This window comes from Neovison vison, chromosome 9, assembly GCF_020171115.1.
Source record: "Neovison vison isolate M4711 chromosome 9, ASM_NN_V1, whole genome shotgun sequence".
Taxonomy (NCBI): domain Eukaryota; kingdom Metazoa; phylum Chordata; class Mammalia; order Carnivora; family Mustelidae; genus Neogale; species Neogale vison.
Genome location: NC_058099.1, coordinates 37,746,493 through 38,034,850, shown reverse-complemented (window position 1 = coordinate 38,034,850; position 288,358 = coordinate 37,746,493). Strand labels below are relative to the sequence as shown.

At 43.3% G+C, this 288,358-nt stretch overlaps 7 protein-coding genes and 1 non-coding gene across 12 annotated transcripts; 3 read left to right on the top strand and 5 right to left on the bottom strand.

The window, feature by feature from the left end:
• Nucleotides 1-19,695: 19,695 nt before the first annotated feature.
• APTX (aprataxin) lies at nt 19,696-36,134 on the bottom strand. The gene is made up of 8 exons (XM_044265536.1): nt 36,074-36,134; nt 31,168-31,304; nt 29,793-29,839; nt 29,270-29,572; nt 28,378-28,437; nt 27,342-27,568; nt 21,879-21,982; nt 19,696-21,117 (listed from the first exon to the last, which is right to left on the bottom strand). The coding sequence occupies exons 2-8, from the start codon at nt 31,298-31,300 to the stop codon at nt 20,963-20,965; spliced, it is 1,029 nt and encodes a 342-aa protein (XP_044121471.1). The 5' UTR covers nt 31,301-31,304; nt 36,074-36,134; the 3' UTR covers nt 19,696-20,962.
• Nucleotides 36,135-57,542: 21,408 nt separating this feature from the next.
• DNAJA1 (DnaJ heat shock protein family (Hsp40) member A1) lies at nt 57,543-67,757 on the top strand. Of its 2 annotated transcripts, none has more exons than XM_044265534.1 (9): nt 57,543-57,660; nt 58,761-58,902; nt 59,050-59,227; nt 61,254-61,358; nt 62,043-62,270; nt 64,252-64,366; nt 65,230-65,345; nt 65,638-65,738; nt 66,539-67,757. In XM_044265534.1, exons 2-9 carry the CDS (start codon nt 58,771-58,773, stop codon nt 66,755-66,757), a joined length of 1,194 nt encoding a protein of 397 aa, XP_044121469.1. In that variant the 5' UTR covers nt 57,543-57,660; nt 58,761-58,770; the 3' UTR covers nt 66,758-67,757. The 2 variants fall into 2 exon arrangements, with proteins under 2 accessions (XP_044121469.1, XP_044121470.1); XM_044265535.1 differs by lacking the exon at nt 57,543-57,660 and adding an exon at nt 57,770-57,847.
• A 6,497-nt stretch (nt 67,758-74,254) lies between these two features.
• SMU1 (SMU1 DNA replication regulator and spliceosomal factor) lies at nt 74,255-93,717 on the bottom strand. Its single transcript, XM_044265533.1, has 12 exons — nt 93,578-93,717; nt 90,480-90,690; nt 88,811-88,963; nt 87,245-87,355; nt 85,759-85,887; nt 84,183-84,302; nt 82,154-82,270; nt 81,418-81,545; nt 80,460-80,586; nt 77,983-78,150; nt 75,825-75,977; nt 74,255-74,762 (listed from the first exon to the last, which is right to left on the bottom strand). The coding sequence occupies exons 1-12, from the start codon at nt 93,601-93,603 to the stop codon at nt 74,664-74,666; spliced, it is 1,542 nt and encodes a 513-aa protein (XP_044121468.1). The 5' UTR covers nt 93,604-93,717; the 3' UTR covers nt 74,255-74,663.
• Nucleotides 93,718-121,399: 27,682 nt separating this feature from the next.
• Nucleotides 121,400-175,334, bottom strand: B4GALT1 (beta-1,4-galactosyltransferase 1). Its single transcript, XM_044265532.1, has 6 exons — nt 174,707-175,334; nt 143,922-144,157; nt 129,535-129,722; nt 126,950-127,072; nt 124,627-124,731; nt 121,400-124,418 (listed from the first exon to the last, which is right to left on the bottom strand). Exons 1-6 carry the CDS (start codon nt 175,122-175,124, stop codon nt 124,286-124,288), a joined length of 1,203 nt encoding a protein of 400 aa, XP_044121467.1. The 5' UTR covers nt 175,125-175,334; the 3' UTR covers nt 121,400-124,285.
• A 267-nt stretch (nt 175,335-175,601) lies between these two features.
• On the top strand, nt 175,602-252,114 carry SPINK4 (serine peptidase inhibitor Kazal type 4). 4 transcript variants are annotated; one of them, XM_044265530.1, is made up of 7 exons: nt 175,602-175,747; nt 179,487-179,715; nt 182,930-182,983; nt 201,567-201,661; nt 249,165-249,205; nt 250,615-250,727; nt 251,888-252,114. In XM_044265530.1, the coding sequence occupies exons 4-7, from the start codon at nt 201,634-201,636 to the stop codon at nt 251,931-251,933; spliced, it is 228 nt and encodes a 75-aa protein (XP_044121465.1). In that variant the 5' UTR covers nt 175,602-175,747; nt 179,487-179,715; nt 182,930-182,983; nt 201,567-201,633; the 3' UTR covers nt 251,934-252,114. The 4 variants fall into 4 exon arrangements, 3 of the variants coding, with proteins under 3 accessions (XP_044121465.1, XP_044121463.1, XP_044121464.1); XR_006386396.1 differs by lacking the exons at nt 182,930-182,983; nt 251,888-252,114 and adding an exon at nt 226,849-227,065 and having other exon boundaries at nt 250,615-250,637; XM_044265528.1 differs by lacking the exon at nt 182,930-182,983.
• Nucleotides 221,679-221,785, bottom strand: LOC122917871. The gene has a single exon (XR_006386498.1). It is a non-coding gene; the product is annotated as a U6 spliceosomal RNA (small nuclear RNA).
• A 3,773-nt stretch (nt 252,115-255,887) lies between the features above and the next one.
• On the bottom strand, nt 255,888-267,912 carry BAG1 (BAG cochaperone 1). The gene is made up of 8 exons (XM_044264143.1): nt 267,909-267,912; nt 267,299-267,811; nt 265,665-265,793; nt 263,364-263,446; nt 261,072-261,185; nt 258,412-258,519; nt 257,424-257,486; nt 255,888-256,925 (listed from the first exon to the last, which is right to left on the bottom strand). The coding sequence occupies exons 1-8, from the start codon at nt 267,910-267,912 to the stop codon at nt 256,836-256,838; spliced, it is 1,104 nt and encodes a 367-aa protein (XP_044120078.1). The 3' UTR covers nt 255,888-256,835.
• Nucleotides 267,913-268,063: 151 nt separating this feature from the next.
• CHMP5 (charged multivesicular body protein 5) lies at nt 268,064-285,626 on the top strand. The gene is made up of 8 exons (XM_044265527.1): nt 268,064-268,226; nt 268,975-269,079; nt 270,443-270,489; nt 273,422-273,515; nt 273,650-273,721; nt 278,291-278,399; nt 281,118-281,230; nt 284,921-285,626. Exons 1-8 carry the CDS (start codon nt 268,158-268,160, stop codon nt 284,969-284,971), a joined length of 660 nt encoding a protein of 219 aa, XP_044121462.1. The 5' UTR covers nt 268,064-268,157; the 3' UTR covers nt 284,972-285,626.
• The last annotated feature ends 2,732 nt before the right edge of the window (nt 285,627-288,358 follow it).

Below are 288,358 nucleotides of genomic sequence, written 5' to 3'. Positions count from 1 at the left end.
TAATGGAGATGTTCTAGAAGAAGGCAAGTTTCAGAATATGACCATGCAAAAGACAGGAAAAACAACGCAGTGGTAAAAAGCATGGACTTTGAGCCAGGAAGAATTTCTGTTACTAGTTTTATTATTTACCTTCATTTAGCTTTGGTTTCTTCACCACACCTGTTCATTAGATTGTTGTGAGAATTAAAGGAAATTTTAATTTCTTCGCATTAAAGAGCTCTGTTCAGTGCCCAGCACATACTAAGCTCTCAATAACTGATAGTTTTAAAAAAAAAAAAAAGGAGGAAAAAACACATACATCCCCTATTATTCTGTCTACCATTAATTAAGATGCACAACCCAGGGGCACCTGGGTGGCTCAGTCAGTTAAGCGTCCAACTCTTGGTTTCAGCTCAGGTCATGATCTCAAGAGTCCTTAGGTCAAGTCCAGCATCTGGCTCTGCGCTCAGCATGGATTCTGCTTGACATTCTTTCCCCCTCGTTCTCCCTCCCTCCCACTTGCTTGTACACTCATATGTACACTTTCTCTCTCTAGAGCAAACAAACAAAACCTTTTTTAAAAAAATATGCACAGGGGCGCCTGAGTGGCTCAGTGGGTTGAGGCCTCTGCCTTCGGCTCTGGTCGTGATCCTGGGATCAGGTCCCGCCTCAGGCTCTCTGCTCGGCGGGGAGCCTGCTTCCCCCTTCTCTCTCTCTGCCTGCTTCTCTGCCTACTTGTTCTCTCTCTCTCTCTCTGTCAAATAAATAAATAAATAAAATCTTTAAAAAAAAAAAAAGATGCACATCATTTGGGTGGAAAAATGTAATACCTATAATACCGATGCTGATATTGCCTATGGGCAACAAACATTTCCAATTTTATGCAAATGCCTAACAAGAAAGAAGTGAAAAGCCTAATCCAGTTATAAGCTCTTCCTTTCCCTTGATTGTAAATGTCTAAGAAAAAAAAGTCTAAGAAAATGAGTACACACAATAGTGATTAGTATTCCAGCAATTAACAAGTCAGCTATTACAGCAAAAACTCAACCCCATCAACTAAGCCAACATTTTGAGGAAAGAAATATTTTTAAATGAAACATATTTTAAATGAAAAAGAACCTATTTCCAGATAACAAGTAAAAAATAATGGTTAAGGGGCGCCTGGGTGGCTCAGTGGGTTAAGACTCTGCCTTCAGCTCAGGTCATGATCTCAGGGTCCTGGGATCGAGGCCCTTATCAAGCTCTCTGCTCAGTGGGGAGCCTGCTTCCCCCTCTCTCTCCCTGCCTCTCTGCCTACCTGTGACCAATCTCTCTCTCAAATAAATAAATAAAATCTTTCCAAAAAAAATGTTAAGTAAACAAACCAAAGAGCCAGTGTGCTTAGGGATAGCAGAGTTTTTCCTGGAAAAGGAATGTCAGATTTACCTAGTGCAATCAGCATGTTCAACGTCAGAAAGCTTTCCCTACTCCGTATGTCCTTATCACTCCTCCCCCACTCTTTATCATATGAAGTGTGGGAAATGTATACCTATACATCAAAAATATTAAATAAATCAATTCACCAGAAGCCCTTACAGTGCAGCTGGAGACCAAGTATAACTGGGTCATGGGCTAAAGGAATGACTGCAGACTTGTTGTCTGTTACTTATGTGTGAGGGCACATGGTTTGATCCGTGACATAACAAACTCCATTTAACTCAAATGGCTTTAAACCACACAGCTGGAAGGCACTACCTGCTGTTCTCTGCCTGGCACATAGTAGATACTCAACAAATGTTAAAATCCATTGGTTCATTTATGTAGCCAACATCTTTTGAGTCCCTAATATGTCTCAAACATTACTCTAGACATCAGAAATAGAGCAAACACATTTTTAAATTTTTTTATTTTGCTATTAGCATATGAAAGTAATATATGATTACTGCAAAAAGTAAAACAATAAAAAGACATGTCAAATTTTCTTTGTGGTAAAATATAGAATCAACTGGGCGCCTGGGTGGCTCAGTGGGTTAAGCCGCTGCCTTCGGCTCAGGTCATGATCTCGGGGTCCTGGGATCGAGTCCCACATCGGGCTCTCTGCTCAGCTGGGGGCCTGTTTCCCTTCCTCTCTCTCTGCCTGCCTCTCTGCCTACTTGTGATCTCTCTCTGTCAAATAAATAAATAAAATCTTAAAAAAATATATATATAGAATCAACTATTTTAAAGTCCCATGAACATATGGGGAATAAAGTGTTTCTTCTCTATTCAAAGGAAGTACGGTCTTTCTCCTGTATTCAAGAGTGTATATGCACACTAGGGTGTATGCACACACACGCACAAAGTTAACTTGTTACATTGTTCAATTCCTATATGTCCTTACTTATTTTTTTAACTACTGGAGATGTCCAATTTTCATATGCACATACTAAAATCTCTTACTAGAATTATTTTATCTCACTAGTCAATGAAAATTAAGATTAAAGAATCATAAAACAATGAATTGAGATGCAAGAACTAAAGTAACCCCTTTGTTAAGCACCACATGAATCAGAAAAACATTAAATGAATCTATCTATATTAGTAGAATATCTGTAGCTAAATACATTGTGGATTAAATGATAAGATTTTTTTTCTTCAGAAAAATCCTTTTTCTGTTAACGTCAAATTAAATCCCTCAAGCACAAGAACTATATATCAGATCATTTACCTCTTCTGTGACTCATAATTATTCCCACTGGCTCATTTTTAATGCTACTTTTGTATGGTTGAAAATGACTGTGCAATTAGGTTAATTCTATTTCTGTTAAAAGGACAAAAATTAGGTTTCTCTCAAGAAACAGAAGCCATATGAATACAGTGATGATAAAGTAAAAAACAGTTCAGAAACACTTTTAACTGTAATACAAAGTCCTATTAGGCTAGCCAACAAACGCGATTGTGAGAGAAGAGCCTGCCTGCATTGTTCATCTTTAAAGGTCCCTCACTCTTCTTTTGGACAACTCCTCTTCAGATCTTAAATAAGGAGAAGATAATGTGCAAAATAAAATTATTTTATGTAGTCCCATCTAGAAAGCAATGAGCCACAGAAGGAGAAGCCCAGCTGACCATCTATGCTATTAGTCACATTGGTTTAAAACCTCACAGGTTTTGTGAGGATAAAACAAAAAGAAAACCTTCCCATAAGAAAGAATCCAGAGGGTGGATACTATAATGAATGATAAGTGTGTATAATCATACAAAATGTTCACTTTTCATACAGGCACAACAAATTTCATCTGCACCAGGCCAAATGGCAGCGAGTTTAATCTTGAAGTTGACTACAGCTCCAAACGCCAGTGAAGTGAATTCACCTAAAATCTTCAGATTACTGTCCCACTTAAAAACTTAATAGTGGGAGGTTGGGGTACCAGGTGGTGGGTATTATAGAGGGCACGGCTTGCATGGAGCACTGGGTGTGGTGAAAAAATAATGAATACTGTTTTTCTGAAAATAAAGAAATTGGAAAAAAAAAACTTAATAGTTTAGGCAATGAATACTGTTAAGCTGAAAAGAAATTAAAAAAAAAAAACTTAAAAAAAAACCTTAATAGTTTAGGGGTACCTGGATGGCTCAGTCATTAAGTGGCTGCCTTCAGCTCAGGTCACCATCCTAGGGTTCCGGGATTGAGCCCTGTGTTGGGCTCCCTGCTCAGCAAGAAGCCTGCTTCTCCCTCTCCCACTCCCCCTGCTTGTGTTACCTCTCTCACTGTGTCTCTCTCTGTCAATAAATAAAATCTTTTTAAAAAAAAAAAAAACTTAATAGTTTATTAATTAATGTGGAAACTATTGCTGTAAGCTCTTATCTTTAGAAGAGGGATTAAGTTATTTTTCTTGAAATTCTTCTGCATTAAAAATAACTTGTTTTGTCAAGGATGCCTTATTTGGTCCTAGGGTATATATATATTTGGCATCTACTAAAATAAGTATTTTAAGACTGTTCACTGTTGTATATAGTTCCTTTTGTCAGCAAGCAAACAAGAATCTCTATGAAGAGACTGAACCAATTCCACCAACAAGTTTCCTTCAAAAACAACTCTTAGCCATAATCATCATAGTTATTTAGTGACCATCTACCAAGCGCTCTACCCACATTAATTCATGTAACCCTGCAAGGTAGATGGTATCTAAGCTCTTTTACGAAGGGGTCTAAGGCAAGAATAACATAACATGCCATAGGCATCTGAGTTACCACCTTCACCTCAACCAGGCTTGGTCATTCTCAACTTGCCTGCTAACATACCTTGACTGAAATTCAAGGCTCAAGAACCAGTTTAAGGGAGATGTTATATGTGGATACAGAAAGGGCACCTGGACATGAGGGAAGAGCTCTGTCTTCAGATTATCCAATCCCTCACCCCAACTTAATCTGGGTCAGAACCATGCTAAGTTGTAGATTCCTCAGCAAAGTGAAACTAAAGCCACCTACCCGATGGCCTTATTGCCAAGGCTGTTGGCTGGCAAAAATGGAGCCTCGGTACCGTTTAGTTAGTACCTCTATGACCAGTGGACCATATTACTTAGGATCCAGCAGAAGTGGGGGGAAAAAAAATCTCTTCTTGAAGGGACCAGTTTCTATTTCTCATGGCAAACCTAGCATGGGAACTCCTTTTGTCCCCAAAGACCTCCGTGTCCTCACTGCTTACCCACATGCCTGGGCAGCCGAGGCTCTCTGTGCCCACCTCCTTCTCATGAATGAGTTCCCATCTCTTTCTCAAAAAGTAGATGCCACTCCGGTGTTCCTGCCACCACCAGTAACTGAAAAACAAACTCTTCTATTAGAGAACACTGTGCTCAGCAGGTCAGCCAGGCTCCTGGAAATGCAAACTGGAGTTTCAAAAGATGAAAAGATTCCTGGAGGATTTTGTGGTGTTTTGGAGAGTGCCTCTGGGCAGATCGCCCAGTGACAAGTTCTTTCCAAATTGTGACAATTCAATCACACCTTCTACAAAGAACTGACTTTTCACACTTAACCATTGGTGGTAGCTGCCCTTGTTCATTTTCCCCCAAATCTTGAAGAGAGTTTGGGATTATGATACCAAGACAAATGCATGGTTTTCTGACCATTCCTCCCATTCCATGGTGCCTGTGAACTGACAAGCAGGCACAGACAAGAGGTAAAGGAACTCTCCTGATGGTTACACTGGAGTTGGAAAGTTGGCACATAGAGCCCAGGGAATGCATCCCACCCCTCTCAGTCCCCACAGGTGTCGGGGGAAAAAAAACAAATAGTTGGACAGGAAGTAGTCTAAATTACATGGCCTTCAGCTAGCAGTTGTATGCTTTTCCCTTTAAATTCTTTGCTTTAATCACAGATTCTCATTACAGGGAAGGAGACATTGGGAGGGAAGGAAGAAAGAAAAGCGTCATATAAAAAAAAATTACCCCATCAGGTAATGCTTAAAAATCCTTTAACTAGATAGTCACATTCAAAAAATAAATAAGTAAATGAGGGGCACCTTGGTGGCTCAGTCGTTAAGCATCTGCCTTTGGCTGGAGTTGTAGTCCTGGGGTCCTGGGATCAAGCTCCTGAGCCCCCACACCAGGCTCCCTGCTCAGCGGGAGGCCTGCTTCTCCCTCTTCCACTCCCCCTGCTTGTGTTCCCTCTCTCACTGTCTCTGTCAAATAAATAAATAAAATATTTTAAAAAATAAATGAATGAATGGATGAATGAATGAATCTATACACAGACTTTATACCTATCACAGAAAAATTAATTCAAAGCAGATCACAGACCTATATGGAAAACACAAAACTATAAAACTCCTAGAAGACAACATGAGATAAAATCTAGTGACCCGGGTGCCTGGGTGGCTCAGTGGGTTAAGCCGCTGCCTTCGGCTCAGGTCATGATCTCAGGGTCCTGGGATCGAGTCCCGCATCGGGATCTCTGCTCAGCAGGGAGCCTGCTTCCCTCTCTCTCTCTCTCTCTCTCTGCCTGCCTCTCTGTCTACTTGTGATCTCTGTCTGTCAAATAAACAAATAAAATCTTAAAAAAAAAAAAAAAAAATCTAGTGACCCTGGGTTTGGTGATGACTTTACAACACCAAAGGCATAATCCATGAAAAAAATAAGTTGTACTTCATTAAAACTAAAAATCCTTTAACTGGGGACAAAATTTTTTGTTGTACAAATAAAGTTGAAATGTGAATTCCTATCTTGAAAAGATAATATTGAGTTTAAAATAATACAAAATAGGGAAGCCTGGGTGGCTCAGTTGGTTAACCATCTGACTCTTGGTCTCAGCTCAGGTCTTGATCTCAGGGTCATGAGTTCAAGCACACTGGGTCCCATACTAGGCATGGAGACCACTTTTAAAAATAAATAAATAAAATCATACCAAATATAAAAGACTAATGGGAGCACCCAGCTGGTTCAGTTGATAAGAGGATGTGACTCTTGATCTTAGCATCATGAGTCTGAGCCCCATGCTGGGTGTGCAGAGTACTTAAAGATAAAAAAGCCTTTAAAATTTTTTTTAAATAAATAAATAAAATAAAAGACTAATGGCAGATTCTTGCCTGGGTCATATTGTTTCATAGCTGTGGTACAGGTAAGAAGAAAAGAGATGAGAACACCCTAACACAATTACTCATTTATAAGAAAACAGGAAGGAAAAATATTTGCGAAACATACAAGGTACAAAACCTTATCCTAGGAATACCGTGCCATTTCCACTTTACCATCTTGAACACATGCCTTCTCTTAGAGACACAAGGAAACCTGATGGTTCAGGTGTTGAAACTAGATTAAATATTTCCTTGTTATCAACAGCCAAGGCCATCTCCATAAGTCTCAGGTCCAACCCAGCATTCAATTCAAAATCTTTCATATCTTTGCTATTTAAAAATTCAATTAATAAGAAGAAAAGAGATGTTTTAATAATAATGTATATGAACTCAGTATTTGACTCAAAAAATTTAGAAAATATAAAGAGAAAAGAAATTAGGCAAAAACAAATTATAAAGAGAATCATGAAAGTAACAAATTCAAGAATTACTTTTTTGAAAAGTAACACTTAATAATAAATATAAGGAAACATCTAGCAAATGTAATCAGTAAAAGAAATACATAAAGTGAAACATGAGAAACAGAATTAAGAACAGCAATCAAAACTTTAAAAAAAAAAGTGAAGTATATAACCTTTGCTCACATTTATCAAAAACCATTAAAGAGATCAAGTTCCTATCCAGGGAGAAAAACCCTTCTTCAAACTCCCCTCCTCTCATCGGCAGTTTTCCAGACCACTCTAAAGCTCCTACTTCCCAAATGCCTCAAAGTCTTCCCCAAATGTTTACCTCATGTATCTTTTTTTCATATTTCTCCTCCCTCCCTCTTTACCATGCAGGGTTATCATGGAGAAGTCAGATCACCTTTCCCATTACTTGAATGTTCTACCACAAAGGATATCCTGGAAACTGACCCAGCTCCTAACCATTCTCCTGATACTTTATATCAGAAGTCTGGGTTCCAGGCCACAAAGCTTTCACACATGAATCAATCTATATAACTCACCCCAAGCCCCATCCATCAAAAACGTTTCCTGGAGTCCAAGCAACATTGAAAGAGTAGCCCTCAGGGGTGCCTGGGTGGTTCAGGCCATGATCCCAGAGTCCCGGGATGGAGCCCCACGACAGGCCCTGGAGCCTGCTTCTCCCTCTTCCCCTTCTCCCCCTGATTATGCTCTCCATCTCACTTTCTAATATATAGATAAAATCTTTAAAAAAAAAAAAAAAAAGAGTAGCCCTCAGGATCTAAGAGGTTCATTCCAAGAACTCAAGGATGGCTCAATATTGGAACTTTTTTTTTTTTTAAGATTTTATTTATTTTGGTGAGAATTTTTGCATCTGTGTTCATCAAGGATATTGGTCTATAGCTCTCTTTTTTGATGGGATCCTTGTCTGGTTTTGGGATCAAGGTGATGCTGGCCTCATAAAATGAGTTTGGGAGTTTTCCTTCCACTTCTATTTTTTGGAACAGTTTCAGGAGAATAGGAATTAGTTCTTCTTTAAATGTTTGGTAGAATTCCCCCGGGAAGCTGTCTGGCCCTGGGCTTTTGTTTGTTTGGAGATTTTTAATGACTGTTTCAATCTCCTTACTGGTTATGGGTCTGTTCAGGCTTTCTATTTCTTCCTGGTTCAATTTTGGTAGTTTATATGTTTCTAGGAATGCATCCATTTTTTCCAGATTGTCAAATTTGTTGGCGTAGAGTTGCTCATAGTATGTTCTTATAATAGTTTGTATTTCTTTGGTGTTAGTTGTGATCTCTCCTCTTTCATTCATGATTTTATTTATTTGGGTCCTTTCTCTTTTCTTTTTGATAAGTCTGGCCAAGGGTTTATCAATTTTATTAATTCTTTCAAAGAACCAGCTCCTAGTTTGGTTGATTTGTTCTATTGTTTTTTTGGTTTCTATTTCATTGATTTCTGCTCTGATCTTTATGATTTCTCTTCTCCTGCTGGGCTTAGGGTTTCTTTCTTGTTCTTTTTCCAGCTCCTTTAGGTGTAGGGTTAGGTTGTGTACCTGAGACCTTTCTTGTTTCTTGAGAAAAGCTTGTACCGCTATATATTTTCCTCTCAGGACTGCCTTTGTTGTGTCCCACAGATTTTGAACCGTTGTATTTTCATTATCATTTGTTTCCATGATTTTTTTCAATTCTTCTTTAATTTCCCGGTTGACCCATTCATTCTTTAGAAGGATGCTGTTTAGTCTCCATGTATTTGGGTTCTTTCCAAACTTCCTCTTGTGGTTGAGTTCTAGCTTCAGAGCATTGTGGTCTGAAAATATGCAGGGAATGATCCCAATCTTTTGATACCGGTTGAGTCCTGATTTAGGACCGAGGATGTGATCTATTCTGGAGAATGTTCCATGTGCACTAGAGAAGAATGTGTATTCTGTTGCTTTGGGATGAAATGTTCTGAATATATCTGTGATGTCCATCTCATCCAGTGTATCATTTAAGGCCTTTATTTCCCTGTTGATCTTTTGCTTGGATGATCTGTCCATTTCAGTGAGGGGAGTGTTAAAGTCCCCTAATATTATTGTATTATTGTTGATGTGTTTCTTTGATTTTGTTATTAATTGGTTTATATAGTTTGCTGCTCCCACGTTGGGGGCATAGATATTTAAAATTGTTAGATCTTCTTGTTGGACAGACCCTTTGAGTATGATATAGTGTCCTTCCTCATCTCTTATTATAGTCTTTGGCTTAAAATCTAATTGATCTGATATAAGGATTGCCACTCCTGCTTTTTTCTGATGTCCATTAGCATGGTAAATTCTTTTCCACCCCCTCACTTTAAGTCTGGAGATGTCTTCGGGTTTAAAATGAGTTTCTTGGAGGCAACATATAGATGGGTTTTGTTTTTTTATCCATTCTGATACCCTGTGTCTTTTGATTGGGGCATTTAGCCCATTAACATTCAGGGTAACTATTGAGAGATATGATTTTAGTGCCATTGTATTGCCTGTAAGGTGACTGTTACTGTATATTGTCTCTGTTCCTTTCTGATCTACCACTTGTAGGCTCTCTCTTTGCTTAGAGGACCCCTTTCAGTATTTCCTGTAGAGCTGGTTTGGTGTTTGCAAATTCTTTCAGTTTTTGTTTGTCCTGGAAGCTTTTAATCTCTCCTTCTATTTTCAATGATAGCCTAGCTGGATATAGTATTCTTGGCTGCATGTTTTTCTCATTTAGTGCTCTGAAAATATCGTGCCAGCTCTTTCTGGCCTGCCAGGTCTCTGTGTATAAGTCAGCTGCCAATCTAATACTTTTACCATTGTATGTTACAGACTTCTTTTCCCGGGCTGCTTTCAGGATTTTCTCTTTGTCACTAAGGCTTGTAAATTTTACTATTAGGTGACGGGGTGTGGGCCTATTCTTATTGATTTTGAGGGGCGTTCTCTGAACCTCCTGAATTTTGATGCTCGTTCCCTTTGCCATATTGGGGAAATTCTCCCCAATAATTCTCTCCAGTATACCTTCTGCTCCCCTCTCTCTTTCTTCTTCTTCTGGAATCCCAATTATTCTAATGCAAAAATTCTCATCAAAATACTAGCCAATAGGATTCAACAGTACCTTAAAAGGATTATTCACCACGACCAAGTGGGATTTATCCCAGGGCTGCAAGGTTGGTTCAATATCCGCAAATCAGTCAATGTGATACAACACCTCAATAAAAGAAAGAACAAGAACCATATGATACTCTCAATAGATGCTGAAAAAGCATTTGACAAAGTACAGCATCCCTTCCTGATCAAAACCCTTCAAAGTGTAGGGATAGAGGGCACATACCTCAATATCATCAAAGCCATCTATGAAAAACCCACTGCAAATATCATTCTCAATGGAGAAAAACTGAAAGCTTTTCCACTAAGGTCAGGAACACGGCAGGGATGTCCATTATCACCACTGCTATTCAACATAGTACTAGAAGTCCTAGCCTCAGCAATCAGACAACAAAAGGAAATTAAAGGCATCCAAATCGCCAAAGAAGAAGTCAAATTATCACTCTTCGCAGATGATATGATACTCTATGTGGAAAACCCAAAAGACTCCACTCCAAAACTGCTAGAACTTATACAGGAATTCAGTAAAGTGTCAGGATATAAGATCAATGCACAGAAATCAGTTGCATTTCTCTACACCAACAACAAGACAGAAGAAAGAGAAATTTATTTATTTGACAGACAGAGATTGCAAGTAGGCAGAGAGGCAGGCAGATAGAGAGGGGGAGGCAGGCTCCCTACTGAGCAGAGAGCCCGATGTGGGGCTCGATCCCAGGACCTGAGATCATGACCTGAGCCGAAGGCAGAGGCTTTAACCCACTGAGCTACCCAGGTGCCCCTCAATATTGGAACTTAATAGAACATGCCACATCAACAAAACACTCAAGAAAAATTATGGGATCTCAGTGGCTGCTAAAACACATTTGAAAATACAGTTAGGAAGTTCTAGAACAACAATTTTGAACAAAATGTAGCTGACATCTCCGTGAAAGAGACAGAGATTAAGGTTGGGAGCAAACAGAAAATCTACTGTTCTAGATCTAGTAACAGGGAAATCAGATCCAAAACTTGAATTACCTTCATTTGTGTCATCCTCGGGCCCAAGTGAACCTGTTACAGCTTGGAATTTGGCCTTGCAGGATGTCTTTCTGACTCTAAAGGGCTGGAGAACTGGATCGACTTATTAAAATTATTAGCCACTTTTTATCAGCTATTAATATAAGTAACTAATGTTGATTGCATTCCCTTGTGATCTATTACTTTAAAAAATAAAATATGGGTTTTTTTTTCACATTCCCAAACACATATTCACTGAAGCTAATTAGAAATCTGCACAATATAACAAAATTTAAATTACCTACCTTCTCACCATCCAAAACCAACCATTAATTAACATTTTAGTGTATTTTCTCCAAGCATGAATTTGGGAATATAAACACTCTTGGTGTTTAATAAGGACATAAGTTTGTCATGGTATTATAATAATCATTTCTGTGTCCCAAACCCCTCAATGGGACACCAGAGGCTACTCGATTAAAAATAATTAACAGATTCTCAGGGCAAGAGATTAAACACTTATCTGCCCAAGGGCCCCCATTAAAGCACCAAGGGCATTAGATACCTCCCCATGGTAGTAAAGTGTCTTTCTGTGTGTGGTTTGGAAAAAAAAGCCCTACGAGATGGTTCAGAATAATCAGGGCCTATGGAATGCGCGCATGCGCGCGCGCACACACACACGTGCCAGTTGAGAACCTCTGCCCTAGGAAATTCATGGATAATTGATATGTTGAAAATGTTTGGAGAGAGAGTGCATAGCTTTCACCAAATTCTCTGAAACCTTCAAAATGTCAGAAGTCCTGGCTTATACAATTCTTTCCAGCTCTAATATTCTGGCCCTATTTGAGGCTGGGGGATTTATTCTGCCTGCTTAGAAGACAAAAGTCTCAGAAGAGCTGGAGGACAGAAGTGAAGCTGGGTTCTTCTATCACAGGGAGGTTTTGAGGGAAGCTGACCCATGGAAAATGCACATATACCCCTTTACCGTATCTATGTATCAGTTGTCTTGCTTTGACAGTGTTTCCTCTAATATCAAACCATAACAGACTTAACAACTATGTCAATGTAAAAATAACACCACTTTTCAAGGATATGTCCAGAAGTGTCTGCTCCCAGTGCTGCTCCCAGTTACACTTGTGATGTGAACAAGAGTTACTAATCTTGGGGTCAAATTAAGAAATGGGAGGAAATGAGCTATATTTTCAAGGCCTACCATGCATTTGAAATTCCTCAAGACCCTCATTTGATAAATTTCAGACTCAGCTTTGAACCCTGGCTCTAGCTACTTTTAGAGTCTAACCTTGGGGCCAAACAGCCTCCCCTTAATAATCATGTATGTTTTGGGGCGCCTGGGTGGCTCAGTGGGTTGAACCGCTGCCTTCGGCTCGGGTCATGATCCCAGGGTTCTGGGATCGAGCCCCGCGTCGGGCTCTCTGCTCAGCCAGGAGCCTGCTTCCTTCTCTCTCTCTCTCTGCCTGCCTCTCTGCCTGCTTGTGATCTCTCTCTGTCAAATAAATGAATAAAATTAAAAAAAAATAATAATCATGTATGTTTTGTATTCTTACCTATACCCTGGTTTTCTCTCAAATGTCTCTCTTGATTAGGACATCAGTTAAACACACATCAGCCTTATTTAAAAAAAAAAAAAACTTACATATTTTATTTTGAAGCACTGATTCTGAAACAAAAGAATTAGGTGAAACTAAATTTTGGTTAAGAAAACAGATTAAGATGGGGGCCTAAGTGGGTAGGAGAAGAATCCATGAAACAAGATGGGATAGGGAGGGAGACAAACCATAAGTGACTCTTAATCTCACGAAACAAACTGTGGGTTGCTGGGGGGAGGGGGGGTTGGGAGAAGGGGGGTAGGGTTATGGACATTGGGGAGGGTATGTGCTTTTGGGTAAATTGGAAGGGGAGATGAACCATGAGAGACTATGGACTCTGAAAAACAATCTGAGGGGTTTGAAGTGGCGGGGGGGGTGGGAGGTTGGGGTACCAGGTGGTGGGTATTATAGAGGGCACGGCTTGCATGGAGCACTGGGTGTGGTGAAAAAATAATGAATACTGTTTTTCTGAAAATAAATAAATTGGAAAAAAAAAAAAAAGAAAACAGATTAAGAATTTAGTATTCAAATGCTGCCATCTGGTGGCCAAAGATAATAACCAAAAAAATAAGCCTCCCCTTGAAAATATAGGGAATTACCCCAATGGTCCTAATTACCTGGTTTGTTAGCCAAGATTAAAATCTGGAATGTTATGTAGGAAAATATTATCTAGGACGTTATATGAGAAAATATTAACATTCTGATCCATATGAGATACTGTGTCCATAAACAATGGCAACAAGGTTTATTAAATGTTTCTAAAAGCCAAAGATGCAGTCTCACCAGACAATTAAATTCAGCTGCAACAGAGAGGGTTGTTTTCTTCATGCTTTCAATGAAACATGAGGTCTCATCCACTCAAAATTTTATTGGGATCCTATTATGATCCAGGTACAATGAATTTCATTGAGTACTTGATGGAGAACCAAAAAACAGTGTCTGTTCTAGAGAACTTGATGGTCTGGTGAAAAAAAAAAAAATGGGTTCCCAGAAGCCTGTAAGGTTTGGCATCTATGTGGGCTAAAAACCTGCCTGCAAGGTGTGCCTTTTTCTCATTCACGTTATCAGGACTATGGTCTATCAGCTTCTCAAATAGATAATTCAGATAGGTATGCCTAAGAGGGTCTCTTCCCTAATGCCTGACCATCCAGAGGGATCATATTTTAATATTTGACCTATTTCCTATCCCCGTTCTGTCATGAACATTTTCTCTTTTCTGGGTTCTGGAAAGCAAAAATAAGTTTCTTTTCCCTAGTCACTGGACAATTCTCTAGGTATTTAGTAACCCAGAGAATATTTGTGATAGTGAAATTCCTGTCCATAGTGGATAAGAATTCAGCTGCTCAACTGGCTTTTCAGGCAGCCTTCAAAGTCCTCTCCTCTGCCGTGGCCCTGGCTTTCCTATCGCCAAGGAAAGGGCAGCAAAGGTGATCGTCTACTGGTGACACACCAAGCAGGTGCCCTAGGACGGCAGCTCCAACCAGCATTTTAAGAGAACATCCTATATAGTTTCTGGGGAAATTTCTGTATAGCAGCAATTGCCATGGTCGCCAAACTGTGTAAAGAACCAAGATGCCCTTCAATGGACGAATGGATAAGGAAGATGTGGTCCATATACACTATGGAGTATTATGCCTCCATCAGAAAGGATGCATACCCAACTTTTGTAGCAACATGGACGGGACTGGAAGAGATTATGCTGAGTGAAATAGGTCAAGCAGAGAGTCAAGTATCATATGGTCTCACTTATTTGTGGAGCATAACAAATAGCATGGAGGACAAGGGGAGTTAGAGAGGAGAAGGGAGTTGAGGGAAATTGGAAGGGGAAGTGAATCATGAGAGACTGTGGACTCTGAAAAACAATCTGAGGGGTTTGAAGTGGCGGGGGGTGGGAGGTCGGGGTACCAGGTGGTGGGTATTATAGAGGGCACGGATTGCATGGAACACTGGGTGTGGTGGAAAAACAATGAATACTGTTATGCTGAAAATTAAAAAAAAGGTCCTTGGCCAGTAACTAATCATTAAATTTGAAAATATGATCCAGTTTTTCTTCCAATCAAGGCAAATACAGGTCAGCAGTGGGGGCACTGGATTGTGTCAACTTTTCAACTTGTAGCTGCCGCAAGTCCAAGACTGTTTGTCTCCTTTTTAGTCTTAGATCCAATGGCAACAGTGTGGGGCCAAAGAAGCTCCCAGCTATGGAAATTACGCGTGCAGCTCACGAGTGGTAAACAACTAGTGTTTTGCAAACTGCTCCTCCTCCTTCCATGAAATTCTAGTGTGGCCCTCCACCCCTCACCTCAAGATGGCCAGAGTATGCCATCCACCAAAGAGACACAGTGATTATTCTAGAGATGATTATGTGACTTAAGCAAAGAAGTCAGGATGCTTCCTGTGCTTTGGCAGAAATGTGGAGGGGGGGATGGAAGGAAAGGATCAAGCTCTCTCAGCCTGCAGCCAGAAGCTATTTGTGCTGCTCCCTGGACAGAGGCAACACAGGAAAGCAGAACTGAGATGAAAAGGGAGTTTAAGGGTATCATTTAAACCCCTAGATTCAGCTATGCCCTTTGCCTTTCCCATAGGTTCAGAATCAACATAAGTGGGGGAAATGAAGACTTCTTTTAAAACTTACTTTACAGGTTAATGTATAAATGCAAAGAATTTCTTGCACTTTAGAAAGCTCATCTGCCTGAATGGATAAAGAAGATGTGGTATATATACACACAATGGAATACTATGCAGCCATCAAAAGAAATGAAATCTTGCCATTTGCGACGACGTGGATGGAACTAGAGGGTATCATGCTTAGTGAAATAAGTCAATTGGAGAAAGACAACTATCATATGATCTCCCTGATATGAGGAAGTGGAGATGCAACATGGGGGGTTAAGGGGGTAGGAGAAGAATGAATGAAACAAGATGGGATTGGGAGGAAGACAAACCTAAGTGACTCTTAATCTCACATAACAAACTAAGGGTTGCTGGGGGGAAGGGGTTTGGGAAAAGGGGGGTGGGGTTATGGACATTGGGGAGGGTATGTGCTATGGTGAATGCTGTGAAGTGTGTAAACCTGGCGATTCACAGACCTGTACCCCTGGGGATAAAAATACATTATATGTTTATAAAAAATTAAAAAATTAAAAAAAAAAAAGAAAGCTCATCTGCCAATTTCAGTCTTAGTGGGGAAAAAAGACCTTGAAGACAGAGCAATGGGAACTAATTACCTGAAGGCTGAGGACTCAAATCTTACACAGAGGGCTTTAAATATAATCTAATCCAAGGCTCTGGTTTTAAATATATAAAACCAAAGCTGGAAGGGGAAAAGGGCTTGCTTGAGAGAATATTCACTGAGGCTTTACAGATCAGATGGGGTTAGAGTTTGGCAGAGGAGATAGGATTGAGAGCTGGACCACCCCAGTGCCTGGCCCTTTCATGCTTGTTTACTCCTCAGTCAACTTGGGAGGTACATATTTTATTTCCATTCGATAGATGATGAAATTGAGGCCAGAGAGGTAAATGACTTGCCTAGTGCCACATAGCTAACATGGAACACAGCTAAGCCTCAAATATAAGACTAAGGCAATTTTTTTTCAGACTCTACATTTACATGAAAAAAATATTATGAAGCAGGACAGAAGCAAGTGGGACTTAGGAGAGCAGCTAATCCTTATTCTAAAGATGTCACTGTCTACGGCACTTGACTGGCTCAATCAGTAGAGCATGGGACTCTTCATCTTGGGATTGTGAGCTCAAGTCCCATGTTGGGGGCAGAATTTACTTAATAAACAAACAAACAAACAAACAAACAAAAGCTGCCAGTGTCTAAGAGGATCTGGGAAGAGTCGAGAGGAGTACTGCAATAAAGGCCAAGATCTGGTTTAAATTGCTAAATGAGCCCCTTAAATCTCCAAGTCCCAGCTGCCTTCTAAAAATTGAAGAAGTTGAAATAGACGGTCTCAAAATATTGAAGAAGTTGAAATAGATGGTCTCAAAATAAATTTTTTAAATGGAAAAGGAAAATGAGTTGAGTAGTAAATGGCCCAGAATCTTAGAGGTCTAAACTCCTAATCTCCTTTCCACTGCTCCACAGCCTCACATTCCCTTCCCTGAGGTTTGGGTAGATAGCAGCTGCTGACAAGGGAACACTCTGGCCCTTGAGTGTGGCTCTCATTTGATGAGTCATTCAACAATGGCCTAAACAATGCTAATAACGCATCAGACCACTAATTAGTATACTCTAAAACCCAAAACCCATTCCTTGATGGTAGAGTTTATTTGCTAATAATAATAATAATAAATGAAAAGATATAAAGAGTAGATTACTCTAGTTCAGAGAGTCTAATGCAATTTGAGGGCCCTTTTCTCCAGCTCTGACTTAAGATCTGTTATAAACTATTTAAGGTCTACTCTTCATGGTCTCATATAAGGTATTCGCTTGCTCAGTTTCAGGTTCCAGTTCATCTCAGTCATCATACTACCTTCTCTTTAAGTAACAAAAGAACTCAGTTATAAACTGGCTTCTTGGCTAGGGTTAAAGTAACCGAATAATATTTGACCATTTTATTTTAATAAAACTGCTGCCTTGCCTGGCTATGATGGGGCTAAGGTAGAAGAGGATAACCCCTAATGGATGAAAATACAACTTGGGAGTCCCAAATATGAGTTATATGCATTTGCTCTGCTTTTTCATCCCAGTATGCCCTGTACCTTGAGAAGACTCCATCCAATTGTAACATAATAAATAATACATCTGGGATAAAAGGCAAAGATCACTTTTTCTAGTGATAATGTAACAAAATCCCACTTGAGAGAGGGGCTGGTAAGGGGTCTATATACCTCAATATTTCATGCCCTTTTCCTGGCCCCTCAAAGTCATTATTCACATTTCCTGTCCCAAAAATTCAATGACTCAAGGTCAGAGTAGCCTGGCTAAACAAAAAATGTAGAGGTGGTCACCTCACTCTTCCAAATTTCCCTTCATTATATCTCACTGTGATATAGTTTCTACCTGGTTGCAGTTTCTTATCAAATATTTTCATTTTTATTTTAATATCAATATGCTAAGCTACATAGCATTGTTGATAAGGTAGAAAATTAAATTGAATGTTCTTGCAATATCTATGTTTAAAAAGTTCACTGGGCACCTTCTCTGAAGTTTAGCTAAATGTTCTACAATTCTCAAGTACACTGGCTGAGGCCTCAATGAAATCTTTGCTGTAGTCAGAGATTACTTACAGAGTCCAGCACAGTTTGGACTGTTAACCTACTGTACCCAGGAGATATTGCAACTCCCACTATCCTGGGATACAGTCACGATGTAGCTGATCTATTAATGCAGATTACTGCTTTTAGGAGTGTAGATTCACTGCCTTTTAGATAGCTCACGGTAAGTCTGTCAGCCACAGTTCCTGAACCCCTCAGACCTGCTGAGGATTTCTCTATTTCCCAAGATTCCTGTCTCCATGTGGTGGCTAAACTAGAGCCAGAAGTCAGAAGCCCTCAGGATGTACATGTGCCAAACGTTGAGGGAGGAGCATTGAGATCAAAGGAGAGCATCCCAGGGACATCCTAGAGATGAGGTCTCTCCCCTAGTCCTCCACAGTGATCCCAGACACCTCCTTAGTGCTTAGTGATGACTTTTTTCTCCAGAGCAGAGGTTCTTAAGTTGGGGTCCAGAGACCCCTAGGGAATCTATGGAAGCAACTTCAAAGGTACATAAAATATGTATATCTACATTATTCTGGGGAGTGAACTTCACAGCCTTCATCATATTTTTTATTCTTATCTATGGAATAATCTTCAGAGCACTGTGGAAATCTTAAAGTTATAGTTACTGGGATAGAGAGAGGCAGTTAGGCCAATTCTGACACAGATCAGCCCTGAATCTGATATCCAGCCATATCCAGCATATGTGACTGACTACCATTCCAGGCTCCAGAAAACATCCCTGAAACTGTAAGGACTTAGTGACCATCTCAACTATGGTCTGGTCCCTGAAAGGACCACTTGTACCTGGATATCTCAGAGACATACCCAGAAGAAGAAAAATATATATGCTCTGAGCCTAAGGTTAGATGAGTTCATCACAGATCCCAGGTCACGCCTTTGAGACTGCCCTCTGAGCAGGAGGAAGAAATGGGAGTCACTCAAGAGGAAGAGTCATCAGCTCTAGGCTTTGCCCCTAAAAGCATGGGGCCCAAGGGCCTCTTCCCAATCCCTGTAGAAACAAAGCACTGGTCCCAATAACAAGTCATTCTCCCTTATCTAATGCCCAGGGTTTCCCTGGATCCTGAAATAAAACTGACCCTGCAAAGGGAAGGAAAGCCTACAACTAGCCCAGCAAGGCAACCAGAAAATGGTGTGTGTATCTTCACAGGGCAGAGTTAAATCCAGGAGTTTCAGAAGTGCAAGGTGCTTTGAAGCCAGAAATTCATTTATACTGTGGTTCTCAAACTTTAGTATGAATAACAGTCATCCTGAATGTTTTTGTTGTTTTTTTTGTTTGTTTTGACAGAAAGAGAGAGAGTACTTGAGGAGGGGGAGGGGGAGAGGGAGAGGGAGAAGAAGACTCCCAAGCAGGTTCCATGCTGAGCACGGAGCCTAATGTGGGGCTCAATATCATGACCCTGAAATCATGACCCAAGAGAAAAATCAGGAGTCAGACACTTAACCAACTGAACCACTCAGGTACCCACTGAATGCTTGTTTTATAATACAGGTTCCTAGGCCCAAGGGATTGTAATTCAGGTTGTAAAATGAAACGAGCAATTCTGATCTCAGGCATCCACAGAGTATACCTTTATAGGAAGTATTCAAGGTTTCTAGGGGCTTTTAAGCATCAGATGTGAAAAAGTGAATTTAAAGGAACTGACAATCCTCAGAGAAATCATTAAAATGCATGGAGAGCTTTTGGTCAGCAAAGGCCCCTGAGGGTCTATGGCTCCTACTGGTTAGTATTACATTTATATTCTTCAACTAATAGGGAAAATGAATTTGACGCACCAGAACTAAGACCAACTTTGAAGCCCAGCAACCTTTATAGATGATTAAATTTTTATCCTTTAAAGGGTCATCACGAAGGTACCTACCCCACAGAATTACATACAGGGAGAAGTAAATTAAATAATTTGAACAAAGTGTTTAGCAAAATGCCCAGACACACAGGAGCTGAGCAAGTGTTACACAGTAATCAAGTGTAATCATTAATTACTACTAATTATGACTATACCCATGCTCACCAAGAAATCACTGTAACATCTTGTTTGTTTGTGAAAGACTGAGGTTGAATGTGGTCTCTACAGATTGAGGTTTTCTCCAGAGAGATGTTATTATTAAGGGTTTTTTGTTTTTTTTTTTTTAACTCAAGAGCAAAAAGAATCACATCCTCAAATAGATCACCAATGTAATTAGAATCATTTTAGAATTCCCTTTACCTCTCTGCTCAGCAGGGAGCCTGCTTCCCCCACCCTCTCTCTCTGCCTGTTTCTCTGTATACTTGTGATCTCTGTCTGTCAAATAAATAAAATCTTTAAAAAAAAAAAGAAAGATCCAAGCAGATCAGCAAGAAGGCTTGACAGCCGAACCTGATGAACATTTGGCCAAGTATTTCCTCACCAGCCAGTAACCCCTGATATTAGAAAACCCCATCTCTCCACCCCCTCATGTAGCCTGTTTGCTTAAAGTGTGTAAGAACTGGTGAGACACACTTCCTGAGAAGGGAGCATTGGTGGTTTTGGATAGAAAGGGCAGAAAAGACAGATGAAGATAGAAAAGACAGAAGCAACTAAGTTTCTCCATGAAGAAAGTAAAGGGAAAGAATATTACAGAATAGATTAATATCAAAGAATAAGACCAACCTGAGCTTTCAGGATAAATATGAGACCTCTTTAGCTGCTCTGATGAAGGTACCACATGCCTCTGGGGAGAAAGGATTAAACGCACGGACAGAAATATATAGCCCACCCTCTCCCATATCTTCCATTAGGTCAGTCTGAACATGGCTTTGCCCCTCATTAGTCATACTTGACATGGATCCTGGAGACTGGGGGTCAGGCCTGGCCCAGCCACCATCACCAGAGAACACATCCATGATAAACCCAAATTCCTAATTCCTAAACTACTTCAAGCCACCCCATATTGTAGCCACTCAGGAACAGAAGCTTTGTTTTTTTTTTAAAAAAAAAAAAAAGGCTGCATGTTTTAATTCAAGAAATAAAAGTTCACAGGCAATCCAGAACAGGTGCAAGGAATTTGTTCTAAACAATCAGCCACACCTGCTGCAAAAGTCCAGGCTCCAAGGAATCACTTTGGCCAGTGCCTCCTGAGATGCTCTTTCAGCTGAGGAATGGAAGGCAGCAGCTGCTGACACTCGTGACAACGGAGAGGCAGCTTCAAGAGTTCAGGCGTCCCATCTCGGACACTCACTCTGCCAGTGTCCTGTACCATCTCTATCACAGCTGCAAACAAAGAAAAACATTCAAAGCCCACCTACTCTGAAAAGCCAATGTAAGATAACCCCCAGAAAAGCAAATGTGACTCCAAATAAAAACATGCCAGGTATCCTAAAGCTAGTAAACTTGAGATTAAACTCACTGTGGGGGAAATGCGTTTGATCAGATTCTAAATCTGAGCAACCTGTTTTTGAAATAATTACATTCCTTTGGGACACACTGTAAGCAACCCATGTTATTATGTCAAGCGCTTACCACAGTGCTTTATCACTGCTAAGCGTTTGGTAGCTGCCATCATTAATGTCCCAGCATACTGCAGTTGCACAGTATACACACTGGAAAATGCCCTCATCCGTATACACACAGCCCTCCCCTGTTAATTAACCACTCATGACATGAGGCAGCCCCCAAGCTCCTATCCAGCTGATGGCAGAAAAGACAATTGTTGAGAGCTTTCACATCCATGAACTCTGATAATTCTCAGGACAACCTTTAAGTCCCCTGTTGGTACAATAAAACACCTTTCTGGCTCTGACATAACAGCTTTCTAGGTCCACCCCCACCCCTTCAAGAAGGCTGCTCAAAGCAAAGTGGCAACACTACTCAATTCAAATAATCCAGTTTTTTTTAATGGGTCTCTCTTTATAGGGACACAAAGTTGTATGTGGGCTTTTGAGGTCAGGTAATTATCTAGGGAAACAACTAAATCAAATATGAGAAGAGCTGAGAAAATGAAACAAATGTGAAAACTAAAGAACTCTGTTTACCTTGTGATTCTAGGAAGTATTCTGTATTGAAAGAATTCCAATGTTTTTTGTTTTTAAGGCAAGGAGAATCAAAATCCTGGCTGATCACATGAAGGTGTACATGGCTAGTTGAGAGAGAAGGAAGATGACCATTAAATCCATTAAAAGCTATGGCTTAGTCAAAATGACAAATAATAAAAATATGGGTATACAAAATATTGCTAGTGTTTCCATTTAATCCAATTCATTCAATCATTCACTTAAGAACATTTAATGCTCACTAAGTACCTACTAGAGCCAAGCATTATTCTAGCACTGGGAATTTAGCAGTGAACAAAATGAGAAAGGCCTCTGCCCTTATAATTATAGTCTAATAAAAAAAGACAATTTTTGAAAATAAAAGAAATATATGGGGAAAATTCAAATCATTAACATTGGTTTTTTGGGTTTCTTTGTGGGGGGGTGGTTCTAAGATTTTATTTATTTATTTGACACAGAGAGAGAGAGATCACAAGTAGGCAGAGAGGTGGGCGGGGGGGGGGAGGGAAGCAGGCTCCCCGCTGAGCAGAGAGCCCGATGTGGGGCTCGATCCCAGGACCCTGAGATCATGACCCGAGCCGAAGGCAGAGGCTTTAACCCACTGAGCCACCCAGGCACCCCAATCATTAACATTTTTAAGGAAAAACATAAACCAGGGAAATGGGACACAGAGTGCTCAGGGGTTAGAAGTTACCTCTTTAGCTATAGTGTTTGGGGAAGGTCACTCCAGGCAGTGATTCAAGCTGAGTAAGCAGTCAGGCAAGCAAAGATCTAGAGAAAGAATATTTTGGGGATCCAAGTGCAAAGACCCTAAGATAAAAAAGAACTTGCTGCAACTAAGGAACAGAAAGGTGATAGGTAAGGCCAGAATGGTTCCAGCCGAGAAACAGAGACTAGGTAGGAGTCAGAACATAAAGAACCTTACAGGCTGGGGTGCCTAAGTGGCCCAGTGGATTAAGCCTCTGCCTTTTGCTCAGGTTATGATCTCAGGGTCCTGGAATCGAGCCCGACATTGGGCTCTCTGCTCTGCTCGGCAAGAAGCCTGCTTCCTCCTCTCTCTCTGCCTGTTTCTCTGTATACTTGTGACCTCTGTCTGTCAAATAAATAAATAAATAAATAAATCCTTGAAAAAAAAAAAAGAATCTTACAGGCTGACAGGAGGTCTACAGTGTATTCTGCTTATATTGTCCCTGATTTGCACTTTTAAAAGATCACTCTGGGCTGCCCTGCAGGGAAAGAACTCTAAAGAGGGTAACAATGGATACAGAGACAAGTTAGGAAACTACTACAGAAATAATCACGCCTTAGATTAGAGCTGTAGTGTCTGGAATATAGTTTGCAATGGAACCAACAGGACTTCCTAATGGACTGGATGTGGTTTGGGGGAGGTGCCACTTACAGAGATGCAGAAGCTGAAAGGAAAGCAGGTTTGGGGCAGAAAACCAAGAGTTCTCTTTTGGACTTGTTAAACCCGTAGGATGCCTTTTTGCATAAATTTGACTCTTAGAATCATTCTGTTCTATTCTCCCAATAAATAATCAAAACCAACCAATACATCCAGGAATCCAAAATGGAATAAAGGCAGTAACAAACAATAAACCTAACAGTATTACAAACGAAAAGGGAACCACACTGAAGGGGGTCAGGAAGAAAATAACTAGGGAAATGAACTTTGGAAAACTAGGATACCATAAAGATGGAAAGAACTATATAGAAATACTGTGAGTGAATGTCTTTCTCACAGGGTTAACAGTTAGCAATTCTGTAACTATTTTATGTGTATACTAAGACCAAACAGGAAAGTGAACTTATTAGAGCTAATGAGAGCCAGATTTTTCATCCTTGGAGAAAGAAACTAAAATAAAGGAAAGGAGGAGACAAGAATAAAACTTGCAGAATTAAACTGGAGTCAGAGATATCAGTATAAATATGTCGTTTTCCATACACATACACAAGTAGATAAAGAAACAGGGAGGTGTGTGTATCTGTGTGGATTAAGATTCATTCATGTACTTCCTGGCCCCATCTGTGAAAGGACCTAGGAGCAAAAATACTCTGGGATCAACCAACTTCACTCAACATAGAAATCTAGTATCCAAGTCTTGGTTTATAAATATCTCCAATAAAAGGAACTAAATAAAATAAAAGTTTCATTCCAGGGCTTTGAACAGTTCAAAAAATGTTGGGGCCCTGTCAAATGATTCAGGACCCAACTTAAAGGAGCTTCCAAGGACTAAAGCTAGAACAATTTGAGCAACAAAATGAATAATGATAGGCTAAATTAAAACCTATAGAATATGGGCGCCTGGGTGGCTCAGTGGGTTAAGCCACTGCCTTCGGCTCAGGTCATGATCTCAAGGTCCTGGGATCGAGCCCCACATTGGGCTCTCTGCTCAGCCTACTTCCCCCCTTCTCTCTGCCTGCCTCTCTGCCTATTTGTGATCTCTGTCTGTCAAATAAATAAATAAAATCTTTAAAAAAAAACAACCTATAGAATAAAATAAATATCCGTAAGTCCACACTGACAAATAGCTGAATAAATACATACTGGGGGAAAGGGACAACTCTTTCATACAGAAAAATTCTAATTAATAAATTAAAGAAAATGATGGAAACATAAAATCACCAGTAGGTAAACACCACAGTAATAATTCTTGCAGGCAAGACTTTCCAATAAATGCTAAAATCACTGGGCAAAAGTTTGGGGAGAAACAAGATACTAGCATAGTCCCTAACTATCCAAGACATTCATCAATAACAAAGGGAAAAATAGTAATTTTGAGGAGAGAAATGTGGCAGACATCACCATAACAAAGTGATCAAGGTTATTAGTATCAGTAATAAGCCATCTTAACATCACCTACTCCTTGATATGATGTACTGAGAAGGAAGCAATATCACCTCTGTGGTATTTGGGGAATTAAAAAAAAAAAAAAGGCATAACCTCAATCTAATTAAGAAAAAATATCAGATAAACCCAAAATGAGAGCTATCCTATAAAACCAACCAGTAATCATCGAAAGTGTCAAGATCATAAAAACTAGGAATGGAGGAAGAAGTGTCATAAGTTAGGAGAAACTAAGGAGAGACAACAAATAAATCCAATGCAGTATCCTGGATTAGATCCTGAAGCAGAAAAACATAAATATTAAAAAATTAAAAAGGTGAAATTCAAATGAGATCTAGAGTTTAATTAGTGGTGATAATATGGAAGATCTTTGTTCTGCTTCACACTTTTTTTATATTTTCTAAATGGAAAATATATTACTTTTACAAGAAAAAAACATGTTACCTTTTCCTTTCCATGGTGTTTATTCAAAATTATAAATAGTGATCGTAAAAGAATATGTAAAACGGCAACTTACTGCTCATTTTGCTTCCCACCCACAGTTGCCACAGCTCTTTTTAAAATTCTTGGAATAACAGTATTTATTACATAAAAAAAGTATGGACACTGAGATTACCATGTGAAAAGCACTCTACAGTCAAAGATCTCTTTTAGCCATGGGCTGTGCAGCACTGGAGAAATGGGATTATGATTATGGGTGACTTCTGCCCTAAATTTCTGAATAAGGCCTTAACAATAAAAAATTACATACAGCTGATCCTTAACTGACCCCCCACACGATCAAAAATCCAAAAATGTAACTTTTGACTCCCCCAAAACTACTAATATCCTACTGTTGACCAGAAGCCCCACCAATAACAGCAACAGTCCATTAACACATACTTTGCATGCTATGTATATTATATACTGAAATATTACAAAAAGTAAGGCAATGAGAAGAAAACGTTAAAGTCACAATGAAAAGAAAATACATTTACAGTATTTTACTGTATCAAAAAACATATGCATATAGGTGGACTGGCACAATTCAATGCTATGTTGCTCAAGGATCAACTGCCTTTTTTCAAAATGAGGCCCAACATACATCAACCCTGTGACCTAGCAACTTCATTTCTAGGAATTTACTGAAGACCAAAAAAATGAAGGATGTGCATGACATACACAACAACATACATGAATTTCAAAATAATAATGCTCAAAAAGGTCCGACAGAAGAAAAGTATACATTGTATGATTCCACTTATGTAAAGTTCTAGAATAGGCAAAACTAACCTATGCAGAAAGAAATCAGAACAACACTTCAAGGTTGAGGGGAGGATTAACTGAAAAGAAATGCAAGGGAACTTGGGATATGACAGAAATGTTCTGTATTTTTATCAGAGTGATGTTACATGGTATATATGTTTGTCAAAACTGACCAAACCATAAATCTTGTGAATTTGTTGCATATGAGTTATGCCTCATTTAAAAAAAAGAGTACTGATGGGGAAAAAATGTGGCACAAAAAATTCATTTGGTTAAAATGGTCCATCACATAAGTCATAATTACCTGAATAAAATGTGAAGAATGGGGGGGAGGAGGTGGGGAGAAGGGGGGTGGGGTTATGGACATTGGGGAGGGTATGTGCTTTGGTGAGTGCTGTGAAGTGTGTAAACCTGGCGATTCACAGACCTGTACCCCTGGGGATAAAAATATATGTTTATAATAAATAAAAAATTTTTTTAAAAATGTGAAGAATGTTGGGCACTTTAAAAAAAATAACCAAAAGAAAATTTGACACATCTTACAACAGAGATGAACCTTGAAGACATTATCGTAAATAAAATAAACTAGTCATGAAAAGACAAACACTGTATGATTCCACTTACATGAAGCACCTAAAGTAGTCAAATTTATAGAAACAGAAAGTAGAATGGTAAGTGCCAGAGACTGTAGGGGAATGGGATGTAGTTTGGGAAGATGAAAAAGGTTCGAGAAGCAAATGATGGTGATGGTTGCACAACAATGCAAATGGACTTAGTGCCAAAGAACTGTATACTTAAAAACAGTTAAAATGGTAAATTTTGTTAGGTTTATTTTATCACCAAAAAAAACAAATGAACAAATACAAGATAAAAACTCCAAAATCCAATTAGTCTGCTTATCTTGTTGCTTAGCTCTAAAGAGCTATGGAGATCTGCCTTGCTTGCATTCTTTAAAAAGACTCAGTTATTCCTTTCTGAGTCCTTCTGGGTATGAGCCAAAGGCAAACAGGCTCTATATTTTTCTCTCATTTTATTTTAAACCCTAGGTCTACTGAGCTGTCAAGACAAAAGTCAGTGATGTTTGTCTCCTTCAAAGCAATGGTCCTTAATCGTTTAGAGGTTTATAGATGTTTCTGAAAAATCTAATAAAAGTCACAGGCACGAAAAATTACAGGCAAGTCAGGCAGAAGGATGGAAGTTTCAGCCCACCTTCCTTGGAAACATACCACCCTAGTTCCCTGGGCCTCAGGACTATCACCACAGGCTGAAATACCAGCACAGGACTATCAGGCTGAATCCATCTGTCTGCCCAGACAGAACAAGAATGCGCTAGCACTACCCACAACACTTACCTCATGCTGGGAATGGCATGGTAACCCAATCGGAAGCGGAGTTTGCTGGACCCAGCAAAATCTGTGATCATCTTTTCCCCCACAGTGTGCATGTGTTTGAGGAGCTCAAGGTGTTCCCTGGTCACAACCTTCAGACTGGAAATGGAAGCCCATGGTAAGACCAGCCAATGGTGACGAGCCTTGGGATATTTATCCTTAATCACCACCACCTGCTCATCTTTGTAAATCTAGAAGAGGGGCATAAGAGAAGGAAACAGACATCTACCACACATCTGCACACCAGGTGCTGTCATATTCACTAACTCACTTAATTTCCAACACAGTCTTAAATGAAAGGTTTCCATATCGCAGTTTTGTCAAATGAGAGCTGACACTTGGGTGAGTGTCTTGCAAAGTCACATAGCTAACAAAGTGAGACGTCTACGATTGTAAACCAGATCTAGTTGACTCCAGAGTGTGTGTTTTCAATCACCACACTACAAAGGATACACAGAAAACGCACAGTACAAAATAGTTCCTAAGGATCTGATGGAACATCCTTTCAAGCATTAATTCAAATGCACCCTTCTCCACTCTAACCCAGTAAACCATTTGTCACAGCATGTGTTCCAAGAAGCCCTATCAGATCTGGCTCCTTATCACCCAGGATGTAATTTAAAAACTCAAAGACCCCTCCCAGGATAATGCCTGACTATTAATCCCAGGGCAGCCCAGCAACTACAGTCACAATATATTACCTGACACTCCCTTGAAAGAAACCCTACTAAGGTTAACACAACTTCCCTTAATAACACCCAGAAGTTTAGAAGGAACTAAGAAGAGGGGATATTCATTTGAAGAACTTAGCTTCTCGTCAAAGAATCCAGTTGCTAACTTACTAATAATGGGAAAAACCACTTGTTCTCAGAAATTAGCCCAATAAAATGAACCTCATTCAGAAGGACTGATCTCCTTTACTTTCATTTGTAGTTATGACCTCTGTGGGTTAGCCACTTAAAACATGAAGTGTATTTCAATGCCAAAATGTTACTCTGACCTGCATTTTGGGATCCTGCATAGAAATTTTCAAGCCTTGACTCCAGTGGCCCAATGATTCCTAAAACAAAAAGGGGCAATATAAATTGCAAATGTCAATAGTTATATTCAGCATTAGTTAATATTGTATATCAGCAAAGCCCAACTGAACTTAGTAATGAGATTAGTTTTTAAGAATTAAGCTAGGGACGCCTGGGTGGCTCAGTGGGTTAAGCCTCTGCCTTCGGCTCAGGTCATGATCTCTGGGTCTTGAGTTCGAGCCCCACATCAGGCTCTCTACTCAGCAGGGAACTTGCTTCCCCCTCTCTCTCTGCCTCTCTGCCTAGTTGTGGTCTCTGTCAAATAAATAAATAAAATCTTAAAAAAAAAAAAAAGAATTAAGCTATATCCCCTTTACTCAATCATTTGCCTTTATAATCTAAACCAGCTCCATTTTCTTCCTACACAGGATTCACAGTTGTGTGTCTAGACAAAGGCTGGAGATGCCAGTGTCAACTGCATCTTCTTCGCCCTCTCCCACTCCACCTACAGCTAACTACACTTCCACTTTGACATCAGGATGCGAATCACATGATCTATGAACAGTGCTCCAATGCTAACCTTCTACAGATAAACATATGACTGACCCATTTCAGCAGTTCAGTGTAAGTACACAGCCATTATCTCCCTACCTTCAAGTGGCTTACCTCAGGAATTCAACAGTAAAGTACACAAAGGGACCTTCACTCAAGCGAATGGTGACACAAACAAGTGACTCTTTCATCATGGTTAATAAGCCTTGTCATAGTTAATAACCTCTTATGCATACCTGGGCTTTACAGTGTACAAAACAATCGGGCAGTCATCACATCTCATTTAATCTCCAAATCATCCATCAAGCACACAGCCCTCACCTTTTTGGTAGATACATCTTTCCCCTTTTTTGAGGGCAGAGAAGATTGGCTAGGATCACTCCCAGGTTCCAGTACTGTACAGGACTCAGCTTCCTGGGCAGCATCTCTTTCTATAGAATCACTGCTGCCTGACCTCTTTCTCTTCCTGTGTGTTTCCAGGCCAGGGCTCTCTGCTTCTTCCTCAAATTCTACGATATATGGATAAAGTTCATTCACCATGTGGAGAACCTGGCCAGGCTGCAGCTTCACCTCTTGGTCCTTCCCAATTATGACTGAGTCAATGCTGGTGGGATTGACCCCTACCTATAGAATAATCAGAAAATAATCACATTGATAGCAATAATACCACTAGCAGCATAGCCACTGCTATGTTAACCACTTACAGCACGTCAGGCACCATGCTTAATGCTCACTTCCACTCATGACAGAGAAGCTTTAATTGGCTGGCACAAACACTCTAAAATCAACAGCATAAGAAAATCATCAAGTATAAAATGGAAATCCAAATTAGAAATACACATACCTGCTTTACCTTGACGTATCCTTTGTTACACTCTGCTTTCAACTGTACTGAAAGAGATATAAAAAAAATTTAAACCTAAATGCCACAAAGAACCAAGCACTTGCTCCTATTCTCCCTGCAGGATAATGAAGCCTCACTCCAGGAGGCAACTTGACTGGGGTTTCCTCAAAGGCCTATGAGCAAAATTGCCTGTTATACAGGTGGCTGGGCTCCAAATCCTTCCACAAAATGTCACCAGCACACATACTCCCTTAACTCTTGCTAATATCCCTATGAAGCAGCTTCACAGAATCCTCACAAGTCTTGCTATTAAAGCACCCTTAACCCACTCAGGATAACAAACTCTACAGTCAGGAAAGGGACCCAGTTCTCTCACAGACTCTTGGTTCATGATTACATCAGGCTTCCACTATTTAATACAATTATAAAATGCCTTCAGTAGAGAAAGCCAAAGGATACATTCATGGAAAAGAGAAGTTAGTAGGCACAGTGAATATTCTAGAAAGAGGATTGCAGGAACAGAACAGTCTGAGCATATATGGGGAAAAAAATAACATTAAACACTTGTGTTCAGAGAAGTGAACAAAATTTCTAGGGGGAGACAGGGTGCAGAGACACCACAGCTGCTATCCGGGAAGGACAGGCAGAAAACAGGCTGACACACAAGTCCTTACAGTTGCTGTTGTGAAAAGGGGACAGAAAGTGAAAAGCAGTGTCTGCTTCTGTATCTTGGACCTAGACAGCTCAATATGGCTTTTTTCCCCCCATTTAGATTAACTCATGTAGGAAAAACCAACACTACAGACTCTAAGCACTGAGAAACCCTGTTATGGGGAACACACATGTGGGGGCCTGGTAGCAGTAAGCATGTCCAGAGTTTACATGTGAAAAATGAGGTATGTGGTAAGGCTTTTTCCTAAGAACCTTCATTTCATCAAATCCCAGGAAAGGCAAATTCAAGAGCTAGATTCCAAAGTCTTAAAAAGAACCCCCTCTGTGTGAGCCATCATGTAAAGGAGGGAACTACCCCATCACTTCTCAGACATGGTTTCAGGCTGGAGGTCCCAGAATTCAACTGCCTCACTGCCCAGTGACAGGAATCTTCCTGGGCAAAGCAGGGTACAGGATTCAGGTCCACCACCCCATAGTAACAGGAAGGAACCTACCTATTCCCAACACTGAATATTAACCACTTCCATGGGGGAGAATCAGGGGTGAATGGGTCCCTGGTGTTAGCTAATAGAGCATGGTTTCTGAGTTTTGTTTATGGCAGATAAAAAGCTCCTACCAATAGCATCCAAGAAATGTGCATCTTTGGTTATCATTATCCTGAGGAACAAAACACAGTAATCTGCGCATTGCTATGACCAATTACCTTGTTGTCGAGAACATTTCTTGTCAACGATCTTGGTCTCTGGACCACGCCCAACCATGACTGCTTCCAAATGTGGAAGTTTGATTCTCTGGTGCCGGTTATCCTGTCTCACCAACCAGCACACCCGCATCATTACTCTGAGAGGAAAAAAAACACACACACACAAGAGAATCACTGGAAAAATTAGCACAAGTCCTCCAGAGCCATACTCCAGCACTACCACACACGCCATCAACCAGTGACTTCACCTAGGTCTCAATTTTCTCACCTGTAGAACATGACAATGACAGGACTCATGAGGCTCTTATGAGAATTAAATAAGATAATGTATATATTTATCTCTGTGCCTAAATCAGGCTAAGCAATCAAAAAATTTTTTTAAGATTTTATTTATTTGTCAGAGAGAGAAAGTGCACAGGCAGAGGGAGAAGAAGGCTCCCCACTGAGCAAGGAGCCTGATGTGGAACTCGATCCCAGGACCCTGGGATCATGACTTGAGCCGAAGGCAGACACCCAACCAACTGAGCCACCCAGGCGTCCCAGTAATCAAGTATTTATGTTTATTGATATACTCTATGTGCTGACCGTTAGCCTACACACTGAGGATAAAAGAATAATTAAACAATGTTCCTATCCTTGAGGGACCTGGAGTTTAGTGGGACAGATAGACTCATATATCAATTATTATAACATAATGTGATAAGCACCATAATAAGGGATTAATTAAATATGGCATTAGCTCAAGGAAAGGAATAACTGACTCTTGTAAGGAATATCAAAAACAGCTTAATAGGAAAGGATATTTATGCTGAGTTTATGAGAAAGAGTTTGCCTGGCAGAAAATTAAAGTCATAGGAATAGAGGATGTTCTTCAGTCCATGGGCATCTTTATGTGTATCAGGTTTTCCTCCTTAATCATTGTAACATACCAGTATTAGAATAATAATTTTACTGCCATCTACCAGAAGACTGTCATAAAAAATATATAAACCTACAATGTCTAAAGTGTGAATGTGGCCCCCCTGTGCAATACAAACCTGTACGATAGTGAAGGAACCGGTTTTCTTTTGAAAACCACCTTTAGGGACACCTGGGTGGCTCAGTTGGTTAAGCATCGACTCTGGATTTCAGCTCAGGTCACGATCTCAGGGCCAGAAATGAAGCACTCTGTCTGGCTCTGTGCTCAGTGAGGCATCTGCTTAAGATTCCACCCCTTAAGGGGTGCCTGGATGGCTCAGTGGGTTAAGCCTCTGTCTTTGGCTCAGGTCCTGCTCTCTGTTCAGCAGGGAGCCCACTTCCCCCCTCTCTCTGCCTCCCTCTCTGTCTGCTTGTGATCTCTCTCTGTCAAATAAATAAATAAAATCTTAAAAAAAAAAAAAAAGATTCCACCCCTTAAAGATTCCACCCATCCTGCTCACCACCCCCTCTGCATGTGCGTGTGAGCATTCTCCATCTAAAATAAATAAATAAGGGGCGCCTGGGTGGCTCAGTGGGTTAAGCCGCTGCCTTCGGCTCAGGTCATGATCTCAGGGTCCTGGGATCGAGTCCCACATCAGGCGCTCTGCTCAGCGGGAAGCCTGCTTCCTCCTCTCTCTCTCTCTGCCTGCCTCTCTGCCTACTTGTGATCTCTCTCTGTCAAATAAATAAATAAAATCTTTAAAAAAATAAATAAATAAAATAAATAAATAAGTCCTGAAAGAAAGTAAGAAAACAACCTTCATGGCCACATAGGGTATCAGTAAAAGGGAAAGAGACAAGAAATTTGGGAGAGAGATGAGACCTAACAAAGGCAGAGCAAAGAGAATGGAGAGGAAGAAGAAGAAACCATGATGGTAGACTTAATTACCAACTATATTTGGAGAATGACAAAGGAGTAAAGGCAGAAATAAATCAAGACTTCTAATTCAGAAATAGCCATTAACCACAATGAGAAATACAAAGAAAGCATAATTTGAAGTTAAATGGCAGATGAAGAAGGGATGATTTCTGATTGAAACACAATTAGATTAAGATACACAGGTCAAGGTAGAATATATGGGCAGAAGGCTCAGGGAGAGGAATAGGCTGCATATATATATTTGAGAGGCATCAACACGTCAGAGAAGGTGAGGCAAAGAGAGAGCATGAGATCACCCAGAGAGGGAAAGCAGGGAATTATGGGCAGGGACAGGACTAGGATCTTTGGGATGACTCCAGAAACATATTGCTCAAGCCTCTAATACCCTCTCTTTGAGAAATGTGCTCGTAGGCAAGGCAGCACTTATCATGCCTCTGGACAGGCTCTGTGTCCAAAGGGAAGAAAAAGGGAACAAGATTTTTAAAAATCAGAATTTCATTACCATCTGCAAAGAAAGGATAATGTAAAGGAGAGTGAGCAAATGAGTGCTGAGGAGGTGCAAAGTTACAGAAAATTCTACCAGTCAGCAAAGGGTTTGGAAACCACCCAACTGAAAAGGCAGAGAGGACTGATAAGAAAATAAGTGGGAGGGGACATTCCATTTTTAAAAGCACGAGCGCCAGGGACACCGGGCTGGCTCAGTCGGAAGAGCATGTGACTCCTGATCTCTGGGTCATGAGTTCATGCCCCAAGTTGGGTGTGGAGATTACTTAAACGAATAAAACTTAAAAAAAAAAAAAAAAAAGAAAGAAAAAAGAAAAGGCACAAGTGAAAACACAGATTTCAGCAATAAGCCATGGATGAGGGGTAGAAAACAGACCTTGTTGGTTGACCCAGAGAAGCTGCCCCGAGAATCACCAAAAAATGGCAGAGGTATTGAAACACCAGGCTGAAAAGTTTTGGCTTAATCTTATCAACAAGGAGACAACAGCCAAATTATTGAGCTGCCTACTGAAGTGAAACAACAGCTGTACGTAGGCAGATTGGAGTGGAGAAGTCTAGAGTCAGAGTCACAAGGCTGTCAACATAATGACCACAGTGAGGTCCAAAAGTTTAGCAGGTCTTTGTGAAGGAATGGATACAAGAAGCATGAAAAGTTAGGTGTAAACCTAAAATCTTAAACCTGGAGTCTCAAATGATGATGATACTACAGGCAAGTCCCACTTTTAAATGTGTTCAGAGGAGCATCTGTCTGCACTTGCTGGAAACTGATGAATGAGCAAGTGATGGGCTAAGAAGTGAAGTATGCCTTCATCAGGCTTTGGGAAATAAATCATGGTGACTGACTACCCACAGTAATAACAAAAGAAATGTGGAGAGAGCACAGTTTGAGAGCAGGGACAGGAAGCAATCTGATGGGCAGCTGAGAGCATGGCTGGCTGTTGCAGGATAATAGGCACTACCCTTCCTGCCCTATACACACACTCATTCCCACCAAAGTTCTCAAGTTATGATGATGTTCCCATTTACTACTTCTTGAGAAGCTAAAGCAGTGACTGCACAATGCTTACACAACTAACCTTAAGCAACATTTTGGCCCATTTTATTAGCCTCCATTTCCAATTTCTGGAAATGAAGCATTTAAGAATATGGGGAGTACATAATGATTGGTGCTCCTGAATCTTTAAAATAGTCCATCCAATAAAACTCCAAAAACTGCAAGTACTATGATAGAAGTCAAGCCCCCCTTTTTTTTTCCTGCTTACCAATGTATCTCCAGAACTTAATATTTGGCATGCAAGAATAATATATATTTGCAAGTAGGTCACCAAATGATAATCCTATTCTGGTTCCTGTACCTTCCTTCTCTTTCCCCTGCTTTGGCTCGTCTTCCATGTGGTCCTTTGCTCCCTCTTTGGGCAATCCTATCCTCACATCTATGAGGATAAATCCTAACTCTCTGTTTTCCAACTCATTACTTTTCATTCCAGAGTTCCAGGGATTGGTCAGGAAAAAATTCTGGTTATATCTTAAGGAACCAAAGTGATCTGATAAGCCACACAAGCCCAGCAATTTGATAACATGGAACTGTGCTGTCCAGTAGAACTTTTTGCAATAATGGAAGTGTTGTAAACCTGCATTGTCTAATAACGTAGCTACCAAGTGACTATCAAGCACCCAAAATGTAGCCAAGTCAATAGAGGATCTCAAGTTCTTAGATTTTTTTTAAACTTACATTTAAATAGCTACGTGTGGCTGATGGCTACCATGATATCCAACCCAGCCCCAGAAATTTGCCCAGCCTGGTAAGTCCCAAATTCCTCAGGCTTGAGGTGAAGACCCTCATACTCTAACCCCACAAAGGTTACTTATGTCACCTCCTACTTCCTCTCATAGAACCCACCCTCCCCTTCCTCCAGACTCACATAAATTTATTTTTATGCGCAAATACATCCCTCAAGCTATGAGGTACTGAGTCATGTCTCCCAAGTCATTCTTAATATGAGGGCATTGGATTATACCCTTTCCCCCTTCCTAGAATCCCAAATCCTTCTCAATTTCCAAGTCCCACCTCCTCCAGGGAGGCCTTCACAGAACTATCTTGTCTTCTCTATACCTTGCCATAGGGTGTGGACAATTTATCTTCACAGTTCCCTGACAACTAAATGTGGATGTAATTCTACTCTCCAAATGAAATTATAATCTCCTTGTAAACAGCTGGCATCACTACCCATCCACACGGAAAACTCAGGTCTCTCTCTAATCTTTTTTCTGCTTGCGTTGTGACCAAGCCTGGGGCTGGGGGTGGGGGGAGGAGGAGTGAGGGGCACGTGAACAAACGTGAGGTGGGACGGCGACCAACGAGAGGGCCTCCGAAAAACGGCCCACGGGAGCTTGAGCAAAGTGAGACGCCTGGAGCCCAAGGACTGTAAAGCCAGACCGGAAAAAAAGGCCATAAAAGCGTCATTCAAGAAACATCATTCAAGGGCAGTAACGGCCCCGCTCCAGAGCCCACAACTACGGTTTTCCACCCGGCAAGCAGAGGAGGTAGGCCGAGAACTGCCTTACCTCGAGTCCGCGGACACAGACAAACCCAGGACACTCTTCGAAGCCTCACCACTTCCGGCGCTGCGTGATGACGCCACGAGCAAGCCAGCGATCGACCAAAGATTGGCTGAAAGGGTCTCTCCCAGTGCCCGGATCGGGAAGCGTCGGCCCGGATTGGTCCCTCCGGCGCCGAGGTCCTACTGCGGTTTCCCGCTACGATCCCATTGGGGACGAGCACGGCTTCTCTCCATACGAGAGCCTCTTCCCTACCACCTCTGTGTCTGAATCCGGAGAGGCTTCAGGCAACTATCCTCTCTGTGGCCGTTTCTAGGCAACTGTGCAGTGCCTTAGCACTCCCTTTGTTGGCAGACGCTTGCTACCTTTAAAGCCATCTTTTCCGCTGTAGAAAATAACCTGCTGTGGCATTGTTTTCCTGCTCTCTTTCAAAACTGTAATCGACTTTCTCTTTTCTCTAGGTAGAAATGTCTGGAAACCTGATAAGGTTGTTTTAATGCTGTCTTTACTAAACGAACTGGCTGACAAGGGAGGAGAGAAGCAGCAGGCTGCTGGGATGAGATGGGTTTACCGATTTTTATAGCCATTCCGGGATGTTCCCTAAGAGTCATGTATTGCAGTTATTCGAAGGCATTTGGGCAGATAGAAGAATTCCTATCTTTGGGTGAAGGCATAGTTTATAATTTTTCTCTAAATAAAGACCGAACCTTAAGGAGTCAACATCTCTTGATCAAGACGGAATATTTCCTTTCATAGAAAAGCAGTTAACGGTATGATAGAGATACCAGAGCTATCAAAATAGTGTGAGAGAATCTTCCAGGAAACACAGAAAAGAGACAGATGCAGGTTTATAATAGGGTCACACCAGGAAGTAGGGGGGCACAGGAAGCATGTTAGCGACCCCACAGCCCTCATGGTGGTGGAATGTGATTCACACTACTGAAGGTAAAATGAGATGGCTCTGGTCACCTGACCAGTTTCCTCAAAATTAAGCTTCTCTTAGCCTTTGCTAAGACCTGACCTGCCTTAGTGTGTCTCGCATTCAAAATTGGATTGGATTATTCTATTTGGATTATTTACTATATATTGTGCAAAATTGGACAGAATTTCCATGCCCAGCCTACTAGGTCTAGCCCTTTGTCTATAGCATATTACTGGCCAGAGAAACAGGGTCACATGGCATGAAGGCATGACAAACACTTAAGAGTTTCACAGACCCCAGAACCAGAATTGTATCACAAACAGTTGCATAGAAATTAATAGAGTTGATTGTGCCATTATCTAATGTGGCCCTCAAAATATAATTCTTGGATCAGTAGCAGTAGCCTCACAACACCTAGGAACTCATTAGGAATGCAATTTCTAACTTTGCTGGGTGTGGCCCAGCAATCTGTTTTTGGTTTTTTTTTTTTTTAAGATTTTATTTATTTGAGAGAGAGACCATGAGAGGGAAGAGATCAGAGGGAGAAGCAGACTCCCCCCGCCCCCAGCAGGGAGTCTGATGTGGGACTCGATCCTGAGACTCCAGGATCATGACCTGAGCTGAAGGCATTTGCTTAACCAGCTGAGCTACTCAGGTGCCCCAGCAATCTGTTTTAATAAGCCCACCAGGTTATTGTGATGCATGATCAAGTTAGAGATTCAAGTTAGGAAGGCAAAGACTTCAAACTGTACATCATGATAAATGTGTTTTGTTGGCCTGCTCAGGGCTTTGGGGAGCTTTTTACTTTTTCAAATTCAAACAAATTATGTTTATTTGTGACAAAATACACATAAAACTTTTAAACCATTTTAAGTATACAGCTCCGTAGTGTTAAGTATATCCACATTGTACTGTATCTATCTCCAGAACGTTTAATCTTGCAAAACTGAAACTATGTGTTAATTTTCTATTTCCTCTTCCTCCAGCCCCTGACAACCACCAATTTACTTTCAGTTTCCATGAGTTTGACCACTCTAGATACTGCACATAAGTGAAATCATGTAATAGTTGTCTTTCTGTGACTGACTTATTTCATTTAGCATAATGTCCTCCAATTTCATTACCTGTAATGTGTCAAAAAACTTTCATTTTAAGGTTAAATAACACTCTATTGCATGTATATACCACACTTTGTTTAAAATTGATTTGTCTGTCAAAGGATCTTTGGATTGCTCCCATCTTACTGCTATTATGAATAATGCTGCTATGAACATTATTGTGCAAATACCCCTTCAAGATTCTGTCTTTAATTCTTTTGGATATATACCCAAAAGTGGGACTGGTGGATCATATGATAATTCTATTTTTATATTTGAGGAACCACCTACTGTTTTCCATAGCAGCTGCATCATTTTACATTGGATACAAGGGTTCCAATTTCTCTACATCCTTGATAATACTTGTTATTTTCTGGTTTGCGGTTTGTTGGTTTTTTTTTTTTAAGATTTATTTATTTATTATTTGACAGACAGAAATCACAAGGAGGCAGAGAGGCAGGCAGAGAGAGAGGAGAAAGCAGGCTCTCCGCCGAGCAGAGAGCCCAATGCGGGACCCGATCCCAGGATCCTGGGATCAGGGCCCGAGCCGAAGGCAGAGGCTTTAACCCACTGAGCCACCCAGGCGCCCCCGGTTTGTTGTTTTTAATAGCAGTCATCCTAATGGGTGTGAGTTGGTATCTCATTGAGGTCTTGATGTAATGTTGAGCACTTTTTCACATGTTTGTTGGCATTTTGTATATTTTCTTTGGAGAAATGTCTGTTCAAATCATTTACCCATATTTTTTTCTTTTTGGACCCCCATTTTTAAATCAAGTTATTTTGTTGTTGTTGCACTGTAGAAGTTCTTTTTATATTCTAGATATTAATCCATTGTCAGATATATAATTTGCAAGTATTTTTTCCCATTTCATAGATTGCCTTTCATTCCATTATGTGCCCTTTGATGCACAGAGATTTTTAATTTTGGTGTTGTCCAATGATCTATTTTTACTTTAGCTGCCTGTGCTTTTGCTATCATTTCCAAGAAATCATTAGAAGCTTTTCCCCAGTTTTATAGTTTTAGGTCTTATATTTGGATTTTTAATCCATTTTATCATTTTTTATATGGTGTAAGGTAAGAGTCCAACGTCATCATTTTGCATGTGGATATCCAGTTTTCCTAACACCATCTGTTGAAAACATTGTATTTTCCCTATTGCATGGTCTTGAAATCTTTGTTGAAAATCATTTGACCATATATGCAAGGGTTTATTTCTGGCTTCTTTATTCAATTCCATTACTCTGTATATCTGCCCTTATACCATTACCACCTGTTTTGATTACTGTGGCTTCATAATAATTTCTGAAATCAGGAGTTATGAGACTTCAAACTTTGCCCTTCTACAAGACTGTTTTGGCTATTCTTCTCAGGAGGTTTTAATTGTTTTTTAATTCCAATGGAAATTAGAAGATTTTATATGAAAATCAGGATTCTTGATCTTTTTTTAAAAAAATCAATAAATCCAGCAAATTTTGGCAACAAATAGCCATTGTGAGTGACTGTCCTGTGCTCTCCAGGCTACTGTGTCCACCCACTAATTTATATAACCTGTCTGGTCCCTGAGGGCTCTTCTTTCTTTGAGACTTTGAGAATCCCAGTCTAAGGGAACAGTAGTTGGAGCCAGAGGACCAACCTGGGGAGACTGCAGTGATTAGGTCCAGAGATTAGCTCAGAAGGAAAAGTACAGAATCCTAGGAAAGGGTAGAGCTAGGAAACTTCATTTTGTTTTTAGGGATTTTGGGGGAGTGCAGAGGGTGGATAGGGTGACAGGAAGGTTGGGAGGACTGTGAGAAAAGACCTGTATAAGAAAGGAAAATAAACAAAGCCCAGAAAGTTCCAAAGGAAACAGATAGGTGAAGGCTTGGGAGAAGAATATTCCAAATCTATGATCTACACTGAAAAAGGAGCAATACACAAAAGCCCTACAGTGGACCTCAAGCACATTCTTTCAGGTATGATAGAAGTCCTGTGGAGCTGAAAAGTCGACAGTGAAAGGAAATGGTGAGATCTGAGCAAGGGTCAGATAGTAAACCATTTAGGAACTGTATGTGGGTTCATCTTATAGCCAATGAAAAAGCCCTGAGGATTTAACCTGGGGAATAATACTATTTGATTTTTGTTTCATTGGAGGCTGTGGCTGCTGTGAGGAAGAATGGATGGGTGGGGAAGGGCAAGAACAGAAAGGGTGAGAGCAGTTAGGTGTCTACTGATACAGTGCAAAGGATGTTGGCAGCCTGGACAAGAAACAAAAGGTAGATATTTTGGAGGCAGCATCAACTGGACAAGACATATTCTTCTCTGTAGGGAGACCTAGGTGGAATGCCAAATAATAAAAATCCCTTAATGGAGAAAGGAACAAACCTAGTGAGCTATACATTTAGTTGCATGTTTCATATGTCTAAAATCTTCTCAGGTGGCTCAGTTGGTTCAGCAGTTGCCTTTAGCTCAGTTCATGATCCCAGGGTCCTGTTTCTCCCTCTGCCTACTGCTCCCCCTACTTATGCTTTCGTGCTCTCTTTCTCTCTCCCTGACAAATAAACAAATAATCTTTAAAAAGAAAAAAAAAATCTTCTCACTGTAGACACCCACAACTCTACCTGCAGTTTTCCTCTGGACCCAAAAGCCTTTCCCCAGTGCAAACATACCACAAATGAGGGGAGTCTATGAGCCTGGGAGCATTTGAGAAATGATGTAAAGAAGTGGATGGGTAAACTTGTTTCCTCACCTCGGGGTGAAACAACTTTGAAGTCTGTATCACATGGTCTCCCAGAGGTTCTCTGGTAATGCTAAGCCTCAGTTGCCCTGAGTGGTAGCTTACACATTGGTTTCCTTCCCACCCCAGCCTTGCTTCTCCACACCCTACAGGAGCTTCTTTGGATCATCTCCTAAATGACCTACTGAAATCCTTGCCTTAGTGACTGTTTCTGGGGGAATTCAACCCAATAAACTCCTCCTGACTATTTTCTAAAGGTACCAATTTATTTCTCTTTTTAGATAAATTAATAATTCCTCCTGCTTCCCAACTTTTTAATGTCAAAGCAGAGATTAAATCATATTCACAGAACACTGGGGTAAACTTATGAGGAACTAGATTTTAAAAATTTATTACATTTTCTTTATAATTAACTATGGTAAGAAAAATTAAAAACCGTATTTGGAAAAATAGTACTGATTTTGGCTAAATATGCCAATAAAATATTTTAACATTTTTCATTAGAAACTTGAGCATGTCTCTATGAATAATAATTTCTACTCTTTTTTTTAAAGATTTATTTATTTGAGAGATAGTATGTGTGTGCAAGTAGGGGGAAGGGCAGAGGGAGAGAGAGAATCTCACACAGACTCCACACTGAGCACAGAGATGGATGCGGGGCTCAATCCCATGACCCTGAAGTCATGACCTGAGCCAAAATCAAGAGTCACACACTTAACCAACTGAACCACTCAGGCAGCCCTGTAAATATTACCTTTTTGACATTGGATTTCATAATGAAATAAAATACATATTTTCTGATTAAAATGATTAACCTGATTAAAATTAATGATTTTCTGATTAAAATTTCTTAAGCATAATCTTTTCAAGTTCTTGGTCGTCACACCTATAACTGACAGACCAGTAGAGAAGTTCTGTCCTATACATCACAGTGTAAACATGCTAATGCATCCATAAACTATACCCTATAATTTACTTTAAGTTGTTACACCTATAATTTAAACCTTATTGTTTCCAACTCCTGCTTTTGGGACTGGTTAACTTCCTACTATGGGCTAATTTCAGGGCTTAACTCCCTCAAGTTTCTGAAATTTCCAAGAGTTCAGGAAATAGTCACCAAAATCCCAAATAGTGACATTCATACCATTGATGGTTTATGTTAGAACTTTTATTTCAATTCAGCAATTCTAATTTGCATAAATCATAGATGTGCTGGTCTCTCCTTAAATTTCTTATAAACAGGGGTGCCTGAGTGGCTCAGTGGGTTGAGCCTCTGCCTTCAGCTCAGGTCGTGATCTTGGGGTCCTGGAATCGAGCCCCACATCAGGCTCTCTGCTCAGCAGGGAGCCTGATTCCCCCTTCTCTCTGCCTGCCTCTTTGCCTGCTTGTGATCTCTCTCTCTGTGTCAAATAAATAAATAAAATCTTTTAAAAAAAAAAGATTTAAAAAAATTTCTTATAAACAGATTAAGAAAGTCACAGGAAGTTTTCACTTGCTCTGCCTTGCCACCCACCATCTCTTCATTCCCGGCCTTGGACTAGCAATACTGAACTGCTTACCCTTAAATCCCTCTTCCCCAGTATTGAAAGAGATGACTGTCTCTCCTTTTCTCCACTTACTTAATATTTTTGAGTAGCTGCTATATGGTAGGTACAGTTTCAGTTATGAGGAATACAGAAATGAACAAAATAAATACCCCTTTTCAGTCTAGTGGAAGGAAAGCTGACAATAACACACAAAGGTATGTTACATGGTGATTTAAGTGTTATTAAAAAAAATACAACTTACACCATGCTGATTAAAAGAATCCTACTCAAAAGCATTCATTCTGGGGTGCCTGGGTGGCTCAGTGTGTTAAAGCCTCTGCCTTTAGCTCAGGTCATGATCCCAGGGTCCTGGGATCGAGCCCGGCTTCCTCCTCTCTCTCTGCCTGCCTCTCTGCCTAGTTGTGATCTCTGTCTGTCAAATAAATAAATAAACTCTTTAAAAAAAAAAGCATTCATTCTGATACCATTTATGTTACTTTCTAGAACAAGAAAAACTAATCTAAAATCTAGAGTGGAAAAAAATCATAACAGTACTTGCCTCTCTAAAAGCAGGACCAGGGATTGACTGAAAAATGCACTTGAAAGAACTTTCTTGGTGATGGTGATATTCTGTATCTTGATAAGGGTTTGAGTGATATATGATATATGTGTTTGTCAAAACTCATCAAAATGGTACAGTTAAAACTTGTGCATTCATTTTTTTCTATCTAAACTTTACCTTAAAAACTTTAAGCAAATACTGAACTCCAGTTAATTAGATGCAAGCTGAAGTGGTGAAACGCAAAATGTACTGATATCTGCACTTGATTGAATTGCATCTAAAAAATAGATGAATAGAGAGATGAAGAAAAATGAAATAGAGCAAGCAGAGTAAAACACCAGTTCTAGAATCTAGTAGTGGTTATATGGGATGAGCTAAGCCCTGGCCCAACGGCAGTACTCAAATGCATTCCTGACATTCATGCTATTTTCTGGAATGTTCTTTACTCCCAAATTCACTCTTGCCCTTCCAATACATTCACAATGCATCTATAGAATATATTTCAAAACACAAATCTGACCATGTCACTCCCCTGATTAAATCCTTTCATGGGCCTCCACTGCTCATCCAATTAAGACCAAACTCACTGTTCTGTCTTATTTTTACAGAAGACCTAATCCCATCTACCACTCTCCCCTTGCCTATCAACATACCCAAACATAGGGGCTCTCTTTAAATTTCTTGAACCCCTTCTTCAGTCAAGGTTCTTGAAAACTAGTAGAGTAAAAACTACTCCAGATAACTTAAAGATGTTGGGGCTGCCCTTGCTACCATTCCCAAACTGTATGAATCCTGTACTATCCAGGCCCTCCACCTCATAATGACAGATGGTTAACCGTAACTCCCAGAACAGAAGGACCTGAGCTCTTGGCATTGTCAAAATCAGCTCTTCCCACTAGTAAGAGGGACGGTGGCTGTAGGAACCCACACAGACACATGAATCCCACATTTTCCAGTGTCTTGGCCTCCAGCCAGATGAAAGCAGAGAAGTTCTAGCTCTCCATTGGCTGATACATTTATTCATTCAGTCAACAAGTATTTCTGAGCACCTTCAACTTGTCTGACATTGTTTTAGGTACTATGGCTACCACAGCGAACAAAAAGTTCCTGCTTGTAAAGAGCTTACAATCTAGTAAGGGGAGGGGAAGATCATAAAGAAGTATACAGGTCATGTGAGGATAAAGGCCATAAAGAGAAAGCAGTATAGAAAGTGATGAGGGTATTTTGTGTATTATGAAAGGCCTTTTTTGAGCACAGACCTAAAAGAAGTCACGTGGCTATCTAGGTGAAATGGGAACTCACTGAAGGATTTTAATCAGAGTAGTGACCCTTTTTTTGGAGCTCTGCTACCACCAACATATATTTAAGTGACATAGCTACTACATTCTACTACTACTACTACTACATATATTCAAGTGATTTAGCTACTACATTCTCTCTCCCAGATTCCTGTCCTAAGTCTGGCAATGCCATTGCTGTTGAAACAAGAATAAGGTAAGGTGACATATCAGAAAATGAAGAGAAAAATTGTGATAAAGACATTGCTGTGACTCTGTAGATAGAAAGTTGTACACAGAGACTAAGTTCTTGCTCTGAAGCACCTTTACAAGGTCAGTGACATCAGGAATGAGAGGTGGTGACATCCTCCAGGAAGACCCTTATGCCAGGCTCTACCCCCAAACCTCCAACTCTGCCAGCTAAAATGACTAAACACCAACCTGTGAGCTCAGCTCAACCCCATTCGCCCTAGGGGCTATAAAGAGCCTGAGACACTGCCTGCTAGGTCAGCACTGCGTCTCTTTTAATGCCCATGCTTCTGAACCTATGACTGGGTCTTCCTGATGCTCAACACAGAAACCAAAGGCAAGGCGCACCCTGGCATCATCACAAGCCCTACCTCTCCTTAAAGGAAAGTACTTTCCTAACCCAACACTACCACTACCACCACCAGCAAGTGTGTATACACACACATAAAATGCCCCTGGCCTCACTCCCATACTTGGAGAAAACATAGGAAATTTAATGTTAAAATACTGAAATGGCAGGGCACCTGGGTGGTATAATCTGTTAAGTGTCTGACTCTTGGTTTCAGTGCAGATCATGACCTCAAAATTCTGGGATGGAGCCCCATCCATCTGCGCACAGCGTGGGGTCTGCCTGAGATTCTCTCTCTCCCTTTGCCTTTCCAGCTTGTGCTGTCTCTCTCTAAAATAAATAAATAAAATCTTAAAAAATACTAAAATGGCAGTTTAACCCAAGAGTAGAAGAATTACTTCATAACTCTATTGCTAGATAGATACAAAAGGAGTACAGAGCTGGTTAGCAGGATTTTAAGTCTCGGAAATTAGAGGGACCTTTCTAGAGAGTCTTCAGACAGTCTTCTCCGTTTGACATTCACTCAACAAATACTTTTGGCCCCCTGCTATATGCCAGTAACTGTGCTAGGTGCAGGAAAGAAAACATTGTGAAGCCATGATCGCTGAGACAGCACCCATCTCAGCTCAGTAACCCACTGCATCTGTTTCGGGGTGCTGCCATCCAGCTGTAAGAGGCATCCTTGTGAACTGGCCACCCTGTCAATGATGCTGTCAAGGACACTGCTCCAGATGTAACACACTGTTCTCTTAAGAGCAGCCCCTGGAAACAGTCCAATCTGATCTCTGTTCAGGGAACAGTTTTACTTTTGCAGAGTAATGGGTTTGTTTTTTCACAATGGACACCATGAATTGTGGGACCAATGAGACTGTCAGTTTAGAGATAGATTCATGGCCCAGCTGTAGCAAATGTGAAGGTCATTCCTACATGCATTTTTGGCTTTGTCCCTCGTTCTGTTTTGTCTCTATCCATGTATTTATTTCTTCATTCTCTGCACTTTTAATTTATGGCACCGTGTGTGTGTGTGTGTGTGTGTGTGTGTGTGTGAGAGAGAGAGAGAGAGAGAGATTTTTGTTGTTTTGGGGTTCTTCTTGTATCCTTAAAAATGGCTATGAACCCTTCCAGAAGAAGACATCACCATCCATGTTTATAATACACTATGCACATATACATATATGCTATGTTAGAGATGGGTCCACAGCATGATGTGGGAACATGAGAGGGCTTATAATTCTCTTAAGAACATGAGAGAAGGGGCGCCTGGGTGGCTCAGTGGATTAAAGCCTCTGCCTTCGGCTCAGGTCATGATCCCAGGGTCCTGGGATCAAGGCCCGCATCGGGCTCTCTGCTCAGCAGGCAGCCTGCTTCCTCCTCCCTCTCTCTCTGCCTGCCTCTCTGCCTACTTGTGATCTCTGTCAAATAAAATAAATAAAATCTTTTTTAAAAATTAAAAAAAAAAGAACATGAGAGAAGACCTTGCATAAGGATCATGCTTGTTTGAGTTGAGTCTTTTCTTTGTTCTTTGTTTTGTTAAGGATATTACAGGGACGCCTGGGTGGCTCAGTTGGTTGGACGACTGCCTTCGGCTCAGGGCGTGATCCTGGAGTCCCGGGATCGAGTCCCACATCAGGCTCCCAGCTCCATGGGGAGTCTGCTTCGCTCTATGACCTTCTCCTCGCTCATGCTCTCTCTCACTGTCTCTCTCTCTCAAATAAATAAATAAAATCTTTAAAAAAAAAAAGGATATTACAGTTTATTGACAAGGTGACAACCATTAAACAAAATTAAATTGCTGCCAAGTATAAGACTTAAAAAAAGTATCGCACAGAGTAGAATTTTATGTCATTTCATGGTTTTATGGGATACCATAGAAACTGTTCACAACAAACTGAGGCTACTTCCACAAGTTTTATTAGTTTTCTTTTTTCCTGACAAAAAGATTAAGGGGACAAACAATTCACATCTACATCAGAATTTATGTGCAGAAAAGGAAATTCAGATGGAATATCAAAATAAGATTGAAAATTATTTTATTACAAAGGCAGGTGATGGATTCAAATGTTTACCATACACACACACACACACACACACAATGTCATCAACTGGCAAATAAAGGAGGACAAACAAGATTTAGGAGTTAAAATGATCAAGATCAAGAGTCTCAGTTTGGAAGGGATATTAAAATCATTTAATTCAGTTGTATACCTGTGAAGCAGTATTCTTCCTTAATTCTTCATTCCATCTTGCATGTAGACCACTGGCTTTGTACTTTCCCTGGATTGTGCGGCTGCCTGTGTGAGAACAGGGTGAGAAAAAGAATAGTTGCTGACACATTGTTTTAAGTGTGCTGGATCAGCAGATTATTGTTAAATATACTCAGTTTGAGCTCTCTTTTTTCTTTTCTTAAAAAAAAAAAGAGGTCTGTCAATATAAAAACTCATATTGACCACTGCATACAGAAGACCTCAAAAAAGAAATAAGTCAGGATCATATGGATGAAGTATTCCACAATTTTTAAAAAAGCTATAAACATGTTTATATCCTTTCATTCTTCAGCAGTGTGAAAAATTACAACCCTCTTCCTCCACTTTAGAAAAAGAGACCAAAAAGAAAAGGTAAACCAGGGGGCCTGGGTGGCTCAGTGGGTTAAGCCGCTGCCTTCGGCTCGGGTCATGATCTCAGGGTCCTGGGATCGAGTCCTGCATCGGGCTCTCTGCTCAGCAGGGAGCCTGCTTCCCTCTCTCTCTCTCTCTCACTCTCTCTCCCCCCGCCTGCCTCTCTGTCTACTGTGAGCTCTCTCTGTCAAATAATTAAACAAAATCTTAAAAAAAGAAAAGGTAAACCAGACAGACTCATGATCTCTTTCAATTACCTACAAGGCCTGGCACTTTAAAGAGGATACTATTCTGTCTTTGCATTGGGGAAAATCACTGACTTTTAACTTAGAGGGACTAAAGAGAATGAATTACTCTTTTTGCCCATCTTCTTTTCTATTACAGTTTTTTAAAAACCTCAAAAGTAAAATTACCAGAAAATTTCTCACTGCTAAGACCATAGGCTACTCTGAACTCAGCAATTAGTCACGCTGACACTTCCTGGAGGAGGGCAGACACAGAAATGCCACCATAGCGCTAAGTTGGACGCTCCACAAGGGAAGGCACACCTCTGCTTTTTCACAATGTTAGATATTCAGCACCTGGCTTAACGTCTGGCACAATGCATATTCATTCATTGATTCAGTAAATATTTATTGAGTAAGTACTCTGTGCCAGGCAGTGTTCCAGATGCCCAGGATATATCATAAAACAAAGATTCCTGCCCAAGTGAAATTTTAGTTCAACTGGGAAAGGGGTACAGAGAGAAGAGACAATAGGTAAATACTGTGTTTTACCAGGAGTGCAATGGAAACAAGAAAAAAGTAGAGCCAGTAAAGGGGGGTTGGGAGTGCGGAGAAGGAAGGGCAGATTGCAATTTTTTGAATAGGATAGACACTGTAGGTCTCACTGACTAGGTGACATTAAAACGAAACCTTGAGGGAAGTAAAATGCTCAATAAACATTTGTTGATTAAATAAAGGAATTAGAGGGATGCCTGGGTGGCTCAGTAGGCTAAGCTTTTAAGCATGTGCCTTCAGTTCGGGTCCTGACCCCAGTATCCTGGAATGTAGTCCCAGATCAGACTCCTTGCTCAGCGGGGAGCCTGCTTCTTCCTCTCCCTCTGCCTGCCACTCCCCTGCTTGTGCTCACTCTCTTTCTCTGACAAATAAATAAATAATATCTTGAACAAATAAAGGAATAAAGGAATTAGAGCAAAATTAAGAAAGTAGAAAAGCATAAGGCATGTTTAGGGTATGATGAGAAAACAACTTTGAGAAAGTACACTATTGGATATGAAACTGGGAAGGAGGTGGGAGGCTCACCAAGAAGAGCCTTGGGTGTCAAGCTAAAGGATATGGATTCACAAAATTTAGAACTTACAATGAATTTTTTTATTTAATTATCTTATTTAATTATCATATCTCCAGTAAAGTTCATTTCATCTCCATTTTACCAACAAGGAAACTATGCTCAGAGAAGTTTAGTAATTCTCCTGACATCACATGGTCAGTAAGATCCAGAGCAAGAACCTAACCTGACTTCCAACTTTAGGCTGTCCCTACAGCCCTGTCACCTTCCCCAAGAAAAAGTACACAGGGAATAGAAAGAAAGTATAAAATATATACTAAAATATAAAAATGATCACATGCCAGGGCACGTGGGTGGTTCAGTGGGTTACTGCCTCTGCCTTCAGCTAGGGTCATGATCCCAGGGTTCTGGGATCGAGCCCCGCATCAGGCTCTCTGCTCCACGAGGAGCCTGGTTCCCCCTCTTTCTCTCGGCCTGCCTCTCTGCCTACTTGTGATTTCTGTCTCTAAAGTAAGTAAATAAAATCTTTAAAAAAAATGATCACATGCTGGTTATCAAAAAACATAGGATATAAAAATAAAATCTAATGTAAGCTTTTATTTTTAAAATATTTTAAAATATAAGTTTGTAAAATTATACACTCTGTAGAACAACCAATAGATTGTGGGTACACAAAAAAATTAAGACAGTAAACTAAGATCCTGTTTTGAATCACGTACTGTGGTATTGGCAACAGAAAATATGTGTCTACAAATCTATCGTAAGTGCTTTTCTTTTTACTACAAACTTTTGTAAACTTTTACTTTCAGATTGATTTTCTCTTATAAACACAATAATACTTCATAATTTGCTTTTCATCATAAAAATATTATTTCTCAATTACATAAGAAATACATCAATACTCCCCATAAAAAGTTAAAGTCCCTAACCTCAGAAATAAGTAAGCAGTACTATCAGATTAGGGAGTATCCTCCAACTCTTTTTCTGTGGATACTTGTATAGCCAAGTGCCTCCTGACTACATTGAGGATTAATATGTTTAAAACTGAACTTCCCATTTTCCCCTCAGAGCTAACCAGGTCCCCTGATTTCCTGTGTCAGTAGATGGCATCACTAATCAGAAACTTTACCTTCCATATTTTATCTGCCCACTCACCTATCATATCTGATCATTAATCTATTCTTATAAGTTTACCTCTATAAGGTCTGGTGTTACCACCCTCTCTTCTCCAGTCTCACTGCTTTAATATTGGCTCTCCTTATCTACTACTTCTACTACAGCCCAGCCAGGTTCATGGGTGTGGGACGTGTGCAGTCACTCAGGGTCTCACACTTAGAAAGGCCCCAGGCTTGGTTTAATGCTCTGCTGTCGCTATCTTAAAACTATTAATAATTTTTTAATAAGTGGCCCTATGTTTTCATTTTGTACTGAGCCTCATAAGTTATGTAGCCAGTCTCTTACTATTGGAATAGCATCTTAATGGTACCCATTTTCCCAGGAAGGCCCTGCCCTGCTGCAACCTACCCTCCACCACTCTGTAGGAAATTAAAAAGAAGAAATTCTATTGGAATTGGGCTGAGCAATACATGGCACAGAGGTCTGCCAAATTTGAGGCTGAGACTTCTGAAGTAGGGCTTTAAATTGAAAAGATCAATTAGGGCGCCTGGGTGGCTCAGTGGGTTAAGCCGCTGCCTTCAGCTCAGGTCATGATCTCAGGGTCCTGGGATCCAGTCCCGCATCGGGCTCTCTGCTCAGCGGGGAGCCTGCTTCCTCCTCTCTCTCTCTGCCTGCCTCTCTGCCTACTTGTGATCTCTCTCTGTCAAATAAATAAATAAAATCTTTAAAAATTATTGAAAAGATGAATTAAATTTCAATATAAACAAAGAACTAACCCCATTATTTGTGGATACTCTACATTACAAGTACTTAGGGGAAATAGCCAAAGGAAACACAACCCTCTGTGAAGCCAGAGTGGTGTGGGGAAAGACAACAGGCTTTGCATTCAGAGAGACTGAGTTCAAATTCCAAACTTGACCAGTTTGGTGGTGGACTTTGGGCAAGCTACTCAAATTCTCAAATTTTTATTTTCCTATTGATAAAACAGAGAAAAATATCTTTGTGAGGCTCACAAAGTAATAGAGACCCAGTTCAGTTCAACAAACACTTACTGAATGTCTACCCTGTGCCGACCATGCCTTTATGCCAATGACATCAAGATGAATAAGACTCCTTCTCAAGGATACATTATGGAAAAGAGGAGTGAACTGAGGTGAGGAATAACTTTATGGAAAACCAAACAAATGCTACCTCACCAGGTGTGATCAGGTAAACATCAATAGGGATAAGTCATGTTCATAGTATGTACCTTGGATATGATATGATGAAGCTAAACACTTTAACCCTATGTATGGTCTTACTCCCCCAAACCCATTCTAAGACCAAACTAAAATGGAGTCACTTATGTCAGGGACAAAATGAAGATGGTCAGTGCAGACATACAAGGGAAACTTAACTTAATTTTACAGGAATTTATAGCTTTTCTCAGAAATCAGCAAGTACATCAGCCAATCCCCAAATGCCAGTCTGTTCATGCCATCTCTGGACTTTCTTATTCCTGACTCAGCTACCCTAATTGAGACAAGAAAGAAGACCACTAGGCAACCAATCACCTGAAAAAACCTAGCACTTCCACATTTACCCCATGAAAAATTCCTTCCAGTTGCCCTGAATTCCCCAGCTGGCAGGTAGAAAACCTTACAATAAACTTATCTTTCTGCTTCATCTTATTCAGTGTGCAGTTTAGATTCTGACACTATAAATCCAGTCTCACCAGGAGAAAAACACGAGACAAACCCCAACTGAAAGACAGTCTACAAAATGCCTGGCCAGTGCTCCTTAAAACTGTCAAGGTTATAAAAAATATGAAAAACAAATTTTAAAAATCTGAGGACACCTGGGTGGCTCAGTCGGTTGGGCCACTGCCTTCAGCTCGGGTCATGGTCCCGGAGTCCTGGGATCGAGTCCCGCATTGGGCTCCTTGTCCAGCAGAGAGTCTGCTTCTCTCTCTGCCTCTGCCTGCCACTCCGCCTACTTGTGCCTACTCTCTGACAAATAAGTAAATAAAATCTTTAAAAAAAAAATCTGAGAAACTGTAACAGTTAAGAGAGTCCAAGGAGACATGGTCACTAAAAGTAATATGGTATCCCGGATGGGGTCCTGGAACAGAAAAGGGACGTTAAGCACAAACTAAGGAAATTCAAATAAAGAATGGGCCTTAGTTACTAATAATGTATCAGTATTGGTTCATTAGTTGTAACTACTGTTATCATTTTAACATGACAACAATAGGGAAAACTGGATGCCAGCTACAAAGAAATTCACTGTACTATCCTTTTAACTTTTCTAATCTTAAACCATTCTAAAATTAAAAGTATATTTAAAAAATAAAAACTGGAGGCACCTGGATGGCTCAGTTAAGCATCTGCCTTTGGCTTAAGTCATGATTTTAGGGTCCTAGGATCAAGCCCTACATAGGGCTCCCTGCTCAGCTGGGAGCTCCCTGTCCCTCCCTCCTGCTTGTGCTCTCACTCACAAACACTCTCTCTCTCTGAAATGAAAAAATTAAAATTTTTTTTTAAAAATAGAAAAATAGGGCTTCTAGGTGGCTCAGTCGATCAAGCGTCTGCCTTCAGCTCAGGGTCCTGGGATCAAGCCCTACATCGGGCTCTCCATTCAGCAGGGAGTCTGCTTCTCCCCCTCCCTCTGTACTCTCTCTCTCTCTAATAATAAGGAATCTCTTGTAAAATAAATAAATAATAACAACTGGAATGGTGAGGGGTTGCAAGGGAGAGGAGATCATAAAGAAGATAAACCATGTATAATTATAAAGAGGAGAACAAGAACAAATTGTTGATATGCAGAAAGAAATATTTCCAGCCCCACTAGGCCCCACAGTCAAATAAAAACTAAATGTTTCAAGAAATTTAATTTATGCAAGCATAAGAAACAGCATTTTAGCTATAATTTGCTTTCTATTTTGTACTTTCCAATAAAAATTTTCTCTTTTTAATCTAAAGAAAAATGTATACAGTAATCCTACACATCCAAAACCGGACTCATCTTTGCCCTCCCTAATTCTGCCCCACCAAAGACCTCGCATCCTCCTCTTTCTGGGCTCCCTTATCTAAGGAAGGGCATCCCCAATCATTGTGTTGCTAAGGCCAGAATGCCGGAAGTCAGGCATGATGCCTTCTCCCTCACCTCTGCAGCTGGTCACCATGAGCTGCAGATTGCACTTCTATGTTTCTATTTCTCTCTATTTCTATTTCTATTATTAAGCCTCACCACTTATAATCTTTGCTCTCACAATAAAAGCTTCCTATGACTCCATCTTTCACATCAGTACCAAATGATTGTTCTAAAATGCAAATATGATCAAATCACCTGCTAAAAAAAGGGTAGCTGTGAGCATTAATATATGACAACAATTACAGAAAGTTTAGCACAGTGCCTGACAGGCACTCAGGAAGAAAAAAGTCAGCTCGTAGAGTTATATCACTATCCTCCTGAGAATCCTCCAGTATTTTTTCAAGATAAAATTCAAACTACTAGCATAGTGCTCAAGCCCTAATGACTTGGCCTCTACCATGCGTCTCTCTATCTCCAGCTACCTCCTTGAATACCTGTAATCTGGCCACATGCTTAGGGAAAGTTATGATTCATAACACTGAAATAAAATAAATGGTAAGACAAGAGACCATTCATGATAGCAATAAAAAGACAATCTTTAGTAACAATTTCAAGAAGAAATGATCAGGACCCAGTTTTTAAAAAACACTATAAAACACAGTGAAGGGCATATGCAGCTGTATGCATAATATACATTGTTCACAGGTAGGAAGAGTCAACCTTATAAACATGACTGATGTATAAAAGCACTGTGGCTGTAATCACAATCAAAGTCACATTGGATTTAGGGGGAACTGGCCAGAAATATTCTTAAATTCATCTGGAAGGATAAACATACTAGAAAGTGCCAGGAAAAACTGTAAAAAGGAGGACCAGTGAGGGAAACTAGCCCTCACTGCATTAAAATGCATTTTAAGGGGCATCTGTGTGGCTCAGTCAGTTAAACGGCTGCCTCAGGTCATAGTCCTAGGGTCCTTGGATCGAGTCCCACACTGGGCTATCTGCTCAACTGGAAGTCTGTTTCTCCCTCTCCCTCTGATCCTCCCCTGCTCATGCTCAAACAATCTCTCTCAGATAAATAAAATATTAAAAAAATAAAAATGCATTTTAATGTAAATTTACTATATGAGAAAAATGGCAGTTTCACATTAGGCAGGAAAAATAGGGTATTAAAACAGAAAACCTAGCTTTCCCTTTGTAGAAAAATAAAACTCAGTTTCTTACAAACAATCCTCAGTATTTAAACCAAAATCAATTATAGGTGTAATAAAGACTTAAATGTAAAAACCACCATGAGGGGCGCCTGGGTGGCTCAGTGGGTTAAGCCGCTGCCTTCGGCTCAGGTCATGATCTCAGGGTCCTTGGATCCAGCCCCGTATCAGGCTCTCTGCTCAGCAGGGAGTCTGCTTCCCTCTCACTCTCTCTGCCTGACTCTCTGCCTACTTGTGATCTCTCTCTGTCAAATAAATAAATTAAATATTTTTTTAAAAAAGACATTTTTAACATCATTAAGCTTCTATGAAGGAAAAACATTAGAAAACATGTACTGATGGGTTTTAAGGCCACCAAGAATTACCTAACTTTGTTGTTGGGGTGACAAATTACTAGTTCAAAGCCTGAATTGGGAGGAGAGGATTCTATACTTTTTTTAAGCTTAATTTTTTAAATAAGTGGTACATTCAAATAAGCTAGATCTTCTACAGTTACAGAATGCTATATTCTGAAATGTTTCCTTCCCATTTTCCTCTACCAGCACATGTATCTCCCAAAGGCAACCATATTACAAGTTTTTTGGTATCCTTGAGAGATATTCTATAAACATACAAGCAAATAAGCAACGGTTTTCTTTTTTTTTTTTTTAAGATTTTATTTATTTATTTGACAGAGAAAGAGATCACAAGTAGGCAGAGAGAGAGAGAGAGGAAGAAGCAGGCTCCCTGCTGAGCAGAGAGCCCGATGCGAGACTCAGTCCCAGGACCCTGAGATCATGACCTGAGCCGAAGGCAGCGGCTTAACCCACTGAGCCACCCAGGCGCCCCCGGTTTTCATTTTTTTAAAACCAACTTTTATGCCCCTTGTTTTAGTCTTAATAAAGAATTAAGCTCACTTAGCTTGAAGGATTTTTGATATCAAAAAAAGTTATTTCATAGCTTTATGTTGACTTCCATCTTTTTCAAAGTTGAGGAATTTCAATTGGATTCCTGAGGCAAAAAGAAACACTAAATACAGTAATATTTAAGAAATAGTAGATATAGTAACATTCATTGCGGAAACTCTCCAAGTGATTTGATACATATATTCTACTTATTATTTCATATGCTTAACCGATGCTAGCTTAACAAACACGTGGCTTATAATATGGTAAAATTGGAATGCCTAGCCCACTACCCTTAGCTGTGACAACATCCAATTACTTGCAATTCCCTAGAAGTATCACATTCTTTTACCCCTTACCCTTCTCTTGTGCTTTTATGTTGGGAATGTTTTTCTCCCTTTAAAAAATCAGCTCAGTGGAGGTTCCTCAAAAAAGGCAAAAAGACCCAGGAATTGCACTACTAGGTACATACCCCAAAGATACAAATGTAGTGATCTGAAAGGGATGCGCAACCCAGTGTTCATAGCAGCAATGTCCACAATAGCCAAACTATGGGAAAAGCCCAGATATTCATCATCAAACGAATGGATAAAGATGATGTGGTGTGTCTGTGTGTGTACACACACACACACACACACGTGTGCACGTGCATACATATGCATATATATGCGTGCACACACACATACACACAACTACCCAACCATCAAAAGAAAATGAAATCTTGCCATATGCAACAACGAGGATGGAACTAGAGGATATTATAGTAAGCAAAGTAAGTCAATCAGAGGGGCACCTGGGTAGCTCAGTGGGTTAAAGCCCCTGCCTTCAGCTCAGGTCATGATCCCAGGGTCCTCAAATCCAGCCCCGCATCAGGCTCTCTGCTCAGCAAGGAGCCTGCTTCCTCCTCTTTCCCTGTCTGTCTCTCTGCCTACTTGTGATCTCTCTGTGTCAAATAAATAAAATCTTTAAAGAAAAAAAAAGTCAGGGGCGCCTGGGTGGTTCAGTGGGTTAAAGCCTCTGTTTTCCGCTCAGGTCATGATCCCAGGAGCCTGGGATGGAGCCCCACATCCAGCTCTCTGCTCAGCAGGGAGCCTGCTTCCTCCTCTCTCTCTGCCTACTTGTGATCTCTGTCAAATAAATAAATAAAATCTTTTTTAAAAAAAGTCAGAAAAAGACAATTACATGATTTCACTCATAAGTGAAATTTAAGAAACAAAACAGAGAAGCATAGAAGGGGGTAAAAATAAAACAAGGTATAATCAGGGAGGGAGACAAACCATAAGAGATTTAACCATAGGAAACAATCTGAGGGTTGCTGGAGAGGTAGGGGGTGAGGGATGGGGTAACTGGATGATGGACATCAAGGAGGGCACATGATATAATCAGCAACTGGGTGTTCTGTTGAATCACTGAACTCTATCTCTGAAACTAATAATACACTATATATCGACTGAATTTAAATTAAAAAAAAATCTTTAGAAAAAATGGTCAGCTCAACTACTTTCCCACAGATTCTTTTTCTATTCCATCAGATTTGATATAGGAGTCTATTCCTTGCTGACCTCTATTTTGTGGTTCTCTTGAGTTAGTTGGCATGTCTGGTTTCCTACTAAAATCTAAGCCATGTGAACCGGGCTTCTTCTACTTTGCATCTCCAGCTTCCTTGGCGGTAAATAAATACTTCTATGTTTAGTATTACTGAATATAACACTCCATTTTCCATTACGGCCCCCATCGGGACACTTAAAAGTGCAAGGACTCACTTTGCAGACTGTAAATCCAAGTTTCCAAACTGGTGGGTGTTAAAACTTAGGTAATTAAAACGATTTGTTAACCACTCTTGGTGCCTCTCACTGATCAACAAAGTGAATGCCAGGCCAGTAGCCCAAGGCCCTGTTTGGACCAAGATACTCCAAACATTTTCCTGTGCCCAACGTGTCACACATGGTCAGGACCAAGGTAAATAACATACGTGCATGGTCCTGGACTCGCACAAAGAGTTCTTCCCACTTGCAATTTGGTGGATTACAAGGCCACGGACTACGCGTCAAAAGGAGCAAGTTCAGAGACCTGGGAGATTGTCCAGAACAAGGCACTTCTTTCTCCGCGCGTTCCCAGAATCTCAGGACTGAGGAGCTAGGCCAATTACAGATGCCCAAAGCGGAAAAAAAAGGAGCCGGCAAGGAGGAGGTAGGGCAGGGTTTTGTTCTGAGATGTTCCTGTCCCGAACTCAGCTCCTGCACGCAGCTCTGTTCCCAAGCCCTTCTCGGGTCGCAGGCCGTGGAGGCCCCGCGGGCTCTGGAATCCGGAGTTGGGCTGGTATTGCCCCGCTTATAACTACCCCCGCTCCCGCCCGAGACTTCCGCACTCTGTGGCCCACCGGGTGGAGAAAGGAACTCCAGAAAGTTCCACGAGCTCCAGGAACCCAAGCTTGCACCCAGCCCCATAAGGCCCTTCGGCACAGCTCCTCCCAGGCCCATTGCCCCCGCGCTGTTGCCTAGGTAACCGCGGGGCGGTGGCAGCGGCGAAAGAGGCGGGACTTCCGCCGAGTGACGCGTCGGGACTCGGCTACAAAAGACGACGGCTGCGGCGCGCCGGGCGGAACTTTCCAGAACGCTCGGTGAGACGCGGAGGAGCGGCGGCTACCCGAGCTGCGCCCAGCAACGCGCTCCTTCCCGCTCCCCCACATCGGCCTCGGCCCTCTCACCGGTGAGTTTCAGCCCTCGCGCTTCCCCTCGTCCGAAGGCCGGCGCCATTGTTGGCACGGGAAGCCGGATGGGACCGCGGTCGGAGGCGGTTGGCTCCGCGTGGGCGGGAGGGTTGTCGGTTCCTGTATTCACGATTTTCATTTTGGGAGGGCTGGTGTGGTGCCGCGGCAACCCATCTCCGGCACGCGGTGAGTGGGCCCGAGACGTTACTGAAGCATTCTCCACTCTGTTTAGCCTGAGGTCCCCAAGGACTTGCCGCCTTCGGCTTTCCACCCGCCGCCCCCCCAAGTGCGCGCCCCCGCGTCCCCTCCGCCCCAGCTTGCTGGGGGGTGGGCGACCATACGCGCACGCGCGAGAGGGGCGAGGGGCTGCGGCGGGGAGCGGGGCGGAGGCTGCGGCCGCTTCTCTGGTCTCTCCTCCTTCTCTTTGTTGAAGGCTGGCTGGGGTTCTCCCACCCCTTCGGTCAAGGTGGAAAGAAGAAAACCTTTAAGATCTGCCCTTAGTGCAGGGGGAACCTAACGGCATATAAACTACGCTGGTTTGTGGGGGCTAGAGGGGTTCGGTGGTCAAAGTGGAGATGCTGTAAGTTCTGTGATTGAGAACATCCTTAGGTGGGGGGAGGGGAGGTTGCTTTCTTGTGCTTTTAATCAGTTTCGTAAACCACTCCCTTTACTCCTTCCCTGTGCCCACATTTTTTTTTTTTAATCTAGGGAGTGTGTGCTTATCAGATTTAACGAAGACAATGATAATGTAATAACCAATAAGCTGAACATATTGGTGCCCTTTTTGATTACTGCTGTCAGTACTGGAAAGAGAAACAGGAAGAATCCAGATAATCGTGGCGTTAGTATGGAGCTTTCCTGTGGGAGAGGGGGAATCAGCTGCCGAGGAAGGCCTTTGAATTATCCCGATAATTATTAGCTAATATTTAGTTGGTTAGAATTTATGGCTGAATTACCAAAGAATGGTTACCTTCTCTGAAGTTTTGGGAAGGCAGGCTTTTTAAATCAAATTTGGGGAATAAGCAGATTTCTCTGCCTTAACTCTGATTTTTACTAATTAAGATTTCCAGTTGAAAGTTAAAACTGCATTTTATTTCAGGCTGTAGAAAATGGTGAAAGAAACCACTTACTATGATGTTTTGGGGGTCAAACCCAATGCCACCCAAGAAGAACTGAAAAAGGCCTACAGGAAACTGGCTTTGAAGTACCACCCTGATAAGAATCCAAATGAAGGAGAAAAGGCAAGTGATGTTCTCAGACTCTTAAATGTCTGTGTGATTCTTTGCCAGGTGTATAGTACTTATTACAACCTGACAATGAGTACGTGTAATACAGTAACTGCTTTGCAACACTTTTAAGTGAAATTTTTTTTTTTTTTCCTCAAACAGTTTAAACAGATTTCTCAAGCTTATGAAGTACTCTCTGATGCAAAGAAAAGGGAATTATATGACAAAGGAGGTGAACAGGCAATTAAAGAAGGTGGAGCTGGTGGTGGTTTTGGCTCCCCCATGGACATCTTTGATATGTTTTTTGGAGGAGGAGGAAGAATGCAGAGAGAAAGGAGAGGTAAGAATAACCTAGTCTAGGGTGCCTGGGTAGCTCAGTGGGTTAAGCCTCTGCCTTCAGCTCAGGTCATGATCTTGGGGTCCTGGCTTTGAATCCCACATCAGGCTCTTTGCTCAGCAGGGAGCCTGCTTTCCTTCTCCCTCTCTGCCTGCTGCTCTGCCTACTTGTGATCTTTGTCAAATGAATAAATAAAATCCTAAAAAAAATAATAATAATAGTCTACATGGAGCAAATTAAAGTAGCCATTAGTGAAAGCAGATTCTTCAGAAAGTATCTATTTGAAATGCTTGTTTACATGTTGGTATAATGTTGCAAACTGACATATACTGCCACTTTGATTTATGATGTTTTTTAAACTGGGATTGATGTAGCCAAAAATAGGCCAATCAAGTTGGAACAAGTAAATGCTTGTAGGCCACCTGAGTGGCTCTAACAGCAGAGCATACAGCTCTTGATATTGGGGTTGTGAGTTCCAGCCCCATGTTGGGTATAGAGATTACTTAAAATGATTGCAAAGCCCTCTGATACCTTTATCAAGCATTAATTAAAAGAATAAAGGACAAAACACTTTCTAGAAAGCTTTTTTGACACACACACCCCCAATCCAGTTGGAGGTACATGGCCTTGTTCAGTTAAAGTTAGAAATTAACATTTTTTCAAGGTCATATATTGGAAGGTAGAGTCAGGAATCGAACACAGGTTTCTTAACTCCAAATAGCTTATGGCCTGTTTAATCTTGTTTTAGCTTCTTACTAAAATACGGGCGCTTAACCTTTAACAAATGTGGTTGCAGAATTTACTTCAGAAAAATATGCAGTCATAGTTAATTGTTGAGGATGATTTGTCCCACAGAAAAAAAGAGTGGTTTTTACTTAGAAAAAAAGAATTTTAAGGAATTGGCTGGCAGACTTTGACTTAGATTAATAAAAGTTGTTTTTTGGTGTGATACTGAAGGATATGTAACCACACTAAAAGAGTTTTTGTTTTCCTTTCTTGTGTTCTCAGATGTAAGAGGGGCAGTTTTTAGCATGCCAGAACCAACTGCATGGACTATATGTGATAAAGAACCACAGGTGGAACTAGGAACAAAAGGAGATATAGTTAATGGTGCTTCACACTCTTTGGGGAACTAAAAGTAGTCATTAGACATGCAGATAGGAGAAAATAGGCTTAAGGCAGTACTGTTCCGTGGCTGGTATGTCACTGGAAGAATCACTAACTAGGAATTTACTAATCGTTGGCAGGTGATTTCGTTTGTGTAGCCTTTGTGTCCTTAATGCAATCTCCACCTTCCACTTTGCATTTTAAGATGAGATAGGTCACTCCTTTGTATCCCCTGGCTGCATTTACATTTAGATTTATTTGAAACAAAAATTCCTTTATCTTTGGTCTTACTAAGGTGCTAAATGGCCATGTGTGATTAGCAGCTTCTGTATTAGATATCGGAGATACAAAATATATTTGTAACTGCAGGAAGGTGTATTAGCACTGTATGAGAAATACAGTTTTTAAATACTGTTGTCCCAAAAGTAAGTGTGCTACTCAAGAAGTGAGAACTAATGGTCTTCTGCAGAGACTGGGTAAGTATATTCGCTTCCCTGACCAATCTTGCTTAGTTGGACTTACTGTGTTAAATTTTTGAATGAAATAATTGGTCATAACATTGCTATACTAAGTGAGATTCAAAGAATATATTACAACAGAGATGCAGTTTGAGTTAATTTATTGGGAAACCTGCTGTTTAATAACTGGTTTCCCAAGTGATTTTGTAGTTGACATTTTTGATTGCTGTAGTTTGTAAGATGGCCGCAAATATGTCCGTAGGCAGTTACTTTCACCTAATTTTCCTCATCTGAAACTACATCGCATTTTGAGATCACAAGTGATAATGTGACCTTTTATGTATGTAGTAGGTGCTCAACAGATGTATCTTGTGAACGTCATCTTTCAGATCTTTCTTTGAAGTGCAGTGAACACAAAGAGTAGCAGCATCTTGGACTTTTAATGAGTACTGTTTTTGTTTTAGGTAAAAATGTTGTGCATCAGCTCTCAGTAACCTTAGAAGATTTATATAATGGTGCAACAAGAAAACTAGCTCTGCAAAAGAATGTGATTTGTGATAAATGTGAAGGTACGGTCTTTTAACACCTCTAAATATAACCGAAAATGAAACTGAAACTCTTCTGGATATATAAAACTGACAATACACTACCTAAATCTTGCAGGGTGCAAGTATGAAGAAAACATGAACCTACCACCTTGAGAAATACTGGCAAAATACCACCGTGTGTGTGTGTGTGTGCGCGCGCGCGCACAGATAATTGGGATCAATCAAATTTGGTGTGTTTTCCTCAACATTGTTTAGAGCTGAACAGTTGCTGTTCTCTCTAAAACTTAGACTCAAATTCATATGGTTTCAGAGTCTGTAATATGATTTTATTAGTGTCCTCTTTTTGGGACACTTAGCTGTTCAGAAAATTCTTTGCTAAGAACCTCTGATCTTTTTTTAAGTTATTTGTTGGAAATATTCTTTCCTAAAGAGTGAATGTTTTAAAAGGGTCCCATCTCACAGATAAAGTAGTCCTAGGAATGGTGCTTTGAGAGCACATGCTCAAAACAAGATTCTGAGTTGGCACTTTAAGACAGCAGTCAAAATGTCAGTAGATAATTGAAGCTGATGGTGGCTGTATTTTATCGAATGTGGAAACCTGAATTGTAGACTTTCAGGGCAGAATTGTATCAGATACATGGAAAAACTCATTTAAAAACTTGTAAATCTAATACTAATTAAAACATTTCTTTTTAAACTATTTAGGCCGAGGTGGTAAGAAAGGAGCAGTTGAGTGTTGTCCCAATTGCCGAGGTACTGGAATGCAAATAAGAATTCATCAGATAGGACCTGGAATGGTTCAGCAAATTCAGTCTGTGTGCATGGAGTGCCAGGGCCATGGGGAACGGATCAGTCCTAAAGATAGATGTAAAAGCTGCAATGGAAGGAAGATAGTTCGGGAGAAGAAGATTCTAGAAGTTCATATTGACAAAGGTGAGTTCTGAGCCCCTTATTGTGAGTTCTTGAGTGCTGTAACAAGTTTATTAATACTACATTTTGTAATTGTTAAAAACTATCTTGAATAGGTCTTATGTATGGTATCACCCAGGGATAAGTCTTAGCTACATAATAAATGCTTTTTTATGCCGAACTTTTGTATAATTGTAGTGAATACTTAAAGGATCTCCTCACTTAATGTAACACTGACATCAGCAAATGATTGAATAGTGTTCCATACTTAACTCTCTTCTATTAAGTCATTAGTTCTTCCACTTTTTTCTTGCAATTAACTTCACACAGTGGTAATTTTCTTGGGAACTGCTAAATTGAAGGGCTATGCCTACCTTTTTTAAAAATTTTTTAAATAATCTCCACCCAGGGGGCACCAGGGTGGCTCAGTCAGTTAAGTGTCTGCCTTCAGCTCAGGTCATGTTCGAGGGTCCTGGGATGGAGCCCCGAATTGAGCCCCCTGCTCATCAGGAAGCCTGCTTCTCCCTTTCCCACTGCTTGTGTTTCCTCTCTCGCTGTGTGTCTCTGTCAAATAAATAAAGTCTGTAAATCAGTCAGTCAATCAGTAATCAGTCAGTCTCTCCCCCACCCCCCCAACATTGGGCTTGCAGTTAGAACGCTGAAATGGAGTCATGTGCTCCACTGACTGAGCCAGTAAGGCATCCTGGAATATGCTTGCTTTGAAGGATGGAGGGTGGGGTGGTTAGGTGAAGAATTCTGGAGGTCTCATAAAAATTTCCTTAATTTTTCTAAACTAATGAGCATGTTTCATTAGTTGATATGTAAGAACTTAGATTATGAATATGTAGTAATGCTCATCAGATTTTATTAATTTAAAATAAACTAGTATTACATATTGCTTATTGGTGGAACTATTGATAATATGAACATTATATATTATTACATACATTTAACATTAACTTAAGCTCCTGAAGTAGCATTCTTCCATATGAATCAGGATACCAACTCCCTCATCATTTTTTCCTCTTTAATTGGTCCATGTTTAGTAGGATTTTTTTTTTTTTTTTTTTTTTTTTTCTCCTCCTGCTCTGGTAAGACCTCCCCTTTTGCTATGAGCAGTATGTATTTTGAGGGCATTAATGGTGAGTGAAGCCATTTTTGCTATATTTACCCATGTCTTCAAAGTAATGGAACAACTAGCAAAAGCTGGTTGTTTAATTGCTTCACCACCATAAAAAGACAGTTATTTGGCTTCATGAATGATTAAAGACTGTTTAGTTTTGTCAGTGTTGAATACTGGTGTTGTGGTTTAAGTTCTTAGTTTTTTAGAGGTACATACATATTCTGAAGTATTATGTCAGTATTTTGCTTCAAAATATGTTGGGGGGACCGTGGGTGGAGGTATAAATAAGTGAAAATGGTAGTCCTGCGTTGATAGCTGCTGGATCGTTTGGTGATTGTATAGGGATTCATTTTAGTATTGGCTACGAGTATGTTTAATGTTTTCTATGATGAGTGAAACAGTTCTCATGTGGGTCACCTTGGTGATCATTGTTTCAGGAGATAGAGGGATATGAGTAATGAAATTGAAATAATTAACATTTATAGTTAATAATGTTTGCTAGTCTGCTGATTTGGTGGCAATATGGGCCTTTTATTTAAGGCCTTGGTGAGGTAGGTCTCTGAGAAAGTTAGTGTTTATTTTGGAAGGTTATGCAACTTGCTTCCCCCAGGGTAATCCAGCTAGTAGTAAGTAATAGCTCTAAAATTTGGAGACCTACCTGCCTGTAGAGTTTGTGTTTTCTACTGCATTCACTTCGCAATGAAATGGAACTGATTTAATCATGTGGGCATTCTCAGTCATTTCAGTAAACCTACGTCTACAAAGACCTCCCCCTCCCCCCGCCCCAGATTTACAAACGGGCATCACTGTTTTTTTAACAGATTGAGATTCTGGCATTAGTTGGATGTTAAACAAGAGTATAATGAAATCTTTTGTTTTTAGGCATGAAAGATGGCCAGAAGATAACATTCCATGGTGAGGGAGACCAAGAACCAGGACTGGAACCAGGAGATATTATCATTGTTTTAGATCAGAAGGACCATGCTGTTTTTACTCGGTAAGAACTTTTATGAACTACTCAAATTGACATCTTGCATATTTTTTTAAATGGGCTTTTCATTACGTTAAAGACGTTTCTTGGAAATACTGTGAAATAATACTGTTTATGATGAACTTGGAGTGAAGCACAAGAATGATTAGCAACGTGTTAAATATCCATCTGTTGCGCCTGGGTGGCTCAGTGGGTTAAGCCGCTGCCTTCGGCTCAGGTCATGATCTCAGGGTCCTGGGATCGAGGCCCCCTGCATCGGGCTCTCTGCTCATCAGGGAGCCTGCTTCCTCCTCTCTGTCTCTGCCTAATTGTGATCTCTCTCTGTCAAATAAATAAATAAAATCTTTAAAAAAAAAATAAATATCCATCTGTTGCTAATATAAAGCATTGGATTGGAGTAGGGTTCCAATAAATGTGTTGGGAATGACACCCGAAGGAACTGGTTTTAATTTGATGAAAAAAGAGCATTACAACAAATGTCTCAATGGAAAATGCTGTCATTTGAGGTGACTCTACATGAGTTTTTTTGTAGAGTACTCTGAGTAAGATAATTTACTAATACAGAATGGAAAATAAAGTCGAAGCACAAGGAGGGAGTGGGATGTGTAACAGTTCAGGGATGGTAAGTAGTAGAGCCTCTCTAGAATGTAAAAGATTGTAAAATCTTGTCCAGGAAACAGCTGGCAGGATCCTTATATATTTGTTGTTTCTAGATCTCAGCTGTTGAGAATGGGGAAAGAAAGAACATCTTTGTAAAAGATACCCGTACACCCTTCCTGTTAAGAGAAAATAACTGCCTGCTATGGTACGTCTAATACTGGGTGATTTGAAAGATTGATTAAGTATATGTCATATTGACATTGATACAGGCGAGGAGAAGACCTTTTCATGTGTATGGACATACAGCTGGTTGAGGCACTGTGCGGTTTTCAAAAGCCAATATCTACTCTTGACAACCGAACCATTGTCATCACCTCTCATCCAGGTATAATACTTTAGATGAGCTTGTCTTTCTTCTAGTATTGTCATGATCTGCTCCTAGCTGGTATGGGCACTGAGAAAACTGGTATTTTACTTGGTCAGTTACATAATTTATAAGCTGAGCTGAAATTATATAGGGTATTGGGTCTTTTTGGAAGCTCCTAAAAAGGTAATGGGATTGATGGCTTCATGTAAATTTATTCCTAACAGTGAGCTAGCACATTCCTCTGTTCTTTTCTCCCCCTATTCATAAAAATGTGACTATTTAAGGAAAAATTTGGCTACTGTGTTTTTAGGTCAAATTGTCAAGCATGGGGATATCAAGTGTGTGCTAAATGAAGGCATGCCAATTTATCGTAGGCCATATGAGAAGGGTCGCCTCATCATCGAATTTAAGGTAAGCTATAAAGTATTGTAGGAATACCGAAGAATGATTAGCTTATTTAAAAAACAAGTTGTATTTCCAAATAGTAAGGTACATCAAATTGATACTCTTTCTTGTCCAGGAAGAAATAAATTAAGCCAATACAGGGCTATAACTGGGATTTTAAAGTTCAGCAGAAGCACTCAAAATAACTACTGTGGATTTTTAGCAAAATACTACAAGGCTGGTTTGCTAATAGGATGGTTTATAAAGCAACCCTCGGTCATTTTTTTTCAGTCTTAAATTGTCTGGCCCTTGATCCATAAATACAGCTTTTATTAAAAACATTTTTCAGTGATGCCAAGTTGGCAGTTTTGATAATTGAAATTCTGGTGACCATAGAGTTAAAAATACTATTTTTTAAATCATATTTTATAGAAATGGAGAATTGGGAGAAAAAAAAAACTATTGGGCAAAGAAAGAACTGCCTTCTTGAGAAAAAATAGCTTTTAAAAACCTGTTAAAAGGAATTAGTATTTATTTCAGGATGGGTTCTCCTATGTGCTGAGTAGAACAGTGATCATCACAACGCAATTTTACTAGGATAATATATATTTTTTTTATTACCTTAAGTTCTAGTTCATCATACTAGCTAGATAGATGCAGTGCCTTTTAGAACACATGTTCTAACTTGGGACTGGCAGATTGGCCAAAAGATCATCATGTGTGTCATCACATATTTTTCTGGGGGAAAAAATGGGTCAGTGGTAATACATATAAGGAACAAATGAAATACAGAAAACTGAACTTAAAATAGAGATTTCTTCTTGTAGGTAAATTTTCCTGAGAATGGCTTTCTGTCTCCTGATAAACTCTCTTTGCTGGAAAAACTGCTGCCTGAGAGGAAGGAAGTAGAAGAGACTGATGAAATGGACCAGGTAGAACTGGTGGACTTTGATCCAAATCAGGAAAGACGGCGCCATTACAATGGGGAAGCATATGAGGATGATGAACATCATCCCAGGGGTGGTGTTCAGTGTCAGACCTCTTAATGGGGCCAGTGAATAACACTGCTGGCATTTTATGTGCAGTAGTGAATGAGTGAAGGACTATAATCATAGCTCACTACTTGCTATTGTTTTTGTTTTAATATTCAACTATAGTAGTGTTTTAAAAGTTAAATGAAGAATAAACTCAAATATAAAAGCTCTGACTTTGCCCCGTATGTATGATGACTTCAGTGTGGAAGATAAGTTTAATATTTGTAAAAACTGCTTTCAAAAAAAATCTCCCCTAGCATTTGTTAGGCCATACCTTGTAATTAATTTCAGTTCTATGTATATGAAACAGCTCAGACTGAAATGCTGGGTGTATGTATTGACTTCAGTGTATGACCCTTAATTGTTAAGCTATGAAGTTAAAACTTGTATTTAATTGGCAATCAGACAATTTGTAGAGAAGTGTTGGTCTATAGTTACGTTAAGTGGGATTCATTGTGATGCCTCTGCATTTATTGCCTCAACTGTTACTTGAAGATGGCATGCTATGTAATTTGGCCTGTGGTATCAGTGATAGAAAGGATACCTCTTTAAAGAAGGGGTTTGTCATATGCTGCTGCTTGAGGGCTTGCACTTGTAGAATTGCATTCCCTTCTGTGCCATCTTTTTCTTCCCCATTTTTTTAATATATATATACATATATATATATCAGTCCTGGTTATACTTTTCTGCCTTCTCTTTGGACCATGATATCATAGCTTCAGAGTAGTGGCTTCGGGAGCAGGGTAACTTACAGTGAAGAGACATTTATGTGGAGAAATTTGCATGTATGAGATAGGAAGGTTTTTTTTATTTTTTTTTTTTATTTAAGGTATGTTACAGGCTTACTTTAACGCTCTGAAGTAACTGTAATTTAATGTTGGTAGTATAGCAAATTATGATGAATAGCTTTAAATGTATGTTTAAAAAGTCATGTTCACAAGCTTAAATCTGGTTATCAGAATTAAGCAATTGGAATGTATGAATGTCTCCTTAATATACTGATTACAAAGCATTTCCAGTGTGTCACTACAGGCTTTTTTTTCCCCTAGATTGAAAGCATTGTCTTTTCACTAAGTAAGATAGGAGATTCTTATTTAATTAGTTAAATGGGTAATACAAAATGTTACTTAAACTACAGTTAAATGTTAAACAAGAGTGTATGTGGGTGAGGGGTGAGTAATGAGCCAAAAGGGGTTTAAAAACTTAAGCAAACACTAGAGTGAGAATGTCAAGAGTGTTTGCCTATTTGTTCTGGTTCTGCTGCATCTCCCATAATCAGGAAGCTTAAACATTTCTAACCAAGAAGTGGCCCAGGTCTTAAGTTTCCTTGTAGGAGAAACTAAAACTTAGCGTATAAGAGTAGTTCCTTAAAAAAAGTATTCGAAATAATGGCTGTGACAAATCTTGAATTTCTAAAGAGAACGTATGTTGGCAATACATTTAATATTTTTAAAAAATAACACAAGCTCATGTTTCCCATCTCAGTCATGAGGGGAGTGTAAATCAAACCCACAGTGAGATACTATTTCACACCTACTAATCCAAAATGAAAACAGGTAAAAATAGAGAGAAATTGGAACTCTACCGTACTGGGGAGAGTGTAAAATGGTGTGTCTGTTATGGGAAAGTTGGGGCACTTCCTCAAAAAGCCAAACAAGGACTATAGGACTGGTGTGGTTCCCTCCTTGGCTAAGGAAGGTTCTTACTGCCAGTGTTCATTGCAGCATTCACAGTAGCCAAAGGGGAAACGAAACAAAGCCATAGCCAACTAAGGGACAAACCAAATGCGATGGTGCATGTATAGGTGACAGACACAGAAGGACAAATTATCATGTGCGTACAAATGTATGTATACTTAAATTAGGCACATTCATAGAGACCAATTATAGGGGCTAGGGAGATGAGGAATGGAGAGTTAGGGCTTGTGTGTGGTGATGGGAAGGTTTCAGATACACAGTGATGGTTATACAAGGTTGTGAATGTTACTTAATGCTACTGGGTTATACAGTTAAAAATGGTTAAAAATTCCATTTTAAGGGGCGCTTGGGTGGCTCAGGGGGTTGGACCTCTGCCTTCAGCTCAGGTCATGGTCTCAGGGTCCTGGGATCGAGCCCCACATCAGGCGCTCTGCTCAGCGGGGAGCCTGCTTCCCCCTCTCTCTCTGCCTGCCTCTCTGCCTACTTGTGTTATCTGCCTGTCAAATAAATAAATAAAATCTTTTAAAAAAAAAAAGTACATTTTAAAATAAAACAACAATCTGGAAGAAAAATTGCTAGAAGGAAATAGTTAACAATCTGGAGAGGCAGAAACAATAAGTTTGTAATCTAAAAACTGCCTCTGAGAACTTTGACCAAGGTCATCTTTTTTTTTTTTTTTTTTTTTTTTGACCAAGGTCATCTCTTAGAACTCTGACTAGGTCTGCCACAGGAACACCTGTGCTTCAACAAAAGTGCATTTCCCGCCCCCAGCACTAATGCTTTCTGATACTTCCCCCATCCATTCATACTCAGAGTGAATAAGAATGTCCCATGAGGATGCTTTTGGAACATGGTGGAAGATCTTCCTGAGTGTGAAGTTAGCATCCTATCTTTGATATATATGGTACTGTTTCTCAACCTTGGCTCCACTTAGAGTTGCCTGGGAAGCTCTAAAATGTCTGTGTCCTCCCCCCATCCTACCTCCAGGGATTTTGATGTAATGGAGCTGGGTATAGCTTAAGCATCAGGGTGGTCTTGAACAGCCAGGGTTCAACACTGCTAACAAGGGGTGCATAGTGATGTTAACTACCTAGGGTAGTAATGGCACTGCTAAGAGAATTGCTAGGGAAGGGCAAATAATGGCAGCCCTTATTACTGCTATTAAAAGTTTGAGACTCAGACCAAGAGAGCTCCCCAGCTTAGATGGACTCTTTATCACAATTTCCTTTTTGAAGTAAGTTGGGGAAATGGGATGTATAGAATCTAAATATCCAGTGGATAAAACTGCTGGCAAGCTGCAGCACTATAAAGATGTTCTTTTAAGGGTTTTTGAAGTCCTGGACATTTATCACTTAATTGGGTCAACGAGAATCCGAAATATCTACTTTGTACGTGGAGAAACTCCCCACTAGTCTTCTGGTTCTCAGGTTTGAGCAGTTGCTAAACCCTGCTGCCACATCTGATTCCATAGGTCAGGGACAGAACCTGAGAATTAGTTTTTCATGGCACTTAGAACCTCTGCTCTGGCAAAAGTGAAACGGAACAGCAAAAACTGGAATCCCAGTTATTTTAATTCATGCTCTTTTATTTCTCTCACTCCTTGTGGTCAGTTAAGGTAAATAAGTTCTAGTGGAATGTGGCCTAATAATCCAAGCATTCTTTTCTTTTTCCCAAACCTGAAGAGAAGCTGATAGCAGTTGGATTCAAAAAATAAAGAAATTGAGCTTTGGAATTACATCTAGTTCTCAGTGGGTCCTCCATGTGCAAGGTATGGGAATCTCTGGAATAACTTCAGCGTGCAAGTGTGTTTCTTTGTATTATGGGAACCGTAATAGGCTGTATCTCATAGAGTAGTTATGAGAATTAAATGAGGCTGCTTACATTGGAAGGAAGGGCTCAATAAATGCTCTTAGTTTTAGTCAAGCTGAAAAATAACGGGTGAAGAAACCAAATAGGACCTGAGTTTTGAAAAAAAAAGGTTACCTTGAAATACCCTCAGATCTTCAGTGTTTCCAGTCACTTATTCAGCAGTTGAATGGGGGATAGGACAAATGTCCTTACCCTTACAGAGATCAATTTACTGCCATGTACTTAAGTTTTTAAGTGCTGGAAGGCAATAGCAGATCTGTAGTGGCAGCAGAGGTCCTCCCTAGGGACCTGACACAACTTGGCTCTTTCAGAAGAGCTCAGTTGTCCATCTCTCCTCTCCCACTATTTGCAGGGAATACATTCCAAGTCACCCCCCAGCCTCCTGTGGATGCCTGAAAGCAAAGGTAGTTCTGAGCCCTATGTATGTTTTTACCTATACATACCTACCTACCTGTGTTCATATTTAGTTCATAAATTTGGCACAGTAAGAGATAGACAGCAATAATAAAGCATTTAGAACAATATGCTATAATGAAAGTTCCGTGAATGTGGTCTCAAACTATCTTACTGCACTGTACTCACCTTTCTGATGATGGGAGATAAAATGCCCATGAAAGGAGATGCAGGGAGGTGAATGATGAAAAGCACTGTAACATGATGTTAGGCTACTGTGGACTTAGATGCTATGTCAGGGGAAGATCATCTGCTTCCAGGCCACGGTTGACTACATGTAACTGAAACCACAGATATGGAGGGACTACTGTATGCTACTGCTTGGGGGTATCAAACTCCCTCCCTCTCCTGCTTATACTGGTAAGAGGCCAATAACAACATGATCTCTTCATAAGGTGAAAAGCCTAGTTGGTGCCATCAGAGACCTCCAGCCGCTGAGTGTTGGCTCCAGGAGGTGCACAGCGCCCACAGCTTTTTAGGGGTACCCTAGCCCAGGATGCAGGCCAGCTCCAGCACTGCTCAGCTTCTTCCAGACCTGGAACAAGGACAGAGACACCACTGTGTGCCTGGAGGGTCTGAGGCCCTCAAGCAGCTGGACACTGGTACAGGTTGGTGCAGTCAAGAAGCCTGGGTGGCCCCTCTCTCCCCTTGGCCTCAGTCCCTGGGGTTCCCCCTTACATAAGAATAGTTAGGTGTAGAGTAAATGCACAAGGTTTGTACAAAAGGAAATTGGAGACACAGCAGTTACCTGGGAAAGGCAGAAGATCACGGTTTTCAACTTTTTACTTGTTACACCAACTCATTAAGAAAAAAGACCTACTTAAGAGGCTCCAAATAGGGCACCTGGGTAGCTCAGTGGGTTAAGCCTCTGCCTTTGACCCAGGTCATGATCCCAGGGTCCTGGAATGGAGGCCCACATGGGGGCTCTGCTCAGCAGGGAGCCTGCTTCCCCCTCTCTCTGCCTGCTTTTCTGCCTACTTGTGATCTCTGTCAAATAAATAAAATCCTAAAAAAGAGGCTCCAAATCCAGGCTGCTTTCTCCACCTGGTCTCCCAAGATGCTACCATTTGTCCAGTATATATGCCTTGGAGCTAGAGCACACTGGTGCCTGGAAAGGCTCCTGCTAACTTGGACTGACCAAATCCTTTTACCCATGGGCTCCAGCTGGTCTTTTTATGGTTACCTCTTCCATGAAGCCTTTCCTAACTCAGAAGGGTTGATAAGGTGCCCTTCCTCCCATTATCCAAAAAACAGCAAGATTTCCTCATACCCCATTTTAAGTACTCCTTGAACTTGCATTTCTTCCCATAGAGCAAGTGCAAGTAGGGGGAACAGCAGGCAGAGGGAGAGGCTCCCCACTGACCCAGGGATCATGACATGAGCCGAAGGCAGACAACCTACTGGAACCACCCAGGCGCCCCCATTTCCTGCCTATTCTATGACAGGAACTGGTCTTAAGCCATCCTCAGTACTAGGTACAGGAAGAGACATTTGATAAAAATTTCTAGGAGTAAATGAATATGTGCGGACTAGATTGTTCTTCATAAGCATAAAGGAAATACTGTTAAAAAATTCAACTGCAGGGGCACCTGGGTGGCTCAGTGGGTTAATGCCTCTGCCTTCGGCTCAGGTCATGATCCTAGGGCAGGGCTCTCTGCTCCGCAGGGAACCTGCTTTCTCCCCTCTCTCTCTCTGCCTGCCTCTCTGCCTACTTGTGATTTCTGTCAAATAAATAAAATCTTAAAAAAAAAAAATTCAACTGCAAAACTGACTTTATTCAATGATTAGTGAATCCAGCAACATCCTAATAAAAAGGAGGTCTGAAGAGCTGCACAAAATGAAAGGCGTTTACAAATTTGAAGTGGGTGGGGAAAATAAATCTCCCAACAGAATGGATTGTTTCATGCAAGATCACCTTCCTGTAGAAGGGGCCTATCAGTCAGATTACCATATAAATGCTGAATCAGCTTATTCCAGACGGGTTAAAAATTAGTCCTAGGACAGGCTGAAACCGCAGTTTGGGTAGGTATTAAGTCTGCATTTGCTGATGTGGGGCTTAGCAAAAGTGACTCCATTTTAGGACTTTTTGTTGTTGTTTTTGGGTTGTTTTTTGTGAGAGCATGAACAGGGGGAGGGGCAAAGGGAAATGGAGAAAGCACACTCCTCACTGAGGAAGAAGCCCTATATGGGAATCTATTCTGGGACTCCAGATCATGAACTGAGCTAAAGGCAGAAGCTTAACCAACTGAGCCACCCAGAAGCCCTTGGCCTGCTTTATTTTTTAACAGTACTGCTCAACTGCTTGCTTATTCATGAGGTCATGGGCTAAACAGAAAATCCCAATTTCTTTAAGACTTTTCTAAGGAATTTTAACATAACCTGTTTCCTCTTTCCACCTTAAACCTTTTGTTTATGTGAAAACTTGTTTTCACTGGGATGGGACACCAGAATTCATGCAAAGTTGATGGATTCATGACTATGTTCAACTCTCAAAATGGCAGCAAATGACATTTCTGTCAAAAAGCATGTTTAAAACTTTTTGGGAGTGAGTGGAGAGCAGGAGTGTGTACATGAGCGAGGGAAAGGGAATCTCAAGCACACCACATTCAGCATGAAGCAGAGCCAGACATGGGGTTCAAACACAAGGACCCTGAGATCATGGCCTAAGCCGAAATAAAGAGTCGGACACTCAAATGACTGAACCACACAGGCTTCCCAAAAAGCTGCAGATTTAACAGCCAAAGGAAAAAAAAAACTTTCAGGAATATGATCAGGGAAGAGTCATTTCTTAGTGCTGCCATAATTCAGCCAATACTGAACATTATTGCACCAGGCAAAGGATCAGGCTATATTTCAATCAAAGGTAAATTATAACACTCTAAAGCTTTTTAAAAATTTCCTCCATTAATTTGTACCTAATAAAGGCTAAAATTAAAAGGCATAAGAGCTGGCCTACATGAAAGTCTCAATTTCTTGAAATGATTCCTGCACAGCACCTTCAACATCAACATCCGTGCACTGAATATATCTTTGGTTGAAACATAAAGACACCCAGGTGCAAAGTATTTTCAAGAGTTTTGTTGGCTTTTTTTTTTTCCCTCAACTGGTAAGGACACACATAGCAAAAAAAGACTTTTCTAAATCTCAGGTCCTTTTCCAGTTTCCTTCAGAACAATAGCACATTTTAAATGCCAAAACTTCAGAAACCAAAACTGAATTCTAGTGGATCCCGCAACTGGTTCTACCGAGAAGATATATTTAGAGTTGGCCAGAACATATGAGAAGGCACAGCTAATAAGAGTGAGTGGACAGTGAAGGCAATGAGATAGCCTATGCAACACCTGACCCTTTCATTGTCTGTCTGTCTTTCTAACTAGGAATGGACTTCCTGCTGTACTGGGATTAATGATGTTATGTCCCAGTCTCCTCACCTGATTCCAAGTAAATATGTTAACTAGATAAGCACTTATTTACATTTAAAAACAAAACCTCCAAAAGGGTAAAGTTTATTAACATCTAAAAAAACCAGACCAGCAAAGAGCTACTGAGTATGGGATAATTACTTATTCACAAGTTTTACTGCAGGAGGTATGTTTTAATCACCATTTCAAATCAAAGTAGTTTTCTTCTAGAAAGAGCAGTATTTCACTCTTCAGGTAGAAGACTACTGAAAACATTACATGACTGCCCCAATTAGAAATAGATAAATGAATACCTTAAAAATATATATAAAAGAGTAACTGCTACTTGAACATGAATTTTCACAAAATTACTCTTGTTCCTAATTCAGACAATTGCTTAGAAAAGGTTGCCTTAAAAAAAAAAAAAAAAAAGCAATACATGAATATGTCTTCACTAAAGTACATGCTCTCAAGCAATTTTTAAAAGAAAAGTGGAAATTAGGGTTTCCAGAGCTTTAGGAGTCCATCTTCACTGTAGGTAGCAATCAGGTTCTGATGAGGGTGATGTGCGATACCAATCACATCCTTCTCATGAACCTGGGAAAAGGAAAGCATTGGGTTAGAGGATATAGGTCTATAAAAATCACCCTCAAGAGGCATCCAGAGTTGAGTGGGAGGGAGGAAGAGTGAAGCTTCCACTTCCCACCAAAGAGATTCAACCTAAGGCAGCCTCGAGGGCTAAACAAAACGAAAACAAATGAGGCTATCACAATGCTAGTTTTTATTTCTGTACTGTTTTTAATAATGTGTGAATAATGTTTTGTCCCAAATCCATTTTGCATTACAGCTGATCCTACTCCCCATCGCTATTTTGTAAATTCTAGGCCAAGACAGTATCTTAAGACCAAATGATTCCATCAACTCAGTGGCCTTGTATTTTCCAGACCCCTCAGCTAGGCATCCCTGAGACCTGCATGGAGGCCTGACAGAGCAGGTGCATCAAAAGCTCACTCAAGAGTCATATGAAACCAAGAGATGATTTCCTAATAAGGATTTGTATTTTTTATATGTTCACCATATCACTTCTTCTGGACCACAGAAAATTACATTTTCCCTGTCCCCCCTTGCATTTAGTCAGCATGTGACTGGATTCGAACCAAAAAAGAATGAGGAACAAAGTATCATAAGCCACTTCCAGATATGAGTCTTAAAAACATCCAGTATAGCCCTAAGCTAGTTTTTCTCCTCCTGAGATCTTGGAGGCCACTATTCCAAATGACACAAAAGATGGAGGAAGACTAATTCCTATCACATTGTGATGTAACAAGAAATAAGCTATATCTGTCACTCTCTGGTCCCACTGGGGAGGATATGCCTAATCTAGCTGGCTAGTTAGGCATGTTCCCTTTCTTACTGTCTGCTTTATGTACACCCATCCTTTTCACTTGAAGCTGAAGGTTCACTGAAGGAGACCTTTCCTGAGAGAGGAGGTAATTCTTTATCATTACTAATGGGCCCTTTATTTTATTTAGTCATAAAATTTTTACATTTTTTATACCAAGGTTCACAGAGCAGTGTGGAAGAGGTTTACTTCAGAGTTCAGAAAGACACAAGTACTAATGCAATTTCTTAAGATGGCCTTAAGTTAGTAATACTCACTGTCAAAGTTCTCTCCAGTTTGCCAGTGACTGTACTAAAACAGTAGAGCACAAAGTCCTCCCCGACACAGTAGATCCATTCACCACGAGGGGACAGGGCGCAGCAAACAAAATCCCCACCTTCTCTCTTACCAGAGCTGAAGCTCCTGACAATCTAAATCATACCATACCGCAAGGCAAAAACAAAACATCTGGATTAGCAGCAGCAATTCAAAAGCAGCAGTTTTAACACCTTCAGATGGTTAATTTTGCATTTTGGTTTACTGACACTTATAATTAGATCACCAATTACACTCACTGTGTGCTAAATCCTCTTGCCTGTGAAATATTCCATGGATAAGGTATCTAAACTTAATCATACATCCCAAGTTACCAACCCTGCTCTTTAGTCTACTGAGTCATTTTACCCTGAAGTAAATTCATTACCACCTAAACAATTTCTAAATCAATATACTACCAGTTGTCAATGCTCTGTGGACTTACACTCCATTATTTCCTCTTTCTAACAGAATGGGATGCTTTCCTTAAGCAAGATGACCTCTGTCTCCAAGACCTTGCTTGCTATATTTTATACACCATATCATAAATCAAGCTGAGCAAAACCAATTTCAACAGGTTAAAAGGTTAGATAACATATGATTCCATTTTTACACCATTCTCAAAATGACAAAATAATAACGGAAAGCAGATCAGTAGTTGCCAGGGGCTAGGGACGGAGGGAAAGTTTGACTATAAAGGTGTAGCATGAGGGAGTTCCTCTGGGGATGATGGAACAGTTCTGTATCCTGACTGTTGTGGTAGTTACAAAAATCTATACATCTGATAAAACTTCATAGAACTTGTTGCCTCAACATGAACACATATAAAGACTAGTGAAATTCAAATAAGGTCTGATTTAATAGTATTCTATCGGTGTCAATTTCTTGGTTTTGATCATTGTACTATGGTTATATATGATGCTATCACCAGGGAAAGGGTGCATACACAGGCACTCTTCGTCCTGTACCAGCAGAAAACTAGGAAGTGGGCAACAATAGGTGTTATACAGGGGACCAGTAGATAATGCAAACCAGCTAACTCAACCAGGGGCTCTTTTTTAGTTAGTTCAGTCAGTGAGTCAGTCTGTCTGCCTACTTAATCTGTACACTCAATGTGGAGTTTGAATTCATAGCCCCAAGATCAAGAGTTGCAAACTCTTCTAGCCAAGCCAGCCAGATGCCCCTCAACCATGGATTCTAAACTACAAATTTATCAGTTACAAGGACTAATGGAAGGGAGAGATGGTTCCAGACACCAGCCCCTGGCTCTTCTCCACGCTCAGCAGGATCCCCAAGGGCCCAAGCCAACAGTGTAGTAGCACCACAACACATTCCCAGGGCTTGAGACTTTAATCTTGACACTCCGAATGGCCCTGGTGCTATAAAAGTGAGGTTCCTTGGGAACATACAGGTGCCCTGATTACAAATACATATCATGAAGCACTGTTGCCCTTCTCCTATGAGAGTTCTACCTTAGATAGTGTGGTAACTGGGAGATGTACTGAGTTAGTAATCCACATACTGTAGCTCCCTTACTCAGGGATTGTTAACAACACACGGGTCTGAACTGCGTATGTCCACTCATATACAGATTTTTCTATTTAATATTTATGTATTTATTTTACTAATCTCTACACCCAGTATGGGGCTCAAACTCATGACCCTGAAATCAAGAGTCACATGCTCTTCTGACTGACCCACCACCCCATGCATTTTTTAAAAATATATACATACAGTATGGTACTGTAAATGTAATTTTTCTTCCTTATGATTTTCTTAGTAACATCTTTTCTCTAAAAGATTTCTTTCCTACCCTCTTACTTTATAAGAATACAGTATATAATACATATAACATCCAAAATATGTGTTAATCATTTATGTTATCGGTGAGGCTTCCATCCAGGTAACAGTAGGTTATTAATAGTTAAGCTTTGGGAGGGGTCTAAAGTAATATGCAGATTGCTATCCAGGGGGTTGGTGCCCCTAACCCCTATGTTGTTCAGGGGTCAACTATATATGGTTTTCGGAGTGATGAACCCATATTTTGTTACTGGAAGGGCCAGAACCAAGGGATGACTTAGGAATGGCCCACAAGTTCCATGCAAAGTTCTGAGCACTCACCTGCCCCTGCATGTTCATGATAACCACAGTATTTGATCTGTTACACACCACGAAGTGCTCTGGATTTTTAGGAAGCAGGATCACACTGTTGACAGTGATATCTGTCCCTGCAGTGCTGCCCAGGGATTTAAAGGTATTTGAACATTCTGTGGTCTTCATATTCCAGATCTATGACACAAAAGTTTAAGGCATTAACATTTCTGGGGTATAAGAGTTTCTAAAAGTTTGGGGATTAAAAAAAAGTGAAATGTGATTTTTTAAAAAAAAAAAAGTGAATAAAACTGATTCAGAAAAAAAAGGCTTCTTGATTTTTAGTCCTATCAGATACCTAGCTTTGCCATATACATGGTAAGCACTTATCATATTTGCTAATTAAGTGGTATCAACAAGCCACAAAGCTATATAATAAAACCTTTTAAAATCTGATCTTCCCTTACAAAATTTTCCTAATGAGCTATATATCTTTAAAATTTACTATGTATCAACACTGCTACTGTCAAATAACCAGAAAGCTACTTTTATCTGGACATGAAAATAACTTTTTAGAATTATATGCTCAGGACTCTATCCTGAGCTCTAGGCTGGGGCACAGGCATGTCCATTTTTTAAAAAAGCTCCAGAAATGATTCCAGCGTACAGCTCGAACCACTGAACAGAAGCCGTAGTGCTGACGCACACATGAGGATCCACGAAGTAGAAGTCCCTCTTGGCCACGTGTATTACCTCTCCTAGCTCAACATCTCTGCTAATAGGCCCCACCCTAATGCTCACCTGGCCATTCTGGGCTGTTACAAACTAATGGGGCTAAATCAGACATCACAGTTCCTGAAATCTGAGATGAGCTGAGAGAAGGAATGGACCAAATCTTCCATAGCATTGTCTGGACACTATTCACTTAATGAGATGTGTGTGTATATATATACACACACACAAAAGCCTCAAAGGCACAGACTGTGTTGTTTCCTTTGTGCTTTCAACAGAGCATAGCACTAAACGAATGTTGACTACCTATAAACAGGAGGAAATAACTGCCCCACTAATTGCCCCCGTGTTTATTTTCCTAATTTATACGTTATCATCTGGCCCAATCTCCCTAAAGCCCAACTGTCTTCAGGAGGGAAATGAACTTTTCAGTGAAGAGTTACAAGGATCCCAGTGTTTTCTGTCCAAAAAATCAGTGAGATGCTTTATCTGACTCATTAATGAACTAAAGGAAAAGACCACAAGCATTTCACAGATCGTTTAAGGCCCATATACAAAGGACAACGAGGGCAAATCCCATGACTAAAGTACTAAGAGCTTTGTATATGGCCCCAACCACCCTGAGGAAAACTTTCCTACCCTCAGGTTCCTGGTTCAATTCCCAAGCCAGAACAAGCAATTTCTGAGGGTGGTCTTTTAGGCATTTGTGTTAAAATGTTTCGGTCTTCTGCTACAAACTACACAGATACCTAAGGCAATTTAAAAAGCAGGTTCAGGATACCTGGGCAGATCAGTCTGTTAGGTGGCTGCTTTCAACTGGGGTCCTGATCCTGGGGTCCTGGAATCAAGTCCTACACCCAGCTCCCTGCTCTGAGCAGAGCCAGCTTCTCCCTCTGCCTCCCTCTCTCTGTCTCTCATGAATAAATGAAAAAGTAAACAAAAGGAGGTTCAGAATTTACATGGATTGTCTCAAATATATCCAGCAATTTTCTATTTGGACTTCTCATCTCTGCTAGGAAATGAAGCCTACCATTAAAATAACTAAGCCTTGGGACACCTGGGTGGCTCAGTGGGTTGGGCCTCTGCCTTCAGCGCAGGTCATGATCTCAGGGTCCTGGGATCAAGTCCTGTATCAGGCTCTCTGCTCAGCAGGAAGCCTGCTACCCCCTATCTCTGCCTGCCTCTCTCCCTACTTGTGATCTCTCTCTCTCTATCAAATAAATAATCAATCTTTAATAAATAAATAAATAAGCCTCTGAAGTTGCTGAATCTCAGCTTTCAACTGAGAGCTGAGACAGTAAATGAGTATTTGAGAGAGGGCTTAGTTCTACTCTACACCTCCCCTGCCTCTCTATAAATGTTGTTAAGAAAGCCCCTAAATGTTGGGGGGTCAGGGGTAGAGTGAGACTGTGCAAGAAAAAAAGAGATCTATTTATCTGGCCACTAAGCCCTTTGTAAACTTGACTATAGTGAGTGAACCATACCTCTATCTAGACAGACTTTAACTGCTATAAATGTGGTGTGACTTAATGTAGGCCTCCACACCTTCCTCTCTTCCTACACATGATAAAGTCTGTTTTGAATATGTAAGTTTGAACCGAGGTACTTCAATAGGGATTCACCCAAAAATACTACTATGTCTCAGACTCACCTCATTTACAGCTAAAAGAGCTAGTAAAGTTTACTCCACCACAATCATCACCATTATCACCACTGAAAACTCTTCAAAGGACAAAAATAGATACCCCAAAATAGACTAGTAGCAAATACTTAACCTTTACAGTGCCATCAGAGGATGCACTAATAATATAATGTCCATCTTGTGTAAAAGTTGCTTCATTAACAAAGGAGGAATGGCCACGAAATTCCTTCAAAGTTTTCCCAGATTTTAAACCATGAATTCTATCACAAAAAGAAATGAACAATTAAAATTTTACAGACTGCAGGGTGCCTGGGTGGCCCAGTTGGTTAATTGTCTTTGGCTCAGGTCACGATCCCAAGATCCTGGGATGGAACCCCACTCAGCAGGGAGTCTGCTTCTCCCTCTCCCTCTGCCCTTCCTGTCCACTTGTGTGTTCTCTCTCTCACTCTCACAAATAAATAAAATCTTAAAAAAAAAAAAAAAAGTGTTTATTAAAACAAATATTCTATGGATGCCTGGGTGGATCAGTCCGTTAAAGTCTGCCTTCAGCTCAGGACATGAACCCAGGGTCCTGGGATTAAATCCCGTATCAGGCTCCTTGCTCAGCAGGGAGCCTGCTTCTCCCTCTGTCTGCCTCTTTCATTCTCTCGGACAAATAAATAAAATCTTTAAAAAAAAGGGTGTTCTACAGACTGCAGTTGGGACCAGATGTTGAATATTCTTTCAATGAATTAGAGAAGCTCAAGTTATAAAATCAGGTGAAGAAAGAGGACTATGCAGTATAATTTTCATTTTGTCAAACAAATCAAAAACAAAAGCTTGGCACAGACTGGAAGAAAATGTGCTCTCTATGGTACTTCTGATGCACATGGGTCAAAAAATCACATTTCGAGAAACATGAAACACTGGTATAATCCCTTTCTAATCTCTCTTCTGGGTAGACTAAAATGAACAAAATAATAATGAGGTCTCACATACACACATTCTTCATATAATACCATCTAGGTGAAAGCATAAGGAATCACAAGTACCTCCCTCCAGTGCTTCACCATAGCAAACCCAAGTGAGGGAGTTTGGAGACTCTTACTTACCTAATTGTCTGGTCAAAAGAGGCACTAAGGATCTGACTGCTATCCTTAGAAAAGCTTAGACAGGTGACACCTTTACTGTGGGCCCTTTCAAATCTCCTTAAACACTGCCCACTCTGAATCTTCCATACCTTTATAAAAAAAAAAATAGTAAAAACTTGTAAACAGAGTCCCACTCTTGCCTGCAGAGCTGAGCAAGATGCAGTGCTCAACAGTGTACTAAAACAGCATTAAAAATGCATGCTAATAGCTGAATATGGCTGCTTCACATAGTGCAATAACCGAATCCTCTGAAACTTAAATCTCTTTACTCATAAATTATTAAAACAAAAGTTTAGACTGAAAGTTCACTTAGCAGAGACCATTTCTGTATTTAATCTAGCCCATGGTGTTTTACCAGCAATTAAATACAAACCACAGCTAATCAACTGCAGACCAATCCCATTCTCTAAAAAAAATCCAAAGTATGACACATCTTTATAAGGTGAGCCAGGGTGGTACAGCAGAAAGGGCATGAGGAGTAGTTGAAGTCCCAATTTATCGCTTATCAACAGTGTGACCTTAAACTGATTATTGGACCTCCCTAGGCAGAGTTATTAGGATTAAGCAAGAAAAAGTAAATTAGCATAAAGTTGATGCTCAAAAACAGCAGGTGTTATTAAGCTATCACATGTGGAACACTTCCTCATTGCAAGTCTCAAAATGTCTACATATAAAAGTTTGTGCCCCTAATAAATACCTTAATTTTTCCATCTTGGGCCCCAGTTGCTAACATTTCTGTATCTCTGCTGAAGCACATGCAGAGGACAGCATCATCCATCATCATAAAGTTATCCTGGGCCTGGTATTTAAGATCCTAAAGGAAACAAAGAGAAGGAGTTACCAAAACAACACAAAGTCCCCAGTTACGCTAGATCTCTATAAACTCACTGGAAGCAGAGTAAGAGACTGTGCCTACTCTAAACTTCCCAAGCAAATACTAGTGCCATGCACATGTGCTCCTAATGAACAACTGATAGTGGTGGGAATAAGTAATTTTACACACTTCAAATTAATACTCTAAAAAATTCCAATATAACACCCTACATCTTTTGCTTACCAATCCTTCTTCTGTGCAAAATTCCCCTACAAGTCCACAACTGTACATTTTTAATGTATCTGAATTTCAGAGGTATGATGTGAAAAGATAATGTCTTTTTCAAATTGTCAGCTACTTTTTCTAAAACCATATACTGACTAATGTACTGAATCATGATGTTTCTTTTATCATCCATTACTGTTCAGAATAAAGTATCCATCTTTTCCTAATTATAAAGTAAGACTGCATCATGGCTTTGTTTTGTTTTTTAAAAAAAAAACTATAAGGAAATATATGAAGCAGAAAATGAAAATAACTTATGAATTCACTACCCATGGAGCATAAGTTAGTATTCTATGATAAAGGTTCTATTTTAAATCAGTGGATAGTCAGTAAATACCTTTTAGGGAAAAAATTAATTTGGATCTACACCAACTTCATCTACCTGAACAAATTCTAATGGATCAAAAATTAAACTTAAAATGAAACATGAAAGCACTAGAAGTTGTAGGGAAAAAAGATGGATAAATATGATACAAAAAAACTAAGTCTGTAAAACAAAACGATGAGCAAAGTCAAAAGACAACACCCAAAACTGAAAAATATTTGCGATACAAAATACAAAAACTGTTCCTAAAAATCAGTAAGAATCCAAAAGAAAAACAGGCAAAGGATACGAAGACTTCACAGAACAGGAAACACTGGTAGTTTTCACATATAAAAAGATAATCAACTTCATTCATAATAAGAGAAACAATCAGTAAGTACTACAATTAGATTAGAAAAAAATAAGTAATTTCTTCCACATACCTAGAAAGTGCAGGAAGGTTACATAAGAATAACCCTGGGTGGACCAAGGAAGAGAACTGACCAACTGAGGGACAATAGGAGCAAGACTCTCTTTTTTTTTTTTTTTTAATTTTATTTATTTATTTGACAGAGAGAGAGATCACAAGTAGGCAGAGAGGCAGGCAGAGGGGGAGGGGGAACAGGCTGAGCAGAGAGCCCAATTCGGGGCTTGATCCCAGGACCCTGAGATCATTACCACCTAAAGGCAGAGGCTTAACCCACTGAGCCACCCAGGTGCCCCGGAGCAAGACTCTCTTACTGAGTAACATTTCTATTTATAAAATGTCTTATCAAATGGGGGCCTGGGTGGATCAGCTGGTTAAGTGAGGTCAGGTCAGGCCAAGATCTCAGTGTCCTCAGGTGGAGCCTGTAGCTGGCTCTGCACTCAGTGGGGATTCTGCTGCTCCCTTTTCCTCTCCCTCTGCCCCTTCCCCAACTCATGCTTGGGCTAGCACTCAGGTATGCTCTCCCTCTCTCTCAAACAAAGACTATTTTTAAAAAATGTTGTATCAGATGTACATATTATTGATTTAAAAAATAAATTTAGGGCGCCTGGGTGGCTCAGTGGGTTAAGCCTCTGCCTTCAGCTCAGGTCATGGTCTCAGGGTCCTGGGATCGAGGCCCGAGTCGGGCTCTCTGCTCAGCAGGGAGCTTGCTGCCTCCTCTCTCTCTGCCTGCCTCTCCGCCTACTTGTAATCTCTCTCTCTGTCAAATAAATAAATAAAATCTTTAAAAAAATTAAAAATAAAAAATATATTTATATTGTAAAAATAAGATAATTTAAAAACAAAAAATAGATAATTCTGCCACTAGAAAAGTTAACATATTTTAAATACTTTACCTTTCTGATTTTTCCAGTTGTAAAGTTCCAGACTTCAATGAATCCATCAACAGACCCAGTGACCAAATACTGACCATCTGGAGAAAATCGAGCACACTCCACATGTGATTTCTGACCAAACTGTTTCAAATGAAACAATGAAACAGATGCATTTTTATCTACTGGCCTTAAGACAATTTCCATTTTAACCTTTTGAGAAATCCTGCCCTAGAACAAAGTGATAGCTAGCCTTTATTACAGAGTATTGGAGAGTTATTTCTGTATCTGGACAGAGGCAATGGATGTATTTTCTCTGACCAGTTTTAGGTCTGGGCTCTCAGTTTAAACTAGCTTTTTTAATATGAAATTGGTATTTCCAAAGCAGTTATGAGGGAACTATTTTAGCACAGGACTTGGAACAAATAATCCTATTAAAATACTCAGTAAATTTTTAACCTGACGCAGCCATAGTATGACTTTCATATTCAATGTGAGACAGTATGTTGTACATCTAGGGGACAACAATTTTTTCCCCCAAAATAAATGCCCGTTTTCCTATATTGTTTTGTAAACAAATTTTCCATCCTGTTCCTTCTCATGACCTTAATTTAATCAAGTGATGATAACGTGTGGCTGACCGACTCAAGAACTAATTAGAGCTGATAGACTATTTGCCTAGGAGATGTATCCTGAGCATTTACCAGCAATGATGTTCCCAGTAACAGATGAAAACTACAGAACATTAGACAAAGGAAAACAGAGAAAAGCTCTATTATGAATTTCATTTTATATACCACAAAAGGAAGTGTTCATAAAAGAGAATCTTAGCCCAGCAGCATAATTATAATGGATTTCTATCTGTCTCAAGGCTTCACCCAGGTAAATATAACAGTGCTACTTAGAAATATCTTTACATGGGAATCAGAACATACAATCCAGAAAAGGTAAAAGTTAAAGCGCTAAGCCAAAGCCCAAGATCTGAGGAATATGAAATATTTCAAAAGCCATAAATTCAGTAAGACCACAAACCCAGGGAGAAACTAATATAAAGGAGATGCTGAAGTAGCAAATACACTTTTAATTTTGGGAGCTGCAGCAATTACATGAGTATGCTTTATCCTAGAAAAGTCTCAGATTAAAAAAAGAACTACAACAACAAAAAACAAGAAATAGCCATGAGATGATAAAATTATTTTCCTCCAACACCACACAAGCCTGCTTTACAATCTATGCCTGGTAATTTGCCAGACATGGAGCAGGCAAAAACTGCAACACTGAACTGGATGAATACACAGAAAGTTCACAGTGAGTTCCAGGCTTACCCAAAGAGCTAACCATTCTTTCAAATGAAGCCCTCCTGGGAAGAAGTGCAAGGGCAGAGGATGGGCCAGCTGCCAAATTTATGGATATACACCTGAGGTGTGCCACTGCCAGAGCCCAGAAAGATGCCAGTTGTCACCAGCTGCAACCCTGAATGTTGTCAGAGCTGGAGAATGAGCTCTGCTCCCCCACCCAAGCCCCAGCACACGCCCTGGCCAGGCAGACATGAAGTCCTTGACAAATGATTAGCAAGTGGCTGAGTATCTAAGGATCCTACCTTAATATGCCTGCTCAGCTGTGTAGGAAACTTTTCTTCTTCCACATCTTTGACAGCTGCTTTGCCTCGGAACAAATCTATGGTCATGCCAGGAGGAAGCAACCCCTGGTGCTGCTGCCACTTCAGGGCCTGTAAGCAAAGAAACGTACACTCAGCTGCTTGGGTGCCTCTAAGAACCAGTCCTGACTGCTCAAAGCCAGCCCGAAAGGATCAGGTTAACACGAGTCTTTGGCCATCTGAAGACAATATAACCAATGCAGCTGTGTGTGTCTTAGGAACACACACTGACGCCTGCATGCAGGGAACTCTGAGAGCCAACAGGTCCGTATTTCCACATTGTTTTTCTTAGAGGTTTAACCTTGATTAGAAACAAAATTTGAAAAACAAAAATCTCCCAAAGTCCCAACATCCAACTGTTAGTTAGCATTTTATGTATACCTTCTAGTGTTTCCTCCCACCCCATATGTTTATTAAGTAACATACCTGTATTGATGTTCTATATAAAATTTTATATTGTTTTCACCACCTATCATCAGGTCATGCAATGACATAACTATCATTTCAATGGCTATAAAATATACCCTACATGGTGAAGGGCTTAATAGTTTAATACATTAATGGACAGTCACACTGCTACCAATTTTTTACATGGCTAAATTATAAAACAACACTTCTGAACATAAGGCATTTTCTATTTGAGGGATAACACTCACTCAGAATAGATCCCGAGAAGAATTACTGAACCCAAAAAAGAATATGAATGGTTAAGCTCTTGATACACACTGCCAAACCAGTTTCCCAAAAAGTTGTAACCTCAGTAGTGTTTAAGACTGCATTATAGGGAGTGGAAAAATCAGGCATTTTGGAGACTGATAATCCTAGGGTAGATCTTTTGTCAACTCTTTTAATGGCTCCCAATTTATTTCCTCTTCTTACTGTTTATTTATGTTCGTTGCCCACTTGTCTACTGTACTTTTACTATTTTTCCTATCCATTTGTGAGGTTTTAATATGATCAGGCTCAGGAGTTCAAGGCCCACAATGGGTGTAGAAATTAGTTAAAAAAAAAAGTCCACAAAAGTTAGGTAATGTGTTAAAGACCACAATAGTTGGTAAGTGAGAGATCTTGGATTCTAACTAAACATTTATTCCAATTTGCCTTTGACAATGTCCTGGCACAATAATCAACAGTACTATCTGTTGACAGTACCAGCTATCCCAGATGGAATGATAAATTCTACAATCATCCTAATTCTAACTAACTCTAGAGCCTGTACTATTAACCATTAATCTATACTACTTCTCCCAGGAAAGATGAAGGTGGCATGACACACGTGCTGGTATAAGCAGCACTATAGGCTGTCCCCAATTCTAAGGATATCTGATTTCTCCAACCTACAGAGTTTATATATAGGAAATAGTACCAGGACTTCAACTCCACAGCCTTTTTTTCTTTTTTTTTTTTTTGTTCCACAGACTTTAATTACCTGCCCCAGCAATGCCATGAGACGAGATGGAGGCACCACACTGACTTCCCCAGCTAAGGCCTGGGCAATTGCTGCTCTTCTCTTCTCTTTGCTACTTCCATCTGGGTATGCCTGAAAAAGGAGATGGGGTAGCATCATTCTAAGAAGTGGCTACAGGATATGAGTGTGCTTATTTAAAACCAAACCAACAAACAAAAAAAACAGTAATAATCATCAAGCAGGAACTTTTTTTTAAGGTTTTATTTATTTGGGGTACCTGGGAGGCTGTCATTAAGTTTCTGCCTTTGGCTCAGGTCATGATCCCAGGGTCCTGGGATCAGGGTCCTCCAAACTGGGCTCCCTGCTCAGTGGGAAACCTGCTTCTCCCTCTCCAATTCCCTCTGTATATATTTGCACTCTTGCTGTCTCTTTCTGTGTGTCAAATAAATAAAATCTTTAAAAAAGAAAAAAAGATTTTATTTTTTTGACAGAGAGAGAGAGAGCGAGCGAGCACGCACAAGCAGAGGAAGCAGCAGGCAGAAGCAGACTCCCTGCTGAGCAAGGAGCCTGACATAGGACTCCATCCCAGGACCCTAGGATCATGACCTGAGCCAAAAGCAGAGGCTTAACTAACCGAACCACCCAGGCACACCAAGCAGAAACATTAAAAAAAAACAAAACAACAACAACAACAAAAAAAACACCACACACACAAAAAGAAACTACCTGGTTAAAGAAGGGATTGATTACATTAATTAGTTAAGACAACTTCCCAACTCCCCCCACTTGCATTTCAAAAGTATAAGCTGGGAGAGAGGTGAAGTCAGCCAGTCCACATTGTTATTTCTGAAAGGGTCCAAGTAACTATTGTCAAAGCCAGAGTCGTTTTTCCAGTTTTTTGAAAAATCTGCAGAGTTGAGGATTCTTTTAATAATTTTTTGGTAATTTATTTCAGTCCAATGACTCCCAACCCAGAAGTTCTTCACCACCTCTAACCTGAATCCTGTCATGGTAATCTAAATTTCTTTCCTCATGGTTTCTGTGAGTTTACCCTAACTTTATACTCTCTAGGACCTATTAAACTCTTCTTCCTCCTATTTAGACTAGTAAAAAGCTGGGTGAGCAAAATGAGGTTTGGGAAGAAGAAAAGAGTATCAGTCACCACACTCTACCAGTAAGCATAACCGGCTGAGACAAAAGCACAAGCTTTCCAAGAACTAAAAAAGAAAAAAAAGAAAGCTGCACTTGTTGGGCCAAGGAACACAAATGCACAGTAATATACTAGCAGTCAGGCAGCACTTCAGGGTCAAGTAAGTACTTGAGCTAATGTAGAAAATGTATCAGAGTAAATTTTTTGACTAATCAACATACAACCCTCTAAAATGGGGTGTATAGGGAAGACCTTCAAATACTCAGAAAACTGAACAAGATTATTCTTTTTAGCATATGTAAATTTCAATCAACATACATAAACAGTTAATCCTCATTCTCAAAAATTAAATCAAAATCAGTATCCAATAAAAATGGTTAAAAAACAGAGTACATTATTATATATTTTTTTAAGTTAACAAGAGCTTCTTGTCATACCTCACGAGGATCAAAATAAGACCTGGCCAAGAGGTTCTCCAAATGAATATAACGCTCTGGCTGGGTTTGTTTTAACATGATCATGGGGTCTGTCTGTCTCAAGAGAGACCTGGCAGCTCCCAATTCACGCAGCTCTATCAATTCCAGAACAACCTAAAAAATGGAAAGAAAATGTCTGTTTCAATGCATTCTTTCAGTACTCTTTCAGTACAATTTCTGCTTCAAAAATGGCCTCCCAACATGATTTCCAAAATTAGGAAATATTCCTTCCTCTTTTCCCTAGTATTTTCAGGTGGGTGAATGAAGCAATTATAAATGATAACTTCAATCTTTTTTTTTCCAATCTTTTCTTAAGCTCTTATTTATTTATGAGAGAGAGAGCACAAGGTGGGGAGGGGCAGAGGGAGAGGAGGAAGCACACTGCCCACTGAGAGGCAGAGCCTGTTATAGGACTCAGATCTCAGGATCCTCAGATCATGATGAAGTCGGATGCTTAACTGACTGAGCTACCCCAGTCTTTCAACTTCTGTCCTTCATTTTTATCTACCAATCTCCTCTCCTCTCAGGCTTCCTGCTCAGAATACAGAAACTGAAGAAAACTAAAGATGAGAATATTTCCATGAGCTCCAGAGAAACCTTTCTCCAGTTAACAAAATTTTCTTTGGGTAATTACTAAACTCATATGGACTGTAAATAAACTATCCTATTTTTATTTTAAACAACAACTACAGTTATTTCCAGAAAGCCCATTCTGTTATTATACAAGTGTATAATAACTAATTTGTACGATCTTTGTCCTCATTTCCTGGCACAGAGCTTCTAAAAACCTTAGAAATTTCCTAATAAGAGGAATATCTTCATTATTAATGAGCCCTGTGCATTACATCTGAGTTTGCGCTATGAAGACAGTTCATGGAAAGGGCTGGTTGCCAGAAAAACACATCAGAAGGTTGAGGTTTTGAGTGAGCCCAACCTCCAAGGAGTGCTGGGGAGCTGAAGACTGAATGAAACCCCAATAAAAACCCCAATGGAGCTTTTGGTTGGTAAACACATTAATACGCCAAGTGAGATGCTCTGATTCCACAGGGAGAGAGCATTAGAAGCTCTGCATTCAGGACCCTCTGAGACCTCTCCTTTATGTGTCTCTTCATTTGGCTGGTCCTGATCTGTATTCTTGATAATAAAATTGTAATCATAAATATGGCACTTTACTAGTTTTGTGATTCATTCTAGTGAATCATCAATTCTGAAGGGGTCATGGGGACCCCAGATATGCAGCCACTTGGTCAGAAGTGTGGGGGGCCTGAGACCCAAAAAAAGTGCAGCCTGTGTCTGAAGGGGCATCTTGGGGAGGACTGAGCCTTTAACTTGCAGGGTCTGCACTAACTGCGTGGTTAGTGCCAGCAACAAACTGTAATATACTACTTGGTATCAGAACAGTTTATTTAAGGATTACTTAAAAAATAATCTTAGTTAAGGAAAATCTTGGCTTTTCAAGAAAAAAAAAAAAAAGGAAAAAACATACAAAGTAGTACTCAAGCCTGGACAGTGTAAGTTTTAAGGGCTGTTACACTCCCACAGTGCTTCAAGAAATGCTCACCGATGCTTCCCAGTGAGGGGAGCCCACAATAAACCAATTCAAGGGAATCAGCATCACCTCCACTCTTACCTGTTCATAGAGGTCAATGAGGGTTTTGTCTGGCAATTTCAGAGACTGTATAGCCTGTAAAACAGTATCCCAATGGCCACTATTAATGTCAGCTACAAAACTCTCAATGCTGTCCACGGTATTCAGAGACACAGTAGTCTCTTCCTGTAAGGTTGCTAGTGCCCGATGTAAACTGTTCTCCTTCAGGTACTGCATGATAAGACGGATCACACTGTGGGGGTGGGAAAATAGCAAGTCACTAGCTCAGTAATCCTCACACACCAATGAGTCCACAAATAAAACCCCCTCCCCCCAGCTTATTTCTTCTATTAGGCCATCCTCCTTTCACCGTTTGCTTTCTAGTTCTTTATTATATCATATATCTTATCATATATTATCCTATCATATAAGTAAAACTTTCCAAAAATCACAGAAGGAAAGGCAACTGAAGAAAACCTTGAGTATGCTCCACAGCCAGAATGGAGTATAGAGCCTGTTGTAGGGCTTGATCTCACAACCCCAAGATCATGATCTGAGCCAAAATCAAAATCAATCAAGTTGAACACTTAACCCACTGAGCCACCCAGGCGCCCCTCACACCGTATTTCTATAGACAGCAGGAGTATAGAGGGTTAGACTGTCCTGGCTGGAAGGAATTTCAAATAGGAATTTAATTTCTTCTATCAGGGAGAAATAACAAACATAAAACAATGAACAAAGTTTCTTGTTTATTATGTATTTACTATATACCAGATACCCTTTTAAGTATCTTGGGCATATTGATTCATTTATTCTTCAAAACAATCCTATGAGGTAGGTATTACTATTATGTCCACTTTTCAGATAAGGATTTGACCAAGTAACAGAGATAAATGGAAAAATGAAGGCTCAAACTGACAATGTAGCTCTTGAGTACACATCTCTGGACAAAAAAGCAAACATCCTCTTTTTTTTTTTTTTTTTAAAGATTTTATTTATTTATTTGACAGAGCGAGATCACAAGCAGACAGAGAGGCAGGCAGAGAGAGAGGAGGAAGCAGGCTCCCTGCTGAGCAGAGAGCCTGATGCGGGCCTCGATCCCAGGACCCTGAGATCATGACCTGAGCCGAAGGCAGCGGCTTAACCCACTGAGCCACCCAGGCGCCCAAGCAAACACCCTCTTAAAAATTTCTGCAGAAGGAAAGTGATTACTGCTACTTCTGTTAAGTAGTCTTTTCTCTCATGGCCCCTTAAAGAGTTACTCAGGTTTAGATTCCTGCTGTTCTAGTTTCTACTATCTTTCTTAGCATACTTCCATTTGCACTGCCAAAAAAGGTACCCTCCCTATAAAAATCTTGTATCTGACACACCTCAAATCAAATTTACTTTCTTCAAACACAATGTACAGCTGACTCTTGAACAACGTGGGTTAGGGGCACAGACCCCCTGCACAGTCAAAAATCTGTGTTTAACTTTTGATTCCCCAAAAACGTTAATGTGAGTAGCCTGCTGTTGACCAGAAGCCATGCTGAGAACAGTCAATTAACATATATGCTGTATGTCCTATGTATTATATACTGTATTCTAACAATAAAGCAAGCTAGAAAAAAGAAAATCGTTAAGGAAGAGTACATTTATAGTACTGTACTATAAAAATATCCTCAGATTAAGTGGACCCCACAGTTCAAACCCGTTATTTAGGAGTCAGTTGTAATACATAAAAAGACCTAAACGCTTTGGAGATAGGTTGGGATTTGAATCAGAGTTTGGTCACTTACTGTGACCCTGGGCAGGTCAGTTAACATCTCTGTGCCTGTTTCCTCATCTGTATCCTGTCAACCCCTATCCTATAGGGTTGACTATACTGTTCATAGCATGACTAGCATAGAAAATACTAAAGAGTAGCTATTACTGAAAATAAAAACATGCAGGGACGTCTGACTGGTTCAGTCAGTAGACTGTGAGGCTCTTGATCTCAGGGCTGTGGGTTCAAGGCCCACAGTGGGTCCAGAGATTACTTAAAAATAAAATCTTAAAAGCAAACAAGCATGCAGCAGCCCAAGGATGGGAGGCTGAGTGGTGTCTGCTATTACTGAGACCCCAAAGCATGGAATGCTTTGCAACTACTGCTCGTAGTTGTCTTAGTTGCCAGCACCATCACTCTTGATTGCTTTTTCTCCACAACACTTACTACCATCTGTTAAGTCTCTTATTTATTGTGTTTGTCATAATGTACATTCTATAAAGGCAAGAATTTTTGTGTTTTGTTCGCTACTGCATCCCCAGGGTCTAGAACAACACAGAATAGACTTCAGTATTTGTTGAATGAATAAGTCTCCCTTTCTCCTGTGGCAGGTCTTCAGGACAAGTCTTCTCCCTTACTTACACTCAGGACACAAATGTTATGTCTGCTGGTTTAATTATTAAGTATAGGCAAGGGCAAGGTAGAGAGTGGAGTCCTAAAAAAGTTCACTGAAGACCTTCAGTCATTAGTCTGCCTCCCTCACAAGTCGATCATTCATTCTTCTGACCTCGTCTTCACATTCTGTCTCTCCTTTATAGCTACAGAGAACTCTCTGACCAATCAAAATTCAGCGCCAGATACCGCTTGATAAAACAGCTAATTATTCATTCGTTCCGAAGGCAGTAATTGAGCACCTAGGATGTGCTAAGAACTTGGACTATAAGGACTCCTCGGCGCCTACACAGGCCTGTAGGGTGGGCAGAGAAACAGCTACAATGCTGGGTAAGCGCGGGGCAGAGAAACGCCAAGGGGCCATGTAAGCACAGAGGAAAAGCTTAGAATCCAAGCTCCCTTGTGCAGGTAATCAGACTGGAGTTCAGAATGTATGGGCAATTTGACCAGTCACAGAGCGCGCCAGGAGTCGGCGATGGCTAGAACTCAGATCGTCAAGGCCTCTGCTTCCTCCCAGCCCCCAGCACTGTCCCATGGGGCTTTGGGCTTCTCATTCGCTACTTTCTAGTGGGCCCGCCTCCGAGGTAGCCAGTTCCAAGAAGCTTCTTTGTGGGCAAGGAAAAGCCCTCCACTCTCAGACGCCTCCCCCTGAGCATCTTCCACTCCACACCCTTTACCTCCCCGCCCCCACCACCTCGCGAACTTCCGCCACCGCACGACTCACTCCGAGGACTCGATTTCGATCGACATAGTGCTGTCTTCACAGGGACACACACCAGTCCACCCCTAGGCCCAGTCGCGCAACACACCAGATGCCCCTACAGCGGCCGCCTTACACCACTTCCGCTCGACGTCCGACGCCCTCTCCGGAGAAGACGTACACGACGGAGGGGCGGGGAGTGCGTCGGGGGGTGGGGCTTCGAGGGGCTGTTACAGGTCTGAGTCTGCGCGCCTGCTCCGCCTACTTCGGAAAAGAATTCTCCCATCACCCTGAGGGGGATCTGCTCGGAAGCACTGCTTTGGAAATTTTGCTTTCCTTTGATGCAATTAGTTGAGTAGGCTTAAAGATAGGATTGAATTCACAATACCTGACTAGGAGATTAATGCATTCGAAACCAGTGGAACGCTAGCCAACATTTGTAGGAAGAGTTAAGTGTTAAGAAATAAACAGAAAGGTTTAAAAGCATAAGACTTTAGGGGCGCCTGGGTGGCTCAATGGGTTGGGCCCCTGCCTTCGGCTCAGGTCATGATCTCGGGGTCCTGGGATCGAGCCCCGCATCGGGCTCCTTGCTCAGGGAGCCTGCTTCCCCCTCTCTCTCTGCCTGCTTGTGATCTCTCTCTCTGTCAGATAAATAAAGTCTTTAAAAAAAAAAAAAAAAAAAAGCATAAGACTTTAAAGCCGAAACAGTTTAGTCAGTCTAATTATGAAAAGTTGGGGACATAATTGGGATTTGCATACCCACTTCTTGGAAAGAGCGGAATGATTTATAGCATTTCCAACTAAGTAGTTTAAAAGAGTTTCACTGCAATGGTAGGTTACTAGAAAAACAATGAGGGGCGCCTGGGTGGCTCAGTGGGTTAAGCCGCTGCCTTCGGCTCAGGTCATGCTCTGCTCAGCAGGGAGCCTGCTTCCCTCTCTCTCTCTGCCTGCCTCTCTGCCTACTTGTGATTTCTCTCTGTCAAATAAATAAATAAAATATTTTAAAAAAAGAAAAAAAAAAAAAAGAAAAATGAAACTAAATGCAGATGTTCAAAGGGAGACTTGAGACTCCTTGTTATAGACTTCAAACCATACATTATTAAATTAATCGAGACAAATGAAATGTAGAGATGTTAATGAATTTCATAAAGGCTAGTTTTTAAAATATTGTATTGCCATTCTGTATAAATTAAAAAATATATTTGCAGCAAAATGGTAAGAAATCTATGTTGTGAAAATTACAAACTGAAATGATTTATTTGGAGATTTTTCTGTTGGCTTTCAGTCTTATTTGATACTGTGTGTATCCCCAAAGATCTGCACACAGCTTCTCTCTAACCTGTTAAATACTGGTTTGTGTTTTGTTTTTTTTGTTTGTTTTCAAATCTTTCTCAATTTCCCGTCAACTCTTCAAGGACCTGGTCTTCGATATCACAAAGAAAATCCAAATATTTGCTCCAGCATGTGGTGAGATAGCTAGATAGTTGTGTGATTTCTGAGATTCTTCCACTATCCCATCCCATGACACAACATGGAAGATTATTACACATCCTCCTTGAGAAGAGCCAACTCATTTTCAACAATAGGATATTCATTATCTTCACCTAGTACTTGTCATGTTGTTTTTACTTCAATCAAGGCTGCTTCCCTATTGCAATTATACGAATAAGTCTTCTCTATAATTACTTAACCACACGTTTTATTCTAGTGTCTGCTACACCTCTGCTTTCATTTTAAATGGAATGGCTTCTCTTCTTGTAACTCCTATTAAATCTTTGGGCCCAAAGATTTAAATATTGAAACACACATTACTATATTTTATACCAATTTTTTCATATGTACTAGACATTATATTTATTCTTTCGTTATGTGTATGAGTAGATTGTATTACTCAAGAATTTCAAGATACCAAAGGGAATGTTACCAAATATTTGGAGGACCTTGACCCTAATAGTACTTGAGAACATGTAGGGAAGATCTCCGTCACAAGTAATTCCAACATAATGACTCCAATGTCTTATTCTTTTTCCTTTTTTTAAAGATATTTATTTGTTTGTTTATTTGATAGAGAGAGAGAGAGAGAGAGCACAAGCAGGGAGAGCAGCAGGCAGAGGGAGAAGCAGGCTGCTCCTCGCTGAGCAAGGAGCCCTATGCAGGACTCAGTCCCAGGACTCTGGGATCATGACCTGAGCTGAAGGCAGCTGCTTAAGTGACTGAGCCTCCCAGATGCCCTCTAATTCTTCTTACTCTCTTTTTTTTTTAAGATTTTATTTATTTATTTGACAGACAGAGGTCACAAGTAGGCAGAGAGGCAGACAGAGAGAGAGGAGGAAGCAGGCTCCCTGCCAAGCAGCCCGATGTGGGGCTCGATCCCAGGACCCTGGAATCATGACCTGAGCCGAAGGCAGAGGCTTAACCCGCTGAACCACCCAGGTGGCCCCTCTTTTTTTAACCTTGGAAAAATAATTTAGAAAATACTTATTTTGAAAATGAAACATTTATGTAAAGTGAGATAACTCCTTTGGTTTCACTTTAGTTTCTTTTTATTCAGTCAGTTACAGGTAAAATTAAATAGGTTGTTTTTTCTCTAAAAAATAGCATGTGCTATATTACCCTATTTTATGAAAACACAGGTCCACAACTCCTTACCTCAAATTCTGAAATCTAAAAAGCTGTGAAAATTAAAGATATTTTATAAGTTATTTGGCAGCACAATCTGTCCTGAATTTAAGTTAGGTTGTTTGCAGTTTTTTTAAGATCTTTTAGAGTGAATATTCATGTGCAGAAATGTTAGCATATTTAATTATGGAATACTCCCTAGAGGCTGCTCAGAGATATTATAAACATATAGCATATAAAACATACTATCTTTCCAAAATATAAAAAATTCTAAAACCCACAATGTGTAGCCTCACCATTTTCAGAAAGTGAGCTTCATCTTCATCTATCTAATCTAATCTTCTATCTATCTAAGATTATCTATCTAATCTTCTATTGTATGTTTGTGTGTGTGTATATATATATTATATATATATATATATATACACATATATTCTTCAAAATGATACTCACCTAACATCATCTGGATGATAAGATTTGGACTAATATTTTATCCTTCTCATTTTTCTGCATCATTAAAATTATTTTTCATAAGCATGTAAAATATTTTTCTGAATTTTAAGAAGAACAGTTATAGTACTTAAAGGTGCAGATATCAGTTATCTCAAAATTTAACTTATATGGAAAAATTCACTCTGATAATTCTAACTTCAGAGAAATAAAAATTGCTTCTGCACTAACAAAAAAAGAAAAAAAGTGTAATGGGTGGGAAGGTGCACATAATCTGTGTTCTATCTGCACTGCTTACTGCTTAAAAATAATCCCTGTTGTCAGGCAGCTTGTTTCAAGTCAGAACTTATTTGTGGCTGTGTCTGTAGTTCATGCATCCATGACAAACAGACACCATTCCTGAGAAATGAAATTTTATTACAGTTGGCACCCTCATCCTTTATTTCTTAGATGTGTTGGATTTTCAATCTCTGATTAACAGCCAATAGCTCTGACATCACACACTGTCCTCTTCCATGTTTCCTCTGTAATAGCAGATTTTTTTTTAAAGATTTTATTTATTTATTTGACAGAGAGAGATTACAAGTAGGCAGAGAGGCAGGCAGAGAGAGAGAGGAGGAAGCAGGCTCCCTGCTGAGCAGAGAGCCCGATGCGGGACTCGATCCCAGGACCCTGAGATCATGACCTGAGCCGAAGGCAGCGGCTTAACCCACTGAGCCACCCAGGCGCCCCTGTAATAGCAGATTTAAATATGACGTTTTTGTTACTGTGTCCTAAAACTGCAGTCTTTACCCAGTTTAGTTGGGAAGGGTTTTTTTACCCCTAAACTAGCTGCTTACTATGTCTTCTGTATCCCAACCATATAACCCATCAATTTCCATGTCCTCTTCATACCCAAAGCATAGACTTTTGTCATCTTGCTGATCCCTTATTAGCAAGATAATCAACTATAGCAGTTACTAGGAGACCAATTTGTCTAGGAAATTTTGTTTTTAATACTGGACAAATGAGGCCTCTCGCATCTCTTTATCTCACATCTCTTTTTTTTATCTGTAAAGAAATTCCACAACACAACTTCTAGCTTCTAAACCAGGAAGTTATATTCATCAGGAAGCTTCCCACCTTGCACTCAGGAACTAGGTTACAGCCTCCTAGATCTGATTTCTGGTGAACAAATGGCCTAGAATGACCCCAAGAGAAAACTAATTTACTGTCCCCTTTCCCTAAAGCGGGCTCTTCCCAGGAGTTTGCATCTCTGCAGTCTATCTCCTTAATCCAGCAGAGGGCAGGCTGACCACAGAAAAGCTTGCACTGTAAAGTGGCTCTCCTGATGTCTAACTCAGTAGGAGAGGATAGGGGAGAGAGATCCAGAGAGATTTGCTCCAATGAGCAAATGAAGTATAAGGCAGGGAGATATTTGAGTGCCAAAATGGGGCGAAGGATTGGCCCTTCCTATTAAATGAGATCAATTTTATCTAACATAATAATAAAGCAAAGTCTAGAGGAAAAATTATCACACAATTCTAGCTATTCGAGACAGGACATGACTTACAAGTCTTCTAACTCAACATTCTCCTTTTTAATTCCACCTCCTTCTCCAGAGCAGGAATCTTTGCATCATCTCTGATGAAGGACCTTCATTTTTTTTTTTTAATATACCCACTTGATTGAAAGCCACCTGTTCAACTTGGAACAAAATGGGCTTTTCTGTAACTCCCAAAGAGCAAGTCTGTTCCCTTCAGAGATTACAGTGTGAGTCTGGCCCTATAGTCAAACGGGCAGTTTCTCCACATGGATTGATTTTTATCAGGAGCAAAAATCTTTTTCAGAAACCCCTCCCCCTTCAGCTGCTACATTGACTAAGATGGCAGTATGTGTCCATGGTGAAGCTGAAGCCATCAGTGGCGAGGGGCTTGGAATTACCATGGTTGACCTGACATGCACATTTGCCACTTGGGGCTATGAAGAGATTGCTTTCCTGGGCATCAGAATACAATCGCAGATCATCCAGCAAGGAGGAAGAGATTGAGCTCGTTTAGTGGACAGCCGACCAACCCTGTCTGCATGGTCTGGTCTCTGAGGCTGGTAGGAGGCGTTGAAGTGTCCCATTATATGGACAAGAGAGTGGAGAAGAGGAACCAAGGGCTCTGCCCAGATTTCCCAGTGAGTGAGTCCCAAGCTTGTAAGAACTCATTTATGCTGATTTCTGTCCCTTCCTTCCCATCTTTAACCAATGCCTAAATTAATGGCTGCAGATGCTGTCAGTGGACCAGCCAAGTCCAGGCTTACAGGACTAGAGAGAAGCAAAGGGGGGAAGGTGCCTTCCTATGAGGGCAAGAAAATGGGACTGACTTGGGGCACAGAGAATAGTTCTAGCCTGATGACATGATGCTCAGACAGACTTGAGTTCCACATGCCTATCATGGAGGCACCTTTGAAGGAAACAGCCTCACCCATAGTACCACCTAAAAGGCCAACCGTAGGCAACCACATTTTATACACCAGTCTCCATCTCAGTCTGAAGAAATTATACTAGAGGGAGATACCATATACAAGAGCAGACAAACTGTAGAATGACTGGCTTCCTATGATTTGAACTGACTCAAAAAAATGAGTCTCTGTCTCAGAATTATGACCTTGAAAATGTAGAGAGATCAACCGAAAGGTTTTAGGGGAGGGAGAGCCACGAGATGAGTAAAACAAAAGTGTGAGGCAGCTTTAGCTGAGAGAGCCGGAAGATATTTAGCTGAGGGAAGGAAGGCCAGTGAGTATATAAGGTGAGCGTGGAGCAGACACCTGAGTATGTTGCATGGTGTTAATGAAGGGCCTCTGGAGTGGTGAGCCCTGAGCTCCACCTTGCTGCTGAGAATGCTGGAGTGACTTCTGAGCCCTAGAGAACCCTCCCTTTCCAGACTCCTAAAGGCCTGTACCATGGTGTCTATATTTAGACTTCCAAGCTCTTTCATCTCTTTCTTTTAGCCAATTTCTATCCTTGAATAACTCCTCCTTTCCTTGAACTAGCTTGTGGGAAGCATCTCACTTCCATAGCGTCTGAGCTCCTTGCTTCCAAAGAACCTAAGCAACACACACCATTAGAATGAGAGCAGCAGTTCTGAGAGTGGTTAACAGCCCGGATCGCCCAGGTTGGAGTCCCAGCTCTGCTCCTTACCAGCTGTGGGACTTTAGGCAAGTTACTTCTCTCTGCCATGTCTCTTCATCTGTAAAATAGGGACAATGAGAGTACCTACCTCGAAGGCTATGAAAATTAAATGAGTTAATATAGGGCGCCTGGGTGGCTCAGTGGGTTAAGCCGCTGCCTTTGGCTCAGGTCATGATTTCAGGGTCCTGGGATCGAGTACCGCATCTGGCTCTCTGCTCAGCAAGGAGCCTGCTTCCTCCTCTCTCTCTCTCTGCCTGCCTCTCTGCCTACTTGTGATGTCTCTCTGTCAAATAAATAAATAAATAATCTTAAAAAAATAATAAAAAAAATAAATGAGTTAATATATATGAAACAGCATTGTCTGGCTTATAGTGAACACTGAATAAGGGTTTGCTATCATTATGATGATACATTATGAAGTAAAAGCCCTTCTCTTAGTTATGTTTCTTTTTTTTTTTAAGGTTTTATTTATTTACTTGACAGACAGAGATCACAAGTAGGCAGAGAGGCAGGCAGAGAGAAGGAGAAAGTAGGCTCCCCACTGAGCGGAAAGCCCAATGTGGGGCTCAATCCCAGGACCCTGGGATCATGACCTGAGCCGAAGGCAGAGGCTTTAACCCACTGAGCCACTCAGGTGCCCCTCTTAGTTGTGTTTCTTAAAGCAAGAAGAAAATTAATACTGAGGGCACCTGGGTGGCCCAGTTGCTTAAGCATCCAGCTTTTGATTTCAGCTCAGGTCATGAGATCAAGTCCTGCATCAGACTCCATGAGATTCTCTCCTCCTCCCTCTGTCCCTCCCCCTACTCATGCTTGTGCAATCTCTAGGAAGAAAGGAAGGAAGGAAGGAGGGAGGGAGGGAGAGAGGGAGGGAGGGAAGGAAGAATGAAAATTAATTACCAAAAGTCAAAATAAAGTCAAATTGGTTAGTTTTAGAGGGAGGGACTCCTCCCCTCTTTGATGCAATGCTGCTCTCACAGATGGGTTTGTACCTTTTCATGTGCCACCAGCTGGTGGATGGGTGGTTCCCCATAATCCTCCATTTTATCTAGACCCTTGGAATCCCCGTCTGTGTCACTACTGGCCAAGTCAGCATCTGTGACCCAATCCCATAATGGGGGGTGTGGCCATCACCTCCTTTATTTACACAGAAAGGGTTCTTCCCACAAGCCTGGGGGCTTGGATGGGAGGCCAGGGTTGGAGAGCCCAGTTCCCTACACCTTGACTTGTTAGCACTTGTGGTTTCCAGCAGTTTCTCTTAGCACTCTTTGATGTATTATCTTTACAAATAGAACCAACAGGGCCAGGCCAGGCCAGGACAAGCAGCTTCATGTACTTCCCCCACAGGGATTTCCCACTGTTGTCCTTTTTTGTAACTACCATTTCTGATCTCCTTACCTAGACTACTTTCCTTCAACCTCTAGGGACTCCAGAGAATAGAATAAGGACTACACTTATACACCTGGAATGCTTGGCCTTTCTTTACATTGATGGGAAGCTTTTACCTTCATTCCCCATATGATTCTTACTCATAAAGCAGACCAAGATGCCCCATTCTTCAAATGCAGTGGACACCTTTTGGGATAGCCAACCCATAATTCTTTCTTTCTGAGGTGCTCCAGCCACCCCCTTAGGGGTGGGCCTGCTGCAGTCACATTTTACAAGGCATTGCTCTCCTCACCATATTGGAATGGCCCAGTGGTGGACACTTAACGCAAACAAAGCTGATAGGATTTTCTCTCCCAGGTATTAAGATTTGGGATCTAAATATTCTAGTTCCAACTGGTGTGATATTCTGAGGAGTTGTGGGTGGTCACTTTCTTCTGCATGATTGCCGAGCAAAGAAAGTCAGGCTGCAGAAGAAAAAAATGAAACCACTGCATAGAGAAAGACATGATAGACACCAATAGTGCTCTCTGGGTTTCTGATGTCTTTCTTCCTCACAAAACTCTATGTGGTAAGAACTATTAATATCCTATTTTAGAGATGAGGAAACAAAGGCACAGAATCATGACATTTTCAGGTGGTAGGATGTAAGTTCCTGGACATAGCTTTTCCTAAAAAGAATACATCTTGGGGCACCTGGGTGGCTCAGTGGGTTAAAGCTTCTGCCTTCAGCTCGGGTCATGGTCCCAGAGTCCTGCGGTCAAGCCCGGCATTGGGCTCTCTGCTCAGCAGGGAGCCTACTTCCTCCTCTCTCTCTGCCTGCCTCTCTACTTACTTGTGATCTCTGTCAAATAAATAAATAAATAATCTTTTAAAAAATGAAAAGAATACATCTTGAGCCATCCTAGTCATGTGAGCTGGTAGAGGATTCCTCTTTGTCTCCTTAAAGCTGGTTGGTTGGGATCTGTCATTTTTTTTTTTTAGATTATTTATTTATTTATTTGACAGAGAGAGAGATCACAAGTAGACAGAGAGGCAGGCAGAGAGAGAGAGGAGGAAGCAGGCTCCCCGCTGAGCAGAGAGCCCAATGCGGGACTCGATCCCAGGACCCTGAGATCATGACCCAAGCCGAAGGCAGCGGCCCAACCCACTGAGCCACCCAGGCGCCCGGGATCTGTCATTTTTTTAAAAAAGACTTTATTTGACAGGAGCACAGCGAGAGAAGGAACACAAGCAAGATGGGTAGGAAAGGGAGAAGCAGGTTTCCTGCTAAGTGGGGAGCCAGATGTGGAGCTTGATCCCCAATGCCTGAACCAAAGGGAGACGCTTAACAACTGAGCCACCCAGGCGCCCCGGGATTCTGTCATTTTTGATTAGAAGAGTACTGATGGGGCACTTGGGTGGTCAGTTGGTTAAGCATCCAATTCTTGATCTCAGCTCAGGCCTCAATCCCAAGAGTTGTGAGTTCAAACCCTATGTTTGGCTCCATGCTGGGTGTGGAATCTACGTAAGAAAGAAGTAAGTTGGGGGAGGGGATGGGGTAACAGGGTGATGGGTAGGTACTAAGGAGGGTGCACATGATGTGATGAGCACTGGGTGTTATACACAACTAATGAAGCACTGAACACCACATCAAAAACTAATGATGTGTGGGTGCCTGGGTGGCTCAGTGAATTAAGCCGCTGCCTTCAGCTCAGGCCACGATCTCAGGGTCCTGGGATGGAGCCCAGCATCGGGCTCTCTGCTCAGCAGGGAGCCTGCTTCCCCCTCTCCCTCTGCCTGCCTCTCTACCTACTTGTGATCTCTGTCTGTCAAATAAATAAATAAAATCTTTAAAAGAAAAAAAACAACTAATGGTGTGCTATACAGTGGCTAACTGAACATAATTAACAAAAAAAAGAAATAAGTAAATAAAAGGGTACTGACAAAAGAGAACTGAGATAGATTCTTGGGTAGATCTAGCCTTATGTGAGAAAAGACACCAAGATACAGAAAAAGGAGATGAGAATGGGTACAGCTGCAGACAAGTTCGGAGGTGTGGGGGGCCAGGAAGTGGCAGAAGTTTACACCCATTAACCTCAGGGTTTATTTTGTTTTTTTCTTGTGAGGTGGTAGGAGGCAAAGCCTTTGTGTTCAGATCAACTGAAGCACTTGCAGTGGGGTAAAGGTTGAACTCGAGAAAGGAATAGCTTTAAGTAGGAGAAGAAAGACCATTTGTATCAGGTAGAGGAATTCCCCAGCTGTGTTTATAGGTGATAAACTTTATTTAGGTAGACTCATCCCACCCAACTGTGTATGATATTTCTCTAGTAAGGCTCAACTACATCGCTGGGGATTAGCTGGGTGAGATAAAAGTGGGAGGTTAGGACCTTGAGGATCTGAGGAGAGAACTGAGGAAGTGATACACCTGGAGGCCAAGGCTGAAGGGGGAGGGGAGCCATGAAAGCTTGGAGGCCCCAATTGTGTAAAAGACCTGTGGGGTGAGGGTCAGAGCAGGAGAGAACTGAAGAGAGGGCGTGTCAGAACCTGAAACATTGGATCTTGAAACTTCTGAGATAGAGCCCTTCTCAGTGAAGACCAGATTCAGGACGTGACCACAAGAGGGAGTGACTGAAGTGAGTCAAGGAGAAATGTTTGAGGGGAAGAAATCATGGAATTTGGGGACTGAATACACATAAACATAGAGGCTTAGAACACATACAAACATATATCAGATACACCCAGAAATATGATAACAGACATACATGCAGATAGACACAGGCACACAGAACAGGCAGCCATCACTAATTCATGGATGCAGGGCACAGTCCAGACTCCCCTTTTCTCCCTCTCAGCATACAACACAGGCACACAGCCAGGAACATAGGGACACACACATACACACACACACACACACACACACACACCACAGTGATATGAAATATATATACAGAGACACATAAAGTCCTATGACAGACACGGAAAGTTTGACACATACACACACCACAGCGCTCTGACTTAAGGGATAGGTTTTTCCCCCGGGTATCATTTTTCCTGTTGATTTTGGCCGCTGTGGTACCCACGTGGCATATCCCCCATTCTTAGAAAAAGCACAGAAACCCGAAGCCTCTCCTAAGTTAGAAACAAAGGCCCTGACACAACTCAGGCATGACTCACCAGTCCAGGGTGTCTGCTCCTACTTTTGTCTCCCCAGAACTGGAGTTCAGGCTCAAATGCTGCCCCAGAGACTCCCAGCCCTGGGACAGTTAGCTCAGGCTGGGCAGAAAAGCTGGCACACACAGAGCCTCTGCCTTTCCCAGGCCAAGTATCTCTTTCCCAGCCAGGCCTGCTTTACACCACATAGTGGCCTGCTGAAGAAAGGAAACAAGGGTGAAGAGGGGCAAGGCTAGAGAGACAGGTAGAATTTAAGGCTTCAGCCAGAGGAAATGGAGAGTAAAGAGGTATTACAAAGTGGGAGACTGACGTGTTTACATTTGCATTTTAGAGCTCCCTACACCTAGAATAGTACCTGGCACATAATATATATGAATCGCTCTGGTGACTTCTTGTGGGAGGGGCTGGGAACTATGACCCTAATGGTAGGAACCTCAGGAGAATCAGATCAAGTAAAAGGGAATGGGGGCTTAATATAGGACCAAGCATGGTATTGGAGTGAGTAAAAGAAGAAATGAAAGTGACTAGGGTTATGATAAGAAAAGCTAGCTGGAGCTAGACCATGGGGCTGGCAGGGCCCATGGGTTTTGACTCATGCTAATTAAAACACCACTATGTGGTAGATTTGGAAAACCAACATGTTAATTTAACTGTCATATGGGTATGAAATATACCTATCATGAGGATGACAAATATATATATCATCTTAAGCATTTCCAACAGCATACAAGCATGCTCTAGTACTCTGTGTCTTAAAATTCTCCTTTGACCAACATCATTCTTCATCATCTCCTACCTCGTTTTTATTCTTTCCTTCATAGCCAAATTTCTATAAAGAATTGCCTCCAAATGTTTCTACCTCCTCACCCCACTCACTCCTAATATTCCAATATTTCCCCACTCACTCCTAATATTCCAATACTTTCCCCTCTACCATTCCACAAAAAAAAAATGCTTATGTCTAGGTCACTGGTGACTTCATGTTGCTAAATCCAACAAACACATCTAGGTCTTTGTCTTGAGAAAATTAAGGTTCAGAAAGTTAAGGAGAGTTTCACTTCTTGTACTTTGACCCATCCCCCCTACTGAAGACAACTGGAAAGTATAAGACAAATCTGCCAGAAGGCATAGAAGAGATAAGAAATTAGTGTTTGGGTCTATTTTTTTTTTTTTTTATCCCTGAGGGCTATTTGTCAATGACAGAATGAATGACCAAGAGACAGATGGCTTTTTGGAACAGAGGACAGGGATTGGAGTTTAGGAGTGGTCAAAGTGAGGAGCCCTGATGAACTACCCTTGGGTTATTGTACTGAAAGGCTGAACCTTAAAAATAAGGCTGAATTCAAAGTAGATAGGCCCTCCTCACGGGGATCAGTTTCAGATAATCTCAATCCTTAAAATTGGAATAAAGTGATTCTAGAATGCCAGTAACTCCCCAGAGCCTGGCAGAAGCAAGGTAATCCCCTCTGGAGGAAGACCAGTTAGGCCTCAATTAATTACCATAGACAATTTTTTACATTGTGTTTTACAAATACAAATACAATGGCCCACGGGTTCCCTGGGTGGCTCAACTGTTAAGCGTCTGCCTCAGGTCATGATGGCAGGGTCCTGGGATTGAGCACCATATCAGGCTCCCTGCTCAATAGGAAGCCTGCTTCTCCCTCTCCCACTCCCCCTGCTTGTGTTCCCTCTCTCTCTTTGTGTCTCTCTCTGTCAAATAAATAAATAAAATCTTAAATACAATGGTCCATGCACAGACAATAGGGCATAAATGAGAATCAGCAAAAGCAACAGACAATAGAAACCACTCACTGGGTGTCCAAATATTGGAATTATAAGATACAGACTTTAACTGTGTTTACCATGTGGTAAATATACCAAAGGCAAGATTGAAATTTTCAACAGAAGACTGGGAAAATTAAAAAAAAAAAAAAAAAAAAAAAAAACTAAATGGAAATCTCAGAGATAAAGATACAGTAATAAAAAGAAATAATGGATAGGTTTATCAATTCATTTGACAAGCTGAAGAGAGAATTCATGAATTAGAAAATAGTCATAAAATAATAACCAGAAATAAGTGCAGAAAAACAAAAGTTTTGAAAATACAAGAGGAGAATAATTCATAGAGTGTGCTGAAAGGATCTAACAATGGGTAATTAAAATTCAAGAAAGACAAAAGACTGACAGCAAAGCTTGAAGGGCTAATGGCTGAAAACTTCCCAAAAAGGAAGAAAGTATCAAGCCAGAGATTCAAGAAGTCCTGGAAACCCAAATAGGTTAAATAAAAAGAAACCCATGCCTAGCCACATCATAGAAAAGCTGATCAAACCCGTGACAAAAAGAAAATCTTAAAAACATCTGGGCAGTGGGGGGGACTTATAACCTTAAAAAAAGAAAAAAAAGGCAAAAAGTAAACTAATATGTATCTTCCCATAAGGATCAATGAAACCAGTAGACATTGGGATTGATTGTATCTTAAAGACACTGAAAGAAAATAACTGACAGGGGTGCCTGGGTGGCTCAGTGGGTTAAAGCCTCTGCCTTTGGCTCAGGTCATGATCCCAGGGTCCTGGGATTGAGCCCTGCATCCTGCTCTCTGCTCAGCAGGGAGCCTGCTTCCCCCTCTCTCTGCCTGCCTCTCTGCCTACTTGTGATCTCTCTCTGTCAAATAAATAAATAAAATCTTAAAAAAAAAAAAGAAAAGAAAAGAACTGACAAATTCAATTCTATATACAGTGAAAATATCCTTCAAGAAGAAAGGTGGGGGGCGCCTGGGTGGCTCAGTGGGTTAAGCCGCTGCCTTCGGCTCAGGTCATGATCTCGGGGTCCTGGGATCGAGCCCCACATCAGGCTCTCTGCTCAGTGGGGAGCCTGCTTCCTCCTCTCTTTCTGCCTGCCTCTCTGTCTACTTGTGATCTCTCTCTGTCAAATAAATAAATAAATAAAATCTTTAAAAAAAAAAAAAGAAGAAGAAGAAGAAAGGTGGGAAAAAAAAGAAAGGTGGGGGACGCCTGGGTGGCTCAGTTGGTTAAGCAGCTGCCTTCGGCTCAGGTCATGATCCCAGCATCCTGGGATCGAGTTTCACATCGGGCTCCTTGCTTAGCAGGGAGCCTACTTCTCCCTCTGACCCTGCCTGCCACTCTGTCTGCCTGCCTGTGCTCGCTCTCATTCTCTCTCTGACAAATAAATAAAAAATCTTAAAAAAAAAAAAAGGTGGGATTCTGATTCAAAAAAAATTATAAATTAAAACATATGAAACAATTGGAGGAATTTGAACACTGAATACTTGATATTAAAGAATTATTATTTTTAATTATTTGGGTTTTTAAAAAGAGTATTTCTTTTTTTTTGTGATAGACAGTAAATATTTACAGATGAAACATTACAATGTCGGATATTTGGTTTGAAATAATCTGAGACTGGGAAGGGATGGATGGAATGAAACAAATTGAACAGGTACTGATCATTGTTGAAGTTTAATTATGAGCACAGAGGTTCATTATACCAGCATCTCTGTTTTTGTACTTGTTTGAAATTTTGCATTCTAAAAATGTGGTCCAGAAATAATGAAGGTGAAATAGACATTTTCAGACCAAAAAAAAAAAAGAGCGAGAGAGAGAAAATTAACAAATTTTCTTCCAGTTGAGCCACACTGAAAATATTGTTCAGGCAAAAGGAAAATTACTCCAGAGGGAATCATTAAAAATGCAGAAAATAATGAAAAGCAATGAAAACAGTAAATATGTGGATAATCTCAAATTGATATTGACTATAAAACAATAACAATAATAATCTCTTGTGAGGTTTCAAATATAGTGAAATTAAAATGCATGACAACAATAACATAGAAGTCAAGAAGGCATAAAAGGAGCAAAAGTGTTCCAAAGTTCTTGCATTGTTCTGGAAGAAGGCAAATTCCTAGTAGAATTGATCAAATCAACAATTGATCTGCTAATCCCTGGAAAATAACTACTAAAAAAATAGTAAAAGAATGTAAAATTTCGGGCGCCTGGGTGGCTCAGTGGGTTAAGCCGCTGCCTTCGGCTCAGGTCATGATCTCAGGGTCCTGGGATCGAGTCCCGCATCGGGCTCTCTGCTCAGCAGGGAGCCTGCTTTCCCCTCTCTCTCTCTCTCTCTGCCTGCCTCTCTGTCTACTTGTGATCTCTCTCTGTCAAATAAATAAATAAAATATTAAAAAAAAAAAAAGAATGTAAAATTTCTAAGCCAATAGAGGGGAAACAGAAAAGTTAAAAATACATAGTCAATTCAAAAATAGGTCAAGGAAGGAAAGAAAAAGGAATATAGTGCATGTGAGACAAACAGAAACACTTAATGAAGTGATAGATTTAGACTGAAATATATCAGTAATTACTTTGACTATAAGTGGAAAAAATTCTCCAATTAAAATACAGATATTGTTGGACTGGATTTTAAAAACAACTAATGCTGTTTATAAGAGACACAGGTAAAACATAAGGATACAGAAAAATTTAAAGGATGAAAAAATATATAATGCAAAGACTCTAACCAAAAGAAAGCTGATGTAGCTATATTAGTATCAGAAGAGATAGATTTTTCTCATACCTTTTCAAGTGTACAACTTAACAATTTACTTTTATTATAGTCACAAGATTATGCAATTATGCAACCATCACCACTCTCTGATGCCTAGATAAACTTGAGTTCAAGGCAAAGGCTGTAAATCAAGAAGATATAATCATTCTAAGGTTGTAGGCCTCTAACAATATACCCTCAAAACATGAAAGGTAGGAATTGATAGAACTACAAGAATAACCAGAAAAATGTACAATAATAGTGGAAGTTTTTAAACAAAGGGTCTAGAAGATCTGAGTTAAAAATTCATTAAGGCTATGAAAGATTTGAACTATGCAGTTAGCAAATTTAACCTAATGGCATATGCAGAATGATGTCCTTCAAAATTCTGACTACGTTGTCCATTTTTTTTAAGATTTTATTTATTTATTTGACACAGAGAGAGAGAGAGATCACAAGGAGACAGAGAGGCAGGCAGAGAGAGAGGAGGAAGCAGGCTCCCTGCTGAGCAGAGAGCCTGATGTGGGGGTCGATCCCAGAACCCTGAGATCATGACCTGAGCTGAAGGCAGCGGCTTAACCCACTGAGCCACCCAGACAGCCCTACATTGTCCATTTTATGCACACAAGAACATTTGCAAAAGTTGACCATATGCTGGACCACAAAGCAAGTCTCAACAAATTTCAAAGGATTGATATACTGAGGATGCTTCTGGCTTACAATGAAATTGAGCTAGAAAGCCATAAGAAACAGAAGCAATAATTTGAAAACCCATATATTGATTAAAAATTTTAGGAGCTTTCTGGGTATAATCTTAAATTGACTACTGTGTGCAGAGGGCAAGGAAAGGCAGAAGCAGACCACTCCTGATTGGTAAGTGGCAGTTTTAATAAGCAAGGAGACTTATTTATGAGACTTGCCTTAGGCTACTGCAAAAGGAGTAGATTTCTGCACCCACCCACCCAATATTAAGAGTTTATATAGAGGCCTTAACAGGGTTCAGTAACATATACTGTCCAGATTGTCTCAATAACACCTTCGTCTCTCAAGGCTATGTCCTTGCAATAGTTCCCACTGTGGAATAGTAAGCTTAGTGTACATTCTAAGGACCAGGGAAGTGGTAAGGAGCCCCTGATTGCCCAAGGTCCAGCTCCTGGATCAACTGGCAGTCACATTCGCTCCATGAACATATCTCTACACATGAAAAGACATTTAAAAGCATATTTGTATGTTATCATAAGAAAAAGAAATCTATTGGAATTAGAAAAAATTTCAAAGTAGAAATTAGATAGTAAGAAACGTGACACATAGGGGCACCTAGGTGGCTCAGTTGTTACGGGTCTGCCTTTAGCTAAAGTCATGGTCCAGGGCCCTTGGATTGTGCTCCACATCGGGCTCCCTGCTCAGCGGGAAGCCTGCTTCTCCCTCTCCCACTCACCCCACTTGTGTTCCTTCTCTTGATGTGTCTCTCTCTGTCAAATAAATAAATAAAATATTTTTAAAATTTACAGAAGGAAAATTTATTTTTTTTAAAAAAGGAACATGACACATAGAATACAGTTAAATATGTGCTTATAGGGAAAATTTAAATGAATATATTTAAATATATATCAAGAGCTAAACCCTAATCTCAAAGTATGAGAAGAAAAGCAAATTATATCCAAATAGAGTAGAAGAAAATCTTAAAAAATAGATCAGAAATTAATGAAATGGAAATAAAATACAATAGAGAGAATCCAAATTATAATGTTTTTCTTTGAACAGAAACGTAATATTGAAATAAAAAGGAAAAATAATTTCTTCAGAAATTATGAAAACCTGGGCGCCTGGGTGACTCAGTGGATTAGGCCGCTGCCTTCAGCTCGGGTCATGGTCTCAGGGTCCTGGGATCAAGTCCCGCATCGGGCTCTCTGCTCAGCAGGGAGCCTGCTTCCTCCTCTCTCTCTCTCTGCCTGCCTCTCTGCCTACTTGTGATCTCTCTCTGTCAAATAAATAAATAAATAATCTTAAAAAAAAATGATTTAAGAAATTATGAAAACCTGATGAGGATATTATGAGAAGGAAAATTACCTGCCAATCTCGTTTATAAATATAAATGCAAAAATCCTTAACAGATTAATTAATCAAATCTGACACTATGTAAAACGGGTAATAGATTATGACTAAATTGATTCTGTTGTAGGAATGCAAGTTTGGTTTAATATTTAAAAATCAATCTGGGGGCGCCTGGGTGGCTCACTGGGTTAAGCCGCTGCCTTCAGCTCAGGTCAGGATCTCAGGATCTCAGGGTCCTGGGATCGAATCCTGCATCGGGCTCTCTGCTCAGCAGGGAGCCTGCTTCCTCCTCTCTCTGCCTGCCTCTCTGCTTACTTGTGATCTCTGTCTGTCAAATAAATAAATAAATAAATCTTTTAAAAAAATAAAATTAAATAAAAATCAATCTGGGGCACAAGGGTGGCTCAATCAGTTAAGCGTCCAGCTCTTGATTTCAGCTCAGGTCATGATCTCAAGGTGGTGGGATGGAGCCCCATGTCAGGCTCCATCCACACTCAGCAGGGAGTCTGCTTGAAGATTCGCTCTCTTTGCCTCTCCCCTGACTTGTGCATATATGCGGGCATGGTCTCTCTCTCTCTCTCAAATAAATAAATAAACCTTTAAAAAAAAATAGTATGGTCTGGCGCAGGATAGATAAATAGAGCAACACACCAGAATAGAATCCAGAAATAGACTGTCACAGTTATGGTGGGACTTTAGCTTCATGACAAAGGTGGCACTGCAGAGCAGTGGGGAAAGGACAGCCTTTCCAAAAAACGGTGTTGTGATAATTGGATATCTGTATGGAAAAAAAAATAATTTGCCCAATGCCCTAAAGTGGCTATGCGGTGAAATCATGTCTTTTTTTTTTTTTTTTTTTTTGCTTACTTATTTACTTAAGTAATCTCTATACCCACTGTGGGGCTTGAACTCATAACCCCAAGATCAAGAGTCACATCCTCTTCCAACTGAGCCAGTCAGGCACCCTGAAGTCAAGTGTTTGAACCCAAATATATCTGGCCCTAATATAAGTCCATACCCTTTGCATTCTGCCAATGGCCCAGTCACCTCCCAAAGCTATCATGAGCAGCAAGACCAGAAGTTATGGAAGTGCTCTGTGAACAGGCAAGTGCTGGGAGCACCTGTGGGAAAGGCCATGTCCATTGAAATGACTACTGCCTTCCAGAAGAGTGCAGTGGCCTTGTTCCATAGCGCTAAAGCCTCTGGTGGGCCCCTCTCCTCTCCTGCAGATTGCAGCTGGGCCCAAACACCAAGTCCCCTGTAAGAGAGTGGCCCTCTCTACCTGCAGGGGGAATTGAGCAGGAGGCTGACATTCCAGTACAGATGCTCGGGGCTGGGGCCCTCCCAGGACATGGTGTGAGGCTGATGCTCTGATGTACCCCCACCCCCCAGTTCTGTCTCTAGCAGCGTTTGGAGAAAACAGAAACTAGGCCCCCTGAGACCCTTGGGACAAGTCTGTGTTTCACCTTGTAAGCTGAACTTCATGGTTTTGCAACCTCAGTCCAGGTGGTAATGCAGACTAAAGAAGGAAGAGCAACAGGGCCTTCCTGGAAGGCCTGCAGCAAAGGCCTAGTTCCCTTTGGACTGTGAACCATGCCCCTGGGAATGCCTCAGAACTGCCAGGAATTGCCTTTCCTTCTGCCCTCCCCCTCCCTGACTTCCTGGATTGACAAAGGGGACCTTTGTTTCTGGCCTTGAGTCCCATCTGAAGCACCCCAGCAGTAACCTCAAACAGGCAGAAGGAGATGGAGAAATAAAACAGCCTGGAGAGTTTTCCTAGAACCATGGCTGGCCGCCCTAAAGGGCCTTCAGAGTCACCACCTCCTCCCACCCCCCCACCCAGTTTCTGGCCTTGGTCACCCACTGGATCAACACCGGGCTCCCCATCCAGGGCTTCCTTAGCTTCCTCTATTGCCTGCATCTCCCCAAAGCAAAGCACTCCCAGCCGTGTCCTCATCTTAGAGTTGGTGGTGGGCCAGCGAAAGGCCTGGCAGTCAGGCCTTGTTTCTCATGAAGAAAAGCCCTGGAACACTCTTCTGGAAGGTGTGGGCAGTGAACCTGCAACAAGATAGGGCAGGCCCAAGATGGGGAGAGTGCCCACAGGCCCTGGGCAGCCAGCAGGGCCAAACTCATCAGCCCAACCCACCAATCACCAAGCCCCCGGCCTGTGAGAGACAAAGTTGAGACCTAGCACTTGAGTCGGAGGTAGAGCCCAGGCTGGCTTCTGAGCTGACAAAGCAGTCATGGGGGAGGTCTCTCCTGTCCTCAGCAGCTGGTCTTCCCTCCTCATTCCACAGTCTCACTGCGGCTAGCTCAGCTCCCAACCCGGGGAAACCACATGAAACGTGAATCACTGAGGTCTGAAGTCTGCTAAAGTCAAACCCAAAGACCAGGCTTTTGAATGCTCTTGGCTCAGCCTGTCTAAAAATCAGGAACCATCAGCCCAATCAAAACACGCCCCTGGCTTCATTTAAGAAGGTGCCTTTGGCTGAGAATGTTCCAGGGGCTTGGGAATGCTGAGGCAGCTGCCCTCCTTTGGGCAGAGGCTGGATGGTAAGGGGGGATAGGGGCCCAGAAGGGCCCAAAGGAGGGCTGAACCCAAGTCCAGGAGTCTCTCTCTACCCCGTCCCACTGGTCTCCGCAGCCTCAGGGCAAAGCTGTGGTGAATCCTCCCGGAGGCCTGGTGTCAGTCCCAGGCAGGGACGGTGCTGCGCAGCTGCGTGAAGGAGCTGCGCCGGCAGTGAACCAGGTTGTTGCTTCCCAGAGCGATGCTTCCAGAGGTGGAGAGCAGCCCTGCTTCTTCAGGGCCATGTGGGGCCTCAGCCCTCAGGGGTCTCCCTTCCTCCTCATACCCCATGACCCTGGTCTCCTGCATCCTTGTGGAGAATTTCAGTGTTCGCCGCCCCACGTGTCTCCCAGACTGTGGTAGCGCAGACATCCCTGCTCCGGGAGCTATGCCAGGAGGTATGCCTCATTCCCAAGTCCTCTAAACTGTAAAGGGAAAACCAAACAAACCAGAAAACACACAAATGAAAAACCACGCTCTTGGGCCTAGTCCCTGACCTGCATTGCACTTCCCTGGGCACTGCTGCGGATGCCAGGCTTGCGGAGAGGGCCACATCTTCCTGCTGGGGTGGGGCACCACTCAGCCTGAAGCCTCTAGCTGCTGCCTGTTTGGGGGAGGAAGGGCTGCTGAGCCTGCATGAGTGGTTGGCTCATGGTCCAGCGGCCAGTGGAACTCAGGACATCTGGGTCAGACACGCACTCTGTGTGACCTTGTACAAGTCACATGACCCCCCCTGAGCCTCACTTCCCTGTGATGGGGAATACGTCTGAGCAGCGAAGAGCAGGTAGGAAAGTGCCAGGTGCGCTCCTAAGGGCCCACGCACAGCCGTTCACCCATTCACATTTACCCCGTCTGCCTGCAGCCTCCCTTGCTCGCTCCCTCACTGCTGACATTCCTTTGGTGAAGTTGCCAACTACAGAGCTGGGACCTTGGAACTGGGCAGTCTCCTGGGCTGTTGTTATCAGAGCAGGCCAGTTACTGAGAGAACAACAGGACTCGTTCACACCAAGGCCCAAGGCCCTGGCTGGATGACCTCCCCTAGCTTACCATGTCCAGATTTCTTAATACAGATAACTCCACCTGGTGGGGCCCCATGGAGCTGGCTGAGCAGGGTGGGGCAAGGCTGGACACACAACTCTTGGCACCCTACCAGATAGGGATTCAAAGTTCGAGATATACCAAGGCCTCCTATCCCACCCCCTCCTCTGGCCCATACTTCCCAGGCAGGGACCAGGTCCAGGAGCACAGGCCTGTTGTCTAGCACTCACATCTGGACCGGACATGAGTCTGCAATAGCTCCATGCTCAAATCTGTGTCAGAATCCAGATGTCAGGGCCTCCCTCAGCAACAGAGCTCCTAGATTCTGGGGTCAAAGATCCGTGGGCAGTGGGAGTCTCCCTCACTTCCTCCTACACTCACCTTCTTCACAGGCTCCTGATTAGGTGCCTCAGGCCAGTCTTGCTCCTTGAGAGCCAGGGAACAGTGTCCCCTCCTTTTCTTTTTGATCTCAAATACTTCCATTACCCCATTGTGCTCAGGGAGGAGTCGCAAGCAATGTCCTAACTTTATTTTTCTAAATCTGAGAGAATAACTAGAAGCTCATCAGCCCCAGCCATCTGTCCTCCGTGAACATCCCCACAGCATGCCGCGTTCCCACAGTATGCCACATCCTACCACGGGTGAACAGGCCGCAGGTCTCCATCATTCCCTGTGGGAGGAAGCCCCAGCTTCCTTCCAAGTCAGGGCACTAGCAGGGAATGCAACGCCCACCCCAGGGGACTATCCAGATCATTCTTTCAATGGGGCTGGCATTGTTAATGGCCTCAGCCCTCAGGCAACCCCCAAAACCCTAAAGATTGTTACCCCCAAATGGGAGAATGGGAGCCTGGCTGTCCAGTCTGTGCAGAGAAGGGAAGATCATCTCTTCATTCTACTGCTCATGCATCTGCTCCCAAAAACAATTACAGAGTAATTTCTGCCCTAAATTATTCATACACTTCCCTGCTGTATATGGAAATACCATTGTGTAGTTTGCTTTTTTCCCTTATACCTCTTCCCAGTCGATAAATATAGATCCGCTTCATCATTCTCAATGGTCACACTGTACATAATTGCTCGGATGCCCCTCATTTTCCCTAGCACAAGCCCCCATTGACGGTAGCTTCTAAGTGTTCAACTTACAAGCACTGGCTGAGTAAAACATACATCTTGGTGTGCAATTTTGTTTTCTTCAGATAAATTCCTAGAAGCTGAAGTGCAAGGTCGAGGGATAGGTCCACTTTTAAGATTTACTTCTCTGCTGGGGCGCCTGGGGAGCTCAGTCAGTTAAGCATCTTGATTCTCGATTTCAGCACAGGTCGTGATCTCAGGGTCATGGGATTAAGCCTCGCATTGGGCTGCATGCTCAGTGGGTTGGTGGGGTGTCTGCTGGAGGTTCTTTCTCTCCTCCCTCTGTCCATCCCCTGGCTCAAGCACACGCATGTGCACTCTCTCTCTCTCTTTTTTAAGATTTTATTAATTATTTATTTGACAGACAGAGATCACAAGTAGGCAGAAAGGCAGGCAGAAAGAAAGGAAGGGAAGCAGGCTCCCTGCTGAGCAGAGAGCCTGATGTGGGGCTCAATCCCAGGACCCTGGGGTCATGACTTGAGCTGGAGGCAGAGGCTTTAACCCACTGAGCCACCCAGGCACCACCCCCCCTTCCTAAAGATTTTATTTATTTGTTTGACAGAGAGAAACACGACGAGAGAGGGAACAGAAGCCGGGGGAGTGGGAAAGGGAGAAGCAGGCTTCCCATTGAGCGGGGATCTTGAGATAGGGCTCTGAGTATCTCAGGACCCTGGGATCATGACCTGGGGTAAAGGCAGATGCTTAATGACTGAACCACCCAGGCGCCCCCCTCCCTTTCTAAATAAATCTTAGAAAGAAAAAAAAAGGAGTAACTGCTCTACAGTCCACTCATAGAAAGTTGTACCAGACTAGCAGCATGGGGGTGGAGGTTCCCCTGGCCTCACCCACACCACGTCATAGGACCATCTCTCCAAAGAGTCCCTCCTGTCCTCCAGAACTCATCTGTGCTCTCCCTGCTGACCCTTGGGGGACTTCCCCTTCATCGGGACAGAACCCGTCTAGGTGACTGTTTCCATGCCTAGGTGTAATCTGGCCCAGCTTGTCATTTCTTCCTTTAAAAAGCCTCCACTTCAACCCCTACTTTCTGCCAACAGTGAATGGGAACTAAGGGGGCACTCTGGGAATAAGTGCCTCCTTGCCCCTTAGTCCTGATATCTTAACTGCCAGAGTCCAAGCTTCATCTTCTCCACCCAGACCCCCTTGGCGAAGGGATATGTCTTAGTTGTGCCTATGTCATAGCTTTGCTGCATCTGGCTTCCTTAGGAAAGGGTGTTTGTCTTGGGCAAAGGCAGTGACTGAAAAGCCAGTCATGGGGGGCAGAGCACCAAGCTGGAGTCAGCAACCAAGCTGAGCACCCGCGGTTCACACATCCCCAGATGGCATGCCCCAATTGGCCAGCTCTTCTGACACTCAGGAGAGCTCCAGGGGGCTACTGGACTCACACCGCCACACTCAGCCACCCCCAGAGCAGGAGGAGTTCAAGTTGGGCCACAGAGAGCTGCCTCCTTTTAAAAAAAAATTGTGGTAAAATATACTATCCTAGTCTTATCAGGCTGCTATCGCAAAAATAACATAGACTGGATGGTTTATCAACAGCGGGAATGTTATCTCACAGTTCTGGAGGCTGGGAAGTCTAAGATTAAGGTGCTGGCAGATTTGATGTCTGGTGAGGGGCTGCTTCCCGGTTCAGACTGCTCGCCTTCTTGCCATAACCTCAGGTGGAGGAAGGGATGAGGGAGTTCTCTGGGTCTCTTTCATGAGGACACTAATCCTATGCATGAGGGCTCTGTCTTCATGACGTAACCACATCCCAGAGGCTCCAGCTCCAAATACCATCATATTGGGAATAAAGTTTCAATATAAATTTGGGACTCATTCAGTCCATAGCAAATATATGTAACATGGAATTTATCATTTTAACCACTTTTAAGTACATAGTTCTCTGGTGTTAGTACCTTCATATGCAACTATCACCATCATCCATCTTCAGACCTTTTTCATCTTCTACAACTAAAACTCTGGCCTCAGTGAACACTAACTTCCCATTCTTCCCTCTGCTCACTCTCCCCTGTGGCCCCAGGGCAACCATCAACCCGACTTTCTGTCTCTGTGAATGTGAGGACTTAGATACCTCATATAGTGAGTGGACTCCTGTAGTATCTGTCCTTTTGTAACTTGTTTATCTCACTCAGCAGGTCTTCAAGGTTTATCCATGTTGTAGTGTGTGTCAGAATTTTTTTTAAAAAGATTTTTTATTTATTTGTTTGACAGACAGAGATCACAGGTAGGCAGAGAGGCAGGCAGAGAGAGAGAGGGGGGGGGAAGCAGGCTCCCTGCTGAGCAGAAAGCCCGAGGCGAGGCTTGATCCCAGGACCCTGGGATCATGTACCTGAGCTGCAGGCAGAGGCTTTAACCTACTGAGCCACCCAGGCGCCCCAGAATTTTTTTTTTTTTTAAAGATTTTATTCCTTTATCTATTTCAGAGAGAGAGAGAGAGAGAAAGAATCCCAAGCAGACTCCTGGCCAAGCAGAGAGCCCAACACAGGACTTGATTGCATGATCCCAAGATCATATAGGCATTGAACCCGAGAGTCAGGTGCCCAACCAAGCAAGCTACATAGGCGCCCCAGAATTTCCTTACTTCTTAAGGCTGAATGATATTCCACTGTCTGTATACACCACATTTTGTTTATCCATTCCTCTGTTGACAGACAACTGGGTCATCTCCACCTTTTGGCTGTTGTGAATAAGGCCGTTGTGAACGTGAGTATACAAATAGCTGTTCAAGTCCTTGTTTTCATTTCTTTTGCGTATATACCCTGAAGTGGAATTACTGGACCATATGGCAATTCTATGTTTAAGTTTTTGAGGAATCACCATGTGATTTTCCACAGGTTCTGCACCATATTACATTCCTACCTCAGCAGGGCTCAGGGGTTCCAATTTTTCTACATCCTCAGCAATACTTAATCCTGTTGTTGTTTTTTTTGTAACAGCCATCCTAATTGGTGCAGGGTGGTATCTCAGCATGGTTTTGATTTGCACAGGGTGGGTGGGGGTGATCCTGCTATTTTTTTTTTAAAGATTTTATTTATTTATCTGACAAAGACCACAAGTAGGCAGAGAGGCAGAGAGAGAGAGGGGTAAGCATGCTCCCTGCTGAGCAGAAAGCCCGATGCGGGGCTCGATCCCAGGACCCTGAGATCATGACCTGAGCTGAAGGCAGAGGCTTAACCCACTGAGCCACCCAGGCACCCCGATCCTGCTATTTTTATAAACGAAGACTCAAGAGATAAAGTGACTTCCTTCAAGGTGATAAGAAGGGTTCACCTCAAGAACAGGAGGAAACCCAAGATCAGGGCATTTCCTACTGGGGGAAGGGCAGAACCATGGGGAGACCAGACGTGGATTCTGAGAGCAAGTTCTAAAACAGAGGGAGAGCAAACTGAGGGCTCAGGGAGGCAAATCAACTTGCTGAGGGTTACACAATGAGTGGGAAGGCAGAAAGAGCCAGAAGTAATGATTGCTGTTTATATAGCCTTTTCCCGGCCATCTTCCTGGGCCCCCTGCCTGGTGACCTGGCACACATCTTGCTCAAGGGCAGATGTCCTTGGAGTGTCATAGCCCTTTGATTTCTGGTCTACTGACCCTAACACTCCCCATAACAACCATGCCCTGAAGGTTCCTCTGCCTCACAGCTTGCGTACAGTTTCCTGAGCCCAGATGAAGGCAACAGCCACGCTCCCTGCCTGGGGACTCTGCCAGAGAAGGAAATGAGGTTTGTCTGGCATGACCCGCTCAGCCAGACAAACCTCATTTCCTTTCTAACAGGGTTAAGAAGTTCCAGTTCTAAGAAATCGGCCTCTGGGAATGTCCAAACTCTCACCTCCTGGAACAAACAGGAGGAGGGGAGTCTGGAAGTGTGGTGGAGACCTGGCAACACTTAGAACTTGGTCATCTTCTCATTTCTTTGACCTCTCCCTCCACCCTCCCCACACACAGCTTCCTTCTGTCACCAGCAGCAAACCATCCTGCCTTGGGAGGTCCCACTAGTGCACCTCCACAAGCATGTGGAGCCGACCTTGGCACCACTGGACGGTTGTCTCCAATGGACAGTTGTCAGTCAATGAAGTCGGCATCCAGGTCACATCCTCCCAGGGAAAAGAGGTACTGTGTTGGGGGGGTCTGGCGCCCACCGAATCCACACTCATGACTACCAGACTCTGCCTGGCTCAGGCTTGGTCTGGGTCCATGTGAAGTGGGAGACTAGAGACAGAGCACATCTCAAGAAAGTGGCCAACCCCAGGAGCCTGTCTGTGCCCCCTTTCTTCTGCCTTCTTCCCTCCCTGGCACCTTTGGAGCCCACCAGGGGTTCAAGTTCCCTTCTGTCCCAGTGCTGACCTTCCAAACATCTTTGTTCGTGTGAGGCAAGGAAGGGGTGGGAAAACATGACTGGTGAGGTCCTGGTATCTCCAGAAGAGGAGTGGTCACGTCACATTACTAGGAAGAGGCAACAGTAGGGTTTGAACCCAGGCACTCTCGTCTCTCATAGGCACATGTCAGGTGTGTTATGCATATTAGTATGTATGTATCTGAGTGGATATGTGCATCTTTGGGGATAGAAGGGTGCCCCACTTAACCCAGACCTTACAGCTTACAAAGCCGTCTAAGGCAGCACTTTGTCCAAAGAACCATAGTCTTGTCATCTCCTGTTTGAAGGCCAGACCTGAGCCCAGGGCCACCTCTGTTCAGGTCTGAAGCCCCTAGGGATCCTTCTATCGGTCACAAGAATGGGTGGGGACAGCCAGATGGCACTGTAGGGACTATAAAGTGCCACCCTTCCTTCTCCTGTTTCCCAGTTGGTCCCACATTCACAGCTCCATCAGCCTGGACAGCAAGGGTAACCTCTTCTGCACACTGGTTTCCTCAGACACATTACTTCCAGATGCCAAGTCAATCTAGCCAGCAAGGAAGAGGCTGCTGATGTCTGGTCCTGGGGGCAATGAGGAGGAGGAGGAGGCACCCGGAGTTCATAATGCTTCATGATCCTTGAGTCACAACCAAGATCCTGGAGAACATTTACATTTCCTGGGGCTGATAAGAAATCTTGTTTTGTAGGATACCCACTCAAGTTACTGTGAACACCTTTTGGCAATGGCTCTGAGGATGATCCCAGAACAATCCTGGCATCTGCTGCTTCTAGCAGAATGTGACCAGAGACCCCCCAGGGGAAATGTCATTTTGATGAGGCACCAGTTACTGTGCAGTAAGTGCCTGTGAGGGGCCAGTCATTATGTCTGACATGTCATCCCTTTTAAGCCTTGAAAACAGGGGCATCTGGGCAGCTCAGGTCCGACATGTCATCCCTTTTAAGCCTTGAAAACAGGGGCACCTGGGCGGCTCAGGTGGTTAAGTGTCTGCCTTTGGCTTAGGTCATGATCTCAGGGTCCTGGGTTGGAACCCTCCATCAGGCTCCCTGCTCAGTGGGGAGTCTGCTTCTCTCTCTGCTCCTCTCCCGACTCGTTCTCTCTCTTCCTGTCTTTCTCTCAAGTAAAAAAAAAAAAAAAAAAAAAAGTCTCAAAAACAGTTGATTCCAGTGGGGGTATATGGAGCACAGTCAGGTGCTTCCCCGTACCACCACCACCACCACCCCGCCCACCGCAATGAGGTGGCAGACCTTTGCTTTCCTCTGATTTTCCCAGAGGCAGTCCCAATCACTTCCCTCCAGCCCTGGGAGAGCCCAGACCCCTGAAATCAGAAAAGAAACTACCTGAGGTTACAAAGATAAGGTCATTTATTCACGTTATATTACTGGATTTTAAAGACAAAAATACAGTTGTTTTGAAAACCAAGGTCAGACACACACCTTCCCCCCCTCCCCAGCCCACTTACAATGGTAAATCCATACATTTGCATACATGGGAAATTGAAATACACAACAGGTCTCACCCATAGGAAAGCTGCCATCCTGGTCGAGTCGGGCAGCCCATGCCCAGCTGTGAGGTCAGCAGAGACCCTGCCCAGACCCAGAGCCAGCACCAGCATTTCCTTTACCCTCTTAGGCCACCCCTGCCCTCTCATCTTTCCCAAAGGCCACTTGACAGGGTCACCAGCAATGGGATGGAGAGAAACAGAGAAAGATGCAGCACACAACTTCACGGTGACAGCTTCCGGGGAAGGAAATGCTCCCTGAACCCTCGGCCCTGAACTTCTCAGGGAGGAAACAGGACCTGCAGCATCTTAGGAACCAGGCAAGCATCCGGACCTAACCTTGGGCCCAAGTGGGCCCCATGAGAGCACCAGAAGGTCAGCATATGGGGAACAAGTGAAGCAGGATTTCCCTTGGTTCTGAGAACGAACCACATACTTGACTATTCCAATGGAACATAAAGGAAAATGTAACAGGAAAACAAACAAACAAAGTCAGAATTTTCTTTAAGAGTAAAGTAAGTAAAAAGAAATGACCACCCAGGGTATTTGTCTCCTTTCTTTTAAGGCACTTTGGAAAAGTCAGGATCTAGGGACAGAAAGAGAGGCCTTCATTTTTCACATTTCCCGAAACTTCCTCTCAGTGCGGTCATTCTTGGTTCCACTGACATTGCTGTTAAGGAACGGGGAACTGAAAGAAAGAATACTCTCTGTATGGCCCTGCTGCTTCTGCAGTGGAAAATAATTTTTAACCAATAAAGAAGGCTTCTGGGAAAAGAACCATGTTAGCATCCAAGATGCTCAAAGCAATAAAGGCACAGGTAAGTCTGGGGCTGGGCACCAGCTCAGCCTCCACACTAAGGGCTGGTTCCCAAGAAGACAGGGGTGGGGCTCCAGGCTACCACCAGCTGAGGGGTCAACCCTGGGATTAAACAGCTGAATCTTCGGTGCTCAGCCCAGCCAGGCTGGACCCAGCAGGGGCGCCCACCGGTAGCAACTGCCTTGTGCAGCTCATCCCAGGGAGGCTAAACCTCTCCCAGCAGAGATGGGTTTGGAGACAACACCCCTGGGGATCAGCCTCCCTGGAGTGGGAGCACCTGCTAAAAACCTGAGGGGGATGGGAGGCTTTAGGCACCAGAGTAGTTGCGGGGGAGTGTTGGAGGGTGCAGCTCAACTTCTTTCTAGATCTCTAATTAGAAGGCACATTCATGCTGGAGAATGAATAGTCTGTTTGACCCTGAGTGCCACAGGCAAGTTTTAGGGAACAGGCAAGAGGCAAAGGAACAAAAACGGGGAGGAAGGAAGGAGAGAGGCAACAGAGAGGAGGAAGGTGGAGGAAGAACAGGTCCCCGAAAGGTAGGCCAGGCAGTGTGGCCAGCGCGGAGAAGGAAGCGGCCCCCACACTCCACGGGGGCCAGAACAGTGATTTCCTCCTCCTCCCCAGATTCTGGGTCAGTAAACAACAACCGGATTGCAGATTGCTGTCATTTACACCTCCATAGCATAGGGCCCTATGGGAAGGTCCCAGGGTAGGCTAGAAGAGGGGTGGAGGTTCCCTCCCACCTGGGGAGGTGAGGGAGGTGGGGAGCTCTGCCTAGCAGGCCTAGGCTTTTGCCTCCCTCAGAGGTCTAGCAGGATAACTTGACCAGGGAGGCCTTACACTCAATGGGCCCAAAGGTGATTCTACTCTTCACAAAACCTGGCCTGCCGACTAAATCAGAGGTTGATTCATGGCCAGTATAGCATACACTATTTTTCCCCCCTAAAAAATGCTCAATCCCCTCCCTACATTTAAAACACCACAATAAAAATACATAGGAAATTCAAGTTTATATAGCATGCTCAGAAAAATAAATTGCCATGATTTAACACTAAATAGCTATGCAAATCTGGATCCACACAAAATCAAGCTAGATCATAATTAGAACCTGATTTGTTCTTTCTTTAAAATACTACAAACTGCTTTTTAAAAAAAAAAAAAAAAGTCTTTACATTCAGAAATCAGACAATCTGGAGAAAGGCCACTGAATGTGAGAACACCCAAGGCTTTTGCTCTGGTGACTAATGTTGCCTTGGAATTCACACATTAGCAGGGCAAAAGGTCTGAGGCTCAAGTTTTAAAAATCTCCTTGCTAAGAAAAGACAGACAGACAGACACACACACACACACACATACATACACCCACACACACACAAGTGATTGTAGTAGTTGCATACTACTAAAAGAAGGTGGGGGACGGGGTAAAAGGAGAATGGTTGAGATTGTGTTCTTCTGTTAAAATATGCAAACAAAAAACATCACTCCAATCCGATTTCAGCAGCACTCTCCGATTTTTCAAAAAGTAATAAGAATACCACAATTTAAAGCGAAATTCTTACCTACTTTACAACAAATTAGCAGTTTATATCACTGGGAATGAGTCCCACAGTCACCAAATTTCAGGCTGCGTACTGATTCTTTGGGGTGACACTGTGAACATACCAAGAATCCCCCAAAGGCTGATGTTTTCTACATTTACAAACACCTTGTAGAGCTAAGAAGTCACATGCTGAGCCAAGTTGGGGGCAAAATATCCCACTCATCCTGGTCATCTGGAAAGGCATCTGAATGATGAATGAAGGGGGCCTATCACTCTGATTGTTAAGAATGAAAGGGACCAGCCCAGCAGATTGGCAGAGACGCACAGCAAAGGTCCCTGACCATTTTCAGGTCTCTTATTAGTGTACCGAAACGCTAGCTTGGTGTCCCGATGTCCACTGTGATTTTGGTATACAACGGATTTCTCTCTATGTCCAACACCTTGTAAGTGAGTGTGTTCAAACCATCTGAAAGCATGGTCTCCTTTGTATGTGCAATTCGGTCAAACCTACAAGGAGAAGATAGGCAATGGGTTGGTGTCAAAACAGAAATCTTAAGAAAAAAGCATTAAACATCTGTCCTTCACACATGCCCACCTACTCTGCCAGTCCCAAGGACAGAACCCTCAAGGCATGGAGCCTTCTCCAGAGCCTCATTCCTGTAGCCTCCCCCAACTGAATGGAGAAAGAAGGCATGTAAATGAACCCAGAACATACCTCTGAGGATTGGGTTCATTTTTCTTGTCTCTTGAGTGGCGGATCATCCGACATTTGCCAACCACAGCATTGGGGCGAGATACAGACATACCTCGAAAAACTAATCTGCAAGGAGTAAAAGGACAAGTCATCATTGTAGAGCTGCCATGAGGCTTGAGTCCAAAAGCCCCGGCTGCGAGACTTGTGCCTCATCCACCATCTTGTTTATTGTTCTCACTCAGCCCACACCGCTACCCACTGTGGTATCCCTTGTCCTTTTACCACAAGTTCTGTAGTTTGTGTTGGTGACTGCTCCACGCCAGGCACTGAGGGTGCCTGCCCTCAGAGAACCTCCAGTGCAAACTTAGAACACAGGACCATCAGTGTCAGGATGGAAGCGAGGGGGGAGGGAAGGCTGAGCACAGGAAGGGAAGCCACTCACTTTCCCTAAGCAAGACTAGGCAGAGCCAGTTGTGAAAGCAAAGGTGTCGGCTAGAGCATTTTGGGCAGCCAGGGCAGCTGAGGCAAAGGCAGAGAGACAGAGCAAACAAAGGGCCCTCAGGGAGCAACAGAAACTTCTGGGGACTGGTAGGGTCTGGAGTAGGAAGTGGCCAGAGATGAGACTGGAAGAAGGGCAAAGGCTACATCATGGAGGCCTTCTCAGAGCTTTATAGCATCCCAATGATCAGTGCCAGTGTCTGAAAGGGATATAATATACAGTTCCCCAAAGGCTTTTGGCCAAAGGGAAGTCTCTCTGGTAAGTACCGTAACAACAGAGAGCAGAGAACAAGACAAGAGCCAGCCAGAAGAGGATGGAAGAGTCTGTGTAAGTCTGGGGGAAAGGAATGACGACCCAAACCCAAGCCTTGACAGCAACAGGGCAAGTTAGTTAAGAGGCAGGACTGGCTGTCCCTGGAGGATTTAAAGGTTTCTTCTGGCCTCATCTCCCCCAGTGCTGGTCTTGTGTCTGGCACTTGGCGAGTAGGTGCATAACAGATACACCCCTTATCTTTCAAGAAAGCTGCTCCACAAATCACACAGGCTTCTAGTCCCTCCGCCCTCAGGGCTCCCTGCCCACTAACCTCCACGGCTCCGGTCTGTGGCTCCACCTCAGCCCTGAACACCATCCCACAGGCCCCATTTGCCCATCTGGTGCCGTGGTAGCAAGTTTGTATCTGCTGGACCCCGTATCTGGGGCTTCTGCGGCCCTCCCACTAGGCCTGCGGGACTCAGTGCTCTGTACGCTGAAGGGGCACATGCCCCGAGTCCAGTTTTCTCCCAGGCTGATAGCAAAGGCTTGGGTCCATGACAGGTTCTCATACTAAGCCCCAGGTGACGGACGTGGGTGCTGCTCCGACAGACACCTTCTGTGAACTGCTCAAATTAATGTACTCCAATTCGGGAAGGTGCTAGGCTATATTCTGTTATCAAGCTCAATGACAAGCTCCGACTAGCTCCCAGGGGGAGAAGGTACTTCTTATCCACAGCCGGCAGGGTTAAAGTCTCCATGGCCAGAGAGAATTGGGCAGAATGTGGTTTCAAATGCCACTGGAATTTTTTATTTTTTATTTTTTACCATCTGCAATGACAACCCCCATGATAAAGGCTTACCAGCTTACAAGGAGCCCCTGGGGTTATGGACGGGGCAGGGCTGACCATGGAGAAATGGTTGTTGGGGCTGGCTGGGCCCACAAAAGTTCATTATACTACTCAGTCCTCATTTGTGTATGTAAAAATGCTCCAGAATAAACAAATAACACAGAGATTCCGTAAAGGAACTTAGGAACCAGCCCAAAGAAACTTGTTTCATAATCAAACAGGACCACAATGAAATGTCGAATTTTTGCAAAGGATACATGCTTACTTCTTCAGGACAAAACAGCATGTGGTATGAATCCAAGTAAACTCAACCCTTCACTTGGTTCTCATTTGCATGTTCCAAGGCTAATGCAAAAATCACAGAAGCGAATTTCCCTAAAGACATTCTTCAGCACCTGTGGCACCTACTGAAGGGCACACTTAAGAATGTGGGCCAAGGGGTGCCTGGGTGGCTCCGTCGGTTAAGCGTCTGCCTTTGGCTCAGGTCATGATCCCAGGGGTCTGGGATTGAGTCCCACATCTGGCTCTCTGCTCGGTGCAGAGTCTGCCTCTCCTTCTGCCTGCCACTCCCCCTGCTTATGCTCCCTCTCTGATAAATAAATATAATCTTAAAAATAAAGAATGTGGGCCAAATAGGGACTGTATCCCACCCGAGGAGCAATCCTTGCAGAATGACCAGGTACTAACTGAAAACCTGGGAGTGATGGGAGACAGAGAAGAAAGAGGTCTAAGTTGTAACCATTACCTGTTAAAAATGTCATCATCTTCACCTCCCCAGCCCCAATAGTTATTAGGAAATCCATTGATGGTGAGAAACTGTTGTTTACTTAGAGCAGAGACACCTCCAAAATACTGAACATAAGGTAGGCTAGGGGAGAAACACACACACAAAGACCAGTGGTTAGGTAAGTCTTGACTTTTCAAAATAAAGCATGCTCAAAGCATAAACACTTATAACATTATTTTTATTCTCTGGGACTTTTTTTTTTTTTCCTCTGGGACTTTTTAATTGAGGTTTATGAGGGTTGTCTTTGTTCTGGTTTATTTTTAATCAAACTGAGATGATCTCAGAGAAGACACAGATATCAAAAAGGAGAATCTTGCTCTAAGAATACTGTGTTGCTTCTGTGATTACCTGGAAAATTAATTAGTGACAAGAGCATAAGCCCACTTTTGTGTCCCATTCGGGAATCTGCTTTTCTATGCATCTTGCTCCTGCATGGGAAATCTTTATCCAGGAGGTCCTGGAAACTGAGATTGCCGTAAAGCCTCCCTGTGCCCACCCAGTCATGTCCTCCCTTCCCACCCTTAGCCCATCTATCAGTATAACTTTCATTCTTCACAGGCAAACTGGTCTCAAAACTGACCCCAACAGTTCAAACAGTATTCCTGAAAATCCGCTAAAATAACATTTTCTAGGAAATTCCTACCACATCCTGATTTAGCAAAATATGTAAGGGTGAATCTATTTTGACACGTTTTCAAGCAGTAGGGCATCTGGACCCTCATCCTTCCACACCTTTTTGTATTTTACTCTTTCAATGGTGATGAAATGTTAAGACTCAGGTAATGTCCAAAAGCCATACAAAGGTTTTCCCATGGGTCCTTTAAAGGCTGTGGTTTTGTGATGACTTTGTGTGCAGCACTAACCCACACTAGGGCTTTTACTGGAATCCAGAGAGACTAAAATCCATCACGCAAATTAAGGAAAACTCTAACTCAGAGTTCAAGAGGGAAGTCAGCCAAACCATCCAGAACATAAGAAAAAAAAAAAAGGTACCATTATTATTTTCAAATACATTCAGGACATCTGACTATGAGTATCCATGAAGATCCCTGGGGTCTGCTTTAATGAGTCAAAGGTAATCCATCTGTAACTAGGTTTTGTCCCTTAAGTGCCCAATCACCCACCTTTGGGCATACCTTACACTACAGTCTGTGCCTGATTACAAGGAAGGGTTTGAACCAGGTGGCCAGGCCAATAAGATTTCTCACAGTGTTTATACAGAAAGGACTCTAGGTGACCTCCCAGGAAAGTACATGCTGAGATGATGAGATTCAGTTTCGCCGCACATGCTGTTTTCTCTGACCAACCGCCTGTCCCCCAAGCCTGACTAGTTCTGGGTAAGATAGGCATGGTGCTGTGGCAAAGAATGAGGTCATCACCACCGTGCTTCAAGGGGGAGAATGAAGAGGGGGCGAGGTTTGAGCTCATGTATCTCAAAGAGAATAAGATACATGAACAGGAAGGTAGGGAGGGATGTTAGGAGGGTGCAGGGTGACGTTTAAGGCCAAATTCTCCTCTCTTTAAGATAGCAAGTTTAGGGGCTGATCTGGGGGAATGACTTACAGCATCCCTATTTTCTTTTCTTTCCTTTTTAATTAAGTGGGCTCCACGGCCAAAGCAGGGCTTGAACTCATGGCTCCGCCACTGATAGCCACATACTCTACCAAACGAGCAGCCAGGTGCCTCTTAGTGTCCCTGTTTGCATCTCCCAGCCCTTGTTCCCCCAGCAAGGGAGGACAGAACAAAATCATGGGGAATAAAATGAGTCTGAAAAATAGCATCTGTATCTAAACCAAGGGACTGCAGGTCTGCACAGGCCTGCCACACTGAGGCAGTCAGCCGAAGCCAGGGCTGCCCAGCACACGGCTTCTTGGATCTTTGAGCTGACTTAGAGCTGGGTGGGGAAGGTCAGTCTGCTCAACTAGTGGGTGATTTAAAACAACTTTATGTTAATATAAACATGGATAGTTATGGAACAAAGTGCCTTTATTTTTTTTAAGGTTAAAAAAAAAAAAGGCTACAAGGCTATTTTCCACCTATGACAATACTCTTTGGATTATACCAGTACCCTTGGGGACAGGCATCAGTTGGCCTCCTCACTAGGGGTATTTTGATGGAAAAGTCTGAGTCCCAGTGTCTAAACAGAAGTCTGTACTTTGCAGGGAAACAGAGTCATGTTCTTTCTTAAGTACCAAGGTATACCTTCTAAGGTACCCAAACCCAAGAATTGACTGGGGGGAAAATGATTCCAATTTGCTTCCCAAACTGGGTGGGGGAAGGGAATAGAAGAAAACAAGGAAATATAGCATCTGTTTGGAGCCTACAGGCTAGAGCCATCCCAAACACAAATCCTGGATGTGCAACGTTATGAATGTTTCTGGATTTTACTTTCCTCCTTAAATCATAACTGACTTTGGGCTTAAAAAGCACCCTGTTCTCAGGGAAAGGATTCTCTTCCAGAAACTAAAGGGATACTCCTGGGCTGGAGGGGCTGCATTTCCTAGTCATCAGGTTTTCTGTAGCTTCTGGTGGATATCTCTTACCTAAATCCAAACTTATCCATGGCTACAGAAATGTGCCGTGGCTGTGGGAAACACCTGTAGGCATTGTGGTCGTTCATTGGAATGAGGTCCACGTCACTAAACACAAAGCAGTTGTAGTCATAATCCTTCAGGGCCTCTTGAAAGCCAATGTTGAGGAGCTTAGCACGGTTGAACATGGTTTCTCCAGCCTGGGGCAGAAACAGAACAAGTACTATTAGATACCACAAGGCGAATGAATAGAATACTCACTCGGACTGGTGACCTGTCAACTACATGTGATCCTTAGTCCACTCATTTTTTCTGATCTCACTTTACAAATCAATACCGAATGGCATGCCCTGCACCAGCAATCCCTCTTCTAGAAACTGAATTATCGCGGAGGACTTGCAAATACACAAAAATGAACAACTTGCTCACCATGGGATTTTCATCACAGCAACAGATTGCAAACAATGTTGTAAGCATTGCTAAGGAACTGGTTAAATAAATTATGTAACATCCTTAAGGAATAGAGTTGTTAAAAAAAATAAGGAAGCTCTAAAAGGAAATGATTTTCAAGATAGTACGGTTAGGTGAAAAAGCATTTAAACATATGTGTCATGTGTTTAACACACTTCATATAGACTAATTCCCATAAAGATGGCCAGGAAACTGGTGCCTATGGACTTTTTACTTCTTCCCTCTTGGTATGGCTGATTATGGTTTGGTCACCATATTGTGTGCCTTCACATATGTCTGTCATAAAATTAGGTACCAGAGAAATACCATGGACCCAAGTCAATCTCTGCTCTCGTTGTGTTCACAGCGTAGGGTGGGAAGCTGTGTGATACACGCTATGGCAGAAACAGGGTGTATGAGGGAGAAGAAGACACCTGCTTCAGGATGCCAACCACTGGGTCTCGAAGCACCAAGTCTATTGGTGCAAAGGTATTTCATATTTCATTTACTTATTTTCAGTTCCCCCACTAGAATATAAACTCAATGAAAGCTGGAATTTTTAACTTTTTCTTCACCCAATACCTAGAACACTGCCTGGCATACAATAAGAGCTCAACAAACAACTGTTGGATGGATGGATGAATGGATGGACGGATGGACGGACAGACAGATGGATGGATACATGGATGCATAGACCAAGGGTTGGGTTTCAACAAACAACGGCAGACGACAATACTGGGAAGCTTCAACCAAGGGCTCCCTCAGGGTCACCACCAAGGGTCTCCACTCTGAACCACAGTCCCAGGTTAGCAGGGACAGTAACAGCATCGACACTGCCACCCTTACAGTTAGCAGTCCACAAGCCCTTCCACATGTATAGTCTCATCCCGGCCAGAATCCTCCCAACAATGCCATGAAGAAACTAATGTACAAAAGTGACCCAGCTGGAGCTGGACCTGGCACTGAAATCCTCATTTAGTGCGCTCTCCCAATCCCTCTTGGAATCAACAAGATCAGGGCCTTCAACTTTGGGGGAAAGTATATCTCACTAGGGTCTACAGTGGTTACACAACTTCCAAGGTGGGCTCCCCAATGTCTTCTCTCCAGGCCCCCAAGAAAAGATTTGGAAACTGGTGCTCTAGAAGGCTGCCTGTGTGAGGACAGAGCATATGGATGGTGCTACAGCTGTGCAGCCTCAGGTGGGTGACTCAGAGAAACCAACCACTTAAGAAACACAAGTATCAGGAAGTCAGAAAGAGCAGCCAAGAGAATGATGAATGAATTAAGGAAACATTTTATATAAGAGCTCCTTTCTTCAGCCCATGACAAAGCTTTCTAATCATGCATGGTGAAAGAAGAAGGCTGAGCCCAATGGCACACACTGTGTTCTTTAGTTGTACCCACCAGTTAAGAGTCATTTAGAACCCTGCCTTCAGCTAATTCTCTGTAAGTCTTTTTTTTTTTTTTAAAGATTTTATTTATTTATTTGATAGATCACAAGTAGGCAGAGAGGCAGGCAGAGAGAGAGAGAGAGAGAGGAGGAAGCAGGCTCCCTGCTGAGCAGAGAACCCAATGTGGGGCTCGATCCCAGGACCCTGGGACCATGACCTGAGCCGAAGGCAGAGGCTTTAACCTACTGAGCCACCCAGGTGCCCCTAATTCTCTGTAAGTCTTGAGGTAAAAAGAAGTTCAAAGTCTAGAAACCAGATACGAAAACTATGAAGTTGTTGTAATTACTATTATTACAACACATTGCTAAAGTTCACTGGGAGATATGACATATGAGGTACAGGATAAGTGTTTTACATGCTTTTAAACATCTCAACAATCTTGTGACAACCTTTATCCCAACCCAGACTTACTACCTTCTTCTCAGACCCTTGAACCTTCTGGCAATGCAGAGAGAGATGTGGCACTTGGTACTTTCCGTCTTGTTCCTCTAGCCCCATGAAGACCCTAAGACTTAGCTTTCTCTGAATGTTTTCAGCCCCACTAACCACTTTTCCAACAAGTGAAAGGGTATCCCAACAAAGCCTTTTCACACCCAGGTCATAGACTGTGGAGGGTGGCCACCCCATGCTCCCTTTTCTTGGTATATTCTCTAAAGCAGGGGCAGGGAGCTCTTGATGGACATGCCCAAGCCACAGGGCCTGGCCTGCTAGTCATGACTATCTGAACTAAGGAGATGTCTGACTGAGATTATACTAAGCATTTTTCCTCTCCCAAGAACTGCCAATTTGGAACCATGAATGGGCACCCCTGGCATCATGCCCCAGACACTGGCAGCCTAGAGGAGAAACCCAAGGAGTAGATCTATCCTTTTCCCCACTTGCAGCATAACAGCTTCTTCAACTCAGTAAGGCACTTCAGTGTCTGGTCCACAGTTTAAATTAGTCAGGCAGTTTTCTAAAATAGCCTCAACTGTATATCACTCCTCTCAACCTAGCCTCACCTCTGTGATTCTGGGAGAGGGAAAAGGTGGGGTACATTCTTACAGGTTTAATTTCCTACCAGGGTCCTTAGGAACATCATAGCAGCAAAATGGTAGATAAGCAAAGTATGTGTCTTCCCCTTCCTCCCCTGGGATTATAGAAAGTCAACTCTTGGCTTCTCTGGGTGAAATGGGTAACCTTCTTGGTAAGAAAGACAGGCCCTGGCAAGCCTTCCAACCCCCACCACTAATAGGAGGGGTTCATTCCTCAGGGGGGGGCGGTGGAAAGACACCCAGCCCTCATTCCTGCCTCTTCTCAATGGGCACATGCATCCAATGTGTCTTCTGCTTCCTACCCTCAGGTAAATATTGATCAAGCACCACTACTGTCCAGTCAAGCCAAATACATAGCGTGGAAACGGACACAGGCATTTTTCTTTTCTGACGCATGTGTTTTTATCCCAGGAATGCCAGCTTCTTGGCTTCTTAGCTATGTGACTTTGGGTAAACCACAACTCTAGGTCTCCATTTCCTCATCTGGTTATTTGGATGACAACAGGTGGGTTTTATTAGATGAAACAATGCATGAAAAGGCCTTTGCACACTGTCTGGCAACAAATGTCAGCTACTATCATTATTACAGGAGTAAGTCTTCCCATCCATCTTGAACAGATCTTTCAAATTGTCCTCCAGAAATCCAACACAGAGACTTCTCCATCATTTGTGTGTGCCTTTCCCAATCAGCTTCAAGAACCTTTCCAAATCCTGCTTCTCTGATTGGGTGGGGCAGGTGGGGAAGGGGAAAGGTAGGGGTTCTAAAAAGGATTAAGGCTCAAGTAAGTTAGCCTGTGGCTCACAAAATGAGAATTTCTATAGCAGGAGAAAGTCCAAGACCTTTAGAGGTATGATATGCTTGGGACCCAGTCACACATGAAGAGGAACTGGAGCTCTGAGAGCAGGGGTCCCTCTGAAAAGCCAAGCTTTTTAGTGCAGGTTTCATCTTACTTTGGTAGATAGGAGTTCTACATATTCCTTCTTTCAAGAGCAACTGGCTCCTCATAACAGAAGGAGAGGATAGGAAGAAAGAAGAAAGGACAAAAATGGTATGACATTCCCACAGCTGGACAGAGAAGCTGTCTCACTGATTGAAGCTCACAGAAAAACCTGTAAAACTTTTAGGACCAGGCCTATCCCTAAAGATGGGTATTAACAGTCAGTCAAGCAAAGCTAACAATGCTAGTCAGGAGAGGGCAAGCTCCTCAGGGAGAGGAGAGGAGGAAGAGACTGCCTTCAGACACCTCATGAAACAAACCCAGGGCCCTTCTGGATGGCAGATCTGGATGGCAGGGACAAATGTCCTAAGAAGCATCAGAAGCAACCTGCTCTAAGACTGTTACAACCTCTCTCTAGAGCCCTCATTTATACTAAGGAGAGAGCAAGTGGTATGTCCTTTGAAAACGGAACCCTCATGCACTGCTGGTGGGAATGGGAAATCGTGCAGCCATCTTAGAACAAAGTCTGACAGCTCCTCAGGTGGATAAACAAAGAGTTACCACATCATCCAGTGATTCCACTCCTAGGTATTTACCTAAGAGAAATGAAAACTGATGTCCACACAAAAACTTGCCCACAACATTCATAACAGCATTATTCAAAGTAGATAAAAAGTAGAAACAACCCAAATGTCTGCCAACTAATACACGGATAAATAAAATGCGGTATATCCCTACAATGCAATGTTATTCAGCAATAAAAAAGAATGAATGCTGATACAGGCTATCACATGGCCAAACCTTGAACACATCACGTTAAGCTAAAGAAGCCAGTCACGAAGGACTACATAAAGCATGATTTCATTTACATGAAATGCCCAGAACAGGCAAATCTGTAGAGACAGAAAGTAGATTAGTGGTTGCCTAGGGCCGGGTGGAATGAAGGGATATAGAAGCTAAGAAATGCCAGGTTTATTTCTGGTGCAATGAAAATATTCTAAAATTGATAATGGAGATGGGCGCACAGCTCCCGAATATACCAAAAACCACTGGATTATGTACTTTAAATAGGCGAATCTCATGGTATATAATTATATTTCAATAAGGGGATTAGCAGAAAGGGAAAAAAAATTAAGAAAAAAGAAAAAACCCAGCTCCAAAGACAGAGGAGGACCAAGGATTATACTTCTCCCTCTATCTCATATATTCACTCTTGTCATTTATTGGATGTCTGCTTCAGGCTTAGCTATAGGGCTAAGAAAAGGAAAAGACACAGTCCTAGTTCTGAGTAGTTCCGACTTAAACAGGCAATTGTAATGGGGTGATATGGAGATGAAGACACTGATCAAATCCTAAGGGACTGGAAAGGCATGGGAAGAGTGCTCCTAGAAGAGAAAGCAGCATTTGTAAAGGCTGTGAGGAAAAAAAGAACCATTCAAGAAGCGAAAAGAAATACAGAATGGGGAAGCCAGAATAAGACATGAGGGTGAATGTGGACCAAATCCCGCTGGGGAGGGGAGGGCTGGGAACTCTGCTAAAGTACTCAGGCTTTGTCTTTAATTTAGGCCATGGGAGCCCTTGAAGATTTTAAATGAAGATTAGGCTTTTACGTGTCAAGCAGGGCCTTCTGCCTTACTGCACAACTACAGGCAGGGAGATCTGCTCGGAAGCTGCTGCTAGGCAGCTAGAATCACATGAATATGATTCATATGCGCTAGAGAGTAGGCAGTCATGGCGGTCAGGTAGAGAACGCCTTCCTCCAAGGGCTAACACAAGGGCCATTCCCATTTCATGCCTCACCTGCACCCTGGGCATGTGCACTGCACCCACAAGCAAGGCTTTTAGAATGAGTACACAGAGTCTGGTCTTATCCCCAGGCAAATCCTGACTATGGCTAAAGCAAGAGTGGCCTTCTCTTTATTACAAGACACATGATCAACTGCAGAAGACCAAGGTCTCTCATAACCAAGTTCTAACAAACTCTAAAGGATTGGTTAAACCACCCTGCCCTCCCTGGATTTTAGGCCCATGTGCATATACCGGTAGATACTTGCCCCAACCAAGAGAGCTTCGGGTCTGACCATACCTGGCCCCTTCACCAAAAGACACAGCAACAATGAGGTTGGAAACAGTAAGCCAAAGCCAAGACTCAATGAATCAGAATCTCTGTGACAGGAGAGACAATTTTGTTCCCATACACATGCCCTGGCCCATCACAAAGACACACAAAGACACACACACACGCCTTCTCAACACCCATAATAACCCACAGGCTCTCAAACCCACATATCTGGAGGCAGGTCTACAGTCAGTGGAAATGTTTGCTGAAACTCCCCTTGCATGCTTTCTGTGCCCAATCAGAAACTAAGAGAAAAGACCTCGGACAAGGGGGTGGAAGGAAAGCGAGAAAGCTCTGGCTGGGCTGTCCTGTGGTAGGACTGACCCACGGGCCTACATGTGGAACCCGGGGCAGTAGACAGGCTGGCTGGGAGGAGGATTCCTGGAGAATTGCTGGGATTATACAAATGCTGAGCTCGTGGAAGGCTAATATCCACTCACCCATGAGTTCACAGCAGTTGGGCCTCGGCTCTTAACCATAATAATACGGTAGCCTCGAGCTGGGAAAAGGCTCTCAACAAGACCCGGATCTGAGACTTCAGCTCTTCACCCAGGGAGTAAAGGAAATGGGGCCCTTCAGGGCAAGAATAAGCACATCCATGGCCCCCACTGGACTAGAGCACAGGTCAGAAGCCCTAGGTTGCCTTCAGAGAGAACTGAGCAGATAGCACAGTCCAACAGGGGTTCTGGGTCTAAAGGGAGCAGAGAATGGAGTTTTTAAACCCCAGCCCCACAGAAGCCATAGTAGGATGTCCTCCTCCTTCCCTGGATCTGAGACCCTGAGATCTTTCTTCAGGAAAACATTTTAGAAAATAAAGGGCTTAAAGGAACTTGACCATTTATATGAAGGACTATAAACCTATTTAAAGTGCTTCTGAACCCGTAATTCCGTGTCAGAATATCTAGCCTGGAGAAAAGATTCTAAATGCGGAAGCAAGCAGGCACGGAACTGACACCAGGGAGAAAGTGGGAATTATCTAAATGCCTTGTAGCAGAGGAACAGCTCAGCTCCTTACGGTAGAGTCGCACGCTCACCGGCTAGGAGAGTGCAGACAGTGGGGAATATGAGGCTATGAGAGAACATGGGAAGATGCTGATGACACAGAATTGAAGAAAAATGCAGGACACAAAAGGATATACACAAACAGTATGAGCTCAATTGTGGCTTAATTTTAAGGCAAAGCATCTCAGACCTCTGCACAACAGGCTGGCTTCCAGCGACCTCAGCATTTCCGAGCGAGCCCACAGAGACTATGACCTTGCCTGGAGACCCCAGGGCCCGGGCTCGGGTTTGATTTGGGGCATGTGGACATTACCAGGGTGGCAGCAGTGGTGGCGGCGGCGGCAGCAGTCACAGCAGGAGTTAGGCCGGCACTCCTCTGTCTCTCTCTCTTTCTCTCTCTCTCTCTAGGAGGTGGAGGGCACAGAAGAGGAGGTAGGTGGAGAGTAAGAAGCAGATCACAGAGAGGAGCTCCTCCTTCAGCTTGCTTTGGTACAAACAGGATTAACAAGTAAAAGCAAAAGGGCCCCACTAGAACGAAAAAAAAAAAAAAAAAAAAGAAGAAGAGACAGGATGGATGCAAGGGAGAGAGGTAAGGAAGAAAGGCAATGTCAAAGCTATGAAGAAAGAATAGGGGTGGCATTCTGACCCCTCTTGTTCCAGGGCAAAGGCAAATTCCAAAGAAGCTGTCACTCCCCGTCATGACATCACAGGGGCACAGGGAAAATGACGTTTCCCAGAACAATGTCCAGGGAGGCAATTCACGAGTCTGTAAGTACCTGTAAGTGCTCTGCCACACTCCCCAGGAGAATGGACCAAGCCATAGAGGGGGAGAGAGGAAAACACACAGCAAAAGAAATGACCAGTCACTGGACAGCACATGAGCTCTGGTAGGACACAGACATTCCCAGTCTTCCCATAATGCTCCTGGGCCCCCAGGATCCAGAAGGTCCCAGTGCTCAAGGAAGCGGGTGCTGCAGGATAGGACTGGCCCTACCACTCCCGAGCCCCATTCCTGCGCACATCACTCTGGGTGCTGACAGCTTCAGGAGAAAAATGGAAGGCATGGATGGGTGGCAGGGAGGGGATGGTGAATAGACAAGATCAACACAGAAACCAAAACAGTGGGGGCCATAGGCCTGGGCTGTTGTCCTTCTCCACAATGGGAGGGACCCACGAGTCTGATTCAGTCTAACTCATCTTGGCCTCATGTAGGAACCAGCTAGTTGGCCCAGTGACAGAGGTAAGTTGCTGAGGTGTGGTTACTCTCACTCATAGAGGGTATAACAGGCTGTCTCCAAAGCTGGCCATACCTGGTTCCAGACAAGCAGCCTGGAACTACCTCACAACAGTGCACAGACAAAAAGGAAGAGGTTAAAAAAAATTCCAAAGCCTAAGAACCCTCAGGCAGGGCCCCCTCTGCTGCACCCTGAGGCTTTCAGACCAAGATTTACCTGTCAGGCATGACAGCTGGGGAAGCCTCCCATGGGGACTTGAGGCTGTTACTCCAAAGCTGCTACTCACCTCTCAGAACCCACTGGGACTCAAGATGGTGTTGCCAGATGGATATGGAGCTGTTTCCCAGTGAGGGGAATGTCTGTGTTCAGGACTGAACGTGGCAAAGCAAGGCATTCCTTAGGCCTCAGGTCATCGCTGTACAAATCCCAGCTCCGCCACCCAGCCATCATGGGTCCCCGAGCAAGCTGCTTACCTTCGTAAGCTTTCTCTCAACAGAAACAATGAGTACCCCTCTGCCTTACTGGGGGGCTGGTAGGGTCAAAATTCAAAGTGAGACCATGAAAGAGGTTCAGTCCAATGGACCATAAAAGTCTAAGACCATCAACAACCACAGGGCTAAAATAGGTTCTCTGCATTTTTCCTGAAAAGCAAGGTTACCCTCAGGCAATGTCCCAGGCAGCCTGCTCTGGGTCAGCAAGGGGGAAGCCTTGGAGGGAGGCCTTGGGAAGGGCTGTGCAGGTTGGTTCCCAAGGCTCATGACCTGCTCTGACTGGGAAAGGAGGTTTCACTTCCAAGAGGAACAGACCTCACCAGAGAGCCAGGAGCAAGGGGTCCTGAGGATGGGTGTTCAGTAAATGGGAAGGAGTCCCAGGGAGCAGCTACTAGCTCCAAACCCTAACTGAGCACTGGACTGTGCGTGGAGCTATGGGGGTCAGGGAGGCAGAGGGAAATCAGACCCAGTGGTCCTGGGGTCTAGAGGCTGCGGGCCAGGGAGAGCATGCACACACATAGAATCCCTCCTCACCCCTCACCAGAAAGCACTGAGTGGCCAGGGAACAGTGGGCAGGAGAAGCTGTCTCCACTCCAAGGCCTCACAGAGCTAACTAAGGTGGGGGTGGGGGTTAAATAGTGGCTAGAAAGAGGAAGGACAGGCACACAGAGCAGAGGGGGCCGCATAAGCAAAGGCACAAGGAGGAGAGCACAGTGAAGACAGGGAGTCCAGAGTCTGTGGTGTCAAGTGTGTCTAAAGGAGGGTTGAGGAGAAAGTAGCTAGAGATAGGTCATCGGGGACTTAGATGGTCTCAGATGCCAAGCTTGGCACTTTGGACCCTTGGCTGTAGGCAGTGGGGACACAGGGAAGGGCTTAAAGGGTAACATGGTCAGAACTAGAAAGATCTTAGACAGCTGAGTAAGATCAGAAGCACCAGAGGATACACAGAATCGGACATACCAGTCCTGGCCCCTGACTCAGGACAAAGGGCTGCACGGTTATGACAAACCTACCTGGCCAGCTGGGCCTCCATTCCTCACCTGTTTGGTAATCTTTATGCTGGTTAACTTCACAAACATCCTCTATTTCATACATATGGCTTTTACTACCAGGTGGTAACCTGCCTTTCTTTCACTGTAGGTGGTTTTGTAGTTTCCTTTCCTCATTAAAGTATGAGGAGTTACAGCACCCCTCCTCCATCTGCTATGACCTCTTGGTGTCCACCTCTGCACCAAAGCCCCGGGGTCGGACTGCAGGCAGGACATCGGTGCCACCAAGCAGCACCCTTGGCTCCAAGAGGGCAGACAGGCCAGAACCCTAATGGGAGGCTCGAACACTGGGAGGTCAGGGCAGGAGGAGAGGTGGAGACCAGAGGATGGACAGCAATTTCAGCTGGTAAAGGCTTCCCTGCTCCCCTCCACCCCACTTACTGTGAGATGCAAATTGTTATGGTAATTGGAGGGGCCTAAACCAAAAGGGAGTGGTTAACATGGACACTGATAGGGGCCACAGAAGCCCATGGAACCTCACCTCTGTGTGCGGACCTTGAAACACAAACCTACTTGGCAACCCTACTCAGAAGAAGCTGCTGGGTTTGACATGGTCCCTAAGCCCCTTGAGATTGTTTCCTGTGACTACCCACTATCCTCTGACCCCGTGGAGCCCATACAAATGGGAGGGAGGGTCTTGAGGCTGGTACTCAGTAGAGGTGAAGCAGGAGGCAGGGAGAGCAGTAAAGAGTTCATCACTAGAGCACTGGGCGAAGAAACAGGAAGAAAGGAGGGGAAAGAGGGAAGAAGGAACGCAAATCATAGCAATAACAGTGTTTACTGAGGGTTTGCCCTGTACCAGATGTTTTACTGGCCCCACGTGCAAATACCAAAACCTTGCCCTCCTGCCGACAAGGAAACAGAGGTCTGAAGAATTTGAGCCTATGGTTACAGCGTGGGGAAGTGGCAGAGCTGGAACCCGGGCAATCCAAGCCTGAAGCTCACCCCCAGCCCTTCTTGGGACCAGATGGCCCAAAGGACAGAGGGAGTGAGGTGCAGTGAGAGGGCACTAGGTGACAGGGATTGAGCTGAAGCTGCAGCCTTCTTGTCATGTATGTGACCTCCTACTGCTCCTTTCCCCTCTCAGCCTCGTTTCCTCAGGGGTACAAGAGATTAGATGTTTTTATACTACCTGGCCTTGGGGGACCAGGCAGATCCCAGCAAAGACTGAAGGGGAAGGGGGGAGGTGTGGGGTTCAGGATGGCAACACTGTCTCCAGTTCACGCAGAATAGCCGCCACGGTGATCTGCTGTTGCTGGGGGGACTGCATAGCATTTCCATGGGGCAGGAGGTTCTGTTCCCCAAAACCTGTTTGAGAACCTTTGGGATGGATCTCTCAGAGGCCCCTCCTACTTCAAGCATTCTTTCTCTCTCATCTTAAACGGGGCAGGCAGGGTGTCTGAGGTGGGGAGATGACGGGAGGCTTGAACACCTATTTACAGGAAGGTCAAAGCTAGATGCTACCAATTCCCTTTCTTCCTCTGCTTTATATAACAGCAAAAGAGAACAGAGGAAATTCCTAATTTGTAGGTGGGGCATGCTCCCAATGCTGCTGCTTCGGCATCTTTTCAAGGATTAGGTTTCCTCTCCCCACTTTATTACATGCACTTTACGGATTATCATACAGATGATTTTCTTTACCGGAAAGGCAGAGCAGACTTCAAGTTTCTTCGTGATTCAGTTATCTGGAAGTCAGATCATACTTTCCCAAACAAATCATCAGGGTAGAGTTGGAGCAGAATAGATAAGATTAGCTGGGGGAGAGAGAGGTAAGGAGGAAAAGATGTTCCTAAGGTGGAAAGTTAACCTTTAGAAAAGATGGAGAAGCAAAAAAGACATGGAAGGGGGTGGTGAGATAATGATACTGAAAAGACTAGAAGGGAAAGAAGATGTAAAGATGTTTGGAAAGCTAAAAATAAAATATTTCCAACATTAAACGGCAAGTGGGAAGAGACTGGGGGGGTGGTGGTCTCAGTTCCTAGGGAAGTAAAGAGGTAGGCGGGGTAGGGGGATAGGGTTGGGGGGAAGGAGAGAGGTATTGGTTTAGGCCTGCTTTCCCCAAAGTGTAATTCAAAGAACATTCATCGCTTGAGACGGTTCTTGGAAAACAGATCTCCAGCCAGCCAAGCTCAGAAAACACCGGGTGCTGAGTAGCTTTGGAGGCTGTAACATACACCAGCACACTAAAGGTTCTGCAGGAAGGAGGCCTGGGTCCCAGCGTTCCATCTAGCATTTCTCAAATGCATGTGAGTTCCATTGCGGAAAGCAAACCTTGGAAGAAGCCCCATCTTACGCTGTGGCCAGCGTGAGCCAGCACAGCGGTGCCACCGGCCAAGCTGGCTTGCTTGGTTGTTCCGCCAGCTTGGACTGGGGCAGGCAGGAGCCTCTAGCTGGTATAACATTTTTAGAAACCTGTTGTGTAAAACCTGGGAAACATCTATACAAATTCTGTCATAGGAATTTAGGAACATGGCTAAATTTCACTGGTCCAGTATTTGTTTTGACTTTTTAATTAAATGGGGAAGTCTCCCATTCTCCTAAAATACAACCTATCTCTACCTTACATCCTTCCCTCCAGTCCTCCTTGACTGGAAGCATCACCGCGATTTCTGTTACCCTCCTTACTCAAGTATATATTTTAATCTAATTTATATGCTATCTAGCCCACAGTTGTCTATCTTATGTGCAGGCAGATTGGGTGAGGCCATCAGATGCTTTGTGTAGTAAGCCCTGACAACACTGTTGTCTATAGTTTGTCACTCATCTCCCGGTATAGTAACTGTCGAAGAGAGGAAGGCAATGCAGCTGGCATGGATTATTTTTGGTGATCCCTACTGGCTCCTGGCAATGAGGGTTTCCTCTTCTAGGCACTCACTGCCATTGCTTTAATAATGTTTCTGAATCCTGCCACGATCAACATGTGTTCATTGGCATCAGATAAATGTTCCTTGATGACAGAGGTTTTCTTGAACAAATACTGGTTGAATTGAAGTGGCTTGGATTTTATAGGGCATTTACCTATTCTCTCTCACATTCTCAAGTATTCTTCTAAGATGATCCACAACTGTCTGGCTGTCTTGCCTGCAGATTTTCTGAGGGCCTTGGTCTATGGCCCATTGGGTCAGGGGACTTAAAAAGCCTTGAGGGGTTTTCCTGCCACCTAATCCCCCACCTTGAACTTCAGTTTCCTTTTAGCAGGGCTGTTCTGCTCTTCCATACCTGACAGACTCAGCTCCTACACCTGGCCCTATCACCTCTGCTGCTTTCCTATCCCTGTGGGTCAACTTTATCTCTGGGAATATGCATAACTTCTTTCTGCATTAAAGCCCCTGTTCACTGGCTCCAGCTGAGATGCCAAGGTGTCCCTCCAGGCCTGGAATGTAGTCCGATACCTTGGTTCTTCCAGGTCACTTACTGCTCTTGCCTTCCTCTGAGTTTCCAAAGCATTTGGCAGCCACCATCCAATCACATACTATTTGGGACTGTTAACAAATTATTCCCTAGAAGGGTCCCACTTGCCACTGTGGGGAAGGAAGCTTCTAGACAGATAGAACTGGGTGGGACCTTACTTCTTCAGAATCTCTCTGCAGCACAATGTCATGGCAGTGCTGAGAAATGGTCGATGGACACACTATTTCCAACTTCCCTCTCGTCCCAGGAAGGCAAACAAAAGCCCTCTACTTTGACGGAAGCTGTCAACTACCAACACTTTTACTACCTCAAGCAGCTCCAGAATTTATCTTGAAATGGACAGTGGTCTTTCAGAATGGGTATACTGTCCTCTTCAGATGAATCTCCATGAACTTTAGTATACAGACAGGGTAAATGTGTTATTCCACCTAGTAAGTTATAAAATCATGAATTTAGGTATTTATAATAAACTCAAAACACCAAAGTTACACTTCTAGAAAAATAATAGTGCTTCTCAAACAAACTGGAAATCAGCAAAGTTATTTTTTAAAAACTACATTATAGATCAGTCTGATGCTCCAGGTCATGCTGATAAAGGCTAACATGTCTTCCACATTAGTTTCCTAAGCATGGCTAAGCTCAACACACACAAATCAGACATGCAGTGAGCAGCTCTCTTTTCTCAGACCCAGCCCAGTGCACATAATGCTCAGTGGCCTAAAAATTCAATTTCCCCAGCCATTTTGCTGGGGGCTGGCATTCAGGCCTGATCTAAGGGTGCTATCTCCAGCAGGTGTCCCAGAAGATACGTTAGACTGGATAATTTCGAAGCTGCCTAAAACTCTGACATTTAAATGAGTGCTTTTATCTTTTCTTTTCTTTTCTTTTTTTTTTTTTTTTAAGGAAAATACACAACTACCCAAGGGTGGGAAATAATCAATGCTCTACTTTGGGAGAATGAGGATTGTTGTGTTTCTCTCAATTTTGCTGGAAGTGCACTTGCAGAAAAAAGAAAATAAAATACCCCAGCAAGCAAATATACCCTTGCCCAAAGAGCAGACTGTGACAAGCAAGTTGTATGGTATCTGGTTTATCTGTATTGCCTAAGGACGGTGAGGCTGGCGGGGTTATAAAATGTCACACGTCTAGTATCGGATTCTTTTTCTCACCCCTCATTACTCACATACTCCCTCCCTCACTCCGTCTACCCAGACCTCACCTGGTTGATAACATAGATGCCGTAGTCTAACTGCTGACGCTGTAGGATTGGGTGCAAGTAATACAGCCAGTACTTGAGGTGTTCCTGCCGGTTACGGAACGGAATAACGATGGCCACCTTGTGGGGAGAGATGCAGTTCTTGGGGGTATAGCGGCCGCCCACCTTCACCTCTGGGTTCTGTTTCTCCACAAGCTTCAGGTCCACAGGCATGTTAAACTCGATCACCATGGGGCCGACTACAGAGGTGGAAGGAAGGAGAAGTTAGCAGGCTACAGTGTTCCCCCAGGCCACAGCCTCAGGAGACATATCCTCCTGGGAGGCAGTGTGGCTACGAAAAAGGCACTTATGTCCAGCACTAGGACAACCGACCATCCCAGGAAACCCCTTAGGCCCAGGCAAAGCTGGACAGCTGGTCACGCTATGAAGCACGCATCTGCCCAGGACCCACTCCCTTGAGATTCTAGGTTTCTCAGCTATAACTGGAAAGGGAGTGGCTGCTGCTCAGACTTCCTGAAAGGTTGTTTTAAGGATGAGAAAATGGATGAGAAAGCACTTTCTCAGAAATCCTGAGGTGGAGACCTAACTTTGCCATCTCCCAGCTGTGTGGCCTTGCACAAATGATGTCCATCAACTCTCTGAACCTAGTCTATTTGGGAAAAGGGGTGTGTGTGTGTCTGTGTATGCAAGTCAGGGAGGATGGTGTTGTGGGATCAGCCTCAAATCGGAAGGTAGCAAGGAGCAGTATGAGGAACCCATGTCTCAGGAAGACACCTGATGCACATATTTTTAAAAACTCCAGGGGTAGGGACTGGAGGAACTGAGACCCAGAGCAGACTACAGGATGATGAGAAACAGCTGAAAAGAACACCAAAGAAAAATGCTTAGTAGTAAGTATCGGTGGTAGAATAACAAAGGAGATGAGGAAGGGAGAGAAAGTTGGAGAGGACCACCAAGTTTTATCCTGGAAGAATATGGTTCCAGATGAGAGAAGTAAATTAGTAAGAGAACTCTCGACTTAGAAGAAAAACTGATGATGTGGATGGTGGATTCTGAGGTAGTGATAGGGTAGTAGTAGTGGGAGAGGCCAAGGTCAATATCCAGATACAGACATGGAAATCCTTCTTTCCTAAGGTGGAGCTAGGAGAGGACTTCACTCCTCATCTGGGGACTGACCCTCATGTGGCATGCACAGTGGAGGGCAGGAAAAAGATGACAGGCCCAGGAATACTCAGGAAACTGGGTACAGAGTCAATACTCAAACCCAGGGCACCTGGGTGATTAGGCATCTGCCTTTGGCTCAGGTTATGATCCTGGGGTCCTGGGGTTGAGCTGTGAGTTAGGCTCCCTGCTCAGCAGGGAGACTGCTTCCTCTCCCTCTGCCTCTGTCCCTCCCTCCAACGTTCGTGTTCTCTCTCTCAAATAAATAAATAAAATCTAAAAATACAAAAAACAAAAAACAAAAAAACTCAAACCCAGAGCCCCAGTATTCCCTGTAGGCCAGACTTTCTCCAACCAGGTTCCAGGAAACAGTAATTCCAGTAAGATGCTCAATGGAAGAACATGTCACCTGGTCAAATAAGCATACTCAATCTTAAGGCACACCAAAGGCTCTGAAAAGTTGTGCAGTCAAGAAACCCCCTTCACGGGGCACCTGGGTGGCTCAGTGGGTTAAGCTGCTGCCTTCGGCTCAGGTCATGATCTCAGGGTCCTGGGATCGAGTCCCGCGTCGGGCTCTCTGCTCAGCAGGGAGCCTGCTTCCTCCTCCCTCTCTCTCTGCCTGCCTCTCTGCCTACTTGTGATCTCTCTCTGTCAAATAAAATAAATAAAAATCTTAAAAGAAAAAAAAAAAGAACCCCCCTTCACTATATAATCCACCATTTCCCAAACTTATTTGGCCATAGTACCACTTGACCAGGGAACACATTTTGAGAACTGTTACTCTAGTGTAACGAGATTGACCTGTGAAGCCAACTAGCCACGAGAACAGAGACAACTACAGAATAGAGGTGGGAATGCTGACCACACACTGGGAGCAAGCATGCCTGAAACATGCTGGTGAGATCCACCCGAGGCCCACCACACCTTTGCCTTATTTGTTCATCAGTAACATGTGACGCTCCAAGCACCCTTGTGCCCAGAAATCACTCACCCTCTTGAAACGAGCCCTAGAAAAGGAAGTTGTGATTCTTGCTCCTCTTGCTCGTCAGCAGGTGCAGACTCCCCATTTCCTTCTCCTCAGTATCCCCTGGTATTTCTTACACCCTCCCTCCCTCCAATGCTGACTCAGTTCCACCATCACTAGACCCATTCCCACCCATTTATTTTCTTCTGAGATGCAGATCTGATCATATCACTTTCCTGCTTACAAAAACAAAATAAAACAAAACAAACAAACAAACAGACTCTGATGGCTCAGGGGCCCTGCAGTCTTTGACAAGGAAGGCTAAAACCTCTCAGTTTGGCAAGAAGGCCCTTTAGTCAGCTCTACTTCCATTCCCATTCCAATAAACCGTGCCTACATCCATACTTGTCTCCTTGCCAGAAATGCCCTTCCTTCTTTCTTCTAACAACAGACTTTCGCATTTCAAGACAGACCGGAATCTTAAAATTAATAATAAGCCCCAGTCTGCCTTCATTCTTTGCTCCCTTCATTACCAGAGCTCAGAAAGCAGATGCCCTGGCGCAGGAGCACAGAGGCCTCATATATCAGTCCCTCACACAACTGACCCAGTTCCAACTCCTCAGGATGCCCTCGGGTGAGTAGGTACTATGCTCCAGGACTAAGTAAGAGGTCACCTGAACCAGTTTTTTCTCAGACCCATCCATCAGAATCATGTGAGGCAATTCATAAAAAATACAGAATCTCGGGATGCTCCACTGGGGAATGACTTGGCTAATTTGCAGAAAGAGGTAAATCACAAGGAGCCCAGGTGGCTGGACAATGGGGAACTGAACCTCTCATCTTCGTGAGCTTTGGGGCTTTCATGGAGGTAGCCCTTCCCCCTAAGGTCCATTAGGCCTGGGCTGCTCGACCCCAGCAAAGCTTCTGGGAGGCTCTGCAGCCCAATGCACTTGTGAAAAACATGAAAAGATAATCATCATCTTCTCACTTCAGAGGGCCCCACAACATCTGCAACCCCCCCCTTGCCAACTCCCTGTACCCCACCCTACCTCTAGTTCTGAAGATGCTGCTAAACATAACTTCATTTTCGGGAACCCAAGAGGCATCTGGACTCTCACCCTACTGACTTGCTCATACCTTCTGAAACCAACCCAGAAGACAGGAATTCACAATTGGTCTGCCCAACCTCCTGAGAGCAGACACCTGTGGAATGGAAAGCATCTTAGTTTTGCCTGTTGGGGGGTTCTAAAATGGTAGTCCTGAGGTAGAAGAAAGGCTGCCTGGGCCCTGGTTGAGCTCCACTAGTGACTTGCTGGATGGTCTTTGGGCAAGTGCCACCCACTCTCAGGATACTGGTTTCCCATCTGGAGATTGCAGGGACGGGAATCCAACCAGCACCAAATGAACTCTTATTCAACACCCCACCCCATCATCACCTATAGCCAAACCTGCCTCTTCTCCAGAGTTTCCTCGGCAACTGACACCATTGTCCATCAATTCTGGGAGCTGACACCTAGGTGGTCCATCTTCTACTCTCCCACCCCTTCCTGCCCAGTACTTCCTGGGCACCTGTGTGAGACTGTGTGCCCAGTGGGGAAGGGGAGTGATGGACGGCAATTCCTGACCTCAAGGAGCTCCCTGATGAGGGTGTGGCAGAACCTAAGGGAAAACTACCCTAATTTAAAGCTGTCTAAGGGAATCGCTCCTCTAAAGGCTTCCTGTGGGGCTTTATTACTGAACAGCCTCTTTTCAGATTCCTGGTCCTCTCTGGGCCCTTCTCACAACCCCCATCATGTCTGTGACACACTAAGAGCACCGCAATCCCCAGTCCTGCTCTCCATGGCAATCCGTGCCCCACCTGATTTCTCTGAAGCATCCACAGCCCCGAGAGCCTTGGGGCTCACGCCTGAGCTGGGTCAGCCCTCAGCAGCCAGCGGGGGCTGCAGACCTGGAGCCAAATGCTTCCTGGGTCCAGTGCCAGTCAGGAGGCCTCCCCGAGGGCCCTGCACACCCCTGCCATGCTGCAGAGGCCGCCCTCCATGGCCTGCTTGGCACTGTCCCAACAAGAAAATCCAGAGAGCTCAGGCTCCAGGAGGGCAGTGGCCAGCTCTGCCCAGAACCACAGCAAACTGCTATCAGATCTCAGAGTCACTGCCAGGAGCCTCTGAGAGAAGCAAAGGGAGGAGGCTGAGTGCTGAGGGCTTCATGACAGTCCTCACACTGAGCCAAGGCTCCCTTGCTGTGTGGCGCATGGTGTGTGCTACCATGGGCCCTAGGCCCCGCTGGGCTGGCTTGTGTGTTTTCTTGGCTCTGGGAGCTGGAAGCAGGGTTACGTAAGCAGCTGAGCAGATGTGAGCCTGTCCCCAGCTCCCCCAGCTAAAGCCCTGCCACGTGGGCCTCTCGGCTGGGAGTCCAGGTCACGGCCTTGCGTGTAAGGCGCTCAATCACTTCAATGTGTGAGCTCGACTCAGACAAATTCCACTGCTCCCTTGCCCGGCACAGCAAACCCAAACACACCCATGCCCCTCCATCAAAGGCCGGCTCGTCTAGAGGCAGGCCAACAAGGACTCCCCGTCTCACTTTCGTGCTGGCTGAGCCACTAGTTCATTCTTCTGTCCTCAGCAAAACAGGCTGGAACATCTAGTCACCACTTCCCAGCTGACTGGCCAGTGGCTCAGGATATGATCTCTGACTTGATGCTGGGTCGTGACAATGTTTCACCAGCCTGCCACAAATCGGTAAAAGTAAAGACAATGCACACTGTTCTTCATTAAGCTAAGTGGAACCAATGTATCAGAATGCCCTTTCTTCCAAAGTCAAGTACTGCTCACTCTAAATGTTAAAATGTCCTTTCGTGAAATGATCATAGTGGATTTTGAGACTCAATTGATTTAATTTTAATTTGTAAAAAATCCATACTTGACAGCCAAGGATCTGGCCCTAAAGTTTCTTTGGAAAATTTCCTGGGTGATGAAACTGAAACACATGGGAACTGTGAGACTATAAGCAGTACCCAGAACTCTGTGGTCTTCAAGTTGGGGTGCCAGCATGTCTTCCTTGGCCAGGCCTCAGCCCCAACAGTGTGACATAGTGCCTCTTCAAGCTCTCTCCCCCTCACCCCCACAGCTCATGTGGGTAGGCCATTTTTCTCTGTACCAATCTTCTGAAGGCCAGACAGGCACTAGATGACAGGTCCTACCAAATCCTCCAGCTTGAGGTGACAGCTGTCTGTAGTGGGCCCGTGAACTCAAGGTACCCCTTGTGACCCCCTCAGACTAGAACTGAGAAGCATCATCTACTGCCCAGAGCCAGGCTGCTAGGTGCCAGGGAGGCAGCAGCAGAGCTGGGTTAAGAAAAGTTCTTTGCTCTTGGAGGGGAGGGACACCAGCAAACAAGGGTGAGGATAACAGTGCTGAGAACAGCCAAAATGGCACAAAGGAAGGGGTGTCCTCTCTGGTGCCAGAAGAGAGAGTCAAGGAAACCTTTGCACAGAAGCAGCTCCTCTCAGAGAGGACTCATCAGGCAAGAGTTGTGGCCACTTGGCTGCCATGGACACAGAGTATACCAACAAATCTTACCTGAGTGGACAGCACACAACTATGATACAAGCAACTAAGAGGCTTTCGATATACTTCCAGGAAACTTGATGTAAGAGCAGGGGACAGAGAGCCACCAGAAGGGACTTCTCAAATCTCATGTTAACCATTACTTACCAAATTTTAAAATCTAGCTCACCAAGGCTTTGAAAGTATTGGAAATGATTTATTTCTTAAACCAGATGTTTGTGGTATTTTTCTTTATACCTTTGCGTCTATCTTTAAAATTAAACAATAAGGAGGGCACCTGGGTGGCTCAGTGGGTTAGGCCGCTGCCTTTGGCTCAGGTCATGATCCCAGGGTCCTGGGATAGAGCCCTGCATAGGGCTCTCTGCTCAGCAGGGAGCCTGCTTCCTCCTCTCTCTTTGCCTGCCTCTCTGCCTACTTGTGATCTCTGTCTGTCAAATAAATAAATAAAATCTTTAAAAAAAAATAAAATTAAATTAAATTAAACAATAACTATTATAGAATATAAACCAAGAAAGGAAGTATAGCCCCCTCTTTCGACCCATTCCCAATAAGCAAGGGTCTTCCAAAATAAAGATTTCAAAGCATACAATTCAGTGACCAGAAAAGAGGAATAATGTAGGGTTAATGCTAACTCAATATGTTTCAAGCATACTGTATGCTCAACACAATTTCAACACCCACTGTTCTTTCTGCCAACTTACCATCTAAGCCACTATTAGACCCCAGAGACGGAAACACTTTTTCAACAGGAAGCAGAGCACATTTGTGGTCTCAGAACCCTGCATTTGGGGGCACAGAAAGAAAAACAAAGTATTTGCTCAAAAAATAAAAGAGCCTGCCAGAGGAGGTCTACAGAGCATAGCCCAGGTGGCCAAGAGGAAGCTGGACTAATCGAGAACAGGGGCATTCGTTACTTCTCTATCTATGCTTAGAAGTGGCCCTGCCATGTGCTTGAACCACCACACTTGGTAGGTCTTCCAAAATATCACCTGAAAGTGACCTGGCCACCAATGAATCATCCACGTCAGTGAAACTGCCCTTTCTTGCACTCTGCTCTCTCCCCCATTAAATCTTCAAACAAAGGCCAAGTACTCTTTTTAATTTTATTTTTAAAGTTACTTGTTTTAGTAATCTCTTCACCCAGCTTGGGGCTCACGACCCTGAGATCAGGAGTCGCATGCTCTTCTTTTTTTTAAAGATTTTATTTATTTATTTGTCAGAGAGAGAGGAGCGAGAGCAAGCACAGGCAGACAGAGTGGCAAGCTGGCTGAGCCTGCCAGGTGCCCCAAGGCCAAGTCCTCTTATTTGCTACTGCACTGGCTTTTCAAAATGCTGATGAGGTTTCCTTCTACTGCAGGGGTTCAGATGTGGAGTGCAAGAGCAATCATTTGAGAAAGCACAGGAAACTGCAGATTCCTGGCTTTTACTCCCCAGAGCGCCCCCTTTGGTAATTCTGGGACTGAGGTGCAGGACTGCATTTTAATAGCATTTTAGATAACTTTCACATGTGTCCCTGGACTATACTTTGAGAATGATGGTTTACAAGTTCACTCACTAACCTCCACCTCCCTCCCACCCCCATGAAGGTCTTTAAGAGTGGGTACCCCGGTGGCTCAGCCAGTTAGGTGTCTGAGGCTTGATTTCAGCTCAGGTCATCTCACGGTTGTAAGATTACCCTGCATTGGGCTCTGCGCTCAGTGTGGAGTCTGCTTGAGGATTCTTTCTCTCCCCCTCTCTCCCTCCCCCGCTATTCACGTGCATGTGTGTGCATGCCTGCACACGCACTCTCTCTCTCTCTCCCACTCGCTCTCTAAAAAGATTTTTTAAATAAAAAAAATTAAAATTAAAAAAAAAAAGAGTGTGTACCAAGAAAAACAATCTATACTCAGGAACTACTGTTCATTTCTGCTCTCTGACAGTACTTAGAATGTACTTCACTTTTGGCTTTTGCAAAGGGACAGATGTAATAACTATGTTGGGCCACAAGGTGTGAATATCTACATTTTAACTCTTCCCCAGTCTTTAACTTTCTAAGTCACATTTTCTCTTTTGCTGATTTTATTTATATCTGTCCTTTTTACACTACGTATCCTTACAAGCTACATCAAAAACCTTTGTGAGATAGGTAAGGTAACAATCCTTCAAAGTTCAAACCAAATATCCCCTCTTCAAAGCTTTCCCTAAGCCCCTGGCACGAACTGGTCCCTGCTCTGCATGCCAGAGGGAACTCCATGTAAAGTTTACAAACTTTATAAGTCAACACAACAAACTTTACAAGCCTACACTAGAGCTCTTTGAGGTGAGGGGCCAGTATATCTACCTACTCCCTCTATTAGACCCTCCTCTCCTTGGGGGGAGGCTGGGACAAGTGTTGTGTCTCTCTCTTTTCTGTCCTTGGGACAGTTTCTGGTAGAGTAGGGTCCACAAATGTATCCTGACCCACACAGCACTTGTTCAACTATAGGTTAAGAACCAGAACTAACAGGGCAGGGAACCATCTGGTGTTTGATGTCTGAGAATCTAGATTGTTGTCCTAATTATACATCTATTACCAAGGCAGCCAAGCCCAAAAACACTCTTTCCTAGGCTCTAAATATGCCCTTTTTTTTTTTAAAGATATTATTTATTTATCAGAGAGAGAGAGAGAGAGGGCACAAGCAGGGGGAGCAGAGTCAGAGGGAGAAGCAGGCTCCCCACTGGGAGCTGGATGCGGATCCCAGGCCCCTGGGACCATGACCTGAGCCAAAAGCAGACGCTTAACTGACTGAGCCATCCAGGCGCCCCTAAATATGCCTTTTTGTGTTCAGGTATAGCAACTGATTTGTGATCTAGAGACACAGCTCCCACCCTCAACTTTAAAATGAGTTTCCTCCGGGTTCTAGGCCTATAATTTGAGACTTTGTGGCAGTCAACAGCCTAACCTAATGAAAACACTGCATTTTCTCATCTAAACCTCACACAGCCACATGAAACAGGCTCTTCACCAAATACCATTTGTTCCTTGAGAGAATAACTCTAAAACTCAGTCTGATGTGGATCATGAAATCACCAGAAAAGCCTTGAGTGGTCTCTCAGTCCAGGATTCTGTCACTGAGAGTACCGAGGCCTAAAGCTAAGGTAACAAAGCCAAAGTCAGATTCCACCACCTTGAAGGGTCCAGATCTACCTCAAACCAGAACCCTGAAGAGTTCTGGCAGATCAAGGCTGGAGGGATCTTAAGAATTATGTTTCATGAAATCTTGCCATTTGCGACGACGTGGATGGAATTAGAGGGTATCATGCTTAGTGAAATAAGTCAATCGGAGAAAGACAACTATCATATGAACTCTCTGCTATGAAGAAGTGGAGATGCAACATGGGGAGTTTGGGGGGTAGGAAAAGAGTAAATGAAACAAGATGGGATAGGGAGGAAGACAAACCATAAGTGACTCTTAATCTCACAAAACAAACTGAGGGTTGCTGGGTGGAGGGGTGTCGGGAAAGGGGGGTGGGGTGGTGAACATTGTGGAGGGCATATGCTATGGTGAGTGCTATGACATGTGTAAACCTGGCGATTCACAGACCTGTACCCCTGGAGATAAAAATACATTATATATTTATAAAAAAATTAAAAATAAAAAATCAAAAAAAAAAAAAAAAGAATTATGTTTCAGGGGTGCCTGCTTGGCTCAGATAGTACAGCATGTGACTCCTGATCTCAGAGTTATGAGTTCAAGCCCCACATAAAGCTTTAAAAAGTAAACTAAAACAGGGCGTCTGGGTGGCTCCATCAGTTAAGTGTCTGCCTTTGGCTCAGGTTATGATCCCAGGGTGCTGGGATCGAGTCCCACATCAGGCTCCCTGCTCAGCAGGGAGTCTGCTTCTCCCTCTCTCCCTTGGCCGCTCCCGCTGCTTGTGTTCCTTCCCTCTTTCCCTTTGTCAAATAAATAAATAGGTCTTTTCTAAAAAATAAAATAAAAGAGAGGAAAAACAAATAAAAAGGTAGAAAAAAACATTTTAAAGGATTATATTTCAGCCCCAGGGCTGTGTATGAGGGAAAATGAAGGACAGAGGAATTGAGGCTTTCTCAGGACACTCCTGGATAGGCAAAAAAAAAAAAAAAAAAGCCATCCTTAAGAAATGTCAAAAATTCCAGGTAAAGGCCCTAGTTAAAAAGGTAAATGTCGGGGCACCTAGTGGCTCCAGTGGGTTAAAGCCTCTGCCTTTGGCTTGGGTCATGATCTCAGGGTCCTGGGATCGAGCTCCGTATCGGGCTCTCTGTTCGGCAGGGAGCCTGCTTCCTCCTCTCTCTCTCTGCCTGCCTCTCTGCCTGTGATCTCTGTCTGTCAAATAAATATATAAAATATATATTAAAAAAAAAAGGTAAATGTCCATAAAAGGTGAAGCCGTGGAGACAAAAGCAGTTGCCTAGAGCCAGGGTTTAGAAAGAACATTAAGGGCACCTGGGTGGTTCGGTCATTAAGAGTCTGCCTTTGGCTCAGGTTATGATCCTAGGGTTCTGGAATCAAGACCCACATCGGGCTTCCTGCTTAGTAGGAATCCTGCTTCTCCCTCTCCCCCTGTTCTGTTCCCTCTCTTGCTGTCTCTCTCTCTCTCTCTCTGTCAAATAAATAAAATCTTTAAAATAAAAATGTAAATGTCCACCAAAGGCTAAGCTATAGAGACAAAAGTGGTTGCCTGGAGCCAGGGTTTAGAAAGGAGATTAAGGTGGCTCAGGTAGGTTGACTGTGGATCAGGCCATGATCTCAGGGTCCTGGGATCAAGCCCTGCATCTGGTTCCCTGCTCAGCAAAGAGACTGCTTTACCCCCCCTCTGCCTGCTGCTCCCCCTGCTTGTGCTCTAACAGATAAATACACTTAAAAAAAAAAAAAGTGATACTTACCTTCTCCTCATTGACTCGTTAGGGTTCTGCTGTTCATGGATGTATCTACACGGTGGACAGTAAGTCACAGCACACACGTCCCTCTGCTCTCTCTCTGCTGTGCCCACCGACACTGTCTCAGAACCCTTCTTAATCTAGGGTTCCAGGGAACCACCGATTCAAGGTGACATAAAAGTGAATCTTACTTGACTTGATTGATCTAAACCCTTCTCAAGCACATTTCTATACCATACATGGCCATGGCTGTGGAATTCAGTGGGGCAGGAGAAGCAAGCAAAGAGCACTAGGAAACCTCGAGGAGGCCCCAGAACTGGGGTGTGATGGTACACTTCTGTCCTGGCGTGACCCAAGGAGAAAGTTTCTATCCACAGTGAAACCACAGAGATTGAAGGCCCTGAGGTCAAGAAACTGTGCTGGGGACCACAGACTTTTAAAGTTCAGTAAACAGGCTTCCCAGTGTTGTCCTCCAGGGAAAATTCATCCCAGGAGGAATTTCTGTTTTGTTTGGTCCTGGCCCAAAGGCAGATTTTCTCCTCACTCAGCTCTTCTCCCTTTGGCTTCCCTCCCTGCCTTCCTCCCTCCCTCTGCTGGAATTTGTGCAAATTCTGGAAACTGTTCCTGCCCACAGTTATCACTACCAGGAAAGGCTTGGGAAGCCAACTTGCCTGGGAATTCTGTTAGCTCCATGAAGATCTTGGGGCATCGCTCTCATTTTAGAAATAGAGCACTTCTGCAAGAGAAGATAAGAGCTTCTCAGAAAGAATTAGAATGATTTAGGCCCGGTGTTTTATTTTACAACCTCATCCTCCAGACAGAGGCTGTGTTCCTGCCTCATTTGGGACCTCGACTCTCAGCCCAGAGCCAGTCACCAGTCACCAGAGGTAGCCCAGAGCCTGTAGCCCAGAGCCTGCCACCTGAAGACTCCAGGCCTATGATGGTAGGAGCCACACTTGCTTCCGTTCCTCTCCTGGTTACTTTCCCCTCCTCAGGATGCAGGGGAAGAACACTTTGCTCTGCACCTTCCTAGGCCATTTATTAGATAAGATATGAAAATCTGACACACAGGGGTACAGGAGCCAAATTCAGTTTCTGAGGGAAGCAGCACACCAAGAAGAGGCTCAAATCCCTGTTCTACCTCTGAAAAGCCACAAGCAGGTTTCATGACCTCTGCACATTTTCAGTGTTAGCACTGTGCCTAACACAGACTAGGCCTACAACCTACATTTGCTGAATATATATATGACTTACACGCAGGCCTCACACTCTAAGAGATAAAGTCATTCTTAATACAACTCAGTAAGAGGCTAAGTCATCATAAAGACAGACCATTTGTTGAAGAGAATCAGCTGAGTTCAGTTAAACTAGCACAACCAAAATGCGGAGGTATTGATATAGTTATAGAGAAAGAGAGACTGTACAAAGAGGAAACAAAGGGTCTGTATTCCAAAAAAAGGTAGCACAGGCAAATGAACAGATCAGAATCAGATCCCGAATCTGCAATGTTTGGGACAGGCAAGGGATTAATATCTAGGATATATAAGGAACTCCTGCATATCATCAAGAAAAATTTAAGAACCCCACTGAAGAAAACAGGCAAAGAATGATAATAAATAAGCAATTTACCAAAGAACAACCCCAAAAGCCATTGAGCATATGAGCATCTGGCACAGAGAAAGGCAAGTTAAAACAAGACCTATCCCAGCATATAGATTCACTTGGCCAAAAATTAGAAAGCTAGTTAATGTCATGTATTTGTCAGAAGTACAGAGATCCCCATGCTCTGCCAGTGGAAATGTAAATGATGGGTGGTCATTCTGTTCTAGAGTAGTTATCTGGCACTCCCGCATCAATACAAATATACAGCCACAGGTCCATCAAGGACATGTAGAAGGCTATTCCTTACAGAAGTATTTGTGAAGACAGTGTTGGGACGCAGTGTGGGAATCTATCCTTATGGGAGAAAGAAAAATTGGGATGAACACCATAGACACCCGATGTATACAAAGCAACATGGATGGACCTTAAAAACAAGGGTGAGGGGGGCGCCTGGGTGGCTCAGTTGTTAAGCATCTGCCTTCGGCTTGGGTCATGATCCCAGGGTCCTGGGATCAAGCCCCACATCAGGCTCCCTGTTCGGTGGAGAGCCTGTTTTCCCTCTCCCATTCCCCCTGCTTGTGTTTCCTCTTTCTCTATGTCTCTATCAAATAAATACATTAAAAACTCTTTAAAAAAAAAAAAGGTGAGGGGCATCTGGGTGGCTCTGTCAGTTAAGCATCCAACTCTTGGTTTGGGCTCAGGTCATGATCTCAGGGTCCTGGGATCAAGCCCTGTGTGGGGCTCCCCACTCAGATTCTCTCTTCTCCCTTTGCCCCTCTCCCCACTCTTGTGCAATGATTTCAAAGCACTCACTCTCCAATGAATAAATACACTTTAACAAAACAAAACAAAAACAAAAGCAAGGGTGAGTGCCTAGGGCCTAGTTCTTGGTTTCTAAATACCATTCTCTATGAAAAAGAACTAGAGCTTGTTGGAGAAGTTGCTGAGTACAGGGCTGAGTCAGGGAATGAACAAGAGGGCCCTACATCATCTCACTGTGCCTAAAAGAAAGTGCTCAAAGAACGAAAGGATATGTCAAAAAGACACAGGAGCCACCCTGAAGGGGACCTCACCAGCCAAATCTGGGACGATCTAAGCATCAAAATAATGATAGTAAAGGATTATGAGCTATTGAATAAAGTTAAGAATCCACAAGTCTGCACTGATATATGAATTAATAGGGGAGAAGGGAAAGCTCTTTCTTATAGGAAAATACCAACTAATAAACACAGAAGGAATGACAGAATAGGATCACCAACCACCATACCAAAAACTGATTCAGGGAAAAATCATCAATAGATGCTAAAACCAAGTGGCTGAATGTTTGAAGAATAACTGGATGTTTACATAATCTCAAGCAAATTCCTATAAGGTATTTAATTAAAGGGGATAAAATAGTAAATAAACTTCATAATAGAGAACTAGCAAACACCACCATAATGAAATGAACAAAGTTCACATTGCCAGTAAGAAACAAATTGATAGCAGGTGTCTCCAGACATGATGCATTAAAAAGAACTCAGAATCACTTAAATGGTATTCTTGTCAGAAACATACAGCCTGAACCTCATCACAAGGAAACATCAGACAGACCCAAATTGAGGGTCCTTCTACTAAATGACTGGCCTATACCCTTCAACAATGTCAGTATCATATAACAGAAAGACTCAGGCATTGTTCCAGATTAAGAGACTAAAGAGACATGACAACTGAATACAATGCATGGTATTCAATAAGGACATTCTTGGGGGACAATTAACAAAAATCTTCATAAGGTCTGCAATGACACAACAGGAATTTTTCTAGGTTGGTTTCCTGATTTTGATCAGTATACTATGGTTTTACAAAAAATTATTGTTTTTAGGATATACATGTTGAATATTTAGTGATAAAGGGGCATAGTTCATCATCTATCACACACATATGTACATGAGTAGAGAGAAAGAAGAGAGGGAAAAAAGGCAACTATAGTGAAAGGTTAACATTCGGGGAACTTAGGGCATCCCAGAGGATATCTAGAAATTCTCTGTAAAATTCTAGCAACTTTTCTACAAGTTTGAAGTTATGTCAGGCTTTTTAAAAATTAAAACAAAAACAGAAGAGGGCAAAAAAAAAAATAGAATCAGAATAAACTGTAAAATAATACCACTTACATAAGTTAAAAATACAGGTACAGCCAACAGGCACATAAAATGATGCTGAATATCACTCATCATCATGGAAATACAAATCAAAATAACAATGAAATAACACCCCACACCTGTTAGAATGACTAAATCTAATAACACAAGAAACAACAGGTGTTGGTTGAGGATGTGGAGAAAGGAAAACCCTCTTGTCTTGTTTGTGGGAATGCAAACTGGTGTGGCAACTCTGGAAAACAGCATGGAGGTTCCTCAGAAAGTAAAAAATAGACTACCTCCGAACCCAGCAATTGCAATACTGGCTATTTACCCAAAGAATACAAAAGTAGTAATTTAAAGGAATACGTGCACCCAATGTTCATAGCTGCATCGATGATTTACAACAGCCAAATTAGGGAAACAGCCAAAATGTCCACCAATTGATGAATGAATAAATCAGACATGATATATATACATAATGGAATATTACTTGGGCATCAAAAAGAATGAAATCTTGCCATTTGCAATAGCATGGATGGAGCTAGAGAGTAAGTAAAATAAGTCAGAGAAAGACAAATACCCTATAATTTCAGTCAGATGTGGAATTTAAGAAACAAAAGAAATGAGCAAAGAGGGAAAAAAAGAGAGAGAGGCAAACCAAGAAATAGACTCTTAACTATAGAGAACAAACTGATGGTTACCAGAGGGAGGTGGGTGGGGGATGGGTTAAATCGTGAATTTGTCAAGATGGGCACAGGATGATATATGGCAGGGTTTAATAACTATATTGTACACCTGAAGCTAATATAGCACTGTACATTAACTAACTGGAATTTAAATAAACTTAAGAAAAATAAAATTAAAATATAGGTACTTATGCTATAGGATACATATTTATAGCCTTCTGAAAGAGATACAACACTGGTGATAAAGAACATATCAATGGTTGCCAGGGGTTAAGGGTGGGAGGAGACTGTGATTTCAAGGGGGATTTTTTTTGGGGTGATGAAACTGTTCTGAAGCCTTATTGTGGTGGTGGTTATACAAATATACACTGTGTTATAATTAGTAGGACTATATACAAAAAAAAAAATCTTTACTGTATGTTAATCTAAAAAAATCATTTTTATACATTTTATTTCTCTCACAGCGAGACAGAGAGTGCGCGAGCGCGCACGCACAGCGGAAGCGGCAGGCCAAGGGGGAGAGAGGCGGCCCAATGGGGGACTAGATTCAGGACCCTAGGATCATGTCCAGAGCCAAAGGCAGAGGCTTAACCAACTGAACCACCCAGGCACCCCTAAAAAAATTTTAATTTTTAATTAAAAATAGATATATAAATATAAAGCAGCAGCTCCAACCGAGCAAGAGAAAAACAGATACACAGTAAACACATTAGAATGGTTGCTCTGGGCGGGGTTGGGAAATGGAAGTGGGAATGAGAATTAGATACAACAAAGAAAATAAGGCAAGCGAGTCTGTGATGATAATGGGCCATGAAATAAAGTTTGACAGCTGCATGGGAAGAAAGTACAGAAGGAAACAAATGAGGGAGTGGTGGAGATGGAGCTGAACGTGTCCTTCCAGAGCTGTACGGGGAGAAAAAGCCCTGATGACTAAACTGAACCCTGGTCCCTAAAAAAGGTTTGCTACGCTCTGGGGATGGGCTCATGAGCCCTGACGGCCAGACATCACCCAGCACTACAGTCCAGCTCCCTTCCCTGATCTGACTTCTGCCTTACCAGCTGTCTGATTTGATTACACTGCAGCGTCTCTCACAGTACTGCCAACAGCCAGAAAACTCTTCAGCCACTTCACAACAGGGCTCATCTTCCCAGAAAAACAGCAATTTAGTATCCCAGCATGTAAGTAAGTCTCTTGGGAGTTTTATTAGTGAGTCAGCTGCCCCTCGGATCAGTTCTGGAGTCCTAACTCAATTTCTGGAACTTCAATGCTGGTTACAAATACATTCTCTCTCCGTCTAAAACCAGACCTTGAACTATGGAGAGCCTGCTGCCCTCAGGGCCACGTGGGCAGCCAGCCAGTCACACGTTCCTGGCAATACCTTTCTGGTATCAGGATCACTTTAAATGCAATCAGTTCCAAATTTCCTCCTCTAAGGAGTGAGGATAATAACGTGCTCTTTTCAGGTGGTAAACGAAGTAATGCATATACAGTTGATCCTTGAACATAGCTTTGAACTGCAGGGGTCCAATTATACACAGGTTTTTTACAGTACCATATTGTAAATGTATTTTCCTTATGATTTTCTTCACAAACCATCTTTTTCTCTAGCTTACTTTTTGGTAAGAATACAGTATATACTACATAGGAGCTTACAAAATACGTGTTAACCAACTGTCTCTGTTACTGGTATGGTCTCCAGTCAACAGTAGGCTAGTAGGAGTTTTGGAGAGTCTGAAATTATACGTGGATTTTGAACAGCACAGGGGGTAAGGTGGGGGGTCAGTGCCCCTAACCTCCATGTTGTTCAATGGTCACCTGTATATACTTATCACAGTTCTTAGCACTAACAGATATTCAATAAGTATTACTTTGCCTTTTCCCCTGAATCTCTATACCTTCAAAGCCTACAGATTATTATAGCTCTATAATTACAAGTGGCTAAAATTTCACATTTCTTTTCTCACCTACCACCATCAGTGACAGATTTGGAAGAGGATGAGACTTCAAAGGGCCTTTGGGGTATAATATAAGGTTTCTCGCAACATGTGAGGGTTGAACAGTGATTCTGTTCATTTTTTACCATCAGAACTAAAATGTTAAAGAGCCAGCTTAGAAGAGAATACAGAAGAAAAATTTTATAATCTTGGGATGAAGACCTTCCTGAGTGTAAAAGCAACTCGAAGCCATAAAGGAAAAGACAGATTTAAATACATAAAAATTTGAAATTTCTGTATGGCCAAAGATACCAGAGATAAAGTCAAAAACACAGGTGACAGACCATATCTGCAAACAATATACAATAAAGGAGTAATATCCATTATGTTAAAAGCTCCTCCAAATCTATTTTAAAAACTAATAGAAAAATGGGTGGTTCAGTAGGTTAAATGTCCAATTCTTGATTTCGGCTCAGGTCTTAATCTCGAGGTCGCGAGATTGAACCCCATGTTAGGCTCTGCTCTCAGTGCAGAGTCTGCTGGAGATTCTCTCTTTCCCTCTCCCTCTGCCCCTTCCCCTGCTCACACACATGCAAGCACTCTCTCTCTCAAAGATATAAATCTTAGAAAAAAAAAAAGAAAAGAAAAATGGGTAAAAATATTAACAAGTAATTCACAGAAGAAATACAAATAAATGGCCAATGTAATGAACACATGAAACTTTGTTCAAGATCATCAGTAATCAAAGAAACTAGTTAAAACAAGATACCACATTTGATCATCACATTGACAGATGTAAAAAGATTGCTAACTGACATAAATATGGGAAACAGGCACTTCTCAGTGTTAATAAATACAAATTGAGGGCAATTTGATAGCATCTATGAAAATGTTAAAAGTATATGGCCTTGGGGCGCCTGGGTGGCTCAGTGGGTTAAGCCGCTGCCTTCGGCTCAGGTCATGATCTCAGGTCCTGGGATCGAGTCCTGCATCGGGCTCTCTGCTCAGCAGGGAGCCTGCTTCCCTCTCTCTCTGCCTGCCTCTCCATCTACTTGTGATTTCTCTCTGTCAAATAAATAAATAAAATCTTTAAAAAAAAAAAAAGTATATGGCCTTTAGGGGCACCTGGGTGGCTCTGTCAGTTAAGCTGAACCCTACCTTTGGCTCAGGTCATGATGCCAGCATCCTGGGATCGGGTCCTGCATCACACCCCCTATACAGCAGAGTGTCTGCTTCTCCCCCCTCTCTCTCCTACCCCCCAACTCATGCTTTCTCTCTCTAATAAATAAATAAAAATCTTAAAAAAAAAAGAGTATATGACCTTTAGATCTCAAATCAATAACCTAACTTTCCACCTTAAGATACTGGAAAAAGAGGAGCAAACTAAGCCTAAAACAAGCAGAAGGAACAAAATAATAAAGATTAGAGCAGAAATTAATGAAATAGAGAACAGAAAAACAACTGAGAAGATCCGTGAACCAAAAGTCAGTTCCTTGAAAAGATCAACAAAAATGACATATTTCTGGCTAGGAAAAAAAGAGAGAAGACTCAATTTACCAAAATCAGGAATGAAAGAGGGAACATCCCTACCAACCTTAGAGAAAAAAAGAGGATCCCAGGGGAATATTGTGAACAACTGTACGCCAACGAAGTGGGTGGCTTAGGTGAGGTAGACAGATCCCTAGGAAGACACAAACTACCAAAACTGAAGAATAAACCAAAAATCTGAATAGACATGAAACAAGAATCTGAACTGGTCATCAAATAGCTTCCCAAAAAGGAATGTCCAGGCTCAGACAGCCTCACTGGTGAATTCTAACAGATATCCTAAGAATACAAATCCTTCACAAGCTCTCCCTCAGCCTGGAGGCAGTAGAGCCTCGATACCAACATTGACAAAGACATCACAATAAAGAAAACTACAATTCATGTATGTGTCAACTGGACCTTAATAAAGCTGTGAGGTGCTTGGGTGCTTCAACTGGTTAAGCCTCTGACTCTTGGTTTTGGGTCGGGTCATGACCTCAGGGTCCTGGGATCAAGCCCCACATCAGGCTCCATGCTCAGCTGGGAGTCTGCTTTGGGATTCTCTCTCTCTCTCTCTCTCCCTCCCTTTGCCCCTCTCCAGCTTGTGCTTGTACACTCTCACTCACTCTCTCCCTCTCTCAAATAAATAAATAAATTTTTTTTAATGATTTTATTTATTTGACAGACAGAGATCACAAGTAGAGAGAGAGAGAGGAAGGAGCAGGCCCCCCGCCTAGCAGAGAGCCCAATGCGGGACTCGATCCCAGGACTCTGGGATCATGACCTGAGCTGAAGGCAGAGGCCCAAACCACTGAGCCATATATTTATTTATATAAATAAATGTTTAATATATTTTAATAAAGCTAAAAAAAAAAAAGAAGAAGTACAGATCAATATTTCTTACTCTCTTTTATCAGACAGGCTATCTACAGACTCTGCCTAAGTTTTTCTAATAACACACCAAGCTCAGATCACTGGACATCCCAGGCTGCCCCCTCTGCCTATCACCCCTCTTTTCTTTATAACCCAATTTATTTTTTTATTAATTATTTTTATTAACATATAATGTATTATTTGCCCCAGAGGTATAGGTCTGTGAATCGTTAGGCTTACACACTTCACAGCACTCACCATAGCACATACCCTCCCCAATGTCCATAACCCAACCCATCACCCCTCTTAACACATCTCTTCTCACCTGGAGACTCCATGAAACATCCAGTGCTCCCTCCATTCAATTATCTGTACTCTATGATGGCCTCTCTCCAGGACACAGACAAAAAATATCCACCTGGAGAAGGGAAGACTGTGGAGCACCAGAGAATCCTGGCATGCCTGACACATGGCAACACTCACTTCCAGCCCCCAGTGGTGTGGATTCAACAAGACGAAGGCCTCCGTGAGGGTAGGTCTCTTCATGGGATCAGGCCACAGACTCCAATAAACACTGGCTCCAGGCTAAACCCTGTCCCTAAGTTGTGGTTACAGCATCACACCTCTCCCTTATCTTCTTAGCTCTTCCCCAGGGCAGATGGAAAACAAAACAAAACAAAAAAGAAACAAACAAAGAAAACCTGCATTTGGAGGAAATTTTACTCTGCAGCCTACTATGTTGACTGTATGTCTTCCACACCCAAGGAAACAGGTTAGACATTGAACAAAAGACAAAGAAAGCACTGACATCACCACATACCTCATCTCAATCAATCATATCAACCCCTTGAGGTAAGAATTATCTCCCCATTTTACACAGGAAGTAAGAATTACCCTGGGCACCCCAGGAACAACATACTAGACGGCAGCTCTGGCCTGACTGCAAGTGGATCCAGGGAGCACCTTGTTAAGTTGCAGCTGGTTGCTGTGGAACGCAGCAGAAGAGGACAAGAGGGGCTACGAGATGAAAGGAGCAGCTGTCACAAGTTGAATGCGCTCCATCTGCTTAATTTGTAAACCTCTGGTGGCTGAAAGCCATGCTACTACAGCAGGCTGCCGTGCACCTATATAAGAGGCATGTGATGTGGGTGGCCACAGATTCATAGCTATTGATCAACTTGTTTTTACCCAACATGACTTAAGTCTTTCCTCCTTTGGGCCTCATTTCTGGATCCCCTCAAGCAGGGCTATCAAACTGGACTTGATCCACATGGGTTAGATGGTCAGGTGCCCAGGCTAGCCCACTGGAACTGAACACGGTTTCCGGACATGCCTGCATGGGGTGCTTCCAGACATCAATGCACCAAGTTTAAGACCAACACCATTTTGAAGCCAGGCTTGTAAAGCCAGGATCTACCCGATTCTACAGGTTTGGCTCCACAGATAAAGGAAGGAGGAAAGTGGGGCGCCTGGGTGGCTCAGTGGGTTAAGCCGCTGCCTTCGGCTCAGGTCATGATCTCAGAGTCCTGGGATCGAGTCCCGCATCGGGCTCTCTGCTCAGCAGGGAGCCTGCTTCCCTCTCTCTCTCTCTGCCTGCCTCTCTGCCTACTTGTGATTTCTGTCAAATAAATAAATAAATAAATAATCTTTAAAAAAAAAAAAAAGGAAGGAGGAAAGTTTCTTACCTTTTGTAGGTCAGCTCTTTGGCAAAGGTACATAAGGTGTTGAAAAGAGCCACCAGTAAGGCTCCTTGGTAGACACACCTCAGTAGAACAGCCCAGACACAATGGTGCAAGGGAAGAGCCTCACAGTCAAGGTGGCCTCGGCACCTACAGAAGGAACTTAACGTACACACATACATGCAAGCTGGGGTTGTCAATGTGAGGCTCCAGACAGATCAGACTTTCCCTAGGTATCCATATTGCTTAAATGCCAATGTCCCCAGCCTAGGAATTTACAGTTTCCGTGGCTTATTCCAACCCTCCTGGAAAGCAAAGTGGCAATGTGAACCAATGTCATAAAGGTAACTATCTCCTCTAGCCTAATTCCTTTCTAGAAATTTATCCCAAGGAAGTAATTCAACGGAAGTGAAGAGCTAAACACAAGAGGAAATGTTTAAGATTATCTACGATTAAAAAACAAAAAATACAAAAAACAACTATGATAGAGAAACCTGGAACACTGAATGCTAAGGGAATATAGGTAAGGATTTAATTTTTTTTAAAGATTTTATTTATTTATTTGACAGAGAGAGATCACAAGTAGGCAGAGAGGCAGGCAGAGAGAGAGAGGAGGAAGCAGGCTCCCTGCTGAGCAGAGAGCCCGATGCGGGACTCGATCCCAGGACCCTGAGATCATGACCTGAGCCGAAGGCAGCGGCTTAACCCACTGAGCCACCCAGGCGCCCGGGATTTAATTTTTTTAAAGATTTATTTATCTATTTATTTATTTGAGGGAAGAGGGACAGAAGAAGGAGAGAAAGAATCTCAAGCAGACACCCTGCTAAGCGGGGAGCCCCATATGGGGCTTGATCTCATCACCCTGAGATCATGACCTGAGCCAAAATCAAGAGTCAGATGCTTACCCGACTAAGTCACCCAGGCACCCCTCCATAAGAAAGTTAGATAGCAGCTTGAAAAGATAATTAGGATAATTATGAATAACCTAACAGTTTTAAGATAGCGTTGAATGAAATGAGCAGAATGCAAAATAGTTTCACACTATTACAACAGAGTAAAGTATGTATCTATTTAGAAAGTACTGTAAAGTTTTGTTACAGTGATAGGCATATGTCTGGTTACAATGCTAACCAGTAGAATTATATTTTTTTAAACATTTAATGCGGTGATATATTTTCTACTAAAGAACAGAAAAAAGGAAGAAATCCTACAAGCAAAGGCCAAAATCTTCACAAACAAGAACTATCAGTGCCATCAATTATAAGTAACATATATTCAGAGCTTATTCAGTGTTAGGCATGTTTTTGACCTTTTTATGACTACTACCTAAACCTCAAAACATCTATGAGGTAGACACTATTGTTATCCCCATTTTACAGGTGAGAGCACTGAGGCACAGAAAGGAAAACATCTCTCCCGTATCACACTGCTAGCCCGAGTGATGAAAAGAAACATTTCCCAGGCCATTTAAAAGGGCATTCATTTACTCAACTGTTTGTGCCTCCTTAGAAAACGAAATCCTCAACAAAAGTCTCACCACGAGAGCCCTGGAAAGGGCAGTGGGTAGCGAGCTTCACAGGGAATTTCAGAGACCTTTCATGCTGCAGATATGACCAAGATTTCCACTCAAACTTCAGAGATGGAAAGTGGGACTGATAGAGTTGGGACTTGTCCAAAATGATGTAATACATTAGGAGAAGGACCAGAACATGGAATTCTCATACCAGTGACCTTTGAGGCTTGCCCATATGTCCTGCAGATCATGAACTCCCTCGTTCTATACCTCCCTCACCCTTCATCTTCTCTTCTTTGGACCCTCAGTGTAGCTATCTTCAGCTTTCCTCTCTCCCATGGTTCCTACTGCACCAGCTTCTCTCTTTCATTATCTTCCTTTCACTCTGCCTCCCACTTCCTGTCCTCTCCACCCTGCTGGTGACTGTATGCAGCAGCTGGGACTGCAGCCATGGCCTTCTTCCCATGTGACAGCAACCGGAGGAAATCATAGTGCATTCAGCAGTAGACCCCTGCCCTTCCCAACCAGGGAGATTGTTCCAACACACTGAGAGACACAGAGATGCTAAAATCTGTGTTGGAAGAGAGGCCCTTCATTTTGAGTCCGGACCTAGCCCAGATCACCCACCTGCTTCTCTGTACCTTCTCAGTGCCATGGGGACACCCACACTTCCCCTCTCTGACTACACCCTATTGCCAGGGTCTGTCCATTGCTAAGTGGGGACCAGCCCTTGTTCATGTCTAACTCCCATGCTTCCGATAGAACGGTTACCAACATAAGCTTGCGGAGTGAGCAAATCAGTCTTCATTCTCCCTCTTCCTTAGGGCACCTCCTGACTTGGGGTTAAGACTCAGGTATACCCACTCTCAGCCAGGTAGGGGCCCCGCCCAGGATGCCTTTATACTCATCTGAATAGCAGGAGCTACCTAACACCTCAATGCCAAGTCACCAAGCTCCTGTGAGGCAAATACCATTTTCCCTAGACCCACCCTTAACTTGGAGTCCTATCCTGTTTTTTCAAGCTGGCTGCAGGGGTGGTGTCCTTAGACACCATTGAGAGCTCTGCACTTTCAGGATGTCAAAGGCAAAAGGACATTATGCAAAACAGGAAGAAACTTTTAAAGAAACTTCTAAAGGCATTTTTTAAATGCATGCTGTCATGGGGCCAGGCAATTAGTGAACCCCCTGCCAGGGCCCCTCCCCATGACCTCCAGACCCATGACCATAGTGGTCATGCTGGTCCAACATGACCCCAGCCCTTCCCTCAGCGCAGCCTCCCCCTGAATCCCCAGACTCTGTGCCAAATGACCCCTGGCAGAGTCCCAAAGCCCAAGTGGCCCTCAGAAGAGGAGAATGTAGATCCGGTGAAGTTTGAATAACTTCAAAGTGCAATGACACCTTGGGAAGAGCCTGGCCTACTGGCCTGAGGCTGGATTGCTCAAACCACCTAACAAGTCCTGACTAAGTACTGGGCTCTACTGCTCTCTGAGGCTTCTCTCAAAAGCCATTCCTGGAAACCTATAGATTCTCACTTGGTGGCTTCTCCCCAGACCTCAGAATCCCCTGGAGGTGGGCGCACTGCACTGTTTGCTTCACAGTCCAATTTGCTAGCATGATCCCACGCGGCTCTGTGGAAACAGTCTGTAGTGTCAACCGCACAACAGGTCAGCTAGCTGGTGTTTCCCCAGCACCACAGCCACAGCACCACAGTCCACAAAGCCTATAGCCCAGGACTTGGCTGCTAAGGAGACAAATGGAGAAGTTATTGAGAAAGAAGACTCCTGGGGCATCACCCCCACCACTTCTGTTGACAACAGATTTCTGCTCAGTCCGATCCCAAGTATCCATCCTACAGCTTGGCCCTCTGCCGCTGCCCCAGGCACTTCCTGCATCTAGTTTCCTTTTTAATCAGAATTCTAGACACATCCTTCATTCAGCAATAAATGATACTCCTCTGCCAGCATGAAGTAAACCTGTAATTTTGAATGGGTCTATCTTAAGACTGGGTTCAAAACCTCTTCTCAAAAAGCATTCACCCTTTTTTCCCCTTTTTAAAAAACTCTACTCATGAAACAACCCAGAAAGTGCAATGCTTTATGCATGAATCTTGGAGGGCCACTAAGAAAAAACACAAACTACATGTGCATGTGTGTTCAACAATAACAGAATGATAAAAGAAAGTTATAGTATATTCAGCTGACAGAATGACACAGCTTTTGGGGTTTTTAAAGGTGTAGGACAAAGCTCATGAGAAAGACTCTTAAGTGACAAATGCTAGATACCAGGTTATCTATATCTATCTACACCAATCTATCTGTTCATCTAAAGTCTTAAATATATACAAGAAAAAGACTAGCAGGAGATACAGCAACATGTTTTCTCCAGGTGAAAGGAATACAGACATGCTTTTTTTTTTTTTTTACCTCTTTTACCTTTCTAAGTTATTGTCAATAAGCCTGCATTACTTTTTATTAAAAAAAAGAGGAAGAGAATACCTTCCTTGAAAAAAATACAGAGAAAAGCAAAGACCCACAGCCCTAGCCTGCGGCATTCCGGGGAAGTGACTCCTTCTCTCTCCAGGCTTTGTGAGGGGCTTTGGAGGGGTGGCAGGGGAAAGGGAAGCACCTACATAACACACCCAGACCACACATTAAAATCACTGCCAAAGAATTCAGCAACAGCCAATTATATATCTCCTGGCCCTCATTTGTGTAGGGAAGGGGCGGGCTGAGGCCAGGCTGGAAAATGGAACCTGAAACACTGAGTGTGTGACTCAGCCCTTCTGCCTTCTAAGGACAAATCCCTTTAGGCCCGTCCACTCAGAACCAGCTCCAAAAAGAACCCTATCCCCTGACCTTAAGCCACTGTGACCTTCGAACCTGGATGTTCTGACCTTTACAACAGGATCTGCAATCTCTCCCCAAGCTGGTGACCTGCCTAGGCCCAGGTAAACACAGAGGAACCCCCCCACACACACACCACCACACACACACAACTGGGGCCTTTACAATCGCAGCCACAGTCCAGCTCCCAGGAATGCTCACAATCCCATGCCTGGTGAACTCCCCCAGGAGTTAGGGTCTGGCTGATTGGCCTTTACAGTGACCTCATTGCCTGGACCACCCTGGACATTGCCAAAGCAAAGTATAACACAGCCACAGTGCCAGGACCCAAGGGATTTCCAGGACCCAAGGGATTTAAGCTGCAAGGGCAGACCACTTGTCCTAAAACAAATGGATTGCCACTTAACCAGATAAGAATAACTGGAATTTCCAGGTGGATATGATTACAAGCAGAATTCCAGTCTCTGCTTCTTGTCAGGAGCAGGCAGGAACACTGAATAGTGCAGATGGCATTGGAGGCACTGGGTATGCAAGCAGGGAAGAAATCACTAGGTTTCACTTGACCACAAGACGAGTGGACCGCTTTCATACATACCGAGCCCAGCTAAGCCCAAAGGGGATGAGCCTTCCACACCTGTCCCCAAAGATCCCCGGAGCAAAACCCACGGAAAGGCAGGGACTGCCTGAGCATTAACTGTCCCATTGTTCCCAACCCGTGAATTAGTCTAGTCCCAGCCTGGAAATCCCTACCCTACTGCTACCCAAAGACCATATGGCTGCTGATGTCTCAGAACAGTCATTATAAAGCAGCAAGGTACAGATTACTCAGAGCTAATATGAGGCCTCAGAAATTAGAGGAACAACCAAAACCAGGACTTAAGAACTTTGATATCAACTCTGGGTTTCTGAATTAGAGAAAGAAAGAAGGAAGAAAGGAAGAAAAGGTGGGATGGATAGAGGGAGTAACTAAACACACACATATTTTAGTTTCCCTACCTGACATCAAGACAGTTTAATTACACCTCCTCTACCTAGACTGTGAGTTCTTTTTGTTGTTGTTTAAGATTTTATTTATTTATTTGAAAGACAGAGATCACAAGCAGGCAGAGAGGCAGGCAGAGAGAGAGGGGGAAGCAGGCTCCCTGTTGAGCAGAGAGCCCAATCAGGGCTTGATCCCAGGACCCTGAGATCATGAGCTGAGCCGAAGGCAGAGGCTTAAACCACTGAGCTACCCAGGTGCCCCAGACTGTGAGTTCTTCAAGAAGAGACACTGTGTCGTCTTCCTCCTTACAGTTCTAGTACCCAGCACAGGACAGGCACATTGTTGGAACTAAATGAATGAAGTTACCAGATGCCTTAACCATCAAGGATGTCCAGGACAGCTGCCACATAAGACCCTTCTGGGGGACACAAAGATATACCTAGCAAGGATCCTCCCAAATTCTAGGTCATATTAACCTGCTCTGAGCCTCTGCACTGGGTGTCTACTGGACAATAACCTCAAGGAAGAGCACTGGGCTGGGAAGGAGGATACCCGAATTCCAGCCCCACCACAATAACAGACGGGGCCAGGGAACTAGACAGTCCCATCCAGGGATGCTATGGGTCCAAGATACTGCAATTTAAATCCAATCCCACATTTGACTCTTGCTCCCCATACCCTAAGGAGTGTTCACCCGGTCCATGAGGTGAAGGCCTCCATGTCTAGGACAGATTTCAACAGGTAGGAATCACTCCTGCCACCATCAGGCTAAATGGAAGGAAGCAAGCCCAATAGTCATAGAGGGTATTTCTCAGTCTCAGACTGTTAGACAAGAAGGTGTATCTTTGTATTTCCCAATAAACTCTTTTCCCGAGGAAAAACAGCAGAACAAACTAGTTTAAAGTCCTAGCTACCTAATCTCCCAAAGCTTAAAGGCCTGGACAAAGGGAAGCTCCTCGTGCCCTCCCCAACTCTGAGGATGAGGCTCTACCCCAAGCCAGAAAGTGATGAGAATCCAAGACTCAAAGGGGAGAGAGAGCCCTCCCCCAAGCTGAGGCCAGGACAGATGTTCTCAAAGTACATTTTGTCCTGGGCAGCCTGCTCATGTCCACATGTGTGCATATGCGAGAAGGGGAGAAAGGGGGACAGCATGCTGGTGGAAAAAAACACCTGAGACTGAGAGCCCTCAGAGACCCAGAAAGTGCTCTGTCTTCCCAAGGGCACAAACCATGACAGAGGTTTGGTTGACAGCCCCCATAAAAGCGGGGGAAACTGATTCATGGACAAGTGCTCTCTCAGGACCCTGGCTACCTGTGGTGGCTGTTTGCTGGCCCAGGTGCTCATGATTCTCTGGTGCCCACTTCCAGATCAGAGGCTTCGTTGGAACAAATGAAGAGTATCTCTTCAAAGCACAGATAGGCAAAGGAAGCCTCTGGGTTTCAGCAGTCCTATACTCACCCCCCCATACCCCATACACCTTTTAGGGGATGTACCAGCTGTACCAGGCCCCAGATGAGCCCCCAGGTCAGTCCTGCCTCCCCTAACCCGTCCAACCTGAGATGCTGCTGCCCACCTTCCACCTAGCCCCTCTCAAGGCTGGCAGTGCCAGGACCAGCACTAGTCAAGTCATGCTGAACTGCCACCAAATCTGAGCAGAGACAAACGTTCCAGAAAAAGAAAAGAAAATGCAAGACCGCTGCTCTTCCCAGGTTGACTACAACTCAGGCAAACACTCAGGTAGCCAAAGGAAGCCTCATGTCCATGTTATGTGGACTAGAGGCTGCATGGCCTGAAGGCCAAGAGGACACTGCTTGTAGGCCTGAACTTTCTGGAAGAACACCCCTGGGGAACTTGGAGAAATACTCAGGAAAGGCCAACCTCCTTCCTGCAGCCTCCACTCCTGAAGGCCTCCCACTAGCCCATGGGGGATCCTGAGGCAGGGCCAAAAATGGCTTGACACACTACAACCTGCTTATGGCACACAGAGTAGACAGAGGCGGGATCCAAGCCCAAGTATGTCTGAAGTCTGTCCTAACACTCTGACACGAACGATCCAACAATGACCCATCAATAGCCCAGTCTGGTGCCTGGCTCCTCCCCGCAAAGGCATGCCCATTACCCTCCACGTACCAAACTGGAGCTTATCACAGTGTCTGGCCCAGACCCCTGGATGCCAGAAAGTAGAGCCAAGTCGTGGAAAGAAACTGCAAGTAGTGAAAAGGCCACAGTTCTAAACCCCACGGATGCTTTCTCCCATCAACCTCAAAACCACCCCGCAAGGGCTTTGGTTGACACCTGCCCAGATGAACAGATGGGCTCAACTCCCCCCATCCACACTCTCCTATAGAGACTTTCAGATTCCTCAAGGCCCCCTCTCAGCCAGGAGCCCCTATTTAGAGAGCTGACCCAACCACTCAAACCTAAGGGCTCAATTAAAATGAAGAAAAAACCATCCACCTTCACTTTGTGGGACCTCCACAAGAGCAGCCCAAACATCATGGTCCCATGTGTGTCACACTAAGGTGGCCAAGCTAGAGAAGACCCAGGGCCTCTCCCCACCCTCCAAATGTTATCTCTCAGGAAGTCCCTTCACACTGCCAATTCAAAATTCAACTCAAAAATACCAGTAACCAGTCACCAACAGAGAGGAACACCACTACCAAAAAAAAAAAAAAAAGTACCAAAGGCTCTCACACTTTGTTAAGATCTTATACCTCAAATACCAATCTAACGAACTTTGGGACACTTTAATTTGCTAAATTCTCTTTTTATTTTCCTGTATAAATGCTGAGGCAAAATTAAAAACAAAAAGACGAAAACTGGCTCTCTGGATTCTGGGGCCTTAGCTCTCTCTTCCCCCTTTTCTCTCTGCTGTTCAGAGTCCTCTCCACGGGAGTCTGAGAAAATAGAACTTCAACTCCCGAGTCCTATTGGCCACTTACTTAATGTACACAATCTCATTTAGTCCTAAAAATAATCCTGTGAGCTAAGCACCAACAACCCCATTTTAAATACAAGAAAGAGACTGTGAGAAACTCTCTAAGATGCCTGAGGCCAGACACTTAACGGAAGGGCAAATATTCAAATTTATAAATTAATTATTATAAATAAATTTATAAAATAAAATTTATTTTATAAGGCTAGTCTGCTTCTCAGACTAATCGCCAAGTCTAAAAGGATTCAATTTTCTGCTTTAAAAAAAAATATAAAAAAAAGTCCCCTTATTTTCACAATTCATGTCTGACCAATTCCAAGAGCTTCCTTCCAAACTTGATATGAAAATACTGAAGCAATTATTGGAGAAATTGAGCAAGAGCACGTAGAAGGCCTGCTCTGCCAGAGCTTTTCGGGAAGGTGACAGAGTTCCTATTGGCAGGATGCCCTCCTGCTAGGGCCCCTCACTCAGAACAACAATCTCTAAACCCTGGCATTAAAAATGATCAGCCACCTGTATGATAATCTTGGGAACAACCTGTGGCTGCCCTGAGCCTGACTGCCTGTGGATTCTGCCAGCAGGGAACACAAATCCACCCTCTTAAACTCCCAGCAGGCTGGTAGCCACCATTCCGATTAGCTGGGCTGGGCGAAGACACCTGAGACTCTAAGCTTCTCCCGGGAGGGAGACAACTCAGTGTGAACTGGTCACCTATTAGCCCGCCAGCCCCTATGGTATGTATGCTGTACTCCTACAAACACCACCCATCCTTTGGAGGGCTGTGTTCACTTAGGTTTGGGGAACCCACAGGGACAGGAAGCAGGGTAAGAAGGCCCCAGGGCAGGGATCTACACAGAGGAGGAACTTGACACAATGGTAACAATTTATTAAGGGCTTACCTTCATTAATGTAAATATTTGTTTACATTGTTTCATCTAATCTTACAAAACAACCCTGACATAGGTACCATTTATCTTCTCCATTTAACTGATGAAAAACCAGAGGTTAACAAGTCACTTGCCCAAAGCTTCCGAAAAGTTAAGTCACACTCAGGAGAGAGTGGTTCCAGGGGAAGACAAGATACGTGAACTGGATGTGAACTGGAAGGTCAACTTCCTTCCCCAGTAGAGGCCTCATCATCAGTTTCCCAAACCGGCGTGGGCTACTCTGAACGGCCTCTTGCTCCCGATCAGAGTGAGCAGGAGGAAGGCAGCTCCAAGCCCTAAGCAAACTCAAACTCCAAAACTTCTTGAGGCATGGGCCAGAGCAAGGAAGTCTCCAAGGCCTTCTCCGGTTCTGGGGCCATAGGGGCCCGTGGCTTCCTTGTACCACCCGCACCCCAGCCTTCAGTCTGAATCCAAAAGGACCAGCCTCCTACCCTCACGCCATCCAGTCCGGAACCTATGTTTGGGATTAGGGACCGTGATCCGGAACTGGGAGGCTGGATATCCTGGAAGAGGGCACGGGCGAACGTCCAGGGGACCCTGCCGAGGAAATTCTCGGGAAAGTCCCCGAGTCCTTACCGAGCAGTGGGGACTCCTCAGGGCATGCGAGCAGCGACAGCGCTGAGGTGAAGGGCACCGGGGCCGAAGTCAAGTTGCTCGCCGAGCCGGGGCCGGGATGAGAGTCCGTGCTTGGGCTGGAGCCGCGACCGGAGCGCAGCTCGGAGGAAGCGTCCGAAGGCGGCAACGGCGGGGCCCCTCCGGGTCGGAGCTCCCCGGAGGGCTGCGCGATCGCCGCGGCACCGTTCGAGCCGCCCTGCAGCGGTGTAGGAACTCCGACCAGCTGAGGCAGGCGGCTCAAGTCGCGGCCGGCCAGGTAGTAGACGAGGGTGCCGCCGAGATGCAGCGCGCAGACGGCCACGAGCAGGCGACAGGCCCGCTGCAGGGACGCGCCCGGCATCGCTGCGCTGCCGCCCAGGAGCGGCTCCCGAAACCTCATCTTCCCGCCGCCGCTTTAAGAGGCGGGTGGGCTACAGCGGGGAGGGGCGGCCCGCCCGCGGGCCGCCGGCCAGGCGCTGCCCGACCGCGGCTCTTGGGGGAAGGGCCTCAGGGGAAGCGAAGAGGGAGCGCTGCCCCGGCTGGCAGACGGCGGAACTCGGAGACTCCAGCCAGCGCGGCAGCCCAGCGACCAGAAGTGCGCCCGAGGCGCGGGCGGGGGCGGGGGCGGGGCAGCCGGTTGGAGCGGGGTTTTCGGGACACGGGCGGGAGGGCGGGGCCTCCGGGGCGGAGCTGGGGCGCGCGGGCGGGGCTCGGGAGGGGTCTGCAGGGGGCGGAGCCGTCCCGAGGGCGGTGGGCGGTGCGGAGCTCCGGCGCAGCGCGCTCTGGTTCCCACACCGCCCTCCTCCCGCGCCCTCGCGGCTTGCCTTGGGTTGTTACCGAGCCGCGCCTCCTCCGCTTCCTCCTCCTCCTCCTGCTGGCTGCCCTTGAGAGGCGCCGCCACTTCCTGCGGTGCTGAAGGGCCGGGGTACGGGCCTGGGCCTACGGCGCGATGGCGCCGAGAACCGGCTGGTCGTTGATTTGAGGGATTGGGGGCCGCGAGGGCGTTCCAGTCGGGGCGCCTCGGTAGGCCTGATTGGGTCCGGAAGACGGATGGGAAACGGGCTTCGACACCGGGGTGGGGGGAGGTGGGACGGCCGCGGCGGGATTCTGTGGGACGTTCGGTGTCCTCACCTTGGCGGGCTAGACTCCTCTAGCAACTGGGGGCCCCGCAAGGAGGCGCGGCTCAACCGCGCGCCGCGGGAAAGTGCACGGAGTCTCGGCTTGTCAGCCTCAGCCTATGGCAGCCCAGCCTAGGGCATCTCAGAGGCCCACACAGCTGGGTTTTGGGTGTGTAGGGTGCCTCTCTTAGTGCATTAAGAGGATACGTGCTTTAGGTGGGAGGGTGGCAAGGAGCGTCAGTAACTCCCTCGCTGGCCTTCGGAAGAGCAGCCAGCTTTGTTTACAGTTTACACGAACTCAGACACAATTCCAGGAGGTAGCAGTTGTTCCCATTTTACAGATAAAGGGTTCAAGGTTCAGGAAGGCTAAGAAGCTTACCTAAGATCCTACAGCTAGTGAGAGACAGAGGCAGAGTTCTGGCTCCCAGACCTTTATTTACCACGTATTTGCCCCTGGTTGATTTGCACGGTCGCTGAAGTTGCTTGGTTCAGATTTGATCCAGAGGCCACTCCTCAGGCACACCTGCGGCCTGAGTGAGCAGGGACACCTCACACACACACCCCCCCAGAAGGACTCATGGAAATGCTGTTACTTATGTGGATGGAGAAGCCGAGGGCTCTAGCAGCCAACCCTCAAGTGGAGGAAACGATAGCGATAGCTAGCATAGCTTGGGAGTTTACTATATGCCAGTCAAGCGCAAGCCTAACTGCTTTATTTGCAATACTCAATCCTACAGCACTTTGCAGTAGATGGTTATTACCATCTCCATTTCACAGATGAGAAAACTGAGGCTCAGGAGTTGACTCTTGGTTATGATCATATAGAATATTTTCCTCACTTGGCTGCCTGGACACCAGGCCTCTTTGATCTTCCTCACTTCACTAGTCATTCTTCTGTCTCCTTTGTGGGCTTCTCCTCCTCTTCTCCAGTTGTTGAAGTCCCCAGGCCATAGTCCATGATGCTCTTTTCTGTCCGTAGGGACTCCCCAGGAGTGATTTATAATATCTGTATACAATGACATAAAATTTCTGTCTTCCACAGTTGTTGGAGGCCTTAGAACATGGCACATGATGCTCTTTTCAGTCTACACACTCCCTAGGAGTAATATGTAATCATTTGCTGGTGACTGCAGAACTTCTATCTCTAGACTGGATCTTCAGACTTACTTTCAAGTGCCTATCTTACCAGCATCTCAGACTCAATACCTCCTGTGCCCCCTCCCTGACAACCTACTCCCTAGACCCTACTCTCCTTCTTAATCTACCTCAGAGAATGGCACCACTGTTTAGCCAGTTCCTCAAGCCCAAAACCTAAAAGGTGTCCTCGATGTGCCTCTCTTATGCTAAAATGCCATTTCCAGTCCCTCGGCAAATCTTGGCAGTGCAACGTTTAAATCACCAGAATTAACTACTTATTAATTCTGCTATAACTGTCTTGGACCAAGCTACCATCATCTTGACCTGGGTTATAATGGTAGCTTCCTAATTGGTCACCCTGCTTTCACCTCCTCCCTTCCCCCTCCCCAGTCTGTTCTCCAAAGAGCATTTAGGAAGATACTTGTAAGCCTAAATCAGATCATGCCATTTTACTCAGAACAAAATCTAAATGTGTAGGAGCCCTACCTAACTGGTTTCTTGTCTCTCTTCCCCACCCACATCTGTCACTCTCTATCATGTTCTACCTGCTTTAGCCAAGTAGTTCTCTGGAATTTGCTTATTTCTTCCTGTCTCAGGGCCTTTGTACTTGCTATTCATTTAGTCTGAAATACTCATCTCCCGTATTTAATTCAGCTCTTTCAAATGTCACCTTAAGAGAGAGGTCTTCTCAGACTATCCTACGTAGAATAGTCCCCCATCCAAATCTACTTTACCTGCTTGATTTTTCTCAGAGCATGTATCACTACCCTACATCATATATTTATTTATTGTTGTCTGTCTCCTTCAGTAGAGGGTCAGCTCCATGAGTGCAGGAACTTCCTCTCTTCACTCTTGTATCCTCAGCTCCTGGAACTGAACATACATAGTGGACACTGAGTAAATATTGTTAAAATACCTGTTAAATGAATGCTTATGATTATCTTGATTGGGGAAGGGAGAAGGGAAGAACTATTGCTAAATTATTTTACCTTATTTTATTTTATTTTGAGAGAGAGAGAAAGAGTGCACACACACAGGAAAGGAGGGGAAAGGGAGAGAGAGACTTTAAGTAGGCTCCTCACTGAGCACAGATTGTGACATGGGACTCAATCTCAACCCAGAGATCATGACCTGAGCCAAATCAAGAGTTAGATGCTTAACTGACTGAGCTAGCCAGGCACCCCCCCCAAGTTATTTTAACTTTCTTTTTTTCAACTTATTAATTTTTAGAGAGAGTGTATGAGGGGAAGGGGGGTGGAGCAGAAGGAGAGTGAGAGAATCTTTTTCTTTTTTTTAAAGATTTTATTTATTCAGTTGACAGACAGAGACCACAAGTAGCCAGAGAGGCAGATAGAGAGGAAGGGAAACAGGCTCCCTGCTGAGCAGAGAGCCTGACTGGGGGCTCAATCCCAGGACCCTGGGATCATGACCTGAGCCAAAGGCAGAGGCTCCAACCCACTGAGCCACCCAGGTGCCCCGAGAGAGAGAATCTTAAGCAGTCTCCATGCCCAACACGGAGCCTGACATGGGGCTCCATCTCACAACCCCAAGATCATGACCTGAGCCAAACTCAGAGTTGGATGCTCAATGGATGGAGCTACCTAGGCACCCCATCCCACTAAGTTATTTTAGACACATAAGTTAAGAATTGTTCATCAGGGAATTGGTCAAGGTGAAGCTGACCCCAACACCCTATACCTAGAAGAAAATGCCTGTCCAGTGAGTGAGGGTGGGTCTAAATAATGCCCCATCTGAAAACTGAGAGGAGGGGGAAATGGAGATATATATCTTCCATGTATCCAGATAATAGCCTGGAGACAGGATGGAGGGGAGATTAGGGGTCACAGACTTATTCCAAGACCCTCTCTGAGTCCAGGAAGCAAGGAAAAGAAACACTTGCTCTTTATTCCTTGGGAACATGCAGAGCCAATGAGGTTCCCACCAGCATTATCAGCATCCCTACCCCCATTTAGAGATGCCTACAATCTGTAAATTTTTTCCTTCAGAAATGTCCAGGTCAGAAACCTTCAGAACAATATTGTCTGTCCAAACAGGACAGCTGTCCAAACAGGAACTGGTATTAGAAACAGAGAGAAAGACCCAAGGCAACCTTCTCCACCTCTTTCCACTTTTCCACTTTGTCAGGTGGAAATTAATCCCATCAGAGGAGATACCTGGAAGAGGAAGTTGCAGTGCTGATTGGCCAAAAACTGGAGTGTGGGTTTTGTAGTTTGCCTGTTCAGTGCTGATCTGCGCAGAGTCAGCCAGCTTTCTGCTTTTGCCTGCAGGCTGCCTTCAACTGGTTAGTGGCATTTCCTCCCCCGTTCCACAGCACCCTTTTCTGCACCTGTCAGTTCACATTTCTCTTTCACATCAGTGAATCAGAAGGACCTGGAATAGTGCCAGGCACGTCACAGACCATTATTTCAATGATCTACTTCCGCATAAGATAGCACACCAAAACTTAGTGTCTTCAAACTAACAATTTCTTTCTCCTAATTGTGTAGGTTGACTGGCAGTTCTGCTCCACCTGGGCACTGGCACAGCTGGTTGTTCCCAAATGGCTTCACTCACATGGCTGCCATTTTGTGTGGGCTAGAGGCCGGCTTAGACAGCCGTGGGTCAGGACCTTGGTTCTCTTCCACTTGGACCTCTCCATAAAGGCCTTTCACATGGCTGCTTGAGTTGCCTCACAAACTGAAGGCTGCATTCCAAGAAAGAACATTTCAAGACAAGGTAAGAGGATGCAAATCCCAAGAGGCCCAGCCTTTGGCATCACTTGTTTGGGTATTTTAGTTAAAGCAACTTATTGGGCAGTGTAGATTCAAAGGGAGTAGATGTATCCTCCTTGTTGAGTGGAGGAGTAAAGAATCTACAGCCCTCTTTCTTAAACCACTGTAGTTTACCCAGTGGCCACAAATTATTTAGGTTCTTCACATGTGTGGAATACCTTAATCTCCTTCCAGATCCCCCAAAGGCTGAGCCTATTAAGGTTCAGGCTCAGGCTCTAGATCTAGAATTTCATCATCTAATTCAAGTCCAGGTATAATCCTTCAGGTTCAGGGTCCTTTAAACTATAAAACAAGTTCCCTTCATCCTCTTCCTGAGCAATTCAGCCCAAAAGCCATGAGGTAGGGATGAGCAAGGTAGGCGCCTAAACATCATAGATAGTATGTGAAAGTCCAACCAGATGAGGAGAGAGGGGGGATAATAATGAGTGGGGAGAGTGGCAGACTAGTGCAGGGCGTCAAAGCCCAAGCAGAATAAAGAGGGCATCCATGGGGGCTTAGGGTATTAGGAGTTTCAGCGAATTAGGGCAGCCCAGTATGGGGTGTTAGAGCCCAGATGGGATGAGGAGATTGTTAAACACAGAGACACTGATCAGAAATAAATATATGGCTAATGAGAGTCACCCAGTTTCTGACTGTCAGAGAAGGGAGTTACAAATATAGACAAGGACAAAACTAAAATGAGCTCTTTGATACTTTATTCGAATTAGAGAAGTTGGTGTGAATTTGTGGTTTTCAATATATAGCTAGATAATGAAATAAATATAGGGGTGTTTGTGTATAATTTACATGTAAATATGAATAAATACCTTGGAAAAGTGCTGGAAGCAGAAACTTCCCAGTAGCAATGAGTAAAATCTTGATTTCTAAACATCATTTTCCAATAAAAGGAACTAGATTTTCTTGGGGGAAAAAAGGCTGATTTCAGGGATGGACCAGAGATATTACAAGTTGAGCCTAGAAAATCATCTACCAAAAAGTAAGAAGGGCTCAAAGAATAATGAGGATATGTCAAAAGAACACAGAAATCAGTTTGAAGGAGCTCCCACTGGCCAAACCTGGAACAATTTGAGCATGAAAATAAATAGTGATAGGAACAGTTGACAGCCAATTGAACAAAATAAGAAACCATGAGTTTATGCTGATATAAATAAAGAAATGAACATTTGATGAGTAACAAGATATTTACATAATTTCAGAGTACCTCCTCCACAGAATACTTACAATTTCAATGGGAAACATTAGAAAAATCCAAATTTTGAAACATTCCAGGAAATAATCATTGTGAAGTCTTAACAAATTTCAAGTTCATTAAGGTCAGGAAAGACTGGGGAACTGTTCCCCACTGGAGGGGACGAAAGAGAAATGACCACTAAATGCAACATTGTAATTCTGAAGTGGATCTTTCTGCTGTAAAATATTTTGGGGATGACCAATGAAACGTATCCTAAAATAAGATGATACTATTGTATCAATGTTAATTTCCTGATTTTAGTGGTTGTATTGTGGTTATCTTAGAAATATACATATGAGATTTGGGGGGTAATATGACATCATGTCAGAAGCTTACTCTCAAATAAAAAAAACTTACAAGTTTTTTGGAAGTTATCTCCCCCTCCCCATACATCCAGTATACAATAGGAAGACCAGGACAGTAAAATCACAAGAGACACTCCCACTGAGAAAGGAGGTAATAATAGGCACTGGTCCTTAGGAAATATGAAATCCAAGCGTGCATGTCACCAAGTCCCCCTTCTCCAGAGGCAGGGAATGTGGTATCTCCCATTTCTACTGTTTTTCATGTTTTATGGTTGATTTCCTGCCATGTCCTGATCATCCTTCTCTGACCAGGTTCCAGTTTGCCTATTTCCTTCATAAAAGGCTAGTGTCCGGGAGCGCCTGAGTGGCTCAGTTGGTTAAGCATCTGCCTTCAGCCCAGGTCATGATCTCCTGGATCTTGGGATCCAGTCCCACATCGGGCTCCCTGCTTAGCGGGGAGTTTGCTTCCTCCCTCTCTCTCTTTCTCTCTTTCTCCCTCTGCCCCTTCCCACTGCTTGTTCTCTCTCTCTCAGATAAATAAATAAAACCTTAAAAAAAAAAAGACAAAGACTCATGGCCAGGACTAGATGCAGCATTCCAGTGGGGTCCACATGTTAGAAGAGAGCAGGATCATCAGTTGCCTTCATAATTCCAAATATCATACTTCCGTTGATCCCTTCTAACACACTTTTTTTTTTAAATATTCTAACTAAAAGGCGGGGCTGAATACGGAGCCCTGGAACAGTGAAAACACCCTATAAGTTGACTTGGATCCTTTTAAATACTGTCATTGTGCCAAGCAAGGCTTTTGACTACAAACCGGTCAATAACACAATAGCTCTGCCATGGCCACCGCTGCCGGTGAATACTCACCACCACCACTTCAAGACTGTTCAAGCTGCTGCTTCTGTCCCTATGAATACTTTCCACACTACCCTTGCTTCTTAGCATCCTTCCCTAAAAATTGAAAGTCCTTGGTGAGAATGGCTGGGCTCAATTCACACACTTGAGTCCTAGCTGCTAGGAAGTAAAAAGGAGAATCTTCTTTCTGCTTCCATGGTGAGATCCAGTGCACTACAGCCCTCCAATATTATATTATTTTCAGAAAATTATTCTGGAATAAGGGATTGCATGTTGAGTGGACAAATATGATGACAAAGGTCCACTCCAGTCATTTGGTAGGTTACTTTCCCTCTTAATTGTACTACCATCCAACCCATTTCCCCCATTTTATCCACAAGAATATCATGGCAGAGATTGTTAAAGGCCTTGCTGAAGACCCAGTTTGCCAACAGACAGACTATCAAGTACATCTCTGTGATCTGTCAGTTCAGGGACCTGCCATAAAAGGAAATTTGATTGCCCTGGCCCTGACTTATTCTGAGAAATCTATGCTTCCTTTATATCTTTAAAAATCTATTCTTGGTGTTAGAATCTAACTCTCTATGGTTGGAAAAAGCCCAGAGGTACATTTTATAAAATAACTGGTCTGTAATCTTCAGTATGTGAAGGTCACTGAAGACTAGAAAAGATGTTATTGCTGCTCCCAAGTGAAAGAGAGTAAAAAGGTATTATGACTCTATGCAACAGGTGACTCTTAACTATATCCTTCTGTTTTAAAGGACAGGATTGAGATAAGTGGCAAACTTAATTGGGATTTGAGGACCAGATGGAAGGTAAGGTATAATATCAATGACTTGATTTTTACTGTTGTATTATAGTTACTTGGGCAAATGTCCCTATTGGTAGGACATACATAGTAAAGTGTTTGGGAGTGGTGGAACATCATACTGGCAAGTTACTTTAAAATGGTTTTGGGGAAAAAATTGGTCTGTGTACTGTGCCTGCAAATTTTCTATACATTTTTTATTGTTTCAAAATTTTAAAAATCAATAAAATTGAAAATGAACAAATAGGAAAAAATCTATTTTTGAGTAAAAGTATAGTTTGCAGAATCAACTTTTTCTCTTTGTAATGGACTGGTGTTAATTTTCTCCACTCTTAATTCATTCGTCCTTATGGTAAGAGGAGGTCCATTCTTCCACAGTGTGGTTAGGATAGGCCAAGCTCTAAAACTCGGATACCATAAAATTACTTGGGATAGTGCTCCTCAGTGGACTTATATTTGGCCAATCAGAACACTGTTTCCCTCTAGCCACAGTGATTGGTTCAGGGATTGACACATGGTCTATGGAGGCCAAGGAGCAAAGATCCCATCTTCTCTCAGGAATTCTGATTGAGAAATATTGAGAAATACTGAGAAAAAGTCTCCTCCTTTCCTCTGGGGTGGCCATCCTGGACTTGCCAAAGGTATTATATTAGTTTTCTAGGACTCTGTAACAAATTGCCAAGTGCCTGGTGGCTGAAAACAACAGAACTTTATTCTCTCATAGTTCTGAAAACTAGAAATCCCAAAATCAAGAGGGCAGCAGAGCCTGGTTCCTTCCGAAAGCTCTAAGAAGGAACCTTTCCTTGCTTCCTCTTGTTCCTGGTGGCTCCCAACAACTCAGCATTCGTTGGTTTTTAGCTGCATCACTCCCGTTCTACCTTTATCTTCACACGGCCTTCTCTGTGTGTATGTTGCTCTTCTGTCACTGTGCCCTCTCCTCTTCGTGCTGGGACACCAATCACTGGAAATAGGCCCCACTCTAATCCAGTACAACTTCATCTTGACTTAACCAATTACATCAGCAAAGACCCTATTTCCAAACAAGATCTATTCTGAGGTTGCGGGTAAATGTGAGTTTGGGGGGTACACTATTTAACCCCCTACAGCTATCATGTGGAAAGAGCCTCCTGAAAGTTAAGCCAACACAGAGGCAGGGGTATGTGCCCTAGTATGGCCATATTTGATTGCCCCTGGACTGATGAGTTACATGAATTTGTAGATTTCCCTTCTTTTCCTCAAGTCAGCTTAAAGTGACAGAAAGAAACTACCACCCCGACTTTTACAAAATTAGAAAATCATTTGCACATGACCAACGTTCCAAATTTCTTCTATTGCACACATCCTCCAAAAGTCTCTGACAAGGGATTGTGCAATCCCACTTGGAAGTGGAATGGATTTACTTCATTTGGCCAGAAAACAAATTTATTTTGAGCAGCTAGATGATTTCTTTCAATGTATTCCACCATTATTCCTTTCTTTTAATTTTTATTGTGGAAAATCTCAAAAGTAGGAAAAATACACAAAAGTAGGAAGAATAGTGTAATGAACCTCAATGTTTCCATCGCCCTGTATTTGCTTCATCTATACCTCCAACCTCCCTCCACCTCCTGTAGGATTATTTCAAAGCAAAACTCAGATACCATATAATTAATTTTTCCTCTTCAACCACTATTCTCTCATTACCTCTTCTCTCACAATCTCATTCTCTCATTCCCTCATTACTGCATTTGAGGGCTTTTAGCCCTTTTAAAACAAAGCAAGGCACTTTGAACATGGAAAGTGTATACTGGATGTCTGCTGAATGGAGACCCTACCATGAGAATTTCTAGTCTGTTAGAAGAGATAAGACAAGAAACCCCTCCAGTGCTTACCAGACTTTAATGAAAATCACCTGGGGAGATGTTAAAATGCAGAAGTTGGGGCGCCTGGGTGGCTCAGTGGGTTAAAGCCCCTGCCTTCTGCTCAGGTCATGATCCCAGGGTCCTGGGATCGAGCCCCGCATTGGGCTCTCTGCTCAGCAGGGAGCCTGCTTCCTCCTCTCTCTCTGCCTGCCTCTCAGCCTACTTGTGATCTCTCTCTGTCAAATAAATAAATAAAATCTTAAAATAAATAAAACAAATAAAATGCAGAAGTTACTCAAATATGTGGGAGGGGGTGGGGAAGTTCTACTAAGAACTGCAAAGCTGTTGGTCTGTCAGGTCTCACTTTGAGCAGCCAGATCCTAAACCATAAAGCAAAAGAGAAAAAGACAGGGTGCTGTATAAGGTAGAGATGATGGGTCACCAGGCTTAAGAACTGGATTTTGAATAGCTTACCACAGTTACCTAGATTAATTTTTACAATATTCTAGTGTGAAAATAACACTGAACCAAGCATTGAGGGACCCACAAAAGAAATTTTATAAATTCAGGGAGGGGAAGGCACAGTTACCTGTCAGTACCAGGAAATCTAAATGATAGAGAGTGAAAGTGTGTAGCCAGCTCCTGGTGACTCTTTTTCCAAAAGCCTTGGCCCTCCTGGGACTGGCCGTCCATATCCATTTTTGTACTGCTTAAACCCACCCACCAGCCACAGCTGATTGGACCAAAGGTGAGCATCTCACCTAAGCTGGACCAATCAGAGGGTCTCTCCTGAGATTTTGGTTTTGAGATTCAGGATGGTCAGTCAGACCCTAGGTATGGCTGGAATTAAAATTATATAAATATTCCACCTTCTGCCAATACATAAAAAGCACAGAAAACTGATTAAAAGAAACAGACCACAAAGAGTACCTAGAAATGAAGAGAGCACTACCTGAATTCCTTCAGCTTCTTTCCCCAGTCTCCTTGTTTTGGAATCCTCTAGGTGTTGTATTAGTAAGTGTCAGTTCTTTGCAACCAAAGAGACTGACAGACATGCTCACACAACAAGTGGGGACAAAGCCAGAGAGGGAGAAGGGTAAGAGCTGCTAAGCCTAGGAATGCAGGTGGGTAGATGAGAGGTTATCCCCTGCAGGAATGAAGTCTCAAGAACCAGAAACTTCCTGCAGGCAGTGGGCTGGGCCCCCTGCCTCTGGCTTCCTTTGAGACCACCAGGTTCATTCTGCCTGCCTGGCTGCCACTTCTCACCTGAGAATTCACCTGATTGTGTCAGGACTGGCCACACCAGAAAGCACCTTATTTCCACTAACCTCTGAGGGCTGTGGTGTCCCTACTGTAGAGCCCCCTGATGGTATAGTCAGTTCCTTCCAAGTGTCTGGGAAGAGCTGCTGGTAGCTGGTCATTATTCTGCCCATCTTCCTCATCAGCGTGCTACTCTGAATCTCTAGCTTGGGAGGTGTGCGAAGGAGTTTAGCCCACAGGTGGGTCCTGAAGTCTGTAGCAATGATTCAAGCCCAGCCCTTTTGTTACAGTTAGGTTGGTAAACTTACTTCTGTTTGCCCAGGACTATCCCACATCACAGGACCCAGTTCTGGAAAAACTAGGAGGGTTAGTCAACCTAATTTTAAAGCCCTCAGGTCCTTAGTGGAAACCGGCTCTAACAGTGTGCCTTGAAAGCATCATCCCAGGTCTGGTAACTCCAGACCTCCAAACCCCACCATCCTGAGGATTCCCACATAACTGGAGTTTCTGAACTGTTTTCTGGAACCACTGCATCTCTACTTATACCTGTAGACCATATGGCACATATTCTGAAGCCTCCCATTCACTAACTGGGTGACTGTAGGGAAGTTATCTAAACTCTCAGTGCCTCACTGGTAAGTAGCACCAATAATACTAGTCCTACTTCATCATGTTGTTATGAGAAAAGTGAGAATAGTGCCTGACTATATCAAAGTTGACAATTTTTATCATGACCTTAGCCTGATCTAGTCATTGTCTCCTCCCACTAAGGAGACCCTCAGCCCTGGTGAGGGTGGCATTTCCCAGACCCAGACATAGGGCAGCAGGGGACCCAGGCTGTCTACTGAGGTTTCACCTGGTCCTCCTCTCCCTGGGCTTCTGATATTGGTCCTCAGAGCAGGGTCTAGTTTCTCTCATTTCTGGGCACAGTTCCTTAAGGGGAACGCTTCTGGGGGCCCCTTAGAAGGATCGAGCAGAAAGGGACCAGGAAATGACTTCAGTGGTTTGGCTGGCCCTCTGGTGCTGACAGAGGATCCCCGTGCCTCTAGTCCCCTGCCACTGTGGTCAGCTTAGTCCCTCAACCTGCTTTCTCAGCAGCCATGCTCTCACACCTGTCAGAAATGAGAGATTTCAGGCCAGGAGGGACATCTGAGAACTCCGCACACAACTACAGAATGCCTTGAGGACATTTTGTGTGCACATGTTGGGGGAAGTATAGGAAGTCCCTGTAGGCAGCTATCACACATGACTATTGGCAGTTGGAGGTAGGGTCTTTCTGCCTACAAAGGCACCTGACCCATGTTGATTTCTTCCCTCTGTTTACCACGGGAAGTGTAAGCACCAACGCAGGCTTTGGATGTCATGATGAAAGCAAATCCCAAAGCCCTGGTGCTGGGTTTCAGGTCCTCTAAGGAGAAAACCCCAGGGGTGCATGGAGCTCTCACCACCTCCCCTTGGGCCAGCCACACCAGGCCAGCTCTCAAAGGCCTCTTTTGACTGTCCTTTCTCTCATCTTTCCCCACTGTGATAAATGTCCTGGGATTAGCCCTTCTGTGTTTATTGGATGAGCAATTTGTGTCTGTTTGAAAAGCTACGTCTGAATAATGTTTGGCACGAGCTAAAGAAATGTGAGCCTCTGCATTCCCCTCCAGCCAGCTCTCTGGAGCCAGCTCGTCTCCTGCCAACAGGGTTAGACAGCTCTGCAGCTGGGTTTGCAGCCTAAACATGTTGGTAGGTGGAGAGAGGGGGAGTTGGGAGGAGGGGGAGCGAGGTGCCTGTGGTGGGACGAGAAACCCAGAAGGATAGAAGAGCAGAGCAGCTTTAGCAAATCTGCCAAATGTTGTAATAATCTGGGGACATCACAGATGCCCACAGTAGTCACCCAGGCCTGAGGACTGGAAAACCAGGGCCCCCTGTGCCACTCAGGAGCCCGGGTGATTGTTGGGCCCAGAGTCCCAGATGTGAACTACAGCACAAGATACTCAAGGGAATTCAGTGGGTAACATGAGGATCCCAGATCTAGATGGGTAATTAGTGCTGTGCTCTTGAGGCTTGGGGTGGGGGGGTTGTGTAGGGGGTGTTAGGATAGTCTGAGGCTGTTTAAATATTTCCTGACTCCATCCATTTGGTTCCTGGAACAGGGGAAGAAGCTTGCAGCAATCAGGCAACACAGTTATAAGGTGCTGAGCAGTGTAGACAAAGGAGGAATTTGGTGGGTATGGGTGGGTATGTCAACAACCTCCACACCCACCCCACATTCCTCCAGCAGCCTACTACTGTTCTTCTTCAGCATTCTCCTGATCTTCTCTTAGGGTGCACATACTGCTCTCTTGTACCCAGTGACTCAGCTCTCCGTCTTTCTCCACCTCTACCTCACTCTCCCTAAGTCAGTGATCGGACTGAAGGCATGACATCCTCCATGTGTCCCTAACAGTGCACACAGAACTGATCACCAAGGAGGCATCAAAAATGGTTCATTGAGTCTTGATTTTGGCTCAGGTTATGATCTCTTGGGTTGCAAGATCAGGCCCCATGTCAGGCTCCACACTGGGCATGGTGTCTGCTCAAGATTCTCTCTCTCTCCCTCAGCCCCTCACCCTGCCAAAAAAGTGGTTTACTAAGTAAAGGAATGAAAGCGAGCCTGGGAGCTCAGACTTTAGTGGTCACAGACTCACAAGAAGAGAGCAAATAACAAGTCAGACAGGAATAACAATACAGGAAATCGGTTCAGGAATGAGAACATGGCCACAATAACACTGTCCTCAGAGTCTGCTCTGGGTCAAGGCTTCTAGATCAAGTCAGCTTATCAGGAAAGGCCTCTCAAGGCTCTTCTGTGGTTGTATACTCATCTTGGTGTTCCACATGATTTCATGCATTCGGTTCATGTGTTTTGAATCCCTACCTGTATCATCCTCTGTAGGATACCATCTGTCTCATATAGAAAACAAAAGGGCAACAAAACAGGTGTACCATACAAGGTAGGAGCAATCTGTATTCTCAGAGAGGTATAGAGAGAGGGTTATAAATATTAAGGGGGGAAAAACAGAGGTTAATTTTACTTGGAAGAGCAAGGAAATCTTCATGGGGTTTAGGGAGATGCATTAGACCTGGACCTGGGATGAAGTCTGCAAATGCACCCCTAGTGTGCACTTCATCCTCACCCTTCCCTGCTGTCCACACTCATTCAGTGTGGTGCCTATGGCAGATTTTGCCAACAGATTCTTTTACTCTTTCCCTAATCCCAGGTATATCCACAGAATCCTTCTTGACATAGCACACAGCCAGATGATCAGAGCAGGCCCATGAGCAAAGAAAGGCATTTGCTCATCACACCTGGGAGGGTGTATACAATTGAGACATGCAGAGCTCACCGACAGAAGGAACAGAGTGAGGAAAGGCACAGTGCTGGGGAGACACTGAATGTGTATGACGAAGGTGAGTGGACCGCTTAGGCTTGTGGATAAGGAGCAGTGGACAATGTAGCTGAGAAAGTAGGTTGAGGAATATCCGGATGATGGATCTTGCCAGGCTAAGGAATGTGGGTTTCAGCTGCAGAAGGCAGAGGCAGAGGTTCGCACAACTGAGCTATGTTCAGAAAGACAGTCTGGCAGCAGTGGACAGGCTGGACTGGGATGGGGAAAAGCTGGAGGCGGATAGACCAGCCAGATGATTGTCCCAGGCAACCAGTAATGGAGCCTCCTGTGAGCTCTTGCAGCACTTGGCGAAAGCATCTGTTTAACACTCACCCTACTGTCTCTCTCGGAGCTGTCTTTTGACAGCCTGATAGCCCTAAAAGCTGCAGGATCCTTGACATCAGGGACTGTTTGCTGCCTGTCTGGGGCCCCAGGCCTGACATGGTTCTTGGCAGGTGCTCATTATATATTTGTGAATTACTCAATAGGGCAGTAAGAAAGGACAAGGGGTGTATAGAAAAGGGCACACGTTTCCGCAATCACATCCTGTTTAGCAAGAACAGTTCCTTAGGCCTGGACATTGGTACAGCTGTCTTCTGACGTGTGTGGAGAAATAGAAGCATGTGCAGGCAGCACAGGCAAGGAAGGAATCACAGCTGACTCCAAGCCGTGTGTGTGTGTGTGTGTGTGTGTGTGTGTGTGTGTGTCTTAGGCTTGCAAGAGCTCTTAGCTTTTTAGAGAGATGGACAGACAAATGGGAGACCTCACAATCTGTACTGTCCTAATATGCCTTAGGAAGTGTATTAAACCCTTTTTTGGTGGCAAGTGGCAGAAGATCAATGCAGGCAAGCCTAGGGGGAGTAGGAAACTTATAAGCTTTATTTGGGGACCACCAGAATAAAGGATTCCGCAACGCCAGACTCTTTCCATCTCTAATGTCTCCTTCTCTCCACAAGTCTGTCAGCCTCATTCTCAAAACCTAGCTTCCCCCTCAGGCTGGAAACATGGCTGCCGGGAGCCTGGGTTTCCCATCTGAGAGCTCCCCAACCTGAGAATTACTAAAAGCTTCCTTTCTCGTGCCCCAATTTCAGAGATCCCAGAAAAGGACTGATTGGCTTGTGTCAGGACCCTGGTCTAAGACCTAATGCAGCAGCTAAGGAAGCAGGGTCATCTAAAAAGAAAAGAGCTTCCTCTAAAACCTCATAGTTGAAGTGAAAAAGGAGTATATCACAGTGGTGGAGCTAGTAATAGTAATAATCCTGTGGTGCCTGTCTGGCTCATTTGGTGGAATGTGTGGCTCTTAATATCAGGGTTGTGAGTTTGAGCCCAACTTGGGTTGTGGAGATTACTTAAAAAAAAAAAAAAAAAAAACCCGAGTGTACACAAGTCAACTCTTCTACACAACAACCCCAGTAGGTATCACTGTTGTAGTCATTATCATCCTTGAGAATTATTACCTCAGGGAAAAAAGGCACAGAGAGGGTAAGTAACTGTCATAGATCACACAGCTAGTAAATAGAGATGGAGCTGGGATTTAAACCCATTTAATCTAGCTCCAGACCCTATAACTTCCTATTTTGTTATGTTGCCTGTTCACTACAGAAGGAAAGAAAGCAAGGTGTTGGGCTGTGAGGAAGGAACCTTGACCATTTCTCCTGGGAAAATTCAAGGCCCACCCTGAGGAGCCTGTGACTAATGATCAGTCCAATGTCATGGGAATCTAGAATAAAAAACACCACCACCCATCTTAAACTCGCTGGAGATATCTGAAAAGGACTGTTTCATTATGACTTTTTTTTTTTAATATTTTCTTATTTTTCAGTAATCTCTACACCCACTGTGGGACTTGAACTCACAACCCTGAGATCCAGAGCCACACATTCCACCAACTGAGCCAGCCAGGCACCCCTCATTTTGACTTCTTTTTTCTTCCATCTTTATTTACTTAAAGTAGAATTAGATAGAGCCAAGAAAAGCAAATGTGAGAACAATGAGGTCCCATTTTCACCTATTAAAAATTTAAGGATGGTAAATAGCCATGCTGGCAATGGTGGGGAGATGGCTTGCTTCTAAATGACTGGTGACAGGATAAAGTGGTCCAGCCAGTAAAAAAAAAAAAAAAAAAAAAAAAAAAAAGCAGTTTATTCGGCCATGGGGGTCAAGAGCTATAGAAGCTTTCTTTAACTTTGACCTGCTAACCTCAGTCTTCAGAAACAGCTCATGGAGTCACAAAATAAAATCCACCTAGGGGCGCCTGGGTGGCTCAGTGGGTTAAGCCTCTGCCTTTGGCTCAGGTCATGATCCCAGGGTCCTGAGACTGAGCCCCGCATCGGGCTCTCTGCTCTGCAGAGAGCCTGCTTCCTCCTCTCTCTCTGCCTGCCTCTCTGCCTACTTGTGATCTCTGTCAGATAAATAAAGAAAAAAATCTTTAAAAAAAAAGAAAAACCCACCTAGTGCTGCATGCAAGAGATGCTTCTAAAATAATGTTCCTCGGAAATACTGAAAGTAAAAGAGTAGGAAAAAATAGAAAACAAGAACAAATGCCATACATGCAAATACAAGCAACAAGAAAACAAAGGTTTTGGTATTAATATTAGGCATGGCTGAATTCACAGAAAATCAGAAAACAAGACACAGGAGAAAACATTATCATGATAAAGACAGCAACAATGAAGATGTCATACATATTTATGCACAAGGTAATATAACATCAGAATTCATAAAACAAAAACAATAGGAAATACACGGAGAAATGGACATAAATATGGTAATAGAACATTTTAATTCACCTCTCTTAGCCCATGACTGATCAATAAACCATACAAAAAGTGAAGCTATAGAGGACTTGATTTGTTAAATTAAATTAGCAAGGTAGATTGAATTAAAGCTATCAAACTCCGTATCTTTTTTTTTTAAAGATTTTATTTTATTTATATGACAGAGAGAGATCACAAGTAGACAGAGAGGCAGGCAGAGAGAGAGAGGGAAGCAGGATCCCTGCTGAGCAGAGAGCCCGATGCGGGACTCGATCCCAGGACCCTGAGATCATGACCTGAGCCGAAGGCAGCGGCTTAACCCACTGAGCCACCCAGCACCCAAACTCCGTATCTTGAAAACCTAGAACTTGCACTTTGTTAGGCGTCCATGGATCATTACCAAATGACTACACGTAAGGCCATAAAAAAAATGAACTAAAAAACCCTCAATACATTCCCAAAAGTAGTGTGAATAAGGATAACCGTTTCTTATCACAATGCACTAAAACTAGGAAGTAATAGCAAAGACTGAAACTGTAAACAATAGAAAAGCTAAAAATTAAACAAAAATTTAAAAAATTAAACAAAAAACCGGTATCTGGATGGACTATTACTCCATGTTTTTTAAAAAAGGAAATTCTGACACATGCCACAAAGGACATTACACTAAGTGAAATAAGCCAATCACAAAAAGACTAATACTGTAGGATTCGCTTATGTGAGGTGTCTAGAGTAGTCAAACTAATAGAAGATAGAAGTGGAATCATCATTTCCAGGGAAGCAGGAAGAGTGAGGAATGGGGAGTTGTTTAATGGGCATACAGTCTCAGCTTTTGCAAGAAGAAGAAGTTCATTTTGTATATTGCACAACGACGTAGATATATGAAACATTACTGAACTAAATGCTTGAAAATGGTTGAGATGATAAATTTTGTGTTATATGTATTTAAGAGATTATCTTAAGTAATGCTCAGAGTGTAAACTATCTTGGAAAAAAGTGATCATTCCCAAGGAAACAGTGCAAAAGATAGGTCCAAGGAATGAGCATTTTCATGGTTCCAGGCTACTTCTCACATAATCTTCAGGTGAGAATTCGGAGGGATAAATTATCAGAGATCTCTTCCTTTTTTGTTTTTAAGATTGTATTCTTGTTTATTTGACAGACAGAGATCACAAGTAGGCAGAGAGGCAGGCAGAGAAAGAGAGGAAGAAGCAGGCTCCCTGCTGAGCAGAGAGCCCAATGTGGGCCTCGATCCCAGGACCCTGGGACCATGACCTGAGCCAAAGGCAGAGGCTTTAACCCACTGAGCCACCCAGGCACCCCTAGATCTCTTCCTTTTTGGTTGCTCTTTTAAGAACTGGATATGTGGGGTGCCTGGGTAGCTCAGTGGGTTAAGCCTTTGCTTTCGGCCCATGGTCTCAGGATACTGGAATGGAGCCCTGCATTGGGCTCCCTGCTTAGCACGGAGCCTGCTTCCCCACCCCAACACCACCCCCGCCCCCGGCTCTCTCTGCCCGCCTCTCTGCCTACTTGCTATCTCTCTTTCTGTCACATAAATAAATAAAATCTTAAAAAAAATAAAAAGAACTAGATACGTGTTTCAGATCTTCTTCCTGGAAAAATGCACTCACAAATGTAACAGAATGGAACAGAATTGCTTGGCATTTCCTTTATACCTGGTGTTCTGATATTTCATCATAATTCATCTAGGCATAGGTCTTTTGGGGGGAGGGGAACAGTTATTTTTGTTGGTACTCAGTGGGCCATTTCGATGTGAAAGCTTATGACTTTCTTCACCCCTAGGAAATAGACCATGACTTATTTAGTTTTTCCGCTCTATTCCCTCTGCTCTTTTATTCTGGAATGCCTGTTAAATAGGATGACAGAACTTCTGGATTCACTTTCTGTGATTCCTAACTTCTTTTTTCCCTATGCCAGTATGAGGCTGTTTTTTATTTTTTTAAGCTGGATTTTTAAAATTAACATATAATGTATTATTTGCCCCAGGGGTACAGGTCTGTGAATCATCAGGCTTACACATTTCACACCACTCACCATAGTACAGACCCTCCCCAATGTCCATAGCCCAGCCACCCTATCCTTACGCCCCATCCCCCAGCAACCCTCTGTTTCATGAGATTAAGAGTCTCTTATTGTTTGTCTCTCTCCCGATCCCATCTTATTTCATTTTTCCTTCCCTACCTCCCATGACCCCCCACCCTGCCTCTCAAATTCCTCATATCAGAGAAATCACATGGTAATTATCTTTCCCTGATTGACTTATTTTGCTTAGCATAAACCCTCTAGTTCCATCCATGTCATTGCAAAAGATTTCGGGTTTTTTGATGGCTGCATAATATTCCTGTGTGTGGGGGTGTGCCTGTGTGTGTGTACCACATCTTCTTTATCCATTCATCTGCTAATGGACATCTAGGTTATTTCCATAGTTTGGTTATTGTGGATATTGCTGCTATGAACATTCAGGTGCACGTACACCTTCGCATCACTACATTTGTATCTTTAGGGTAAATACCCAGTAATGTAATTGCTGAGTCGTAGGGTAGCTCTATTTTCAACTTTTTAAGGAACCTTCATACTCTTTTCCAGAGTGGCTGCACCAGCTTGCATTCCCACCAACAGTGTAGGAGGGTTTCCCTTTCTACATGAGGTATTTCTATTACATGACTAATAAAAATAATAAAATGAAGTCCTTTAAGTCCCTTTAAGACTTGGGCCTGCTGTGTGCACAGTGACCTCCTTCTTCATTCTTAGCACCTACCCAAACAACTGCAATCAATAATAACTAGCATTTATTGGCTGCTTATTGTATAGAAGGCAACGGGAAAAGTACTTGACACATTGCCCCATTTAATTCCTGCAACAACCCTCTGAAGTTGGCACAATTATTGCCCTCATTTTACAAATGAGGGAAGTGAGAGCCATAGAGCAGAGGTTGGCAAATCTAGTTAATGGGCCAAGCCTGCCACTGCTTCTAATTTCTCTTTTATACCTCCTACCTCTGTTTCTTTGAACTGCATTTTAGGAGAATTTCTCCACTTGACCTTTTAACTCTGTTGTTGACTCTTCATTGATAATCTATTTTGTGATTCAGCCCATTGAATTTTTATTTGGAAAAACAAGTTCTTAAAGTTCCAAATTCACCTGTTGATTCTTTTTAATACATGAAATATCCTTTCACATTTCTTGTGAAAACATTATTTAAGCTTAATCTGAAGTCTTGTTCTTGGTGGTTATTAACTCTGTTTCTTGGATGTTGAGAGTTTCTGATGATAGATTTTGATGACCCTGTTTTATTGTTCTGACTTTTCTGAAATGTTTAGTAATTCTAGACATTTGTTCATTTTAAAATTATGCATTCTTGTTCTTGTCTGTCCTGTTTACTGAGCCTGCATGTAGTAACTTCGTGGAGGAGTGGAATGTGCTGATTGGTTGGAGATGTGGGGGTGTATAAAAGGAAGAAGAGGACCTGTCTTGTCTTCCGAGTACAGCAGTTTTCTTACCCTCTTCAGCATTAGTTGTTGTTTGGGGCAAGGCTTTGTCTCTGGCCCAAGAGCCCATACTGACTGGTTTGGTCTGGGGAGAATCCCTCTTGCAGCTGTCTAATTAGCACAAATGTGGGAGAAGGAAGGGATCAACCGCATCAGATACTCCAAACGCATTTTCCCAATTAACCACTCCAAGGAATGGTCCAGGGTGTCTCTTTTCCTTATACTCATTAACTCTGAAATTTCCATTCTTTGTTAACATTTCTACTTTCATACCACTCTTCTTGTGCCATGAAAAAAATATATATATACATATACATATGTATATATATAATTTTTTTAAGCAATCTTTTATTATCTGCCTTTGGTGTTAAACTTAGAATGGTCTTCTGTACTCCCTCTCCCTTCCAAAATTATAAATATTCATCTATTTTCTTCTTTTACTATTTTTGTGGTTTCATGTTTTACATTCAAATCTTTCAACCATCTGGAATTTATTCTAATGTCAGCCATGACTTGGAACTCTAAACTTAAATTTTTTCCTAATGGTGAGCCAGTTGTACCCACCATGCTTTCCATGTGTGGGCTTTTTAAAAGGCAGCTCAGCCCCCAGAGCCCCATTAAAGCCCAAGAATTAAGAATAGAAAAGCTAGGACTGTAACTCTGTCAGATCCTAATCTCTGCTCCATTACTGCTCCCGATGGGACTCGGCAGAGCTTGGTTCTCCCTAGGGGAAAGCCCTGACCAATGATGTAAAGCCAGGGGGGCTGAGGCCATGAGAGGATGTGTAGAGAGCCCTCTAGAGTTTCATGGCTGCTGTGTTCCTGCCACTGGGCATGGCCTCATGGGAAACAGCCACTCAGCCTTGCAAGAAACTCCAAGGGCCTCACGCTCTACTCTTTAACTGTATATTCTTTCATTACCCCTCTGTCCTTTTCCTATAGATCACTCAAAGTCCAGCTCATGCGACTTCTGTGAAGCCTGCCTTGATAGGCCCAATGAGGCTTGGCTGCTGCTCCTAGTTCCCACTGCATTTTATGCAGATCTCTAGTGCGATTTTTGTTCATTGTTGATGTTTCTGTGATGGATGAATGAATTAGTTAACAAATAAACTAAGTTACTAAGCATGAAGGATTCTATCTTCCAGCTGCAGGGAGAGAAGGAGAGCGTCCAAAGGATACAAACTTGTTACTGACCATCTAGATGTGTTCATCTGCAGTGTCTGTTGAGGCCCAGGTGTTCTTGGCACAGCAGTTGTCACCCCAGAGCAGCTGTGACTTTGATGAGGTGCCTGAAGCTATGGAGTCTTTTTTTTTTTTTTTTTTTTAAACCAAGTGGGTTCTGAAGATACCAGGGAGCATCAACTTCGTCTCTTTTCTCAGGGAGCTGACAACCTGGTGTAGAAGTGTGTAGTCAGAATCTTGGAAGAACTTTAGGAAGGAAAGAACCAGGCATATCAAAACCCTCAAAGAGAGCAAGTAATGTAGCTGAGTTGGAGGACTGTCTATAAAATATATGCCTCCGCAGCAAACCAGCATTTCCTGTGTGCTCAATCAGTGTCAGGCTCTAAACTCTTCGTACACTCATCTCATGTGTTCCTTCTGAAAACCAGGTGGCACTATCAGTTCCATTTTGTAGATGAGAAAAGGGGCTTGCAGAGAGGTAAAATGATTTACCTAAGGTCACAATAAGGAAGCCACAATCTGAAGCCCAGGTGAGGAAGGGCTCAGCTTCAGAGAAGAGCTTAATCTTTGGCCATCTGAACTCCCTTGCCTCTCCTTTTTACTTAGAACTACCTGGTGGAGTTTAACAGAATTTTGTTTTGATTTCTGGGCCTTTCCTTCTGTGGTAGAGATAAACTCCACTCTTTCTGGTCTCTCTAGGTCCTAATACAGGGCCTGGCATACCAGCTGGCTAAATAATGCAGGAAGAAAACCAACGTTTTCAAACACACTATGTCCATCTCTGAGCTTGCACTGTTCAAAATTTATCCCTCCGAATTCTCACCTGAAGATTATGTGAGATGTAGCCTGGAACCATGAAAATGCTCATTCCTTGGACCTATCTTTTGCACTGTTTCCTTGGGAATGATCACTTTTTTCCAAGATAGTTTACACTCTGAGCATTACTTAAGATAATCTCTTAAATACATATAACACAAAATTTATCATCTCAACCATTTTCAAGCATTTAGTTCAGTGATGTTTCATATATCCACATCGTTGTGCAATATACAAAATGAACTTCTTCTTCTTGCAAAAGCTGAGACTGTATGCCCATTAAACAACTCCCCATTCCTCACTCTTCCTGCTTCCCCTGGAAATGATGATTCCACTTCTATCTTCTATTAGTTTGACTACTCTAGACACCTCACATAAGCGAATCCTACAGTATTAGTCTTTTTGTGATTGGCTTATTTCACTTAGTGTAATGTCCTTTGTGGCATGTGTCAGAATTTCCTTTTTTAAAAAACATGGAATAGGGGCGCCTGGGTGGCTCAGTGGGTTAAGCCGCTGCCTTCGGCTCAGGTCATGATCTCGGGGTCCTGGGATCGAGTCCCGCATCGGGTTCTCTGTTCGGCAGAGAGCCTGCTTCTCTCTCTCTCTCTCTCTCTCTCTCTCTCTGCCTGCCTCTCCACCTACTTGTGATCTCTCTCTGTCAAATAAATAAATAAAAATCTAAAAAAAAAAAACATGGAATAATAGTCCATCCAGATACCGGTTTTTTGTTTAATTTTTTGTTTAATTTTTAGCTTTTCTATTGTTTACAGTTTCAGTCTTTGCTATTACTTCCTAGTTTTAGTGCATTGTGATAAGAAACGGTTATCCTTATTCACACTACTTTTGGGAATGTATTGAGGGTTTTTTAGTTCATTTTTTTTATGGCCTTACGTGTAGTCATTTGGTAATGATCCACGGACGCCTAACAAAGTGCAAATTCTAGGTTTTCAAGATACGGAGTTTGATAGCTTTAATTCAATCTACCTTGCTAATTTAATTTAACAAATCAAGTCCTCTATAGCTTCATTTTTTGTATGGTTTATTGATCAGTCATGGGCTAAGAGAGGTGAATTAAAATGTTCTATTACCACATTTAAGTCCATTTCTCCGTGTATTTCCTATTGTTTTTGTTTTATGAATTCTGATGTTATATTACCTTGTGCATAAATATTTATGACATCTTCGTTGTTGCTATCTGTCTTTATCATGATAATGTTTTCTCCTGTGTCTTTTTTTCTGATTTTCTGTGAATTCAGCCATGTCTAATATTAATACCAAAACCTTTGTTTTCTTGTTGCTTGTATTTGCATGTATGGCATTTGTTCTTGTTTTCTATTTTTTCCTACTCTTTTACTTTCAGTATTTCCGAGGAACATTATTTTAGAAGCATCTCTTGCACGCAGCACTAGGTGGGTTTTTCTTTTTTTTTAAAGATTTTTTTCTTTATTTATCTGACAGAGATCACAAGTAGGCAGAGAGGCAGGCAGAGAGAGAGGAGGAAGCAGGCTCCCTGCAGAGCAGAGAGCCCGATGCGGGGCTCGGTCCCAGGACCCTGGGATCATGACCTGAGCCAAAGGCAGAGGCTTAACCCACTGAGCCACCCAGGCGCCCCTAGGTGGGTTTTATTTTGTGACTCCATGAGCTGTTTCTGAAGACTGAGGTTAGCAGGTCAAAGTTAAAGAAAGCTTCTATAGCTCTTGACCCCCATGGCCGAATAAACTGCTTTTTTTTTTTTTTTTTTTTACTGGCTGGACCACTTTATCCTGTCACCAGTCATTTAGAAGCAAGCCATCTCCCCACCATTGCCAGCATGGCTATTTACCACTCCTTAAATTTTTAATAGGTGAAAATGGGACCTCATTGTTCTCACATTTGCTTTTCTTGGCTCTATCTAATTCTACTTTAAGTAAATAAAGATGGAAGAAAAAAGAAGTCAAAATGAGGGGTGCCTGGCTGGCTCAGTTGGTGGAATGTGTGGCTCTGGATCTCAGGGTTGTGAGTTCAAGTCCCACAGTGGGTGTAGAGATTACTGAAAAATAAGAAAATATAAAAAAAAAAAGTCATAATGAAACAGTCCTTTTCAGATATCTCCAGCGAAAATTTAAGATGGGTGGTGGTGTTTTTTATTCTAGATTCCCATGACATTGGACCTATCATTTCTCACAGGCTCCTCAGCGTGGGCCTTGAATTTTCCCAGGAGAAATGGTCAAGGTTCCTTCCTCACAGCCCAACACCTTGCTTTCTTTCCTTCTGTAGTGAACAGGCAACACAACAAAATAGGAAGTTATAGGGTCTGGAGCTAGATTAAATGGGTTTAAATCCCAGCTCCATCTCTATTTACTAGCTGTGTGATCTATGACAGTTACTTACCCTCTCTGTGCCTTTTTTCCCTGAGGTAATAATTCTCCCATCCAAGTACTAACCAGACCCGACCCTGCTTAGCTTCCGAGATCAGACGAGACTGGGCGCGTTCAGGGTGGTATGGCCGTAGACTGAGGTAATAATTCTCAAGGGTGATACTTACTACAACAGTAATAATACTGGGGTTGTTGTGTAGAAGAGTTGACTTGTGCACACTCAGACAGGAATTTCTTCCTTCCTTCTTTCTTTCTTTCTTTTTTTTTTTTAAATTTCAGGAGGCAGTTCCTCTTTGGTTTCTTCAAGTGCTGATCTTCAGAGAGAGTGCCTCCTTGAGAGCCAGGAGCCTGTCTATGGCCCTGCTGAAGTGTGCGGCAGTAGTCCTGCTTGACCACGTTATCTAATATCTCTGAGTGGTGCTTTGGAGCTTATTATAATATGTAGTTTCCGGCCACTTTAACATTGTATTTCTCACAATCTCAGAGCACTTTCTCTTTACTTAAGGCAGAGGCTGAAGGGTAGCAGAAGGTGCCACCCCGAAATAGGACTGCAGAAGTTCAGGACATGCCACCCCAAATTCTGCAGCCTTGGTATATTGATTATTTTAAGCTGTAGGCACTTGAAAAACAGTAAATGCAGGGAGCAGCTTTTTCTGAATATAACTTATCTGTTAAATACTCCAAAAGGAACTCAGTTGTCATAAAACCCATCCCAGGGAGTTTAATCAAGCAGGGAAGATTGACTCTCATCACAAGAGAGCAGCCTGGAAATCCACACATCTAGAGAAACTTTGCTGCACACTATTATATCTCCTATCCTTCTAGAGGCCAATTTGACTTCCCCCCAAATCATTTATTCTTTAAGCCTTACATCCTCCCCCATTTCCCTATTAAGATGGTATTTAATCCTAAATTCTTTTTTATTTTTTTTTTAAATATTTTTATTTATTTATTTGACAGACAGAGATCACAAGTAGGCAGAGCAGCAGGCAGAGAGAGAGAGAGAGAGGAGGAAGCAGGCTCTTTGCTGAGCAGAGAGCCCGATGCGGGACTCGATCCCAGGACCCCGGGATCATGACCTGAGCCGAAGGCAGCGGCTTTAACCTACTGAGCCACCCAGGCGCCCCTAAATTCTTTTTTTAAGGATTTTACTTATTTGAGTGAGTGAGTGAGAGAGAGAGAGAGAGAGAATGCATTGGAACCAGGGGAGGGGCAGAGAAGCAGACTCCCGCTGACCCAGGACCCTGACAGGGACTCAGTCCCAGGACTGTGGGATCATGGCCTGAGCAGAAAGCAGCTGCGTAACCAACTAAGCCACCCAAGGTACCGTTAATCCTGAATTCTAAGCCACCTTGGGGAATCATTAATTTTTCCAGGGTATCTCCCTGTATATATGAGGTATATATATTAATAAACTTCTGTTTGTTTTCCTCTTGTTATTCTGTGCTTTATTGCAGGAGTCTCAGCCAACTCAGAAGGATAGAGAGAAAATTTTGAGGATGGGATCGCTGAAACCCTGCCCTGATGAAATACTGGGAAAACTGGCAGAAGGGTAAAAGTTCTTATTAAAATCAGCTCTCCTGGATCTCTGTCTGTGGTGCCCAACTGAGAGAGGAGGGTAAAATTTTATCTTGTCCCTTCATCTTCAAATTCAGATTTGCTGAGAAAAACATTTGTAAGAATGAATTCTTTGAAGTGTGACTCTCATTAATTTGGTTTTGGGGATACCCTTGGGCTATTTATCCTTTACAGTCCAGGGACAGCTATTGCTTTCCTGTGTGTCTCGTTTTACGTCCTGAGAGTTTGACATGGCACGCAGGTTTTTGGTTCGCATGCATGCACATGACTAGTTCCGGTCTTGGCAGTGTTGTCTCTTTTGCACCATCTTTAAGGGGTATCACCTGTATCCATGTTAAGTCACAAAAGGTTTGTTAGTTTTTGTTTTGAGCCACTTGATGAGTATACCTTTGGTTTAAAAGAAAAAGGAAAAAACTAATTTATTTTTTTTTTAAAGATTTATTCATTTATTTTAGAGAGAAAGGTGGGAGGAGCCAGAGAGAGAGAGACACACACACACACCCCCAAGTAGACTCCCTGCTGAGCAGAGAGCCCAACACACCAGGCTGGATTCCATGACCCTGAGATCAGGACCCAAACTGAAATCGAGTCTGATGATCAACTGACTGAGCCACCCAGGTGCCCCAGGAAAAAAATAATTTAAAAAAGAAGCTTAATATTGTCAGAAATAGTTATTGTTTGTTCCAGCTGATAATAAGGTGTGGAAAGGATTTTTTTTTAAGATTTTATTTGTTTATCTGACAGAAAGAGAGAGAGCACAAGCAGGGGAAGGGCCAAGGGAAAGGAAGAAGCAGGCTCCTGGCTGAATAAGGATCCTGACACCAGGATGCTGAGATCATGACCTGAGCCAAAGGCAGATGCTTATCCAACTAAGCCATCGAGGTGCCCCTAGGTAGTCTTTCGTTGGTTTAGTTTAAAAAAAAACAAAAACAAAAAAAAAAACCCAGCATGTCTTCAAGAACTGTCAGCATTAAAAATAATGCAAACATACAAATTTATTCTAGCTGTGTATACTAGTCAAAGATCTTTCAGGAAAGACAGTAACTTAAAATGATGCCTAACTTTTTCTCATGTCTCGTGAAATTTTCATGACTGATCTAAACATAATTGTTAAGAAAAGGTGAATCAACTAAACGTAGGTGGGATAAAAGTTTGTAAGTTATCTTTTCAACAATGGTTATGTTTTATAAAATATGTCTACTTAAAAACATTTCTGGGCACCTGGGTGGCTCAGTTAGTTAAGCCACTGCCTTCAGCTTGGATCATGGTCCCAGTGTCCTGGGATCGAGTCCCACATCGGGCTCCTTGCTGAGCAGGGAGTCTGCTTCTCTCTCTGCCTCTGCCTGTCACTCTGCCTGCTTGTGTTCGCTGTCTCTGACAAATACATAAATAAATAAAATCTTAAAAAAAAAAATTTTCCAAGGGGTGCTTGGGTGGCTCGGTGGTTTAAGCATCAGCCTTTGGCTCTGGTCATTGTCCTGGGAACTGAGCCCCACGTCAGACTCCCCACTCAGTGGGCAGCCTGTTTCTCCCTCTCCCTCTGCTGCTCCCCCTGCCTTGCTCTGTTGCTCACTCTCTGTCAAATAAATACATAAAATCTTTTTTAAAAATTTCTAAAATCTTTTTGGTAACTTGAAAACTTAAATTTTTACTAAGTTAAATGACAGATTTTCACTGAATACCTAGATCATTTCCAAATAAGATAATGTACTGAAACATTAATTGCTAAATATAAGTCTAAGTTTACCTACTTTTGTCCTCTTCTTTTTTAAAAATATTTATTTATTTATTTATTTGAGAGAGAGAGAGAGAGAGTGGGAGAGGGAGCACAAGCACGGGAAATGGGAGAGGGAGAAGCAGGCTCCCCACTGAGCAGGGAACCCGATGCGGGGCTCGATCCAAGGATCCTGGGATCATGACCTGAACTAAAGGCAGAGGCTTACCCACTGAGCCAACCAGGCTCCCCCTTTTGTCTTCTTATTACAGAGGAATAATAGCTATTTTGACACCCACAGAATATTGGTGTGACAGTTCTCAGTTGCTTACTTCTTAGTGTTCACTAGAAATTAAGGTTTCTGGGGCACTTGGGTGGCTCAGTGGGTTAAGCCTCTGCCTTAGGCTCAGGTCATGGTCTCAGGGTCCTGGGATCGAGCTCCACATCAGGATCTCTGCTCAGCAGTGAGCCTGCTTCCCCCTCTCCCTCTGCCTACCTCTCTGCCTACTTGTGATCTCTCTGTCAAATCAATAAATACAAAATATTAAAAAAGAAAAAATCTTTAAAAAAAAAGAAAGAAATTAAGGTTTCTAAGAGTTCAGAATTCTAATTAATGTATTTAATTAAAACTAGTAGAAAAAAACTGTATATGCAAAATATGTAAGGAAAGTAGGGTTTGTTTTTGGTAAGAAAAGCCATGTGTTATGGAGACATATTTTTGTTAAGGGAAAAGGAGTAATTTTGTCCTAAAGTAGAATAACTGGTCATTCCAGAATGAAAAAGAGAAGAATTTAAAAAAAAGAAAAAGAAAAAAAAAGAGAAGACAAAGGACAAAAACTAGATAGATACAGAAAGTTGGAGAGAGAGAGTATGAGTGAGAATGAGACAGAGACTCTCATCTCATGTAGTCAAACTGGCCAAAACAGAATGAATTTGTTAAGAGGGTTTTAGAAATAAGCCTTAGTATCAAGAGTGTGCCTATGCAAAACTAAAATTTAATTTTCTTTCATCTGTTAAAAGGAAAAGTTTCTCTTGGTTTATTGGTGTACTCTTTCTAAAAAACTGAGATATACCTGACATATAACATGATGCTAATTTCAGATGTGCAACACAGTGATTTGGTATATGTCTATATGATCACTGCAGTAAGTCTGGTTAACATCCACGAGCACACAGTTATATTTTTTTCCTCTTGTAATGAGAATTTTTAATATTTATTTCATTCACCTTCCACCCCCTCTGGCAACTCTGTTCTCTGTATGTATGAGCTTGGAAGGGGGATTCATATTTTAGATTCCACATGTAAGTGAGATCGTAGGGCATTTGTCTTTCTCTGTCTGACTTGTTTAATGCCCTCAAGGTCTGTCCTTGTTGTTGCAAATAGCAAGCTCTCATTTTTATGGCCAAGTAATATTCCATTGAATATGTATAAACCACATTTTCTTTATCCATTCATCCATCTGTGGACACTTAGGTTGCTTTCTGTTTCCTTTGGGTAAATACCCAAAAGTGGAATTGCTAGATCATATAGTAGGTCTATTTTTAATTTTCTGAGGAATCTCCATGCTCTTTTCCATAGTGGCTGCATCAACATACATTCCCACAAGTAGTGCCTGAGGGCTCCCTTTTCTCACATCCTCACCAACACTTATTGTTTCTTCACTTTTTGGTAATAGCTGTTCTAACAGATGTGAGGTGATTTCTTGTTGTAGGTTGTTTTTGTTTTTGTTTTTGTTTTTTTAAGATTTTATTATGATTTAGGGGCACCTGGGTGGCTCAGTGGGTTAAGCCTCTGCCTTCAGCTCAGGTCATGATCCCGGGGTCCTGGGATCGAGCCCCACATCGGGCTCTCCGCTCAGCAGTGAGCCTGCTTCCTCCTCTCTCTCTCTCTCTGCCTCTCTGCCTACTTGTGATCTCTTTCTGTCAAATAAATAAATAAAATCTTAAAAAAAAAAAAGATTTTATTATGATTTATTTATCTGACACAGAGAGAAAGAGAACACAAGCGGGGGAGGGGCAGGCAGAGGGAGAGGGAGAAGCAGGCTCCCCGTTGAGCAGGGAGACCAACACAGGGCAGGGTGACACAGGGCAGGACAATCCCAGTACCCTGGGATTATGACCTGAGCTGAAGGCAGAAGGTCAGTGGACTAAGCCACCCAGGCACCCTTCGTTGTGGTTTTGATTTAAATTTCCCTGATTAGTGATGTTGAAATACATGTTTTCATGCTCCTGTTGGCCATCTGTATTTCTTCTTTGGAAAAATGTTTATTTAGATTCTCTGCCTATTTTTTATCAGATTGTTTGGATATTTTTGGTGTTGAGTTGTATGAGTTATTTGTATATTTTGTTTTTTGTTTTGTTTTGTTTTTTAAGATTTTATTTATTCATTTGACAGACAGATCACAAGTAGGCAGAGAGGCAGGCAGAGAGAGAAAGAGAGAAGGGAGCAGGCTCCCCACTGAACAGAGAGCCCGACCTTGGAGCTCCATCTCAGGACCCTGGGATCATGACCTGAGCTGAAGGCAGAGGCTTTAATCCACTGAGCCACCCAGGCACCTCATATATTTTGGATATTTACCCCTTATCAGAAGTGATTTGCAAATATTTTCTCCCATTGGTGAGTTGCCTTTTCATTTTGTTGATGGTTTCCTTTGCAGTGCAGAGGCTTTTATATTTAATTCCATTTGTTTATTCATGCTTTTATTGCCTTTGCTTTTAGGGTCAAATGCAAAAAAAAAAAAAAAAAAAAAAAGATCTATACCAGGGATCTTACTGCCTATGTTTTGTTATAGGAGTTTTATGGTTTCAGGTCTTACATTCAAATCTTTAATTCATTTTTATTTCACTTTTGTACATGGTGTAAGATAGTGGTCTGGTTTTTTTTTTTTTTTTATTTAAAGATTATTTATTTATTTATTTGACAGAGAGAGATCACAAGTAGATAGAGAGAGAGAGAGGGAAGAGAGAGAGAGAGAGGGAAGCAGGCTCCCCACCGAGCAGAGAGCCCGATGCGGGGGCTTGATCCCAGGACTCCGGGATCATGACCTGAGCCAAAGGCAGAGGCTTAACCCACTGAGCCACCCAGGCGCCCCATGGTGGTCCGGTTTTATTGGCCTACTCTTGATAAGAGATTGTGAAAGGTTTTTCTTTACCTTTTAAATAATCTGTCTAGATTCTGTGTTTAATCAAAATAATTTCCCATTTTGGGATAAGGGGATAAGCCAGTAATCGATATCCTTATGCCCCTCCCCTAACTCGTGCTCCAGCCTCTCTCTCTCTCAAATGAATAAATAAAATCTTAAAAAAAAAAAAAGAAAAAAGGCAGCAAGGGATGACCCAGTGCAAGTGCTTTTCAAACTGTAATCTGCACAGAGAAGAATTTAGGTAACATTCAAATGCAGATTCTGAACCAGAGAGTCTGGGGTGGGCCTGAGATTCTACATTTCTAACACGCTCTTACGTGAGGCGTCTATCCTGGATCTTTGAATAATAGGGACCTAGGAGATCTTTCTAGGTGCTGGGGAGAGAAATGAGAAGAGAAGAGAGGTAAGCTGAACCCGGAGAGAGAAAGATTTCTGAAAATGGGAAACAAGTTATGGAGAGGCTCCATAACTTACCAATCTAAGCAGATTAGTAACAATTTTTAAAAAGCCAGGAATTATACATACATTATTTCATTTAATTCTTACAACCTTATATAAGAAGAATTATAATCCTTATTTTACAGTTGAGAAAATAAGTGGAAGCTCAGAAAGGTTAAGGGAAAGTCACACAACAGGTAAATGGCAGGGACTGGACTGGGACCCAGGCTTTTCAGAGGCCAGAGCCCGTATTTCTTTCCCAGCACCTTGCTAAAATTCTGGGAAAGCAAATTCCTTTGTCTGAGTTCTTCCTTCTCACCCAGCAAATCCTGGTCAGGGGCGCCTGGGTTGTTCATTTGGCTAAGTGTCTGCCTTCAGCTCAGGTCATGATCCCAGTGTCCTAGATCAAGCCTCCCGTGGGGCTCCCTGCTCAGCGGGGAGCCTGCTTCACCCTCTCATTCTGCTGCTTCCCCCGCTTGTGCTCGCTCACTCTATAAATAAATAAATAAATAAAGTCTTTTATTTAAAAAAAAAAAAAAAAAGGAAATGCTGCTCTGGGGAGGAGGAAGAGGCTGCAGTAAGGAACCAGCCCCACCTGTTTGGCTCAGCTCTTATCTCCAGTCAAGGTTTTCAGCTGCTGCTAAGCTTTGTTTTCAAACACTGGGGCCCCAGGGGGGGAGAAGTGGGAGGGGTACAGGTGGGATGTTTACAAGTTTTGTTGGACAGTTTCCACTTTGTAAGCCTACTCTTCTCTCCAGAGTTATCCTGGGGTGGGAGCAGCAGGGACATGGCCCGGGAAGTGGGAGCCACAGAGGGGAGAGCAAATCCCACACGGGCTCTAACCTGGGACCCTCGCTTTCTCCTGTGAGCCTTTGAGGGACAACTAAAACCCAACAATTTGGTTCAGCAATTGGCTAACTGGCACATGCAGGGCCCAGTGAGGACCCTCATTTCCTCCCAAAATAGGAGATAAATGAGCACTTTGTGTCTCTGTAAAAGCCGGGCCACTTGGAGCGGAGCCTCTTTGATAGGCCCCCTCTGCCAGTGCTGTTCCCTGGGGCTCTCATGTAAATCTGAGCCATTTCTGTCTCCAGTTTCCCACAAGGGATTAGACATTTTCTAATTTCACCACCAGGGGAAGCTGGGGAGGGTGCTTGCACAGTAATCTTTTGATTACTTTTTTGATAATCTTTTGATAATCATTTGAAAGAATGTGTGACTCGTGTGTTCAGGGGATGATGCAGAGGAACAGCTTAGGGTGTAGGAACAGGATAAGCCTGGGATCCCAGAGCAGGGCTGATGAGGTACTGGGGGAGAAAAATCATGGAGGCACATCAGGAATGCCAGTCTGATTGCAGGGAAGCAAGAAAGAGCTTCCTGGTAAGAAGAGAAACCAGGACACGTGATGTGGTTCCCTTTTCTCTCCAGAGGACAAGCTGTGTTCGCTTTGACGTTAGCTCCATGGGTATGCCAAGGCTATGCCAAGACTATTGCATGCACTGGTTTCAGGGCTGGGATCCAGCTACAGCAGCAACACCAGAGGTGTGGAGAGTGGGTAGAGGAGATAACCTTCTCACTGAAGGATGCCCATAGGCATCCTAGTACGGAGTGTCTGAAGCAGCAGGACTTAATAGCATGTACTCTGGCTGAGCCCAAATCATCTTCTAGCCTTCATTTGCTCAGGAACATTTTCTATTCCCAGGACCCCACTTTCCCCTCCTTTCTGAGAGGGGACCAGAATTTCCAAGGCAGTGAACCAAAAATAGGCTACCAGATGGGGTGCAACATGGAATGGTATTGGGTATCCCAAATCACCCTCACTCTGAGTAGTCTGGTCCTAAAACAGAGGGAAACCCTCTATGAAGCCCATGTCCTCCATGTCCAAGCCACCACCATCTTCAGGGCTAGGCTACTCCAAATGGTTGACAATACTTGCTGCCTCCACTTTCTTTTTTTTTTTTTTTTAATTTTTTTTTTTTTAAGATTTTATTTTATTTATTTGAGAGAGAGAGACAGTGAGAGAGAGCATGAGCGAGGAGAAGGTCAGAGGGAGAAGCAGACTCCCCATGGAGCTGGGAGCCTGATGTGGGACTCGATCCCTGGACTCCAGGATCACGCCCTGAGCCGGAGGCAGTCGTTTAACCAACTGCGCCACCCAGGCGTCCCTGCCTCCACTTTCTTGATTATCATTCTCCCAGAACTCTTTAGTCTAGTTTCTGCCCCACACTACTCTACCCCACTGAAACTGCTCGTACCAATGCCATCAACAGACTGGACCAGGGACCAGGAACCAAGAACCAGGGACCACATCTCAGTTCTTACTTTTACTCTGAACCATTTGCCTTTGGATTAATTATACTCCTTTCTTCTTGAAAATCTCCACTCTGGGGGTTCTTAACCAGGGTTCCATGAGTCCTTAGACTGTCTTCAGGAAAAAAAAAAAAGCCAGCATGCAGTCCTTGAAAATGTCATACAAAGAGTTGTACAGATGTGCACCTTTTTAGGGGGATGGCCCAGGATATTCATTACATTCTCAAAGGAATCAATGAATTGCCAGTGCTAAGAATCAGTGCCTTTGACATCTGTGCTGACTAGGATTAGGTTCCTCCAGGGATGATCCAAAAAAACGATGGCTGATTGATTAGTCTTTCAAGGATACAGATGTAAGTTGCCAGAGCAGGGAGGGTATCTCTCACCTAGGAAGTCCTCAGGGACTCAAGCTCTTTCAGGCTTGGCTCTGCCAACCCCAGGATATAGCCCTCAAACTCATAGTCCAAGGTGATGTCATCTCGTGCTCCAAGCAGCATGGGAGAGTAACGGAAAAAGAAGAGTGTAAAGTGAATACTCTTCCTGTCTCTCAAAGATTCCTGGGAGCTGGTTTGTGACATTTCCATTACCTTATTGGCCCAAACTTAGTCGCATGATACTATCTGTCTGCAGAGAGGCTGGGAGATGTCTTTATTCTGGACATGTGCCAAGCTGAAGATCCTATAACCATGAGTGAAGGGTAGAATGGATGTTGGGGATTAGCTATCAGCACCTGTCATACTTTCCAGGATGCGTCCAAGAATGGATCCTGTTGACTAGTTCACCCTTTCTACTTCCTTCTAGGACATTGTGGCTGGGAAGCTACACTTCCTAGACTTTCTTGCAGCTGGCATTCTACGTGTGATTTATGAACTGCCAATTAAATGAAATTACATGAGACTTGATCCTGGAATGAAGAGGGGAGTAGCAGCAGGCGAGGCATCAGTTTTGCTGGTGTGGATAGAGGCCGGCTGGCTTCATGATCACCAGCTTCCTAGGTCCGCAGCTTCCTGCAGCACTAGTATTTTTGTGGCCTCTTTCTTAATCATGATGAATCATGGTGATTCTGAGGGTTTACAGGTATCTCTGGAAGCTCCGTTTTCTACTACTCCTCTATTCCTTGCAGCAATGCTATAAGCCAGAGCTTCTCAAACTTTAATGTTCATGTGAATGGCCCGAGGGTACAGGTAAAAGGGTAGATACGGACTGAGATCTCAGATTTTGCATTTCTAACAAGCTCCTGGGTAGTGTATGATGGTTAGGATTGATTTTTGAGTCACTCAGTCCTAGGGTATCCTCTGCTCACCTATACCTGTTCATAAATTCCTTTCTGCTTTACCTGGTGATGGTTTCTGATTATCCAAATTCTGTCACTGTTTCTTCCTTCTCTCTTAAGGGATCTTCTTCCTGTGTTTGTCCCTTAATATTGGTGTAACCCATGACTCTGGCTTGGGATCATTCTACAGACTTTTCCTGGATGATCTCCTCTATCCTCTGGCCTTCAAACACTACCTATATGCTTCTCAAATCCCTACATCCAATCCATACTATCTCCTTTGCTCCAGATTGCAGTATCCACAGCAGACCAGAACTGAATTCTACAGATAAGCAGGGCAGGAAAGAAAGCTTCTGTGGTCATATAAGTTTGGTAAATACTGTGTTAAATAAAATGAAATTTATTTTCTTGCTGAGTTACTTCTAGAACTGTTAACGTGCTAAAATGCATAACAGATTTCCAAGAGGGGGCATATAATACCCAATATCTCTTCAACTTATTTGACATCTGTATTGGATACAATGTGTTTTCTCAGTTTCTGCTACCACTGCCTGAGGCCTGGACCCCTAGCCTTTAGCTTTTCTTAAACTGTAGCCAACAGTGTAGTTCTGTGGTTCATCAGCTGCTCCTCCCTCCATCTTGCATTGTTTCCCACCCCTCCTGGCCTCACTTCTTTTACATCTTCGAGGCTTAGGTTTTGCACCTTCATAAAAGGCAGCAGCATATAATTCTTTTTTTTTTTTAAAGATTTTATTTATTTATTTGAGAGGGAGAGTGTGAGAGAGAGCATGAGCGAGGAGAAGGTCAGAGAGCGAAGCAGACTCCCCATGGAGCTGGGAGCCTGATGTGGGACTCGATCCCGGGACTCCAGGATCACGCCCTGAGCCGAAGGCAGTCGTCCAACCAACTGCGCCACCCAGGCGTCCCAGCAGCATATAATTCTTGCCACCAGGTGTTTCCCAGGGAATCTGGGCTAAAACAACTTTCCACAGTCTTCCTCCTCCCCTTTTCCCTGGAATAGTAATATCTCCTGGAATTCAGTTTCCTAGAACACACTTTGGAAGTGCTGTTGGTCATCTACAAGCCTCCGAGACTCAGCATGTCCAAGACCTAATCAATCCCTTTTCTTTTATATCTGTCCCTTTCCTGGTCTTATCTGTCTTCACAACTGGCACCGTATTTGTCCATCACCCAAGCTACCCAATTGTCATTCTTTGTTTTGTTTTGAAGATCTAATTGGCTTTATTAAGCAATCTCTTACATTCTCTTTCATCCATCCTTCTCTTTCCTCTTTTCTTCTCATCTAACTAATTAAAAATTATTATTTTTTAATTTAAAGATGTGTTTATTTTAGAGGTGGGGGAGAGAAAGCAGCAGACTTCCCACTGAGTGGAGTCCATCTCCAGGCTTCATCCCAGGACCCCAACATCAGACCCCAAGATCGGACCCGAGATCACAACCTAAATCAAGACAGACCCTTAACTGCCTGTGCCACCCAGGTGCCCCAATAATTATTCATTCTTAAAAAGACAGTTTAGGTACCATCTTCTTATCCTATCTTCTTGGTCATCTGAGTGGTGTACCACTCTGCTGAGCTCTCACAGGCCCCTAAACCTGTCTCTCTTAATAGCATTTATCATACCGTATGGTAATTTCTTTCCTTCCTTCCTTCCTTCCATACTTCTTTTTTTTTAAGTATTTTTAAATATATCTATCTACCTCTGCCCCCACCTTTGGTGTCTTACTCAATTTTTCAATCCCTGGCACCCAGGATAGAGAACTGACTAATTGATAGGTAGGAATGAATGAGGTAAGGGTGAGAGCAAATTAAAATTTTTTAACCTTCCAGGAAGGAAAAACAACTTCCTGTCTACCTTTCTGCATTCTTGGCTGAGACCACTGTGATAAAAGACAGGTTAGGTTTACTTGGCTGGCTCAGTCCATAGAGCATGTGACTCTTGATCTCAGGGTCATGAATTTGAGCCCCATGTTGGATGTAGAGTCTACTTTTAAAAAAAGAGAAAAGACAGATTAACAAAAGAAAAACAAACAGAACTTTATTAACATGTATGCCTCATGTATACATGGGAGATACCCAAGGGAAAATGAGTAAGCTGCTGAGGTGGCTGAGGATTCAGGATTAAATGCCATCTGAATTGGGACAAGGAAGGGGGGATGTAGGCCTCCTAGAGGAAAGGACATGATTTTTAGGAAAGATGAATGGATCTTTAGAAGACTAGATGGGAGATGGGATGTTTTGTGACAAAGTCTGCCTGAGTGTGGTGTTAACTTCTAGTTTCCTCTCCTATGACAAGAATCAATCTTCCCTGGTTTATGAAATTCCTGGGGTGGGGATTTATGACAGTTGAGTTCCTTTTGGGGAATCTGTCTTTAGGCAGGTAAGGGAAATTTAGAGAATACTCTCGGGTCATTTGCGATTTTTCAAGTGTCTACAGCTCAAAACAATCATCACCCCAAAGCAGCATATTTTGGGGTAGCATGTCCTGAACTCCTGTTATCATATTTTGGCATGGCACTTTCTGCTACCCTTCATTCCCCACCTTTGAAAATTCTTTGAGAAGTTTTACAATCTGTGGGGCACCTGGGTGGCTCCATTGTTAAGAGTCTGCCTTCAGCCCAGGTCATCATCCCAGCGTCCTAGGATTGAGTCCTGCCTCAGGCTCCCTGCTCAGCAGAGAGTCTTCTTCTCCCTCTGCACCTCAGCCACTGCTTGTGTGCACTCTCTTGCAAAAATAAGTGAATAAAATCTTTTACAAAAATTGCTTTGCTGGAACTTTCATAAGGAATCTCAGAATGAACTTTTTCAGAAGCATCTCAAGGCTAGAAAGCCACACTAGAACTCAGCATCAGACTTCACATGAATATCTCTACACTTGGATGAATTCTCTGTTTGAGGTTCCAAAAATATCCTGAGGGGACTGAGTCTGCCAGGACTCACCTGGTAAGACAGGAAACCCTGAAAGATACCAGGTGGTTTCTCAAAAAGGAGTCTAATAAATATTGACCCCTTAGTAGCAACCTTACTTCCTTAAAGCTGTCTGGTTATATCTTAATCTGTGCTCATCACTCTCAAATATGACATTCCAGTCAAAGCCTTGGTAAAACCACCAATATTTCCAGTTGTGTCCTATTACAAGATTCTTACTGAACTTAGGCAGATAGGTATATTGCCATGAAAATAAGAATATTCAAGAGTTTCTGAATTCTAGCAGGATCAGATAGGGAGAAAAAATAAATGCCTCAATTCTTTTCATGAAGGGAGAAAAAATAAATGCCTCAATTCTTTTCATGAAGGTGTATTTTACCAACTTGCAGCCAGTCACAGATTACTTAAGAAAAAAGAGGAAAAGTCTCCTTAAATCTGGAAAACAAAACATTAAAGAACCAGTGATGTTTCAAACAAAAGTCATAAAAATTATAATCATCTTCATCAATTTATTCAGCCCCATGTAATTAATTCTTGTTTTGCTTGCTTCTGAGTTAGAAGTTTTGTGAATCATTTTGTTTTTTCTTTTTTTCTTTTTTTTTTTTTAAAGATTTTATTTATTTATTTGACAGAGAGAAATCACAAGTAGATGGAGAGGCAGGCAGAGAGAGAGGGAAGCAGGCTCCCTGCTGAGCAGAGAGCCTGATGCGGGACTCGATCCCAGGACCCTGAGATCATGACCTGAGCTGAAGGCAGCGGCTTAACCCACTGAGCCACCCAGGCGCCCTCATTTTGTTTTTTCATTAGAGTTCTGGAAATTCTTACCCTGGTCAATGGTCAACCTTAAAGTTGTGAGAAACCTGAAATCTAGAGAACTTGTCAGAGTCCCTTCCTTGAATCATTCTGAAGATAAAGCATTTTTGGATCATTGCTGCTTGCAAAGCTTTTAGAAAAATATCAGAATAAAAGAATGACCGACTGACCAAAGACTTAAAAATTGTCATGATTAAAGATCTGATTATAGTTCCTTTAAACGCAACTGGTAAGGAAATTTGATGATCTCTGTGGCATACAACATTTTAAGATGATAATTGAACTTGTGACTGATGACATTATACCAGGATGTATCAGATTCTAGGAATTTCAATACAATTTCTCGAACACATATTAAGAACATATAGCCATACAAATATAACCTAAGAGGGTTGCACATAACTTATTTGACAATCCTTCCCATGTAATTTAACATGTCAGAAAAACCTAGTCCCTCTTTTTATAAAGGAGAAAGAACAAATCTTTTGAGATGTTCCAGAAATCCTATAGAATAATTAAGTGATAGAGTGATAATTAAAGATTTAGACAAAACGACTACTAAAGGTTTCAGCAAATACAGAATACTACATGGTTTTTAAAAACCCTTAGCTATTTTTTTTAGAGAACTATTAAAAACTTTTAAAAGAGTTTTCTTAAATAATCAAAGACCTGATAAAGATAACCTGAAGCATGGGAGATCATTTTTTTAATGTTAATTTTTTTTAAAGATTTATTTATTTATTTATTTGACAGACAGAGGTCACAAGTAGGCAGAGAGGCAGGCAGAGAGAGAGGAGAAAGCAGGCTCCCTGCTGAGCAGAGAGCCTGACTCAGGGTACAATCTCAGGACCTTGGGATCATGACCCGAGCTCAGGGCAGAGGCTTTAACCCACTGAGCCACCCAGGCACCCCTAATTTGAAGATCTAGAATTATTATTATTATTTATTTATTCATTTTTAGAGAGAGAGAGAGAGACCACAATCAGGGAGCATCAGTCAGAGGGGGGAAAAGGAAGCTCCCCGCCAAGAAAGAAGCCTGGTGTGGGACTCGGTTCCAGGACCCCAGGATCGTGACCTGACCGAAGTGAGATGCCTAACCAACTAAGCCACCCAGGCACCCCACATCTTTTCTTTACCAAAATAGCATAGCACTGGACTTCAGTAATTCACACCACTTAACAGGAGTTTCCCTCCAACAAATTGCATATTATATACTAAAACTTCATCTTTTTTTTAAGATTTTATTTATTTATTTGACAGAAACACAGCGAGAAAGGGAACATAGGAAGGGGAGTGGGAGAGAGAGAACCAGGTCTCCTGCCAAGCAGGGAGCCCAACATGGGGCTCGATCCCAGGATCCTGGGATCATGACCTGAGCCGAAGGCAGAGGCTTTAACCCACTGAGCCACCCAGGTGCCCCCATACTAAAACTTTTTTAATTGAACTCTTGAATAACAATAAATCATAATATTAATAAAATAATAGTAACACAACTTAATATGTGCTTAAAGCTTTGGTATTTACAATACCCTTTTATGCCCATGTAATCTCATCTCATTTCAGAATATGGGATCGTTATCTTCAATCAGAGAGTGTTTGAATGAGTATGAATGAGTAAATGATTGAATGAATGACTTGGGGTCTATTTAGTGAAGAGAAACTGACTTATGAGAGGGCTTTTAGGGTTACACCAGTGAGGACTTTAGTTCAGCCATTAGTAAGAGGGATCCAAAATAACAGTGGCTTAAATAAGATCGAGGCCTAGTTTCCTCTCACATGATAAACCGTCTTCAGGTGGACCAGGGTGGTATGGGGACTCTATAAGTCTAAGAAGCTGGAGTCCTATCTTCTGCTCTGCCATCCTGAGCACATGACTTCAACTCCCAGGTGAAAATGACTGCTGCAGCTCTATCCCTCAAGTTTAAGTCCCAGGGACAAAGAAGCAAGAACAGGGAAAGGACAAAGGGCTGCTTGCTAGCTAAGTGAACCCTTTTAAACAGCTTTCTAAAAACCCTACCCAGTCACTTCCACTGACTTCCCATTAGCCATCCCCCTCTACAAGGAAGGTTGGGAAATGTGGTTTTATTAGCCAGCCACGTTGCTGCCCCCAACGTAGGAGTTAGGAAGGTGAGGATAATGGCTATTAGGATGAAATCTAGCAATTCTCTACCAAAAGGGGAATGAATGAAAGGGAGGGTTTTGTGTTTCTCCCCTTGCAGTATCTCAACAAGGAATAGAAGAGTCTGGACAAGAGAGGGTTGTCCCTGCTGGGCCGTTTCCAAGCCAAAGGAAAGAGTCTTCTAACCAGCGTATTAGCTGGGGACCCAAAGTAGGGGTAGGTGAGAAATCAGGACACTTAACTGAAATGTTGCTTTCTTTCCAGAGGATGCTGACCTCATGAGAGAGTTATCATTCATGCTCTCCTTCCTGACTGGGATGTTCTCCTTCCTTTACATCCTAATTACGAACTCCTTCCACTCAACTCCTGCTCAGTCTGTCAGTTCTCAGCTTGTATGTTCTCATTATCTTCTTATAAGTTCTCATAAACCTGGATTTTACCTGTATAGTACTTGTTCCAGGTCTCACCTGCCCTAGCCTTTTATCCCCTCTCCGAGTATAAGGTCCCTTAGGGTAGGTACTATGTCTATCCTATTCATCATTGGATTTCCAGCACCTTGCATGGTACCTGAACATAGTAGTTGCGCCAGAAGAATGCACTTGAATGAATAAATGTATCTCATTTAAAAAGTTCATATTATCCCTTTTGGATTGTGAATAACAAACATCCACTTGCACTATCAAGGAGAAGGTTAATTATAATGATACAGGGGCACGTCACAGAGACAAGGAGTCCTCAGGAATGGAGCAGAACCAGAAATTCAGATGCCCCTGCGAGTCTCCTCATCTTTTGTTCTCTCTCATCAGACCAGTTCTCCTGCTTGTTCTACACAGTGAGGAAAGTATAGCTGTCAAGAAAAGTTATATGTTATTGGACCAATCAGCTGGAGAGAAGTTAAAATAGCTCTTCCTCTCTCATCTCTATCTCTTCAAAATTCCAAGCAGAAAAATTTTCGTTGGGAAGCCTGGGAGGCTCAGTCGGTTAAGCATCTGCCTTCAGCTCAGGTTATGATCCCAGGGTCCTGGGATCGAGTCCCACACTGGGCTCCCTAGGGGCTCAGTGGGGAGCCTGCTTTTCCCTCTGCCTGCTGCTCCCCCTGCTTGTGCTCTCTCTCTCTCTCTCTCTCACACACAAAAATCAATAAATAAAATCTTAAAAAAGAAAAATTATTGTTCCAGTATGGGTCAGGTGCCTGACCTGGACCAATTAAGTGACCAGGGACCAAGATCATTTTGTAGAAACATAGCAGTTCCCACTGGAACCTTGAAGTTTGGGCATGGGGGAGTTGATTTCTGGAAGAGAGGTTTGGGGCAGACCCAACAGTGGATGTCCATTGGGGTGAGCATACACAACACACACAGCCCCACCCCCTCAGCCACAACTCCATCATCTCCTTCGATTTATGCCTAGATCTCTGGGGTCTCTACTGGGTCTTCAGGGCCATTGCCAGCGTTCTCTGGTAGATTCTTGTATCTAGCTTCCAACACTATTCATTCCCCGAAAACCCCTTCCTCCCCAACAATACCAGCGTTCAGAGATACCACAGGCACTTGAGCTTCACAGGGAGGACCTTCTCAACAGCCAGGAGAATCTGCCGAGCTTTCCTGGCTGCAGAATGTGGAAAGTGATTTGGGAGAGCTGTTGACCAAAGTCAGAACTCTGGTGGGAGCAACTTTCTCCAGGATTTCTTCCAACCAGTACTCTACTTCTCCTCTTACATCGGGCCATCATGTATCTCTGAGAGATGAGCTTCCAAAATCGTCTGACAAATGAGGAAGCTGAGGCTCTGTAAAGGAACAGGATATGATGAAGGTTGTGATTTAGCAGATCAATAGCAAAGACAACACTTGGACTTAAGCCTCTCTTCCTTATACTTTTGATATAGGGACTAGAAGAGCTTGACAACTCTTCTGCAGAGACAGTGCTGTGTTCACTAGACATAGACTACATTTCCCAGGCACCCTGGCACCTAAATATGGACCATATGACTGAGTTCAGCCAATAGAAGGAAAGTAGAAGAAATTCCACATTTGCCCATAAAATGTCCTAGATTATCTTTCACACCCTTTCTCCTCCATCTGTGAGGCTGGAAACAAAAGGCTCTGAGATGGTAAAGCTTCCTAATGGAGGAAGACCAAATCTCTGATTTCACTGCATGGAGGAAAGCTGCTCAGGAATCACCAAGATCTATACAGGACTTTCCTGGAGCAAGAAAGAAATCTTTACTGTGTCTGAAGCTACTGAGATTTTGAAGTTATATATTATTATATGTAGCACAGCATTCCCAGACTGGCTTATCTTTGATGGAGCCCCTCAATGATGAGTTAGACTTTTTTAAAAGTCTTTTTAGGAAGTTTTTTATTTTTTTATTTGAGAGAGAGAGAGCACATGTATGAGGGGGCACAGAGATAGAAGGAGGGAGAGTCTTTTTTTTTTTAAAGATTTTATTTATTTATTTGACAGAGAGAAATCACAAGTAGATGGAGAGGCAGGCAGAGAGGAGGGGGAAGCAGGCTCCCTGCTGAGCAGAGAGCCCGATGTGGGACTCGATCCCAGGACCCTGAGATCATGACCTGAGCCGAAGGCAGCAGCTTAACCCACTGAGCCACCCAGGCGCCCCGAAGGAGGGAGAGTCTTAAGACTTCACTCAGGGACTGATCTCATTATCCTGAGATTAGGGCCTGAGCTGAAACCAAGGGCCAGATGCCCAACTGATTGCACCACCCAGGTGCCCCCACGATGAGTTAGACTTGATCTCCTTCAGCACTGTCTGTGCCCTTTGACCCTGACAAAGACCCAAACTACAAAAGGGCAGTACAGCTTTGTGATTAGGAACACAGGCCTTAAATCTAGTCATATCTGAGTCTGAACCCCAGATTCCACCCCGCCTCAGGTGGACCCAAGCAGGTGTCTTTGTCTCTTTGAGCCTGTTTGCACAGGTGTAAAATAGAGATGGTACCCAGTCAAAAATGCCATTGTAGGTTTTAAAAATATTACATAATCAGTGCTTCTCAACAGAATGATGTCCCAAAAATTGTACGGTAATGTTTGGTTGTGGAGCCCTTCTAACTAGAGATGCTAGGGACCTGTGATGCTTGGGACACTCCTACACGGTGACAAGCTTTCGCTCCTGCCCTACGGCTTTCATACGATCCATGGGACATTCATCTATCTGACGTTGCGGTTTGTGAGCCTAGACACTAAACTTTGTTTCACAAAGAATCACAACATATTTTTGCATGGCTTTAGTATCTATTGAATGTTCCAGGAATGGATTTGCCCTGCCTAACGGTCAGGGGCCTGACAGGAAATCAGCGCACTCAAGTTAGGGTAATTCAGGGAGGGGCTGATTTGCAAAATGACTAATTACAAAGGTGTGGACAGGTGTGAGGAAGCCAGACAGGACAGGGCAGAGACCCAGGTCCAGCCGCAGCACAGCTGTCACCACCACTATATCCAAGGTGTGAGCGGAACGGAGGTGGGATTACCAGAACCTGAGAGGGGAGAAGTATTGCTGCGAGTATTAGACCCCCTGGCTGCCACAAGGAATTACCACAACTTCAGTGGCTTAAAACAACAGAAATCTATTCTCACAATTCTCAAGGCCAAAAGTCTGAAATCAAGGCAGCAGCAGGGTCACAGGGTCTCCATAGACTCTAGGGGAAAATCCTTCCCGGCCTCTGCCAGCTTCGGGCAGCTCCCAGCCTTCCTTGGGTGGCTGTATCACTCCAGTCTCTGCTTCTGTATTTTTAAAAAATATTTTATTTATTTATTTGACAGAGAGAGACACAGTGAGAGAGGGAACACAAGCAGGGGAGTGGGAGAGGGAGAAGCACATTCCTCGCTATGACCTGAGCCGAAGGCAACCACTTAACGACTGAGCCACCCAGGTGCTCCTGAATTTTTTTTTAATATTTTATTTATTAGAAAGAGAAAGAGCACAAGCAGGGGGAGTGGCAGAGGGAGAAGGAGAAGCAGGCTACCCGCTGAGCAGGGACCAGGGACCACTCCCCCCAACACCCTGCCCTAAGCGGGACTCCATCCCAGGACCCCAGGATTATGACCTGAGCCAAAGGCAGAAGCTTCACCAACTGAGCCACCCAGGCGCCCCTCTTCTTCTGTCTTCACATGGCCATCTCCTCTTCTCTGTGTCTTCTCTTCTGTCTCTTATGAAGACACTAATTCTTAAAAAAATAAAATAAAAATTTAAAAAAAGACACTTATTCTTCACTTATTGAATTTAGGGTCCACCCAGATCATCTAGGACCATCACATCTCGAGAGCCTTAACTGTATCTACAAAGATCCTCTCTCCAAATAAGGCTACATCCACAGGTTCCAGAAGTTAGAATGTGACCATTGTAGAGGCCACTTTGAGGCAATACTCGAGCAACGGAAGCCTGAGTAAGGTAAAAAGGTGCACAGTGACCACTGGCGTGAATGCAAACAGGCCCATCAGGTGACCCACCTAAAAATATCCACAAGCCCTAGCTGACCAATGGGCTGCTTACACCTGGGCACAGATACCAAAAAAGGAAAATTCCACATATTCCGTTACCTCCTCACCTTCCCCCCTCAACAATAGCTCCCCGCCATTGCCTTCTGGCAGACGGCCTCTCCTCTGCTGTCCTGCCCGCTGCTCCCTGGCAGTGTATTCAGTAAGCTTCTATCTCCTTTGTTGGACCTGGGGTGAATTCTTTCACTGCTTGTGCCAGCCTCCACCACATCAGGTCGCTCCACAGCCCTAGCTTTGGGGGGCTCTCATTCAACCCACTATAGCTACCTTGAGAACAGCCGTGACCTTAGAATGAGGAATATAGGCAGGAAGGGAGGCAGAAATAAAAACCCCAATCTCCCTTCCGTCCCTCACCCCGTCTCCTGTCAGGGCTTTCATTGGCCAAACCCAGCAGGAAATCAGAGGACATGAGTGTGGTTGACGTGTCAGGCTCCCAAGGCCAAGAGCAGGGAAGAGAAGAGCAGGGGGGAAATGGATCTGGAGGGGCAAACGAAAGATAGCAGGGTACCATGTCAATTAAGGGAAGGTTGAACTCTGTTTTATTTGGAACTTTAGCAGGAGAGTTCACCATTGCTGAAATCATAATTGAATGGCAACAGTGCTGGTAGTATTGGAACCAGCAGTGGAACACACCTGTATCGGTATGTGTTCGTAGTTGTTGGCAGTTCACAGAGAAAGACTGTTTCGTTAAACCTGCCAGTTGTGGTCTATCCAAGTATTTCTGTAGTGAACGCCTCACAGATCTGCATGTTGTCCTTGCACAGGGGCTGTGCTAATCTTCTCTGTATCATTCCAATTTTAGTATATGTGCTGCCCAAGTAAGCACAGACTATATATTCTTATATTTTAAAAATACCTTTTATTTCCTCCTTTAAGTTAATTGTGGCTTTTTTGTTGTTGTTGTTGTTTCATATTATGAAACCGTGATGCAGGTTGGTTCTGTTATCTAAGAATGCTAAAAATGGCATTGAAGGGGCGCTAAGGTGCTCAGTCAGTTAAGCGTCTGCCTTCAGTTCAGGTTGTGGTCCTGAGGTCCTGAGGTCTTGGGATCTAGTCCTGCATCAGGCTCCCTGCTCAGCCAGGAGCCTGCTTCTCCCTCTCCCTCTGCCCCTCCTTCTGCATGTATGCTCTCGCTTGCGCTCTCTCTTGCTCTCTCTCTCTCTCAAACAAATAAATAAAATCTTAAAATAATAAAATAAAATAAAAACAGCATTGAAAAATATTATCGGGCTGCATAAAGTAGAGAGCTACAAGGTGTAGGTAACTCAGCGCCAACACGCTAGGTGCTGGGTACATAGCACCTGTTGGCATTAAGGCTATTACCAGCTTCATCACCTCGAAGCATAGTTGGATTGAGGACCCTAGAGACGAGGCCTGCTGTGAGGGCAAGGAGAGGGCCTGGAGCCAGTCCCCTGGAGCTGGAATGACGTAAGCCTGGGTCCTGAGAAACCCTTGGTCTGACACCACTGTTCCTCCCCCAGAGTATGATGTCTCCAGAGGAAGAGATTCTTTTCTCTTGAGCACTGGAAGCCCTCAATGAGCAGCTAGTGCATATCCACATCCTGGGCTTTCCCACAAAGCCGGGAGCTGTGAGGCAAGTGGCTAGGCCTGGCTCCAAAGCTCCAGCCAGACTCACCCCACCAAACTGACATCAGTGGGTTGGCACGGGGACAGTGGGGTGGGGCTGGCCTGGGAGCCAAGCTGTCTCACCCCCAGGGGAAGGGAGGAGATGAGAGAAGAGGGAGGAGGGGAAGGAGGGAGGAGAAGAGCAGGAAGGGGTGAGTCCAGGGAAATCTGACTCAGGCCTGTCTGGACTGCTGGAGGGAGGGGAAATGGAGTACATGTTACCTCCTCACTTGAAACCTGGCTTTCAAGACCCTGGCTTACATCTCCATCCTCCTCTCGTGCCATTCCCTGCCATGCAGACTACTTCAAAAGCCAGGCTAATTCATACATTGGTTATACAGTTCTCTGCCTGAGAGTTCTCTGCCCTTAATTGCCTTTCTCTGACTCATCTAGCTCAAGGCTTCCCTGAAAATATCACTTTCTCCACGAAGTATTTATTCCCCAGTCCAGACACAATTACTTTTTTTTTTTTTTAAAGATTCTACCTATTTATTTGACAGAGAGAGACACAGTGAGGGAAATAAGCAGGGGGAGTGGGAGAGGGAGAAGCAGGCTTCCCACCAAACAGGGAGCCTGATGTGGGGCTCCATCCCAGGACCCTGAGATCATGACCTGAGCTGAAGGCAGACCATTAACGACTGAGCCACCCAGGCACCCCAGACACAATTACTCTTGTCTCTGCACTGAAATCTATAGATGTCGAAGGTAGACTAGAATTGCCATTTATTAATTTAGTACAGTGTTCCTAAACTTTAGCATGCATCAGGATCACCCATGAGGCTTTTAAAATGTGAATTTTTGATTTCTAAGTTTCTGATTCTAATTCTGGTGGGTGGTGTGGGAGGAAGTAACTGAGAGGACAGGACTGCTTGTCGACCCTCAAGCAGGACCTGGGCAATGGGAGGCTCCTCATTCCCTCGCCTGTCCTTGGAATGTACATTCTGCCTACTGATCCCCCAATGGGAGCCATTCCAAGGATGTAGCTTTGAGAGAAGAAGGTGTTGTTGAGACCACCTGGACTGAAGACAGGGCTGAACCCAGTTAAGGCTTCTATATAAACGTTTAAGATTAGGTGGGTGGGTGCAGAGATAACACTTCTCTTGTGGCCACAAAAGCCAAGTCTTTTAGGTAAGTTCCCTTGCTTATTAAACCTGCCACCTACCAATCGGGAGTGGCCTGCCTCTTTCTTTGGTCTCTTTCTCTGCCTTCTATGTACAAGGCCAGTTTGTGAACCAACAGGTGGGTTTAGGAATTTTCATTTCTAGTTAAGTGATGCTGCTGGTCCCAAGATCACACTTTGAGAACCACTGGTTGAGTGCCAGAAATGATCATTCCTGGGTAAGATCAGCGCTTATTTATTAATTAACCTGGTGAACATTTCCTAAAGGCCTGCCGTATGCTGCACATAGGGCAGGTGTTGAGTATTCAGGAATAAGAAAAGTAGGCATAGAACTTACTTACCCCCATGAGCTTCCAGTCAATGGGGGAAGATAGATATGAAGCAAATAAATATACTTTTAAGTATATAATAACACATTGTGATAAATGCTCTAAAGGAAAAAAGAAGAATATTGTGAAAAAGAATGATGACTAGAACCTATTTCGGACTGGGTGATCAGGTAAGGCCTTTTGGGTAAAAGAGACATTTATCCAGGCATACTTTAAACACATATTGTATTGTATTGTTATCTATGTGTTGTTTTTTTTTTTAAGATTTTATTTATTTATTTATTTAACACAGAGAGAGAGATCACAAGTAGGCAGAGAGAGAGAGAGGGAAGCAGGCTCCCCGCCGAGCAGAGAGCCCAACATGGGGCTCGATCCCAGGACCCTGAGATCATGACCTAAGCCAAAGACAGAGGCCCAACCCACTGAGCCACCCAGGCTCCCCTTGTCCAGCTAACCACTAGACTATCTTTGCCCTGAAAGCTAGAATCTTGTGTTATTAATATTTGTGCTGCAGAGAGTAAGCCTTCACAGATAATGTAAAATAGATGTGAAGATGGAAAGACCATTGGAAAAGGAATAAATGACTGAACAAACTGTCAGATTTATGTATATATGTATGTATGCATGGATGAATGACTGTCTCTGGCAGCAGCATGGAGAACCAGGATTCCTGGTGGTACCAGTGAGACAGGAGTGAAGACTAACAGAAACTTAGCTGACTCCTTTGCTATATTTCCAAACCTTGTCTATCATTTAAGGTGACCACCAATAGCCCGTCTTCCCCAAAGCTCCCTTGATTACCATTGCTGAGCCCCACCCCTCACAGGAATGAGTTACTGTCACCTCTTGCATTCCCACACACACATCCCACACTTACTTCAAAACACACAACTGCCTCATACCTGCCATCTGCTCACCACCTGCAAGTTTCTCAGGGCAAGCCATGTTCTCTGTGTCAGTTTTAGAAGGCAAAGGGAATGGGAGAGGGAAGAAAAGAAAGTTTTTCTCTAACCCCCAGAGCCAAAGAAGGCACAGAGCTCAGAGGGGGTGAGGAGATTCCTGCTCTGGTAATTTACCACATGACTTCAAAATAGCACTTTCAATGACACATTTCCTCTAAATATGTGTCTTAGGCTCCTACAAGAAGTATGTTTTATTTAAAGACTCAATTTGAGTCAACTAAGGAGAAGAAAAACACCCAGGGTCCCTCTGTGGATTTAAAAATGGAGAGTGAAGAGAAAGCTATATACAGACCAATTCCTTCGCTCTGAGGACTCTCCACTCAGGGATGAAACTCGACCTGCTTTGCAGGGTTCAGACTTCCATATATTTGCATCCATTCTCATCAAAGCTCATGGCCACCCAAGTCCAGCTCTCCTACAGCAAAGACACTTGAATTCAGAAAGGAATTTCCAAAAGAGTTAGAGGTGGGAGAAGAGCTCCCTTCCATCTAAAAGAGGACAGAATGAAGAATCTGGGACATGAAACTCCCCAGAGATTGAAATAAAATTCATCTCAATTGTGAAGGATCTGAACAGATGACTCTCAGAAGAAGGCAAGAAGATTGACCATCTCTTGTGAGCATGAATATATAACATTAGTATTAACTAAAGAAACATAAAGAAAGCAAGATTTCATATGTATATGGGCATGTGCATTCGCACATACACACACATTGGAATGCAATACTCTGTGTGAATCAGGATGTCCTGAAATTGTCTCAAGTGGAACTGTAATTGGTACATTTCTGAAATCATTGGGCAATAGGTCTTCAAAACCTAATAAAACGTTCATGCTTCCCCTCCACACACACCCCCAAAGGAAGTTGTGATTTGACATCAATTTATTTCCAATTCTGATCATCAATCCTAAAGGAATCATTTGAAATACAAAAACAAACAAAAGAACAGCAAAAAGAACACTGATCACAAATACTAATTACAAAGATATTCATCCTTGTGTTATATGTAATAGTGAAAGACTGAAAAATACCTGTAAGTTTAGCAACTACAGAATGGTTTTTGGTCAAACAGTTATAGAATACTATTTATACATGCCCAATTATGTGTTCGGCAGAGTTCTTCCTTGGGGGACGTGCTGGCAGCAATAATTGTCTGGGGTGCAGGCTACAGGTCCTTTAGGAGAGCTCCTGGTTCTCAGCTTCTCAGGATCAGAACCTGACTTTTCTTAGTGCACCAGCTAAGAGCAGAGTCTTGGTAATAGATTTTCACAAATACCATCCAAGGCTTATATAACCATCAAAGGCCAATCTATTAGATCACAGTGGATGACATCCCTTTCCAAAAAGCAAAATACATGTGTCCACTGCCCAAGATCTGTCCCTTAGCTGATACTGGGGTAGATTGTAAGAAAAATCAGGATTTCTTGGTGCATGTCTGAATAAAAGGAAATGGGAATTCTTGAGGACTATTTTTCAAGCCATGGTGAGTTTCTCTTCCTCCGTGAGCGGTCTGCTTTCTTGCACCTGCCTTTCCACCTTGCTGCTTCTCTTTTTAATGAATGTAGCTCCATTCTCAGCACAAGTAACTGACCGATCCAGCATGGCACCGGCTCTAACAATCATCGTCCCTTCTCTGGGCATACAGACTTGGGATTGTGCTAGTTATTAATCCATTGCCCCTGGCTCCAAATTTAGCCTTCATCATCTACTCTACTCTACAAAAATATAGTAGAGGATCTCTCTTTTTTTTTTTTTTTTTTTTTTTTTTTTTTTGGTAAGCTGACAAGTGTAAAGCTTTGTCAGTAGAGGGCACTGGAGAGACATTGTAAGAGGAATTTTCTTTCCTGATTCAGGTGTGCTCTGCTCAGCAAGCCCTGACTCCCACAGCATGGACGGCTTCTCCAGTATCCAGCTCCTGCAATGCAAGTGACTACTCTAACATCAAGTTCCTGCAGGACAGGTGGTGTCTTCAGCATCAGCTCCTGCAGTGCATGGTGGCCAGCATCATCCAAAGGCCCCCAGATTTCCCTGGCACTCTCCTCTACTCCCTTTTGTAGAGCAATGATACCAGTGAGTACATCCCAAGCACATTCTGCCAGTGCAGCACCATTGTGATGTATCTACTGTCCAGTGAACCACAGTCACACCCCCTCTGACAAGGTCTAGATCACAGCTCTGGGAGTGGGGGTGGGAAGCCCTGCCCTGGACAATCTGTCTCCATTCAAAGAGAATTTAACTAAGACAATCTGACTCTGAAGGACATTGCACCTCCTCTCATGATATATTAATTTCATTAGAACATTTCGAGAGATATCCCCTTTTGAAACATTATTTATAAAAGTGAAAATGAGACTTATAAGCCCAATAAGAGATACATTTTGAAAATTACTAATGTGCATGTTTCTTTCATCTTTTCCCTCTTCTGCGCAAATCACTGGGGTGGTTATCGCCATCTGTCCTTTCTTTCTTTTTTTATTTATTTTTATTTTTATTTTTTTTAGATTTTATTTAGGGGCACCTGGGTGGCTCAGTGGGTTAAGCCTCTGCCTTTGGCTCAGGTCATGATCTCAGGGTCCTGGGATTGAGTCCCGCGTCGGGCTCTCTGCTTAGTGGGGAGCCTGCTTCCTCCTCTCTCTCTCTCTCTCTCTCTGCCTGTCTCTCTGCCTACATGTAATCTCTGTCAAATAAATAAATAAATAAATAATTTTTTAAAAAAAATATTTTATTTATTTATTTGCCAGACAGAGATCACACGTAGGCAGAGAAGCAGGCAGAGAGGCAGGCAGAGAGAGAGAGGAGGGGAAGCAGGCTCCCTACTGAACAGAGAACCCAATGCAGGGCTCAATCCCATGACCCAAGCCAAAGGCAAAGGCTTTAACCCACTGAGCCACCCCGGTACCCCTCCATCTATCCTTTCGAATCCACTGTCCATCGCTTCCTACCTGCTCTGTGTGCTGGGAGACTGACCTTGTGGAATATTTATTCCTCTACCTTCCAGTTCAGTTCAGCTAATGGAAGGCACTGGGAAGAGATCTGAGGGCAGGTGGAGAGATGTCAGAGTGACCACTCCCCTGGCTCTCTTTCAGCCAGAACATGGGGAGCCAATAGCTGCGCTCCTCCACCAAAATTCCTGTTGGACTATCTCTCTCCCACGGGGTAAAGCTTTCGCTGTTTCTCCTTCAGGATTAGGGGTGATAATGCCCTCCTACATCTCTAGTCCTGAGTGCTTCATCATTTCTTATCTGTTACCTGAGCCTTGCTGGAATCTTTGTAAATAGTCCCTCCATTAAATCCTTCAGTGACACATCACGTAAACCATCTGTTTTCTGATGAGCCTTGGGGGATTCAGCATCCATGAGAAGGAGGGGAGACCAGGAGTTAAAATTTATTACAGAAGGCTTGCAAAGAGGAAGACTGAGGTTTCTGCCCTGCAAAATAGGATCATGTTTTAAGATAAAAGCCTTAAAGGCAGGCTATTTAAATTGGTTCTTACGGGTGCCTGGGTATCTCAGTAGGTTAAGCATCCAACTCTTGATTTCGGCTCAGATTTCGGCTTAAGATTCTCTCTCTCTCCCTCTGCCCCTCACCCCTTTATTTGTCTTAAAAAAAAAGTTATTTCTTAAAATATTCTTTAGTTAGACTCATGGTTAATTTTCCCTACTAAGTGGGCGGGAAGTTGTACAGGAGGCTACATCAGGTAAAGAACATAGAAATCACAGTTTTTCGGCACATTCCCAATTGAAATGTGATATGAAACTGTCACCACTACAGGGACATGGTTAACTAAATGATAGATGGTTAGGTTGGAAGATTAATGCTGATTACAGCAAATTTTGATAAGGGCCTATAATATATTGCCAAATGAAAAAGTAAGGCATGAATCTTAGAGTCATTTTGATCTCAAGTGTGCTAAATATGTACACATATACATAAAAATAAAAAACTTGTAAAGAATTCACCAAAATGTAAAGAGGTTGCCTTTAGGTAGTGGAATTAGGGTTAGTATTTCTTTTTTCCTTTACATTTCTCTTTATTTTCTAATTTTTCTGCAAAGAGCATGAAATACTTTTGTAGCCAGAATTTTATTTGGTTTTTTAAGAGAACGCATACATCATGCTGTACTCACACTATTAGAAACAAATCAGACTGACCCTGGCAAGTCCCAGCCAAGGAATTCGCCTCCAGATTCGCCTTGGCCTGATTAGTGTCAGGAACCTCAGCAAACAACTCTCTGAGTTAACTCTTTCTTCAGAAAAGAGTAGGAGGCGGTAAGGCAGGGACCGTTCTGATGAGGCCTACCTGTAGGAATGGGGTTGCTACAATGGATCCAATTGTCCTGAGCACTTGCTGTGGAGGTATGAGAAGTTCTTAGTCCTCGGGTCAGGGTTAGGTTGGGTCACCTCTTGTGGACTGCCAGGAAATAAGTTGAACCAGAACTAGCCCTATGCTTAAGGAACAAACATGGGACTCTACCCCCAGGGACATGCACAAGCTACGAATAGTGTCCGTAGAGCTCGGAAAACACGGTAAGGCCAGCTTACTCAGGACTGGATAGAGATGTGTAAGTTAATGTCCCTTTTCCCACTGGGTGAATGTGGTCCTGGCTTTGGGCCCTCAAGTGGGTCTTTCCTTCTCCTAGAAATCCCATCTCTGTCTACCAGATTCCTGCGTATCCTTGAGTATCTAGGTAGAATAGCAGGAAGTCTTCATCCTAGTGGATCCAAGCGTTGGCTACTCTGTGCTGACCCTCTAAAGAGTCCAGACAGGCGCCCCCTGCTGTAGGATGAATCAAACATGAGGCCTTCTGGAGTGGGGCAGGAAGTATGCTGAAGGGCTGTGCAGGTATATCGATATTTTGTTTTGTTTTGCTGTTATAGAGGAGAAAAACATAATGTTCTCTCTACTCTTCTCAGTTCTTAAGCTGAGACCCCTGTAAGAAACAACAGAATAACAAGGGGAAAAGCCAAGTTTATTAACATATATACCTCATGTATACATGGGAGATACCCAGATACGGAGATACCCAGTAGGTCCCTGAGGTGGTTTAGAATTCAAGATTAAATACAATCTTAATAGGAAAAGGGAAGGAGGAATATAGGCCTCTGAGAGGAGAGAAACTGATTTTTAGGAAAGATGGGCCATCAGAATAGATGGGAGGTATAATAGTTTGAGGCAAAATCTGTCTTCTGGGTGTAGTATTGACTTCTACTCCGGTCTCCTGTTACAAGACAATTTTCCCTGGTGGATGATACCTCAGGGGAGGGGGTCTATGATAAATGAGTTCCTTTTGGAGGATCCATGTTTAGACAGATAAGAATTTAGAGAAAGTCTCTCTCTACATCTGCTGCTTTTCAAATGCCTATGAGTCAACATAATCAAACCCCAAAGTGGTGTGTTTTGGGGATGGCCTGTTCTGCCACCCTTTGTTGTGGTCGTTGATGCTGTGGTTTTGTTTCCCTCCCTATAGTTGCCCAACCACCTAGGCTAGTCACGCTCCATCATCAAATGCCAAGTCTATGGGAAGAGTGTTCCCTCAGGTCCTCAGCAAGGCCTCTAGCCAAGGCCCAGCCTGCCTGCATTCTCCCTGTGGCCAGTAGAGCTCATGCCAGCAGCACTCAGGGCCAGGCCAGACAAGGGCACGACCTGTTAAGAGGGAAGAGAATCTAAAGCTGGACTGGCTCAGCTGCTGGGTGTCCTCGCCCTGAACACCTTTGCTTCCTGATGGGTCAGGCTGCCATCAATCCTCACTGTCCTCCTTCTTCTACCAGTGATGGGGATCAAGAGGAAGAAGTTAAAAGTTCTCCATACAGGGCCCTGAATGCTGGGCTGTGTGGCTGGCCCTTTATCTGGTCCAGAGCAGATAGCTGCTATCTCTGGGAAGAAAACAGCCAATATCCCTTCCCCGTCCGACCCCTACTCATTTCCTTCTTCCCGGTCCTCACCATTACATCTAACCAGTTGTGGCAGACATCGAGGCAGGAAGGACCACAGGTATGGCCTCATTATCTGTTCTTGCTCCCTGATGATATCGGGCAACTTCACCTGGTGAATCAGTCATTGCTAGGTGATGGCGAGGAGAGAAGAGAAGATACTCGTTGCCCGTACCAGTCTTCCCTTCCTAGTCTGTCTGTCTGGCTGGGCCTGGAAATCACTAGGTTACCCTTTGGCCAGGGTACCACGCAGAAATACATCTTGGCTCTGTTGACATTCTTATCCAAAAGTGTGTTCATTTTAAGGCAGCACTTCTCAAACAGTAAGGTGTACAAGTCAAGTACCTGGGGATCTTGTTAAAGCACAAGGTCTGGCTTGGTAGCTCCAAGGTTGGAGCCCAAGATTCTTTCTAACAAGCTCTTGATACTGCAAGGATGTAAGGGATCGGGATCCGGTCTTGTGTTTTAGACTCAGCAAGGTATTGCTTGGGGCTGTGAAGATTATTAGAACTCCAGTGTCAGAATTCATCAGTGGGTTCCATTGTTTCCCCCAATGTTTGGCTCAGTCCTTGACATATCTTCTAACTGACAGTCTGACCTGACTTCTCTGTTCCCCTGCCAGCGTGGGGGGTCATTGAGTCAAGTAATCTTTGTAACCCTAATACCTATCATGGTGGCTACACAACTGTTTCTTGAATAAATGAAGGAACACATTAATGGCTTTTGGAAGCATCTTATAAAAAAATGGAGGTCATTAATAGCTAGGACAACATTTCCCAAACTGTGCTCCTTGGGATACCAGTTATGCGGTGGCTGGGGGTGGGGGATGGTGGCTAAAAGATGTGTTAGGTGTGGTGGGAAGGTTCTACAGTCCATCTGGGAAGTACTGAACTAAAAATAGACATCTGGGGGTGTCTGGCTGGCTCAGTCAGTAAAGCATGCAATTCTTAATCTCATGCTGTGAGTTAGAGCCCCACATTTGGTGTAGGGATTAGTTAAAAATAAAATATTCTTTTCAAATATTTCATTTATTTATTTATTTAGAGCAAATGAGCAGGAGGCAGGGCAGAGAGAAAGAGAGAGAGGCAATTTCAAGCAGACTTTATGCTGGGCACAAGCCCCATGTGGGGCTTGATCTCACGACCCTGAGGTCATGACCTGAGCCAAAATCAAGAGTCAGAAGCTCAACTGACTGAGCCACTCAGGCATCCCTAAAAATAAAATCTTTAGAAAAAAAATAGGCATTTGAAGAGCTTCTCAAAGCCTTTAATAAACTGATGCTCATTGCTGGTGTCCAAGAGAGACATCCAGTAGGCAACATTACCATTATTTATTTGACCACAGAAAAGTTTCCTCAGAAGCATCTTATAGGTCTAAGGTGCTGAGGAATATAGGGGACAGTCATCACTCTGGGTGTTAGACTGTAGATATAAAGGATTGTAGATAAAATCAAGTCACATGGGGCAGCTAGAGAGAATAGCGCCTCATAGGAAGGGAGGATATGAGAGCCAAAAAGAGAGACTCCTGTTTCTGTGCCCCTTGCAGACTGAGTCATCAAACTTGTAGGGTCTTATCAGCCACTGTGGAACTGTCCTTCCTCTTCTGGATTCCCAGAGAGGGAACTCCTTCTTCCTTCTCTGATGCACCAGAGTGGCTAAGAGGGAGGCGAGGAAACCTAGAGAAAAGAGAACCTGGAGAATTGCTTGGAGATCAGTCCCCTAAAAGGCTAAGAGCTCCAGTAAGAATCTCCAGGAAGAGCTTTACTGTAGCCAGGAAGCGGGGGGGGGGCTGGTTTGTTTGTTTTGTTTTGTTTTTGTTTTTAAAGATTTTATTTATTTGACAGACAGAGATCATGGGCAGGCAGAGAGAGAGAGAGAGGAGGAAGCCGGCTCCCCGCTCCAATCTGGGGCTCGATGCGGGGCTTGATCCCAGCACTCTGGGATCATGACCTGAGCTAAAGGCAGAGGCTTTAATCCACTGAGCCACCCAGGCGCCCCAAGGGGGCAGGTTTTAAATTTTTTTTATTTTTAAAGATTTTCATTTATTTATTTGACAGAGATCACAAGTAGGCAAAGAGGCAGGCAGAGAGAGAGAGAGAGAGAGAGGAAGGGAAGCAGGCTCCCTGCTGAGTAGAGAGCCCAACTCGGGGCTAGATCCCCGGGCCCTGGGATCATGACCTGAGCTGAAGGCAGAGGCTTTAACCCACTGAGCCACCCAGGCTCCCCCAGGTTTTAAAAGGGATCACATACAGCAAGTCTGTAGCTGATATTAGGATTGAAATAAACGGGAAAAAAAGAAAGGGAGATTCTAGAAAAAGTCCTCCAAGTGAATCCCAGAGTTCATTTACCTTAAAATAGTAGTTCTTAACTAAATGCAACTTTGTCCCCATCATTGGAATCTGACAATGTCTGGAGATGTTTTTTGGTTGTCACAACTGGGGAGGAGTGCTCTTGGCATCTTATGAGTAGTGACCAGGGATGTGCTAAACATCCTCTAATGCACAGGACAGCTCCTTATAACACAGAATCAGAAGGCCAAAATGTCACAGTGCCCCCAATGAGAAACTGTGCGTTAAGTATTTCAGAAACCATTTCTGAAATATCACTTTTATTTAAAATTTAGGATGTGGCTTAAATTTAGTTGTTTTACAGCAAAGAATTGGGGAAAGTTTGTTTGGTAGAAGAAAATCCATGATCATCAATATGATGGTCCAAATCTGAGGCAACAACACTACTTTGTAAGGTGAAATCATATCACAAACAAGAGGATATGTTTTGCAAGGAACTATAGAAATAAAACAACTCACAGCAAATGTTTCCCTTTAAAAGTTTAGGCTGTTACTTAGATTACCCTGTTTCAACACAAAAAAATTCGGGGAAATTTACTAAGTAGAAGGAGATAAAGAGATACAAATGAATAAATATTATGAGTTGAGATGAGGAGAATCCCACTCCTGGCCATGCAATTAGAAAAATTCTTGCACAAGTGCGTGAAGAGACATATAAGAGGGTGCTTTAACACAAAATTGTTTGTGGTGGTTGGAGGGCTGGATGCAGTGAGGCATCCATCACTGGAATCACAGTAAGGACCGATAAACCAGATATACACACAGTGTAGACAGATCTTTAAAACACAGTCCTGGGGCACCTGTGTGGTTCAGTCCGTAAGCATCTGCCTTCAGCTCAGGTCATGATCCCAGTGTCCTGGGATTGAACCTCACATCAGGCTCCCTGCTCAGTGGGGAGCCTGCTTCTCCCTCCCCCTGTGCCATTCACTCCGCTTGTGCTCTTTGGCTCTCTCTCTGTGTCAGATAAATAAATAAAATCTTTAAAAAATAAAACAGTGCTGAATGGGGGGGCGGTGGGAACTGAGAGTAAGGGAGAGAAAGAGACCTCCAGCAGGATACTCTTGACTGAAATAAAAAATACCTGCCCACAAAACAATGTCTCATGCTTTCAAGAACACTCACACATAAAATGATTCTCAGATCTTACTCATTACACAAGCTTTACAGTTGATCTCTTAGGAATTGGGCACCACTGCCACCTGGTGGGAGCAATTCAAAATTGAGGCATAATTCTGATTGGTTTTTTGGTTTGGGTTTTTGTTTTTGTGTTTTTTTTTTAAGGATTCTGCTTGCTCCAAATCTTTGCCAATACTTGATATTGCCTGTCTTTTTTGTTTTAGCCATCTTGGCCAGTGTGTGGTGATATCACAACATAGCTTTATTTTTTTTAATTTTTATTGATGTATAGGGGTGCCCAGGTGGCTCAGTCGGTTAAGCGTCTGCCTTTGGCTCAGGTCATGATTCCAGGGTCCTGGGATCAAGCCCAGGATCGAGCCCCGCATCCAGCTCCCTGCTCAGCGGGGAGACTGCTTCCCGCTCCTCCTGCTTGTCCTCTCTCGCTCTCTCTGTCAATAAACAGAGTCTTTTAAAAAAAAGTTTTATTGAAGTATAGTTGACACAGTCTTACATTATATTCAGGTGTGCAACATAGTGATTGAGCAACTCTGTACATCATACTACGCTCACAAGTGTAGCTACCATCTGTCACCATACAACCCTATCACATTATTAACTACATTCCCTATGCCATACCTTTTTTAAAAGCTTTTTTTTTTTAAAGTGAACTCTACACCCAAAGTGAGGCTCACACTCGTAACCCCAAGAATCACATGCTCTACCTACTGAACCATCCAGGTGATCCTCTATGGTACATCTTTTGTCCATACGACTTACTCATACCATGACCAAAAGCCTGTATCTCCCACTCTACTTCACCCATATTGTCCATCCCCTCACCCCTCTTTCCTCTGGTAACCATCATTTTTGTTCTCTGAACTTACGGGTCTGTTTCAGTTATGTTTTTAAAAAGATGTAATTTATTTGCTATGAAATGCACAGACATTAAATGTTTAACTCCTTAATTTTGGCAATTATGTACATCAGTGTCATTATCACTCTAAACAGATAAAGAACATTTCCATCCCTCCAGAAAGTTCCCTCTGCCCTTTCTTACACCTTACCCTAAAAGCAACCACTGATCTGTTTCTGTCACTATAAATAAGGTTTGCCTGTTGTAGAACCTCGTTCACATGGAATTATACAGTGCCCCCCCCCGACATCTCGTTGGCGTTCACCATTCCTGTGCCTACCCCCATTTCCAATCCAAATTTCCAATCCAAATTTCCCCCATTTGCAATCCGTTGGCTGCTGGCTTTCTCTGGATGTTCAGAGACATGAGAGAGGCAGCCCCTTAGTGCCAGGGAGTTAAGGACCTTGCTCTAGCGTTCTCAGTCAGTGACTGATGGGAGTTGGTGGCTATATACCCCAGCTCCCTTGCCCCTCAGTGGGGATAACTGAAAGGGATTTCACACAGTGTCCCACCCATCCCTGGTAGGACTGAGGCCTGGTTTCCCACAGTGATAATCTCAGTGATGCACACTATTGGTTCTCTTCTCTCCCCACCTTATTGATCCTGACTCCTCCACCGGTGCTTCCCAGTATTGCCTTCTGGAAAACTACTTGAAATTTAGTATATCGCAATCTGCTCCTGAGTGAGTCCAACATAAGATAACCACATCCTCTTCTGGGGGTACCTGGGTGGCTCAGTGGGTTAATCCTCTGCCATTGCATTGGGTCATGATCTCAGGGTCCTGGGATCGAGCCCCACATCGGGCTCTCTGTTTAGAAGGGAACCTGCTTCCCCTCCCACCTTGGCCTGCCTCTCTGCCTACTTGTGATCTCTCTTTTTGTGTCAAATAAATAAATAAAATCTTTAAAAAAAAACTACATCCTCTTCTGGAAAATTCCTATTTTCTGCTTAAGTTGGCAAGAATCTGTTTCTGTTGCTTGCAAGTCATGGATCCTATGAGGATTAACAGTGGATTGGAGGGATGTGATACTGCACTTGGGCATAAGAACCTACAGTCTTTTTTTTAAGATTTATTTTTTTATTTGAGAGAGAGAGAGCACAAGTGGGTGGGAAGAGGGAGAAGGAGAGAGAGAATCTCAAGCAGCCTCCAGGCTGAGTTGCAGAGCCCGACACAGGGCTCAATCCCAGGACCCAAGATTATGACCTAAACCGAGACCAGGAGTTGGACATTTAAACAACTGTGCAACTCAGGTGCCCACTATAGTCTTTGGGGGGGGGGGGATTATTTATTTATTTATTTACTTACTTTTTATTTATTTTCAGTATAATGGTATTCATTATAAAAGATTTTTTTAAAATTTAAATTCAATTTAGTGGGGTGCCTGGTTGGCTCAGTTACCTTCAGCTCAGGTCGTGATCCCAGGGTCCTGGTATCAAGCCTCATGTAGGGCTTCCTGCTCAGCATGGAGTTTGCTTCTCCCTCTCCCTCTTCCTGCCACCCCCCCCACTTGTGCTCTCTCTCTCTCTCTCTCAAATAAATAAATAAAATCTTCTGAAAAAAAATTTAAATTCAGTTTAGTTGACATAGAGTGTATTATTAGTTTCAGGGGTAGAATTTAGTGATTCCTCAGTTGCATATAATGCCCAGTGCTCATTCCATCAAGTACCCTCCTTAATGCCCATCATCCAGTTACCCCCCACCATCCCTCCAGCAACCCTCAGTTTGTTGCCTGTAGTTGAGAGTCTCTTGTGATTTGCCTCTCTCTCTGTTTTCCTCTTATTTTATTTTTCTTTCCCTTCCTCTATGGTTATCTGTTTTGTTTCTCAAATTCTACATATGAGTGAAATCATATGGTATTTGCCTTTCTCTGACTGGCTTATTTCGCTTAGCAAAATAGTCTTTTTTCTAAAGACCATCAGAGCTCTAAAATGGGAAAAACAGGGTCTCATGAGCCTTTGTCTTTCATATGTAAGCTCAGAAAACTGGAGTTCTGAGCTATGCTTGTGTGACTGGAACTCCTTGGATGGCACATAACCAGAGAACACCAGGTCTCTTGTGACCCCAGGCCACTTCTAGAGTAAGGACTGACCTGAATATTCTTCCTGGTTGATGATAATCAAGCCAGGATCCCACACACCGAAAGAGAAAGCAGGTACTGGGTCACTACTTTTGAGTCCTACAGATGGGCTTGGGACAGCTTTTGGACTGAAGCACCACATCTAGGTCTTAGAAGAGAAGCTGAGTTCTTGGGGGCCCTGACAGGTGGGCCAAGAACTAGAAAAATGTGGTCCTTGGAATAGAGTGCCACCTCTGTCCCCATATGGATATGGCATAGAGTGGTCAGTGGCTGGACCCACTGGATCAAATGCAACCCAGCCTGGTCCTCGGAGCTCTCAGAAGTCTGCGAGCCCAGCTGACAGAATCTGGAACTGGGCTCCTTGCTGTCCTGAAGTTGCCTCCAGTCTTGGATGTATTCGTATAGTCAACACACAGGTGCCAGGCCCTGCACAGAGCACTGGGGACATGGGGTGAACCAGATGTCCTCCCATTCCTATCTGTAAGGAAATATAGGACATAGTCACATAAGCAAGGAAGGACCATGGGACATCATACGTGCTTCTGGGATAGATGTCTGTACAGATGAGGGGCCCTAACCGGGGAGGGCCAAGCTCCCAGGAAGAGAGCCCGGGGGAGGTGGTCGGGGGGCATCCAGGCAGAGGTGCCCCATGCACAAAGCCCTGGAGGAGTAAAAGCCTACTGGGTGGTTCTGTGCGATGGAGTCAGGGTTAAGTGTCCAGAGATGTAGAGAGGCCAGCAAAGGTCTGGTCATGGAAGAACGTGTATGCCATGCCAATGAATTTGGTTTTCATCCTTGAGTCAATAGAGATTGAATAATATTAATTGAATGAACTGAACATAATTGAATAGTATTAAGCAGTGGATTATGTGGTCATTTTTGCATCTCAGAAAGATTTCTCTGGAAGAAGTATGGAGGATGAGTTAGAGGAAATGCAGAGGAGGTGACATTTATGAGAGAGGGGGAAGAGGTGAAATAAGTAACAATGAAGAAGTAAGGGTGAGGGCAACTGCGTGGCTCAGTGGGTTGGGCCTCTGCCTTCAGCTTGGGTCATGATCCCAGGGTCCTGGGATGGAGCCCTACATTGGGCTCCCTGCTCAGTGGAGAGGCTGCTTCTCCCTCTCCCTCTGCCCCTCCCCCACTCGTACTCGCTCTCTTTCAAATAAATCAAATCTTTAAAAAAAAAAAAAAAAGGAGGAGGAGGGAGGAGGAAGAGAAGTAGTAGTAGTAGTAGTAGTAGTAGTAGCAGTACTAGTAGTAGTAGGAAGGGTGAGTTCAGGGGAATTCCCAGGTCTGCCTAGGGCACCTGGATGATAGTGGTTCTGTCCACCCAGATGGAGATATGGGGACATAGGTTATCTCTGGGTGGAGAGGACATGGCAAATTGACTTTTGGACATACTGAATGAGGGGTCCATGGGATATATGAACCACCATTTCCATCACTGCCCTGACCACAGCATTTTATAAACATCTTTATAAATTTATAAATGCTCAGTGTCCATGTGTCCATTCTACCTCTACTACTTGTGAACTGCAAGCTTCTTAACCCTAGGGGTCCATTTATCCATCATCTCTGTGGTCCCAGGACGTAGTACAATGACTTGTGCCCCAAAATAGGTGCTTAATAAGGTTGAATGGTAGGGCTGGTGCCCCCACAGAGGAATGACATCAGTCCGTTGCCATCACTGAGTCCTCCTTGGAATCAGATCCCGAACAAGTAGTTTGTTAGGGGAGGGGGTCGCCTGGGTGGCTCAGACATTAAGTGTCTGCCTTTAGCTCAGATCATGATCCCAGAGGCTCAGGTTATGATCTCAGGGTCCTGGGATAGAGCCCCGCAACGGGCTCCCTGCTCAGCAGGAAGCCTGCTTCTCCCTCTCCCACTTCTTCTGCTTGTGTTCCCTATCTCACTGTCTCTCTCTCTCTCTGTCAAATAAATAAATAAAACCTTAAAAAAAATAAAGTTATGACCTGAGCCGAAGGCAGCAGCTTAGCCCACTGAGCCACCCAGGCGCCCTATGTATCAAAATTCTTATCCTAACGTATAATGCATGCATTTCATTGTAACAACTTCTGGGTGCTGTTGTTTCTGCCCTTTTGTTTGTAGCTCCTGCTGAACTTTGAGCTGAACGAATGAAGAGAATCTCTCAAACCCTGTTCCATCTCCAGTGCCTGCCATTTGACAGTGCTCAACAAATATATGTTTAATCCAATGAAATTGAATTAAATCAACTTCTTCAATGATTGTTGAAGTTTGCCATCCTCCCATAATGAAAGTGGGAATCAATGGAATCAGTGTCTTACCTAGAGTAGAAAAAGATGCAGTCAGGATTTGAAGCTAAATGTGCCTGCTTCCCAGTCTACTTTCATTCCACTGAACCATTCTCTATTGTAAAGTTATTATTTAGCACTGCCAAGTTAGTGAACCCAAGGTCATGATCTCAGGGTCCTGGGATCGAGTCCCGCACCGGGCTCTCTGCTCAGCAGGGAGCCTGCTTCCTCCTCTCTCTCTCTCTGCCTGCCTCTCTGCCTACTTGTGATCTCTCTCTGTCAAATAAATAAATAAAATCTTTAAAAAAAAAGAATTTTGATACATATGTTACACATTAAATAAAAAATCATGTTAGTAAAAATAAATAAATAAATAAAGTTAGTATTTTTAAAAAATAAAGGAATAGAGAGGTACCCTTTCCTTTCACTACCATTTTGTGGGGGCCTTCAGTTTGGACCAGGCAGAATGGGAAGTGGCCAGACCTGGGACATGGAGTCAGGTGGCTCAGGAACCCACGACAGGACAGGCTATGGAGCTGGCTTGGTTTAGACCAGGGCTCCCAGGAGTGGGTGCCGATACTCATCCTGGACTGCTCATCACAGGTAGATGGGTTGTGGGGAGGCACTTGAGGTTGAAAAAAGGTGGGGCAGGATGTGGCCTGAGGAGCCAGGAAACACAGTCCAGGGGCAAGCTGGCCGTGTTGAGCATGCCATCTGGCAGGCCCAAGACCTGCTTGAGGTCAGTTCATCCAATCTTGAACCAAACAAGGCCGTTGTTTCCTCCACCCACTGGCAGGCCTGGTGACTCAGAGCTAATGGATCCTGCATTGTCGTCACCAAGGAGGGGCTGTATTCCTTGGGCGTCAGTCAGAGACTTGGCAGGAAGCATGAAGGCTGCTGGACAAGGCTGGGTAGTGTGGGCTCAGCCAGCACACATAATCCCAGCTCTCACTCTGACCTGGGGCAAGACAGGGAGGAACTACTAGCTCCCCTGCCAGAGCCCCGTTTTAAGGCATCTCTGTCTTTATTGTACTGATCCCAGCACTTGCATAGGTTCTTAGGGCTTTTTGCGCTTGGCTCTGTTCTGCTTCCAGGAATCCACACTCAAGCTGCTTCCTTGGCATCACAGTGTCTGCACACATCTCACCTCACACACTTCTCTTTGGGGTCCTCAAAGCTGCCCTGGAAATCATGCTGATGATGAAATGTCAGTGGGCCCATTTCCCAGATGGGAGAACATGCACAAGGCCGAAGGGAGGAAGGGATGCACTCAAGTTAACCCCAACGAGTTGGTCTGGGCTGGACCAGGAGTATGAGCTGGCCATCTCCTCCTGTCATTCACTTCCATGTTCATTCTATTCTAACCACAATTAACTCCTTGGTATTTACTTCCTGAGCATATCAAGCTTGCTTCTGTCCCAGGGTCTTGGCCCGGTAGTTCCTCCTCTTGGCAGACCCTTCCCCTAGATCTCACTCCTTCTTGCTTATGTGATTCAGGAAGCAGAACTTATATACTCAGTGGGAAGGCAAACAGGGTCACAGAGTCAGCCTCTGGATTCCACTGCTGGAAGGTGGGATGTGGGGTGGGGAGCAGTGATCCGATCTCCCTGACCGTTCCAGACTCACTGCATGCTCCTCTCCACTCACTGACCTCACTGTTTCCTGGATGTGCCAAGCTTCTTCCTGCCTCAGGGCCCTCACACATTCTGTTTCCTCTGTCTGTAACACTATTCCACTCTGCTACTGCCTGCCCCAAATACTCCCCCATTGGCCTTCTCTGACTTTCCAGATGGATAGGTCACTCTCGGATCTTCCCAAAGCACTGAGTGTGTCTCATTTGTGGGACTTATTCCAGTGGCGATGATATAGCTCTGCCCCCGCCAGTTGGTACCAGTCTCCCACATAATGACAAGCTGCTTGAGGCAGCTATTGTGCTGACTTATTCCTAGCTATATCCAAACACATGGAGCTTAACTGCTTATTAAACTCCTGTTGAGTGAATGAGTGGATTCTGGATTACTGAATGAGGTTTATTTGGATATATTGACATTCATAGGGTTGCTTCCCAATAACAACTGGATATAGGAGTCAGGCTCATATTTTGATGAAGGACAGATTTGAACTTTGTCACTATAAATGAATCTAGGAGGTGCTTGTCTGGGGAAAGAGACTTTGGATAAGGAGCATAGTAAGTGGGCTCCACACCCCACAGGCTGCACTAGATTTTCCTCTGAACTTCAAAGGATCCAGAATTCAAGCTTCTTGGTCCCTTGAAGCAGCTAGAACCATCAGCAGACATTCCCACCACATTGATAAAGGTGTAAGGTCCAAAAACAAGGGAGATGACAAACTCCTTTGTTTCCCCCTGTCCCCTTCTCACTTTAACTTGGATCACAGGCAGACAGACCTGGGAGCCAGATGAAAAAGGCAAAGGTCCAAGAGCTTCCTCAGGCGGAAGGGTGGGGGTCAGCAAAGGGGCTGGACCTGCTTAGCCCGGAGGTGCTCACCTGGGGTTCATGCAAGTGGAGGAGGCTAGAGACAGAGCTGGGAACCAACCCCCACCCCACTCCGACCCCGGCAAGGAGTCTCAGGGAAGCAGACCTCGTGTATGAGGAAGGACTCAGCTCAAAGCCATTCAACAATGAAACTGGTAGGTCATGAGCTCCTCGTCCCTAAAGGTTGAATGACTTCATGGTGGGGCTGCCGCCAGAAAGTCTGAGAGGAAGATGACAGACAGGACCTAAATGACCTTGAAAGTTCCCTCCCTACACTTTATGAGATGTTTTTGCTTCAGGGCAGGAAATCATCATTAAATATTTGCTCTGCCTGGCTAAGCAATGGAAGGATAGCTGCCACCTGCCTCAGGGGCGTCCTTGGGCCTATGAGTTTCCTGAGGAGGGGCAGGAGGATCTTGAAGCTGAATCATAGGCTTGGCTGTACATCTGGGGCCCCTATCAGCCTAGAGGGGTTACTGGCTGGCGGGCTGCCTAGAGCCCCCAAAGGGGCTAATCATGAATAAGAATCCTTCCCATTGACTCATTTAACTTTTTTACAACTTACCTGTAGCCTTGAAATCTTTCAAAATTAAAGCAATTTAACAAATTTTTGAAACTTGGATTTATGTATTTTGGAAAGAGGCTTCAGGTCTGTACTTTTAAATTCTCCCCAGGAAAACTGAATCTGTAGATGGAACTAAAAATCACTAATCTAAATTAATTTGAGAAATGCCTATATAAATAAAATTTTATTATTCTGTTTATAAATCAGAAATTCTTTGAGAGCAGATAACCAAATATCTCATTCATATCTAAGTGTATAAGTATGTATATACTATATGTACAAGTATGTATACAAGTGAAGTGTATATGTATAAAGTGTATAAAGTGTAAGTGTATATGCATAAGTAAATGTATAAGTATGGGGGGTTATTGTTTATTTTTTTAATCTTAATTTTATTTTTTAAATTTTTATTTATTTATTTATTTGTTTGAGAGAGAGAGCCAGAGAGAGCACGAGCAGGGAGAAGAGGGAGAAGCAGACTCCCACTGAGCAAGAAGCCCAATGTGGGACTTGATCCCAGGACTGCAGGATCATGATCTGAGCCGAAGGCAGACACTTAACTGACTGAGCCACACAGGTGCCCCTGGGGGCTTTTATATACTGATTTTTCTTGAAAAGAATCTTGTCTGTATTTAACCCACTAAAATGCAAATGGCACGTAATTCATCCAAAACATGAGGGCATCTTCTTCTTCTTCTTCTTTTTTTTTTTAGAAAGACAAAGTGTGAGGGGTTGGGGGTCAGTCAGAGGGAGAGAGAGACTTTCAAGCAGGCTCCATGCCCTGCCCCACACACCTCCTGCACCCCTTCCCCAGGGCTTGCCATATCAATCGTGCCCTTTCATGGTAGGAAAAGGAAAAAAGAAATGAAAAGAACCATTTTCATTTATATTTACACCTGGCTTCATCCTCTGCAAGATGTCTTCCCATCTGCTGTCCCCACTGTCCTCTTCACAGCAGCCCCAGGAGGGAGACAGAGTCAGAACTGCCATCTCCACGTGGTGCATGTGGGTAAACAGGCCTCAGGAAGGAAAGTGTCTTTTCTGCCACTGCAGAGGTGCTTGGTGCAGACCCCAGCAAAGGCACCCATGGCTCCAACCTCTCTTCTCTGCCTCCTGCCCCCTTTCAGTGACTGCTTTTTTTTTTTTTCCTCCTTTCTGATCTGTCTCTCCTCTTTCAGTCTCTCTGACTTGGTGTCTCTGTTTTTCTACTTCCATTTTCCTCCCTCACATGCTCCAGCCCTCAGATTGGTGGCCACTTTGGAGGTTGTCCAAACTTCACCTCATTCTGGAAATCGGCCAGCTCTGCAGGCACAGCCCCAGGCTGCCCCAGGTTCGGCATCTCTGATGCTGTGGTGCAGGTACCTAACTGTGGATGCCGCTCCCAGTCTCTCCATCTGGCCCTAGATAAGATAAGGGTGGGGATCGGCCCTATAAACAGGCCCCAGTCATTCCCCTGGCCCAGGACCCCAGCTAGCTTGGATGCATCAGCCCAAGATCAGCATGGCTGTCCGCCCATGGATGGTTGCCCTGGCTGTGGCTGCCCTCCTCATTGTGGACAGGGGTGAGTGGACAGAGCTTGGACTCTGTGACTTGGTGATGGTAGATGAGCTTGTGGTGGGGGCAGAGACAGGCCCTGAAGCATCCTGTGAGGCCTCGGTTTTCTGCATATACCTTCTTTCTGTACCTCTCCACTGTGGTTGGGAAAAGCTCTGGGTTAGGAGAAAAGAAACCTGGGTTCAAATCCTGACTCTGGCCCAGAACTGCAAAAACCCCTCCTCTCTTGGGGCCTCTGTTTCTCCAGCTGTAGCATAGGATGTTTTTCTGGTTCAAAGCTGCTCTAAGCAACTCCTCCGCAAGAGATGTGGGAAGCAGCAGGGAGCAGGCCTACCTCAGGAAAGACAGGTAAATCTGCTGGCTGCAAGGTAGCAGGTGCTGAAGGAAGCCTGGCCCGGGTCCTCTGAGCTCCTGTTTGCTGTAACAGGTGATGCCTGTGGGACGGATGGCAGCTGTGTGAGCCAAGGGTAGCCCCTTGCCCCGGGCTAGACACATGCTGAAATGGAGCCTTCTCAGGGCCTGGAGCACATCTGTGGTCTCATACCGACCATGTGTCAGGCATATTCTGGGCCTGATAAGACCTATCAGTGAGCAAACAGAAAGAGAACTACCCCAATGAAGCTTAAATCCAATGGGGGTAGGATGGAAGGGACTAGACAGCAAGATAGATGCAGTGTTAGAAGGTGATAAAGGCTAAAGAAAATATATTGGCTAAGGTAAAGAGGGGGCTGCCATGTTAATCAGGGGGTTCTCTCCTACAGCAAGGCTTCAAGGGGGAAAGGGAGTAAGCCATGTGGATATTTGGGAGAAGTTTTTAGACAGAGCTGAGGCAGTGCAAAGGCCTTGAGATAGGAGCAGCATACCTGGAGTGTTGAAGGTATGGCAAGGAGGCCAGTGTGACAGGAGGGGAAAGAGAGGCAGGGTGCAGAGCAATGGGAGAGGAATGATAGAGGCAACTGGGAACTATACTGGGTAAGGCTTTAAAGACCAGTGTGAGAATTTGGCTTTCCCTCTGGGTGAAATGGGAGACACTGAAGAATTTTGAGCCAGGGTTTTTTTTGCTTTTTTTTTTTTTTTTTTTTTAAGATTTTATTTATTTGACAGAGAGATAGTTCACAAGTAGGTAGAGAGGCAGGCGGAGAGAGGGGGGGAAGCAGGCTCTCCGCTGAGCAGAAAGCCTGATGCAGGGCTCGATCCCAGGATCCCGGGATCATGACCCCAGCCAAAGGCAGAGGCTTTAACCACTGAGCCACCCAGGCGCCCAAGCAGAATTGTGTTAAAACAAAACTAGAGTGCTAGTTGCTGTGTTGAGAACAGACTAAAGGGGGAAGCAGGAAGACTACTTAGGACACTTCTGGAAGACCACTGACCTCATGGCCAGTCCCACTCCCGTTCCCCTAGCTGAGAACGCAGTCCTAGGAGCTGGGACAACAGAGCATGGGTTTGGGGGCTCTGCTTACTCCCAGCACGGCATCCGTTCCCTGAGCAGTTCTCCCACTGGGAACACTAAGGAGGCCTGTCCGGAAAAGAGTCCTTGTGCCCATTTCAGATTCCTGCCTAGGCCAGGTGAGGAAGGGGTTCAAAAGAGTAAATTCAACCTCTTCCCACACCCTCCAGGAAGAAACTCTATACAGAATTCTGCCCTCCACACCCTCACGATGCACTTTAGTTGTGGGGCACATTACCACATGAGGGCAGAAGCATAGGAGCCCCAAGGAACTCAGGTCCATGGGAGACAAGTGACCCACTGAGTGGGACAGCCTGTGGTTTGAAAGTGGCCTGAATGTCTGTGGCCCCAAAATTCGTATGCCGAAATCCTAATCCCCAAAGTGATAGTATTGGGAGGTGGGAGTTTTAGGAGGCAACTAGGTCATGAGGGTACAGCTCTCATGAACGCGATGAATGCCCTTACAAAAGAGACCCCGCAAAGCTCCCTTGCCCCTTCTACCATGTGAGGACACAGTAAGCAGGCACCAGCTCTGAAGCAGGAAGAGGGCCCTCACCAGACACCAAATCTGCTGGGGCCATGACCTTATGACTTTCCAGCCTCCAGCATTGTGAGAAACAAACATTTCTCAAACACCTAGTTTATGGTATTTTGTTCTAGCAGCTAAATGGACAATAGACAAAAACTGCAGGCTAAATCCAGTCTCCTCAGGAAACCCTGGGGGACATCAGGGAAGGATTCCCTGGGAAGTAGCACCTGAGCCTTACAATGAAGACAAAATCAGTAGAAGGGGGATAAGGACATTTCACCTAGACAGAAACAGTATAAGCTAAAGCGGAGCCTATCCTGGAAAAATGAGCAGACAGGAAGAGCTGAGGCACAGAAACATGGGGAGGTGTCCTAGGAAGTGAGTCTAGGAGGAAGTTTTTTGTTGTTGTTGTTGTTTTTTAAAGATTTTATTTATTTATTTGACAGAGACCACAAGTAGGCAAAGAGAGAGAGAGAGAGAGAAGCAGGCCCCTGCTGAGCAGAGAGCCCTATGCAGCACTCCATCCCAGGACCCTGAGATCATGACCTGAGCCGAAGGCAGCGGCTTAACCCACTGAGCCACCCAGGTGCCCTAGGAGGAAGTTTTTTATCAGCTAACATAGGGCCCTTAAAGATGAAGGAGCTTTGAGATCACAGGAGCCATGGAAGGTCTTTATATTTTTTTAATGCTTTTTTGTCCAACAGTTATGTGCCATGAAATAAACAAATCTTATCACTCAGTGAATCTTATTCAATGAATTTTGACAATGCACATACGTGTGTAACCCAAATCTCTATCAAGATACAAAACATTAAGGGTGTCTGGATGGCTCAGTCATTGAGTGTCTGCCTTCAGCTCAAGTCATGATCCCAGGGTCATGGGATCAAGCCCTGCATCTGGAATCTGGGATTGAGTCCCACATAGGGATCCCTGCTCAGCGGAAGGCCTGCTTCTCCCTCTCCCACTCCCCCTGCTTATGTTTTCTCTCTCAAAATGTGTCTCTGTCAAATAAATAAAATCTTTAAAAAAAAAAAAAAAGATACAAAACATTAGGATGCCTGGCTGGCTCGGTTGGCCTAGCATCTGCCTTCAACTCAGGTCTTAATCCCAGGGTCCTGGATTGAGTCCCACATCAGGCTCCTTGCTCAGCAGGGAGCCTGCTTTTCCCTCTCCTTCTGCCCTTCTTCGTGCTCTCTCTCTGACAAATAAATAAAATCTTAAAGATACAAAACATTTCTGGAGCACCTGGCTGTGTCAGTCAGTAGAACATGAGACTCTTGATCTCAGAATTATGAGTTGGAGCTGCATGTTGGGTGTGGAGCCTACTTAAAATAAAAATTTAAAAAAAAATTCCAACACCCCAGAAACTTCCCTCATGCTAGTCAGTCCTCTCCCTTATCCAACCCTTGAGTCAACCACTGCTTTTTTTCCCCCACCATAAATTAGTTTGGCCTGTTCTAGAATGTCCATAGAAAGCTGTATTTATCCCCAGGCTGCCCTTGACCTTGGCCTAAGGTACCCCTTCCATGTAGTATGTAGCCTTGTGTCTGGCCTTTTCTGCTCAATGTTTTGAGATTCAGCCATATTGTTGCATATAACCATTGTTTGCTCATTTTATTTCTGAGTTGTATCCCAGTGTATGTATGTATCATAGTTTATCCATTCTGTTGAAGGACACTTGGGAATTTCTCATTTCTAGTTTCACAATCACAGGAGAGTTTTAAGCAGTGTGGTGCTGGGTCTGCATCTTAATGTGCCATGCTTAAACAGCATTTCAGGGGTCACTTCACCTCAATTCCCTTCTCCCTATCTACCTTGGAAATCTCTTATAATAGCAACCCCAAGAAAAGCTAAAACCACAGTGGTGGGCATACCTCCAGTGATGGGAGAACTCTCTGCTTCTGGAGACAGCCTCCTTCACTGTGGCAGAGTTTCCACTGAGAGAAAATTCTGGAACTCAAACCTGCCTCCCTACAGCTTCCTCGCATGAATGGGCTCTGCCCTGTGAGGTTGAAAAGAGATCCTCTCTCCTTTGGCCCTGGGATAGCCCTTTAGAGACTTCAGGAAGCAGCCTGCCCTTCTCCAATTTACATAGACACCCTTCCTTCCACCTGTGGCATTAGATGTGGCTCCGTTCCCTCATCTGCCTGTCACGTTCTCCACTCACATCAGCTTGTTCATGTCCTGCAAGCAGGGCATCGAGACCTTTAAGAGCCAAGAGGCACAACTGTGTGTATGAAAAGAACCAGGCTGGGGAGTGACAGACCTGTGTGCGGTCCCAGCTCTGCCCAACGATCCCACAAGGAGCTTTGGAGCTGGGGTGGCCCTTCCGCATTATTCAGTAGAAATGAGGGGTTCTGGCCATTGCACCAACATTGATCTGTCATTGGATATGGCCTGTTCTTGGGTAGGGGATGCGACCATGGGTGAGGTACTCTGTTTTCTAAGAGTCGTTTCTAGGAAGGGACTTGCTGTGAGTGGCCAATACTCACAGCAGCTGAGGAAATGAGCACCTCAGTCTGGACTGCGGGTGGGATGTGGGTAGCGGACCGCGGCATGCTTCCCTCCCTGTTACATGACGGTGATAGAGATGTGAAGAGGAGTTAAAATCATGTGTTCTCCATGCTTGATTCATGCTAATTCAATTACTTTCAGTATGATATGGGATATAACAATCCCAGTGGGATCTGACTAATAAGATGAGGCTGGACTGTCACCTCCCTAAACCCTAGATTTTCTGTCTCTGCTCTAGTAACCCAAGGTTACAGCAGCTTTCTGAGATTCCCCCATGGTCTGGTGACTCAATACCTCTCCTTGAGGAATTCCAGACTAGATAGTAGCTGAAACAGGTCTCCCAAAACAGTCCTCAGATGCCAGACCTGCGCCTAGAGACACCATCACCTAACTTGTGTTTTTGCCTTTCAGAGACGCCCGTGTCGGCGATAACCCTGATTTCCCCAAGAATGGTAAGGCAGCCCCTTCCAGGTTGGGCTCCAGGGATGCTGTCCTGGTCTTCCTTCTGCATCCATGCTAAGAAACCAGCATGTTTCTTCTTTATACTCCTGCTCAAGTAACTGATGGCTCCGAGGTGGCTAGGGTAGCCTCCTGAGCCTGCAGGCTCCCCGGGCTGCCCTTCCAGGCTGAGTTGGCCCAGCCCCTTTGCCAAGGTCTCAAACTTGGCTTCCAGGACCTCAAGAGATCTCCCCAACCTGGTCTCCAGCAAAATCCCCTGCCCGGGCTCATCAGGACTGAGCGTGCATTCGGTTTTGTGTAGTGAAGATGGATAGGCTATGGGTTCAGGCCATAGATACTCTGGTGCCCCCAGCCTGAGCCAGCCTCGCCCAACCACACCCCATCATTCATTCATCCCTTCACTCTGGAGGACAGACACCAAGTTGTCCCTGAATCCTGGTTCCACTTTGGCCCTGGGCCTGATGTCCGCAGGGATCCTAAGGCAGTGGTGCTGGCGTCCCTGAGACCCTCAACCCAGCCTTCACCAAGGGGGCTCAAAGCTGCCTTCCCATCCAGCAGCCTCAGCATCTCCACTGTCAGCCTATCAGACCCAGGCCTATTATTGGGCCAAAGAAGTCAAGTACTTCTACATATATGATTTCAATTAACCCTGCATGAGAAGAATACTATTATTCATTTACAGTGTGTGCAGAGGAGGAAACTGAGGGTCCAAGAGTGGAGATGGCTCTCACAACTTCACACAACTCATAAGCATGGAAGTCAGACTCTCAGTCTTATGACCACCACCACCAGACTGCCTCTTTCACCCCATCCTGTCCCACGCTCTGGTCCCAGTCCTGATCCGGCTTCTACCCTGACCTCAGGCCTGCCCTGATATTCTTTCAGAATAGCCTCATTTAAGACCCAAGCCTTGTTCCATTTCTTCAGCCTTCCAGCACCAGGGGCCTGATGGGTCATGTCAGCCAGGGTGAGTGAAGAAGCCCTCAGTGAGGAGAGGCCCCGTGGGAATGCTGGTGGTTCTGTCTCCTGGGTTCCTCACCGGGACCTACAGCAGAGGTTCTAGTCAGACCCTCTGAGAAGTGTGTGAACCCATCCCAAGGAGCTTGAGGCATAAACTCACCTGACACACAGACACACACTTGAATGCCCACAGACTTGGGTTCAGCAGACACAGGTACACACTTGTGTACACAGGCACAGCCCTACACCTAGTCATGCATGCACACCTAAGCAAACATGCCAAGGGTCCCTGAGTGGTTAGTTTCATATCCACTGGACCAACACTGGGGCCTTCTAGAATCTGGCTCTTCCCTGGTGCCCCTTACTCCAAGCAAAGTCCCTTGGCCCCTCTTCACTGTCCCTGAAGTGCTGAGTGCCCTCCCTCCCTTCCTCTCTTTCACAGCCCATCTGTGAGCACATGGAGGAGTCTCCTGTCTGTTCCCAGACATCCAAACTGGTCTGTGGCACTGATGGTGTCACGTATGACAATGAATGTCAGATCTGCTTGATCCGGCTGTAAGTCCAACCCATTCATTCCCCTCAGCTTGCTTGGGTGGGCCCCAACTCTGCTGCATTCAAGTGTGAAAGGAACAAGACTTGACCTGCCTCTTCCTTCACACACCTTGGCTTGAGAAGAGTCCTCCGAAATTGCCCCTAACAGAATGAGCACAAGTATATTTCAAAGAAGGCACGTGGTTCCAAGTACAAAGCCTCAGCTGGTAGGGGGTTGGGAGGGTGAAGAAACCCTGGGTTCTTTCCCTCATTCTACCCCTGAGCAACTAGTTGACTTCATTTGTTCATTTATTCCTCCAACCAATAACTATTAATATTGAGTGTCTACTATGTTAGGCACTGGGGATACAACAGGATATAAGCTAGACACAGCATCCCTGGCCCTCTGGGGCATGTAGTAGTTTAAGGAGGAAGTCAAACTAATGGTCAGCCAACTGTAGCATAGAATGCTCAAGCTCAGACTGGGGTACTCAGGGTTCTGTGAGTGCAGCGCAAGGACAAGGGCAGGGAAGACTTTCTAGCTTGGCTCTGATAAGCTGATATTGGCTTGGAAAGAGAAGGAACAAGGAAAGGTAATTCCAAGTAGTGAAATGAGTTTGGAAAATGTCTAGAAGGAAAGAAAAAAAAAGTTCGTATTTGAAAAAATGTAAGAAATTGGATACACTGGAGTATGAAGTTTAAAGACAAGTGGGAAGAGGCAAGAAATGAGTCGAAAGGTGAGAAGGTCCAGAACATGACATTGGTATGTCTGATCACCTATTAGATCCCCTTTCTTCATTAATAAAACCCTTGAGCTGGGCCAGAGCTAATCAGGATCAAGGAAGACAGTCTTCAGAAGCTACAGCATTCTGAGGAGCCTGGGTGGCTCAGTGGGTTAAGCCTCTACCTTCAGCTCAGGTCATGGTCTCAGGGTCCTGGGATCGAGCCCTACATCGGGCTCTCTGCTTGGCAGGGAGCCTGCTTCCCTCTCTCTCTGCCTGCCTCTCTGCCTACTTGTGATCTCTCTCTCTCTGTCAAATAAATAAAATCTTAAAAAAAAAAAAAAAAGAAGAAGAAGAAGAAGAAGCTACAGCATTCTAGCCAGGGAGGCAGGATAGGGTCCCTGAAGGGTTTGTCCTAGTCCCTGATGAGATGGGACTCATCTTTGTCTCCTATGATCCTAGGAAAACCAAACAGGACATCCAGATCATGAAGGATGGCAAATGCTGATCCCCATAGCAGCCTCTTAAGCCATGAAGTTTTGGGCTAGACAACAGTGCTGGGAGTGAAGGATGTGACATGAATAAAAGTTCCAACCCAACTCAGCCAAGTGAGCCAGTATCTTTGGGGACTCTGATGAGGTGGTTGTTGGTGGTGGGTAGGTGTGGTAGGGATTCTGCCCTGACCTCCCTATTTTGAACCTGATGTCTTCTCCATTCCTCCAGCACTCCTCAACACTGTGACATGCTCCCCTAGAGGTCCCAGGTCTCTTCTGCTTCTTAAAGAGGTCAGTCCCTGTCCCCAGCACGCTTGTCTGCCCCAGCCTGCTTGTCAAGAACCCTAGGTGACCTCTGTACCTTCTCCCATTGTCAGAGAGCAGGACCCAGCCTTTGGGAGAGTCCTACACCCCTCATGGCCTTCTCCCTGGGTTGTACCAGAACCCCAAGTCTTAAGTCTTAGACACACACACACACACACACACACAGATACTAATACTTAGATAGCATACACAATATATCTAAACTACTGGTTAAATTACTGACCTAGGTCTGTAACAGTTAAAAATAGCTGCCCCGGGCCTTTGAGGGTCTCCCTGCACCTTGGCCACCCACAGCAGGATGACGTCCAGACCCTGCTCTGTTCTTTTGGTCACCGTCCATTCTGTTAATGTTGGCACTGGACACAAGTCTAGGCATACACACCACATGTGTACCTATACAATGGCTCACAAAAACACAAAGTATCCAGAAATCCCACCACCGAGGCCCTAGCCTGTGGTCCATGTCAAATAACCCTCTTTTGGCCAAAGTGAATAGAAGGGGCCACTTGATAATGGTGGCAGAGTAAGAGAGTGTGGAGACAAGTCCTGGCCAATAGAAGCAGTGTCACTTGGACTCAAGATTCCTGCTTTAGGGTGGCCCGACTGAGCAGGAAATGTGCTGTGGGAAAACACATTGGGAAGAAAGCCGGGGCAGGAAAGGCAGGAACCAGCATTCCCCAGACAACTGAAATGGGGACATGGACAGGAACTGTTGCTGATAGACCTGCAGGTAGAAGGTCATCTATGGGCCCTACTACTTACTGCCACTGGTAATAGAAACTTTTGCTCCTCTCCTGCATAGGAATGATGGCAGTATTGAGTTTGGCTGTGAGAAACCCAAATGCCAAAATAACAGTGGTTTCAACTGTGGTTTCAACAGTTCATTTTCCTCACACATGGACCTCTGCCGTGTGCTAACTTCTTGCTTCTTATATAGTTACTCTGCTATCCTCATCAGTTTCCCCTTCAGTGTACATGACAGCTGCTCCAAGTAAAGGAGGGCACTCTACTGCCTCTGAAGAGGCCTCCCCATAAGATACACTGTGTGTACAGCCCATTACATTGAATGGAGTTTCTTGGCCATGCTAGCACAAGAAGACTGGGAAAAACCGTTATCTGGTGAGCCACGTGCTAAGGTAGAAATTAGTTCACTTACAGGAGAGTAACTGTTGGTGATCTCTAAGCCCCTGCCCTAGGTGGAAGCCCCTCTTACACTCAGGGGGTACAGCTTCTTAGCCAAGCTTCCTGTCAGTGACCCTCCCCTCCCAGGCTTCCACAGTCATGATGAGGGTCCCAAAGATCACACCTGAACAATGTGCCCAGGTGCCAAGCACAACACTGGAAGAAATACCTAATTCCCCATGTTATAGATGTGGAAACTTGGCCCTGTCTCTGGAAACATAACTAGGTCCCCAAAGGCCCTATCTATGGCACATGACCCTGCTGCCCTGGCTATTACTGATCAGCCAAAAAATTCTCCGCCAGGATTTTCTGAATTGCAAATAAGGAAACAGGCAGTTCCTCTCTCATAGTGAAGCTGAAAGATGTGTGATGTGGGGGCTGCTGACAGCCATGTTTCCTACTTTGTGGAAGAAGCAGGATTGAGAGAATGATGCCGGCATGCAAAGAAAGAGATGCAGAGACTGATTCCAGGCTGTGTTTGAATCCCTGAAGCCCAACTGCCCTCGAACACCGCAAAGCTATGTGGGATCACTTGACATCCTGCCAATAAATTTTCTTTCCTTTTTTAAAAGAAAGATTGATTTATTTATTTTAGAGAGAGAGAGAGAGTTTAAGCAGGGGGCGGAGCAGAGTAAGAAAAAAATCTCACGCAGACTCCATGCTGAGCACAGAGCCTCAGGTGGGGCTCCATCTCATGACCCTGAGATCATGACCTGGGCTAAAACCAAAGTCAGATGTTTAACCGACTGAGCCACCCAGGTGCCCCAGTATATTTTCTGTTTCAACATTCTCTTCGGAATTTGGTTTCTGGTGCTTTCAGTTAAAAGAATCCTGACTACCAAAGCAGGAAGGGAGTCTTCTGAGAAGGTAACCTTACAATGCTGGGTCTTAAAGCAAGTAGAAATTGTTGACTAAAACTATGTGTGGGAGAATTCTTCCAGCTCTGTTTGGCTGAGGATGTTTATGGGATCACAGAGCCCCATTGGTTCCCCTTATAGTAAGACTGGCCATGTGCCAGGAAAAGTGGGCAGCCGGGGAGTGTTCTTTCCCTGTTCACTGGCAGAGACACCCTGTGGAGGTACAGATCTGGGGAAGGGGAGTGGGGGGCTTGTGCACAGGCCCCAGTCACCACCCTGTACACGTGCCCAGTCCCCAGTGGTGCAGGGCCTCTCTTCTCCACCCTTTAATCAAACAATGGCTGTTGATGCAGTAAATTCCAGCGCTGACGGAGTGCAGCTGTGGGAATATCATTGTAGATGTGTGCATCTGACATTCATTCATTCTCCAAATATTTATTGAGCACCTATTATAAATAGACAATGTGCTTGAAATATGCTGTTAACAAGACAAAGAAGCCCCTTAACCCAAGAAACTTAGAGTCTAGGGTTAGAGGTAAATATTAATCAAATAATCCCACAAATAAATCATGGTTTATCATGCTACTTATCATAAAGAAAAGTAACGGCAAATTGCGAAAGGATATCACCTGGGGGTTTAAGATGTTCCCTGACAATAGATGAGGATTCTCCATGGAAGAGACATTTGAGTTAAGCTCAAGGGATGAACAGGAGTTACTTAGGAAAAGGGTCAGGGAGGTGGGGGCGGAGAGATATGGTGAGGAGCTGTCCAAACAGAGGAACAGCATATGCAGAGACCCCAAGGCAGGAGAAGGCACAAAGCATCTGGAAGACCAGCGTGCCTACCAGCAGAGAGCAAACAGGCCAGTGTCTGGGGATAAAAGGGAGAGCACATAGGGTAAGGACCCTGGCCTTTATCCTCAGGGGCCTGACATGCTAAGATTGGCACTTTATGGCCACTCTGGCTGCTCTGTAGGGAAGCTGCTCTTTGGAAGGCCAGAGGGGAAGTGGAGACCAACAAGGGAGAGGGAGGGAGAGGGAGAGAGATAAGAGCCAGCAGGCCCATGCTATGGGGAGAAGTACAGTGAAGAGTCAAACTACCAGTTTTATATCCTGGCTTTGCCACTTACGACCTTGAGAAATTACCTAAGCTCTCTGCTTCCTCACCTCTAACATGGGGACAGTCTGTCTGCCTCCTAGAATGTATGAGCATTAAATGACTAATATACCTGAAGAACTCAGAACAGCACCTCACACACAGGGACCTCTCATTACATGCTTTGGTCCAGCGCCACACAGCTAGCCTATAAAAACTATCAGATAAATACTGAACTGCTGATTAAAGTGGGGAGTGGGCTAGGCTAGGCTGAACCTCATCCACTTATCCACCCCTATCCTAGGTCCCACCCGCACAGGCCTAAATTCCTGGGGCTTCAGTGACTCCTCTCTGCCAAATAAGGTTGGCCTCAGAGTGGCCTATTGGAAGCCTGTCTCCGGGGCACTGTGTGGAAAAAATAGGGTGACAGCAGCTGACTCGGTTAAGAGTTGTAGCATACAGGGCAACTCTTGACTTATTCAACACAAATTACAGCTGGAACCACAGAAGGCTTTTGCTTCTCCTATTTAATCAAAAAAGGTTTAAACATTCTTTTGTTTGCTGATGATACATAAACTGCTTTTTAAAAACAATGTTGTAACAGTGGAGGGGGCCACAAAACAAACAGGAACAGCTTTAAAGGAAACATTGACCTCAGGAGGGTACAGTGAACAGAAATGCCTTTGAGGTACGCCTTAGAAATCTATGGTTGCCTTCACCACCTGCCTCACTGTGGTTCCTTTCTCTGTCCCCCCACTCTGTACTTGTGACCTGGTTTTAAGCAGAGCTTTGGTCATTACTAGGTTCTAACCCTCTAAAGATTTACTTAAGCACAAGGAAGTCCACACATCGATACAAGCCCAACCCCAGGAATGGGCCTGAGGTCTCGTGGCCTGTGGCTGGGCAGGGTCACTGGGAAGTGAGGTCAAGGTCTATGAACCAACAACCCAGCCACCTGTTCTAGAATTTGGTTACAATGAGGGATACCTGGACCACCCTGTGATCCAAATATCTATTCTGAGCCACTCCCTAGATGTAACCTCCTGGTGATTCTGGGTTACATCAACAGGCTACAGAATCATAAGGGCAAAAAGGCCTCACGAATCTGAAGACAGGGGTGGCCTACAGGAATTACTCCAACACAAATGAGAGGTCTCCCCAGCCCAAGGAAAGCACCCCAAGGTTGAAAGAATTGGCAAGATGGGCAGGAGAGGTCCCCCAGACAAGGTGGGCTGCTGGACGGCACAGCCACATGGAGACAGAATGAGAAAACAAGACAGGAGCTCCATTGCAGACTGTAGAGAATACTTGTTCATCGGAAACATGGTAGGTGCAGGAAAACTGCAAAGCGGCCAACTGTCCCCAGCAGCTCTGGAGAAATCAGGTCACTTCTGTCCCAGAAAGGGCAGAGCTGGTGGCAATTTTCTTCGGGCAGCCCCGCCTCATTCCGCCTCATCTCACTCGGCCAGGGCCAAGTTCATGGACTGTAGCCGCTCTGTCTCCTGGCAGATGTTCTGTTCCACTGTGTCACACTCAGCTAGGAATGCCTAAAACACAAGTGCAGAACAGTGAGGGACCAGCTGGGGCTAACCTCTCCCTGCCGTTCAAGGCTTTTTGCTCAACCATTACGGGGAACCCGCGGGGAGGGATGGAGCTAGCCTCAGCTCCCAGGTAAGGGGAGGGAGGCAGAGCACAACATAGGAGCAGGGCTTCTGACAACAACCCACCAGAAGGGTGATGAGGACAGGAAGCCCTGCCACTATACTACACAATTTCAGGGAACAGTGTTCACATGACTAGTGCCTCCTAGAATTATGTAATGCGGCATCATAACTGTTCTCCACTGATCTTCCTCCCCAGTGAGTTTAAATCCAAATATAACTACAGGGACATGAAAGGAGCTCTTCTCTTATGTTCTGGGCTCACAAAATCACAATCAAAAGAAAGTCCACACCACATAGCACACCTTTACCGTATCCTTCTCTGAATAGATAAACACACACACCAAGACATTAAACTTTGTAATGCTTCACCACACAACTCACCTGAACCCTTTTCACCAAACCCTTCCTTTTCAGTCTACTGTCTTTGAAATTTTCCGGCAGAATCTGTGGAAGAATAAGTTGACACATAAATCATCTCAATAAAAGTGACATAACAACACGACAAAATACCCACAGTCCACCAACATGAATGAGATGTGCATGTTCAGGATTTTCCTTGATCTGTATCCTATGTGGCCGTTACCATGGCTCTTAGCCCTATCCTTTGTTCTCAGGGTCTGGGCCATGGAAACTGATGTATAACATGGACTATGTCCTTTCCCTATGTACAGGTACTGTGTTCTGGCCATGTCATGTGCTCCCTGATCTTCTTTATAATCGCCCGCACTCCCTCAGAATCCCAGGCAGAGTAATTCACCCTCAAAAATGAGGCATCAGGGCACTTGGGTGGCTCAGGTGGTTTCGGCTCAGGTCATGATCCCAATGTCCTGGGATTGAGTCCCACATAGAGCTCCCTACTCAGTGGGGAGTCTTCTTCTCCCTCTGCCACCCTCTCCTATTTGTGCTCCCTCTCTCTCAAAAATAAATAAATAAAATTTTTTTTAAAAAATGAGGCAGCGGGCTAGAAATATCATTACTGCCATTCTATGACAGGGAACATGAGAGTCGGTGACTCTCAACAGTCTCACAAGAGCGGGTCTGACTGACTTCTGTTCAGGTAATGAGCCCAGTGGGGTCATGAGTAGCATGAAGCCCTAGAAAACCACCATCCATTTGGGTCCCAACTTTGTGAGGATTAGATGCTTTTAACATACATAAATAAAAATGACAAAAGCCCTATGTTGGTGGGATGTGAGTGCCTAAAAATCAGGAACCATCTTGTCTTTCTGTGTACCCAGCAAGGGCTGGGCAGTGTCTGTCACACAGCAGGCGCCCAGTACGCTCAGAAAATAAGAGTGCATTAATGAAAGAGTGAAACTGACTGAAACACAGTCAAAGTAAACTAGTTCTCGGTTGAATATGTACTTACCAGTGTGTCAATCTCTTCCAAGATTTTCATAAATTGCTCGATAGTGGCTTTTACTCTCCTATCAAGTTTGCAGAGGGCTTCAGCTTGCAAATCCTTGGCCAGGAAACCCTGTGCAGGAATAATGCATTATTGCAAGGGTTTCCTGAGGCTGAAAACTCCAGGCCGAGGCACTGATGAAGCAGCCACCCACATTCCCCCAATAGTTTGGGCCAGACCTCAGACCTGCAACTTCATCTCTTGGAGAAAACAGAGCCACCCTATGCACCACAATAGGCTGCACTCTAGCTCCCGCGGCCCTCTGGTGCTGCTAATGCTTCCTGGGGCCTGGCTCTGGTGAAGCTCCAGTCACCAAAGTATACCCACACGTAAGAGGCAGACATTAAGAATGCAGGGTGTAGAGTCTGACAGGCCCAGTCTTGAATTCTAACTGCCCTTTACTGGTCTGTGACCGTTAGCAAGTTGCTTAACCCATCTGAGCCTTAATGTCCTCATTTTTAAAATGAAGATTATGATACACACACCTCAGAGGATTACTATGAGGATAAAGACAAACATAAGCAGACTCTTAATGTAATTCCTGACACGGACATGTGGTAACAACTGGCAGCATTTACATTGTTTTTATTAAACTGTCTTCCCATTTATTCACATTGCTTGGCCTAGTGACCAGTTAGGTGGTGACAATGGGTAGACAGCCAGGATCTCTGAGGATGTTTATCAAAGATATAGATTTGACCACATGTAGTAAAAGCTTTAAACATTAGCCAGCAATTCCAAGTCAAAGAATTTATTCTATCCCCCCCCCCCAAAAATCACAAATGGTCAAAAAATATTTATGTTCAAGGATGTTCAGAGAAGCATTAATGCATAATGGTAAAATAGCATTCGGTGATAAACAATAGAGAACTGGTTAGGTAAACCATGATACATTAACATTACTATCCAAGTTTCAGTACAATTTTTTAAAAAAGATTTTATTTATTTGAAAGAAAGAGAGAGAGCGAGAGCAAGCAAGCATAAGCAGTGGGGTGGGCAGAAGGAGAAGCAGACACCTCACTGAGCAGGGAGGCTGATGCAGGGCTCGATCCCAGGACCCCTGGATCATGAGCTGAGCCGAAGGCAGATGCTCAACCGACTGAGCCTCCCAGGCACCCCAAGAATGGTCATTTTCAATGACAAGAAAATGCTCAATTTTTTTATCCAATAAAAGAACAATTTACAGGGGCGCCTGGGTGGCTCAGTGGGTTAAGCCGCTGCCTTCGGCTCAGGTCATGATCTCAGGATCCTGGGATCGAGTCCCGCATCGGGCTCTCTGCTCAGCAGGGAGCCTGCTTCCCTCTCTCTCTCTCTGCCTGCCTCTCCATCTACTTGTGATTTCTCTCTATCAATAAATAAATAAAATCTTTTTAAAAAAAAAAAAAAGAACAATTTACAAAGTATACATAACACTGTATCAAATTTTTTAAGATGCAAAAACATATTCTAGTCTTCAGTACTGGTTATCTTTTGAGTCAGGACCTTATAAGTATTAGTGCCCATATGTTTACCTAAAAGTTATACAACAGCCATGTATTACTTTTGTAATTAAAACAGAAACCTACATCTATTAACATTATAAAGTGAGAGAAGAAAAAAATATGTGGTTTGGGGCTAGTTCACAATCCTTACTTAGTTTTTTGGTGTTTTGTTTTTTTTTTAAGATTTCATCTACCGGGGGGCCTGCGTGGCTCAGTTGTTAAGCCTCTGCCTTCAACCCAAGTCATGATCCCAGGGTGCTGGGATCGAGCCCCATATCGGGCTCTCTGCTTGGCAGGAAGCCTGCTTCTCCCTCTCCCACCCCTCTGCTTGTGTTCCTTCTCTGGCTGTGTCTCTGTCAAATAAATAAATAAAATCCTTAAAAGAAAAAAAAAAAAGATTTCATCTACCTATTTGACAGAGAGCACAAGCAGGAGGAACAGCAGGCAGGGAGAGGGAGAAGCAGGCTTCCCACGAGCAAGGAACCCAATGTGGGGCTCGATCCCAGGACCCCGGGATCATGACCTGAGCAGAAGGTAGCCACTCAACTGACTGAGCCACCCAGGCACCCCTTAGTTTTAGTACCCCTTCTCTAATACAAGGAATTGAACAGGATGACCCCCTGCCTTCCCTGCTAAGATCAAGCTCAACTTGGACCTTAAATGTTCTTTGTCTTGCTAAACACATTCTAACAGCTGGGCCTGAGAAAAGCTACCTGTTCTGTTTCAGACAGTATGTGACCCTGGAATGGCAGGTGCTCTCCTAGGAGCACAAATGGATGCTGGCTGGGGTTTGAAAACAGCAATGACAAGAACACTTCTAAAGCACTTAGTATGCATCAGACTCAAACTACAGTTTTTTGTTTTTTTAAATAAGCTCTAAGCCCAAAGTGGGGCTTGAACTCACGACCCTAAGATCAAGAGTCACATGTTCTACCTTCTGAGCCAGCCAGGTGCCCCTCAAGCTGCATCATTTAATCCTCACACCGACCCTGAGAGGAGGTACCATCATTTTTCCCTTTTAAGGAACTTGAGACCCGGCAAATTTGCCCACAGTAGTATAAAGGGTACAGCCAGGATCTGAACCCAGGGAAACTAGAAAGCCTGCCCTCACAACCACACATTTGTATCTCCCCAGACAGTGACCTGTTGGATTCCAGTAAGCTCTTTGTTCAACTCTTGCAGTTGGTCAGCTATCTTCTCCACAGACTTCTCCAAACCTTTCAACTTCTTTAGTTCAGCCTCTTCCTCTGGACTGTTCTAAAATGTTAAAGAATAAAATGAAGTCAATAATCACCAAGAACAGCGGCTTCTAACTGGAAAGAAAAAAATAAATCTGACCATAACTGGGCTAAACCACTCACCTAGAAAAAATAACCTTAACTCTGCAGCTCCTTGGAAAGCAAGCTGGAGGGTTTACACATGGAGGTTTCCTACCTACAAACACTCTAGACTAGAGTGAAAACACTAAGTAAACATTCTGCAAGGACCCAGACAGCTTGGGGTGAGAGAAAGGAGTCAAACCAAGTGCCAGAGTCAACCTGAGGCTGGGGCAGCTGACGCCAGACTGAAGCCTCTGGAGGAACAGATAACAGTGAACGCCTGTGAGGAGTCCAGAACCGTGAGACAGGTGGAATCCTACCATTCCTTTAAATGAATTCCTTAGTGTCACCCACCAGCTGAGCTCTCCCATTTAATAAGACGATGATAATGATAAATACCTTCGTTGGGCATTCCCTCCACTATTCTAAACACTTTATCTGTACTATTGTTTTAAGCCTTACTACAAGCCAGTGAGGAAGATAGGGCTTTAGATGATGAAACTGAGCTTTAATATAAAGTAAGGTAAGGTCACACATCCCAAAAAAGAGGTGAAACTGAGATCTGAATCAGACTTGGCTTCACATACCCCAGGGCAACTCCAATTAGGGGTTCTATAATTAGGGGTTCTATAATTTCTTTGGACTCAACCCTTAGGTTCTGCCCATTTAGGACAAACATTTAGGAATGGGGGCTAATTAACTATACATTAGTACAACAGAAGACTTTGTAGGCATTAAAGCTAATTTTTTCAGGAAACTTCAATGCCATAATAAATGTTGATGGCTCAGTTTTATTAGAAAAATGTTATAAAAATTGTATAGTCAATATAATCCCAAACTATTTTCCCTGACCCTTCAGCAAGAAATCTAGAACACTTCCCCTTCTCTCATCTAAACAATAGGGCCAGCAGCTTCCTGGTTCACACTACCCCAAACTGTTCACATTCTTCTTTGTGGCCAAATCCTGAGTGCCAGACTCCTGGCTATTCTGCAGCTGGACTAGATCTTCTTTGCCTTCACGTTGCTAATCTCTGTCCCCTCTCCAAGCTGAATCAGCCACCTACTCAAAGTAAGGAAACTTCCTATAACCAGCAGTTTCAATGTGTCACAATGCAGAGCTGGCCATAACCCTCTCTCATCACCCCAGGGGCTACTGTCCTCACCAACTGACTGGTTTCCTCCCATGGCTCTTTTTTTTTTCCTTAAAGATTTTGTGTTGTATTTTGTATTTGACAGAGGAGCAAACACAGACAGGAGGAGCAGCAGGCAGAGGGAGTAGGAGAAGCAGGCTCCCTGCAGAATAGGCAGTCCAATGTAGGGCTCAATCCCAGGACCCTAGATCATGACAAGCTGATGGCAGACACTTTACTGACTGTGCCACCCAGGCACCTCTTCCTCCCTTGGTTCTTTAGTCTGAACTTTTCTTTCTAGCCAAAGAGGGTGTTCCCTTGTGGAAGATTTTAATGGAAAGCCTGTTTAAGGGGAGAGAGATTCATGAAATTTGCAGAGGATTTATTTCAAAAGAAGTTTCTCTTGCAAATCCCCTCCATGTGAGTAAGACCTGACTCAGGCACCATTTTAACCAGATTGAGATCCACCACCAACATAAGAGCTATGTTACTGACGCGGCATAACTGTTCATTATTCCCAGAGCAAAAGCCATAACCAACAGGAGCCAGAGGGCATGAGAATAACAAACCTGGCCACATCAAATAAACGGAACTACATCTGTTTAGAGAGACCTATTTCACTAATGTAAAATGTGGGTCCCCAATTAGGCCTTCTAAATAGAAATATGTATAGAAGACCTTATTCAGGGACGCCTGGGTGGCTCAGTTGGTTGGGTGGCTGCCTTAGGCTCAGGTCATGATCCCAGCGTCCTGGTATGGAGTCCCACATTCGGCTCCTTGCTCGGCAGGGAGCGTGCTTCTTCCTCTGCCTCTGCCTGCCACTCTGTCTGCCTGTGCTAGCACGCACGCGCGCGCGCTCTCTCTCTCTCTCTCTCTCTGACAAATAAATAAATAAATAAAATCTTAAAAAAAAAAAAAAGAAGAAGAAGAAAAAGAAGACCTTAGTCATTTGGTTCTGGGGTATTCTGGTAGAATAAGCAATTTACCTTCTTCCCAATCAACATGACTCGGCAACCATTTTGTATTCCGAGTGCTGACAGTGGCTTCTCCATTTCCTTCAGAGATTTTCCTGAAAAGAGAAGATATGCCAAGTGGTAACAACTGTACAACACTGAAAATAGATTCCACCAAGGATACAGGAAATAGACAAGTGTGTTCACTAATGAGAAGAGGATAAATTGGTATAACCTTTTCCACAGGTGTCTTGATCCAGTAGTTTCACTTCAGATTTTCTCCTAAACAAATAACTGAATATATGCCTGCATAGTAAGTGTTATAATTTTCAATGCAAGCTTAATCATAATAGTGAGAAACTAGAAAGAGACAAACATTTAGGAACGGGGGCTAATTAACTATACATCAGTACAACAGAAGCCTTTGTAGGCATTAAAGCTAATTTTTTCAGGAAACTTCAATGCCATAATAAATGTTGATGGCTCAGTTTTATTAGAAAAATGTTATAAAAATTGTATAGTCCATATAATCTCAGTTTATCAACTACACACACACACACACACACACACACACAAACCCACACTCAGGATGCCTATACAAATGAACAGAAATATCCTGAAATGTGATGAGGGTTTTTATCCAGGAAAACATTTTCTTCTTTGTGCCTTCCTCTATTTTGAAACATGGTTTCTACTGTCTTTTATAATTCCATAATAAAAGAGTTTTTAAAAGAAAGCACAAGGGGTGCCTGGGTGGCTCAGTGGGTTAAAGCCTCTGCCTTCCGCTCAGGTCATGATCCCAGGGTCCTGGGATCGAGCCCCACGTCGGGGGGGGGGGGGTCTCTGCTCAGCAGGGAGCCTGCTTTCTCCCCCTGCCTCTCTGCCTACTTGTGACTTCTGTCTGTCAAATAAATAAATAAAGTCTTAAAAAAGAAAGAAAACAAAAGGAGTTGCACTATAAATATAAATAAATAAAAATGCTTCCCATCACTAAATTCTTTTTTTAAAGATTTTATTTATTTGAGAGAGAGAAAGAGCATGAGCAGAGAGAAGGCAGAAAGAGAGGAAGAAGCAGCAGGCTTCCTCTGAGTTGGGAGCCCAGATGCGCACTCGATCCCAGGATCCTGGGACCATGATATAAGCGGAAGGTAGCTGCTTAACTGATTGAGCCACCCAGATGCCTCTCCACCCCCTTCACTAAATCCTTTATAACTGGCCCCAAATGGGATAAATTTGGCCCCATCAGATACCATAATGAGTTCCCAGGGGAATGGGAAAGAAAGAATGGGGATAGAAAGGGAGTGGGTCTTAGTAGAAGGCGAAAGATTTATGCGATCTGAAGAGAAACCAGAGTATGAGTGGGTCCTAGTAGAAATCAGCATCATCCACTGGGCTTGCCACATCCATGCCTGGTAAGTTTGTTCAACATCTTCTCTGTGTCAGCACTATGCTGAGCACTGGACACAGGAGTATCTTCCCTTAAAGAGTTAGTTCTAACAGAGAAATAAGATGTTCAGCAACTATGAAAACAATTATTATTTTTTTAAAAGATTTTATTTATTTGACAGACATGGATCACAAGTAGGCAGAGAGGCAGGCAGAGAGAGAGGAAGGGAAGCAGGCTCCCTGCTGAGCAGAGAGCCCGATGTGGGGCTCGATCTCAGGACCCTGGGATCATGACCTGAGCTGAAGGCAGAGGCTTTAACCCACTGAACCACCCAGGTGCCCCTGAAAACAATTATTTAATAGTAATTTCAATACAAATTATGCAGAAGTGTGATAGAAAATGCCATATGCACATATGATGGAAAGAGGATCTAACTTAGCCAGGGAAGACTACCCATGTGCTTTTACCCAAAATGGTAAGATTTCTGCCATCTTCACGGGACTTCAACTCTAACACCTGTTCAAGTGTTTGAAAGTGTCCTGTACATAGTAGGTTCTCAATAAAATGTGTTGAAGGAATGCATGAATAAACAAGCAAGTAAGAATTATCCCAGTTTAGGGGGCACCTGGGTGGCTCAGTTGGGTTAAAGGGTTTAACCCCTGGGTTAAAGCCTCTGCCTTCGGCTCAGGTCATGATCCCAGGGTCCTGGGATCGAGCCCCACATTGGGCTCTCTGCTCAGCAAGGAACCTGCTCCCCTCGCCTTTTCTGCCTACCCCTCTACCTACTTGTGATCTCTGTCTGTCAAATAAATAAATAAAAATCTTAAAAAAAAAAAAAAAAAGAATTATCCTAGTTTAAAAACTAAGAGTCATCATTATAGAAGGTTAAATAGTTTTAAACAGGCCCTCTAGCCATAAGGACTCAAAGCTGAAAGAGAAATGCCTACCCTTAAATATAAGTTTCTGAAAAGGCAGTGGGACTCCTGTGGCCTCTTCAACAACCTGGGCCAGGTCTTGGACAACTGGCTCACTACAGCCCTGTTGCGGGGTAACATGAAGATCGTGCTTCTCATTGCCTGGGGAGAGAGAAGAGTGTTCAATGAAGAAAATTCTTTCACATAAACCAATACAGGCTGACACTATTATATTTATTTACCCAGCCTTCAAGGCCCAGTTCATTTGCCACCTACTCCAAACAGCCTGACCCACCCCCACCCCCAATCTTCCCAGCGTGGTCTAGTGACCTGTCCAAGAATTTTTGTTTCCTCTATAACAACAAACAACTTAGTGATATCAGCTAGCATTTTAAGCACTTAACATGCATAAAGGACTGACAGGCTTATTTCAAACATTATCTAACTATATATATATAATATTATATTTATATAAATATAAATATTTATATTATATATTTAATATTTAATTTAATATTTATAGAAATATATTTATATATAATGTTTGATATATATCAGTAATTTGATATTTGTTTGATATTATATATAATAATGTTTGATATATATATCAAACATTATCTAACTTAATTCTCAGAACCCCCATATATCCGTTAAGACCTGCCCCTGGAGACTCAACTGAGGAGTAAAAACCTGACTTCAGATCTGATTCCTAAGGCCATGTTTTTCATCAGAAGCCATCTGCTTCCTGTGGCCTAACTGCCTTGTACTCTGTAATGTTCTTGTCTCCTTTGCTGTCATGAGTAAGGGATTCCTCCAACCAAGTCTCTCCCACTGGGCACATCTGGGCACATACATGGTTGCTGCTCAGTAAATAGACAACGAGTGAGTAAACTCAAACAACAAAAAACTTTTTTGGACCAGAAGTGTCAATTCTTTTCCAGGTATGTGGGCAGTGAGGAGATAGCCCATGCCCAGAGCTTATGCCAAGCCTTGAGCCTGCACAAGAGTCACATGTAGTTAGTAGGACAGGTGCTACCAACTCTACTTCACAGGGAAGAAACTAGAAGCCTCGAAAGGAGACATCCCAAGGTTACTCAAAACTGAAGGATCTAGAATGCTGGTCTTCAGATTCTGAGGCCCTCGGTTCTCCGCTAGTCCTGAAGAGCTCTTGAGAAAACTGACTTTGTTTAGATCGATGTCAAGTCCAACATTAGACAGACCCAGAGGGTGCCCAGAGCGTATGCTTGGATCCACAGCCCACTCAAACACGGACGTGAGTTTAGGCTCCGCACACACATGTGTGTCCAGACACAGAGCAGTCATACATGACACGACCAAATACAATCCTGATACAAAGACCCACAATAACTGCTCAGGCACACACTAACGCATACAACCAAGACGATGACATGAAGTACGGACATAGGAGGATAAAACAAATGGCCAGAGTCAAAATACAGTGGCCACTGGACAGGTGTGCAGATACAAGACCCGCACAAAAGCCGGTCTCAAATACAAACAAGATCCCACACTTCAGAACACCAGGGCCAACACAAGAGCATATCTTTCTGGAGGACACGTGGCCAAACCCACAGACCCCCGTCGGGCTCTGGTAGACTCGCATCGCGCCCACCCGGTACGGAGCCCACCCGGTCGTCCGAGCTCACTGTGGGTGACGGTCACGCTGAGCCCGGCTGCCGCCATTTCCTCTCTCTGGGTCACCTCTTCGCTCTGGGTCACCTCTTCGCTCCGGGTCGCCTCTTCGCTCCGGGCCTCTTCTTCGCTCTGGGCCACCTCTTCACTTCGGTTCACCTCTTCGTTCCGGGGCACCTCTTCGCTCCGGGCCGAGCGAGGCCGCACTTTTTTCATCCGCGGCCTTCGAGCGCCGGCGGCGGCGCCCCTGGTGGTTCTGGCATGTCCGCGGGCCGCACTCCGGATGGATGTTCGCTGGGAGCGAGGCGGACCGCGCTCGGCCGGGGGCACCGACTGGCGCGGCTCCCGGCCCGGCTGGGGGCCGCGCCGCCGGGGACCCAGCCGCCCCCGGTCGCCTCGCGGTCTCCGAGCGCCACCGCGCTCCGCCAGACCCGCGCTTGTTGGCCACCCAGCGGAGGGCGCTGAGTTCGGCGTGTAGCAACCCCGCCTGGCTCCCGGCCCGCCCCGGCCCGCCCCGGCCGCCCGGCCTATCGGCCCCGCCCCTCGGAGTAGGCCCGGCTCTGGCCCAGCTGTATTCCGCCAAAGCCTCCCCGGCCCCACCCACTCAACCGAGGCCCCGCCCACTCATCTGGAACCCCCGCCCCACGCCCTTCACCGAGGCCACGCCCCTGTTGACTGTCTGCCAGCTCCAACCTCCCCGAGCTCAGCTTCCCCGGAAGGCCGCGCTGAAAACCCGGAAAAAGAGTCGGGAAACGCCAATAAGCACATTGCGCTTGCGCAGGGGGGGCCGGAAGTCAAGGAGGAGGCGGAGGTGACTCTGCTTCCGTTTCTAGTTTTGCTTCAGTGTTTAGGTTTTCTTCGTGGTCGCCCAAGATGAACCGATTCTTCGGAAAAGCGAAACCCAAGGCTCCGCCGCCCAGCCTGACTGACTGCATTGGCACGGTGGGCACTTGACCACACGTAACTAGACCCAGGGACTCTGACACTCCCGACCCCGCCCACCCTTGGTTCCAGGCTCCTACTCGTCCATTCCATTCTCGGTTCCGGACACCTCGGGCCTCTCCACCTTATCTTCGTTCCTGTTACCCAAGTCATTCCTGACGCCACAAACCAGGAACCCCCTAACCCTGCTTGCAACCAATCCCCTCTGAGGCCCGCTGCCTTGTTTACTCGATTTTTCCTCCTGCCCCAACCAGCCATAGGCCCACATCGTTTCCATTTCGTCCAGCCCGACCCTTTCCCCCCTTTTGTCCTTCATCCCTCGCCCAGATCAGGATCCTCAACTTGATATCCTAGGTCAACGTATACGTACCCCAATCCTGGATCTCAGTAACAGGAAATTCAGGACTCTGGCCCCTCACATTAAGCCACCACCCTTTATTTAAGCGAACAGCAGTAGATTTACAGCCCTAGCCCATTTCACACACCTGGTTGAGTCCCCAGCCTGACTAGTCTCTGATTGTAGAAGAATGGCACCTCAGCCCAGTGGTTCCTGAATTCTTTTCTGCTCAAGCACACTTGAAAGGGGCCCTAGAATATGAGCATCTGAGGAGTGGAGTATAGTTATAAAGCCTCTCTGTGTTTGTGACTAGTAATCTCCCCCTGGTTGGGAACCACCTTCCCATCCTTCTTTCCTCTCCTGCCCCTTCTCATCTAAGTGTATTGTCCTAACTACTTCTGTTTTCTCAAGGTGGACAGCAGGGCAGAATCCATTGACAAGAAGATTTCTCGACTGGATGCTGAGCTTGTGAAGTATAAGGATCAGATCAAGAAGATGAGAGAGGGTCCTGCCAAGGTAAGGTAGGCGGCAGCTGCAGAAGTTGCTGCAGTAGCCTAATTTGAGCACCTCTGAAAGTAAGGCCCACTAGTAGTCTGGTAAGGAGAAAACATGTGAAGGTGTATCCTTCAAGGAGGCATCTTGATATGAGAGGAAGACTGAGGTTTAGTCTGGTGGAGAGAATTTTCTAACAGTTGTTCCAGAAGCATGTACAGGGAATTAATACATTCTTCTGAGAAGGTGGCAATCTCAGAACAGTGTGTTTGCCAGGCTGGTCAGGTTAGGTGGGTATAATAGACTGGTTAAGGAATGGCGTGCTGGGAAAATTGCTGAACTAGGCTTCTGGAGATCAGTGTTTTATTAATAACATCATCACTGTCTACTAGCTGTAGCCATCATAAATCACTTAATACCTTATTTTCCTCTTCTATTAGGTAGGAACAGAGATTACCATACTTAAGTGCATGGACTGTGGATACAGAGCTACTTTCTTTTTTTTCCCCATCTCTGTAACTTACTAACTATTTGAGCTAGGTTACTTAGTGTCATTGAACCTCAATTTCCCTATCTGTAAAATTGGGATAACACCTACTTTATAATGTGAAGATTAAATGAGGTAAATCATGTGACCCACCTAGCACTGTGTCTGGTACATAGAAACATTCAAAAATAATAAATGCTTGATATTATTATTATCATTTGTGAGATAATATCTGCTTTTCCTTCTTCACTGGAGGAGACAAATAATGATTTATGAAACAGTATAGGAAGGGAAGTGACAAGAGGCTTTTTTAAGCCATCTTAGTTGGATGGAATGAAGAGTGACCAGAGGCAGGAAAGCTCATCTAGACTTGAGATGAAAGCCTAAACCATGGTGGCAGTCAGGAAAATGACAGGAAAATCAGTTTGCAAGTGAGTTCTGAAAATCAGTAACAAGAATGCTACATGAAGAGACAGAGGAAATACAAGGTTGATATAAAGCTTCTTAACCTAGAAAAGGGAAAGATTGGTGGGACCATTGTTAATATTGGTGAGAGCAAGTTGAGGATTTGGGGCATGTTGCGTTTGAGTGGATAGCAAGATGTCCAAGTTGAGAATCTCCCTTAGGCAACTGGGTGTACAAATAGGCAGTATTAGGGGTCACCATGGAGCAACTATGCACTAAAGGGAGTGCAATTCAGTACCCTGAGATGTAGGATCCAAAGACAGAGACGAGCTGAGGCTTAAAGACTGTGCTTGGGAGGTGAAGAAGAGTCCAGGAGCTATTCTGTCTACGACTTTGAAGAAGAAAGTAGATGTGTAAGTCCAAGGATATGGGATATTTCTTATACTATATGTGTGTTTTCTACTTCTTTTAATTAAAATCTGTTTTTCTCCCCAGAATATGGTCAAACAGAAAGCCTTGAGGGTTTTAAAGCAAAAGCGGATGTAAGTTATAAGTGTGATGTCCTTTCCTCCAGCAGGTTTAACTAAAAGGGAAATGGTCTTTTATTCCTCAGTTTTTCATACTATTTTATAAGCATTCTTGATTTAGTTGCAAATTTCATTTATATATCTGGTGAGCTGGGTTTTTCTCCCCCTGCATGTTCAGCACTATTTGTCGCAGCATCCGTCTAACCAGAACTTTTTGCTATGATAAAGATGTTCGGTATTTATGCTGTTCAGTGCAGTAGCTCTTAGCCACATGTGGCCCTTGAGCACTTGAAAAGTGTTTAATAAATACTTTAAGTAGCCATATGTGGCTAGTGGCTTCTGTATTAAACCGCCCAGATCTATAGGGTTCTTCCATTATTTATTTAATTACAATAAGCCTTTTTGTTTGTCTGTAAAATTGAGAATCCTGAATACTTGTTCCCTCCCAACCAGAATAGATTTAAGGGTCCTTAATTTATTTTAGGTGACTATGTCTCATTGTTTGAGCAGAAGTCAAGTCGCATCTTTGGTGCTTACCCCTGTAAGCTGATGAGAACTTCTGCAGGTGTGCAGGGGTCAGATGTAAGCATCTTATAAGGAGCCAGAAAGGTTGTTGATATCTCTATTTTTATTTATATTTTATTTTAGGATTTTATTTATTTGACAGCCAGAGATCAGGAATAGGCAGAGAGGCAGGCGGGGGTGGGGGGCTGCTCCCTGCTGAGCAGAGAGCCTGATGTGGGACTCAATCCCAGGACCCCGGGATCATGACCCAAGCCAAAGGCAGAGGCTTTAACCCACTGAGCCTATTTTTATTTTTATTTTTAAAATGGGTTTTTATCAGATAACCACCTTCCTCCTTCTAAATTAGACAAAATTGGAAAAAGAAATTGATAATGGTGAGAGTATGGTAAAACTGTTCTTCATAGTAGGTGGCACTGCAATATTTAAGTAACTTTTTAACAAAGGGAATGTATATTCATCATAGATGCTTGGAAAATACATAAACATGAACAGAAGAAAAGAACATTTACCTAGATTCCTACTACCAGAAATAACCATTTCTTAGTTTCTTTTCTCTGCTTGTGCATGCGTGGAATCTGTGCATATAGCTTTTTTGAAGAAAAATTGTACTGTGTAAATATAGGTTGTCCCTTTCCACTTCACATTATATCGTGAGCATTTCTCTCCTTTTATACATTCTTTGGAAGCTTTAATGGGGTGGTGGTAATTCTACTACCATTTGCCTGCACTGTGAATTGACCAATTTTCTTCTGGTTGGATAGTTAGATGGTTTCTAAATACTATATAAAGACCATACTGACATAAATCTTTTGAGTAGTATCATACTTTGATATAAAACTTTATTTTATTTTATTTTTAAAGAGTTTATTTATTTATTTGACAGAGATCACAAGCAGGCAGAGAGGCAGGTGGGGGTCGGGGTGGGGGGAACCAGGCTTCCTGCTAAGCAGAGAGCCCAATGCGGGGCTCGATCCCAGGACCCTAGGATCATGACCTGAGCCAAAGGCAGAGGCTTTAACCCACTGAGCCACCCAGGAACCCCTAAAACTATTTTATTTATTTATTTTTATTTTTTTTATTTTTTTAATGATTTTTTATAGATTATTTATTTGATAGAGAGAGATCACAAGTAGGCAGAGAGGCAGGCAGAGAGAGAGAAGGGGGAAGCAGGCTCCCTGCTGAGCAGAGAGCCCAACATGGGGCTCAATCCCAGGACCCTGAGATCATGACCTGAGCTGAAGGCAGAGGCTTAATCCACTGAGCCACCCAGGAGCCCCCCCCAAAACTATTTAAAAAAAACATTTTGAGGGGCGCCTGGGTGGCTCAGTGGGTTAGGGCCTCTGCCTTCGACTCAGGTCATGATCTCAGCATCCTGGGATCGAGCCCCGCATCAGGCTCTCTGCTCAGCGGGGAGCCTGCTTCCATTCCTCTCCCTCTGCCTGCCTTTCTGCCTACTTAATCTCTCTGTCAAATAAATAAATAAAATCTTTAAAAAAAATTTTTTTTTGAGCACCACATATTACATCAGGCCAGATGAATTACCTAATTATGGATACAAGATTAATAAAATATAATACCTATCCTCAAGAACTTCAGTCTACTGGAAAACCGGTTTAGTTATATGTATGAAAAGCCTTAAATCTTGTCTTATCCTGGAGCACCTGAGTGGTTCATTCGGTTGAGTGTCTGCCTTTGGCTTGGATCATGATCTCCGGGGTCCTGGGTTTGATCCCCTCAATGCGCTCCCTGCTCAGCAGAGGGTTCTGCTTCTCCCTTTCCGTCTGCCTCTGCCCTTGCTTGTTCTCTCTCTGTATCTCTCTGTCTCAAATGAATAAATAAAATCTTTTAAAAAAAAGTCATCAGGGCGCCTGGGTGGCTCAGTGGGTTAAAGCCTCTGCCTTCAGCTCAGGTCATGATCTCAGGGTTCTGGGATCGAGCCCCACATCGGTCTCTTTGCTCAGCAGGGAGCCTGCTTCCTCCTCTCTCTCTGCATGCCTCTCTGCCTACTTGTGATCTCTCTGTCAAATAAATAAATAACATCTTTTAAAAAAATAAATAAATAAAACAAAAATCATCTTACCCTGTACCCCAAGAATTCCACTTTTGCGGATTGATCATAGGAAATCACTTGAAACATCATTAAGACACAATGAGGTTATATAGTAACATAGATAACAGCAAAGGCTATAATATTAAGTGGAAAATAGTCTCATAATTAAGATACAAAGACAAAAGACTGCCAGGGTACATCAAATGATATTTGTGTTAGAGTGATTGCATTGTTTTTGCTAGTTTTTCTGTATATTTAACTTTTTTAAGTTTTTTTTTTTTTAAAGGAAATTCCTATTTAGTGTTAGAGATACTTTCTTCCTGAGGATTTTTATCTTTCTTACATTTACCATTCTTAATTGATTTTAAAAAGGTATGAGCAGCAGCGGGACAATCTTGCCCAACAGTCATTTAACATGGAACAAGCCAATTACACCATCCAGTCATTGAAGGACACCAAGACCACGGTATTTCCATATCATCTTTTCCCATGATTTTATTTTATTTTCTTACTCTTTTGTTTTTTTTCCCACAATATTTAAAAGACAGTTTCACCAACATGGCTTCTGAAGACATTGTATTCTCTTTTATCTTTTTTTAGGTTGATGCTATGAAACTGGGAGTAAAGGAAATGAAGAAAGCATACAAGCAAGTGAAAATCGACCAGATTGAGGTGAGTTATATACTGGTTTCTGCACGAATGTACACGAGTTTGGAAAGAGTCTAAATGAATGTGTATGTGATGTAAACAACACAGAAGACTATCTGAATCTTGGGCTTGCCATTTACTAATAGAGTAACTTTGGGAAAGGGTACCAAATGTCTCTGTTTCCTTGTTAACACAAGGATCCTAATGCCACATATGGTTATTATGAGGATGAAATAAATGAGCTGGTGTGTCTATGCACACAATACCTGGCAAATAATAGACACTCAGTAAATAAGCTACCAGTTTCCTGTTACTTCTAATTCACTTAATGATTTTGAGTCTGTTTCCTCAGTTGTCAAGTAGTGATGTTGCTACCCATCCCCCAGGATTGTCACATGTATTAAATTGAAGATGTATATGTCAGGTGTTTGACACGGTTCCTGGAGCAGAGCTAGTTCCCTTTTCTAGTAATTCTCTTTAGATATTTAATAATAATGCCATTAGGTTCTTAAAATTAACATGTCTTTTTAGGTCATGCTTTACCTGGGAGATGAGCCCAGTGCACTTAGCTCCTCACCTCTGTCAGGTGAACTGCCTAGATGGCAGGCAGGGATAGCAGAGGGAGTGAGCGGGACCTATCAGAGGAAAGAGGCCTTTCTGCCAGAATGGTGGTGGTCTTTACTTTACCACCCCACTCTGGTAGAGTGTCTCTTTCTATGACGGCAGGGACTTGATTTTGTTCACTGTCATGCCTTGAACAATGCCTGGCCATAGTTGGTGCTCAGAAAGTTTTTTATGGATGATGAACAAATGAACAAGAGACTATTAAAGGAGCTAAAGCAGTCCTACCTGATTCAAGTTGTATTTGTTGGTTATTTACTATCTTCCTGGCATTTTACTGCCTCTGAAGAGGTAGTCTCCGAGAGTGCAGATCTAGAAGAGAGGGCGTTCCTCTGGTCTTACTTTTTTCAAGCACCCTGCCTTGGACTGCCCGTGGCTGTCTTTCTCTAATCCTCCACAAGTCTCTGCTTACATGGAGTTAGCTCAGTGACATGTTCCAAGTACATTTGGTGTACTTGGTGTACAAGTACATTTGTCTTATTTGTACAATACTATTTAATAATATAATGAAACTGAATTTTGTTTTCTGTTTATACAGTTCCTTATGTTTTAATTAGAGCTATTTAATGTCAGCAAGATAGAAATTGTGGTCTTTCTGGGATTTTTGTACGTCTCTCCATCTTTTATCTGTAGTTGTCTGTCTGGTTCTCTATCTAATTATCCTTTTCCTGTCTACTCGTTGATTTGCCCGTATGGCAGGTAGAGAGCTCCTTTCTCTCCCTTTTGGCCTGTGCGTCTTTGTGTGTTGTCAGATGGGCTATCCCTTTTGAATTTCATTTGTTTTCCTAAAATACTTTATAAAACATTTTCATTGTTTTATAATTCTCATGTTTTTGGTTTTTGCCTGTGTTCTCTGTTTCTAGCCTCCCTGTTTTTCAGTTTCTGCACATCAAATCTGTTGCTTGTGTTTGTTCATACTACTTTTATATTACTTATCTAATACTGCCTGTTAATTCTTTGTGTGATAATTGTGTGGGTGTGTGTGTGTTTGTGTCTTTCACAGAGTCTGTTGTGAGGAATCATGTCCACAAGGATACTTGTTCTGATGTGTGATAGCGTGCAGAAACTGACTTGATTAGCTTACTCTGTGTTTTGTTTTCACTTTTGTGTGGTTTTGTATCAGCCGGTGTTTCTCTATACAGCAGAATGTCACATGCGTACAGTGTGGTAGTTTGGCACTTGAAAACACAGAAAAGCATATTGTTTTCTTTTTCTTAAGGGTTTTTCATTTTATTTTCTGTCTTGTCTTCTTTAAATGGAAAAACAAACCTCCAATTTGGGGGCCAGGAGGAGTTCTCAGATGTTTTGCATTGCTCTAAATATTCTAAAGGATAAAGGGTGCCTGTTTGGACTTCTGCATTATCAACACTAGTCTGTTCCCTTTCTGTGGGAATTTAAGTTTATGACAAGCACATTATTACGCTGCATATCCTTTTTTTTTTTTTTTAAGATTTTGTTTATTTATTTATTTGAGAGAGAGAGAGCGTGAGCAAGAGAGCATGAAAGAGCACAAGCAGAGGGGGAACTGCAGAGAGAGAGGGAGAAGCAGACTCCCTGCTGAGCAGGGAGCCCTACATGGGGCTCAATCCCAGGACTGACCCCAGGATCATGACCTGAGCTGAAGGCAGATGCTTAATCAACTGAGCCACCCAGGCGCTCCTCTCTGCATATCTTTAATACAATGGAAGATATGTAGTATTAAGTGCTTATGTTTTACATTTATTACTGCAGTAAAGCCTTACAGAACCCTCTGAGGTAGGCCTGTTAGTAATCTCATTTTACAGATGAGAAAACTGGCTTAGAGACTTTCTCATTAAGTAAGGCAAAATTTGAGCTTTTATATGACTGATTCCAGGGTCTGTGCTCCTAGCCATTATATTAGCTGCCCTGTGTTATGTTGTAGCACTTCTCCGATTGAGTTTACATTATTTTTGGCCTTGTAGTTTTCTTTTTTTTTTTTTTTTTTAAGATTTATTTATTTATTTATTTTACAGAGAGAAATCACAAGTAGATGGAGAGGCAGGCAGAGAGAGAGAGAGGGAAGCAGGCTCCCTGCTGAGCAGAGAGCCCGATGCGGGGCTCGATCCCAGGACCCTGAGATCATGACCTGAGCCGAAGGCAGCGGCTTAACCCACTGAGCCACCCAGGCGCCCCTGGCCTTGTAGTTTTCCAATTAATCATGGGTAGATCATTCACAGATGACTTAGGCTCTCAGTCAGTTATTTTTTTTTTTTAAAGATTTTATTTATTTATTTGACAGAGAGAAATCACAAGTAGATGGAGAGGCAGGCAGAGAGAGAGAGAGAGGGAAGCAGGCTCCCTGCCGAGCAGAGACCCGATGCGGGACTCGATCCCAGGACCCTGAGATCATGACCTGAGCCGAAGGCAGCGGCTTAACCCACTGAGCCACCCAGGCGCCCCTCAGTCAGTTATTTTCACCAGCCTGGTTTCTGATTTTCACCAGCCTGGTTTCTGATATCAAACCTGTCCTGATTCCATTTCTGTTTCTCCAACCAGGGTGGGCCTAGGCTTAGTAGAACTTTTAGTACCACCCAGTTGTTTCCATTACTGTATTTTTCCCCTGTACAGTGTAGTCAGTCTTTAGCTGACTTGAGATGAATTTGCTTGTCTCTATTACCTGCTTTTCTCCATAAACTGGAAACATGTTGATAGTGTAGATGTTGCTGGAGTTAACGTTCTAGGTAAACTTTCTGTAATGACAGAGTGCTGATACGCATCTGTTCTTGCAATAGGACTTTGGATTTTCATGAGGCACCTTAAATTCAAATACAAGATGACTAATTTAATTATTTTTCTTAAGTTTATTTATGTTTTTGTAGTCATCTCTATACCTAGGTTGGTGTTCAGACACCTGAGTGGTGTTCAGACCCAAAACCCCAAGATCAAAGACCCACATGCTCTTTGAGCCAGCCAGGTCCCCCAATTTAATTCTTTTTTTTTTTTTTGAGTTTACATTTTATTACCAAAAAGGGAGGATTATTACCAAAAAGGGGTGCCGCGGTGGCTCAGTGGGTTAAGCCTCTGCCTTCAGCTCAGGTTGTGGTCTCAGGGTCCTGGGATCAAGCCCTGCATCGGGTTCTCTACTTGGCAGGGAGCCTGCTTCCCCCCCTCTCTCTACCTGCCTCTCTGCCTACTTGTGATTTATCTCTCTGTGTCAAATAAATAAATAAAAATTTTTTAAAAAGGTTTATGTGGGGCGCCTGGGTGGCTCAGTGGGTTAAGCCGCTGCCTTCGGCTCGGGTTATGATGTCAGGGTCCTGGGATCGAGTCCTGCGTCGGGCTCTCTGCTCAGCAGGGAGCCTGCTTCCCTCCCTCTCTGCCTGCCTCTCCATCTACTTGTGATTTCTCTCTGTCAAATAAATAAATAAAATCTTTAAAAAAAAAAAAAGGTTTATGTGGATCATTGGCATTCACAGTTATTGTTAGGGGAATCTTCAGTTTTATGATTTTTTATATAGAGCTTTTATTAAGCTCTCATATACTTTTAATTGGAAAGGACTTTCAGGAGTTACTGAGACCCATCCTTTAGAGGAATACGTGCTCCATTGTTGACTAAAAAGAATCAGTAGGCAAGGACTGGAGTAAGGGAAGGGAAGTAATAATTATTAAGAACTGATATGTACTCAGCATTTTATGCACATTATCTTTTTAAAAATTGTTTGTTTCTAAAATTCAGAGGAAAGAATAGGGTGGAGGGATAGTTAGAGGAAAATAGCAAGAAATGAACAGAAGGGGGCGCCTGGGTGGCTCAGTCAGTTAAGCGGCTGCTTTCCGCTCCAGTCATGGTCCCAGGGTCCTGGGATTGAGCCCCACATTGGGTTCCCTGCTCAGCAGGGAGTCTGCTTCTCCCTCTCCCTCTCACTCTGTGCTTTCTTTCTCTTAAATAAATAAATAAAATCTTAAAAAAAAAAAAAAGAAATGAATGAAAGTTGTCATATGTATTTCTTTAAGGATTTACAAGACCAGCTAGAAGACATGATGGAAGATGCCAATGAAATCCAAGAAGCGCTGAGCCGTAGTTATGGCACCCCAGAATTAGATGAAGATGACCTGGAAGCAGGTATGTTATGGGAAAAGCAATTAGGGGGGGAAAAGTTTCGGAGTCTGAAAGGAATGACTTCCTGGAACCTTTTCCCAAATGCTAGAGAAAATTCCTGTGATGGTTCTGTGAGAGTTAGTTTATGGCACAGTCTCTGGGCAAAGAGCTTGGGAGGCAGGCCTGTCAGATTTGCGTGACTCACCAACAACTCCAGGAAGAAAAAGCTACAGAAGTAGGGCGGGGCAAATGTCTCTGCTGACCTGGCCTTTCCCTGCCATTTTTCTTTGGATTTTATTCTCCCTCTTATTAGAGTCCTCTCCCTTAGAACAGCAAAGCAGATCAAGAAATAGTCACAGGCAAATACTTAGTGTGCATCTACCGAATGCTAGTTACTATGTTAGGTGCTAGGGGTTTAACATTGAAGAAAGCGGATACGATCCCTGCATCCATGAAGCTTCTCTAGCCAAGGGTAAGAAACTGCTTGTTTCAAGTAATTCATAGCAAGAACACAAACTGTTGGGAAGGAGAATTATGGGGTACTGTGGAGCACATAGCTGGGGAATTTAACCTGATTGGAAGTGGAGACAGGCATGATCCTGAGGATGAGTAGGGATTAGCAGGGAAAAAATGGGAGGCGTTGTTGAGTGGCCTCAGGGAGAGGAATCTTTACCCGGAGAAAACAAAAACACTGATTTGAAAAAATCCATACACCCCTATGTCTACAGCAGCATTATTTTTAATAGCCAAGACATGGAAACAGCCCAAGTAAGTGAAAATAAGTGAAGTAAGTCCAACAGAGAAAGACAAATATGATTTCACTTATATGTGGAATTTAAGAAACAAAGAAACAGACTCTTAACTATAGAGAACAAAGTGCTAGAGGGGTGGGTGGGGGGATAGGAGAAATAGGTGAAGGGGATTAAGCGTACACTTACCCGTGATGAGCACTGAGTACTACACTGAGTAATGTGTAGAATTGTTGAATCACTATATTGTATACCTGAAACTAATATAATAGTTAATTATACTGGAATTTAAAAAGTAACTAAAAATCTGAAAAAATGATAAGCGGTTAAGACTAAGTTGGTAATAGCAGAAACAAAAGTGAATATGAAAGGAGGGGGAGGTCAAAGTTGTATGTCAGTGTCAGCATGAGTAACTAGGTAGATGGCAAAAGCACCTCACACTGGATTTTCTGTCACATGATTACTGTGTCTCAGTTGTTCTCAGTTGTCCTCCTCCTCCTTCTTCTTCCTTTCCTCTTCTTCCTCCTCCTCCTCTCTCTCTCCCCCCTTGTTCACCCACCCCATTCCTTCTCTTCTCCAATTCTGTTTTTGCAGTATTTTTTTTTCCCCATTGATTTCTTTATTTTCCATCCTGAGTTTGCCCTGATGAATCTCTGTCTGGTATTGTCATTCCTCTTGGTCACTTCAACTCACTTTACTATAGATGTGTTTTTCTTTTCTTTTTTTTTTTAAGATTTTATTTATTTATTTGACAGAGATCACCAGTAGTCAGAGAGGCAGGCAGAGAGAGAGAGAGAAGGAAGCAGGCTCCCTGATGAGCAGAGAGCCCGATGTGGGGCTCGATCCCAGGACCCTGGGATCATGACCTGAGCCGAAGGCAGAGGCTTTAACCCACTGAGCCACCCAGGCGCCCTCTTTTTTTTTTTTTAAAGATTTTATTTATTTATTTGACACACAGAGATCACAGTAGGCAGAGAGATAGGCGGGGAGGCGGGGTGCAGGTTGCCAAGGAAGCGGGCCCCCTGCTGAGCAGAGAGCCTGATGCGGGGCTCAATCCCAGGACCCCGGGATCATGACCCGAGCCTAAGGCAGAGCCACCCAGGCGCCCCTACTGTAGACGTGTTTTTAAAGCCTGATTTCATATGATGGTTATCAGTAGACAACAATCTCTTGCCTCCTTTCACTGCCTCCTTCAAGTTCATTGATAAATGAGAGAGAATTTTATATATTTGTTGTTGTCCAGGTGTTCTAATTTGAATTGGCCAAGTGATAGCTATAGAATCTTCTCATGAAGAATAGGACCTTTAAACCTGTGGGGAATGGTTGTTTTGTTTGTTTTATTTTGATTTTTGTTTCTCATAGATTTTACCATGTTAGTTCCCTTGAAAGTTTCTTATAATGGTCATCTTTTATTTTTTATTTATTTATTATTATTATTATTATTATTTTAAGATTTTATTTATTTGTCAGAGAGAGAGGGAAAGAGAGCGAGCACAGGCAGACAGAATGGCAGGCAGAGGCAGAGGGAGAAGCAGGCTCCCTGCTGAGCAAGGAGCTCGATGTGGGACTCGATCCCAGGATGCTGGGATCATGACCTGAGCCGAAGGCAGCTGCTTAACCAACTGAGCCACCCAGGCGTCCCTATTTATTTTTATTATTATCTTTTAAAGATTTTATTTATTTATTTGACAGAGATCATAAGCAGGCAGAGAGAAAGGAAGGGAAGCAGGCTCCCCGGTGAGCAGAGAGCCGGATGCCAGGCTCTATCCCAGGACCCTGGGATCATGACTTGAGCCAAAGGCAGAGGCTTTAACCCACTGAGCCACCCAGGCACCCCAGTCATCTTTTATTTTGAAAATAGAAATTAATAATCCTTTTCCCTTTTTTTTTTAAAATTTTTATCTTATAGCAAATAATTTGGCTAACTTTCTTAACATTAGTTGCCAGTTTTCTTGTATAAATTTTACTGAAATGTTGACTATTTCAATCTCAGAGTTGGATGCCCTGGGTGATGAGCTTCTGGCTGATGAAGACAGCTCTTACTTGGATGAAGCAGCTTCTGCACCTGCAATTCCAGAAGGCGTTCCCACTGACACAAAGAATAAGGTGAAAGCTTTTTTTCTTTCCGTTAGCTCTGCAAAAAGGTAAGGGTTTTGTGCTTGGTCATCAGTCTGGGAATCTGCAAGGTAGTCTTAAGTTAGAACAAGGAAAGACTGTCTCAGTCATCATTTTGGGACCCTTTGCATTAAACTGCGGACCGGCTGTGTACATTGTGTCACTGAGGCCCGGGAGTGTTTTTATACATTAACAATTTGTATAATCGACATAATTACTCTTGTGAGTTTGCGCTGGGTCCCATTTATAGGTTTTAGACCGTGTTTCCTGGAAGAATATCACTAACACATGAACCATGCTAGGCAACGTCAAGGAGAGTCTGTCCTCCATACAAACTGCTTAGTTGCAGGGTGAAATTTTTAAATTTCAATTTAAATGAGGATTAAGAATTTAAATATAAAACTTAATGTAGAAAGGTTCTTATTTAGTAAGGTAAAGAATCAGGACACCGGAGTTTAAGTCTCAGTCCCATTACTAACTGACTGTGAGGCCTCGGCAAATCACTGTTTTGAATTCTTCTGTTCCTTGTATCTCTAAAATGCAGATAATTATAATAATCTCACATAACTTGTATAGACCCAAGTTAGACCTTATAATTAAAAGGACTTGGCGAGCGGCGCCTGGGAGGCTCAGCGGGTTGGGCTGCTGCCTTCGGCTCGGGTCATGATCTTGGGGTCCTGGGATCGAGTCCCGCATCGGGCTCTCTGCTCGGTGGGGAGCCTGCTTCCTCCTCTCTCTCTCTGCCTGCCTCTGCCTACTTGTGATCTCTCTCTGTCAAATGAATAAAATAAAAATCTAAAAAAAAAAAAAAAAAAAAAGGACTTGGCGAACTGAAAGCCCTGTCCAAAGCTGCATGGTTGTCATTATTATAAACAGATACAATTTTGTTACTTATGAAATCCTGTTCATTCCATCTTAGTTCCTGGTATAAATGTCATTTTTTTCTATTGCCATTTGTCCTGTGTTTGTATTATCTCCCAGTGTGCACACTAAGTGTACAGAATACTTGAGTGAGAGCCAGTCTCAGCTCTGCCTTTATTCACTGTGTGACTTGGAGCACAAAAAAATATATATTATATATATAATATATATAATGTTAATAATATATATAATATATTTTTTGTGCTCCAAAAAATATATTTTTATATTATTATTATAATATATAATATATATTATATAATATATATTTTTATATTATATATTTAAATATATATTTAAATATATTTTTTATATATAATTATATATAATTATATGTGTATATATTTATTTATTATTATATGTATACATATACATATATACATAAATTATATGTATATAATTATATATAATATATATTTATTATATTTATATTATATATTTTATATTATATTTATATAATATTTATTATATATTATATATAATATTATATATTTATTATTATGTGTATACATATACGTATTATATACATAAATTATATGTATATAATTATATATAATTATATGTGTATATAATATAATATCATGTATATGATATATATACTATAATATATTATAATATAATATTATATAATATATATAATATATATAATAAATATACATATATAATTATATATTATAATATATACATATATAATTTTATATATAATTTTATATAATATATAAATATATTATATAAATATATATATTTATATAATATATATAAATAATTATATATAATATGTAATAAATATACATATATAATCATATATTATAATATATACATATACATACATAATATATAATATATACATATATAATTTTATATTATATTTAATTATATTTATGATATAAATATAATTCTTATTTATTAATTATTATTATTATATAATATTATATAATAATATAATTATTAAATGTTATAATTTAATTATATTTAATATAACATATTTAATATATAATATTATATAATTATTTATATAAATATAATAAATATAAATAAATAATAAATATATATAAATGTATAATATAATTATATAATTAAAATATTTATGATATATTGTATTATAGTTATATGTTGTATAATATATATTATATATTAATATAATATTTTATATATTATATATATATTTTGTGCTCCAAGTCACACAGTGAATATATTCACTGTATGGATATTTTTAATATATGGATATGTATATTTTATATATATAATATATATTCACTTTATATATTATATATATATTATTTATATATAATAAACATATTTATTTATTTATTTATTTGAAAGAGAAATCGGGGTTGCGGGGGTGGGGGCAGTGCAGAGAGAGAGAGAATCCCGAAACAGATTCCTCACCACAGACCTGGACAACCCTGAGATCATGTCATGACCTGAGCTGAAACCAGAAGTCAGATGCTCAGCCTCCAACTGAGCCACCCAGAGGCCCTGACTTGGAGCAGATTAGAAATTCTTGTTTTCTGTCTGAACCTCATCAGTTTTTCCCACCTATGAAATGTGCAGAGCAAAAGGTAGAGAGTAGGTAGTTTCTCAGGTCCCTTGTAGCTAATTTCTATGAATGTGCATCTTCTCCTGCTGTACTCCTCCCTTCTTTTTTTTTTTTTTTTTTTTTTAAGATTTTATTTATTTATTTGACAGAGAGAGATCACAAGCAGGCAGAAAGGCAGGCAGAGAGAGAGGAGGAAGCAAGCTCCCTGCTGAACAGAGAGCCCGATGCGGGCCTCAATCCCAGGACCCTGAGATCATGACCTGAGCCGAAGGCAGTGGCTTAACCCACTGAGCCACCCAGGCGCCCTGTACTCCTCCCTTCTTGAGTCTAGAGTAATCTTACCTTTGTCTACCAGCCATTCTACCCCACCCCACCCCACCCCTGCCTCTGACATTTCAAGGTTCCTGGAGCATAGGTTGCTTTTTCTCAACATATCTGAAATAATTTTTGTTAATGCTACCTACCACAACTCAACCTTTTCAATCATTTATATTTCCATCTTCTATTTGTCACAGATTCCTGAGTTAAATGTGCTGTTGAGATGTGATTTCTTAATTAATAGTGGTATCACTGCCTGTAAGTTTGTAGTAAAGTACGATATGGAAGTAACTGCCTGTCCTAGGGCATTGCTCCTTTAAAGATTGGGAAAGCTACAAAAGGTAGTGGTTCACTTTAGGAATCAGAGTGAAAACGGGAATCTGGAGGCAGGGACTAACTCCTCAGCCTTTCCTCCCAGACCTTCCCAGCCCCCACTTCCCCTTCCTAGGTTTACTTTTTTTTTTTTTTTTTTAAGATTTTATTTATTTGAGGGAGAGACAGTGAGGGAACACAAGCAGGGGAACAGCAGGCAAAGGGAGAGGGAGAAGCAGGCTCCCTGCTGAGCAAGGAGCCCGATCTAGGGCCTGGGATCATGACCTGAGCCAAAGGCAGGTGCTTAACCAACTGAGCCACCCAAGTGCCCCGCCTTGGTTTACTCTTAAGTCTCTTTCTCTCTCACTCTTCCTTTACCCTGAAAACAACCACCCATTTTGAGTTTGTCCAGTCTTTCCTTGGTTTAATACGTCCCCCTTTACCTTTCATGAAAATGCTTTTTCATCTTCTTAGGGGTATTTTGGTGTTCATTGGTTAAACACTCAGAAAAGAGTTTTGACTACTAAATATTCGTAATCATTTGCTTTATCAATTGAAAAACAGTGGCACTGAACATTGCTTTCTTTTCACAGGATGGAGTCCTGGTGGATGAATTTGGATTGCCACAGATCCCTGCTTCATAGACTTGCATCATTCAAGTACATCGTGTAAAATAAACACATATTGTGGGACTAGGAAATATTTATCTTTCCAAATTTACCATAACAGATTTAGGTTTCTTTCCTTTCTTCAAAGGAAAGTTTAATTACATTGCTCTTTCATTTTTTTCCGTTAAAAGATTCATTGTTTGGGGGATGCTTTCTTCATACTAAAATTTTATTTCCTTTCTCTTAACGAAAGACTAACTTACTTAAAAGTATCAGTGACTATGTATGACTTGTTTTCATTTATTAATAATAATTTGAAATAAAACCAAGGAAAGGGAATCTTTAAATCCTGGGATAGTGTAACTCCACAATCTCAACCTGACCTTACAAATTGATAAGACAAAGATGAGATTATTAGGATGGTTCATACTATGATTCAGACCATTTTCTATTGTGGTATTATAGGTTGGTTCAAGTGATAGCCTTTTTTGATGAGTTTTGTTGTGTCTTGTGAGTAATTCATTACTATGTCTGATATTGGAATGGAATTATCACTACTATATCATGAGTGGATATTTTGATTCTGTGTTTCCCTCAGTATTACAGCCTGACTTGTAATCAATAATGACTATTTCTTGATATTTAATGTATAGGACATTTATTTATACTCAATAAATATTTTTCAAAAGGATATAATTTTAATAATATCACTTCAGCCTAAAACCTCTAGAAAAAAACTTAACATAGTTTTAATGTTGATTCGCCTAAAAACTCCACTATAGTAATCAAGTTTAAGTGTTAGCATCAGAGGAAGGAACAAAGAACAATCCAGGCCTGGGCCCTGATTTACCATCTGATAACTTCTAAGCAACCTACACACTTCGTTAAACTTCTTTTTCCTTATTAGTACAATCATGCTTACCTCAGAGGGCTTTTAAGAGGAATAATTGAGGTTATGGTCATGAGTACAGTTGACCCTTAAATAACACAGGTTTGAACACAATCCACTTCTACATGGATTTTTTTACAGTACAGGATTGTAAGTGTATTTTCTCTTCTTTGTGATTTTCTTAATATATTCTTTTCTGTAGCTTACTTTATTGTAAGAATACAGTATATAATACGTATACAAAATATGTGTTAGTTGCTTATGTCATTAGTAAGGCTTTTGGTCAATAGTAGGCCATTAATAGTTAAGTTTGGGGGGAGTTGAAAGTTATTTGCAGATTTTCAGCTGTGCCCTATTCCTCACGTTGTTCATGTGTTAACTGTATTTTGCAACTTGCTATTCTCATATGTTGGCTATTAACAACAACAAAAAAATAGGAGCTTCATTCTTTTCTTGGAAGTTTCCAGAAGTGCTACAGCCAGTGCAAACTGCTGCCCAATTTCAGGGTCTTTAATGATCCATTAGCAGGGACTAATCTCACCCTCACAAGAAACCTTCCAGTGGGATCGAACATTGTGCTGTTCATCATTAACTTCTTGAAACCTTTCTTGGCTTCTCTACAGTTTCTCACTCAGCTCTTTAAATATTTCTTCCACTATAGTTTCAGTTTTGGATTTGAGATATATCAAAAGATATATCCCTGAAATGTATCACACCCAAGATTTTAAATATTACCTGTACCTAAGGACTCAAAATAACTGTCACTAGCTTAGACCTCTTTCTTCATTCTTATTTTCAGTCCTGGGCATTACTAATTAAATGTCCCATCATTATCTAAAATCTGATATCCAGAGGCGCCTTGGTGGCTCAGTGGGTTAAGCCTCTGCCTTCAGCTCAGGTCATGATCTCAGGGTCCTGGGATTAAGCTCCACATCGGGCTCTCTGCTCAGCAGGGAGCCTGCTTCCCCCCTATCTCTGCCTGACTCTGTCTACTTATAATCTCTCCCTCTGTCAGATAAATAAATAAAATCTTTTTTTTTAAAGATTTTATTTATTTATTTGTCAGAGTGAGAGGAGCTAGAGTGAGCATAGGCAGACAGAGTGGCAGGTAGAGGCAGAGGGAGAAGCAGGCTCCCTGCCAAGCAAGGAGCCCGATGTCCATCCCAGGACACTGGGATCATGACCTGAGCCGAAGGCAGCTGCTTAACCAACTGAGCCACCCAGGCATCCCAAATAAATAAAATCTTAAAAAAATGTTTTTAATTCAAAAAAAAAAAAAAAATCTGGGGGCGCCTGGGTGGCTCAGTGGGTTAAGCTGCTACCTTCGGCTTGGGTCATGATATCTCAGGGTCCTGGGATCGAGTCCCACATCGGGCTCTCTGCTCAGCAGGGGGCCTGCTTCCCTTCCTCTCTCTCTGCCTTCCTCTCTGCCTACTTGTTATCTCTGTCAAATAAATAAATAAAATCTTTAAAAAAATAAAAAATAAAAATAAAAATAAAAAAATTAAAAAAATAAAAAAAATAAAAAATAAAATCTGACATCCAAATTAAGCTTATGATCGTGGGATTCACTCTTAGCAAATATTCCCACTCTATTTCTTACCTTGCTAATGTTATCAGTGTGCCATATATTGCCAGTTTTAATGAATGATATTTAGTCCTCCAACTAGACCTCTTTAGTGCATCGGATACTTGTGAGCAGTCATTCTGACAAGATTTCCACTGCCTTGGTTTTTGTTACAACACTCTCTGGTTTTCCTTTTCTTCTATTTTCTCTAAGACCCCTTTCTGAAATCCTCATCTCTCCAAATCTGTAATGTTAGTGTTTCACAGGATTCTAACTTTTTATTTTATTATTATTATTATTTTTTTAGGATTCTAACTTTTATCCACCATACTTTCTCTGATCACTGATATTTACTGAGCTCAACTATTCTCTTGGCTTTAACTTCTGACTTTTAAATCTATACTTCTATCCCAGATCTTGCCCCTGAATTTCAGGATCCTATTCACATGCAGCTATTTGCCTAGCAATTATTTGGAGGTTTCTGAAGCCAACAAACACATGACATTCAAATGGCTAAGACAACTATTATCTTTTCCCTCAGACCTGAATCTCCTCCTCCAGTTTTCCCTGTCTCAGCTAATGGAACCATTATTCTCCATCATTCAAAACAGAAAGCTCTTGAGTTATCCTTGATGCCTATATTTTGCCTCCGCTACACATTCAATTAATCATCAAACCCTGCTTTTTTGGAATTAATGACTTGCTTTCTCTTCATGCACAGTCTCACTTCCTTGAGTCCATTCATCACATATAGCTACATTTATCTTTTTAAAATACAAATCTGACCTAGTCATTCCTTAAAGTGACTAGGGAACCATAAAAAACGGTTCCCTGACCCCTCTAGCAAGACACACAAAGCTTCCTGTGACTTGGCCCCTACCTCTCTGTAATAGTTTATTGCTTAGCCTTTGTAGAACAAGATTCTCTGGGGTGCCTGGCTGGCTCAGTTGGTAAAGAATGTGACTCT

Bases quoted from the DNA above. Each gene is read 5' to 3' on its own strand.
- BAG1 (XM_044264143.1), bottom strand. The intron at 265,794-267,298 runs GTGAGCTCGGAC...CTCTCTCCCCAG, and splicing joins CAGCGTGACCGTCACCCACA to GCAATGAGAAGCACGATCTT. The intron at 257,487-258,411 runs GTAAGTACATAT...ATTCTTCCACAG, and splicing joins TGGAAGAGATTGACACACTG to ATTCTGCCGGAAAATTTCAA.
- CHMP5 (XM_044265527.1), top strand. From the start codon at position 268,158: ATGAACCGATTCTTCGGAAAAGCGAAACCCAAGGCTCCGCCGCCCAGC. The intron at 273,722-278,290 runs GTGAGTTATATA...TATTTCTTTAAG, and splicing joins TGAAAATCGACCAGATTGAG to GATTTACAAGACCAGCTAGA. The intron at 281,231-284,920 runs GTGAAAGCTTTT...TTCTTTTCACAG, and splicing joins CCACTGACACAAAGAATAAG to GATGGAGTCCTGGTGGATGA.
- DNAJA1 (XM_044265534.1), top strand. From the start codon at position 58,771: ATGGTGAAAGAAACCACTTACTATGATGTTTTGGGGGTCAAACCCAAT. The intron at 58,903-59,049 runs GCAAGTGATGTT...TTCCTCAAACAG, and splicing joins ATCCAAATGAAGGAGAAAAG to TTTAAACAGATTTCTCAAGC. The intron at 65,739-66,538 runs GTAAGCTATAAA...TTCTTCTTGTAG, and splicing joins GCCTCATCATCGAATTTAAG to GTAAATTTTCCTGAGAATGG.
- APTX (XM_044265536.1), bottom strand. From the start codon at position 31,300: ATGATGCGGGTGTGCTGGTTGGTGAGACAGGATAACCGGCACCAGAGA. The intron at 29,573-29,792 runs GTATGTGTATTT...ATTATTCTATAG, and splicing joins GATACGTCAAGGTAAAGCAG to GTAGGGGTCAATCCCACCAG. The intron at 21,118-21,878 runs GTAAACAGAGTT...CTTTGTTTGCAG, and splicing joins ATACTTCCTAGAATCACAAG to CTGTGATAGAGATGGTACAG.
- B4GALT1 (XM_044265532.1), bottom strand. From the start codon at position 175,124: ATGAGGTTTCGGGAGCCGCTCCTGGGCGGCAGCGCAGCGATGCCGGGC. The intron at 124,732-126,949 runs GTAATGGTTACA...TACTCCTTGCAG, and splicing joins GATGATGACATTTTTAACAG to ATTAGTTTTTCGAGGTATGT. The intron at 124,419-124,626 runs GTATGTTCTGGG...TTCTCCTTGTAG, and splicing joins AATGAACCCAATCCTCAGAG to GTTTGACCGAATTGCACATA.
- SPINK4 (XM_044265528.1), top strand. From the start codon at position 201,634: ATGAAATACTGGGAAAACTGGCAGAAGG. The intron at 249,206-250,614 runs GTAAGGCAGCCC...TCTCTTTCACAG, and splicing joins CCCTGATTTCCCCAAGAATG to CCCATCTGTGAGCACATGGA. The intron at 250,728-251,887 runs GTAAGTCCAACC...CTATGATCCTAG, and splicing joins CAGATCTGCTTGATCCGGCT to GAAAACCAAACAGGACATCC.
- SMU1 (XM_044265533.1), bottom strand. From the start codon at position 93,603: ATGTCGATCGAAATCGAGTCCTCGGA. The intron at 90,691-93,577 runs GTGAGTCGTGCG...CCACCCCCACAG, and splicing joins ATCGAAATCGAGTCCTCGGA to TGTGATCCGTCTTATCATGC. The intron at 82,271-84,182 runs GTAAAGTATTTA...TGTTTCCTTTAG, and splicing joins CAACTGGAAAAATCAGAAAG to GATCTTAAATACCAGGCCCA.